Genomic DNA, 243,793 nt, shown 5'->3' with positions numbered 1-243,793 from the left:
TCAGTCAGTGTACTGTAATGTCAAGCTAGCTATTGCTAGCAGGTGATTTATTGAAATATGTGTGAAGTGTGTGAATGTTTATTTTCTTACTACCTTAAAAGGTTTATATAAAAAGGGTTGTACTTGTGCTTTGTATTTATGGATTAATATGACTTCACATTGAAGGCATGTATCATTACTGTTGCTCCTATCTAAAAGATATATTGTGTTCTACCTAACCAGTGAACGTGTGGCTGTGACCGTCCTGTCAATGCCTTTCATCATTGTTTGATATCTTTTATTGCAGAAAAAAACAAGTCAACCTGAAGTGTGGGTGTCCGTGTGCCTTTCTTCTGGGGGGGGGGCTATGTGAAGTTGGTTACAATTGCATAGTGCAGAAAATACACGAGAGTTCAGGGGCCTTGCTTTAAGTTAACTATTTTCACTTTAGTGACCAAAACATATTTCAAGCTGTCAGGCATTCCCTTGGTAGCAAGAGCCTCTCGGTGGATGCTGGAGTGTACCCAAGTGGCGTCGGGAGCAACTGCTTGCACGCGTATTCCCACTCCACTATGTCTCCCTGTCATGGCTTTTGCGCCATCAGTACAGATTCCAACATGAGCAGCAGCTACGTTTGGCTACATATGGATCGTTAGTAGAATTCCCGCGGGAGATTAACGGTTAATGTGATTGGATGTTAATTATTTGACCTGGCTACATGTATTTGATTGTGTTGTTATTTCACTGAACACCCAGATGGTTTAATTTAATTTTAGATGGTTTAATTTTATTTTTGGCAGTGAAACGAGGATACTCAGGCGAGAGTAAAAACTCACCCAAATGTATAACCCTGTTGGAAAATACATATTTTTAAAATGTGAATCACATTTTTATTTGGTGTACCCCTGGCGGGAATACCTGGGCTACATGAGCATGTTCTTGCTATTCTGCCGCCCTAGGCAGACCAAGCAAATTAGGTAAATGTTCGCATGTGAATGAAAATATTTTCCAGATGTTGAAAATATGTATTTTCTGGATGTTGAAATCAGACTCATTTTTGGTTCTGAATGAAAGTTGAAAAGACATTTATGTTTGGGCCAAATCAAAGCTGGTCCAGACCGGACAAAATCTGAACCAAACATAGAAGTCTTTGATTGGTTCAGATTTGTTCTGGACTAGATCAAAAATCAATGTCCATGTATGTGGAAATCAAGGTTGGTCCAGACTGCACCAAAAAAAGATGGCGTGAGTTGGTCTGTGCTAATTTATTACATTTTTATTTAACCTTTATTTAACTAGGCAAGTCAGTTAAGAACAAATTCTTATTTGCAATGACGGCCTAACCCGGACGACGCTGGGCCAATTCTGTGCCTCCCTATGGGACTCCAAATCACGTCCGGTTGTAATACAGCCTGGAATCGTACCAGGGTCTGTAGTGACGCCTCTAGCACTGAGATGTACTTCCTTAGACCGCTGTAGGAGTAGCCTACATTGTTGCCTGAAATTTAATTTTGCCCATCTATGTGGTAAGCCTACCTTTTGCAAAACGCCAAAAAAAGATGTCCAAAAGAAGTCAGCTCGGCTTACTGGTGTGTAGTTCACCAAATCAGCCCACAATGGAATTGTATGAATCCATGTGGTAGCCCTACCATTTGCTAAACAGGCCGTTGCATTGGCTTTACTAGTCCTGATTCCTGTGACTAATCAATTTGGCTATTTAAGCTCTGAAAATCAGCTACCCAACTTTATCAGCAGTTATCGTGAGGCTATTTGCAATGTGTTTACACAGCGGGAAATGCGTATTGATTTTATTTTTCTCCGTGATTAGCTTGTCAGAAATGGACAGATACAACTTGAAACCACTGATCATGACAATTGGGTGAAACTCCTGGACAACAGTTGTGATTGTCCATTTTACTTTGACCTGTCCTGTTTTTTATCATGTTTGTTAACATGATAGCTCATTTTGTAGGTTAGGCTATTTGATCGGATAAACCGGCATGATATAAAAAGTGTCCCGACTCATTACATTGTCATACATTTTATATTCAGCCTGTAGGCTACAAAAAAGGCCACATAGTCTTTCTACCATATCCTATATCAGCTACATGATTTATGTTAGATTTTATTTTTGTGACGGAACGTTGGTGGAGCCCGCAGCAATGCGTCTCCCAACAACAGCACCCTGGTGAGGCGCGCTGGAAATTGTATTTGTATTTGTATTTTTTATTTAACTAGACAAATCAGTTAAGAACAAATTATTATTTACAATGACGGCCAAAACCGGACAACCCTGGGCCAATTGCGCGCCGCCCTATGGTACTCCCAATCGCGGCCAGTTGTGATAAAGCCTGGATCCGAACCAGGGTGTCTGTAGTGACACCTCTAGCACTGAGATGCATTGCCTTAGACCGCTGCGCCACACAATGGACAAGCAAAACTATTTGGAGACTGCTTATCACAGGGCAGCATCAACGCTTACCACCAAAGCCCAAATGAAACTGCTTGAGAGAAATTGGCATTGTTTTTGGGCAGAATTATATTGAGAACTAAGCCTAGCCCGGCAGAATTATGTTGAGAACTAAGCCTAGCCCATGCACAAACTCCTTTGCAAACTGGGGTTTTACATTGAGTGCTGACACCGGTGTAGATTGATTGGAAATCTCTATTTGATTTTGAAGTACTGGCTGGGTGGCAGTGTGAAAGGCTAGATAAAGCAGGATGTATTTGCCTACTTTTGAATGGGGTTTTGCCGGGCCTCCTTATGTTGAATTTACATTGACATGTATATTGTAAAGAGGGGCGTGTTTGAGTTGGGCCCTACAACATGTTGTCATCATCATGATCGTGCACTCAACAACCCAGCCTGGGTAAACTCCATACCGTCTATGGTGGTAAACTCCTTCAACGAGCCTCCACCGCGGCTCATGCGCAGTACTTGACGTTTCAAAGTTGCTTCTCCGGGTGTTTGAACAGGAAGGCGGACATGTTGGTCAGGCGGTGGGAGAAAATCGGGCATCGTTTAGTTTTTCGAAAAATAACATAGCTAACGTTAGATCAAAACCAGATTTATCTATGTAGAACCAGAACGTTTTCCTTCTGTATCGGTCAATATCGATGGCCGATGACAATGTGAGGCTTACTGCGAACGGACGGCAATGAAATGTTGTAACAAGACGGTGTTTTAAACTGATCGAAATTTGGAAGGATCATTGTTTTTCCGCCACTTCTACTTTGCAGCTGTCAGACTCGTTTATAGTTTTTTTTGCAAGGGCCTTACACTGATATATGGACACAAGCCTGGGAGTAATGTGGCTACTTTGCAGCATGTCGGATTTTTAAAACTGTATTTAAGTTTTACTCTTTGGATGTATCGATATATTTTTAAATCCTGCACAACTCCTCTGCGGCATCCTGTGGACGCCGACTAATCTGTTGATGCATTTAGCCAAGTTAATTTAGCTAGCGTTAGCAAGTTGCAATTGCTGAAGTTGTCTGCAAAACCTGGCTGAACTAGGGAAATACATTTTTTGAAAATGTGGCTTTTGAATATCAAACGCCACTTTAAACGTTTCATGGTCAGTGAAAAAGAGAGAAGAGACACGTTTCTTTGATTGAATCTGCGGGTTCTTGCTAAACACTTGAGTTCACGCAAAGGAAATAACATTAGGCTAACTAGCTACGTTAGCACTTGAGCTAGATTGCTAACTCGTTTTATTTAGCTATAGCACCGGTGTGGAACTCTACTTGTCTGCAAACATGTCGTCTGGAGAAAGTTTGGAAGCTCGTTTTGAGAAAATCGATGCCATGTTGAAGGACCCGAAGTCGGAAATAAACACTGATTGCCTTTTGGTAAGTAAACTAGCCAGCGTTAACCTGACGATAAGCTTGGCTCGCTAAAGTTGGCTAACGTTAGCTAGATATGTTATTAAATTAGCTAACTATCATTAGCATAATTTAGCTAACTGGGTAATGAATATATCAGTAAGCTAGCTACCGTTAGCCAAGTTGAAATTGGTTTGAGTAAATTAGCTAGCTAACGTTAGATTAAATAACTAAAGTTAGTTTGCTACTCAACTTTCTAGCTAACTGGTGTAGGCAGTTATATGAATAGCTACCTGCTATAGGCTATATTTGTTAGCCAGTCGACGTCTTGAAGATTAACTTGCTACCTTGTAAGTGTTAGCTAACTAACGTTGACTACCTGTTAGCTAATCAGCTAACGTTATTTGGCTAACAAGCTGAACAAGTGGTATCCAAAACAACCATGAGATGTAACGTTAGTAGTGCTGGGAATTGCCTGGGACCTCACGATACGATGTTATCACGATACGTAACTACGTGCCTAAACGATAATGTATTGCGATTATACATTATATATAACGTTATTGCAATAACACGTAGTTCCGTGATTGCGATTTGATGTTCCAAACATATTGCTCACTAAAGTTATGTCTGCTGCTGAGTGATTGTTTTGATCAGTCAGGGAAATAAAACATATCTATATCGTCATTCCAGTATTTTTTTTTACTGTTTCCGGGAACCGTTAGATAATCTATATATATATATTTTTAAATGTCCATGTTAATTAATCAGGCATCTATGCTAGAATGGCTGAATAACTTTAAATCAACATAATCAAGTTGAATACCGGTATGTCTGATTATTGATATAATTACAATTGACACATTTCATTAGTTTACAGTTTACAATTGGCTCATTCATCCCCCTCCTCTCCCCTGTAACTATTCCCCAGGTCGTTGCTGCAAATGAGAACGTGTTCTCAGTCAACTTACCTGGTAAAATAACGAAAAAAAAAAAAAAAAAAATTACTACTAGTAGCTATTTTAAAATCGTCAACGCTTCTGATGGTGAAGGTGTTATGCTATTTGAACCCGAGGGTATTTTGCAGTCTAAATGATAATAAATAACTGTATAGTGTAGTTTTGTTTCCATGAAGATGGACAGACAGTCCAACCTTGACCGTTGTGACTTTGCAGCCTGGTCTCATAGACAAGACGTAACAAGACGTAAATGTTCACAGAACACTCAAATTAGTATGGTATGGTGACATAAGACAGATCGTTACTCTATCCAAAAACGAAAGTTAGGTAGATGCTACTTCGAATCTCATAAATGGACAAAGTTAGCATTTTAGCTATTAACCAACTTTTCAACTACTTACTACTTTTGAGCTATTTTGCAAATACTTAGCATGTTAGCTAACCTGTCCCTTAACCTTAACCCCTAGCATAGCTAACGCTAACCACTTAGCTAGAATTCGTAACATAGACGTTTTGGGAATTTGTTACACATCATACGAAATGGGTGGTGGACATCCGCAAATTAATAAGAAATGGAACATATGCTAAATGGAGTGTCTCGGATTTATGTACAGAATAATACGAAATGCTCCGAGACCAGGTTGGGCTTTTGGTTGCCAATTATAGTGCATTGAACCAGAACAGGAAAGGCATGTAGAAAGGCACAGTGGACCAAATGTGACAGGGGTTGTGGCTGTCTGCCTGAAGGCCTCCTTTGTGATGTACAGGCAATATTAGAACAAACTCTTTGGAGAGTAGGCCTATACATGGACATTTGTTTTTTAATATCCTCTGAAGTGGTAGCATCACGCCTGTTCTAACCTGCCAACCCAGCTGCATCAGTTAACTTGCTTGGGTATGCCTGCCCTGACGTTTTACTGTGTCACTTATTCCCCGCTCATGATGTAACTTGTATCAGACTGCCACGTGCTAAACCTCAGAGGAACACCTCCAGACTCGAGTCTAGTCTATCAATCATGCAAAACGAAAACAAACTGTTGTTGAGGTTTCTCCCCCAGAGAAGAAGGTGATGTAGCCTCCTTGAGTGCGTGTCAGTCAGGGTCTGTTCTGTGTCTTCTTATGTTCCTGTGTCTGCCTATGTTCCTATGAATGTCCATACCACTTAGAATAAAACATTGTATTGGGCATGCATTTTTAATGACAATCACGTGTGGATATTGGAACACAGACTTTCTCTGTTAATATCTTTCAGAGCATTCTAGTGAATGCTGGATGTCTTCGATCCATCGAAAGCCTCTGCATATTAGCCAGTGTGACATCTAAGTAGTCCATATGTGTGGTTACATTGTAACTAGCCTCTTTGGTGAATTGGGCTTCGAGGATATCGCTTACTGTCTGCTTCCCGAGGACTCGGATCATTCAATAATCCATGTGAAGTAGTCCATATGTGTGGTTACATTGTAACTCAATGGAAAGTACTAGCCTGAATTTCCTGTAGTTGTATTAAGCAACGGCAATGTTATAGGTTCATACCTGTCTGCACAAGGGCTTTTCTATAAACTAGGGTACCGTTGAGGTTTTGGTATGCTGGACAACTTGCTACAGCTGTTGATAAGTAATTGAAAAAAATCTGCAGGTTTTTTCTTGTTATTACATTCAGCTATAAGGGTTGATCATAGTTATATTCAATACATTTCAGGAGTTGATTTAAAAAAGAAAGAAAAGCACTTTTTTTTTGTCTATTAAAATAACATCAGATTGATCAGAAATACAGTGTAGACATTGTTAATGTTGTAAATGACTATTGTAGCTGGAAACGGCAGATTCTTTATGGAGTATCTACATTGGCGTACAGAGACCCATTATCAGCACCATCACTCCTGTGTTCCAATGGCACGTTGTTAGCTAATCCAAGTTGATCATTTTAAAAGGCTAATTGTAAAGCCTTTTTGCAATTATGTTAACACAGCTGAAAACTGTTGTTCTGATTAAAGAAGCAATAAAACTGGCCTTTTTTAGACTAGTTGAGTATCTGGAGCATCAGCATTTGTGGGTTCGATTACAGGCTCAAAATGGACAGAAACAAATAACTTTCTTCTGAACGTCAGTCTATTCTTGTTCTGAGAAATGACGGCTATTCCATGCGAGAAATTGCCAAGAAACTGAAGATCTCGTACAACGCTGTGTACTACTCCCTTCACAGAACAGCGCAGAATGTCTCTAACCAGAATAGAAAGAGTGGGAGGCCCTGGTGCACAACTGAGCAAGAGGACAAGTTCTGTTTAAGAAACAGACACCTCACAAGTCTTCAACTGGCAGCGTCATTAAAAAGTACCCACAAAACACCAGTCTCAACATCAACAGTGAAGAGGTGACTCCGGGATGCTTGAGTTCTAGGCACGGTTGCAAAGAACAAGCCATATCTCAGACTGGCCAATAAAAATAAAAGATTAAGATGGGCAAAAGAACAGACACTGGACAGAGGAACTCTGCCTAGAAAGCCAGCATCCCGGACTCGCCTCTTCACTGTTGACGTTGAGACTGATGTTTTGTGGGTACTATTTAATGAAGCGGCCAGTTTTACTGCTTCTTTAATCAGAACAACTGTTTTCAGCTGTGCTAACATAATTGCAAAAGGGCTTTATAATGATCAATTAGCCTTTTCAAACAGATAAACTTGAATTAGCTAACACAACGTGCCATTGGAACACAAGAGTGATGGTTGCTTATAATGGGCCTCTGTACGCCTATGTAGATATTCCATAAAAAAATCAACTGTTTCAAGCTACAATAGTCATTTACAACTTTGACAATGTCTACGCTCTATTGCTGATCAATTGGCTATTTTAATGGACAAAAAATGTGCTTTTCTTTTAAAAACAAGGACATTTCTAAGTGACCCCAAGCTTTTGAATGGTAGTGTATATATCTCAGAAATGCAGTGTAACATTTTGTCTCCTTATATTACGGGGTGAAGACAATATATATATTTTTTTGATGGACAAATCTCCAAAAATCTATGCGATGGCAAAATCGAGTGCTTCTAACAATGTCACCTTAACTTGATAATTAAAACGTCAGTTGATACTGTCATTAACATGGTTCTTCACTGACCATTTTTACATGCACACCCATATCCCCCTATTTTCCGGGGGGATTCAAGTATTCTGTTTTTGAGTTGACGTACATAAACGGCATATCGAGTTTTACAATACCCCGAAAAAAGCTTCTATCGCGGTTATGAGAAACCAGGGTTAAGGTGCCTGGGAAATATTTATCTTTGACATGATACTGTGGCATGTAAACATCTTATCCCGTTTTTAATGTTTTTCGCGGTCTGTGCAGGCTCAGTTTCTCTTGTCATGGGTGTTGTGTGAGGATGCTTTTATCTGATTGTCAAACAAATCACTTCAAAAAGTAGGCTACCTGTGCAGTTCAGTCCACAATACAAATTCATTTAGCTCATACTCATTACTGTATCGTATAGCCCACTAACTACTTTCACCCCTAATTTAGTTAAGTTTCTGCCTATAATTTCCGGCCTTTGGTAGGCCATATTATAGGCAAATTTCAGACAATTGGAAGGCCAGTTTGTCAACTATAGTTAGATACATGCAGCTTTTCTTCTGTCAACTTGTTGCCCCAGAAGACTAAAGTAGTGCTCACTAGATTGTCTTACATTGGTAGAATGAATACATGAATAATCTACACAAAATATAAAGGCAACAATTTCAAAGTTTACAGTTCATATAAGGAAATCAGTCAATTGAAATAAATAAATTAGATGCAAATCTATGGATTTCACATGACTCGGAATACAGATATGATTCTGTCAATCACAGATGCCAGAAGAAGAAAAAATCTAGGGGAGTGGATCAGGAAACCAGTCAATATCTGGTGTGACCAGCATTTGCCTCATGCAGCGTGACACATTGCCTTCGCATGGAGTTGATCAGGCTGTTGATTGTGGCCTGTGGAATGTTGTCCCACTCCTCTTCAATGGCTGTGCAAAGTTGCTGGATATTGGCGAGAACTGGAACACGCTGTCGTACACGTCGATCCAGAGCATCCCAAACATGCTCAATTGGGGGTGACATGTCTGGGGAGTATGCAGGCCATGGAAGAATGGGGATATTTTCAGCTTCCAGGAATTGTGTGCATATCCTTGAGAGATGGAGCCGTGCATAATCATGCTGAAACCTGAGGTGATGGCGGCAGATGAATGGCACGACAATGGGCCGCACGGTATCTCTGCATTCAAATTGCCATCGATAAAATGACATTTTGTTCGTTGTCCGCAGCTTATGCCTGCCTGCCCATAGCATAACCCCACCGCCACCATGGTGCTTTCTGTTCACAGCATTGACATCAGCAAACCGCTCGCCGCCCGGTACAATTGAAACCGGATTTCATCTGTCAAGAGCACACTTCTCCAGCGTGCCAAGTGGCCATTTGAAGGTGAGCATTTGCCCACTGAAGTCGGTTACGACGCTGAACTGCGGTCAGGTCAAGAAATTCTTCGCTTGTGCAAACCCAGTTTCATCAGCTGTCCGGGTGGCTGGTCTCAGACGGTCCCGCAGGTGAAGAAGCCAGATGTGGAGGTCCTGTGCTGGCATGGTTACACGTGGTCTGCAGTTGTGAGGCTTTTTGGACATACTGCCAAATTCTCTAAAATTACATTGGAGGTGGCTTATGGTAAAGAAATGAACATTCAATTATCTTGCAATGGCTTTGGTGGACGTTCCTGCAGTCAGCATTCCAATTGCACGCTCCTGCAATTTGAGACTGTGGCATTGTGTTGTGTTGCAAATCTGCACATTGTAGTGGTCTTTTCTCCTCAGCACAAGGTGTGTAATGATCATGCTGTTTAATCAGCTTCTTGATATGCCACACCTGTCAGGTGGATGGATTATCTTGGCAAAGTAGAAATGCTCACCAACAGGGATGTAAACAAATTTGTGCACTTTTGAGAGAAATAAGCTTTTTTTGCTTATGGAACATTTCTGGAATTTGAATTTCGGCTCATGAAACATTTTTGTTGCATTTATATATTTGTTCAGTGTAGTTAATACTGGTAAAGTTGTCTGTATTTAGAGACCCAGGAGCAAGCACAATAACAGTGAAAAGATTGGTCGTGTCCAAAATGTTAATGTCATCAGTTTGATCGGTTTTAAGGAAATGAAAGGTTCAGTTTGCCTTGGGTGCATATTTTATGTGGTTGAAGTACTGTCTGCTTGCGGGAGTGTCAGAGCACATTACACATGCATTCACATTTTCTCAGAGATGCTGGAATAAATAAATATTTCTCCACATTTTGTGTAATTTTATTACTAGAAATGCATAATTCTTCTGGAAATATTATATTACGCAATATGTGAGAGGTTATATGCCTACAGTCGTTGTCCATATTTAAGTTACTATTCCATTTCACCCATATGAATTTAAATGAGGAATATTCATGGCAACAGGGATACTTGTAAGCGGGATATCGAAGGTGCATGTAAACAGCTTATCCTGAATAAGACCTTAAGTGGGATATGAGGTACTAACCGTAATACTGTGTGCATGTAAACATGGTCACTAACTATACATAATACTTGTATGATGAGCATTTGGTGTCAAGCTGTTTAATTACACTGATATTTTCAAGCAGCATCATTATCTGATCCAGGAAGGAATTTTATGAATGACAATCAATAGACGAACAGCTGTTGTTGCATCGCATGTGCTATCACAACAGCCCAAGTACTTGAAAAAAGGTAATTTGTTTCGCCAGTGAAGACAATTGTGCCTGTATGCATGTTGGATCTAATATGTCTAGCGAATTTATGTTTATCTGTTCTTCTGTGCTTGATAGTGCTCAGTTAACTGTCTTTTGGTTTTACCAACATCAGTTCAATTACTTGAATTCTGTTTACTAAGGATTTTTTGTGATCCCAATGCGCCGTTTCTGTAGAGAAATCAAGAGAGAAATCGAAGAAATAAAGTCAATTACAATTTGGGACGCTGGGCTGAAGAGAGTTGTAGTTTTGATTAAGCAAATATTTAACCTATGTCAGCGCTGAAACGTAATTAACTACAATGACCATATTCAACCTTATTTTGGACTAAAGTTTGTTGCCTGTCTTCCCGCTTTTGGGACGACCCCCCCCCCCTTCCCCCCCATTGTTAGGGTGTAGACATGAGCATCTTGTCATTATATACTGATCTGCGTTCGGATAAACTTTTACGCCTGCTACGTTAGGTTAGATACACACACAAACCGCGTGAAAGAGGAATGTACACAACGACGAGAGGTACCAAGACAGTTTGTTAAAGTATGCCTTTCCTACTTTGAAGAACTAATAAAATGATCTCATCAAACAGCTCTACAGCATGATAGGCATGCTAGCCAAATAGGGTGACCTAAAGATAGTACTGTATGGGGAGCACAATGTTATATGGCCTGGCTGCTACTGTCTGAGCATAGATGAGATGATTATTTTAAGCAATGAAAAATAATAGTCATCAAATAACTAAATCATATTTCATAGTAATTTCCTAGTTTTCTATTGGGTCGACATCAATGTGGACCTGACAGACTGTTAAAAAAAATATGATCAATGTTTTGGCAATTGAATGTTAACTATTTTTAGCTTTGGTTTCATTCTTAATTTATCCAAACTGGACCGACCGCCAAAAGCACTAATCGCTCAGCACTACTGCTTGATTTACAGCAGGGTCTCATTAGATTTAACAGAGAAAGCATCAAGGTTTGTGGCTCGGATTGGACACTGAGTCTACTGTGCGCAATTGTGTAGGATAAACTATTGTGCAAAACTATTCTTACTAATCATTCTGAATAGAATGCCAACACATTACATAGCCTCGTGTTCGTCTTCACAATATGTTCTGATGATTAAATAACATGTCAAATACATTTTGGTTTCCATGTTATACCTTTTAATTTAAACAATACAAGGGGCTTGAAGTAGCCTACTTAATCTTGAATTTGGAGCTCAGAAGTTCAAGTACTGGAATAGGCCTACCATGAAAATCTGACGTTTCCTTAATTTGGTGCTTGTAATTATCGTAGGCAATTTATACGTTTTCATTCTCCCTTATATCTGTGATTTATATCTGCCACTTTCGTTTGTTTCCTGCCGCTTCAGTTGAAGGGTGTTGCGAAACTCTGTTGCGGTAAAACCACGTGCTGTTATGAGGATGACAACATCTAATGCTGGCTCCAACTTGGCTCATATTTTAGAATGTAGTAATTCTAATTTGAATATCATTGCGTTGGCAAGGTCTAAAGCAAGGCCTAAACAAAATATTTGTGATAATGGCCTATTTTCTTTTTACACTTTGCGTGCTTTCTGGGGAGGGGTTTGTATTACGCCCTATATGTACAATTATATAAATTATACAATTGTCTAACATTGAGGTCCTTAAATTACAATTAAGTGCTTGAAAAGTCCTTGAATCTGACTTGCCAATGTCTGTATGAACCCTGCTTAAATTATGTATTGTCCTAGGTCTATGTTGTATAGTTGGAGTTATGGGAGAATTTGCATATATTCCTTTAACTACACACTTGTAACTGCATCAAAATATATATATTTTTGTTTCAAACCACTTTTAAATTTTGCCCAAAATTTGACCAATGACTTATAGAAAGACCCACAAGCAAGTTGCCTAAAATGTGTGAGAAGAATGAATAGGACTGGGAACTGCCAGGGGCATCACGATACAATATCATCACGAACTTAGGTGCCGATACGATATGTATTGTGATTCTCACGGTTTTAGATTTGTTGAGATTCGAGGGACGAGAGAGCATGAGAGTTTTTTTTATTTTGATCAGTCATGGAAATAAGTGCTGAAAACAAATTGGCTAACAATTTTAAAAGAGGAAGAACAAGCTATAATGGAAAAATATAACAGTTTTGGTACAGCCGACTAGTGCAAAAGTATTGTGATATTGTACAATGATATTGCCATATGTAGTCCATAATAATATCCTGATGTGACACTTGACCCCACCCCGCCCCCCCCCCATAAACGAAACTTATAAATGGGAGGCATAGAAATGGCGCACATAAAACAAATCTACCGCTTCTTAGACTTGCTTTCAATGAGTGACAGATCTTTAACAAACATTTCTATGTGAATATGACCGGGTCGCCCGAAAAGTTACAAATTGCAGCTTTAATTTAAGATAGCAGGTATTAGGCTAAGCCTAATACAGATGGGGAGAGCAGTTCTCTACATGGAGTTCAAATAAATGGAACCGCACACTGTCGAAAAAATAATTATCTAAAACTGAGGCTTGAATGCAAAATAAAGATGTTTATTGAAACGTGTCCAAAAAAGCTCCCTAATAATTGATATTTCTCACTTTTGTATATTTATTATATAATCTAGATCATGCGTTCTATTGTACTTGGTACTGATTCATAGATTTTCCAGTGTTTTCTTTTTTGATCATGTGACACACGCAATTAACCTTGAAATACAAGCCAGGTGTGTGTGCTGACAATTTACATTGATCTGAGGTAAAAAAGCTTATGTTTTCACCTTTTTTTATTTTGTGTTTTCATGCACTATGTTTTTTTTTGGGTACCATGATGTTTCAATAAACAACTTTATTTTGCGTTCAAGCCTCGGTTTTGGATTTTTATTTTTTCTATGGTGTGGTTCTATTTATTTGGCTCCTACACACCTGGAACAGACACTATTCAGTAGTTAGGACCTTTTGTAAAGAGCGCAGACGGCCTCTTATCATCTACATGGTGGGTGCCAGGGCTGCTAGCCATATTAAAAACAACTCCCTTTTAAAGAAGAACAGTTGTTTAGTCTCCCTGACCTCCCTCCCTCCCTGCCTGCCTGCCTGCCTGCCATAGAGAAAGGCACTCACCTAATGCACACTCTCTGGCTCTGCTCTGACTTAATGGCAAAAAGCTGTGGCGACTTTTCCGAAGCTCAAGCCCAGGGCAGCCACACACATAAGGGTGTTGTTCCTCTATTCCCCCTTAGCTGCAATCTCCCTCAATGAATGGAAGCCTTTGCTTCAACCCCCTCTCCACCACCACTCTGCTTCTTCACCCACAGCTTAATAAAATTCCATGCTAATCAAATAACCTCTTGTCTTTGACTGGCCTGGAGTCCCCTGTGTGTCCCAAAGCCATTCTGTACGTGCTGCCTGCGCCTGGAGAGAGTCAGAGCTGCTTGCCCGGCCTCTGCTCTGAGGTAGCTAGCTGGGTGTGTTCTCTCCACCCATAAAACCAAAATTATGTGGGCCGTGGTAGTTTCATGTTTCTGAGAGCTTTGCTTTTAACATTTAACTCGTAAAGCAGTTTCCAACATGTTTGGCTGCTAGGCTATGAGTAGGCTAATCAGTTCCATCAAAAACACAATGCCAGCTGTTTTTTAAGGCTGCTATGGTTATCTGTCTCTAACCTGATTTGACTTTTTGTGGCGTTTTTCTGCTAGCCTTGGCGGGGTCTGGGGTTCCAATCTGTTTTTGCTCTCTTGCCAACTCCCTGTGGAATTGCCATGTCAAATGTTGTCAAGAGAGCAGGAACAGACTGGCACCCAGGCTAGTTTGCCGCCGCCTTAGCCGAAAGCAGTGATGTTGCTCTTTTGCCCGTTGTTATTTTGACTGTGATATTTTGCCCCCGTCCTGCACTCAGGGGTAGCCTACCACTCAGACACTATGTTCCAGCCCTGTCAAGCTTATCTTCTCCCTAAATAATTTCTGTTGGAGAGAGAGATGGGACCTTATCTGTATCACTGCCCGCCTTCATCACATGGCTCCAGGCAGGCTCCTGCTCCTGAGAGCCTCTCCGCACAACCAGAATTCCTGGCATTGTGAAGGGAAAGCTCGCTGACATTTAAGGGTGCTTTTATCGTCTATATAGTGAGCTATGTGTGTTTTTCCGTAGGGCTTTTGGTAGTTCACAGGCCTAGTTTCAAAAAAGTGTCATGCCCTGGAAATCCTGGAATAGGAGTCTGAAGCTGTCTGAAATAGCATTTTTAACAAAAGCTGCATTCTAGTAACAGAATGTTATATTTAAATCCTAATTGCTAGTTGGTAGTTGGTTTCCTTGAGTTTGATCACATGTTTGGTAGAACTAATTCACCGGCTGGCATAATGGTATGGCTGGATTGATCTGCTGGAACTTGCCTGGTATGGGCCTTTGTTCCTGCCATAGCCCAGTCTATGTTTTGCCTCTTCCTTGAGCTAATGCTGAGCTGATTTCTAATGTGCTCACATTCCTAGATTTTCCTTGTACCAAATCTTTCATTCCGTCCATCCTGAACCCCAGGACGTGGGTGCTGACATTACACTATGATTCCCTAGTTCAGAGAACAACTAGATTCAGCCATGGACTGATTTTTATTATAATATTTTTTTCCTGGAGCGGATGGTCAGCGGGCCGGCACATGCAAATTGGCCGCAAGAAGCCCAAACATATATTTGACTAAAACAATCCTTTAAAACCTTGCTTTCATTTGTAGACTTTCACATACACAGAGTATACCACACATTAGGAACACCTTCCTAATATTGAGTTGCAGCCCCCCTTTGCCCTCGGAACTGCCTCAATTCAATGTGGCATGGAATCTACAAGGTGTCAGAAGCGGTCCATGTTCACTCCACCATTGTCAAGTTGGCTGGATTCCCTTTTGGGTGGTGGACCATTCTTGATACACACAGGAAACTGTTGAAAGTAAAAGCGTTGCAGTTATTGACACAAACTGGTGCGCCTGGCACCTACTAACATACCTCTTTCAAATGCACTTAAATCTTTTTTCTTGCCCTCAGAATGGCACACACACAATTTTGTATTTATTTTACCTTTATTTTACCAGATAAGTTGACTGACAACACGTTCTATTTTACAGCAATGACCTGGGGAATAGTTACAGGGGGGATGAATGAGCCAATTGTAATCTGGGGAGGATTAGGTGACGGTGATGGTATGAGGGCCAGATTGGGAATTTAGCCAGGACACAGGGGTTAACACCCCTACTCTTACAATAAGTGCCATGGGATCTTTAGTGACCAGAGAGTCAGGACACCCGTTTAACATCCCATCCGAAAGTCTGCACCTTACACAGGGCAATGTCCCCAATCACTGCCCTGGGGCATTGAGATATATATATATATATTTTTTTTTAGACCAGTGGAAAGGGTGCCTCCTACTGGCCCTTCAACACAACTTGTAGCAGCATCTAGTCTACCATCCAGGGACTGACCAGGATCGACCCTGCTTAGCTTCAGAAGCAAGCCAGCGGTGGGATGCAGGGTGGTATGTTGCACAATCCATGTTTCAAGGCTTAAAAATCTGTCTTTAACCGGTCTCCTCCCCTTCATCTACACTGATTTTTGAAGTGGATATATCAAGTGACATCAGTAAGGGATCATAGCTTTCACCTGGTCAGTCTGTCATGGAAAGAGCATTATTTAATGTTATGTATACTCAGTGTATATCTCTATGCGTGGGAATAGGGTAAGTGTACCTATTAAGCCCAGCAAAATCTAAGTTTGGACATTCCTATCATATACTATCCTAATTTTTGGAGATAAAATTAAAGGTTAATGTCGTGAAATATAATGACTTTACTTTTTAAATATATAAGACAAAATTTGATTTAAAAGCACTATTTGACCAAAAGTATATGGACACCTGCTCGTTGAACATCTCATTCCAAAATCATGGGCATTAATATGGAGTTGGTCCTTCCTTTGCTGCTATAACAGCCTCCCCTCTTCTGGGAAGGCTTTCCACTAGAAGTTGGAACATTGCTGTGGGTACTTGCTTCCGTTTAGCCACGAGCGTTAGTTGAGGTCGGCACTTATGTTGGGCGATTAGGCCTGGCTTGCAGTTGGCGTTCCAATTCATCCCAAAAGTTTTTGACGGGGTTGAGGTCAGGGCTCTGTGCAGGCCAGGCAAGTTCTTCCACACTGATCTCGACAAACCATTTCTGTATGGACCTTGCTTTGTGCATGGGGCATTGTCATGCTGAAACAGGAAAGGGCCTCCCCCAAACTGTTGCCACAAAGTTGGAAGCACAGAATTGTCTAGAATGTTATTGTATGCTGTAGTGTTAAGATTTCCCTTCACTGGAACTAAGGAGCCTAGCCTGAACCATGAAAAATAGTGCTAGACCATTATTCCTCCTCCACCAAACTGTACAGTTGGCACTATGCATTTGGGCAGGTAGCAATCCCCTGGCATTTGGGCAGGTAGCAATCCCCAAACTCTGATTTTTCCGTCATACTGCCACATGGTGAAGCGTGATTCATCACTCCAGAGAACGCGTTTCCACTGCTCTAGAGTCCAATAGCAGCGAGCTTTACCCCACTCCAGCCGATGCTTGGCATTGCGCATGGGGATCTCAGGCTTGTGTGCGGCTGTTCAGCCATGGAAACCCATTTCGTGAAGCTCCTGACGAACAGTTCTTTTGGTGACATTTGCTTTCAGAAGCAGTTTGGAGCTCGGTCCTGAGTGTTGCAACCGAGGACGGATAATCTTTTTACGCGCTTCAGCACTCGGCGGTCCTGTTCTGCACTCGTGTGGCCGACCACTTCACGGCTGAGCCGTCTTTGCTCCAAGACGTTTACACTTCACAAAAACAGTTGGCCTGGGCAGCTCTAGCAGGGCAGGAATTTGACGAACTGACTTGTTGGAAAGGTGGCATCCTATGACGGTGCCGCGTTAAGTCACTGAGCTCTTCAGTAAGGCCATTCTACTGCCAATGTTTGTCTATGGAGATTGCATGGCTGTGTGCTCAATTGTTATACACCTGTCAGCAATGGGTGTGGCAGAAATCACCAACTGCACGAATTTGAAAAGGTGTCCACGTACTTGTGCGTGTATATATAGTGTATTTGAGAAGTCCGTACTAGGCCCATGGGTGTTCAAAATAAGCCCACCTCTTAAATAGTCAATTCTTATTCATTTCTAAATGTTCAAAACTGACATTTATGTAAAATTGGAGCATATTCATTTTCCTTAAAGTTATTAAAATAAACTGATCATTACTATTATTAATCATGAAGGTAGCACTTATAACAGGGGGTGTTCAATCGGATCACACAGAGATCATTGTGGATTAAGGCTTTTGTTTTTGCCAACCAGTACAAACCGGATTCAACTAATCATAGACTTTATTCAAGATGTGATTAGTTGAATCAGGTGTGTTGTTGCTTGGTGAGAACACAAACCTACACCCATACTGGCCCTCTGTGGATAAGAAGCCATGCAACACAAACCTGCACCCGTACTGGCCCTCTGTGGATAAGAAGCCATGCAACACAAACCTGCACCCGTACTGGCCCTCTGTGGATAAGAAGCCATGCAACACAAACCTGCACCCGTACTGGCCCTCTGTGGATAAGAAGCCATGCAACACAAACCTGCACCCGTACTGGCCCTCTGTGGATAAGAAGCCATGCAACACAAACCTGCACCCGTACTGGCCCTCTGTGGATAAGAAGCCATGCAACACAAACCTGCACCCGTACTGGCCCTCTGTGGATAAGAAGCCATGCAACACAAACCTGCACCCGTACTGGCCCTCTGTGGATAAGAAGCCATGCAACACAAACCTGCACCCGTACTGGCCCTCTGTGGATAAGAAGCCATGCAACACAAACCTGCACCCGTACTGGCCCTCTGTGGATAAGAAGCCATGCAACACAAACCTGCACCCGTACTGGCCCTCTGTGGATAAGAAGCCATGCAACACAAACCTGCACCCGTACTGGCCCTCTGTGGATAAGAAGCCATGCAACACAAACCTGCACCCGTACTGGCCCTCTGTGGATAAGAAGCCATGCAACACAAACCTGCACCCGTACTGGCCCTCTGTGGATAAGAAGCCATGCAACACAAACCTGCACCCGTACTGGCCCTCTGTGGATAAGAAGCCATGCAACACAAACCTGCACCCGTACTGGCCCTCTGTGGATAAGAAGCCATGCAACACAAACCTGCACCCGTACTGGCCCTCTGTGGATAAGAAGCCATGCAACACAAACCTGCACCCGTACTGGCCCTCTGTGGATAAGAAGCCATGCAACACAAACCTGCACCCGTACTGGCCCTCTGTGGATAAGAAGCCATGCAACACAAACCTGCACCCGTACTGGCCCTCTGTGGATAAGAAGCCATGCAACACAAACCTGCACCCGTACTGGCCCTCTGTGGATAAGAAGCCATGCAACACAAACCTGCACCCGTACTGGCCCTCTGTGGATAAGAAGCCATGCAACACAAACCTGCACCCGTACTGGCCCTCTGTGGATAAGAAGCCATGCAACACAAACCTGCACCCGTACTGGCCCTCTGTGGATAAGAAGCCATGCAACACAAACCTGCACCCGTACTGGCCCTCTGTGGATAAGAAGCCATGCAACACAAACCTGCACCCGTACTGGCCCTCTGTGGATAAGAAGCCATGCAACACAAACCTGCACCCGTACTGGCCCTCTGTGGATAAGAAGCCATGCAACACAAACCTGCACCCGTACTGGCCCTCTGTGGATAAGAAGCCATGCAACACAAACCTGCACCCGTACTGGCCCTCTGTGGATAAGAAGCCATGCAACACACACCTGCACCCGTACTGGCCCTCTGTGGATAAGAAGCCATGCAACACAAACCTGCACCCGTACTGGCCCTCTGTGGATAAGAAGCCATGCAACACAAACCTGCACCCGTACTGGCCCTCTGTGGATAAGAAGCCATGCAACACAAACCTGCACCCGTACTGGCCCTCTGTGGATAAGAAGCCATGCAACACAAACCTGCACCCGTACTGGCCCTCTGTGGATAAGAAGCCATGCAACACAAACCTGCACCCGTACTGGCCCTCTGTGGATAAGAAGCCATGCAACACAAACCTGCACCCGTACTGGCCCTCTGTGGATAAGAAGCCATGCAACACAAACCTGCACCCGTACTGGCCCTCTGTGGATAAGAAGCCATGCAACACAAACCTGCACCCGTACTGGCCCTCTGTGGATAAGAAGCCATGCAACACAAACCTGCACCCGTACTGGCCCTCTGTGGATAAGAAGCCATGCAACACAAACCTGCACCCGTACTGGCCCTCTGTGGATAAGAAGCCATGCAACACAAACCTGCACCCGTACTGGCCCTCTGTGGATAAGAAGCCATGCAACACAAACCTGCACCCGTACTGGCCCTCTGTGGATAAGAAGCCATGCAACACAAACCTGCACCCGTACTGGCCCTCTGTGGATAAGAAGAAAAATAACACACACAATTTTCAATTAATTTTCTGAAAGCTGATTTCACATTTGCTGTACTGCTGTTTTTGTTAATTGTCTTTCTAAGGCCTGTCTGAAGATGGTTTCAAATCTCCCTTTACAAAGGTACAGGTGGTGGTCCAAAAAATATAATCACCTGGATGAATGAAGGACAACAATAGGACTGTGCCCACCCAAAAGTGCATGAGTAGTCACCCAATAGTCCATATTCTTGTCCCTCATTTGTTTGCATTTTAGTCCACCACTTGTAGGTCTTCTGTTCCTTATATCCCTCAAGCCTGATCTTATTCTCTCTCTGCATCAACCTGTCCATTCCAAAAATCTTGGCGAGAGTACAGAGGTTCCTAATTGTTTCTAATCTCGGTCAAGGCACCATGGCTAGATTAGGGCTGTGGTGGTCATGACATTTTTCCAGACGGTTATTGTCATGTAAAATACTGCCGGTCTCACGGTAATTGACGTTAACATAAACACGTTTAGCATTTCCAAGAACAAAAACTGCATACAAGCGCCTTTGGAACATCTACAATTTAAAAATATATATATATAAATTAATTTAATATACACCATCACAGTAAGTCCATTTATATTAGGAAAGTCTAAAACATTAGGATATGAATGAAATGTATTTCAGAAGAACAGAATGAGTTGGTCTACTGTATGTTATCTGGCTATGTGCCATGCCATAGGCTATAGATGTGTTCATTTAGCAGACAGGATATGCTTATAAGTACAGTATCATTATTTATATTAGATTTTAGAGTAAGAAGAATATAATTTAAATTGGCTGAATAAAATGAATATCTTTTTCCCATTTCGGAGCCAGCCATTTCATTACGCACTATGTTGAGCGTAGGAGTGGTCATTTGAAACGGGTAGCATAAGGTAACCAGTCCATCCAGTATGCATAATAATACACTCCACACTCAAAGGCCATTACTAAAAATGTTTAATTGGGAGGATAGGCTACACCAAATGTACCAAATACTTCTTAAATAAAAAAATTGTGTCGTGTGTAATATGCGGTAGGCTATGTATTGTATAACGGCACAATCATTATTTAAATTCCGTTTTTTGGGGGGGCTTGGGCTCATTATGCCTGTGTAAACTCTAATATGCCTATGTTTTTTTTCTTATCTTCAGTGTATGTCAATCAATCAATTTTATTTTATATAGCCCTTCGTACATCAGATAATATCTCGAAGTGCTGTACAGAAACCCAGCCTAAAACCCCAAACAGCTAGAATGCAGGTGTAGAAGCACGTGTAGAAAGCATTGTCCATTTAGGCTTTTAAAACAACATCCACAATGACCATGTTTTCCACTGTTTCAACCTGTTGAACTACTTAATTCAAATTGATCAATCAGTGAGGTGTGCTTTAAAAAAAAAAAAAGAAAGATACTGTTTTCATGATTAGTGTTTGTGGTTTTTGATTGTATTTGCATTGATGTTAGATGGACAATGGAGCCCTGAGTACCAGGCCATCAGCGACCTGATGGAGGGACAATGGAGCCCTGAGTACCAGGCCATCAGTGACCTGATGATCATTAGTGAGTTGGGTACCACCAATGCATGTTCAGAGTGCATAAATGGAGATTACTGTGACTCAACGTTAACGTGTAATTTTCCTGCAGTCATGACTGGCGGTAATACGGTCAAAGCAACAGCCCTAGGCTACATGCATAATATGCATAACTGTAGTTTTTGTGTGTTCTAAATGGCTTAAATCTGGAAAAAAATGTATGCTCACGTTCAATGAATTTTAGGGAGAGCAACACTCCCCATGTGTTTCAATGCAAACCGGGCTTAATAGGAGCATACCGGGCTTATGGTGAAAAAAACAGAATAGCAGTCTACTCATAAAATATGATGCAAAGTTAGTATTGAACAATATTTTATTTATTTATTGACATTTTGCGTTGAGTGCTTTTTGTTCTACTAAACCCTTTAAGCCCACTTGAGAGATGTCATATTTACACAATGTACAATGCTAGGTTAGTTTTAACAAAAACGCATTGAAACATGAGCTGTGAAAGATGATTTCAAGCATTCTTTTTGTAGTTCAAGTTATGTTGCTACAGTGTGACATGCAGGCACAATTGCTAGCATGAAAAACCCATATTTCTTAATTGGCAAGAAAGTGATTAATTCTCATGGAATATGCTAAGCATTGGGAGAGTATTCAGGTCCCTTCCCTTCCACATTTTGTTACATTACAGCCTGATTCTATTATTGATTAAATATATGTTTTTCCTCATCAATCTACACACAATACCCGATAATGGCAAAATGGATATTTTATTTTTGCGCAACTTGAAAGACCTAATAAAATCACCTGTGGGCCGCCAGTTGGGGAACACTGCCCTAGTTGATCCTGCCATGCGTTTCTCGGTGCGAACAAAGAAAACATGCATACATTCAAACTGCGAGCTGCTTTATTAGTGTGCACATTATGTGCAGAAACATGGAAAAAATACTGTGGTAGGTCTGTTAAGTTGACCATATTACCACCACGCTGGCGGTCACAAGTCATGACCGCAGTTAAATTCCATGTGACCTTTTAGTCATGGTAACTAGGCTTCTCCAAAACTGCTCTGATGCTGCTGATGGTCATTAGAAGCCTACCAAACATGATAACGGCTAGTCGCTAATAGCCTGGTACTCGGCACTCTATTGTCCCTCTAATCACTCTGACATCAATGCAAATGCCTAGGACCCTTGGAACAGCTTTAGAGAGCAGATAGCGTACAGAGCCTAGTGACGGGTGTTCTTATAAGCCCAGTCATTGTGCAATCGCACATGAAATGAGTTTTGACTACCCACTATTTAAAAGAGGATCCCAGCTTTCTCCTGCTGCTATATTTATTGCTCAATTCTTAAAATGAACCGCATTAATCCGCTTTACAACCTGGCATACAAGGGTGGCGTGTGAGTTTCAAGTTTGGGGAAGTACGTTTTCACCATTTAAAAAATGCACATTTCATTATAAAAAAACCAAAAACGTTCTATGCATCAAAAGTCTGCATTTGCCTTGTAGCGTTGTATTCATAATGTGATGAGTAGATTGGATAGTCATTTAGGCTAATAATATAACTCACTGTTCAATGCATGGCTGAGTGTGTGTAGGCCTAGGCTATATCAGATAGTTTCTTTCTTTGCATGGGAAAGAATGGGGCCTTTTTTATAAACACATTTCATGCAATTCTACTACACTTTATGACTGGAGACATTAGCAGAATATATTTTTATACGACTAATTACAGGGTAGCCTAATCTGCTGACACTGACAAACACACAGACACACAGATCAGTGAGAACAACATTGTCCATATAGGCCTTTTGAGAAGGGGGGAGACAGAATATGAAGTCGATCTAAAAATCCTTGAAATTGTTGCATGTTGTGTTTTTAAAATATTTTTGTTCAGCGTAGATGAGTTTGTTGCAGACAGGCCGATAGAGAGATGAATGCGATATACAAGAACATTAAGAAACTGCAATGCATAACCGATGTGATTAATAGGATATTTGTTTCTGGCAGGATATTCTTTACGGGCAATATATTTGTTGGTTTTATGTAGGATATTTGTACCTAGTTGGTAATTAAGTTACCTGCATTGGTGTGTGTGTGTGTATATATGTATATTCTCTGCTTTCTGCGCTAAGTTCTTTTAGTTGCTAATTTCTCACGGTGTATCATACAATGTGTATTTTGCAGAGTTAGGCGCTCTTGCATTAGATTAGTTTAAACTATTACATTTGTATCATTTTCATTTGGATTTAAATAGGATTTAGATAGGAAGGCATTATTTAAATTAAACTGTTCCAAGAAAAGTTGCGAATGAAAAGCATAACTGACACACAGATCGGTAGAAATGTTAAGGTAAATTGTGAAGAGTTAGTCCACATGGAAAAAGGTTGCCGACCTACTAATTCTTGTGAAGAAGTGTATCAGTAAACTGTATTCTGTAATTTAGTTACGAAACAATAGAAATGCAATTGTGTATTGCTGCTGTTTGTCTGATATCCATCAGTCCATGATCAGCGCTGTTGACCATTAGAGCATTTTGTAGAGAAAAGGGAGTAAGGCATACTATTTAGGCTTGGAATGACATGTGGTCCATTGTTTACCTTGTTACCTGGCAATGACCACATGGGTGTTTTTAAAAGAGCTGCCAGTTAAGGTGAGCTCATGAATATAAGCTCCCCGCCCACTCAGCCTGTTCTTTAAGACTTCCTGATCGAGATTTGAGAAGTAAAAATGTCTTCAATTTTGAACATTTTACTAGTTAAACAATATTATGGGTGATGTTTTGGTGATTCAAAGGCTATTTTTACATTGGAAATAGGATTACTGTGCGTGACCTTAAAAGCATCAGACAAGCTCAGTGCATCTAAACTCAGCAAAAAAAGAAACGTCCCTTTTTCAGGACCCTGTCTTTCAAAGATAATTTGTAAAAATTCTAATAACTTCATAGATCTTCATTGTACAGGGTTTTAACACTGTTTCCCATGCTTGTTCAATGAACCATAAACAATTAATGAACATGCACCAGTGGAACGGTCGTTAAGACACTAACAGCTTAGACGGTAGGCAATTGAGGTCACAGTTATGAAAACTTAGGACACTAAAGAGGCATGAGGACTGCAGATGTGGCCAGGGCAATAAAATGTCCATAATGTGAGACGTCTAAGACAGCGCTACAGGGAGGCAAGACAGAAAGCTGATCGTCTGGTGCAGTCCATGAGGTGGAGATGCACTGCAGTACTTAATGCAGCTGGTGGCCACACCAGATACTGACTGTTACTTTTGATTTTGACCCCCCCCTTTGTTCAGGGACACATTATTCTATTTCTGTTAGTCACATGTCTGTGGAACTTGTTCAGTTTATGCATCAGTTGTTGAATCTTATGTTCATACAAATATTACACATGTTTAGTTTGCTGAAAATAAACGCAGTTGACAGTGAGAGGACGTTTCTTTTTTTGCTGAGTTTGGTTGATTTTAATACAACACAGGGTGTGTCTATATATGGAAAAATACACGTTTAAGAATTGACATTGATTGGTCGAAAGAACAGGTGCTTCCTGGTCGACCCAAGATTTTGTTTTGTCAGGGACAGCCCTAGCTAGAATGCAGACTAAAAGGATGCAGATCCAGGCCCTTTACTAGATAGGCAACCCAACCCACAGTCCTCTCCTCCTCCCTTGATTTATTTCATTTAACATCATTGCCTCCTGTTTTTTTGTTGTTCCTTTTAATGTTTTCCTCTTTACTGTTCTTTTTATTTGTATCCCACAAACCAAGGAATCCCATCTGCCTGCCCTGGCTGTACTGTCTGTGTGCTTCAGTAGAGCCAGCTCGCTGAAGTGAGCTGCAGCTCTACCAGCCTCAGGACAATGTTTAATACATTGTTTAGTTGGGCCAGGTTAGCTCTGGGTTGAGGTCAGGATCCTGCCAAGGCAAGGCAGGCAGCCACGGTTGAGTTTGCTTTGCCTTGAGAATCTTAGAATCAGTACTAAGGAACTTGTGAGCAGTGCTCCTCTCTCTGTTGGAATAACTCAATTATATTTTGATGTGAAAGCCTTTGACAGCCAGTACGACTCACTGGGGCCTCATAAGGAAATGGAATGCCCGGTTCGCCATGCCTGGGTTCACTGTCATTGCCATTTATACACAATGCTTGTTAGATATGCGGTCTTTCTAGGTAAGTGTGATTTCCTGTCAGTACTGTATGTGAAGACTCTTTCTGTTAAGGCATTGAGGACAAACTCACCTCTAGTATGGTTCTTGTTGGTTGGCAAGCATTTGCCCAATGTTCTGGCCTACAGTTGAAGTCGGAAGTTTACATAATTAGGTTGGAGTCATTAAAACTCATTTTTCAACCACTCCACAAATTTCTTGTTAACAAACTATAGTTTTGGCAAGTCGGTTAGGACATCTACTTTGTGCATGACACAAGTAATTTTTCCAACAATTGTTTACAGACAGATTATTTCACTTATAATTCACTGTGTCACAATTCCAGTGGGTCAGAAGTTTAAATACGCTAAGTTGACTGTGCCTTTAAACAGCTTGGAAAATTCCAGAAAATGATGTCATGCTTTAGAAGCTTCTCATAGGCTAATTGATATCATTTGAGTCAATTGGAGGTGTACCTGTGGATGTATTTCAAGGCTTACCTTCAAACTCAGTGCCTCTTTGCTTGACATCATGGGAAAATCAAAAGAAATCATCCAAGACCTCAGAAAACAATTGTAGACCTCCACAAGTGTGGTTCATGCTTGGGAGCAATTTCCAAACGCCTGAAGGTACCACGTTCATCTGTACAAACAATAGTACACAAGTATAAACACCATGGGACCACGCAACATACTTTGGTGTGAAAGGTGCAAATCAATCCCAGAACAACAGCAAAGGACCTTGTGAAGATGGTACAAAGGTATCTATATCCACAGTAAAACGAGTCCTATATCGACATAACCTGAAAGGCCGCTCAGCAAGGAAGAAGCCCACTGCTCCAAAACCGCCGTAAAAAAGACTACGGTTTGCAATTGCACATAGGGACAAAGATCGTACTTTTAGGAGAAATGTCTTCTGGTCTGATGAAACAAAAATAGAACTGTTTGGCCATAATGCCCATCATTATGTTTGGAGGAACAAGGGGGAGGCTTGCAAGCCGAAGAACACCATCCCAACCGTAAAGCACGGGGGTGGCAGCATCATGTTGTGGGGGTGCTTTGCTGCATGAGGGACTGGTGCACTTCACAAAATAGATGGCATCATGAGGCAGAGAAAATATGTGGATATATTGAAGCAAGATCTCAAGACATCAGTCAGGAAGTCAAAGCTTGGTCGCAAATGGGTCTTCCAAATGAACAATGACCCCAAGCATATTTCCAAAGTTGTGGTAAAATGGCTTAAGGACAACATTGTCAAGGTATTGGAGTGGCCATCACAAAGACCTCAATCCTATAGAAAATGTGTGGGTAGAACTGAAAAAGCGTGTGCGAGCAAGGAGGCCTGCAAACCTGACTCAGTTACACCATCTCTGTTAGGAGGAATGGGCCAAAATTCACCCAACTTATTGTGGGAAGCTTGTGGAAGGCTACCCAAAACATTTGACCCAAGTTAAACAATTTAAAGACAATGCTTCCAAATACTAATTGAGTGTGTGTAAACTTCTGACCCACTGGGAATGTGATGAAATAAAACATTCTCTACTATTATTACGACATTTCACAATCTTAAAATGAAGTGGTGATCCTAACTGACCTAAGATTTTACTCTGATTAAAATGTCAGGAATTGTATAAACCTGAGTTTAAATGTATTTGGCTAAGGTGTATGTAAACTTCTGACTTCAACTGTACATCCCTGCATACAGGGAATTTTCCTATTCATTCCCATTATTTGGATTTTCCCACATTGACAATGCATTGCAGAAGAAGTATGCAAAAAAGGCTTTTAATATATTTTAATTAATTTGATAGGCCAAGGCTTTAGCAATCAAAGTTTGTAGAAGTTGCTGACAGAGTGCCCGCCATTGCCACGGTTTGGTTTTAGTTCCTTTTTGATAGACACCGAATGCATTTTGCATCTGTATTGCTAATGTGTGTGTGTGTGACATCTTTTAGGTGGCAAAGGGAAATGAGAGGTAAGGCTACAATTAGACCTCTGTGCCTGGCCTGTCCACAGTGCCCAGCGTTGGCATATAGAGAAGGAAGATGTGGTTGAGTCGCCCATGGAAACTAACTCCAACTGAAATGTCTGCTGAAAAAAAATAGGTGGTCTGACTAAATGTAGATTTTTACTCCCTTTCAGCATAATATAAATAATTGCCATGTTATGTCAACCACATATTTTATTTGGTATAGTCATGCACTTATGAATGTCCTTTTCATCAATAGTAGTGTGCTTTTTGTGTTATTATTTAACAATCTTAGGGATGGATGTCACCCTTCCCTGCAGCATCAGCAGAATGCAGGAGAAATACAGAGTTGGCAGGATGCAATGCATTGCTTTCCTCTGTCTGCTTTTCTAGCCATTTTCCCCAGACTGCCATATGTGAATGGTAGTGGTTTTATTTTCTTCACTGTGTGGAGTGAAGCAAACTGTAGCCTATGGACTAGAGCCATATACATGACTCTGGCTATAAACCTAGGCTTACTTTTTACATAGGCTTAGTCTGAAGAGTTAGGCTTAGCCCAGTATGCAATGGATCTGTTTTTACCTTGGTCTGAATCTGTCAAGCAACAGTGCTATACAGAGCAGTTATTTGGCCTAGATCCTTCGTATGCTGGGAATCTCAAATATTAACAGCTGGCCATATTGCATTAGTCATTACTTCCGTTTGTTATGCATTTATTGATGGTCGCTGCACGATTCACCTCCTGTGCCTGGATAGCAGATAGACTGCACACCTCTGGTGCTCTGTAATACCCTTCTCACACGACTGAGTTGAGTTGAGCTGAGCCAAGCTGTACTATGCTGGTCTGGTTACGCATCTATCATAATGGCTGGAATTGAGATAGAAACGACAGTCTGACACACAAACTCTGAAAGCGCACTGTATGATTCCAGTCGACGTAATGGCATTTAAAAAATGTAAAGAAAAGCAATCCGTACGGTCCGGGTTGGCATGATGGTGTGAAAGGTGTCAATCAGTGCATTGGTGGCAGAGGCTTTTTGGCCCTGTGCTCCTGTCTTCTCCATGTAGCCAGACAGAGACAGGAGAGATGGATAAACTCAGGTCAATTCCTGCCCGTGCCCTGCTTAACACTGGTTGCCTGGTGGATAGCTTTCTGCACAGGATTTGAAACTAGAGCCTTCATTATTCGGTAGGTCTAGTAAAGTTACTGTGGTTTACACAGCTACCGGTTTTCTCAGACCAGCAGCTGTGACCTTTGCCCATGAAAAGACGTTTCACGCATCACTGTTTGGTGCATGGATGACCTGGGTTCCATCTCCTTCCTCCACAATGCATACTTGGGCTTATGTCTTGGGTTGCTGTATCTGAAGACAATGCATATACACGTAGGCTAATATGTCTTTGTTCTGAGTTAATATTATACTGAACAAAAATATAAACACAACATGTACATTTCAGATGTAGCTGGTAAATTCGCTCAGAATATGGCTGGTGTCAGCTTAACCAGCTCTGCTAGGGTGAGTAAAATGGTCAGAGTGAGCTGTTCCCTAATTTGTGTCTGGAAGGAGCTAGCCAACGTTAGCCAGTTAGTCTGGGTGCTTGACTGCGTCCAGTGTGCGTGCGGAACACTCCGAGACCGTAACGCTCTGAATTTACTAACGGACAATCTGACAACCTCTGAGTTTACAAACCCCACGAGCATACTGGCACTCCAGATTACGTACACACCCGTAGTATAAACCACCCGTTAGTCTTGAAATCCTTGCTTGTTTAGTACATAGCCCCACAGTGAATCCTTAAAGAGATGGGTGGGGCTGAAGCTTAAAAGGGTTTGTATGATGCTGAATGGGTGTAGACAAAGCTCTCTAGTAGGTACCAAAAGATTCAAGATTCATTTTCTCAAAAGTGATGTTACAAGTTTATCAACCTTCAAAGCAGAATAACTTTCCCATTGTTCCTCAACTGTAGTGTATGATATACCATTTCTAGCTCTGAGTCTCTACTTTTATCCAATAAAAAAAATATATAATTTCACATTTTGCTACATAAGACTGAATCGAGCCAGTCGGTCACATTTTATTGATGGCAATTTGAATGCACAGAGATACCATGACGAGATTCTGAGTTCTATTGTCGTGGCATTCATCCGCCGCCATCACCTCATGTTTCATGATAATGCACGGCCCCACGTCTCAAGGATCTGTACACAATTCCTGGAAGCTGAACATGTCCCAGTTCTTCTATGGCCTGCATGCTCACCAGACATGTCACCCCTTGAACACGCTGTCGTACACATCGATACAGATTACCCGCCAATATCCAGAAACTTCGCACAGCCATTAAGGAGAAGTGGGACAACATTTCACAGGGCACAATTAACAGTCTGATCAACTCAATGTGAAGGAGATGTCGCACTGCATGGGGCAAATGGGGGTTACGTCAGATAGTGACTGGTTTTCTGTTCCACGCCCCTACTTGTTTTTTGTGACCAACAGATGCATACCTGTATTCCCAGTCATGTGAAATCCATAGATTAGGGCCTAATGAACTGAAATAGTTGCATGTTACGTTTTAATATTTTTGTTCAGTGTATCATTATTAGGCCTATATTATTAGGCCTATATTAGACATGTTATGTTTTATAATATTATTTTTAGGCTACTTTTATAAGCCTATTATTCATTATATACTCATACCATAATCAGGGGAGTGTTGAGCGAGTCCGACAACAAATCTGTGTTTTTAAATTGAAAGTCAAGGGTGTTCTTGGGGACCTTCAATGCTGCGGAACTGTTTTTGGTACGCTTCCCCAGATCTGTGCCTCGACACAATCCTGTCTCGGAGCTCTAGGAATAATTCCTTTGACCTCATGGCTTGGTTTGTGCTCTGACATGCATTGTCAACTGTGGGATCTTATATAGACAGGTGTGTGCCTTTCCAAATCATGTCCAATCAATTGAATTTTCCACACGTGGACTCCAATCAAGTTGTAGAAAAATCTCAAGGATGATATATTAAAACAGGATGCACTTGAGCTCAATTTCCAGTCATATAGCAAAAGGTCATAAATACTTTTATGTAAATAATGTATTCCCGGTTTAAAAAAAAAATATATATATACATTCGCAAAAAAGAAATCTAAACCTGTTTTCGCTTTGTCATTGTGTATAGATTGCAGAGTTTTTTTAAACATTTATTTTTAAAATGCATTTTAGAATAAGGTTGTAATTTAACAAAATGTGCAATAAGTCAAGGGGTCTGAATACTTTCTGAAGGCGCTGTTATGGTGACTATATTACCGCCACACATGCGGTCACAAGTCGTGATGGCAGTCAAATTCCATGTGACCGTTTTGTCATGGTAATTAGGCTCCTCCTAGCTCTGCTGCTGATGGTCATTAGTAGCCTACCAAACTTGCTAACTGAATAATACTCTGCACTCTTATTGTCCCTCTAATCACTCTTACATCAATACAAATGTAATGGAAAATCCAATCAAACACTAAACGAGAGCTCATGTTGCACAACATTTCTATAGGGTGTGCAATTGCGTGAGAAAATAATGATGGCCTCTTAGAGTTTTCTATAGGCTAGGCCTACTATATTTATTTCTCAACCTCGCTAATATTAAGCACATTGCTTCTCTGTAAAACAGGAGTATAGCCCACCTGGCTGGCATGAAAATGAACCGTGGGAAAAGCGTCCTCCATTCGCTATTTAAGTCCATGGATGACATGTATTTCTTTCCCCAGCTGCCCCTTTTTCGAGACGTGCATGATAATGGTCCATTCTTCTAAATAAAATAAAAAATGTCACATTATTTACTATATGTAAAGACAAGATTAAATCAAGTATAGTGTGATGAGTGACAATATTAGCTTATCACTTGTGAATGATATATTATAATGTCCTGCTTAAGACAAACGGTGCATGCTTTGTTTTGGGCAACACTTCATGTAATGAAGCACATTAAGCCGCTTTACAACGGGTGTGGCATACATACGCAGCGCGTGAGTTTCAAGTTTGGGGAAGATCATATTCACCATAGAAATACACCTTTTATAATATGTATAACATGCATATTCGCAATTGTGGTCACTTTTGTCAATGCTGTTTTCCTGCTAATGGAAGATTTTTGCGCTTATAGCCTACTGTCTTGTGCGCATTGCTGCGCTCCGTAATGTTTAGAAATAGGCTTGTAGTTTATCAACATTTTTAGCATAACATTCTGATCTGTTGCATCAGCCTCATTGCTTAAAACATTTTTTTTTAAATGCTATTGATTGAATTAATTTGGGATCTATCGCATCCCACAACTGTCCAAGAGTATATTTGGAATATTTATTTCTGGCACAGACTAGAGTAGGTCAACTTTTGTACTATGGGTATTGTAGATTGACATAAGGTAGTGCTTTTGCTGTTCGTTAGGGCTACTCATCTTGTTGTCTGCCGAAAAGTAAATGTGGACAGTTCTTCCAATATTCTCCTCAGAAGGACGTGCGCAGTTGCATCTCATATGTGTCTGTCTTTACTTGTAGAAGAGAAAAGATCCAATCATGTGACTGAGAGCCATGTGAGTCAGAGGTTCTTCGGCATGCAGTTGGGAGAAGGGAATTATATTCAGCCACTGGCTGCAAAAGGCATGTTTTTTTTAGGGGGATTATGGCCACACAGGGATGCAGCCGGGAAATTAGAGGCTTGTCAAATGAGAGACTGATGAAGTGTGTGCAGCCTGCGCAAAAAACAAAGCAGACCTCATGACTTTTCATGCAACTTTTTTTCAAATCATCATTAGTCACATCTTGCAGCCTTAGAATGTTTTAAAATTCAAAACATATATCCCAACATTTTTATCACAACTGAAGTTACATAATCCTAAATTAAGCATATAGGAGTACCTATTTCTTAACTGCTCAACCACAGAATAGCCGCATGTGAACACTCCCTCAAATCGTTTGGAGAAAATATCCTTTCTATTTTATTCAGCTTTGTTCAATTGCATTCTTCATATTATAAAACAATGCCACGTAATTCTAAGCAAATCTTGTCTGCTAAATGAGCTAGTGTAGCCCACAGCCATATGGCATAGCCAGATCAGGGCCTAACATAAGGACAATGCAAAGTATGCTATTCTGTTCTTCTGAAATAGACTACATTTTCCTCATATGTTTCTTTAGACCTGTCTAAAATACATCATGGATTTATTGTGATGGTGTGTAGGCTATATTACATGGATTTATTAGACTTGTTAAAATTTAGATGTTCCAAAGATCTGCATCTCAGTGGCTTGTAGGCTATGAGTGGAAGCCAGGAGATGCTAAATGTGTATGTTAATTAATGGTCAGTTACCTTGAGACAGGCAATTATTTTCTTGACAATCACCGGCTGACACAATTTCATGACTGCCACAGCCCTAGGTTTGCAAATATAGTTTTTCTAAAATGAAAAGACATTAGTGCAACACATTTGGCAGAAAATAGCTTAATTTTCATCAGGAAACAGAAGGGCAACGTTTTTAGGCCACACCAGTAAATTAGCTTACAATGAAAAAGCAATGTCTTTTTTTGCATAAACGATGCACGGCCATCATATTTCTAATTTTTATCATAGAAAGAATGGAACCAGCTACATTTCTTAATGTTTTGCTTGGCCTTAATCTTGCATTTTTCTGGAGAAAAGTAGGCTACACTGACAAGTACCGAAGAAAAGTATAGACTGATAGAATGCCCGTTCGTGAATTCTCATTCGAGTGGAGAACTGAAGTACAAAATTAGTCTGATACCGATCAGAAATGACCATAAGGAGCGTTTTAGATATTCGTTTACAAAACGCAGCAAGATATTTCTTATGGGTTATATATTTTATATATTGTTTGAAAAACACATTTTGTGTTGTGATCCCTGCAGTTGTGATGCAGGATATCTTATTCTCACCCACTTGCCGCTCTTCCATGGTCAAGCTTAGCCCCTCGTCTATATTGCCTAAAGTGTCGTTTCCAGGCATTTTGACTCCAGCTCCCAGTCCGTGGTGATGGAGTGTGCCGTCAGTCAGCAGTCATATAGGGCGTCAGGTGCAGCTAGAGAACTCTGGGTCTTCCTTTCCTGTGGCGGTCCTCATGAGAGCCAGTTTCATCATAGCGCTTGATGGTTTTTGCGACTGCACTTGAAGAAACTTTCAAAGTTCTCAATGTTCCAGATTGACTGACCTTCATGTCTTAAGTAATGATCGACTGTTGTTTCGCTTTGCTTATTTGAGCTGTTTTAGCCATAATATGGACTTGATCTTTTTCCAAATAGCTCGATCTTCTGTGTATTAAACCTACCTTGTCACAACACAACTGATTGGCTCAAACGCATTAAGAAGGAAAGAAATTCCACAAATTAACTTTAATCAAGGCACACCATTTGGTGGCCCCCTTTCACCCTATGTTGGTGTCAGAAGTCTGGCACTATGGTGTGATAGAGCATCTGCTAAATGAACTAAATACAAATGTATGTAAAAAATTAACAATCGCAAAGCATGCAGAGTATTATTCTAATGATCTCTGCCCCAAAACAAAGCCAATAATGAATACCTAGTGTGTGTTGCAGATCATTTAGCTATTTTCACATGTACATTTACATTTTTGTGATTTAGCAGACACTCTTAAGGCGTCAGCATGCTTCAGTTCGGCTAGCGCCTAGCTTAATTCTTCTAACCGAACAAGTGTGCTCGCATACTCCCTTAAGACTGTCACTTGAAAAAGTGGCAATAATACTTTGTCCATTTTGAGACATTGTATCCAGTACTCACTTCCTCAAAATTGTCAGAATGAATCTAAAATAACTCAAGAAATTCTGCTGAGGAGATCTTAGTCGAGCAATTTTACATTTGAGATGTTTGGTGCAGTATTTCTCAATTAAAACATTTGCATTGTTATTCAAATACTTTATTGAAGATTCCGTACTGTTGACCAATCTCCGACGAAGGGGCGTAGACTTTGGCTCCGAACTTTGACTTGTCTTTAGATAAAATCTTGTGTTCCTGAACAGCCGATTTTAATAAATAAATAAATAATAATAATAAAAAATAAATATCAACGAAGTCCCCAAAAAACGGACTTGTGGGGCGTCTGTTTCTCAAACTAGACACTAATGTACTTGCTCAGTTGTGCACCGGGGCATCCCACTCCTCTTTCTATTCTGGTTCTGTTCTGTGAAGGGAGTAGTACACAGCAATGTACGAGATCTTTAGTTTCTTGGCAATTTCTTGCATGGAATAGCCGTCATTTCTCAGAACAAGAATAGACTGACGAGTTATTTGTTCCTGGACATTTTGAGCCTGTAATCGAACCCACAAATGCTGATGCTCCAGATAACTCAACTAGTCTAAAGAAGTTTTATTGCTTCTTTAATCAGTTTTATTGCTTCTTTAATCAGAACAACAGTTTTCAGCTGTGCTAATAATTGCAAAAGGGGTTTTCTAATGATCAATTAGCCTTTTAAAATGATAAACTTGGATTAGCTAACACAACGTGCCATTGGAACACAGGAGTGGTGGTTGCTGATAATGGGCCTCTGTACCCCTATGTAGATATTCCATAAAAAATCGTCCATTTCCAGCTACAATAGTAATTTATAACATGAACAATGTCTACACTGTATTTCTGATCAATTTGATGTTATTTTAATGGACAAGAGATGTGTTTTTCTTTCATAAACAAGGACATTTCTAAGTGACCCCAAACTTTTGAACGGTAGTGTATGCATCAACTCTTCCAAACTGTTTCGGCTGGGAAGCATGCGTACGCCTTTATCCAAAGTGACTACCTATACTAAAAAATATATATAAACGCAGTTGCAGTTCATATAAGGAAATCAGTCAATTGAAATAAGTTCATTAGGCCCTAATCTATGGATTTTACATGACTGGGCATGGATGAAGCCATGGTTGTGCCTGGGAGGTTATGATTTCACCCCTCCCACATAAAATGGCATTTTTACAGACAAATAGTCTTTAGCATTTGAGAGCGAGACGTTTTTTGTTTTTTTCAGGTCATGAAACATGGGACAAACACTTTTTACATTTTGCGTTCATATATTTAGGGTATTTACCGTCAGTGCATTCAAGTGAGGTAGATAAACATCACATTCATAGCAAATAAAATGTTCTGTAACTGTTTCTGAGAATGTTATTGCTGTTCGGGATGGCTACTTGCAAATGCATTTCTGTATTAAAAAAAACCCCCCAAGTATTTTAATTTCAATGCATTTCAAAATACAAGTGTTTTGTAGTTATGATACATTGATATTTTTGCCCATTCCTGTCCGCCATCTGGAGCCATAGTTACTTAAGAGCATTCCTCTCTTCTTGTCTGAGCTGCAGCTGACTCACCATGTGGCTTTTCTTTTTGTTTCCCCATGAGGAGGGTCGGGCCTATCTGTCTGTAGTATCATCTGTTGTTTTTATTTCACACAGCTTGGTTGATCAAGTCATAACTAGGTAGACAAAGGTCACCGTTCTGTGCTCACATGTCACACAACAGAATGCAATACATCTATGCCCTACTCAATCAGTCCATCACACTTGACTCAAATACTTCCTTCTCACTTGTGTGGGAGCCAAGGAAAGAACCATACATGTCCTGCTGCTGTTCAATTGCATGCAGCTCAGATAACTTTTTATAGACCTAGATATCAAGGTGTGAAATAATATTAACATGGCCTTAATCTAAAAATATTTTTGCCTTAACAATTTTCTCCATGAGGCAGCTGTTCCCCAGTCAATTGAGCACACAAAAGAGTCACCGACAAAGAAGTTTGCTTCTGCTGCAGCCTTCTCTGTAAAATATAACGCTTTGCAGCAGCGATTCGGTCCTGCTACAGGCCTGGCTAAAACTGTTCTCTTTGATGTGGTCCTGCCCTCTTTGTGTGAGACATCCTGGATTAAGGAAGATTAGGTTGGCTGGCCCGGCAGCACTTCTTCTGCTCCAGCATGGCCCGACCGACCTAGGCTCTGAGGAGGTCCCTTTTGTTCACACCTGGGTGATGAAGGGGGATTAATATGTTTATTTAGGGAATCAATCATAGTGTTGGAATAAAATCATATGGATGACCTCATGTCACGAGATGTAGAGAGGACTGTTTCACTGCAGTGTTGACATTGACGTAATCTTTTTCCCATTATCTACTTCCATTCGAGTCAAGGTGCTAATTGTCTAAGCCTTGCCAAGTTGACTTAAGGTAGAAACTCGGTCAACCAGAAAGGTTTGCATTGAAGAGAGCTCCCTGACCTGTGAAATTCAGGCAATTATTACAGCCCACTGTTTTATGTCATCCGATGTAGTGCTTTCTCATTCTTCAGTTTCTTCAGTTGCTTTTCTAAGGAGTGGCTGGTGTTTAGTGAAATCTCAATGATTGTTAGTGTGAAGTCCAATGCTTGTGGCTAACCTGCCCATTTTTATAATTAGTTTCTTATGAACATAGATTTGAGATCTTGCTGTAGGGGAATGAGTTGTTCAGTCAGACTGAACAGGCTTTGTCCATCTTTTTAGTTGGAGACCAAATGTAGTCAGGCGTTTGATGTCAGACCATTGCTGTGATTGTGTGTAGTGCACTAACTCTATAGCTTAATGTGACTTGCAGGGCTCTACGCTGACTTTTTTTTTTACAAGGAAATGTGTGCACTTACATTGGAAAATGTAGGCGCACATAAAGACATTTTAGAGCTCAATGAAAAATATTTTATATAAGGAAGCTAGAATCCTTTCTTTTTCTAGGTGCGTTTGTGCTCCTAAATGAAAATTCCAGGTCGTACAGCAAAATATTTAGCCGCATTTGCGAGTAAAATGGTCACCACTGTAGAGCCCTGCCTTGATGCTTTTTTTCTATGGTCTGAAACTCCCTAAACATCTATAAAGTTGTGAAACAAAACCCTTTTCAGTCTGTCATTAGATCAGCTATCAATCAGTTAAAACTAAATTGCAACCATTTAGGCTACAAATGGCACAGAAATATGATCTTTTGATTTGCTGAAAACCTTGGCCTCTGTTGGCTAAGCCAGGTTGGGGCTACTGCTTGCAGGGTTGCTTATTGTGAAGGTTTGGGTATATCGCTGGTTTATAGCCTATAGCCTCCAGGTAACACGCCATAGCTTTCTTCTACTGTAGACCAGCTAAGAGCTGGTTAGAGTATTGTAGATTAGTTGCCCTATTTGTGGACTTAGGCCTTGAAGACTATACATTTTATTGATGCTTCTCTTCTCTCTTCTCTAGGATGGCTTGGATGCGTTGGTGTACGACCTTGACTTTCCAGCCTTGAGGAAAAACAAAAGCATCGACAACTTTTTGAATAGATGTAAGTAACTAGCCCATACGAGGCTCTTTTCCCCATTTGTCATCCTTCCTTTGAATCTGTGACTTCCATCATGTAGTGCTTTAGTGTTTCCCCTAGAATATGTTTTCAGCAATGGTGACTAAGTTAGCGTAGGTGGGGGGTGGTGGTGAGCGTGGCCAATGGCGCAATCTCCAACATTTTTAGAGGCTTTCCTCTTGGCTGCAGAGACACAATTTAGCTGTTTCAAAGAAAATTTCCTGCAAATATACACATTTTGCCACGCGGTTGAGAGAATGATGTTTTTAAAGCTCATTTTCTGTAATTCTACACATATTGCCATGGCTATCTGAGTGACTCAAACATAACAACAAAATCGATGGGGACCCCATTACCATTTTAGATTCTCCCTGATTGTCATTTTTTTCTCCCCAATTTCGTGATATCCAATTGGTAGTTAGTCTTGTCCCATTGCTGCAACTCCCGTACAGACTCGGGAGAGGCAAAGGTCGAGGGCCGTGCGTCCTCCGAAACACGACCCCGCCAAGCCACACTGCTTCTTGACACACTGTTCGCTTAACCCGGAAGCCAACCGAAACAATGTGTCGGAGGAAACACCGTACACCTGGCAACAGTGTCAGCGTGCATGCGCCCGGCCCGCCACAGGAGTCGCCAGAGAGCGATGGGACAAGGACATCCCGGCCGGCCTAACCCTCCCCTAACCCGGCCGACATTGGGCCAATTGTGCGCCGCTTCATGGGTTGCGCCTGGCTGCAATACAGCCCGGTATTGAACCCGGGTCTGTAGTGACGCCTGCGATGCATTGCCTTAGACTGCTGCGCCACTCAGGAGGCCCATTACTGTCGTTTTTATATTGGTGATTTTAGTTCTGATGATATTATAAAATAATATCGCACTCCATTATCTTTTCTATATGTTTTATCTGGCTTTAGTCGTTTAAGTTTACACTTTTTATTTTGAGTCGCGGCAATGATTTAGCAGTGGCGGCAGGAGAGATTGGAGGCTGTTTTTAGGTCACTGCCTCGCCTCTGTCCAGGCCCGGGTATAATTCTGTCTGCAGCTTAGCCCACTCAGGGTCCCCAACAAAGGGGCTTTCATGAGTGGCTGGTGACCCACATGGTGTCTATCATGATGCGTTCCTTTCACCACTACACCCTCTATGACTGTAGAACTTATGGAGGCTATGGCATTTTTACACATGGACTTTTGTCATTTGTGTTTGTGAAGAATTGTTATCATAGAGACACTAACTGTTCATTGTATTGGAAACAAACTATTGTTGAATTAGTCTAGTTGGTACTTTTTTCACGTTCAACTCAGGCTGGGTGATTTTACTGTATACCAGTATTCTTGCACAGACTGGTTTGGGTTTTTAATTTACTTTCTATAATGGTATTTTTAATGTTTCAAAAAAATGAAACAGTCCAGCGCCTGTAGTGTCCGTTTTTATAGTTCACTCCAGTTGCTATTGGTCATCTTTCTCCCCCTCCTGCTGCATACCACTCCCACACCAAGCCCTGTCACTCAAGGAGAGTTGCTCAACCAGGGACTCATGAGCACTTTTTTGCCATTCACTTCTTCATCGTCAGATAAATGCAACGAGGTGTTGGTGACAACTAGTGATGGCAATTTGAAATTATTTCAGTATTTGAATAACATAATGATATCTGGATAGTCGAAGTACATGTTTTCAATTATTATAATCATTTTTTTTTTTACTTCAATGGAGACTTGATCACACAACTCAAGTGGAACTGCCGGTAGTGGTGCGTAGATCAGCTGTTTGTTCACCTGCTCCTGCCTGCAATTACTAATAACGCATCTGAAAACGCCTGACTATATGTGATGAAGTGTCAATCTGAGGCCCGCACCCAATATTTTATCTTTTTAATTATTTTATTTTTTGGGGACAGGGGATGCATTATTTTGTTTTGTAATTTAGATATGTTTCTGCTTATAATTTCAGACATTTTGGTAGGCTATGGTAGGCTATTTGTTAGTCAACTTGTCTATAATTAGATACATATAGCTTCTCTTGTCATATGTTGCCCTAGAAGACTACATAAACCCTTGCTCAACAGAATGTGGTTGAAATACTATCATATTTTGTGATGAAGACAGCACCTCTACAGATCGTATCTAACGGAGCATTGCATTCTCTCAAGATGCAGAAAGAAATTAATAATTTTTATCCACTCCTGTTCCCAAGTCAAAATTTTGCCTACATTTGGTGTATACATTTACTGCAAGAACTGCTTAATTCAGCAGGAGTTAAGGCTATAGCCCTATTCACACGGTACTAATATTACCAGAGAACGTTGGTTATGTATTTATTACCCCAGAATGTCCGTTCATCTAGTTAACAAGTTTTTTTCCAAACTGCCTCCTGTAATTCTTACTTTTTAAAAATATAAATTGACAGTTATGACGTTTTTTGAAGTGTGAAGATTTTTCAACCAGTTCAATTTCAGGCTACACTGATAACATCTTTGGTATAGTGTCGCTATAATATTTGAATTGAGGACGTGTGATCAACATCATTAGGATATTTTAGCTATCCGCAGTAGACATCCTAAATGCCCCCCAGCCTTCAGATGTGAGCTAAACAGCTTCACATTTTATTTGTCAAATACAACAGGTTTAGACTTTACAGTGAAATGCTTACTTACAAGCCCTTAACCAACAATGCAGTTAAAAAACATTAAACAAGAAATATAATACAAAAAAAAAAGTTAAGAAATACAAGTCACAATTAAAGAGCAGCAGTAAAATAACAATAGCGAGGCTATATTCAGGGGGCACCGGTTAGTCGAGGTAATATGTACATGTAGGTAGAGTTATAAAAGTGACTATACATAGATAATAACAACAGAGTAGCAGCAGTGTAAAAGAGGGAAAGGGGAGGTCAATACAAGTACTCTGGGTAGTCTTTTGATTAGATGTTCAAGAGTCTTATGGCTTGGGGATAGAAGCTGTTAAGGAGCCTTTTGGTCCTAGACTTGGCGCTCCGGTACCACTTTCCATGTGGTAGCAGAGAGAACAGTCTATGACTAGGGTGGCTGGAGTCTTTGACCATTTTTAGGGCCTTCCTCTGACACCGCCTGGTATAGAGGTCCTGGATGGCAGGAAGCTTGGTCCCAGTGATGTACTGGCCTGTACGCACTACCCTATGTAGTGCCTTGCGTAGGCCGAGCAGTTGCCATACCAGGCAGTGATGCAACCAGTCAGGAAGCTCTCGATGTTGCAGCTGTAGATTCTTTTGAGGATCTGAGGACCCATGCCAAATCTTTTCAGTCTCTCTTGAGGGGGAATAGGTTTTGTTGCGCCCTCTTCACGACTGTCTTGCTGTGCTTGGACCATGTTAGTTTGTTGGTGATGTGGACACCGAGGAACTTGAAGCTCTCAACCTGCTCCACCACAGCCCCATCGATGAGAATGGGGGTGTGCTCGGTCCTCCTTTTCCTGTAGTCCACAATCATCTCCTTTGTTTTGGTCACGTTGAGGGAGAGGGTGCTGTCCTTGCACCACACGGCCAGATCTCTGACCTCCCATAGGCTCGTCATTGTCGGTGATCAGGCCTACCACTGTTGTGTCGTCGGCAAACTTAATGATGGTGTTGGAGTCGTGCCTGGCTGTGCAGCCGTGGGTGAACAGGAGGGAACTGAGCACGCACCCCTGAGGGACCCCCGTGTTGAAGAACAGCGTGGCGGATGTGTTGTTACCTACCCTTACCACCTGGGGGAGGCCCGTAAGGAAGTCCAGGATCCAGTTGCAGAGGGATGTGTTTAGTCCCATGGTCCTTAGCTTAGTGATGAGCTTTGAGGGCAATATGGTGTTGAACGCTGAGCTGTAGTCAATGAACGTCATTCTCACATAGGTGTTCCTTTAGTCCAGTTGGGAAAGGGCAATGTGGAGTGCAATAGAGATTGCATCATTTGTGGATCTGTTGGTGCGGTATGCAAATTGGAGTGGGTCTAAGGTTTCTGGGATAATGGTGTTGATGTGAGCCATGACCAGCCTTTCAAAGCACTTCATGGCTACAGACTACGGTTACCTTAGTGTTCTAGGGCACAGGGACTATGGTCGTCTGCTTGAAACATGTTGGTTTTAGACTCAGACAGGGAGAGTTTGAAAATGTCAGTGAAGACACTTTTTTTAGGCTATGGATGAGAAGGGGAATTTGTTCAAACATTTAGCTCAGTTGTAGGCTGCTTTGCGATCTATTAACAGCAAGTGTTGGATTAAATAGGCACAACCTTTTTTTTGTGATGTATATGGCGATGTTCAAGTCATTCCCACAAAACGTATAAACAAAAGCATTCATTTTGAAGTTGCAACACGGTCTTGCAACAAAAGTTGATACATGTAGGCCCTTCATATATAGGCTAAGCGCAGCATTTTATTCAATTTATCGAATCGGTATAGTTTTCTTGCTCAAACATCGAGAAACACCTGTAAAACTTAGACATTTCTCTCAAAACACAAGGATGTCCATTTGCACGGCACTAGTATTATCAGAGGACAAACAGTAAGTTATTCAGGTTAGTCAATGCCCAGATTTCAATTTCCATTTAACCCATCTAAACGGTAGGCTACGGTTTCCTTGACATGCCATAGATCTATTTGAAGTCCCTTCTTGTGGCTGTCAATTTTTTTATAGTGCCTCGCAATCATCCTCTTTTACCACTTCATATCTTTTCAAAACATTTTCTGGCCCTCCCATCTCTTTATTTTTGACTCTCCTTCCCCAGCTTTTGTCTTATTGAATTGAATTTCGACAATGTCCTTTTTGCCTCCGTGGATAAATATGAACTTTTTCTGCCGGTTCCCAAAAGCATTATTTGGCAAATGGCTGTGTAGGCAATTTGGTGCGCGTACAGTTAAGTCCTAATGTTTAGGTTTATGCACTAATACCAGATAGCCTAAAATAATGAAAGAAAAACCTCAATGTAGACTATATAAATTGCGCACTAATTATACATTTATAGATTTTTAAAGGTATTGTTTATCTTTATTCAACCCGCCCAACAGCCATAAAAAATATGTAATGACCTCGGCATAAAACCCATCCGCGGGGAGGGGTGACGTAAGAACAGGGACCGGTGTGACAGTGTGTGTATATTAAAAGAAAAACGTGCCCATCCCTAGTGACACCGATGCTGTTTTTATTTTTACAAGCATTCTATAATTACACTACTAGTTTCTGTCTGCTAGTTTATTTTCTTAGCAAATGCTGGCTGAAGGGAATTGTGTTAGCCGCTAATGCTAACTGCTAGTTAGCCGGCTAGCTAGTAGGGATGTGAAAAATGGAAAATGTTTAAACGGCCATTTAAAAAAAATCTGTTTTCCCTTAAAATAAGAAATTAATATAATTCCACGTGGATTCACACTCCAGCTTCGCTGCTAGAGCAACAGTTTGGTCTCACGATGCGTCCCTTTCGGATGGTTATGGCGTTGCACCAGGGCTACCATTACTGTACCTCAATTCCACCTGGCAAAGTTAACATTTCTTTCTCGATTAACTTCTTAAAGTATTGCCATACAGGACTTTGCTGCTGTCGCTTGCCTTTCTCTGCCGTTGTTCCAACTGTTAACGACGATGATGTCTTTTTAATTTTAAAAATGTAACCTTTATTTAACTAGGCAAGTCAGTTAAGAACAAATTCTTATTTACAATGACGGCCTACCCCGGCCAAACCCTAACTTGGACGACGCTGGTCCAATTGGGCGCCGCCCTATGGGACTCCCAATCACGGCCGGTTGTGATACAGCCTGGATGTAGTGGTGGAGTGTCGACTCCAAAAGAATTGATTGCTCAACTCCTTGCACATCGTCTCAATTTATTTTTCCACCATATCATACAGCTCTGTGTGTGGAAATTAAAACGAAAGTCCAGGAAATGTAGAAATTGGTTAAAATGCTGCAGTATTGTTGTTGGAGTGAACATTATAAAACATTGTGTTCCCACCCTGGTGTCATGAACTACTCATAAAGCATATTGTGAACTTTTTTTATTCAAAAACATAAAATATCATGAATTAGAAAAATAAGTTCAACATCCAAGTGTTGGAGAGGCCTCCATGAACATTAATGGACTAGCTGTTTTGTGAGGGAGCTTGTTGCCAATGGGATGCTTCCCTTCAGGGGTTCTGTACTCCTTGTACTGCTAGTGCTCTCCTTCTTCCAAACTGCTAGCCCATGACATGTAGTCCAATCATATTCTTTATCACACTAGTAGCCTATACGCATAGACTCAGTCACATTAGCCGACAGCTCCGCACAAACAGCCTGAATAATCTAGGTTTGGCGGGTGCTAGGTGAACTCTACCTACCCCGATGCATAGTGCCAACTGTAAAGTTTGGTGGAGGAGGAATAATGTCTGGGGCTGTTTTTCATGGTTCGGGCTAGGCCCATTTGTTCCAGTCAAGGGAAATCTTAACTCTACAGAATACAGTGGCATTCTAGATGATTCTGTGCTTCCGACTTTGTGGCAACAGTTTGGGGAAGGCCCTTTCCTGTTTCAGCATGACAATGCCCCCGTGCACAAAGCGAGGTCCATACAGGTTTGTCGATCGGTGTGGAAGAACTTTACTGGCCTGCACAGAGCCTTGACCTCCAACCCATCGAACACCTTTGGGATGAGTTGGAACACCGACTACGAGCCAGGCCTAATCACCCAACCTCACTAATGCTCTTGTGGCTGAATGGAAACAAGTCCCCGCAGCAGTGTTTAGTACAAGGCCTTCCCAGAAGAGTGGATGCTGTTATAGTAGCAAAGGGGGACCAACTCCATATTAATGACCATGATTTTGGAATGAGCTGTTCGACAAGCCCGTGTCCGCATACTTTTGGTCATGTCGTGTACTTCAGATATCCAGTGAGAGTACTGACAGATTTTCATCTGCTGTTGAGCCATTTTTTCCTATTCTGAATTCTCATCCTGAGTCGGTGGACAAAAGCCTCTTTAGTCATACTTACTAATCAACCCAGGTTACTAATGATAAACCCTTGCCCTGCTCTAACTGGTTTCCTCTTAATGTCATCTCTCCTCTTCAGATAAGGACACCATCAGTAAGATCCGGGCCCTGCGGATGAAAGCAGAGGACTATGAGGTGGTCAAGGTTATCGGGAGGGGTGCTTTTGGAGAAGTGCAGTTGGTGAGGATCACCATTATGGTTATGCTAATTTGTCCACAGTGAATTACATCAACTGTCATTTGTCTGTCTGCTTGTCCTTTATAAATCTGGTACAGACGTATGAAATAATTATATGGCTTAAGTCTTTGTTTTCATCTGTATGAAAGCCCAGTATACATCCTAAGAAGACTGTTCTCCCGTCTCTCCCAGGTAAGACACAAAGCCACGAGGAAGGTGTACGCCATGAAGCTGCTTAGCAAGTTTGAAATGATCAAAAGGTCGGACTCTGCTTTCTTCTGGGAGGAGAGGGACATCATGGCCTTTGCCAACAGCGCCTGGGTTGTGCAGGTATAGATAATTGAATAACACAGTTTATTTTTATAGTGACTCCCTAGTCTCGTCCTCACTTTGCCTACTAGGAACAATCTGCAAGGAAGCCCGGGGATTGAGTTTCATGTAACAGAATATTCATGCAATTTCTAGTTTTGGCTCTTTTCCTGTCCATTCCTCCTACTTATGTTTGGTCACTAACCCTTAGTCCCCCCCCCCCCCCAGCTGTTTTATGCGTTCCAGGATGACCGTTACCTCTACATGGTGATGGAGTATATGCCCGGTGGAGACCTGGTCAACTTGATGAGCAACTATGATGTCCCCGAGAAGTGGGCCCGCTTCTACACCGCTGAGGTGGTGCTGGCTCTAGACGGGATCCACGCCATGGGCTTCATACACAGGTATACTTACTGGACTTCTCTTTCTCTTCACCTCCACTGTAAAGGTTGCTCTTGAATGTCTCACTTCTATGTCAGTTCTGTCGTGGCAGTTCTCGCCTTTCTGAATTGGAGAAAGCCGCACTTTCTCTTGACTGGGTCTTAAAAATGGCAGTTTAATGTAGCGTTGTTGGTTTGAGAACGCTTTGGTTTTATAATATCATGTCTTAGGTTCGAGTGCTGCTGGTTTGTTATATTACTGTCTTTTTTGTCTTTTCAGGGACGTGAAGCCTGATAACATGTTGCTAGATAAAGCGGGCCACTTGAAGTTGGCAGACTTTGGGACCTGTATGAAAATGAACAAGGTAGCTATCGCACTAGCCTTCCAATTCACCACAACTGAAAATGAGGAGTTAGTTGACACTTCAACACCCTGTAGAGTAGACTGTTTGTCTTCTCGGATCCTGAAATTGAGATCCGAACCGAATTGGATCTGCAAAATTTCGATCCGACACAAACAGGACCCTTTTTTATTTATTTTTGACCAGATCCAACCCAAAATATGTCAGAGATGATGGAGAATTTTATCGGACATTACCCAGTTTATCAATAACCTAGAGATTTACCATTCAAATTAATGATTACCATTATGTAGTTAGATTGGTAAACAACAGTCTAAATGATTGTTTGACTGTATAATTGATTCATTAATGCATACATCAAATAATCTAAATGTTCAAATCATTGATATGGAACTCAAAAGGTCTGGATCAAGTGCCATCTGAGACGAGCTAATTCGTCTTCTTTTTTTGCCGTGGTATTGTTTTGGTATCGAGTATCGTGATGGTATCGAGTTTCGTGATAATTAACCTGGTATCGAAGTCAACATTCTGGTATTTTGACAACACTAGTTGCAGGTTTGCTATAGCGAGCTCAAGCCAGCCCGAGAGAGAGAGGCAGACAGGCGGAGGAGAGAATGCTTTGACTGAACTGACTGCCATGCATAGCAAAAGTGATTTAAAGAGGATATTTATTTTCATCAGGTTATCTTCAGATATAATTAAGGATCTGATCGGTATTTAACTTATTTTCAGACAGATCCGAGGTCTGTGTACACCGAGCGTGATCCGACCCGGTATCCGAGGGTTAACTACAGAATTTAGCAAATGCATATGGCAAACAGCTTACGCAACAGGGCGAAGAGATGTCAGATTTTTGCCATCCGTGATGGAAATGATTTTGAAACTAAGGTTTCTGTTGAGTGTTAAGGTTTTGTTAGGTTTAGGTTAGGTTTGTGCCTGTTATTGCTATTCGAAATGGGGGGAAATAGCATATCGATGTCAGGGCAGGCTGGTGGGCCAGTTGCTTAGCCTTAACTCAACGTATGGTTAGAAAAACTATATTTAAAGTTTTATTTAATTAAGAATTTCACGGTATAAAATATCGCAAGGATCATTTTAATTTAGACAAAGCTTTTTCATAGTTTCCCCCCAAAATGTACTCGCTGAAGTAATCGAATTCTAACATCTGTTTAGATATTCAATTAATCGATTAACCGTGCCTGTCCCTAGTGACGGTTCATCAATCTTTAGAACGGTTTAGCAGTTTAACATATTTACTTTCCATTTTTCCTCTTATATATCAGCACGTAGGCTTACAATTTATTTGCTTTCTTGAACTGTGACAGCTTATGCATTTTATGCAGATCGTATAAAGCATTGTACGATGCGGCACAGGTGTGCTTTATAAATACAGCAGTTTAATATGAGGCTGTGTTTCAGGATGGTATGGTACGATGCGACACAGCAGTGGGAACACCAGATTACATTTCGCCAGAGGTACTAAAATCCCAGGGAGGAGATGGATATTACGGCCGGGAGTGTGACTGGTGGTCCGTGGGAGTCTTCCTGTATGAAATGCTCGTTGGTGAGTCGCAATACGTGTCTTATTCTCACACTGTTACGATGGGAAACAAACTGATCATATGAACCTATTGTAGTTCAGGAGCAGAGTATTCCCATTATCTCGCAGACAGGACATAACAAATTCCCCTTGTTAGTACTTAACATATTTCCCTTGTTTTGTCATGTTGTATAATCCTGCACTAAAGAAACCATGAATCCATACTATACAATGATGAAGTTGAAAATAATACTATCATGTGTTTTCACATTAGCCGCTGGTTGCAATCACCAGTGGCTAATTAGGATCCACATTAGCTGTTGCAAAAGCAGCGCAAATTTTCCTGAGGTCCACGCAAAACATGACAATACAGAACATCAATAGACAAGAACAGCTCAAGGACAGAACTACATATATAACAACAACAAAAAAGGCACACGTAGCCTACATATCAATGCATACACACAAACTATCTAGATCTCTGGAATGACCCCGGACTTCCAGTGTTTTTGTTTATCGCTTGTGCTTTTTCAGTATGTTTATTTGTGATGGTTTTGTCGGAACTTATTGTAGACATTCCAGTAACCAAAAAGGAGTGGATAAGATATTTAACCTGCAGATCCAAAGATTATGGTTCGGCATATGGATCAAAATTGGTTAAGGTGAAAGGTAGACGTAAAGTTAGGGTTAGCAAAGCACCATTGTGAACCATTGAAAATCTGTCTGTATATACAGTGCATTCGTGAAGTATTCAGACCTCTTGACATTTTCCACATTTTGTTACGTTAATGTCTTATTCTAAAATTGATTAAATTGTTTTTACCCCTCTCAATCTACACAATACCCAATAATGACAGAGTAAATACAGGTTTTTAGAATTTTTTGCAAATGTATTAATAATAAACAACTGAAATAATACATTTACCTAAGTATTTAGTTATTTTACTCAATACTTTGTTGAAGCACCTTTGGCAGCGATTACAGCATTGAGTCTTCTTGGGTATGACGCTACAAGCTTGGCACACCTCTATTTGAGAATTTTCCCCCATTCTACTCTGCCGATCCACTCAAACTCTGTCAGGTTGAATGGGGAGTGTTACTGCACAGCTATTTTCAGGTCTCCTTATATGTTCGATCGGGTTTGGGACAAGAGACATGTTCCGAAGCCACTCCTGACCTTGTGCTTAGGGTCGTTGTCCTGTTGGAAGGTGAACCTTCGCCCCAGTCTGAAGTCCTGAGTGCTCTGGAGCAGGTTTTCATCAAGGATCTCTCTGTACTTTGCTCCGTTCATCTTTCCCTCGATCCTGGCTAGTCTCCCAGTCTCTGCCGCTGAAAAACTTCCCCACAGCATGATGCTGTCACCATAGGGATGGTGCCAGGTTTCCACCAGATGTGACACTTAGCATCCAGAGAATCTTGTTTCTCGTGGTCCGAGAGTACTTTAGGTGCCTTTTGGGAAACTCCAAGCGGGCTGTCATGTGCCTTTTTACTGAGGGCTAGCTTCTGTCTAGCCCTCTACCATAAAGCCCTGATTGGTGGAGTGCTGCAGAGATGGTTGTCCTTCTGGAAGGTTCTCCTATCTCCACAGAGTAATTCTGGAGCTCTGTCAGCGTGACCAGGCCCTTCTCCCACGATTGCTCAGTTTGGCCGAGCGGCCTGCTCTTGGTGGTTCCAAACTTCTTCCATGTAAGAATGATGGAGGCCACTGTGTTCTTGGGGACCTTCAGTACTGCAGATATTTGTTGGTACCCTTCCCCAGATCTGTGCCTCGACATAATCCTCTCTCGGAGCACTACGGTCAATTCCTTCGACCTCATGGCTTGGTTTTTGTTCTGACATGCACTGTCAACTGTGGGATCTTATATAGACAAGTGTGTGCCTTTGCAAATCATGTCCAATCAGTTGAGTTTATCACAGGTGGACAATCAAGTTGTAGAAACAACTCAAGCATGATGAATGGAAACAGGATGCACCTGAGCTCAATTTCGAGTCTCATAGCAAAAGGTCTGAGTACTTAGGTAAATAAGGTATTTCTGTTTTTTGTTTGTAATAAATGTGCAACATTTTCAAAACCTGTTTCTGCTTTGTCATTATGGGGTGTGTAGATTGAGGAAAAACAATTTGATAATTTTTAGAATGAGTTTAACAAAAAAGAAAAGGGGTCAGAATACTTTCCGAATGTACTGCGCTAGCTAACCCCAATGCCTGTGGTTTTGTATAGGTGACACACCGTTCTACGCTGACTCGTTGGTGGGGACGTACAGTAAGATCATGAACCACAAGAACGCCCTGACCTTCCCTGATGACAGCGACATCTCCAAGGATGCCAAAAACCTTATCTGTGCCTTCCTGACTGACAGGTGAGGATGATGATGGTGGTTCAGAGGGGCCCGACTTAGAACGAGATGTTATAGTCTGAAAGGGATAGTGCCAGATTTATCTACCTGCCCAGTCAGCTTAACTCGTTGAAGGAAGTTAACGGTAGTTTTGCACGCAATTGCTAACTAGTTAGCGCAATGACGAAGTCTATGGGACCAGCTAGCATTGCGCTAACACATCAAGCTGCACACCGACAACACAATTGTATCCAGAAGTTCATCTGACTGTGTCAATTAAGCCCTTTATCTATTTACCCAATCTCGCACTATCCCTCTGTCTTGTTTCACCAATGATTTTCGGTGTGAACAAATAGCTAGAAAGGGAATAGTGTTATGAACTCATTGATTGGATTAGACTTAAGTCTTTGAGTAATTACTTAAACATCGAGCAGTGATCTTTTGAAGAGCTGTCAATCATGTCTAAATGCTTTCACTGGGTTGTGCTCAGAGACTGTTAGATGCAAAGCCATAGACTTTGATTAATAATGGACTTTATCGGTGGATTGCAGAGTCGCTAAACTGTACATTCTATGTTCCTGTGTTTAATTTGTCACCAGGGAGGTAAGACTGGGTCGCAACGGTGTGGATGAGATCAAGAGACATCCTTTCTTCAAGAACGACCAGTGGACATGGGAGAACATCCGAGATAGTGAGTTCTGTTCAGGTTTCATGCTTCCTTTGTAACGCCCCTCCCCTTCATTCTGTATTGTTCTGTTGACAAATGTTACAGATAGCCAGACATGCTATTAATACATGTTTTACTATTGACCTACTAAAGACAGTCACAGGAAATTTCAGAATAAGAACCATTCATTTCATTCAATATCACAACCACTGAATTCCACGATTTCATTGTGTGAACCTAGATGGTTGATTTGCGGGTGAGAATGGGGAGGAAAGCTTTTCTCGGTCGTGTCCAGTAGGTAGAAAAACATTTTGAAACTGGGAGGTACTACCTAAACTTGTCCAATAAGAAAGGCTCATTTTGGTTTTTCTGTTTCAAATCGTTTTTGCTGCGTTGTACCCCACTGAACAGGAGCCTGGCGTTGGTATTCATGTGGTCTCCGGCTACAACAGAGAGATTAGAGACGGGAGGCTAAATGTAAATCGAGTGGCTGTAGCATCTCTCAGGGTCGCTTGAGCTTTCAAAAGTCTGCATTTTCAAAACGCAGACCAACTAAAAAGCTGCGTTTTAATAGATTTCACCTGCGTTCTAATTAAACAAACAGACAAATATATATACATGGGTCCTCTCGGTGTTCTAGAATGCAGGAAAATACAGGTCAGTTCAAGAGAATGTGAAAACGTACTTTTCTTTACCCTATCATGCCATTATAATCAAGAATCTGAATGATATTATAGCCATAATATACTTGTAGCCCAGAGTTCAGGTGGGCCTTCGCGCTTCAGCAAACAAAGGAAAGGAGGGGAGCTCAACAACGATGACAAAAATTATGAGAAGGAATACTACCAAGAAATACTTCCAAAAGGACTAATTAGATAAAACGTGTTGACACACTCACGAAAATGGGCTAATCAAACACTGGTTCCAACTCGAGCAAACAAAGTAGTGTGAAAACGTCAACATGGCAAACGTTTTCAATGTGCACATGCTGCCTATCTTACTTCTTCATTTCCCTCCCTCCGTTTCTCCCTATTTTCTCCTTTCGGCAGCCTGGTCAAAAATTACTTTGACACCCCTGTACTAGAGCCTTATCAAAGTAAAAATTTCGTGACTACGGTGACCCCATTTGAAATTGTCATTAGTGTCTGTGGGTTCTGGGAGCTGCATCCCCTTTCAGCGGGAACACTGGACATGGGGAGGACCACAGAAAGCAGCTGAGCGTGTGCTGGGAACACGTTTCAAATTCCATTGACAGAGACACCCGCCGCGTACACCCTCCCCGCAGAGAGAGTGGTTGTCAGCGAGAGGTTGGGAGGACGGATGAGACTTTTCAGATATTTGCAGCGGTTTCTATTTAAATATAAAAAGTTGGAACTTGAAATTGAACGTCATGGTCAGTACCTGAGTTTTCAGCATGCAACACAGATTAAGTTTCTGCATGAAATTCTGCGTGAAAGTGACCCCTGGCTCTTCATGAAGTAATCTGAAGTGCTGCGGTCAGCGCTTTGGCTTGGCCACACTGTCCCCGGCCCTGCTCTGGCCTGGCCACACTGTCCCCGGCCCTGCTCTGGCCTGGCCACACTGTCCCCGGCCCTGCTCTGGCCTGGCCACACTGTCCCCGGCCCTGCTCTGGCCTGGCCACACTGTCCCCGGCCCTGCTCTGGCCTGGCCACACTGTCCCCGGCCCTGCTCTGGCCTGGCCACACTGTCCCCGGCCCTGCTCTGGCCTGGCCACACTGTCCCCGGCCCTGCTCTGGCCTGGCCACACTGTCCCCGGCCCTGCTCTGGCCTGGCCACACTGTCCCCGGCCCTGCTCTGGCCTGGCCACACTGTCCCCGGCCCTGCTCTGGCCTGGCCACACTGTCCCCGGCCCTGCTCTGGCCTGGCCACACTGTCCCCGGCCCTGCTCTGGCCTGGCCACACTGTCCCCGGCCCTGCTCTGGCCTGGCCACACTGTCCCCGGCCCTGCTCTGGCCTGCCCTGCCATGGCACCAGCTGTCCTAGCTAATACGTTGTACTGTGTTGACTGTTAGACTGAATGCTGGTGTTTTAATAGTTGATGCATTTGATCTCAAAGCAATCTAGCCTGCGTCCAAATGTAGGCTAGATTGACAAGACACTGTTTATATAATATAATGGGGGAGATAGACTGACTTATTTGACAGTAGAAGATTGTCATAAGCCGAGATGAGAGATGTAAAGGCTGCTTCTTGCACCAAAAGCCAGTTTTAGAAGTATAGTACATGCCTCAGTTTAGGACTGACATTTCCTCTACAACATGCTCTCAAGTCATAGAAAACTAGTAGAATACTTCTCCATCTGCAGTGAGTCATGTTTCTCTCTTCTTTCCTCCACCTTCTGTCCATCCGTGTTTCCAGCGGCAGCCCCGGTGGTGCCTGAGCTGAGCAGCGACATCGACACCAGTAACTTTGACGAGATCGAAGCGGACCGGGGAGACGAGGAGACCTTCCCCATACCAAAGGCCTTCGTGGGCAACCAGCTGCCCTTTGTGGGCTTCACCTACTATAGCAGTCATCAGTAAGTCTTACTCTGCATAGTCAGGCTTCGAACTACTACAGCAGTCATCAGTAATGCTCATAAGGCCCTTTTCCTGGAGAATTTCCATCGATTTTTAGTCCAAAATGGAGTCCAGAGTATGTATTTGCACTGTCTGCTTAGCCAGGCTTCACCTAGGCTTTTCCTGGTCAGCTCAGTTGGTCAGGAAAAACATCAAGGCCCTAACCACAGTCGAAATAGTCAGGCTGCACCTACTGTAGCAATCATCAGTTTGTCTAATGTCAACTACAGTCATCACATTCTAGGCTGCACCTAATAGAACAGGGGTGTCAAACATACGGCCAGTGGGCCGGTTCCGGCCCGCGAACACATTCATTCCGGCGCGCGGGCGGTTTGAGTAAAACAAGCTTTGGGGAATTATAATGGACCTACTTTTATAGTCTCTTCACTCTGTCCAGCTTGCTAACAGTCATCGAAACGAATGGTAGACTATCAGGAAGCGTTGGAAATTCTAAAAGCCATGGATATGGGACTATTTATTGCCAACTTAGAGAGCGAGGAAATATAACCAATTTTAAGTGCGGCCCTCCGGACCTCGGTGGAGAACGAATGCGGCCAGCGGGACCAAATTAGTTTGACACCCCTGTGCTAGAGCCATTAGCCATTTTTTATACCGCCACAGAAATACAATGCAACCTGTATAAATCACCCAGAGCTTGTTAGACATGTACACGTCTCAAACTGCAGGCTAGGTAACCTGACCTAGATAACAACCACCACATGTTTGACCCATAGGGATGTGTTTTCACGGTGTGGTCAGGTCATCCGTGGCTCAGGTCAGGGAAGTGTGGTCCTATTGTTTCCTCTGATGAGATCTGATCGTCCTGTTGTGGTCTATTCTCCAGGTTTTCCCGGAGCTCCAGCACCAAGAGTGTTGACAAACGCAGCAGCTCCACTAAGGAAGATAAGAGCCATGTGAGTACTCACTTGGATATTAAAACGAGACACTGGAGTTGCGTTACTCTTTCTGCGTAGACAAAAAAAAGACGGCAAGTTTGTTATTGGGATGGACACGATTAATTGAATGTCCGAACGGATGTTAGTATTAGATTACTTGGGTGAGTTCATGAATAAAAAAAATATAAATAAGTGTAGGCCTATTTTAACAATGGAAAAAGCTTTGTCTAAATTATCCTTGAGACATTGTTACCTACAAGGACATACAATCACATTTGAAAAGTGTTAATTCAATAAAATGTGAATGTTATAATGGTGCATGGAGCTACTGCTGCTATTTCTCCGACCTTAAAATGGCTATTACAGGCGCGCACCTAGCAATTTCCACAGGACCTGACACAGATCAATACAAAACACTCACCAGAAAACCTTTTGGTATCAGAATCAGTTCTAGACATGGCGGAAATAGGACTTCTTTCTCACTGTTGCCATTACTCCAAACCACCGGATTAAAGCGGTCTACTTCTGCCATGTGCATTTGCGTCATTACCCTAGTTTATTGACATTTAAGTCATTTAGAAGACGCTTTTCCCCCCCAGAGTATCTGTTTAACGTATTATACGTTGTTTATTGTTCAGCTGGAGAACCTGCAGAAGAGGATCTACCAGCTAGAAGAACAACTCCACAGTGAGATGCAGCTGAAGGACGAAATGGAGCAGAAGTGCAGGTATACAACCTGTCAATCAGTTCCAATAAGTTCCATCTCAAGCTAAACAAATACACAATGCTGGTTTTGAGGAAGAAAACAACCCGTATGTCTTTTTAAAGAAGAATGCTCTTGATCTCAAGTAGTTCCTGTTTTAGAAGACCAAGCAAAGCAATTTAAAGTGCAACTCTGTGTCTGTCTTTAGGATCTCGAACACAAAGCTTGACAAGATCATGAAAGAGCTGGACGAGGAGGTGAGTGAATATCTCGGATTCTGCAACATATGAAGGCGAATGGATAATAACGATCTACAGTAGTCTGCAAAATGGGTTTAAAAAAACAACACATAATATAGGGCCTAAATGCTCTGTACTTTGAGGACTTACTCCTGTCCTCCCTCCCCTCCCAGGGCAACGTGAGGAAGGGTGTAGAGGCCAGCATGTCCCTGCTGGAGAAAGACAAGATGATGACCCAGCACCGAGCCACCGAGTACCAAAGAAAGGCCGACCAGGAGGCCGAGAAGAGACGCAACTTGGAGAACGAGGGTAAGGATCGTTTTTGTCCTCTCTCATTCACCCGATCATTTAATCTCTTTTCAATCTCCCCGTTTTAGTCCAAACCTCTGTTTATAATCGTGTCTATAACATGTGTTTTTAACACTGATTATTAACAAATATGATCATAGGCATGTACAGTATTACAGTACTTTACATGTTCTTAAAGCAGAATGTATACAAGTGGTTTGGCCATTATATTGACAGGGTTTGTACAGGGTTAATGCTACAGTATAATCCATGATGAGATCTCTCCCCAGGGCTGTAGTGGTTAGCGCGTTGGGCCGGTAACCGAAAGGTCGCTGGTTCGAATACCCGAGCCGGCAAGGTTAAAAATCTGTTAAGGTGCTCTTGAGCAAGGCATTTAACCCTCATTTTCTCCAGGGGCGCCGTACTACTATGGCTGACCCTGTAAAACGACACATTTCACTGCACCCGTCCGGTGTATGTGACAATGCATATATATTTTTGTAGCATCCCTCTCCTCCCTGATGTTAGGGAGCGTCCCAAAATGGCACCCTGTTCCATATAAAGTGGACTACGTTTGACCGGGGCCCGTAGGGAATAGGGCGCCATTTAGGTCGTAGCCTTGATCTGGCCCGAACAGATGTTTGTCCCAACTGGATTACTACTCACCCTGGCCGAGCAAGACTAGAGCTGCTTGACCCGCTGGTTGTCTGCTAACCTCTGACTAGCGGTCTTAACCCAGACACACACCATCTGAGATCCTCCCATTAACTGGGACCAGTGGCTCGATGTGAGTTCAAGCACAACCAGATCCGATACCATAAACGAAGCACTTTAAATGCAACGCGTGAGCAGGTCCCATGCACAAAAAAACTTTCTTGATAGTCAGTTTAGTGTAGCGTCATGTTTTGAAAGGGACGTTTGTGTGTGAAGATTTACTTAATCTTTGATTGACTCCTCTTACTCTCTCTCATCTCAGTGTCCACTCTGAAGGAGCAGCTTGAGGACATGAGGAAAATCTGCCAAAACTCACAGGCCTCGAATGACAAGATCCTACAGTTGCAAAATCAGGTACAGTATCACACACTGCTCTCTTTGATTACCATCTACACAGCACAGGGGTCATTGTAGTTGTGAGGGGGTTGTTTGAGGTCTGTGTCAATGTAGTAGTCGGCTCATCCAATCAAAGAGTCAGAATGTCTGTCAAAGGTCAGAATCTGGGTCAACGGTACAGACAGTGAAGGGGATGTGTGAGGGATGTTAGTTTTGAGGGATGTGTGAGACGGGTCAAGGAGAGGGCAAGCCAGGTTTTAACCACAGATCAAGGATCAGATTACTCCACTCTAAAACAGAACCTTAACCATGACAAGGATGAACAATATCTGACCCGGTGTCATCAGCTTTGTTGCATTACATGCATTGATGTTTATCAGCAAATTGAAGTCACTTTTTATTTTCATAGAGCAAAGTGAAAGACACTGAGGAAACAAGGCCTCAGACTGGACTGGTATAGACCTTTCAGAGAGCAGAAGTAGTCTTGGCCTATTAGGTATTACTAGAAGCGTATGAATGAATATCATTCCATTCACAACATTAGACGTCCTCCCACATGTTGGTTAAGAAACCCAACTGTCTCAATCAAACGTTCTGCAGCAACTGAGCGGATCGTCTGTGTCGGGAAGTAATATTGACTCTGAGCTTTCCCAATGTCCGTTTCCTTGACTGACAGCTGGAGGAGGCCAACGACCTGCTGCGGGCAGAGTCGGACACGGCAGCGCGGCTGAGGAAGAGCCACACAGAGATGGCCAAGTCCATTAGCCAGCTGGAGGGGCTGAACCGCGAGCTGCAGGAGAAGAGCCGTTCGTCTGACGGGGGGAGGGCCCAGCTAGAGAAGGAGCTGCTGCAGCTGCAGAGCACCCTGGACTCTGAAAGGAGGTGCTACAGCCAGGGATCAGAGGAGATCCACGAGCTGCAAGGTACCTTTTGGCTCCATCCCAAATCTCCACACTTCTCCCTAAAGTGTGCACACTAATCTTTATTCTGATCCCCATTAGCTGAAAGCTACTCTTCCTACGGTCTATACATACAACAACAAATACATAGCTAAGCACTCAGCTAAGCACGGTCTCTTACACCAATCAAAGGCTCTTAAATCTATGTAGGGGAGTGCACCAGACAAGGAAAAGGGTGGCGATTTTGGACACTCGGGGCCCAAAGACTGTACTCATTGTTCTATGAGTAAATGTGACTATGACATGACTCTGTGTTTGAGTAAATAAGAGGCGTCTGACTTGCATGTGTTAGAACTAGAATGGATGAATGTGATTGCCTACACCCATTTTAAGTTTGCTTTACAGTAATACCTCAGTCACTCTTACTTAGCTGTTCAACTAACTTCAAATGATCTGAAGTGAACTCACTCGCTATTTAAGAGACAGCTGGGGATTATAAGCTCCAGTTCTAACCATTCTCATTCATCACATTAGACATGCCCAGGCACTGCCCAAATGCCTACAGAACGCTTTGTACAGTAGGAGAGGCTTGGGGGTGAATATATCTGAGGGATTGTGTTGAAATATTGCTCTTAATTCAGACTGAATTTGAAGTGGTACAGAAGTCCACATTGACTAGAAAAATAATACTTTATTGTCCAGTGTCCTTACAGTCCAGACTTTTGTAGAGAATTAGTACAGATATGGTGCGTTTAGCACGTCGCACGAACCACTGTTTTGATGGTGACTCTCTGTGCGTCTGTAGTGCGGATGACTGGTTTTCAGGAGGACAATAAGAACTTGGAACTCAGCCTGTCCAAAGTGGAGGCGGAACGCAAGCAGGCCCAGGAGAGGAGAAACAACCTGGAGAAGGTTTGTGCCCTCCAAGTCTCTCCACACGTCACATACAAACCCATACTATGCTTTCTAATGCGAACACAAAACCTGCCGTTGATATCCAGTTACTTGTGAAGTCCACCTACTGTCAGTAGGGGTCCAAATCGAAGTATAAAAAATAAAACAGCTGTGCTCCTTATTAGCTATTTTCTTTTCCATTTTAAAGTAAATCAAACATTTAGACGAATAAAAACATCTTACGGTGGGATAACCGAATGTACATCTAACTGGTATTTTAGTCCCCTTATTCCCAGTGTCTCTCCCATAAAGATCAGCAGAATGAATGTTTTCCTGATCAAGATGGACACGCTGCTAGTATGCAAATGTCCATTCTAGGTATTCGTTATGTAATTCAGTGTTGTCTCCCAACAGGAGAAGAACAACCTGGAGATTGACCTGAACTACAAGCTGAAGACTCTGCAGCAGCGTTTGGACCAGGAACACACAGAACACAGAGTGACACGGGCCCAGCTCACTGACAAATACGAGTCCATTGAAGAGGCCAAGTCAGCTGCCATGCATGGTATTTCTGAGCCTGTGTTGGAGCACACCCTCCCCACCACTACCATTTGTCTCCTTTTTCTGTCTGTCTGTCATTTTCTCCCCCCCCCCCCCACCTACACCACTCATACCCAGGGGGCACTGGATGGATAGGGGCGGAATTCAGGGAATGTACTCCGCTCCCCTCCATGTGGCATGTCGAGACTTTACCCCCCTACGAATTAAAAGCTGGACCACATCCCACCTTCCAAAAACAGAAATGACTGAGACTAGCACTGTTTGAAGCAACATTTCCTTGTCTTCTAGCAGTTGTTTCAGTCCTGACCTTTTCGATGTAGTTTATTTGAAATGACTGAGCACAAATGTCCTATTCAATCTGTCGGTGAGATCCTCCATAGAATAATGGATGGATAGTTGTGCCACACCTTTCTTCCCTCCAGCGGTGCAGCAGAAGGTGTCGGAGGAGAGCGGGGCGAGGATGCGAGCGGAGAGCAGGGTGGTGGAGGTGGAGAAGCAGTGCTCCATGCTGGAGTTTGACCTCAAGCAGTCCGTGCAGAAGATGGAGCAGCTGATGAAGCAGAAGGAGAGGCTGGAGGACGAGGTGAGCACCACCGGATGTTAACTCGTACTGTCTGGGGTGGATGCCCACGGTCACGTGCTTACAACCTTCAACTTTGCATCTCTCGTTCAACCGTCAGACTTATCAGACGTCAGTCATGAATTGTTACTAATGGCAAATTTCACAGTAGTTAGGATTCAGGCCCACTGTAAACGTTGGCGATTTTATTTTGTATTTTTTAACCCAAGACGAAATCTCCTGGTATAACCTGTGTAGTTAGGACATACTGTTTCTTTTGTGTCCTAACACATGGGGTTCCCTCCCCCTTTCCTCTCAGGTGAAAGGTCTACGGATGCAGCTGGAGCAGGAGTCCAGTAAAAGGCTGCTGGCCCAGAACGAGCTGAAGTGCCGCTCGCAGGAGACCGACCGGCTTAAGAGCTCGGAGAAGCAGCTGAAGCAGGAGATCAACACGGCACTAGAGAGCAAACGGTCGCTCGAGTTCCAGCTCGCACAGCTCACTAAGTGAGAATACCCTCCAAACTAGTCACATGTCGTCACAGCCCACCACAGTTTGACTTACCCCAAATAATAGAGTATGTCGAGTTGAATCTCCAGGTTGTTCCTTATACAAGGGTCAGAGATCTTTTCATCCCCCTAATGTTTATTATAGTTGGGATGGGGGTTGGGTGATCTGATCCTAGATCTGTGGGTAACTTCTAGCTGGATTCTCAACAGGCCCACATTGAGCATTGTCTCAATGCATGTTACCTCCCTTCCAAATGAGTGCAACACCTGTCAGCCACACTTATCGGCCTTCATTAGCTCAACTCTATTCTGAAAGTCTAATATTCTGTAATAGTCTTTAGCTTGACGTTTTTCCTTCCTGCAGCTAGCTAATACTGCTTTGGGAGTCAAGACGTTAAATGGCCCTAAAATTGGTTGTTATTACAGTAAAAAGGCTCTTATTCCAGCTTAGGGGGTAACTGTGGTAAAGCTGCCCTCTGACAATGTTTACACCACAAGATTAAGGATTAGCCTGCAGTCCAGCTCCTCCCACCAGACCAGACTGACTGGACTGTTAATCCGGCTGCAGTGCTCTCTGTAGGTTTCTGCCTACGGAGCTCTGCAAGGAGAGGTGGTGGTATTCCCCAGCTAATTACAGCCCTGGCACATACTGGATAGTACAGTGTCATTAGGTTCATAATCTATACACACGTTTTGTGGCTGAAAAGTTTGATAGCTTCTTGATGATTTTATCTGAAATTCCCTTTCAACACTGATTTGGTTGTTTTGAAACTCCAATATGTTAATCATGTGGTTTGTGTGTCTGTCTTCCAGGCAGTACAGGGGCAACGAGGGACAGATGAGGGAACTTCAGGACCAGCTTGAGGCCGAACAGTATTTTTCAGTGAGTAGGACCCATCTACCCCACTCTCCGATAAACTGTCTCAGTGGCTAACTTAATTGCCATATCTCCTCTCTCTATCCCCCCAGACGCTTTATAAAACTCAGGTGAAGGAACTGAAAGAGGATATTGAGGAGAGGAACCGGCAGGTCCAGGAAGCTCACAAGAAGGTGCAGGAGCTGCACAGCGAAAGGTAACAAATCAGAAAATGGAAACCTTTTAAAAATCAGGCATTTGTCAATGTAGCAAGAATGTGTATTGTAGTCAGACGTTGTACTTCAAATATGGGGTGCATCTTTTTTTCCACCACTCTACTTTCAAATCTCCACGCAGAGTGATTTATTATTCCATTTTAAACCATGTGTCCATCCTCCCTCCCACCAGGGACTCCCTGTTGGCCCAGCTGGATCTGACAGTGACCAAGGCGGAGTCGGAGCAGCTGGCCAGGGCGCTCCAGGAGGAGCAATACTTTGAGCTGAGCCAGGAGAACAAGAAGGCCATGGCCAGACACAAGCAGGAGGGCACCGAGAAGGATGCCACCATCGCACGGGTCAGTTACAGCGTGCCTCAATACACACCGCTCTCCTGGATTGTAAATGAATGTCAGGGAAAATGTATCTACCCAGAGGAAACAACAGCTTGGTATACTTTCAATATTGGGATATTTAATTATTGTTTTTGTGTGTCTCAGGCAGCTGTAGAACACCTACATTTAAACCTCTGAATGCATCTCTCCCCAGCTTGAGGATTCCAACAAAACCCTGACCAAAGATGTGGAGAACCTCAGCAAGGAGAAGGCCGAGCTGAACAATAAGCTTTGCATTCAGGAGGAAGGTAGCGCCAAGACTCAATTTTCATAATTTGGTCTAATTACTATATTCTAAGTCTATGGGTAAGGTCAACATAGGCCCTTATATGTCCGCGATGGGTCAGTTAGATCCCTGTAGGACTGTCTAGTTTCCTCAGGCTGTACCCTTCTCCTGCAGAGTATGCCTCCCAGAAAGAGGAGATTACAAACACAATCAAGGCCAACTACGAGAAGGTTCTCAGCACAGAGCGCACGCTCAAGACTCAGGTGAAGACACTTCAACCTTACACTGCAATTTACATTACAGAACGCTACATCAATAGTTATGAGCTCCTTATTTACATCCAAACACTTCAACCAGTTGCCCCAATTTGTTAAACCTCAACCTTACCTGAACTGGTTACCCTATTTGATCCCAATCCTCAACCGTGTCTCTCCAGGCGGTGAACAAGCTGGCAGAGATCATGAACAGGAAGGATATGAAGCTGGACACCAAGAAGAAGGGCAACACGACCGACCTGAGGAAGAAGGAGAAGGAGAACCGCAAGCTGCAGCTTGAGCTCAAACAGGAGAAGGACAAGTTCAACCACATGGCCATTAAGAACCAGAAGGAGCTCAGTGAGATGCAGGCGGTCAGTAACACATTATCAGTCAATTAATCTGACAATGATCATGGGAACCTTTTAATTAATAGTATGCTTTAAAATAGGACAAAAAAAGCACCCTTTTAGGTAAAAGAGTGAGGTAATTGGACAGTTAGGAAGATTTAGTAAAATACATTCCTAATTTAGAACAAAGCTAAAAGTCAATAGTGAAAGGCAGTGCTACATTTCTCCTTGACGGTGCTTCTGATCTTCCCTAAAGTGACGGCATATTCATTGTTTGCCTCTCTTCTTCTACAACAGCAACTGTCCGAGGAGTGCACGTACCGCAATGAGCTGCAGATGCAGTTGGACAGCAAGGAGAGTGACATCGAGCAGCTGAGGGAGAAGCTCAACGACCTGCAGCTGCGCATGGACAACTCCAGCGTCACCAGCCTGCAGATGGACGAGACGGACAGCAACATTGCCGGTAAGTTCACCGCGCGGGTCGGCTAACCGACGGCAGCTGTGTCAAAGGACAGGCTAGGCCAAACATCCTCAAACCCTGTTCGTGATGAGCCACAGCACACATGATTCAGCGATTGTGGGATGATGCTAATCTGGGACAAAAATCTACAGTACTACAGCTCTCAATGAGCAGGATTTTGGATCACTGAACTAGATGTTTGGTCCATCAGGCTAGCTTTAATGATCCAACACGAACCCTGACATGATTTAAATCTTATCAATCCTAGCCATTCCAAGTTATTAAACCATTCCATGACTGGTTGAGCTATGACAGTATTGTTCTGAAGCAGTGAAGTACCTAGAGTGCATTCGGAAAGTATTCAGACCCCACATTGTAAGTATCACATATACAGTTGAAGTCGGACGTTTACATATACTTAGGTTGGAGTCATTAAAACTAGTTTTTCAACCACCACCAATTTCTTGTTAACAAACTATAGTTTTGGCAAGTCGGTTAGGACATCTACTTTGTGCATAATTTTTCATATTATTTCACTTATAATTCACTGTAATCACAATTCCAGTGGGTCAGAAGTTTACATACAATACACTAAGTTGACTGTGCCTTTAAACAGCTTGGAAAATTCTAGAAAATGATGTCGTGGCTTTAGAAGCTTCTGATAGGCTAATTGACATAATTTGAGTCAATTAGAGGTGTACCTGTGGAAATATCTAAAGGCCTACCTTCAAACTCAGTGCCTCTTTGCTTGACATCATGGGAAAATCAAAAGAAATCAGCCAAGACCTCAGAAAACGCCTGAAGGTACCACGTTCATCTGTACAAACAATAGTACGTAAGTATAAACACCATGAGACCACGTAACATACGTTGGTGTGAAAGGTGCAAATCAATCCCAGAACAACAGCAAAGGACCTTGTGAAGATGGTACAAAGGTATCTATATCCACAGTAAAACCAGTCCTATATCGACATAACCTGAAAGGCCGCTCAGCAAGGAAGAAGCCACTGCTCCAAAACCGCCGTAAAAAAGACTACGGTTTGCAATTGCACATAGGGACAAAGATCGTACTTTTAGGAGAAATGTCTCCTGGTCTGATGAAACAAAAATAGAACTGTTTGGCCATAATGACCATCATTATGTTTGGAGGAACAAGGGGGAGGCTTGCAAGCCGAAGAACACCATCCCAACCGTAAAGCACGGGGGTGGCAGCATCATGTTGTGGGGGTGCTTTGCTGCATGAGGGACTGGTGCACTTCACAAAATAGATGGCATCATGAGGAAGAGAAAATATGTGGATATATTGAAGCAACATCTCAAGACATCAGTCAGGAAGTCAAAGCTTGGTTGCAAATGGGTCTTCCAAATGAACAATGACCCAAAGCATACTTCCAAAGTTGTGGCAAAATGGCTTAAGGACAACAAAGTCAAGGTATTGGAGTGGCCATCACAAAGACCTCAATCCTACAGAAAATGTGTGGGTAGAACTGAAACAGCGTGTGCGAGCAAGGAGGCCTCCAGACCTGACTCAGTTACACCAGCTCTGTTAGGAGGAATGGGCCAAAAGTCCCCCAACTTATTGCTTGTGAAAGGCTACCCATAATGTTTGACCCAAGTTAAACAATTTAAAGGCAATGCTACCAAATACTAATTGAGTGTAACTTCTGACCCACTGGGAATGTGATGAAGGAAATTAAAGCTGAAATAAATCATTCCCTCTATTTTTCTGACATGTCACATTCTTAAAATAAAGTGGTGATCCTAACTGACCTAGAACAGGGTATTTTTACTAAGATTAAATGTCAGGAATTGTGAAAAATTGAGTTTAAATGTATTTGGCTAAGGTGTATGTAAACTTCCAACTTCAACTGTACATAAGTATTCAGACCCTCTACTCAGTACTTTGTTGAAGCACCTTTGGCAGCAATTACAGCCTCGGGTGTTCTTGGATATGACGCTACAAGCTTAACACACCTGTATTTGGGGAGTTTCTTCCATTCTTCTCTGCAGATGCTCTCAAGCTCTGTCATGTTAGATGGGGAGCGTCGCGACACAGCTATTTTCAGGTCTCATGAGATGTTTGACCGGGTTTAAGTCCGGGCTCTGGTTGGGCCACTCAAGGACATTCAGAGACTTGTCCCGAAGCCACTCCTGCGTTGTCTTGGCTGTGTGCTTAGGGTTGTTGTCCTGTTGGAAGGTGAACCTTAACCTGCTCCAGAGTGCTCAGGACCTCAGACTGGGGTTTTCATCAAGGATCTATCTGTACTTTGCTCCGTTCATCTGTCCCTAGCTCTTGACTAGTCTCCCAGTCCTTGCCCCGTCAAAAACATCCCCAAGGAGTTCAATCTTGGTTTCATCAGACAAGATAATCTTGTTTCTCATGTTCAGAGTCCTTTTGGCAAACTCCCAAGTGGGTTGTCATGTGCCTTTTACTGGTCACTACCATAAAGGCCTAATTGGTGGAGTGCTGCAGAGATGGTTGACCTTCTGCAAGGTTCTCCCATCTCCACAGAGGAACTCTGCAGCTCTGTCAGAGTGACCATTGGGTTCTTGGTCACCTCCCTGACCAAGGCCCTTCTCTCTCGATTGCTCAGTTTGGCCGAGCGGCCAGCTCTTGGTGATTTTACAAACTTTTCCATTTAAGAATGATGGAGGCCACTGTTCTTGTGGACCTTCAGTGCTGCAGACATTTTTTGGTACCCTTCCCCAGATCTGTGCCTCGACACAATACTGTCTCGGAGCTCTGTGGTCAATTCCTTCAACATCATGGCTTGTTTTTTTTTTCTCTGACATGCACTGTCAACTGTGGGACCTTATATAGACAGCTGTGTGCCTTTCCAATTCATGTCCAATCAATTGAATTTAACACAGGTGGACAATCAAGTTGTAGAAACATCTCACGGGTGAATGGAAACAGGATGCACCTGACCTTAATTTCGAGTCTCTTAGCAAAGTGTCTGAATAGTTATGTAAATAAGTTATTTCTGTTTTTGTGCAAAAAATGTGCAAAAAAAATCTAAAAACCTATTTTCGTTTTGGGGTATTGTGTGTAGTTTGAGAAACAAATATTTAATCCAATTTAGAATAAGGCTGTAACGTAACCAAGTGGTAAAAGTCAAGGGGTCTGAGTACTTTCCGAATGCACTGCATAGGAGAATGCGGATTTTCATATTTCCTAACCCACCTGGTTCAAGTGTCAACTTGAACAGTCCATTTAAAATGACTGTTTTTCTTTGGAGACCTACCTACAATGTTTGCTGTACATTGAATGCCTGATGTGCCTGTGGTTAAAGTCCTCTCTCATCTCTTATTCCCCCATCTCCAGTTGGTTCTCCTTGCTCTCCTCCCTATCTTTGTATCTTCTATTCTTTTCCTTCTGTGAGTAACTCGGAGTTGTGGACCCCAATTGTGCCTGGCCTAGGCTGTACTACTGTATGTCTTTTGCCTCCCTTGTGTTTTTGTTTTTTGGGTGAGAAAGGTATCCGTCCTTCTTGTATGCTCTCACCAACACTTTTGAAAGGCCATTCCGAGTGACAGAAGGAGCAGTTATAGCCCCTTTTAGGGTGTTTTAAGCAAGTTGGCTTTTTTTGAACCAAGTTGTGCCATGCTGGGGGCATGTTCATGTACTAACCGTGAATCATAATTCACATAAGCCATTTGTAGGGGCAAATGAACCATTTACAGTATAGAACTTCATTTAACATTATTTCAGTACAAATTTTAACTGTACCCTATAAATGAGTCTTCTGTAGGTAATCAGTTTCGATGTAGTCAGCTGTACATTTATTTTGTGGCAGGGCAAGCGATCATAAAATCGGAGTGACTCCTAAAGTGACTACTGTAACGCTAGACTACAACAGCACTGTGTGGTTTAACCCATCACTCTGAGCACCTTTCAAAACGTGTCTGGAAACCATGATCCACTCCCTTCCTTTTGAGCCCCTGTCCCTTGTGCTTCAAACAAACACTCCTTTTTTTCAAAAGTTTTGTTTTGGCATGTTCACCTCAGAACAGAAGCGACTCCTTTTCAGAGTCAAGGAACTCTCACACACTTGTAGTTGAGCTTTTGATCAATTCACTGTTCTTTTGTAGCTTGTGTTGTGCCAAAGCATGCTCCTTGTGTCGAGTCGGTAAAACTTTAACATAATGGAAGGATATTCCCAACGGTATACAGTTCCCTGCTATGTGACGGTAGACTGAGGCATCAGAAGCCCCACGTTGAATGGACAGATCCATAGAATTATAATTGATAAGTGATTTATAATTCTATGGCTAGAACGGCCATGCTTGTCAGCCGTTGACAAGTAGAAAATAATTGTACAACACACATCTATCTAGAACACCATGGAGTTTAAGCTAGTCCATGATATCTAACTGGCTGGGAAAATAACGTGGATATGACTTGCTTTAGTAAAGACATTTATACTCTCCTATATATCCCTTTTAATTAATGCTCCCTTATGCATGGGATCTAAAACTAATGAGCTTGAAGTAAATGCATGGGATATTGTAACTCTGTCGGTCACATACTATTGTATACTACAGTTTTTTTGAAGTGTAACCCGGGCAGAGAAATTATCAGTGAGTTGAACTTGAAATGACTTAAGTTATTATGGCCCGGCCTTGTCACATTACTTTTTTTGTTCTTCCCCCAGCTGAGTTTGAATTGAATCACTGCATGGTGTTTTGGGGACAGTGTTACCCACAGGCTTGGTTTTCATTTGTGTCTATCTTGTGTCTGTGTAGAATCCAGACTGGAAGGGTGGCTGTCCATTCCTAATAAACCTAATATCAAACGATATGGCTGGAAGAAGCAGGTATGTCACCTGGACGCTTTTTAATCGATTTCCTGACATTACTGATTCATGTTAAATGGCACAGTACGGGTCGTACTGATGGTGCTGCCTAGTGCCTACTCCTTTGGGCCAACAAGATTCTTCTTAACATTATTTCTCGATTCTATTTTTCCTCAGTATGTGGTGGTGAGCAGCAAGAAGATTCTGTTCTACAACGATGAACAGGACAAAGAACAGTCCAACCCCTCCATGGTACTAGATATCGAGTAAGTACCCTTGTTCTATGGATTTAGTTTTTTTTCATTGAACTTTCTTTACACTCGCCATCTGTTTTAACACTGACAGAATATCACCATCTTAGATGAGTTTGTTTTATGTGAAGATTATTGCTTGGGTTGTAAGAGCTTGTGTAACAGTGTCTGAGACGGTGTATTCTGATCCCCCAATAATCACACGTTGCTTGTTGTTCTGTGCAGCAAACTGTTCCACGTGCGTCCAGTCACCCAGGGTGATGTGTACCGAGCAGAGACCGAGGAGATCCCCAGGATATTCCAGGTAGGAAGGAAACTTCTGACCTGACCAATCGACCTGCTGACCCATTGTCTTACGTTAGATAGCACGGAGGTCGTCTGCACTGCTGGTTCGTGGCACCGCGTTCGCGTTAGAATGACCCCATCGGTCGGAAGACGATGCCTTCTGACCTAAACCAATCAAGTTAACCAGCTCAGTATTTTTAGGTCTACAATCACCTTACTTCCCCATTCTCAAACAAGTTCTCACAGTCTGTCAGAATTAGACGTTCATCCATGTTTCTCAAACGTCAAATTTCGAAGTGTTTGGTTACTTCTCTGTATCGTTCCAAGGTTAAGTTTAGGCATGAACTCAGAATGGTTATGGTTTGGGATAGGCTTAAAACACAAATATGAAAAAAAACTTCCTATCGCTGGATTCGAACATGCAACCTTTGGAACTATAGGCAGATGCTTACACCCATCCCTGTCCACAACATCCAAGCAAAACCAAAACCTACTTAAAGGTATCACTCACTGTTGACTCCTAGTGGGCAGTTTCCACATCTCCTGACATCCTCAGACATGGATAGACTTCGAATACTGGGTGACCTGCCTGCTCAAACAGATGATTACAATCCCATTGTAGATTTTGACACCTGTCTTGAGTGCACTCCAGTAGACTCCTTTTTTTACCCCAGAGAGACTTTCAATTAGATTTTCTGATTCTGATATACAACCCTAAAAGCCCTGCTTCAAACTATCCCTTTTATAAAAATGTTTTGAAGAGACTCTTACTCTCTTGTCTCCCCCCTTTAGATCCTGTATGCCAATGAGGGGGAGTGCAGGAAGGAGGCGGACATGGAGACGGTCTCGCAGGGCGACAAGACCAACTGTTTGCCCCACAAAGGTCATGAGTTCATCCCCACGCTTTACCACTTCCCCACAAACTGCGAGGCCTGTGCCAAGCCCCTGTGGAACGTCTTCAAGCCCCCACCTGCCCTGGAGTGCCGCCGCTGCCACGTCAAGTGCCACCAGGACCACCTCGACAAGAAGGAGGACGTCATTGCACCCTGCAAAGGTACGGTTGCGGAGTTTAGGTTTGACTGACGAAACCTAAATCAGTGGTAAAAGGGGGGAAAATATACTTTAAAAATTACAACTGCTTGAGCCTGGTTTTTGGCACTAAAATAAAGGAGACAAAGAAAAACTGTTTAAATTGAATATAATATAACTTGATTTGGCTTTCGTTAAGGGGTAAGTGGGGACTTCCTGAGTTTGTGTTCTCAGTGTTCTGCTTTTGTCTCCTCTAACCCACCTCTAACAGTGAACTACGACGTGACCTCTGCCCGGCACATGCTCCTGCTAGCCCTGACCCAAGACGAGCAGAAGAAATGGATCGGCCACCTGGGCAAGAAGATCCCCAAAACACCGCCCTCCTCCTTCCTGAGGGCGTCGCCCCGCACCATGTCCACCCGCCCCGCACCCAACCAGTCCTTCCGCAAGAACCCCAAAAGCATCACAGGGAAGCCAAGGTAACCTTACATACTCTATGGGCCTGAAAAGGCTTCTTTTTATAAAGTTGTGCACTACAGTTGTCCAGAGCATCTTATTTTCCATATAGTGCACTACTGTTGGTCAAAAGTAGTGCACTATATAGTTAATGGGGTGTCATTTTGGACACAACCTCTGATGGTCCCACAGGGCAGCCCTTTCTAACCTCCTTGTACTGCCTTAGCAGCCACACACGTTTTCTATAGCTTGAGGCTTGTTTTTGCCAATACAGAACATTGAGGCTAAGAGACGATGTTAAGGGAGGTTGTGCTCCAGTCCAGAAGTCCTCTGTTCAACCCTTGTGGACTGTCTGTGACTGTTGTCGTCCGGTCAGCCACGTGACTTGCTATTTTGTTTTCTCCTGCCCTGTGTAACTAGCAGGTTGCAGTCTCATTCTGCTACCACAGCCGCCAGCCTCCAAGCAGCAGACACAACATCCAGCACTTGTTGACATTGACAACTCCTCCTCACCAAATTTACAGAAGAATTCTTAACTCTTTACACTATCTCCTTACTGTTTTGGCTTGATTATTTATTATTAACTGACTGTGTTGATGGTGTATCTAACATCAGTGGAACTGTCCTTTGTGGTTCTTTCTCGTTTGACTTGGAACTCTATCTAATTTGACACTAAAGTGTTTTTTTTGTTTCATTGACTAACTCTTAGGCCTCTATGCAACCTTTCCTGAAGCCTTTCCCTCTACCAAGTATGACGCCAGAGACCATGAAATGCATAATGGAGATGCAGTTACTATGTGTTTTTAAACCTGTTTTTCTATATAATGTATTAACATCTATCGGGGGTACTAACCAATTGTCAAATGTCTTACACTCTTTCACTGGACACCTGTTTTCTCTTTCTTCCAGCTAACCATCTGAACCATTGGATTCTGTTGGGACTTTGTGTTTTTTCTTTTTCCCACCTCACAAAAACAGGAGGGTCCCTATTTGATATCAAAGTCAATTAAAGCAATCTGACCAGCGCTGGAAATTTGGGATAGTTATCTGACATAAGGCATCAGGGACATTGAAAAGGCCTGCTATTCCTCCCTCACCCCCTCTTCTCCTACCCTCACCCTCACCCTGGAACCTCAACTAAGACTCCCTCATCCAGCCACCACATACTTGCAACTCTTTGTTTCTTCCAGAAGATGGCGTGGCTCGTCGTTCCAAAACGTGGGACTTGGGACCTGAAGGGGAGATGGAAAGAAAGAGCGAGGGGCTCGTGACATGCTGTGGGTAGTACATCTTCCATGTCAGGAATAGGAAGGGTTTATGGTTGAATAAATGACTGGAGGTTTTGCTGGGACTCTTGCATGTAAACATGGTCAACATTGAGGTACTGCAGTACAGGGATTGGCTTAACTCTGTGGAGAATGGGTACATCTCGGGGGAACGTAAATGTGTTTCCCACCCCCCCGTCTGAGAAAAGAGAAACTCTGTTTCCATCTAAATTGACTTCAATGCCTTTGACTGATGGACTCTGGTGGCCTTTGCTTCCATCCCTTATTACTTGGCACTCCAGCTATATCAGGGTTCAGTTGAGACAGAGTATGTATTGGGAACTGAGTATTAGATGTTTTTCAGTATTGAGTGAGGAGCATGCAAGATCATTTAAATCTATGCATTATTTTTATTAATTATTGTAATTGCTCCAAGCCATAAGCAAATTCCATTGTAATGGCGGATCGTAGACCTAAAAAGTATTTTCTTTTTCTTTGTGTATTCATTGGGTACATTGTTTTCTGTAATATTGTATTTTTTTTTGTATGTATTGCCTTACATTGACTCATAGATAAATGGTTCAAAAGGACAACATTAAGTTAACAAATGTAAAACTGCACTGTTTGAATTGTAAATTATTTGTAGAAGACTTAACCAGGTGTAGCATTTGGCCCACCTAGTGCCTTAATGTTTGGATAATGATTTTACTGCCATATCTGTTTTGTGTTTATCTCCAAAAACAAGACAAATCCAAACTCTTCCATCTTTTTTTTATTTTTTATCTGCTACATTGTGGTTTTATCATAACGTTTCCTGTCTGGTTGGAGTTTATTTTGAATGCCTCTTTATAGACTCATTGCTATAGTGTAATGTGTCAACACAAAGTTCCCAGAGTCCAGTATCTAGCTCACAACAGTTTCTGGATGGTGTACCTTGACGAAGGCTTGTTAAAAATGTAGTTATAATTATATTCATATGGTAACGTCCCATTCACGCAAATCCAGCTGTGTACATAATTTGAAGATAAAAAAACAATGATCATGAATACCGCTAATTCAAAATGTTTTTTTTGTTCAGTAAAAAGAGGTTGAGGGGGAAGCACTGGAACTATGACCTACTTACTCTATTTTGTCTTGGATGAATCGCATGTTTAATTGCATTGGAGGCCGCACTGATGGATATGTGTCAATAAACATATCTTTATCTATAATCTACAGACTTCTCTTTTGTTATGTATTTAGGCTATGAGTGATTTTGATATACAGTCATTTATTCTGAGCAACTGCATATAGACTTGTGGTTAACGAAGTGATTTACCAATCACAGGGCTGTGATTGTAGCTAATAATTCAATAATCACAGTACTGGGAACAGAAGAGGTGTGTGACGGATGAGCATCACTGTTGATTGGCAGGAAGAAAATGACAAAGAACAAGGTAAAGAAGATTTTGAACCACTGATGTGCTGCTTTTACATTTTGGGCATTTAGCTGATGCTCTTATCCAGAGCGACTTAGGGCTTTCATCTTAAGATGGCTAGGTGAGACAACCAAATATCAGTCTTAGTAAGTACATTTTCCTCAATAAAGAAGTTAAGAGCAAAGTCAATGCTAGTTGGAAAAGAGGGTGGTACGGCCGGTGTCCAGTTTTAAGATACTCTTTGAAGAGGTAGGGTTTTCGGAAGATGGGCAGGAACTCTACTGTCCTAGCATCAGGGTGAAGCTGGTTCCTGGGAGCTGACCTCCCGTAGGGGTGGGATGGCCAAGAGACCAGAGGTGGCGGAATGGAGTTCTCTGGTTGGGATGTAAGGTTTGAGCATAGTTGCCTCTACCTTCTTACCTTTGCTGTTGTCTGTGCCCAATAATGTTTGTGCCATGTTTTGTGCAGCTACCATGTTGTGGTGTCTCTAGTCGTGATGTGTGTTTTGTCCTAAATATTATTTTTTTTAACTGAGCCCTGGGGGTCACCAGTGGTGAGAGCATGTGGTGCAGACAGCGATCCCTTCCACACCACCAGGTAGGAGCGACCTGCCAGGTAGGATGCAATCCGGGAGTGTGCAGCGCCTGAGACGCCCAGCCCCGAGAGGTTGGAGAGGAGGATCTGATGGTTCAGTGTCGAAGGCAGTGGATAGATATCCGTGAAAGTGTGAAGAGCAGTCTCAGTTGATTGACCTGTCTTGAAGCTTGACTGGTTAGGGTCAAGAGGTTCATTCTGAGAGATAATGAGAGTATTGGTCAGAGAGCATGCTCAAGTAGTTTGGAAAGAAAAGGGATACCGGTCTGTAGTTTTTGACATTGGAGGGGTCAGATGTTCGTTTCTTGAGGGGAGCGACTGTGGCTTTCTTGAAGTCAGAGGGGGTGCAGTCAGGGATGAGGGAAGTGAGGAGTGGGAGTCTCCAGAGATGGAGAAGGTAAGAGGGGATTGGGTCGAGTGGGCAGGTTGTCTTGTGGCTGGACCTCACTTGTCGCTGGATTTTATCTGGAGAAAGAGGTCAAAATGTAGGGTAGTTCTGTGTGATTGGGACCAGTGGACTCAGTAGGCTGAGTGAATGTGGGGTGGATGTCCAAGTCGTCCGCGCAGGGGGAGGAGGTGGAAACGAGTTTCCCAGGCTTGGAATTTAACAAGTGTGTAGATTTAGGCTAGGGATTTGGTCAGTTTTCTACCGATCATGATTCATGAGTATCATCAGGAGAGTCAACCTTGGAATTTAACAAGTGTGTAGATTTAGGCTAGGGATTTGGTCAGTTTTCTACCGATCATGATTCATGAGTGTCAACCTTGGAGACAGAAGCGGTGAAATTATTTTAGGTGAGTATTTAAAAACAAAAAAAATTACAATTACAATTAAATCGGCTGTGTCTGATGTGGGAATTTGATGAGATTACAAAAATAGTATTTGAACCAGGCTGGATAGCTGCAGGCAGAGCGCATCGATAATGTTTCAGCGTGCACACTGGCATGCAGTTGCAGCGTCATTGTGCGAGCTGCTTAAATGAAGTTCGGTGACGGAGTAGCTAGTCAGAAACCTATCATAGCCACCTGCACCAGACAGCAAATTCGCATCCCGGCGACTGGAATTGGACATTAACAAACAAAACTGTCTGAAATATGCCCGTGTTTTCAGGTATGTTAACCCTATAAGGTGACCACTTCCCTTGATAATACTTTTTCCGGAACTATTTATACACCTGTTTTAGTGATCACTATTGGAACGCTAGCGAACACACTAGCAAGTTAGCATCATAGGCCGTAAAGTAAATCGTTGTCACCAACTAGCGAGCTGCCCGACAAAAATAAACGATTCGGGAGTGATCTCTCCGATTTTAAGAAAATACAATATGAGAAACTAACCAACTATTTACTAGCTAAACCAGATCAGTGTTGGTTTTGTGGACATAACTACCAAAATAATTAACTAATTTAGCCTACGGTATCTAGCTACTAACGTACATATGTTGTGTTAGGCTAACAAATTCCATCAGCATCACTAACTTCCTGAACTCACGTCAATATTTAGCTAACTGCGTGAGTCTGCTAACTACTAAACCAGCCAGCTTTGAACTGTCACAGAGTCTATCCAGCTATGAAAACTGCTGCAACGTTAGCACGTTTTTTTTTTGGACCAGCTGTAGTTAAATAAGTACCTAGTCAAACGTTAGCCAATTGGTTACCACTAAATGTATGGATTTTTGTGTGATTCTTTTGCTAGCAAGGTAACTAGTTAGCAAGATAGTTGTGGTACTTAGTAAGATGACTTAGCTAGTTACAAGTTAGCTAGTATGCTAACGCTTTATCAGCACAGTACCGTTAGCCGCAGTGGTTCAATTATGTTCGGCTAACGTTAACATTATGGATGTACTTAATGTTAAAACAGTGTAACTGAAAAAAGTAGTTACCTGTGCACATCACATCAAGGAAGCTTGTCAGCCTTCATTATCCCTAAAATCTAGCTAGCTAACGTTAGCATATGAGGTGATCAAGACTAACATAACAAAAACATTCGACTCCTATTTCAAGCCATTCTCTGCATCACAAAGGTTATCACTATAACATATCATAGTGCTGTATCATTCATGACATATCAGAGATGCCCTCCACTCCCAGATGCCGGCTTGGTATTCACATATACCTGTGTTTTTGTTTCTCTTTTATTTCCTAAGTGAATGTGAAATGGGGAAAGGAGAAGTTTGATGCAATAGAGCTGAACACAGAAGAACCTCCCATGGTCTTCAAGGCTCAGCTCTTTGCCTTGTCAGGGGTACAACCAGAGAGACAGAAGGTTATGGTCAAGGGAGGCACACTCAAGGTAAAGTTGCTGTCACGTTTTAGTTTACAATCAATGAATTTGGACCACAGGTAATCAATACATGAATTATATCCAATTATACTTAATCAATTGTGTATATATTTTTAGGATGATGATTGGGGAAACATCAAATTGAAGAATGTAAGTATAGTCTGAGTTTGGTATGAAATAATAAAAATGTCACACACTGGATAGGTGCAGTAAAATGTGTTGTTTTACAGGGCTAGCCATAATAGTATGGAGCAAATGAAATGTTATTGGTTGCATACACATATTTAGCAGGTGTTATTGCGGGTGTAGAGAAATGCTTGTGTTCTTAGCTCCAACAGTGCAATTATATCAAACAATACACACATCTACACAGTAAAAGACTGGAATGAGGAAATATAGAAATATTAGGACGAGCAATGTCAGATGGGTCCAAGCTACAATATATTGGCACACAATCAAATACACCATGACAGCGCAATACACAAGGGGTGGAATAGTGGCAAAGGTACCCACAGGACAAACAGAATAATATTAGTCTGAGGAGAGATTAAATAGCATTAATACAACAAAAATAATTCTAAACACACCTAGGGGGGGGGTGTTAAATGCTAGTTAAGTTCTTTTATATACAGTGGGGCAAAAAAGTATTTAGTCAGCCACCAATTGTGCAAGTTCTCCCACTTAAAAAGATGAGGCCTGTAATTTTCATCATAGTTACACTTCAACTATGAAAATCACATTATAGGATTTTTAATGAAGTTATTTGCAAATTATGGTGGAAAATAAGTATTTGGTCAATAACAAAAGTTTCTCAATACTTTTATATACCCTTTGTTGGCAATGACAGAGGTCAAATGTTTTCTGTAAGTCTTCACAAGGTTTTCACACACTGTTGCTGGTATTTTGTCCCATTCCTCCATGCAGATCTTCTTTAGAGCAGTGATGTTTTGAGGATGTTGCTGGGAAACACGGACTTTCAACTCCCTCCAAAGATTTTCTATGGGGTTGAGATCTGGAGACTGGCTAGGCCACTTCAGGACCTTGAAATGCTTCTTACGAAGCCACTCCTTCGTTGCCCGGGCGGTGTGTTTGGGATCATTGTCATGCTGAAAGACCCAGCCACGTTTCATCTTCAATGCCCTTGCTGATGGTAGGCTTTGTTACTTTGGTCCCAGCACTCTGCAGGTCATTCACTAGGTCCCCCCCGTGTGGTTCTGGGATTTTTGCTCACCGTTCTTGTGGTCATTTTGACCCCACGGGGTGAGATCTTGCGTGGAGCCGCAGATCGAGGGAGATTATCAGTGGTCTTGTATGTCTTCCATTTCCTAATAATTGCTCCCACAGTTGATTTCTTCAAACCAAGCTGCTTACCTATTGCAGATTCAGTCTTCCCAGCCTGGTGCAGGTCTACAATTTTGTTTCTGGTGTCCTTTGACAGCTCTTTGGTCTTGGCCATAGTGGAGTTTGGAGTGTGACTGTGAGGTTGTGGACAGGTGTCTTTTATACTGATAACAAGTTCCATTAATACAGGTAACGAGTGGAGGACAGAGGAGCCTCTTAAAGAAGAAGTTACAGGTCTGTGAGAGCCAGAAATCTTGCTTGTTTGTAGGTGACCAAATACTTATTTTCCACCATAATTTGCAAATAAATTCATTAAAAATCCTAGAATGTGATTTTCTGGATTTTTTTTCTTCTCATTTTGTCTGTCAGTTGAAGTGTACCTATGATGAAAATTACAGGCCTCTCTCATCTTTTTAAGTGGGAGAACTTGCACAATTGGTGGCTGACTAAGTACTTTTTCCCCCCACTGTATACAGTACCAGTGAAAAGTTTGGACACACCTACTCATTCAAGGATTTTCTTTATTTTTACTATTTTCTACATTGTAGATTAAATAACACATTCAATCATGTAGTAACCAAAAAAGTGTTAAACAAATCCCAAAATATTTGAGATTCTTCAAAGTAGCCACCCTTTGCCTTGATGACAGCTTTGCACACTCCTGGCATTCTCTCAACCAGCTTCACCTAGAATGCTTTTCCAACAGTCTTGAAGGAGTTCCCACATGCTGAGCACTTATTAGCTGCTTTTCCTTCACTCTGCGGTCCAACTCATCCCAAACCATCTCATTTTGGTTAAGGTCAGGTTATTGTGGAGGCCAGGTCATCTGATGCAGAATGCTGTGGTAGCCATGCTGGTTAAGTGTGCTTTGAATTCTAAATAAATCAGACAGTGTCACCAGCAAAGCACTCCCACACCATCACACCTCCTCCATGCTTCACGGTGGGAACCACTCATGTAGAGATCATCCATTCACCTACTCTGTGTCTCACAAAGACATGGCGGACGGAACCAAAAGTCTCAAATTTGGACTCATCAGACCAAAATAACAGATTTCCACCGGTCTAGTGTCCATTGCTTGTGTTTCCTGGCCCAAGCAAGTCTCTTCTTCTTAATGGTGTCTTTTAGTAGAGTTTTATTTGCAGCAATTCGAATATGAGGTCCTGATTCACGCAGTGTCCTCTGAACAGTTGATGTTGAGATGTGTCTGTTTCTTGAACGCTGAAGCATTTATTTGGGCTACATTCTTAGGTGCAGTTAACTCTAATGTACTTATCCTCTGCAGCAGAGGTAACTCTGGGTCTTTCTTTCCTGTGGCGGTCCTCATGAGAGCCAGTTTCATCATAGCGCTTGATGGTTTTTGCGACGGCACTTGAAGAAACTTTCAAAGTTCTTAATGTTCCGTATTGACTGACCTTAATGTCTAAAGTAATGGACTGTCATTTCATTTCTTTGCTTATTTGAGCTGTCCTTGTCATAATATGGACTTGGTCTTTTACCAAATAGGGCTATCTTCTGTATACCCACCCCTACCTTGTCACAACACAACTGATTGGCTCAAACGCATTACGAAGGAAAGAAGTACCATATATTAACTTTAACAAGGCACACCTATTAATTGAAATGCATTCCAGGTAACTACCCCATGAAGCTGGTTGAGAGTGCCTAGAGTTAGCAAAGCTGTCATCAAGGCAAAGGGTTCCTACTTTAAAAATCAAAAATATTTTGGGAATTAACACTTTTTTGTTTACTACATGATTCCATATATGTTATTTCATAGTTTTGATGTCTTCACTATAGAAAATAGTAAAAATAAACAACATTGTAGGTGTGTCCAAACCTTTGACTGGTAGTGTACATACACAAGATTTAGTCACTGAAAATATAATCCATGCATTTTAATTTTGAATCATATTATTTCTCCATGAATGTCATTCGGTGTAACAATAATGGATTGTCTTAGCGTTCAGCTGTTTATAGATAGTAATTGTATCTCAACAAACATGTACTGCTTCGAAAATCAAAATCACATCATAATTAATATCATCCTTTCTCAGAACATTTTAGCACTCAAAAGTGAAAAAAGCTGAACAATTTCAAAAAAGTATTTTCTGTAAATGGTTAAAGATTGTTATTGTTTCCTTTGCTTGATTAAACAAAATTATGTAAATGACGTAGAGAACCTGCTTTACACCGTCTGACTGTGGCATCGTTATATCGAATGACATACTGTGAGATTGACACATGGGATGATCCTTAGACTGTCTCAGCAACAAACATGTACTTATGAAATGAGAGGCACTGGCAGTTAGTCTTAATATGTAAGGTAAATTGAGAAAAGGCATATGAGAACTCCTAATTAATATGACATGAAGGGAAAGGGGATACCTAGTCAGTTGTACAACTGAATGCATTCAACTGAAATGTGTCTTCCGAATTTAACCCAACCCCTCTGAATCAGAGAGGTGCGGGGGGCTGCCTTAATCGACATCGGCGCCCTGGGAACAGTGGGTTAGCTGCCTTGCTCAGGGACAGAACAACAGATTTTTACCTTGTCAGCTCGGGGATTCGATCAAGCAAACTTTAGTTTACTGGCCTAACGCTCCTACCCGTCAGGCTACCTTCCGCCCCATGAAGTCAAGATCAATTCATTTTGAATCATTGAAAAGTATAGCATTTTGATTGAATAACATTCTCAGCAAAATGTGATGAACTTGGATTGAAAATCGAATGAACAAAATCCTGGTTGGCATCTTATCCTACTGACAAGACTGAGGATGATATGAAATAATGACACTCCATGTTTATCATTTGGAATGTTGGTTTAAAACTTAAATGCGTAACAATTTTTTAAATAACTTTATTTTCTCTTCACATTTGACTTCTCTTACATGGCCTTCTAACCATCACTTTAAGTCAAGATACGAAATACCCAGTCTGTGGTGAACTCTCCCCGTTTTAGGTGGAGCCTTTGAGTTATCACCTCTTTGAATTGTTCCCAGTCAGGGCTGTGTAGTTTTGAACTGCGATTGGTGGATGGCTCTGGCTCTGAGGTGACTGCTTTCACGTCAGATAACTAGTAAAAGATCACATCGCTTCTGGCCACATGTCTGCGTTCTTCCCAACGTTTGTCTCCTGCAGCTCACCTCAATTTCATTCCCCACTGGATCAAGGACTTGGCCAATGAATGGTTGGTCATCATACATCATGTGTTCTTCGGCTTGCAAGCGTCCCCCAAACATAACGATGGTCATTATGGCCAAACATTTCTATTTTGGTTTCATCAGACCAAAGGACATTTCTCCAAAAATACGATCTTTGTCCCCATGTGCAGTTGCAAACCGTAGTTTAGCTTTTTTTTTATGCCGGTTTTGGAGCAGTGGCTTCTTCCTTGCTGAGCGGCCTTTCAGGTTATGTCAATATAGGACTCGTTTTACTGTGGATATAGATGCTTTTGTACCTGTTTCCTCCAGCATCTTCACAAGGTCCTTTTCTGTTCTGGGATTGATTTGCACTTTTTGCACCATAGTACGTTCATCTCTAGGAGACAGAACGCATCTTCTACCTGAGCGGTATGACGGCTGCGTGGTCCCATGGTGTTTATTCTTGCGTACGATTGTTTGTACAGATGAACGTGGTACCTTCAGGCGTTTGGAAATTGTTCCCAAGGATGAACCAGACTTGTGGAGGTCTAAAGAAAAAATTCTGAGATCTTGGCTGATTTCTTTTGATTTTCCCATGATGTCAAGCAGAGGCACTGAGTTTGAAGGTAGGCCTTTGAAATACATCCACAGGTACACTTCCAATAGGCTAATTGACATCATTTGAGTCAATCAGAAGCTTCTAAAGCCATGACATCATTATCTGGAATTTTCCAAGCTGTTAAAGGCACAGTCAACTTAGCGTATGTAAACTTCTGACCCACTGGAATTGTGATACAGTGAAATAATCTGTCTGTAAACAATTGTTGGAAAAATTACTTGTGTCATGCACAAAGTAGATGTCCTAACCGACTTGCCAAAACTATAGTTTGTTAACAAGAAATTTGAAGTGGTTGAAAAACGAGTTTTAATGACTCCAACCTAAGTGTATGTAAACTTCCAACTTCAACTGTATGGTGGCCTGCTTTCTGCTCCACCAAAATGAAAGCCTGAACCTCTGTTTGCATTTTACATGCATAGTTTTCTGAGAAGTTCATGTGAAGAACTACTTCATTGTCACTGATGATTTGCTTAAGATTTAGGCACTTCTCAACTTGATGAAGCCAGGTGAAATGGTGAGCATGTCGAGTTTTTGATTCAGGCTTCTGTTCAGATCCTGCCATGTTCCTGTCTTTTGTTTTTTCCACAAAGTTTGTGAATGTCTTCTTCATTGCTGGTCTTTCACATTACTGCCATGTGGTATTTACCTAACTGTAAGAGCTGGTGGCTCCTTCACAAAAAAATAAATAATAATAATTACCATGTTGTCATTACTTTTGTTTTTCACTATGTAATACATAGACAAAATATACCTTAACACATAAAGATACATATGGTACTAATGAAGCATACAAATATACACTACATTCCCTAAAAGCTTAAGAATAGAAAAACTGTCATGCGGAGTAACGCATGACGTGGTATAACAGTTAAACAGAATGACATAATAGTTACTCTGTATGACAAACAATTAACTTATTCTACAGGCAATTGCTTGGCCACATATGGAAAAAATACCATTAAGAAGCTGTAGATCAAGGTAATTGTATCTTTCACATCAAATATGCCATTTTAAAATAAAACCACATTCTACAATATTTTTGTAGGTATTTTACTGTGTGCCACAGGATTTTGTATCATAGTGCACCAGTGATCGAAAAGGTGAAATGATCATTTTAGGGGAGACTTACTGACCTTTCTGCGCTATGTGGGGGTCCTTCTGAATCTTCTTTCCGATGCAATATACGGTCGTGACTATCGCAAAGTATTATGATCTGAAATGGCTCGTGAATGTCTGTTATATTGAATGACATCCCATTGTAGGGACAGAAGTCTTTCAAGCATAAAAATGTAATGAAGTTTAGGATCCTCACCATTATTTTTATTTATCTATACAAGTGGTTCCCAAACTTTATATAGTCCCGTACCCCTTCACACATTCAACCTCCAGCTGCATACCCCCTCTAGCACCAGGGTCAGTGCACTCTCAAATGTTGTTTTTTGCCATCGTCAGCCTGCCACACACGCACTATACGATACATTTATTAAACATATGAATGAGTGAGTTTTTGTCACAAACCTGCTAGTGGGACATGACAGAGCTCTTATAGCACCAGGGCACTAATAATAATACTTTTGCTCTTTATTTAGCCATCTTACATAACTTTATTTGTTCATCAACAATTGTGAATAATTCGCCACAGGTTGAACGGTGTGCTTGAAAGGATGCACATAACTCTGCAATGTTGGGTTGTATTGGAGAGAGTCTCAGTCTTAAAAAAAATTCCACACACAGTCTGTGCCTGTATTTAGTTTTCATGCTAGTGAGGACTGAGAATCCACTCTCACATAGGTACGTGGTTGCAAAGGGCATCAGTGTCTTAACAGCGTGATTTTCCAAGGCAAGAACCTCAACGCAGCCCTATCCAGAAATCCAGCCATATCCGCGGCAGCAGGAAGAATTAAGTCCTCCCCAATAGTATGGGGCTTGCCTGTCCTAGCCACTCGGTAGCTCACCATATAAGACGCTTCTAGCCCCTTCGTATTAATGGTATCTGTTGCTTTTATACATGTCTTACTACTCAAGTCATCTTAATTCTCCCGTGGCTTTTTTTTCAAATTGTCATGTTTCATTTCAAAATGTCTGCACAAGAGTGAAGGTTTTCCGTGGGAGAGTAACTGTTAATGTGATTGGATGTTAATTATTTGACTAGGCTCTCCCCTGTAACTATTCCCCAGGTCGTTGCTGCAAATGAGAACGTATTCTCAGTCAACTTACCTGGTAAAATAAAAAATAAAATAAAAATTTGACATTGTGTTATTTCTCTGAACACCAGATGGTTTAATTTTAATTTTGGCAGTGAAACGAGGCTACTCAGGCAAGGGGAAAAAACTCACCCAAATGTGTAGCCCCGTTGGAAAATATAAATGTACTGTTTGAAAATGTGAAGAGTTATAAAAAAATATATATATAATTTTTTTGTGAATAATTTTATTTGGCATACCCCTGACGGCATTGCGTACGAGTACCCCAGTTTGGGAAAACCTGATCCATACAGATACCCTCACAATTATGCCAGAGGAGTTTATTAGCTCTATAGCTCCCCAAGTTCCTATTATTCGTAATGAATACTCTTATAATGCAATCTGGTTTCAGAGCTGGTCATGGGTGCACCTCAGCCACGCTCAAGGTCCTAAACGACATCATAACCGCCATCGATAAGAGACATTACTGCGCAGCCGTATTCATCGACCTGACCAAGGCTTTCGACTCTGTCAATCACCACATTCTTATTGGCAGACTCGACAGCCTTGGTTTCTCAAATGATTGCCTCGCCTGGTTTACCAACTACTTCTCTGATAGAGTTCAATGTGTCAAATCGTAGGGCCTGTTGTCCGACCTCTGGCAGTCTCTATGGGGGTGCCACAGGGTTCAATCCTCGGGCCGACTCTCTTCTCTGTATACATCAATGATGTTGCTCTTGCTGCTGGTGATTCTCTGATACACCTCTACGCAGACGACACCATTCTGTATTCTTCTGGCCCCTCTTTGACACTGTGTTAACTAACCTCCAGACGAGCTTCAATGCCATACAACTCTCCTTCTGTGGCCTCCAACTGCTCTTAAACGCAAGTAAAACTAAATGCATGCTATTCAATCGATCACTGCTCGCACCTGCTCGCCCGTCCAGCATCACTACTCTGGACGGCTCTGACTTAGAATACGTGGACAACTACAAATACCTAGGTGTCTAGTTAGACTGTAAACTCTCCTTCCAGACTCACATTAAGCATCTCCAATCCAAAATTAAATCTGGAATCGGCTTCCTATATCGCAACAAAGCATCCTTCACTCATCTATAAAATAGCCTCCAACACTCTACTCAACAAACTGGATGCAGTCTATCACAGTGCCATCTGTTTTGTCACCAAAGCCCCATACACTACCCACCATTGCGACCTGTACGCTCTCGTTGGTTGGCCCTCGCTTCGTACTCGTCGCCAAACCCACTGGCTACAGGTTATCTACAAGTCTCTGCTAGGTAAAGCTCCGCCTTATCTCAGCTCACTGGTCACCATAGCAGCACCCACTCGTAGCACGCGCTACAGAAGGTATATCTCACTGGTCACCCACAAAGCCAATTCCTCCTTTGGTCGTCTTTCCTTCCAGTTCTCTGCAGCCAATGACTGGAAGGAACTGCAAAAACACTTATCTCCCTCACTAGTTTAAGCACCAGCTGTCAGAGCAGCTCACAGATTACTGCACCTGTACATAGCCCATCTATAATTTAGCCCAAACAACTACCGCTTCCCCTACTGTATTTATTTATTTTGCTCCTTTACACCCCATTATTTCTATTTCTACTTTGCACATTCTTCCACTGCAAATCTACAATTCCAGTGTTTTACTTGCTATATTGTATTTACCTCGCCACCATGGCCTTTTTTTTGCCTTTACCTCCCTTATCTCAACTCATTTGCTCACATTGTATGTAGACTTATTTTTCTACTGTATGTTTTGTTTATTCCATGTGTAACTGTGTTGTATGTGTCATTGCTATGCTTTATCTTGGCCAGGTCGCAGTTGCAAATGAGAACTTGTTCTCAACTAGCCTACCTGGGTAAATAAAGGTGAAATAAATTAAAATAAGCTGATATATAGGGGAAGGTTAAGTCTTATAATGCAGTGTTTATAAAAGTATTTTTACAATACTGAAAATATGTTTCGGACACCAAAATGGACACATCACAACTTTGATGGGATGTATAGACATTATGGACAGTAAATGGATAGAATATATGGTATATCTGGAAAAATACGTAGGATAGAATAGTATATGTACAGCAATAGTTAAATAGGATAGGCCTCGACTGGAATACAGTATATGCATATGAATTCAGTTAAATGGTATGTAAACATTATTAAAGTGACAAACGTGTTTCATGTCTATGTACAGAGGTCAGCAGCCTCTAGGGTGTAGGGTTGAGTAACTGGGTGGTAGCCGACCAGTGACAGTGACTAAAGGTCAGGGCAGGGGACTGGGCGGAGGCTGGCTAGTGGTGACTATTTAATTCTGATGGCTTAGCGATAGAAGCTGTTTTTCAGTCTGTCGGTCACAAATTTTTCAGCCTGCTGAGGTTGAAAAGGTGTTGCGCTGCCTTCACCATACTGTCTGTGTGGACCATTTCAGATTGTCAGGGATGTTAATGCCGAGGAACTTGAAGCTTTTCACCTTCTCCACTGTGTCCTCGTCGATGTGGTTCGGGGCGTGCTCCCTCCTCTGTCTCCTGAAGTCCACTATCAGCTGCTTCATTTTGTTGGGCATACAGGAGGTGCACTCACCCTTGTGGGACCCCAATGTTGAGGATCAGTGTAGTGGAGGGGTTATTGCCTATCTTCACCACCTGGGGGCGGCCCGTCAAGAAGTCCAGGACCCAGTTGTTCAGGGCGAGGTTCAGACGCAGAGCCCTGAGCTTAATGATGAGGTTCGAGGGTACTATGGTGTTTAAGGCTGAGCTCTAGTCAATGAACAGCATTCTTACATAGGTATTCCTCTTGTCCAAATGGGATAGGGCAGTGTGCCTTGCTCAAGGGCACATCGACTGATTTAAGAAAAATTATTATTATTATCCATTTTTTTCAGATTATTTCTTATCTGTAAGGGCTATGACGATACCAGTATCGAAATGTTTTTCCCATGGCAATAATGAAAACACGAAGCATTTATAACTCTTTGGTCCTTTAAAAACCTGCTGTATGTAAAATATTGTGTGCTATTGCTTGAAAAAATGGATATGTGACACTGGATGACAACATAATGTTTGTTTCCAACATTAAGGCAATTTTCCTGAAGAAGTCAAATCCGCTTCGTGTTTTGTTTCCTTGCTACGAGATTAGCGAGTATCGCGTTACAAGTGTTGTCCCGGCCCTACTATCGACGTCAGTATTATGCAAAGTAGGCTATGATATATTGGCTGATTTCATAGTCATTTTAGTGGGGTTGTGTTATGTGTTATGATGCATGTTATCTAACATAATGCTGCTGGCGATTACCATCGGCAGTTATCCGATGGAACGCAATGTGACATGGGATACGTTTCCTCCTCTCTCCTCCCCAGGGGATGACTTTCTTGATGATGGGCTCAGCCGAGGCCCTGCCTGAGGAGCCTGCAGTCAGGCCCATGTTTGTTGAGGACATGACTGAAGACCAGCTGGCCTCAGCTGTGAGTTAATGTTTACTAGCTGACTCTTAATAGCTATGTCGAGTACTGTTTTCTAGCTGGTTCTCAGGGCCAGTGTCTAGTCTGTCTGTCTGGAACTGTATGATATGTTCAGGCTATGCCTTGCACAGTAGTGCTATGAACGGGCACAGATGTCTGTTATTTCTACTGGCCCTGATGGAAATTGAGATTGTACAATGTATGACTTCGTTGGATGTGTGCTTGTTTTAACGGAATCGATGCTGCCTGGGTTTGCCAGCGCAGGCAGTCAGAGAAACTAACCCAATTTTGCTTGTTGTCTGATCCGATGTGTAGATGGAGATGCCTTGCGGACTGACCAACCTGGGCAACACCTGCTATATGAACGCTACAGTGCAGTGTCTTCGCTCCGTGCCAGAGCTCAAAGGAGCCCTCGGAAGGTGGGCCCTTGAAATTGCCTTAATGCCAATCTGTGAAGATGCAAGCAACGTTTGTCGGATCTATAGCGTTGATGATAAAATAGGTTTCTTATTCATTTGATATCTACTCAATGATACAACTAACAATTAGATCACACAGGCTTCATTAGAGTTGGGATGAAAATTACAGACATCCACATTGCCTTACCGATGGTCAGTGATTTTGTTACACAACATTCCTGCAGATTTTTTGGTTGTTCGAAAACCATTATTTGGTCAACAGTAATAGCCTATGCATTATGTTGATTCCTGCTATGAAAGTATCTGCCTGTCCCTGTTTGGCTGGCTTTGCGCTTACTTATTATCCCTCTGTCTCCCTCTACAGGTATACAGGTGCTCTGCGGTCCTCTGGGGCCAGTGCACCATCCCAGTACATCACAGCAGGTCTGTCATTTCCCTTTCTGTTTCTGTATGTTGTTTTTATATCATTGTGCCACTGCCTTTTTTGTTATCTTCTATTGATGGTAATAGTATGACTCGGTGAGTCAGGGCATGGTGCTGGCTACACCAGCGTTGTGGGCCACATACCATGAACTGCTTTGGATGAAAGAGGCGTCTGCTAAATGACCATTGTATTCCTCTCCTCAGCCCTCCGTGACCTCTACAAGACCATGGACAAGACCTCCTCCAGCATACCCCCCATCATCCTGCTGCAGTTTCTGCACATGGCCTTCCCCCAGTTCGCTGAGAAGGGAGACCAGGGACAGTACCTCCAGCAGGTGAGACCATGTCCCCTGGCTGGCACCGGTCACTCACCATCAGAAGATGCCGCTTTGCTATCACTGCTTGGTACTTCTCAGTACTGCACATCCTCTACTCCAATGAACCACATTGATTGCTATGTTTTTAGTAGTTTTTGTTTATACTAAAAGTGGTCTGAAGAGTAGAAATGAGCTTCATTTGTCAATTTCTGCCCCTCTCTAGGATGCCAACGAGTGCTGGTTGCAGATGATGAGGGTCCTTCAGCAGAAGTTGGAGCCACAAGACACAGATTCTCCCATGGAAGTATGTGTAAATGCAAGTATGTAAGCTGTCAAGCTAGTTACAGATGTGAATGTTGTCCTAACCTTCTCTTCCTCCTCCAGACTGAGAGTGGAGCTGCCAAGAAGAACTTCATTGACCAGTATTTTGGAGTGGAGTACGAAACCACGTATCCTTGCAGTCTGAACAACTGATCAATTTAAGTTCAGATGAGTGCATGATCTATTAGGGAATGGAGAATGGCTTCCAAATTGGTATATTATTTCAACAAACCTTTGCTCTCTCCTCCCAATAATAAGTCTTCTGTCTCTCTCAGTTCCTTCCTTAACCCCTCTCCACAGTATGAAATGTACAGAGTCTGAGGACGAGGAGCCAGCCAAAGGTAAAGAGAGCCAGCTCCAACTCAGCTGTTTCATCAACCAGGAGGTCAAGTACCTGGCCACTGGCCTCAGGCTGGTGAGTAGTACCACTGCAACTCACAATCACATGCACAGGAACACAGACGCATACACACACATACACAGCGCGCGCACACCGTGATGTCTCTAATGTGGTCTGTCACCATGGCAACACGGATCTAATCCCATCATGTCTCTCTGTTTCTTTCTCTTCAGAGACTGCAGGAAGAAATCACCAAGCTGTCTCCGTCTTTGCAAAGAAATGCCCTGTACATAAAATCTGTAAGTTTGGCATGGGCCCCTAAGGTTTTTATAAACCACTGAGAGGGTGTGACATTTGTTTTATTGTTATGTTCCTTTAGTTGGTTGGTTCACTTGGTCTCCCTTCCTTCGTCTAGTCTAAAGTCAGCCGCCTCCCTGCCTACCTAACCATTCAGATGGTTAGATTTTTCTACAAAGAGAAGGAGTCTGTCAATGCCAAAGTCCTAAAGGTATGTATTCTGATGTTATAGGAATGTCCTCCTAATCGATGGGATTATCATCAGAATACTGTTGCAAGTGGACGAAAGAATATTGTCTTGATGTTTTTTTCCCCCCATTGACTTAATGTTCCAGGATGTAAAGTTCCCACTGATGCTGGATGTGTATGAGCTGTGTACCTCGGGGCTGCAGGAGAAGATGGTGGCCGTTAGATCAAAGTTCAAGGAGATTGAGGACAAGAAGCTGGAGAAACAGTCGCAGAAGGTAGACATGAATTGAATTACTTGTCTACTTTGTCTCTTGCAATTCAGCTTTGAACTGCAAATGTATACTCTACGAAATAAACCTAAACCTCCAAGAAATATATTGCTCAGTGTTGTTCCCTGACCAAACAAAGTAACTCAGTGTGAATGAACATTAGTGTAGTCCGTGTAGCTTACACTGCTCCCTTTGTGCATCAAACAGGTGGAGAAGAAAGTGGGAGACGAGCCGAAAGAAGTTAAATACGAGCCCTTTTCATTCGATGACGGTTGGTTACTTTACATCATATGGATTTGTGGCCTGCCTCTACAAACAAGGCGTCAGTCAGTCATTCACACACACGTGTAAGGGATAGGTTGTTACACACTGTAACTTAAGGAATATGTTTCTAAGCGTGTGCCTGTCTATTGCCTGCAGACCTGGGCTCTAACAACAGTGGCTACTACGACCTGCAGGGAGTGCTGACACACCAGGGCAGATCCAGCTCCTCCGGACACTACGTCGCCTGGGTCAAGAGGAAAGAAGGTGACCTCGATAGCATTAAGAAAAGAGTCTCTGCACACAGTCATTTAATGTGAAATGTTTTCAGTCACAGTAGACCTTCATCAGAGCATACAGTCAGACAATGAGAGGCTGTATAAGAGGTCAGTCAGTGCAATCGACATGATTCATAGATGTCAGTCTGCTCCTTAAAGGGATAGTTCATCCAAATGACAAAATGGTATGTTGGTTTCCTTACCCTGTAAGCAGTCTATGGACAAGATGTGATGGCAATCCATGCTTTGTTTTAGTTTCCCAAGTACCGTTTTTTTGGTTTTGCACTGTTTCCACATGCTAACGTTTTTGCGATTGGGGCACAAATTCCATTCACAGGGTGTCCGCGAGTCCTTAAAAAGTCTTATTGTATTACATTATTTATCTGATTTAAAGGCCTTAAGTCTTAATGTATTACATTTTGTTTTCAAAGGTCTTAAAAAATGCGACGTAGATGACTACAGTGTTACCGTTCTATTGTGCCGCTGCTTAATTGTTGCAAACATGGCACCAAAAAATTAATTTGAACATGATATGATACTCCAGGCCACTTTCAAGATGTTAAAGCTATCCACATGCACGTCATGTGTGTGCACGTCATGGGCATGCACGTCATGTGCTAGACAGGCCGTTGCCAGTGGAGAGAGCGGAGAGAGCAAGGTAACCTATACAATTTGATATACACCTGACATTGCCCTCTTCAGCAATTTTGCTTACGTGAGTAATTTCGGTGATTAGGCTACACAATATTCCTGCAGCGTTTTTGGGTCCTAAAGCCATTATTTTGTCAGGTTAATTATCTGCCCTGTCCATATTTCTCTGATGGCTCTCACCCCCGCTCCCCCCTTTGCACACGGAGTGAAGGGAGAGATGCGTTCTGATAAGAGCAAGCGTAGCCTACTGACTAGGGATGTGAGAAATGTAAAACATTTCTTAATGTTTAAACTGCAATTTTTTTAAAGTGTTAAAACGATCATAGAAATGAAATTATAAAATGACGAACTCACAATTCCGATATGATCCTGCGTATGACCGATAGGGGGCAATGCAGTTCAATCTACCACAGTCCTGGCTACCTACCAGATGGTGCTCGCCTTACTGCTGTCCACCACCGACTCTGCAACAATGGTAGTTAATGCCTTTGTGTTTTGAGTTCCCACTTCCTCAAGTGGTAAATAGTGCTACATATAGGAGCACAGTACTACATAGAGCCATGGCTACATGGAACTCTATTCCACATCGGGTAACTGATGCAAGCAGTAGAATCAGATTTTAAAAAACAAAACAAAAACAAATACACCTTATGGAACAGCGGGGACTGTGAAGAGACACACACAGGCACAGAAGTATAGTGGCCTGAGGGGGCACACTTACTGTTTTGTGAAAAGTGTTATCAAATGTCATGTAATATTTTTATTGTATATAACTGCTTTAATGTTGCTGGAACCCAGGATCCTTAATAAATACAAAAAATAGGCTAGGCCAATATGCACAAAAAAAACCATGCAGGCAAATTATCTTGCGGATGCCAGGAGAATGCTACCTGACCGAATGCATTGTGCAAACTAAAGTTTGGTTGAGGAGGAATAATGGTCTGAGGCTGTTTTTCATGGTTCGGACTTGGCCCCTTAGTTCCAGTGAAGGGAAATCTTAATCCTACAACATACAATGACATTCTAGACGATTATGTGCTTCCAACTTTGTTTCAGCATGACAATGCCCCATGCACAACGTGAGGTCCATACAGAAATGGTTTGTCAAGATTGATGTGGATGAACTTGACTGGCCTGCAGAACCTTGATCTCAATCCCATCGAACACTTTTGGGATGAATTGGAACGCCAACTGATAGCCAGGCCTAAATTACCCAACATCAGTGCCTGACCTCACTAATGCTCTTGTGGCTGAATGGAAGCAAGTCCCTGCAGCAATGTTCCAAAATCTAGTGGAAAGCCTTCCCAAAAGAGTGGAGGCTGTTGTAGCAGCAAACGGGGGACCAACTCCATATTAATGCCCATGATTTTAGAATGAGATGTTCGATGAGCAGGTACCCACATACTTTATGTCATGTAGTGTATGTGACTTTGTTGAGCTTAATCTATTTGAGATACTTTTGGGTGATTTGGGCATGATGCAGTGAAACATGCTAATATCGGTCCCATGACTTGAATGGGATTCATACCACAAAAGCTAAAACGTTATCATGTAGAAAGTGCCAGGGAAACTAAATCAAAGCATGGATTTCTGTTATACCTTGTCTATAGACTGCTTACAGGGTAAGTAAAACAACATGTAATTTGGGTGAACTATCCCTTTTAAAGGAATAGTTCACCTCAGTCAGTTCAACACAACCAGAGGGTGTGGGATATGGACCCAGATATGTGTAGACTGCTTGAGGTCTGAACACATAGATTTTGGGGTCTATCCCTTAAACTAAGACTTGGCGATATGAAGTTGCCACATAGCAGCCGGACGATCTCCCGATATTGCAGATGAGCGCAATACAGCATGATGCACTTAGAGTATATGCGTATGTACACTTTCTGCTGCAATGTGATAGCTGCGGGACCAACACATCAGAAGTTTAGCCTCGCGTTTCGAAGTCGGCCCAATATTGCTGTTTACCTTGTGCATTGCAGACTACACGAGTAATACAAATGACTGTATTAATTAACATTCATTTTTATCGAGGATCAGGTCATTAATATAACTTATGTTTTTCCGTCATAGATGAGTGGGTGAAGTTTGACGACGACAAGGTAAGCGTGGTATCTCCAGAAGATATACTGAGGCTGTCCGGTGGAGGAGACTGGCATATAGCCTACGTTCTACTATACGGACCAAGACGACTGGAAATACTTGAAGAGCAACAGTAACCGACCTTAACACAAATAAAATCTAGCCAACCTACACACACGCCATTTCCAAGCACTGTCTACTCTGTGTAGATGTGCAATAAATTCTGGGTGTCTACAAAAATTGATTACCTTATTTTTTTACTTGACACATGCTTGTGAACCCATCCAGCATCAACATGAGGTAGTTTATCTATCGAAGCAAGGTTTTAAATGGTTTATTATAAGAGCCAGGCAATCTCTGGACTGGATCCTTGAGAAGTTTTGCGAGATTTAGTTCTGCAGTTTCATTAATTAAATGTTTTATACACATTGTATAATTTTTAAAGCCTTGAACAAGGTGCTAATGTCATAGTACTAATCCGCTTGTACAGAAAAGTCTTTGGCCAAGCAACATTGTTTTAAGGTGTCTTTTGAGATCCCCTGAACCTTCCCTTCAAATAAAATGTATTGCAGAACCCCCCCCCCCCGCATCATACGAGCAGTTCAACATCTCTGCTGTGGTACTGTATGACTAACGCTTCACTGTAATTATCCTGACCACCACCCTGCCAACTACGATGTAAGACCTGACGGTTTCTCTAAGTTATTGACTGATTGCTTTTCATAAATGGTGAAAGTAAACTGTTATATCAAACTTTTTGATTCATTTAAAGGGGGAAATGTGTGATTGCTACATCAATTTGACTTTTATTAATATGCCTTGAGCTCAACTTAAACATCAGAACCCAAATGATCTGACTCCATTGTAAACAAACCATGTATAGACTTAGAACATGCTTAAATGATCACTCTGATATCATGGATGGTCAGTCCTTGCATCCATAGTTATGGGGGTGTCAAGTGCTAGTTAAAATACATTTGGGGGGGGTTGAGGTGCCCCTTTAAGTGTTATGAATCTGTATGGCTAGAAGACATTACAATAGTGTCTTGCGAGGGGTCAAAGTAGAGCATTTATTTAGAAAAAAGATTTATTGAAGATTCTAGGGGACAAAATTACAGTTCATGTCCCTTGAGCATAACTACAGACCAACAAAAGGAAACCCTTGACACAAGCCAGGGAGGGGTACATTAAGAGAGGAATAGATGGGGGGGGAATGATCTATGTCTCATTGAGGATGTCTGCAATCTTGGGGAAGCCAGCAGCATTGAGGGCTGTAACCAGACTCTCAACGGTGGCCTGTGTCCCCTCGCGGTCCTGCCAGGCCACCAGCAGCAGCTTGGCCTGCATGTCCACATCCTCGCTGTCTGTCTCAATCTCCCGGATCTCTGCTGCCTTTATCTCCAGCTGGCCAGCCAGGGTCTTCCACTGGGCACCCAGCTTGGCTGCTATCTCATCCATCTGCTGGTTGGACACCAGCTTGTTCTGCATGCTCGGACCTGGGGGCACACAAAACGAAGGAATTAATCACGTGATGTTTTTGTAAAATCAAAAAGATGTATAACAAAATAGGGATCTGATCCAGACAATATTTTACAACTAACTCATAATATCTAGATGATATAGACTTCAGTCTTATGAAGTTAGAACGCACTGTCGTTGCTCTCCTTGAGTAGGGTGTCACTGTTGTCTTCATCGTCTTCCTCCCCGGTCTTTATCTCCTCAGACGGAAGGTCCTTCTGTGATGGGGCAAAGGGATCAATCAAAAGTGAGGTGGAGACATGGACGCCAAGATGGCCACCTAAGTCGTCATGAAATGTTTGAGTAGCCATGGTTCCAGACAAGACTTCTCACCGGCAGCTCCTTGGCCAGTTTGATGACCATGCTCTCTAGGTAGTCGGCCAGGCTCTTGAACTGCTGGTTGGTAGGCTGGAAGAAGTGAGGACTCCTCCTGGACAGCAGACGCAGGGCTCGCCATCCATAGTTAGAGTTATGAACCACCCTACGTGACACGGAGGGTGGAGGTTAGTTGAAGAATATCGCACCAGAACACTTTTCTCATGGGAGGATCTTTCTTTACACCATTGGGCAATCATCAGTTCCAATTCACTTGCATACTTGTATTCATTTTCCACCATGTTGGCTGGGTCTGCCTGTTCAATGGCCTCTTCAAAGAAATCCTCCAGAGAAGGCATAAACTCCCTGTGGACAAGACATTTACATTATGTAGGGTCAACAAACAGTTCACTGAAAGAAATTATTTTTGAACTGGGTGAACAACAAGCAAAACACAAAAACCTTCCATGTAGGTATGTGATCTCTGTAAATTTGACCAGCTGCACAGTGACGTATGATCACTCACCTGCTCTCGGACTGACAAGCCGCCATATTGTCGTGGTTCAGATTCCAAAGTCTCGTGAGTTCATCACTGCAAGAAAATAAACATGTGTTTTGGCAAAGCCAAGTGGTAGAGAAGCTGAGCTGTGTCACTCGTTACACTTTTCATTAAGACTCCAATGTGAGGGCTAGACATTGTAAATCATCCTACTGGGCATATAAACCATCCTAAACCAACTATGGTTTTGGAGAACACATGACTAGTCTGTCCTAGTTATCACTGCCATACAGAGGACAGGTTAGAATTGCTACTTACTTCCCCATGAAGACCTTCCTGTCAGGGCCTTTACCCAGGAAATCTTCTGGAGCTTGTCTTTTCCTCGTGGGTCTCTTGGGCTTGTCATCTACTGGTCTGAGGGGGGGGGGGGGGGGAATACATTTGTATCGTTCATGAGATTAACGTTGTATATATATATTCCTCATTTGAATATATGATATGAGTTTTCAATTTATACTTTGTCTTGACAATGAATATTTTTATAAATATAGGATCATGAGTTTGTTGAATTCTGATTCCATACCTGTCCTTCACAAAGCTTGGGCATCCCTCATTTTTCCACGAGTTCCAGTTCTCCTCTGTGTTTAAGACATGCTGTCAAAATATAAGAGAGGACTTTAAAACTTTCATTGTCATCAATAACCCTTTACCGGTCTCACCTTGACTTGTCAAACAGTTGGCTACATGTTGTGATGTTACTCAGAAAACGTTTGAACTAGCAGGAATTACAAAGATGTCCCGGAATACCAGAATATTCAGACTAGTCTTACCTCAACCATGGTGGCAAACTTGTCTCCATCAGGTGGGATCTCTTTGAGAAGCTACATGGAAACAAGTTAGACAGGATAGTACAACATCCCCAACAATGTGCCGTGCCATCTACGGACTAGAGAGAAAAAAACACAGACCTGGTACACCAGTTTGGTGGTCTCCTCCATCCACAAACACTGGTCATCATTTAGGATACAACTGGAGCTGTAGCAACAGGCAAATAGTTAGGCAAAACAGCAGTCAAAGAGTATTATGGATTTTACTATGACGTCTTCTGCTAGACAAACTACATTGCATTCAACCTGCCATAGGGTATGATGGAGTGGCACAGGGTCATCTTTTTGGGCCATCTCACCTTTTGAACTTGACCTGTCCCTTGAGGTACTGGAACAGGACAAGGTACTGCAGGAGGATGTGTCGTCTGAAGTTACTGTCACTGAGCTGCAGGTCCATTAGCTAGATGGTCAAAAAGAGACAGCGTATGAGGGGATCTGTTTAAACAAGTCGAGGCACAGAATTGCTGACCTCAAATCACATAATAATGACGTATTTGGGACGCAAGGTGATTTGTAGACCAAGTGACTCTGCACTCTCACTGCAATGTAGTCCATCTCAAACACCCATGCATAGATCTATTCTATTTATTGATTATGAGGGTGAGATATGCAACCTTCTCGCTGGTGAGGAACTTGGCGAAGTAGACGTGGTCTCCTCCCGCTGTCCTCAGCTCCTCCAACTTCCTCTTAGAAGCCTGCATGTCGTCCAGCTTGAAGCTCTTAAACACCGCCAACGTCTCATCTGAATACTACAGACAACATACAGAACATTTCCATGAACTCAAACATATTTTCACGGTCTTCTCGAAAGGAACAAACATGGTCAGTGAGTTTTGAACAAGAAACATTTTAAAGCAGTGTCATACTTTTAGTAGATGTCAGATAAAAAAATTGCCTAAAATTGTTTTAGAAGGTTAGATGGCAGAAGAGTCACCTTGAGGAAAGTAATCCAGGAGAACTTTTCGTAACACTGAACAGGGTTTCTAAAGTAGTCCTGCAGGGTCCAGAACTTCCTGTATAGGTTGTAGTCGATGGGGATGGAACTACGAACAAAGGGAGCAATGTCATAGGTGGAAACTTGTTTAACTTCTTATGGCTGGGAGCAGTATTGAGTAGCTTGGATGAATAAGGTGCCCAGAGTAAACTGCCTGCTACTCAGGCCCAGAAGCTAAGATATGCATATAATTAGTAGATTTGGATAGAAAACACTCTGAAGTCTCTAAAACTGTTTGAATGATGTCTGAGTATAACATAACTCATATGGCAGGCAAAAACCCAAGGGAAAAAATCCAACCAGGAAGTGGGAAATCTGAGGTTTGTAGGTTTTCAAGTCTTTGCCTGTCCAATATACAGTGTCTATGGGGTCATATTGCACTTCCTAAGGCTTCCACTAGATGTCAACAGTCTTTAGAACCTTGTTTCAGGCTTCCACTGTGAAGGGGGAGAGAATAAGAGCTGATTGACTAAGAGGTCTGGCAGAATGCCATGAGCTCAGTCAGGCGCACGCCCGTGAGAGGTAGCTGCGTTCCTTTTCATTTCTAAAGACAAAGGAATTGTCCGGTTGAAAATTTATTGAAGATTTATGATAAAAACATCCTAAAGATTGATTCTATACATCGTTTGACATGTTTCTACGAACTGTAATGGAACTTTTTGACTTTGTCTGGCTTGCGCTTCGTGAATTTGTGAACTAAACAGCGAACAAAAAGGACATAAATGATGGACTTTATCGAACAAAACAGACATTTATTGTGGAACTGGAATTCCTGGGAGTGCATTTTGATGAAGATCATCAAAGGTAAGTGAATGTTTATAATGCTATTTCTGACTTCTGTTGACTCCACAACATGGCGGGTATCTGTATGGCTTGATTTGGTCTCTGAGCGCTGTACTCAGATTATTGCATGGTGTGCTTTTTCCGTAAAGCTTTTTTGAAATCTGACGCAGCGGTTGCATTAAGGAGAAGTTTATCTATAATTCCATGCATAACACTTGTATCTTTTATCAATGTTTATTATGAGTATTTCTGTAAAATGATGTGGATCTCTGCAAAATCATCAGATGTTTTGGAAGCAAAACATTACTGAATATAACGCGCCAATGTAAACTGAGATTTTTGGATATAAACATGAACTTTATCGAACAAAACATACATGTATTGTGGAACATGAAGTCCTATGAGTGTCATCTAAAGAAGATCATCAAAGGTTAGTGATTAATTTTCTCTCTATTTCTGCTTTTTGTGACTCCTCTCTTTGGCTGGAAAAATGGCTGTGTTTTTCTGTGACTAGGTGCTGACCTAACATAACCGCATGGTATGCTTTCGTCGTAAAGCCTTTTTGAAATCGGACACTGTGGTGGGATTAACAACAAGTTTATCTTTAAAATGGTGTATAATACTTGTATGTTTGAGGAATTTTAATTATGAGATTTGTTGTTTGAATTTGGCGCCCTGCACTTTCACTGGCTGTTGTCATATCGATCCCGTTAACGGGATTTCAGCCGTAAGAAGTTTTAAGCAAGCTGCAAAAAAAGATGTTCAACAAAACTTGCCGGCATAGGGCTCTGTGTAATAGCTATGTTCATGAAGAACCACTGATGATTCCAAGCATTGTGATAGATAGAACAAGGACTCATGTTACTAACCAAGGTGCAGGTGCACCAGGTTCCTCATCTCCCATCTCCCCCTCCTCCACCTCCATCCCATCCTCTTTTTCCTCTGTGGGCTGTAGAATACAACACAGAGTTAGTGTTGAGGGTTAATTCTTCATTAAAACACATTCAACAGCACACATACAATATCTATAATATCATTCAACAGCTCACACGCTATACAGTATCTGTAATCCTTAGAACAAGGCCTTACCCTTTGGCCTAGAGTGCTTTCCTGCTCGTTTTTGTTGAACACTGTGATGTTGTCGAGATTAAACTGGCTCTGCAAGTTCAGACCTGAAACACACACAGGAACACATAAAAGAACACAAGGGTGGCCACATGTCCACATCCATGATTAAACGTGAATTATCTTCGTTCCTGTAATGATTTGAGATCCATGTAATCCTCTCACCTGATTTCTCCGACAGGGGGAAGAGACGAGCCAGGAACAGCTGGATCCGCCCACAGAAGACTGTGTTCTGAGACTTGGACAACCTCCTCAAAAGATCTGCAGAGTCAGAAGGTGTTTCATGTTGGAATATCTGCACATATCAAGGTAACAACAACAAACAAACTTTGTGACTTTATCCTCACCATTACACATCCTTAACAGGTAGTTCTTCCCAGCAGTGTAGAAGGAGTTCTGGAAGTGAGAGGAGAAAGTATTATTGGCATTACTTCCTCAATAACCAAAGGAAAGATCTTCTATAAAAGGAAACGATCACCAAGTACAGGAGTTACATTGAACGTACTTTAAGAACGCAGAGAAACACAGACTAAGCTACTCACAGACTTCCAAGTGGAGACATTCTCTTCAACAAAGGAGAAGATCTTATCACACTGATCAAGAGGTAGACAGTCCAGAATATCTCCCAAAAGTAGGAAAGGAGTAGTGGCGGAGCAGATACCTGCATGGACAAGGGACTTTACTACACAATTACATCATTTGCTGTCCGACATGTATATCAATTAAATACTAAGGAGGTAGAACAGAGGTAGATGTAACGGTTCTATGAAGTGAGCCTGCTGCTTACCTTCAGTGACTCCATCAATGCTGAGATAGATGAGAGACAGGAAGTCATCGACGAGTGCTTTCTTTTCCACCTGTAGAAGGAGAGAAAGCGAGAATGTTACTCGACTCCAGCTATAGCTCTCACTAATTATTCGTAAAGCATATTGAGCATAAACATGTACTGGCAGTATACCTATATTAACTGTAGGAACCAAGCAAGATACAAAATGGATAAGGCCAAATCCCAACATTATATTGACACCGTTAATGACAACTTACACCAGCCTCAGAAACAGTGGAACTTTTTTTAAAGGACATTGGCTCAAAAACTCCCCATAAGGTAAAATCCTGTAGTATTGGCCTGGATATTGATGACGTTTTATGTTATGACCAGGCAAAGGTTGCTAATTATTTTACCACCATAGCCTCATCTCTGGTTAAGAAGTTACCCACCTGCTCTGGACACTCTGGCCAGCCTTTCATAAACAACTTTTACCATAGCAAAGGTATCACAAATGATTTGTTTTAGCTTTGCATGGTAACAGAGGACAACGTTTCCAATTGACTACACGTAATGAGCACAAACAAATGAACTGGGCTGGATAACCTTCCTGCAAGATTCATAAAGGATAGTGCTTGTGTCACTGCTAAAATGATAACACATATTGTAAACCTTTCTATTAGTAGTGGTACATTTCCCATGGATCTCAAAACAGCCCGGGTGGTTCCACTCCACAAGAAGAGCATTTGAACAAATGTAGGAAACTACAGGCCTGTGTCTATCCTCAGCACCTTATCCAAAGTTGTTGAGAGATTAGTTTTTAAACAACTTGAGGGATACCTTCTTGAGCAAAAACTTTCATGAACTACAATCTGGCTTTAGAACAGCTCATTCCACTGATACTTGCCTTATCCACCTTTTTGACCACATTAAGCAGGAAAGTGAGAAGGGGAACTATACAGGTACGGTCATGTTAGACTAACAGAAAGCTTTTGACACTGTGGACCATGATTTTCTCCTGCTGAAACTGAAATGCATGGGTCTACATTATGTAGCAGTGAATTAGTTTAGGTCTTATCTGACCAACAGAACACAAGTATGTAATGTTGGTGATGTTCTGTCAGAGGCCAAAGAAATATCCTGTGGAGTACCGCAGGGATCAATTTTAGGGCCTCTCTTATATATGTTAATGATATGCCAGATACAGTAAAGTGCAAACTCTTGCTTTATGCTGATGATTCAGCCATACGGGTATCAGGGAAGGTTATAAACTCAGAAACAACAAAAAAAGTCCCTTTTTCAGGACCCTGTCTTTCAAAGACAATTCGTAAAAATCCAAATAACTTCACAGATCTTCATTGTAAAGGGTTTAAACACCGTTTCCCACACTTGTTCAATCAACCATAAACAATTAATGAACATGCACCTGTGGAACGGTCGTTAAGACACTATCAGCTTACAGACGGTAGGCAATTAAGGTCACAGTTATGAAAACTTAGGACACTAAAGAGGCCTTTCTACTGACTCTGAAAAACACAAAAAGAAAGATGCCCAGGATCCCTGCTTATCTGCGTGAACGTGCCTTAGGCATGCTGCAAGGAGGCATGAAGACTGCAGATGTGGCCAGGGCAATAAATTGCAATGTCCGTACTGTGAGACGCATAAGACAGTGCTACAGGGAGACAGGACGGACAGCTGATCGTCCTCGCAGTGGCAGACCACGTGTAACACTTGCACAGGATCGGTACATCCGAACATCACACCTACGGGACAGGTACAGGATGCCAACAACAACTGCCCGAGTTACACCAGGAACGCACAATCCCTCCATCAGTGCTCAGACTGTCCGCAATAGGCTGAGAGAGGCTGGACTGAGTGCTTGTAGGCCTGTTGTAAGGCAGGTCCTCACCAGGCATCACCGGCAACAACGTCGCCTATGGGCACAAACCCACCGTCGCTGGACCAGACAGGACTGGCAAAAAGTGCTCCTCACTGACGATTCGCGGCTTTGTCTCACCAGGGGTGAGGGTCGGATTCGCATTTATCATTGAAGGAATGAGCATTATACCGAGGCCTGTACTCTGGAGCGGGATTGATTTGGAGGTGGAGGGTCCGTCATAGTCTGGGGCGGTGTGTCACCGCATCATCAGACCGAGCTTGTCATCGCAGGCAATCTCAACACTGTGCGTTACAGGGAAGACATCCTCCTCCCTCATGTGGTACCCTTCCTGCAGGCTCATCCTGACATGATCCTCCAGCATGGCAATGCCACCAGCCATACTGCTCGTTCTGTGCGTGATTTCCTGCAAGAATGTCAGTGTTCTGCCATGGCCAGCGAAGATCCCGGATCTAAATCCCATTGAGCACGTCTGGGACCTGTTGGATCGGAGGGTGAGGACTAGGGCCATTCCCCCCAGAAATGTCCAGGAACTTGCAGGTGCCTTGGTGGAAGAGTGGGGTAACATCTCACAGCAAGAACTGGCAAATCTGGTGCAGTCCATGAGGAGGAGATGCACTGCAGTACTTAATGTAGCTGGTACCGACTGTTACTTTTGACCCCCCTTTTGTTCAGGGACACATTATTCCATTTCTGTTAGTCACATGTCTGTGGAACTTGTTCAGTTTCTGTCTCAGTTGTTGAATCTTGTTATGGTCATACAAATATTTACACATGTTAAGTTTGCTGAAAATAAACACAGTTGACAGTGAGAGGACGTTTCTTTTTTTGTTTAGTTTACATAGAGGAGACCCTGAGTAAGGAATTCCATTTCATTAGAGATTGGTTGCCTGACAACGAATTGTCACTACATTAGATTTCCTAGGGCTGACATGGTAACGGTAAACTGCGCAGGCAAGGAGATTGAATCTAAAACAAGTGCATCTTGGTGTCCCTAGATCAATCCCTTTCTGGAGACCTGATTGCTGCTAAAATTCTTTCTAAAATAGCAAACATATTGACATTTTTATATCGTAACACTAGATATTTTAACATTAAAGTTAAGAAACTGCTTGTCTCAACCTTTATTCTGTGTCATTTTGATTATGCCTTCTCTGCTTGGTATAGTGGGCTTTCAAAAAAGCTGAAAAAGAGAATGCAGGTCATGCAAAATAATGTTATCAGGTATATGCTGAATGTCTCCCCTAGGACCCACATAGGGATACAGGAGTTCTGGGAGATGGGCTTGTTGCCTTTGGAGTCCAGAGTGGACCAATTTAAACTTAATATGTTTGACACCTTAAAATGATCGCGCCCCAGGTTATATGAAAAACCACACTGATATGGTATATAACCAACAGTTACAATACCAGATCTAGTGTTATGTCTTGTAAAATCCCAATAGTAAACAGTACTGCGAGGAGCATGTTTTTCCATACAGGCATTTGTCTCTGGAATAGCTTTCCCTTCGAGATCAAGCAAACAAAAAGTAAAAAAATAGCTTTAAAAAGCAACATTTTTCATTTGGACAAGGTTGTTTAAGTAAGAGAAATCACTCCACTGCCCCTTGTGCCCCTACTGCTGGTCAGGTGTATTTATTTGAAGGATCGTTATGATGTTCAATTAATAGATTGTTTTAATGTGAAATTAATATGGTTTATTTTCAAGGTTAGGGAGAAGTGCAGTGAATAGTGCCACTTTTTTGGATGTCTATATAAATGAATGTATTTATGGTTGTTTGTAATTTTGTCTCCTCTTTTAAATCATTATGTGTTATTGATTTCATCATCGAGGACCACTTTGGAAGCAAGCGTTTTAATTAATACTTTCAAGTGATATCCTCTGGGTCCACATTGTGCATTTTGTTGTATATGTCTGTTGCCCAAAATGTATTCAATTAAATTCAATATACTATAGATAAAATACACTTTCAACTTACAATCTGCTCCTCCAGGACCTGCCTTAGAGCTTGGTCAAGGGTGGTCTTCTTCTCTGTCTCACTGTGGAGAGACAAGCAGGCAGGCACGGTCATGAGGTGGGCAGAAGGGGCATAGCCTAGAGATCATTTAATTAATATAGTCCGTTAGCTAGCTAACGTTTGTATTTACTTAACGTACTTTCCAGTGATCTGGTTGAATGCGTTTATCAAAGGTTTGCTGGTTTTGTTGTCCAACGCACTTCTGGTTGCGGCCTAGGTGAGAAATAGAACAATCAACAAAGAATACTAGTTTAGTATTCTTTGAGACTACACATAATCTGCCAACGTTATCTAGCTAGCTAGCAAGCAAGCTAGACAGTTAGCTAACGCGTGGCTAACGTAATGAATCATGCTTGGCTTGCAAAGTTATTGTAAGCGTTTCTAAAAATATGTGATAAACAATTTCATTTAAGCATAGAAGAGATTCTGAAATACACCATATTGAAGACAAGTTCTTACAGTAAATGTATCTTTTGCATCGTTGAAGTTGAATAAGATCGGAGGAGACATAGCTATTTCCTCACAATAAGCGTGACCCCGACGGAAGTTTTAGATCCGGTTCAAATGGGGTGCATTCAGGATGGCAACATTGAAACGCAGGGTTCAAAAAGTAATGTTACATTTATGTAACATAAATACAATTTACTTCTTGAGTCTTCTGCTCCACCGGTTTTTAGATTTTGTGACGTATGCTTGTCAAAGTTTACTAGGAAGATCATCATAAACACAGGTATAAATTGAAAACCATCGTCAACTCACTGTTAAAAACGAGGCATAGGCATTGTAAAATCCAATCCATTGCTGGCCTTTGTGCAAAAACGTTGTTTTATAACCAGTTCAACAGGGATGATTTATCGTGTATTCCCTGGATGTTAATTGTAATTAATAGCCTACTTATTGATGGATGTGTAGTTTTACATGAGGCCAGATGATGGCACTATACACCTTGGTTCTAAAATTGAACAACCATTACATGCCGTGCTCTCAGTGAGTGCAGTCTCATTGTCTGAATGAGTGCATGTTCTGCCCTCTGTCAGGCTGTAATCTATGACAGGATGACCTCAAATTATTTGAATTCAACCCTAGGAACATTGTCCCCATCTCCCAGTCCTCAGACCGCACATTTCCTGATATTTTAGAGAATCTCAAGTCTTTTGAAAGCTTTTACTCCCCTGTACTGGCCCTGCCATTGTGTGAAGAAAAAGCTAACCCCGTAATAATCTGTCCAATGGTCAAGCCAAGCTGACGTGCGATGTTAGATACTCTGAGGCCTGTTCCCATGCCTCCAAAAGGATGTTGACAGAAACCAAATAGATAAGGAGAATTTGTACATTGCATTGCCACACTGGACTACTGGTTGGTGTGTAGCCTGTAAAGTGTTTGTTTGAATGTGTGTGCGTGCTAATGTGTGTCTCTCAGATGAATTATGTGTTCTCTGAAGTAAAGACAACTGTTTCTGTGTGCAACTTTTAGTCAGCTCCGGTATGCAGTTGGCAGGGCCTTCTGGAGAGAATGGGCTAAGTGGACATTAACATTAATCAGCTGTTATAAAAGTAACACTTCAGTGGAATTTCTAGCTTCTTTTTACCACCATCTTCAGTGTTGTGTTTTTGCAAGGTTTCTTGTCGTTTCAAAACGAGCCAGTGCTTTTGTCAGATTGATTCTCTCTATGTTATGTACTTAGGTTCAGTGACATGAGTCAATGCTATGATTTCATTGTCGTATAATATTTGTTTTAGAAATAATGTAATTGGAAGCATGGTCCAGGTATGACATAACATGGTCCAGGTATGACCTGAGAGGCTGAAAATATGAGTCCCAACTACAAAAGACTATTCCTTTTTTTCTGAAAGTAAGAAAAGCTATTCAAGAAGTGACTCCATTTTTCTGGATTCAAAAATTCATGATATAGAGACATCGAATCATTCTCTGTTTAATTACACCAATAGAAAATACACTTAGCGACAGAGTTTTGAGAATGAACAGAGCACATTTTCTGGAACCAAAACGTATTAAATACAGAAACTAAACATTTTAAACCTTTACCATTACAAATGTAGACAGAGGACAGAGAAAAGCCAACCCCCGATATAATTTGGGATGCCTTTAATGCGATATATAACTTTTGAAGAGAGCCAACAACTACAGGTTTAACTCAGATAAAGCATATTACTTAATGGAAAATAAACCTGGTAAATATCTCGCAGCTCTCACAAAATGAATACATGCTAAACCAATTATAATTTTTAAAGATAAAGATACAAAAGCGGTAAGTAAAAACAAAGCGATTAATGACAACTTGAAAATCTTCTATGAAAATTGATATCAATCAAATTTTAACAGTTGGATGGTTCCTATAGCCTTCTTACTCAACAACTCTGAAGCAATTATCAGCAGACAAAAAATAATCACACAAAAAAGAGATCACCTAAGAATAAATATTAGATACTGTTAAAAACATTTACACAGAGAAAAGCAACAGGAATGGATTGCTTTCCCATAGAATTCTATTCAACATTTTGGGACACTGTCGCCCCCCTATTAATGACAATTTAGCATTAATACTGGAGTGATAGATGTGCAGATGATGATGTGCAAGTAGAGATACTGGGGTGCAAAAGAGCAAGAGGGTAAGTAATAATATGGGGATGAGGTAGTTGGGTGTGCTATTTACAGATTGGCTGTGTACAGGTACAATGATCGGTAAGCTGCTCTGACAGCTGATGCTTAAAGTTAGAGAGGGAGATAGATGTGCAGATGATGATGTGCAAGTAGAGATACTGGGGTGCAAAAGAGCAAGAGGGTAAGTAATAATATGGGGATGAGGTAGTTGGGTGTGCTATTTACAGATTGGCTGTGTACAGGTACAATGATCGGTAAGCTGCTCTGACAGCTGATGCTTAAAGTTAGAGAGGGAGATATAAGACTCCAGCTTCAGAGATTTTTGTAAATCGTTCCAGTCATTGTCAGCAGAGAACTGGAAGGAAAGGCGGCCAAAGTACGTGTTGGCTTTGGGGATTGACAGTGCAATATACCTGCTGGAGCGTTTGCTACGAGTGGGTGTTGCTATGGTGACCAGTGAGCTGAGATAAGGCGGATACTTAAAATAGTTAAGAACACTATAACAATATGGAAGAAAATGAAACGTATTCTACAAGAAGCAATATCACCCCCTAAAAACACAACCTTATGGAACAATCATTGGATAGCTTTTCAGAATTTACCTATAAATGGATCCACATGGAAAACTAAAGGCATAGAAACCAAAATGACTTGGTAACAGGAAATACATTTATTTCCATGACAGAATTAAAAATATATTTTGGACTGACCAATGTAGAGTTTCAAATACATGCAACTTAAAAGTTACATATCACAAAACTTAGATTAGAAATCTTTTAGCAACCTTGAGGGAATCCTATTTGAGTCAGAAAAGGATGTTCATATGATAGGTAAGATATATAAAACCTTGCAGAGAGCATATCCAACTGACAATCTCTGAGAAAAAAATATGACCTATTGGAACCAAGACTTAAAAATAACTGATATTGGCACAAGATGGAGGGAAAGTTGGAGCATAACTAATGCAATTACAGTTAACGAAAATATACGCTTAATCCGGTATAAACCAATGTATAGAATGTATTATACAAGTGACAAAATTCACAAATTCTACTGCACAACAGCAGAGTCATGTCTTAATTGTAAAACTAACAACGATTCAATAATCCATGCTTTCTGGAAATGCTATAAAGTCCAAAGTTATGGGAGGAGCTAGAAAGACGGCTGTCAGAAGTGTTACAATGTAAATGTACTTTTAATCTGTCTGTCTGCATATTTCAAGACATGACATACTGTATGGGGGTGTAGTGAGATACACAATGGGCTGGACCATTCTCTTATCACTCATTTTGAAAAAAACGTATATTAAAAACTTGGAAATCAATTAACCTGCCATCATTAACACAATGGATAAATCAAATGATTTATTGTTTAAATATTGAAATAGCATGGGCGACCGAGAAAAACAAATTGGTAAAATTTAAGGCCATGTGGCTATTTATAATGCAGACACTAGGGATGGGGGTGTGAGCATGTGGGTCTGGGCAGAGTAGATGTAGTCATATGTGTATGTTTCTATTTGGTGTGAAATGTCTAAAAGAAAACATACAAATAAAAAAATATTAAGTCATGACTGCTTGACCCAGCAGTTGAGTGGCACCTCGTTCCTCCTAGATTTCTCTTCTTTCGCCCCCTTCGTCACAGATGATAACCATGGCCAAATTAACTTCACCTCCAACTTCAAAACAATTACTAGGTTACATACCTCAGCAGTGTCGCTCCCCCATCTGCCACAGCGGGTTCTGACCGTTAACCAGTAACTGATGAGAAGCAGAGAGGGAGGGAATGCGTCAAGTCTCTCTGGGGTCACAGATAAGGGCTCGGCATTGCTCAGCACCGTTAATGTGGACATCGGGTGGTGGGCCATGTGTCTGCTGTAGGACACAGATTAGAAATAAACAGTTGAGATATTATGGAGAGGGTATGACAAGGCCGAGACTAAGCACTACTACTGAATACTGCTGTTTGAACCAGGTAATGTCTCAATGCACAGGGTCAAAGATAGAGGGAATGTCCTATACGGATGTATTTATATATGCATTTATATACAATTCAATATGGTAGGAATAAGTGACAAATCATTTATGCAATTTAGCAGACACTTTTATTGAAAGCAACTTACAGAAATGGTTTACCCCAGCAGGAATCGAACCTGGCGAACCTTGGCGTCACAAGCACCATGTTCTACTGACTGAGCCACACAGACCTACAAAAGGGAATATGGAAGGATCTAGGCCACACGATCAGTGGCGACCCGTCATTTAGGGCAGGTGGGGCGGAGCCTGTTTTGAGCCCCACATATTTAGTTATTTTTTTAAAACAACAGTTTTTCTGTGTTGTGTTGTGGCTTTGCTGGCATGCATCAAATCTTTTTTTTTTTGTTGCCCCACCAACATTTACGTGCTAAAATCGCCACTGCACAGGACACAGTCAGAGCTCCACAGTAGAATCACTAAATCCCTATCCATCCATCCATTTAATGTATCTACCCAGCCTTCAAATGATGATGACCTCTACATGAGTCAAATAACATGATGAGACACATTCTCTCACACACAATAACAAAAAGTGTATTGTTCATGCCGTGGAGGGCAAACATCAAAACAGAAGCCCAACACAATGCAATGACCTCAGAAGTTGAACACACAAAGGAAGTAGGGACTATTAGGCCCTTCACATGGCACGGGACAGGAAGATGCTTCCGTCAGACAGAACAGAGGCATAGAGGCTGAATGTATTAACTTGAGCGGGCCAGCACATCTCCACTACCATACTAGCACAATTAATATAAGCTACAGTATTGAATCGTTGAATCGTTTGAAACACGTCCAAATGATTCTTTGAGACAGAGGATAGCGAGTAGTGATACTACTAGGTAAGGGTTCTCTGCTCCCTTCGCAGTAGTGGTTGATATTCCATGCGCTAGTTGGCCTCAGTGAGTGCATTTACTGCAATCACAAGAACCGAGACAAAGGAGCAGCAGGAACTCGCTTGAACTTTTTTTTGTGATCTACATTTTATTGATTTAGCAAATACAGAATAACCAAGGCTTTCCAACTTCATTGGCTTACAAACAATTGTGTACAAAACATGCTTTACAATTAACCTTATCCAATACAAACTTTTTATGTTGTTTGTTTGCAGATCACTGTCTGATATAACTTGATTATTGCCACATTTTCTGGTATCAAAAATGGTAAGCTATGAATGTGACTTTTTGAGAACCAGCTAATGCATGTATCAAGCGTGTCGAGGGGAAGAACACAATACACCTTCTACTGGAAGCATCTGTCGCTATGGGCCACCCTGACAACTTCAGAGATAGATTTAGCTGGAACACTTAAAATGAACCTCTCCAACCTGCTCCAACCTTCAACCTGCGTGTGTTTGTGTGTCTTTCGGAGGGGTTCGGATCAAAGCTGTACATGAATTTGAGTCTATTTGAGGTTGCCATGTATGATAACTAAACATGATCAAATGGTTATTTTGTCCCTTGCAGTAACACGCTTCATCATCTGGCAGCCTGACGGACTAATCTGGGTTTGGCGGATGCCAGGAGAACGCTACCTGCCCCAATGCATAGTGCTAACTGTAAAGTTTGGTGGAGGAGGAATAATGGTCTGGGGTTGTTTTTCATGTTTCGGGCTAGGCCCCTTAGTTCCAGTGAAGGGAAATCTTAACACTACAGCATGCAATGACATTCTAGACAATTCTGTGCTTCCAACTTTGTAGCAACAGTTTGGGGAAGGCCCTTTCCTGTTTCAGCATGACAATGCCCCCGTGCACAAAGCGAGGTCCATACAGAAATTGTTTGTCGAGATCGGTGTGGAATAATCATAATGCCCATGATTTTGGAATGATGTTCGATGAGCAGTTGTCCACATAGTTCTGGTCATGTAGTGTAAGTTATATATCTTGCATTCTTACACCAAATAGCCTACTTTCTGTTGTTATGTAATTCGACTGATATCTGACTCTGCTGTAGGCAATTGTTCATTGTCCCCCATGATGAAATCGGTCTCTGTCCGTTAGTCACGTGATATCTCAGACAGCACTGGCCCCATTTTGACGAAACTTCGGTCAATGATAAGTACACTGATTGGCCAAATGTGGGAGCTACAGTGCATTTGGAAAGTATTCAGACCTCTTTACTTTTTCCACATTTTTTTACATCACAGCATTATTCTAAGATGGATTCAATATATATATGTTCTCATCAATCGACACACAATACCCCATAATGACAAAGCGAAAGCAGGTTTTTAGAAACTTTATGAAAAATAACAAACAGAAATACCTTACAGTACCAATCAAAAGTTTCGACACACCTACTCATTCAAGGGTTTGTCTTTATTTTTAAAATGGTCTACATTGTAGAATAATAGCGAAAACATCAACAATATGAAATAACACATATTGAATCATGTAGTAACCAAAAAAGTGTTAAACAAATCCCAAAATATTTTAGATTCTTCAAAGCAGTCACCCTTTGCCTTAATGACAGCTTTGCACACTCTTGACATTCTCTCAACCAGCTTCACCTGGAATGCTTTTCCAACAGTCTTGAAGTAGTTCCCACATATGCTGAGCACTTGTTGCCTGCTTTTCCTTCACTCTGCGGTCCAACTCATCCCAAACCATCTCAATTGGGTTGAGATTGTGTGTTTGTGGAGGCCAGGTCATCTGATGCAGCACTCCATCGCTCTCCTTCTTGGTCAAATCGCACTTACACAGCCTGGAGGTGTGTTGGGTCATTGTCCTGTTGAAAAACAAATGATAGTGGGACTAAGCGCAAACCAGATGGGATGGCTCATCGCTGCCAAATGCTGTGATAGTAATGCTGGTTAAGGGTGCCTTGAATTGGAAATAAATCACTGACAGTGTCTTCAGCAAAGCACCCCCACACCATTACACCTTCTCCTCCAAGCTTCACGGTGGGAACCACACATGTGGAGATCGTTCACCTACTCTGCGTCTCACAAAGACACGGCGGTTGGAATCAAAAATCTCAAATTTGGACTCATCAGACCAAAGGACAAATTTCCACTGGTCTAATTGCTTGTGTTTCTTAGAGCTAGCAAGTTTCTCATTGGGGTCCTTTAGTAGTGGTTTCTTTGCAGCAACTCGACCATGAAGGCCTGATTCAAGCAGTCTTCTCTGATTCCCGCAGTCTCCTCTTCAGTTGATGTTGAGATGTGTCTGTTACTTGAACTCTGTAAAGTATTTATTTTGGCTGCAATCTGAGGTGCAGTTAACTCTGATGAACTTAACCTCTGCAGCAGAGGTAACTCTTGGTCATCCTTTCCTGTGGTGGTCCTCATGAGAGCCAGTTTCATCATAGCGCTTGATTGTTTTTGCGACTGCACTTGAAGAAACTTTCAAAGTTCTTGACATTTTACAGATTGACTGACCTTGTCTTGAAGCAATGATGGACTGTCGTTTCTCTTTGCTTATTTGAGCTGTTCATGCCTTAATATGGACTTGGTCTTTTACCAAATAGGGCTATCTTCTGTATACCCCCCTACCTTGTCACAACATTACTGATCTCAAATGCTGATATCTCATATGCGTTAAGAAGGAAAGAAATTCCACAAATTAGCTTAACAAGGCACACCTGTTAATTGAAACACATTCCAGGTGACTACCTCATGTAGCTGGTTGAGTGAATGCCAAGAAAGCTGTCATCAAGGCAAAGGGTGGCTATTTGAAGAATCTCAAATATAACATATTTTTGGATTTGTTTAAAAAAAAATTGGTTACTACATGATTCAATGTGTGTTATTTCATAGTGTTGATGTGTTCACTATTATTCTACAATCTAGAAATAGGTCAAATAAAGAAAAACCCTTGAATGAGTAGGTGTGTCCAAACTTTTGACTGGGACTGAATATACATAATTATTCAGACCCTTTGCTATGAGACTCGAAATTGAGCTCAGGTGCATCCTGTTTCCATTGATCATCCTTTAATTGTGTCTACAACTTGATTGGAGTCCACCTGTGGTAAATTCATTTGATTGGACATGATTTGGAAAGGCACACACCTGTCTATATAAGGTCCCACAGTTGACAGTGCATGTCACAGCAAAAAAATAAGCCATGAAGTCAAAGGAATGGTCCATAGTTCTCTGAGACAGGATTGTGAGGCACAAATATGGGAAGGGAATGCAAACATTTCTGCAGCATTGAAGGTCCCCACAAACACAGTGGCCTCCATCATTCTTAAATGGAAGAGGTTTGGAACCACCAAGACTCTTCCTAGAGCTGTCCGCCCGACAAAACTGAGCAATCGGGAGAGATTTGGGCCTTGGTCAGGGAGGTGACCAAGAACACGATGGTCACGCTGACAGAGCTCCAGAATTCCTCTGTGGAGATGGGAGAAACTTCCAGAAGGACAACGGAAGCCATTCCTCAGTAAAAGGCTCATAACAGCCCGCTTGGAGTTTGACAAAAGGCACGTAAATGACTCTCAGACCATAAGAAGCAAGATTCTCTGGTCTGATGAAACAAAGATTGAACTCTTTGGCCTGAATGCCAAACGTCACGTCTGGAGGAAACCTGGCATCATCCCTACGGTGATGCATGGTGGTGGCAGCATCAGGTTGTGGGGATGTTTTTCAGCGGCAGGGACTAGGAGACTAGTCAGGATCGAGGGGAAAATGAATGGAGAAAAGTACAGAGATCCTTGATGAAAACCTGCTCAGGACCTCAGACTGGGGTGCAGGTTCACCTTCCAACAGAGAAACGACCATAAGCACACAGCTAAGAAAATGCTGGAGTGACTTCGGGACAAGTCTCTGAATGTCCTTGAGTGGCACCGCCAGAGCCCAGACATGAACCCGATCAAACATCTCTGGAGAGACCTGAAAATAGCCGTGCAGCAACATTTCCCATCCAACATGACAGAGCTTGAGAGCATCTGCAGAAAATGGGAGAAACTCCCCAAATACACGTGTGCCAAGAATACTCGAGGCTGTAATTGCTGCCAAAGGTTCTTCAAAGTACTGAGTAAACGGTCTGAATACATATCTAAATGTGATATTTCCATTTATTTGAACAAATTTGCTAAAATGTCATAACCTGTTTTTGCTTTGTCATTATGGGTTATTGTGTGTAGATTGATAAGAAAAGAAACAAATGAATCCATTTTATAATAAGGCTGTAAGCGTAACAAAATGTGGAATAAGTCAAAAGGTCTGAATTCTTTTCCGAATGCACTATATAGGTATTAACAAAAATGTGTTAGTCACACTTGTTCGCAATTGGCCCAAAGGGGGGACGCTGCATCATTTGTAGGGGGCGACATGTTTAGATTAGTTTATTAGTCACATGCACAGGGTCGCAGAAGTAGTTGCAGGGTACACTGATATTCTTAAGCTCCAACAGTGCAGGTCAAAAAGAGAAGTGAATGAAACAATAACACTAGGAAGACTGGGGGCAGGAGGGGGACAGGGGGAGCAGGTGGTGGTGGGTATTCAGCAGCCTGATGGTCCGCAGGTAGAAGTGATTGGCCAGTCTGACAATTTTTGCCATGATGCTCCTGTAATGCCCGCGTCTGAGTAATGAAAGCGGAGAGAACAGGTCGTGGCTCGGGTGGTTGAGTTCACTGATGATGTTATTGGCCTTCCTGCGACAACTGCTGTTGTAGGTGTCCTGGAGGGCAGGCAGTGTGTGCACCCAATGGTGCGTTCGGCTGAGCGTGCCACCCTCTGTACAGCCTTTCGGTCAGCGGCGGTGGCGTTGCCGTACCAGACTGCGATGTCTTGTTTCCAATTTAGATGTAGAACAAACAGACACATCCAGTACATGCTAGATTGTACACTTTATTCCATTTTACTATCCTCCAGGGGACTCCAATAGTAATTGGGTTGAAAACATTAGAGGTTAATGATCCCCCGCACACAGAGTAAAATAATAGGAGCAGTCAACGAGAGGATGTTCATTCAAGCACAGAGCTTTTCCTGCCTCTGATTGGGGCTTCTGCCAAGAATAACTTACTAGTTAGTATTCACTGGGGGCACTGGCTGGATATGGATGTATTTACTTCCAGTCCAACGTTCCTATCTGTTCAGATTGACTCCACAGGCAAAGCTAAAGTAATTTGGTCGTTACTCAATGATTAGCGCAGGCCCAGGGTGTGGGCTAGGGACCATTAAATACCCAAAACAAAAATTAAGCCTCCCTACCCACTGGGCAAAGACGTCAGTTCAACGTCAAGTTTTGATTTAAATTCGGGTTGAGTTGTCAAGTATTGTGAATTCAATGTGAAATGACACCATGTCATTGGATTTAGGTTAATAGTTTGGTGAAAAAATTTACAGAATGCCCTTAAGTTGACTTTTTGCAAATCCAAATGAATTTTCCACATGGATTCAACTTCATCACATTTTTGTTTTGGGGGTTGAAATGTGGAAACAACGTTAATTCAACCAGTTTTTGCCAATTGGATCTCCTCTCCACAGTGGGTATCCTCTCCCAGTGGGTATCCTCTCCATGCTGGAATCCTCTTTCATTTTCTGGTGCGAAATGTATAGCCTTTTAATGTCCCATTATCTGATCCTAATCCTCATGTTGTTACTGTGGACACCTTGGAATTACTCCAGGGGAGGTGCAGCTAATTCTTCAAATAGTAAAAGGACCTGTGCCGTACTTCTGATGACCTTGAAGTGAAAGGTTAATTGATGCCACCTACTGTTTGATGGTGTTTCCTGGAGGATGGACATATGAGGTCAAAAGTTATGAGGTACTCAACTGAACATTACACTGAATTGGGTCCATACAGATTTGTGGCTGACATTCGGCCTTTCAGTCCAGGAAAGTTCAAATAAATAATTACAAGTGTTGAAATATATTACTTAATAACAAAACATACTGTATTTCTATGCAAAACAAATAATAAAATATTATTAGGAGAAAATGTAAGTAGCCTAAGGTGTGAAATATATCCAAAAGAAAACCACCAACATACTGTATAACAAGCACAATGTTTTTCAGTGTAACAGACATTACAACTAGGTCAGCTAGCGGAGAGGCGCTGTGAGGTGTTATTTTATTCGTTTAAAGCTAATTTTGCTGTTTGCTTGAGTTCATTAATATGGAGTTGGTCCCCCCTTTGCTGCTATAACAGCCTCCACTCTTCTGGGAAGGCTTTCCACTAGATATTGGAACATTGCTGCGGGGACTTGCTTCCAGTTAGCCACAAGAGCATTAGTGAGGTCGGGCACTGATGTTGGGCAATAAGGCCTGGCTCGCAGTCGGCATTCCAATTCATCCCAAAGGTGTTCGATGGGGTTGAGGTCAGGGCTCTGTGCAGGCCAGTCAAGTTCTTCCAGACAGATCTCGACAAACCATTTCTGTATGGACCTCACTTTGTGCACGGGGGCATTGTCATGCTGAAACAGGAAAGGGCCTTCCCCAAACTGTTGCCACAAAGTTGGAAGTACTGAATCATCTAGAATGTCATTGTATGCTGTAGTGTTAAGATTTCCCTTCACTGGAACTAAGGGTCCTAGCCCAAACCAACATTGAGGCAGGTAGCATTCCCCTGGCATCCAAGGGGGGTGCCAAACCAAGACTAAGGGGCTAAACCCAGATTTGTCCATCGGACTGCCAGATGGTGAAGGGCAATTCATCACTCCAGAGAACGCATTTCCACTTCTCTAGAATCCATTGGCGGCGTGCTTCACACCACTCCAGCCGACGCTTGGCATTGCGCATGGTGATCTTAGGCTTGTGTGCGGCTGCTCCTCCGTTAAAATCCATTTCATTAAACTCCTGACGAACAGTTCTTTTGCAGTGTGGAACTCAGCAGTAAGTGTTGCAACCGAGGACAGGGGATGTTTACGCACTCATACTTCAGCATCAGGCGGTCCCGCTCTGTGAGCTTGTGTGACCTATCACTTCACAGCTGAACCGTTGTTGCTCCTAGACGTTTCCACTTCACAATAACAGCACTTACAGTTGACCGGTGCAGCTCTAGCAGGGCAGAAATCCTACGACTGTGCTACATTGAAAGTCACTGGGCTCCTCGGTAAGGCCATTCTGCTGCCAATGTTTGTCTATGGAGATTGCATGGCTGTGTGCTCGATACACGTCAGCAACGGGTGTGGCAGAAATATCCGAATCCACTAATTTGAAGGGGTGTCCACATACACTATATATACAACTGTATGTTTTTAAATCGCTGACATTTGAAGGTTTGCATCATTCACAACTGATGTTGACAAATAACTCTACATCTAGAGCATAGGATCTGTTTCAAATGGCCACTTCATATGCTCACTTGCTCCAGAATGGGAAAAATATCCTTTCTATTTTATTCAGCTAAGTTCAATTATATTCTTCTTACTATAAAATCATAATATAAAGTAAAGGCACAGGACCTAAGCATATCTTGTCTGCTAAATGAACTAGCCTACAGCCTATGGAATGGAGCATAGCCAGATAACATACAGTAGGCCAACACTTATTCTGTTCTTCTAATAGACTGACCTAAAATAGATCTATTGTGGTGTATTTTAAATTGATTTATTCAACTTAAACATTTTTTTTATCATAATGATTTTCCAAAGGCACTATCAGGTGTGTTACAGAAACACGTTCAGCATCTCCAAGCTTGGAAATGCTAAATGTGTTCATGTTAATTAACTGCCAATTACCGTGAGACTGGCAGTCTTTTGCTTGGCAATAACCGTAGTGACAAAATGTCATGGCCGTCACAGCCCTAGCTGTGGCCGTAACTGTTTTGACTTGTGAACTGTATATTTTCTGTGACACACCGGATAGTCACAATATGGTTTTTGTTCATCCATCCCTAAACTCCCTACATTGAGTCTCAACTGCCAGGACACAAAAGCAGTTGCTGTGTTTCGTATTTGTAATTTACTGTCTGCACAGCTTCTCAGGCAACCACCGCAGCAGGAATGCTGTGACACAAAATCAGCTTTCCCAAGGTAAAGGGGGATATGCTGTGAAGCCTGTGAAGACAGACCCAACATACTGTAAGTCATTGTTTCAAATCATTTGAGCATTTCAGGCACACATATTCCGAATACAAACATTGAAAAGTTACCAAGAAGTGCTATCCCAAGATTGCATATTTCAAATTTGATAGCATCATAACTCAGAACAGTAAATCAAATGAACTACCCATTTAACAAACATTTTCCTTTTCAAAAACATTACAGGCTACGTTGACAGGCTCCTGGATCTCCTCAACGAGGTCACCCTTGATCCAGTGCCATATGTGGAGAAGCTGTGCAAGCTGTCCATCCCAGGACCCCTGTCTTCCCTGTCTGAGGCCTGACAAGGAGGAGTCCTTAGCTGGATTTGTCTCTTTGCTTCAATCTTGGGGGTGACCGATGCCAGGTGGGTGACTGAAGCCTTCTTGATTGAAGTGGGGTGCATGCCCCCCCCCCCCCCCCCCCCCCCCTCTCCTGCTCCCCTCTCCATCAAGTTCTGTAGTTGGTTGCATTTCCTAAAGCCTAAGAAATTCACTTTTGTGTGGGTTTTTTCAAGCATTCGGGCGGGAGATGAGTGTTACAAATTGTACGAATCAATGGGGTTCTGCACACTGTAGGGTGTGGGGTTCTGCACACTGTAGGGTGTGAGGTTCTGCACACTGTCGGGTGGCCAGATGCCTATATTAAGCTTATGGCTCTATTATTTGTTTTTCTGTAAAATGATGTCTCACCATTATTTCTCATGAGTGTTCATGTTGATCAATATGTTAGCCTATTGTAAATGATAAAAAACATGTCTGATCAATATGTTAGCCTATTGTAAATGATCAAAAAACATGTCTGATCAATATGTTAGCCTATTGTAAATGATCAAATACATGTCGGATCAATACAATTCTAAACAGTCATTTATAATGCTAATGCAGAGGCGCCAATACATTTTCCAGTACACTTATTGTATGCTGTTGTCATGTACATTCCCATATGTCTAAGCTTCTAAGGTGACTCAGGCTTTACTAATTATTGTGAAGAAGTGCATTAGTGAACTGTATTGTGTAATTTAGTTACGAAACAATAGAAATGCAATTGTGTATTGCTGCTGTTTGTCTGATATCCATCAGTCCATGATCAGCGCTGTTGACCATTAGAGCATTTTGTAGAGAAAATGGGGCGAGGTATACAAAAATATAAATGCAACAACTTCTACGATTTTACTGAGTTACAGTTTATATTAGAAAATCAGTCAAATGAAATAAATTAGGCACTAATCTATGGATTTCACTTGACTGGGAAGCGGCACAGCCATGGGTGGGCCTGGGAGGGCATAGGCCTAATTAGCTTTATTACAGACAGAAATACTCAGTTTCATCAGCTGTCCGGTCTCAGATGATCCTGCAGGTGAAGAAGCCGGATGTGGAGGTCCTGGGCTGGCGTGGTTACACAAGGTCTGCGGTTGTGAGGCCGGTTGTACGTACTGCCGATTTCACTAAAACAACATTGATGGTATAGAAATTAACATTAAATTCTCTGGCAACAGCTCTGGTGGACATTCCTGCAGTCAGTATGCCAATTGCACGCTCCTTCAAAACTTGAGACATCTGTGGCATTGTGTTGTGTGACAAAACTACACATTTTAGAGTGGCCTTTTATTGTCCTCAGCACAATGTGCACCTGCGTAATAATCATGCTGTTTAATCAGCTTCTTGATATGCCACACCTGTCAGGTGGATGGATTATCTTTGCAATGGAGAAGTGCTCACTAACAAATCTGTGCACACTTCTGGGATCTTTTTCAGCTCAAAACATGGGACCAACACTTTACATGTTGCGTTTTATATTTTTGATCAGTATATTTGGTCTCGGAATGACATGTGGCACATTATTTTACCTTGTCATCAATTACATGGCTCATTGTTTACCTTGTTGCGTGGCAACGACAACAAGGGTGTTTCAAAGAGCTGTCAGTCAAGGCGAGCTCATGAATATAAGCTCCTCGCCCACCCAGCCTGTTCTTTCAGGCTTCCTGATATTTAGAGATGAGAGAAAAGGTAGCGTTTCTTTAATTCTGAGCATTTTAATAGTGTACCAATATTATGGGTAACGTTTTGGTCACTCAAAGGCTCTTTTTATTTGGGAAATAGGATGACTGTGCAGGACCTGTAAGGTACTCCATCTAAAACGTGAATCGATTTTGTATCAATTTACCCTTTTTGAAAATTATTTCTCACTTTCATATGAAAGATAAGGTCCTTACGCTTCCAAAACAGCACCACAATCAATCCATGTTCATGTTCAAACTGAGCGTCTGTGCTCTTAAAACTCCTCTCTTACAGAAGATGCCTTCATCCAATGACTTATTTCTAATGTGATGGAACAGAGTCATGATCAAGGGCTAATATACAGCTAACATCTTAAAGGAAATTAGAAATCTGAATCTTGTCAACATATTGGAACTCCTGTACTGAGGCCTGAGCGATTGTTCCGTAAGATAACCAATTAAATGTCATTTCAAATTACTTGGCTATTCTACAATGTAAATGATCTTGTGAAAAACATTGTAGCGGATGTCCCTTGTTAGAATTGTATAACATTTTTAATTTGAAGCAGCAATTCCCCAAAAGACACTCAATTTTCAAATGTGTGGCGCAAACATCACACGCCACCCTTTCAATTACAAGTCATTAATCCCATCAACTGGAATCACGTGCAGCACACTTAACTTATTAACACATGACTTATTAACCACTTAACTTATTCAAATATGATGTGGTTAGCTGATATGTAAAATATCTGTCCAGGCGTTGTAAGATCTGGTGTGTGTCAGCAACGTATGACCGGGGAACATGACCATTGCCCCACCGTACTTTTTGTTTTGTTTTTCTTCTAAAACGTTCATGTATTGTTGCAAATTGAAATGTGCTGCATAGAACAGACATGAGGGTTGCGAGGAGCAAGCCAATTGAAATGGAAATGCAGATCAATTGATCTGTGCGTTGACTATGAAAATAATGTCTTTCCCCTTTCTCTTATTATGATAAAGCCAATCATTATGTTTTGTTATATTTCGATGAATGAAATTAAATTAAAGTTAATTACCTTGATTGAAAATGGTTTATCTGTTGATACACAATATTGTGGTAAGCAGCACATTGACTCGGTACTAGTAACCCATGGATTTAGCCTCGTTATTGTTATTTTATTGTGTTGCTTTTTATAGTTTTTTAGTTTAGTTTATTTTCTTAACTCTTTCTTGAACTGCATTGTTGGTTAAGGGCTTGTAAGTAAGCATTTCACGGTAAGGTCTACACCTGTTGTATTCAGCGCATGTAACAAAGTTTGATTTAAGGAAATGGACTGATGATGACGATGATGATAAGGCTCCTGTTTCTTAACCTGATCACAGGTGTTGCTGTCGTCTTAAGTTTTGATAGTGAAAATATCTTAATCTGTATCTCTCCATGGCCCACACCCTCTGAGAATCACCTATATTGTTTATGTGTTTGCCAAATGAATGTCCTTGGCTCTGACGTTCTATGGAGATAAAATTTAAATAAAAAGGGCACTGTTTGAATATAGACCGGATACAGTTTATGAAGAGAAAAATGCCAGGAGGGGTACATCTGGTGTTTTATTTACTTACAAAAGTAAAAGACAATTCAAGATTGCAAACAGAAATATATACTTTATACATTAAGAAATAAAACGTTTATACATAAACAGGAATACAGAAAATATACAAAAACAAATGACTCTGTACAGTATATAGAATACTGATAGGGGAAATATTTTAACAAAGAGCAAGATGTTCCAACAACTCTTGTATAAAGAAACATGTTTAGAAATGTTAGTGAATAGGCTACAGGTGTTCAGTAAAAAAAAGTGTTTTGACAGGCCTACTAATACTCCACAACATAATAAAAGTGCTCCTCTTCTTTCAAATTCTTCATCAGAATTTTGAAATAACAAATGAATTGTTCCCATTCTGAAGGAAATGTCAATGTTTTCTTTCCATGAGTATAGTTAGATATCTAAAGTACTATACACTCAATGGCGTTTCTCTCACAATACTACTTTGATGACATTTCTACTGCTGCGGTCTCTTCTCCATTGACATCATAGTCGCCCACAGGGCCACTGACCAGGACCCTCATGCGTTCAGGGAAGTCATCAAACTTGGGGTACAGGAGGAAGTCATAGACAAGAGCAGCTGCCACACCTCCGCACATTGGCCCCACCCAGTACACCTGTCATGGTGCAAATAAGTCAATCGATTAATCAATGGAAGAACAGATTGAAGACAAATATTTTAAGGTTAACTTTAACCTCAATAGTTTTATCTGAACTTGGACTGTACAATGAAACAATAGAGATGCTGTCACTCAGTAACTACTTTATTGAAAGTAGCTCAGCTTTGGTAATCATTTTCGAGGTTTATTGAATTTACTGGTCATGACATTGATGTCACACTAAAAGCAAGGAACCTGCAAACACACGCCTGCCTACACCCTCTCCGCTCCACTCCAATTTACCCAGTGGTTTGTATAATCATTCATGATCAAAGCTGGTCCAAAGGATCGGGCAGGGTTGATACCGCAGCCTGTGTAGCTGATCTGTGCAAAACAACAAAAAGAACAGAGATATGTATTAAGACAATATGAGGGATGAGAAGATCTGAAGTGAAATCAGTGGAAATTATAGTTTCTGGCATGGTTGTAGGGTTAGGCCTAATGTTTAAGGGGTAAATTAAACGGTGTCAACATTTTCACTGAGTAAAATGTAGCTTTAATTCAGTGGTGATTCATCATAATAATACTGTTGCTAAATCTATCATTGTGAATCAGATGCATGTTTTAGAGGAGTTACCTTGTTTACAAACTGCTATAAGTTACTTACTGCTGCCAAGTGTCCCAGAGCGACAGAGAGCCCGATGGCCAGGGGGGCAGAGCCGGTGACGTCGTGCCGCCTTTTATCAGTGACAGCTATGACACACAGGACCAGCTGGAAGGTAGCCAGGAGCTCGATGCCAACGCCTTGGCTGGCAGAGACACCATTTAGCTACAAGAGGGAATGAGGAGGGCAAAGGGGGAGCCGAACAAAAACAATTTGTCAGTGTGGATCAGCGTTATGTTTTTCTCAACTACCATGTCCTATTGTAAATATCTGGCAAAGCAAAAGCTTCTCTATTGAAGTGGAGGATGAGGATGGAAAATTTTATTTAAACTTCTAACAGGCTGATTATAGTCTAACTATAATTTGGCAAAGTCTGAACAAGTCTTAGTTTTCTCACTCACTGAAATTTTGCATGATTAAAATAAATGTCGATCACTGATAATATTCTCACAGACTTTGCTAATACCCGATTTAAATACTTCTGAATTACTTTGATGCAAGTAGATATGATGATCCTCTATATGAATAGCTCAATAAAATACATATAATATATAGGAGGTGTATATATTTATATATATATATATTAGGTGTATATTTATTATAATATATGTCTATAGGAGGTGTGTGAGTGGTTTTGCATGCATGGGAAAGTAATTACCATGCAACAGTACAACCTATATTCGCTAGAGGACAGCAGAAGCAGCTACGCTGAGTATGAGTTATTGTGATCATAGAAAACATCACATGATTCTGTTTGTCAACTATTTGCAGCCGGTGCATCAAAGCACACTCTAATCAACCATGAATGGCACCCCATTTGAGTCCCTTTACAAATAATTAAACTAAGTTCAGTCAACTCTTTTATCAATGCAGTGCATGCTGGTTCATGTGCATTACTCTCGGCCAACGACTATGAGATGCAATATTAATGGATCAAGAAATTAATTGATCAAACACTTCCCATAAAATGGAATTGAAAGCCAACATTTCTACTGAAACACCAGTAAATTGTTCAATTGAAAAGGACACACATAAACCACATATATCCAAATTTGCATTATATAAAACATGAACCAAAAAGTGCCACTCACAGCGTTGACCCCCAGTGCATCATTTCCCTCTGGTCGGGTTCCATAGACAATACCACTGGCCAAGGCAGAGCCTAGCATCTGAGCCACGATGTACATCACCCCCTTGAACACACTGATCTGGCAGCTGGCGAGCATGCCCAGTGTCACTGCTGGGTTCAGGTGGGCTCCACTGATGTGGCCCAAACTCTGGGCCAGCGTGGCGATGGCCAGACCAAAAGTCAGAGAAACCTTCACCTCCTGGTCAGGAGCGGTGTTGTTTGAGTTCCCAATGGCAGCTGAGATGCTGAGGAATATGAACATGGTCATCCCCACGAGCTCGGCCAGTACGGCCCTCCAGAAAGCCTTGCTCTTGAATTCTCTCATCTTGGCTGCAACCTGGGCCTATGGTGGTCCTCTCTGAGATGGGATGTATTGTGGCGTGTCAGTGGAACTCAAAAACATCATCAACAGGCTGCATTTATATGTTCTCTGCTGATAATAAAAGGGGGGCAGGTTCTAAAAAAGTAAAAGGGAATGGCTTGCTGAATTAATGAGAAATCCCTCCCTCTTTTACTAGTCTCCCTCTCCCTCTTTTTCTCTCCCCTCCTCCCATCCGTCTCTCGTCTCTCTTCCTTCTATCCCTCTCTCATTTCCCTCCCTCCCTCCCTCTGCTGCACTTACCTCCTTTTTTTCTTTGGACTTTTGGATGTAGTGGTGTAACTGCTTCAGAGCTGACAAATCAGAGCGGCTGCTCGTGTGGTCATTGTCACGAAGCAACACCCGTCCCACTCGTGTTAGAAGTTCAGAACAAAAAAAGTAAATTTAATCATTAAACTAAATAATGAGGATTTAGTCGAGGTGTAGATTAGATCTCGCATTCCAGTGTGTGTACTTAACACCGGACAAAGATGTCAACTCAATGTCTATTCCACGTTGGTCGGGGGATAAAGACATAAATGAATTGGTGGGTGGGGTGTCCACCCAGGCCTACCCATGCCTCCTTCCCTGACGTTGGAAGGAGGCATTTCCACATTGAAATGATGTGGAAACAAGGTTGATTCAACCAATGTGTGCCCAGTGGGTTGTAAACAAGGCTGCATGGGATTTCTCATAATGTGACCCTGTGCAGCCAATGGCAATGTCCGCTTTAGGCATAATGCCTGGAGCCGCTTGTGGATTTGACAGCTCTAAAGCAGTTCCACCTCAGATACCGCCACAACAACCACTATGCGGGTGTCGGCTAGCGGGGTTCTAGCCGGGATCTAGCTCAGTGGTGTAAAGTACTTAAGTAAAAATACTTTAAAGTTCTACTTAAGTAGTTTATTTGGGTATCTCTACTTTACTTTGCTATTTATATTTTTGACTACTTTTACTTTTTCTTCACTACATTTTAAGAAAAAATTGTACTTTTGACTTTTTCCTTGACACCCAAAAGTACTAAAGTTACATTTTGAATGCTTAGCAGGACAGGAAAATAGTCAAATTCACGCACTTATCAACTGACCATCCAATCAATCAATCAATCAAGTTTATTTTATATAGCCCTTCGTACATCAGCTAATGTCTCGAAGTGCTGTACAGAGACCCAGCCTAAAACCCCAAACAGCTAGAATGCAGGTGTAGAAGCACGGTGGCTAGGAAAAACTCCCTAGAAAGGCCAAAACCTAGGAAGAAACCTAGAGAGGAACCAGGCTATGAGGGGTGGCCAGTCCTCTTCTGGCTGTGCCGGGTGGAGATTATAACAGAACTATGCCAAGATGTTCAAAAATGTTCATAAGTGACAAGCATGGTCAAATAATAATCATGAATAATATTCAGTTGGCTTTTCATAGCCGATCATTAAGAGTTGAAAAACAACAGGTCTGGGACAGGTGGCGGTTCCATAACCGCAGGCAGAACAGCAGCAAGGCCAGGCGGACTGGGGACAGCAAGGAGCCACCACGCCCGGCAGTCCCGACGTATGGTCCCAGGGCTCAGGTCCTCCAAAAGAAAGAAAGAGAGAAGGAGAAAATTAGAGAGAGCCTAGATTTTCAAAATGTTCATAAATGACAAGCATGGTCAAATAATAATCAGGAATAAATCTGTTGGCTTTTCATAGCCGATCATTAAGAGTTGAAAACAGCAGGTCTGGGACAGGTAGGGGTTCCGTAACCGCAGGCAGAACCGTTGAAACTGGAATAGCAGGAATAGCAGCACTTTGCCAAAGCACAGACCCCGCACCACTGGAGGGATATCTTCAACCACCAACTTATAATCCTGAGACAAGGCCGAGTATAGCCAACAAAGATCTCCACCACAGCACAAACCAAGGGGGGGCGCCAACCCAGACAGGAAGATCACGTCAGTAACTCAACCCACTCAAGTGACGCACCCCTCCCAGGGACGGCATGAAAGAGCACCAGTAAGCCAGTGACTCAGCCCCTGTAACAGGGTTAGAGGCAGAGAATCCCAGTGGAGAGAGGGGAACCGGCCAGGCAGAGACAGCAAGGGCGGTTCGTTGCTCCAGAGCCTTTCCGTTCACCTTCACACTCCTGGGCCAGACTACACTCAATCATATGACCTACTGAAGAGATAAGTCTTCAGTAAAGACTTAAAGGTTGAGACCGAGTCTGCGTCTCTCACATGGGTAGGCAGACTGTTCCATAAAAATGGAGATCTATAGGAGAAAGCCCTGCCTCCCGCTGTTTGCTTAGAAATTCTAGGGACAATTAGGAGGCCTGCGTCTTGTGACCATAGCGTACGTATTGGTATGTACGGCAGGACCAACTCGGAAACATAGGTAGGAGCAAGCCCATGTAACGCTTTATAGGTTAACAGTAAAACCTTGAAATCAGCCCTTGCCTTAACAGGAAGCCAGTGTAGGGAAGCTAGCACTGGAGTAATATGATCAAATTTCTTGGTTCTAGTCAGGATTCTAGCAGCCGTATTTAGCACTAACTGAAGTTTATTTAGTGCTTTATCCGGGTAGCCGGAAAGTAGAGCATTGCAGTAGTCTAACCTAGAAGTAACAAATGCATGGATTAATTTTTCTGCATCATTTTTGGACAGAAAATGTCTGATTTTTGCAATGTTACGTAGATGGAAAAAAGCTGTCCTTGAAACAGTCTTGATATGTTCGTCAAAAGAGAGATCAGGGTCAAGAGTAACGCCGAGGTCCTTCACAGTTTTATTTGAGACGACTTTACAACCATCAAGATGAATTGTCAGATTTAACAGAAGATCTCTTTGTTTCTTGGGACCTAGAACAAGCATCTCTGTTTTGTCCGAGTTTAAAAGTAGAAAGTTTTCAGCCATCCACTTCCTTATGTCTGAAACACAGGCTTCTAGCGAGGGCAATTTTGGGGCTTCACCATGTTTCATTGAAATGTACAGCTGTGTGTCATCCGCATAGCAGTGAAAGTTAACATTATGTTTTCGAATAACATCCCCAAGAGGTAAAATATATAGTGAAAACAATAGTGGTCCTAAAACGGAACCTTGAGGAACACCGAAATGCACAGTTGATTTGTCAGAGGACAAACCATTCACAGAGACAAACTGATATCTTTCCGACAGGTAAGATCTAAACCAGGCCAGAACTTGTCCGTGTAGACCAATTTGGGTTTCCAGTCTCTCCAAAAGAATGTGGTGATCGATGGTGTCAAAGGCAGCACTAAGGTCTAGTAACACGAGGACAGATGCAGAGCCTCGGTCTGACGCCACCAAAAGGTCATTTACCACCTTCACAAGTGCAGTCTCAGTGCTATGATGGGGTCTAAAACCAGACTGAAGCATTTCGTATACATTGTTTGTCTTCAGAAAGGCAGTGAGTTGCTGCGCAACAGCTTTTTCAAACATTTTTGAGAGGAATGGAAGATTCGATATAGGCCGATAGTTTTTTATATTTTCCGGGTCAAGGTTTGGCTTTTTCAAGAGAGGCTTTATCACTGCCACTTTTAGTGAGTTTGGTACACATCCGGTGGATAGAGAGCTGTTTATTATGTTCAACATAGGAGGGGCCAAGCACAGGTCATCCCTAATGCCTCTGATCTGACGGACTCACTAAACACAAATGCTTTGTTTGTAAATGATGTCTGATTGGTGGAGTATGCCCCTGGCTTTCCGTAAATAAATAAAAACAAGAAAATGGTGTCATCTGGTTTGCTTAATATATAAGGAATGTGAAATAATTTATACTTTTACTTTTGATACTAAAGTATATTTTAAACCAAATACTTTTAGACTTTTACTTTAGTAGAATTTTACTGGGTGACTTTTACTTGAGTCGTTTTCTATTAAGGTATCTTTACTTTTACTCAAGTATGACAGTTGGGTACTTTTTCCACCGCTGATCTAGCCCAAGGTTCAAATGGGAATACAGTGTCAGATATTTAACTTCATGTATTATCACTGTACTTCTAATCTAATAGCACAACCAATTCATCTAATAGCGTTGTGCCAGTAACCGAAAGGTTGCTAGATTGAATCCCCGAGCTGACAAGGTATAAATCTGTCGTTCTGCCCCTGAACAAGGCAGTTAACCCACTGTTCCGAGGCCGTCATTGTAAATAAGAATTTGTTCTTAACTGACTTGCCTAGTTAAATAAAGGTTAAATAAAAATAAAAAATAAAAAAATAAATGGCCTGGATTACAGTTGAGATTACATTGAAAGTACATTGTACAAGTGATCAATGCGTTTGAGATTATGCGCATATATTAGAACAATAGTGAAGATTTCCACAGAGCTACGACCTTGGCATGTTATCTTGAACATGCAGGCTTTCCATGATTACATAATAATACATTTATAGTTACAGTAACTTCAAAATGTGGCCATGGATGTGTTAATTATTTTAAGGTTGAATAAATAGTGTTACATTAGTTTGCAAGATAGCCTTAACGTTAGGCTATTTACTGTATTACAAAAGTTATAATTAATTGTGTTTGGTTGACACAACCAAATATCAACATTTAAAGAATAGGACTAAATAAAATGGTTGGACTAAATGGTTTAACTTCAATTTTTGACTGAGACGGAGCCGTGAATCCAACATATCAATTCTTAATTTGTAGACAAACGGAAATTAAAGCCAGACTAAGTCAGTGGGACAGATGGAACTATCCAAAAAGAAGATGATTGATATTTGGTTGTGCTCACAACCAAACATAATTCAATATCTAGTTTGTCTAAAAATGTATAATTGATCTTTTGGATTCACATCTCTATCTCAACCAAAAATACAAGGTAAAGAATAATAATCATTCTCATGATAGCACATTGGTAGTAGTCAGTGAAAAGTATCAAAGCTAAGCATGACTAGCCTTAGTTAAAACCCTGGATGGGAGACCAAAAAGGTAACTCTAAATAGATCAACTCTCCAGTAAGAGTTGCTACCAAGCGTAATGTTTTTTCTTCTGAAAGTAGATATAACGTTGAGAATTTGACATTGTTTCAAGTAACAATTCAATATATACTACATGACCAAAAGTATGTGGAGACCTACTTGTCGAATTGATCCACCCTTTGCTGCTCCACTCTTCTGGGAAGGCTTTCTACTAGATGTTGGAACATTACTGCGGGGACTTCCTTCCATTCAGCAACAACAGCATTCGTGAGGTCGGCACTGATGTTGAGCGATTAGGCCTGGCTCGCAGTCAGCGTTCCAATTCATCCCGAAGGTGTTCGATGGGGTTGAGATCAGGGTTCTGTGCAGGCCATTCAAGTTCTTCCACACCGATCTCTTCCACACCAACCATTTCTGTATGGACCTCGCTTTGTGCACGGGGGCATTGTCATGCTGAAACAGGAAAGTGCCTCCCCCAAACTGTTCCCACCAAGTTGGACACACAGAATCGTCTAGAATGTCATTGTATGCTGTAGCATTAAGATTTCCCTTCACTGGAACAAATGGGCCCAGTCCAAACCATGAAAAACAGCCCCAGACCATTATTCCTCCTCCACCAAACTGTACAGTTGGCACTATGCATTTGGGCAGGTAGCGTTCTCCTGACATCCGCCAAACCCAGATTTGTCCGTCAGACTGCTAGATGGTGAAGTGTGATTCATTACTCGAGAATGTGTTTCCACTGTTCCGGAGTCCAATGGTGGCAAGCTTTACACCACAACAAACGATACTTGGCATTGCACATGGTGATTTTTGGCTTGTGTGCGGCTGCTCGGCCATGAAAACCCATTTCATGAAGCTCCCGACGAACAGTTTTTGTGTTGACGTTGCTTCCAGAGGCAGTTTGGAACTCAGTAGTGAGTGTTGCAACCGAAGATAGGCAATTTTTTAACGCACTACTCGCTTCAGCACTCGACGGTCCCGCTCTGTGAGCTTATGTGTCCTACCACTTCGCAGCTGAGCCGTTGTTGCTTCTAGACATTTCCACTTCACAATAACAGCACTTACAGTTGACCGGGGCAGCTCAAGCAAGGCAGAAATTTGACGAACTGACTTGTTGGAAAGGTGGCATCCTATGACGGTGCCACGTTGAAAATCACTGAGGTCTTCAGTAAGGTCATTCTACTGCCAATGTTTGTGTATGGAGATTGCATGGCTGTGCGCTCGATTTTATACATTTGTCAGGAACAGGTGTGGCTGAAATAGCCAAATTCACTCATTTAAACTTTTGTCTATATCGTTTATGTTATACAAGGTTTTGCCTATAATTAAAATGTGTTACCATGATGACATATTCCTTTGATAGAAAATGTATTTTCCACATAGATTCCATGTCACAATACGTTGACAAATGACATTGAAACAATGTTGATTCAACCAGTTTGTGCCCAGTGAGTTCTTTGCTTGGGATTTCGAACTCTGGTGTGGTTTGAACATGTTTCCAAATCCCACTTTCAAATATTGCAGTGTCCACTTCATCAAAATGTTTATCAGTCAAGATGTCAGTATACCAGTGAATAGCATCAATCATTTAATTTGACACATGAACTCAGCAGTAAATGAGTCATCGTCTGCTAAACGTTTGGAACTATTGCATGTAACAATGAATTACATCTCCCACACCGCCGACCCTTCCTTTCCCTTAGCCACCTGTCACTTAAAAGCAACCTGGTCTATATTATATATCATATTTTACAAAACAAATTACAAAAAAAATATAAACACAACATTTCTAAGATTTTACTGAGTTCATAAGGAAATCAGTCAATTGAAATGAATTCATTGGGCCGTAATCTATGGATTTTAATTTTATTTATTTAACTAGGGAAGTCAGAGAAGAAGAAATTCATATTTACAATGACGGCCAAGGAACAGTAGTTTACCTGCCTTGTTCAGTGCCAGAATAACAGATTTTTGCCTTGTCAGCTCGGGGATCCACTAGGCTACCTGCCGCCCCAAGGACTGAGAATACAGGACTGGGAAAAGGTAGGGGAGTGGATCAGAAAACCAGTAAGTATCTGGTGCGACCACTATTTTCCTCATGCAGGACGACACATCTCCTTCACATAGAGTTGATCAGGTTGTTGATTTTGGCCTGTGGAATGTTGTCCCACTTCTATTTAATGGCTGTGCAAAGCTTTGATAGCGGGAACTGGAACACGCCCTGGTACACATCCATCCAGAGCATCCCAAACTTGCTCAATGGGTGACATGTCTGGTGAGCATGCAGGCCATAGAATAACTGGGACATGTTCAGCTTCCAGGAATTGTGTACAGATCCTTGAGACGTGGGGCCGTGCATTATCATGGAATAACATGAGGTGATGGCGGCGGATGAATGCCACGACAATGGGCCCCAGGATCTCGTCACGGTATCTCTGTGCATTCAAATTGCCATCGATAAAATGCAATTGTGTTTGTTGTCGGTAGGTTATGCCTGCCCATACCATAACCCCACCGCCACCATGGGGAACTCAGTTCACAACGTTGACATTTTTAAACTGCTCGCCCACACGACACCATACACGCTGCCTGCCATCTTCCTGATGACCCTCGGAAAACTGGACACATGGACTGATCGTGGACTACAGGAAAAGACGTGCTGAACAGGCCCCCATTAACATCGGCGAGGCTGTAGTGGAGCGGGTCGAGAATTTCAAGTTCCTTGACTCCAGTCACCCAAGTCATAGACTGTTCTCTCTGCTACCGCACGGCAAGCGTTACCTGGGCGCCAAGTCTCGGACCGAAAGGCTCCTTAACAGATTCTACCCCCAAGCCATAAGACTGCTGAACAATTAATCAAATGGCCACCCGGACTATTTACATTGACCCCCCCCCCCCACTTTGTTTTTACACTGCTGCTACTCGCTGTTTATTATCTATGCATAGTCACTTCACCCCTACTGTACCTACATGTACAAAATAACTCGACTAACCTGTACCCCCGCACATTGACTCTGTACCGGTACCTCCTGTATATAGCCTCGTTATTTTCATTGTGTTACTTTATTTTATTTTTTACTTTAGTTTATTTAGTAAATATTTTCTTAACTTTTTCTGGAACTGCATTGTTGGTTAAGGGCTTGTATGTAAGCATTTCATGGTAAGGTCTACACTTGTTGTATTCGGAGCATGTGACAAATAACATTTGATTTGATTTGACATGAATGTTCTTGCAACGTCCCATAAAACTTGTCTAGAACATTAATGTTGTATATTCTGAGAACATAGCAACCACATTCTAGACAAGTTCTGCTTGACATTAAGGGAATGTTCTCCAACCTTTAACACTAAAACGTGCAAAAACAAGTTCCTCCGGAGGTTTTTGCTAACATAGATAGAATGTTCCCCTGACTAACGGAAAACTGGACACTCAAACATTAGGGGAACATTACGTGTAACATTACAAAAACGTTCTCTCTCTCTAGAATTATTAGCTGGGTCAGTGTCCATTAATTTAGATTAGATGTAACTACACCACACAAGTACAAGAAAGCCAGTAAAGTCTGTGGCACACAGCTCTATATTTTCAGCACTTGATGTTCAAATAGAATGCATTAAAATACTTTGTATCGAGATGAATAAATGCCAACAAACAGAGCTTTTTCAGCACACAAAAATGAACCTTTAATTTTTGTCACGCCCTGACCTTAGTATTATTTGTTTTCTTTATTATTTTAGTTAGGTCAGGGTGTGACATGGGGTATGTGTGTGTTTGGGGGTATTTATATGGTAGAGGTGGTGTTGGTGGTAGTGTATGGGTTTGTGTTGAGTGTATGTATCTAGCTGTGTCTATGGGTGTGTGTAAGGGCTGTTGTCCTCCTCTTCCTCGGACGAGGAGAGGAGAGAAGGATCAGTGGACCAATACGCAGCAGTAGGAAAATAAGCCATCTTTTATTGAATAGGACGGCAAAACGAAAACAAAACACTTACAAAACTAACAAAATAAGAAACGACGTAGACGAAATCTGAACATGAACTTTACATAACTACACGTAGAACTCACGAACAGGAACAGACTACATCAAACGAACGAACAGCCAAACAGTCCCGTATGGTACAGACATCGACGACACAGGAGACAATCACCCACAAACAAACAGCGAGAACACCCTACCTAAATATGACTCTCAATTAGAGGAAAACGCAAAACACCTGCCTCTAATTAAGAGCCATACCAGGCAACCCAAAACCAACATAGAAACAGAAAACATAGACTGCCCACCCAAAACTCACGCCCTGACCATTATACACATACAAAAACAACAGAAAACAGGTCAGGAACGTAACAGAACCCCCCCCTCAAGGTGCGAACGCCGGGCGCACCAGCACAAAGTCCAGGGGAGGGTCTGGGTGCGTAGTTGACCACGGTGGTGGTTCAGGCTCCGGACGCTGTCCCCACACCACCATAGTCACTCCCCGCTTCTGTATTCCCCTCCCAATGACCACCCTCAAACTAAACCCCCCTAAATGAACGGCCAGCACCGGGATAAGGGGCAGCACCGGGAGAAGGGGCAGCACCGGGACAAGGGGCAGCACCGGGACAAGGGGCAGCACCGGGATAAGGGGCAGCACCAGGATAAGGGGCAGCACCAGGATAAGGGGCAGCACCAGGATAAGGGCCAGCACCAGGATAAGGGCCAGCACCGGGATAAGGGGCAGCACCGGGAATAGGGGCAGCACCGGGACAAGGGGCAGCACCGGGATAAGGGGCGGCAGGTCCCGGCTGAGAGACTCTGGCAGATCCTGGCTGAGGGACTCTGGCAGGTCCTGGCTGAGGGACTCTGGCAGGTCCTGGCTGAGGGACTCTGGCAGGTCCTGGCTGAGGGACTCTGGCAGGTCCTGGCTGGACGGACTCTGGCAGGTCCTGGCTGGACGGACTCTGGCAGGTCCTGGCTGGACGGACTCTGGCAGGTCCTGGCTGGACGGCTCTGGCAGATCCTGGCTGGACGGCTCTGGCAGGTCCTGGCTGGACGGCTCTGGCAGGTCCTGGCTGGACGGCTCTGGCAGGTCCTGGCTGGACGGCTCTGGCTGGTCATGGCAGGACGGCTCTGGCTGGTCATGGCAGGACGGCTCTGGCTGGTCATGGCAGGACGGCTCTGGCTGGTCATGGCAGGACGGCTCTGGCTGGTCATGGCAGGACGGCTCTGGCTGGTCATGGCAGGACGGCTCTGGCTGGTCATGGCAGGACGGCTCTGTAGGGAGGAGACGGAGAGACAGCCTGGTGCGTGGTATAGGCACTGGCTGCGCTGGAGAGGAGGAAACAGCTGGAGAGAGAACCCGGAGAGACAGCCTGGTACGGGGGGCTGCCACCGGAGGACTGGTACATGGAGGTGGCACCGGGTATACCGGACCGTGAAGGAGGACACGTGCTCTTGAGCACCGAGCCTGCCCAACCTTACAAGGTTGAATGGTGCCCGTAGCCCTGCCAGTGCGGCAAGGTGGAATAGCCCGCACTGGCCTATGCTGGCGAACCGGGGACACCATTCGTAAGGCTGGTGCCATGTATGCCGGCCCTAGGAGACGCACTGGTGGCCAGATGCGTTGGGCCGGCTTCATGACATCCGGCTCGATGCCCAACTTAGCCCTCCCAGTGCGGCGAGGTGGAATAGCCCGCACTGGGCTAAGCACGCGTACTGGGGACACCGTGCGCTTTACCGCATAACACGGTGTCTTACCAGTACGACGCCCTCTCACTCCATGGTAAGCACGGGGAGTTGGCTCAGGTATCCTACCCGGCTTTGCCACACTCCTCGTGTGCCCCCCCCCAAGAAATTTTTGGGTCTGACTCACGGGCTCCCAACCGCGTCGCCGCGCTGCCTCCTCATACCAGCGCCTCTCTGCCTTCGCTGCCTCCAACTCCGCCTTGGGACGGCGATATTCCCCTGGTTGAGCCCAGGGTCCTTTACCGTCCAGGATCTCCTCCCAAGTCCAGGAGTCCTGGTTGCTCTGTTGAGCTTTCCCTTGCCGCTTGGTCCTAGTTTGGTGGGTGATTCTGTAAGGGCTGTTGTCCTCCTCTTCCTCAGATGAGGAGAGGAGAGAAGGATCAGTGGACCAATACGCAGCAGTAGGGAAATAAGCCATCTTTTATTGAATAGGACGGCAACACGAAAACAAAACACTTACAAAATTACAAAACAAGAAAACGACGTAGACGAAACCTGAACATGAACTTACATAACTAAACGTAGAACTCACGGACAGGAACAGACTACATCAAAACGAACGAACAGCCAAACAGTCCCGTATGGTACAGACATGGACGAAACAGGAGACAATCACCCACAAACAAACAGTGAGAACACCCTACCTAAATATGACTCTCAATTAGAGGAAAACGCAAAACACCTGCCTCTAATTAAGAGCCATACCAGGCAACCCAAAACCAACATAGAAACAGAAAACATAGACTGCCCACCCAAAACTCACGCCCTGACCATTATACACATACAAAAACAACAGAAAACAGGTCAGGAACGTAACAGAACCCCCCCCTCAAGGTGCGAACGCCGGGCGCACCAGCACAAAGTCCAGGGGAGGGTCTGGGTGCGTAGTTGACCACGGTGGTGGTTCAGGCTCCGGACGCTGTCCCCACACCACCATAGTCACTCCCCACTTCTGTATTCCCCTCCCAATGACCACCCTCAAACTAAACCCCCCTAAATGAACGGCCAGCACCGGGATAAGGGGCAGCACCGGGATAAGGGGCAGCACCGGGACAAGGGGCAGCACCGGGACAAGGGGCAGCACCGGGATAAGGGGCAGCACCAGGATAAGGGGCAGCACCAGGATAAGGGGCAGCACCAGGATAAGGGCCAGCACCAGGATAAGGGCCAGCACCGGGATAAGGGGCAGCACCGGGAATAGGGGCAGCACCGGGACAAGGGGCAGCACCGGGATAAGGGGCGGCAGGTCCCGGCTGAGAGACTCTGGCAGATCCTGGCTGAGGGACTCTGGCAGGTCCTGGCTGAGGGACTCTGGCAGGTCCTGGCTGAGGGACTCTGGCAGGTCCTGGCTGAGGGACTCTGGCAGGTCCTGGCTGAGGGACTCTGGCAGGTCCTGGCTGAGGGACTCTGGCAGGTCCTGGCTGAGGGACTCTGGCAGGTCCTGGCTGGACGGACTCTGGCAGGTCCTGGCTGGACGGCTCTGGCAGATCCTGGCTGGACGGCTCTGGCAGATCCTGGCTGGACGGCTCTGGCAGGTCCTGGCTGGACGGCTCTGGCAGGTCCTGGCTGGACGGCTCTGGCAGGTCCTGGCAGGACGGCTCTGGCAGGTCATGGCAGGACGGCTCTGGCTGGTCATGGCAGGACGGCTCTGGCTGGTCATGGCAGGACGGCTCTGGCTGGTCATGGCAGGACGGCTCTGGCTGGTCATGGCAGGACGGCTCTGGCTGGTCATGGCAGGACGGCTCTGTAGGGAGGAGACGGAGAGACAGCCTGGTGCGTGGTATAGGCACTGGCTGCGCTGGAGAGGAGGAAACAGCTGGAGAGAGAACCCGGAGAGACAGCCTGGTACGGGGGGCTGCCACCGGAGGACTGGTACATGGAGGTGGCACCGGGTATACCGGACCGTGAAGGAGGACACGTGCTCTTGAGCACCGAGCCTGCCCAACCTTACAAGGTTGAATGGTGCCCGTAGCCCTGCCAGTGCGGCAAGGTGGAATAGCCCGCACTGGCCTATGCTGGCGAACCGGGGACACCATTCGTAAGGCTGGTGCCATGTATGCCGGCCCTAGGAGACGCACTGGTGGCCAGATGCGTTGGGCCGGCTTCATGACATCCGGCTCGATGCCCAACTTAGCCCTCCCAGTGCGGCGAGGTGGAATAGCCCGCACTGGGCTAAGCACGCGTACTGGGGACACCGTGCGCTTTACCGCATAACACGGTGTCTTACCAGTACGACGCCCTCTCACTCCACGGTAAGCACGGGGAGTTGGCTCAGGTATCCTACCCGGCTTTGCCACACTCCTCGTGTGCCCCCCCCCCCCCCCAAGAAATTTTTGGGTCTGACTCACGGGCTCCCAACCGCGTCGCCGCGCTGCCTCCTCATACCAGCGCCTCTCTGCCTTCGCTGCCTCCAACTCCGCCTTGGGACGGCGATATTCCCCTGGTTGAGCCCAGGGTCCTTTACCGTCCAGGATCTCCTCCCAAGTCCAGGAGTCCTGGTTGCTCTGTTGAGCTTTCCCTTGCCGCTTGGTCCTAGTTTGGTGGGTGATTCTGTAAGGGCTGTTGTCCTCCTCTTCCTCAGATGAGGAGAGGAGAGAAGGATCAGTGGACCAATACGCAGCAGTAGGGAAATAAGCCATCTTTTATTGAATAGGACGGCAACACGAAAACAAAACACTTACAAAATTACAAAACAAGAAAACGACGTAGACGAAACCTGAACATGAACTTACATAACTAAACGTAGAACTCACGGACAGGAACAGACTACATCAAAACGAACGAACAGCCAAACAGTCCCGTATGGTACAGACATGGACGAAACAGGAGACAATCACCCACAAACAAACAGTGAGAACACCCTACCTAAATATGACTCTCAATTAGAGGAAAACGCAAAACACCTGCCTCTAATTAAGAGCCATACCAGGCAACCCAAAACCAACATAGAAACAGAAAACATAGACTGCCCACCCAAAACTCACGCCCTGACCATTATACACATACAAAAACAACAGAAAACAGGTCAGGAACGTAACAGAACCCCCCCCTCAAGGTGCGAACGCCGGGCGCACCAGCACAAAGTCCAGGGGAGGGTCTGGGTGCGTAGTTGACCACGGTGGTGGTTCAGGCTCCGGACGCTGTCCCCACACCACCATAGTCACTCCCCGCTTCTGTATTCCCCTCCCAATGACCACCCTCAAACTAAACCCCCCTAAATGAACGGCCAGCACCGGGATAAGGGGCAGCACCGGGATAAGGGGCAGCACCGGGACAAGGGGCAGCACCGGGACAAGGGGCAGCACCGGGATAAGGGGCAGCACCAGGATAAGGGGCAGCACCAGGATAAGGGGCAGCACCAGGATAAGGGCCAGCACCAGGATAAGGGCCAGCACCGGGATAAGGGGCAGCACCGGGAATAGGGGCAGCACCGGGACAAGGGGCAGCACCGGGATAAGGGGCGGCAGGTCCCGGCTGAGAGACTCTGGCAGATCCTGGCTGAGGGACTCTGGCAGGTCCTGGCTGAGGGACTCTGGCAGGTCCTGGCTGAGGGACTCTGGCAGGTCCTGGCTGAGGGACTCTGGCAGGTCCTGGCTGAGGGACTCTGGCAGGTCCTGGCTGAGGGACTCTGGCAGGTCCTGGCTGAGGGACTCTGGCAGGTCCTGGCTGAGGGACTCTGGCAGGTCCTGGCTGGACGGACTCTGGCAGGTCCTGGCTGGACGGCTCTGGCAGATCCTGGCTGGACGGCTCTGGCAGATCCTGGCTGGACGGCTCTGGCAGGTCCTGGCTGGACGGCTCTGGCAGGTCCTGGCAGGACGGCTCTGGCAGGTCATGGCAGGACGGCTCTGGCTGGTCATGGCAGGACGGCTCTGGCTGGTCATGGCAGGACGGCTCTGGCTGGTCATGGCAGGACGGCTCTGGCTGGTCATGGCAGGACGGCTCTGGCTGGTCATGGCAGGACGGCTCTGTAGGGAGGAGACGGAGAGACAGCCTGGTGCGTGGTATAGGCACTGGCTGCGCTGGAGAGGAGGAAACAGCTGGAGAGAGAACCCGGAGAGACAGCCTGGTACGGGGGGCTGCCACCGGAGGACTGGTACATGGAGGTGGCACCGGGTATACCGGACCGTGAAGGAGGACACGTGCTCTTGAGCACCGAGCCTGCCCAACCTTACAAGGTTGAATGGTGCCCGTAGCCCTGCCAGTGCGGCAAGGTGGAATAGCCCGCACTGGCCTATGCTGGCGAACCGGGGACACCATTCGTAAGGCTGGTGCCATGTATGCCGGCCCTAGGAGACGCACTGGTGGCCAGATGCGTTGGGCCGGCTTCATGACATCCGGCTCGATGCCCAACTTAGCCCTCCCAGTGCGGCGAGGTGGAATAGCCCGCACTGGGCTAAGCACGCGTACTGGGGACACCGTGCGCTTTACCGCATAACACGGTGTCTTACCAGTACGACGCCCTCTCACTCCACGGTAAGCACGGGGAGTTGGCTCAGGTATCCTACCCGGCTTTGCCACACTCCTCGTGTGCCCCCCCCCCAAGAAATTTTTGGGTCTGACTCACGGGCTCCCAACCGCGTCGCCGCGCTGCCTCCTCATACCAGCGCCTCTCTGCCTTCGCTGCCTCCAACTCCGCCTTGGGACGGCGATATTCCCCTGGTTGAGCCCAGGGTCCTTTACCGTCCAGGATCTCCTCCCAAGTCCAGGAGTCCTGGTTGCTCTGTTGAGCTTTCCCTTGCCGCTTGGTCCTAGTTTGGTGGGTGATTCTGTAAGGGCTGTTGTCCTCCTCTTCCTCAGATGAGGAGAGGAGAGAAGGATCAGTGGACCAATACGCAGCAGTAGGGAAATAAGCCATCTTTTATTGAATAGGACGGCAACACGAAAACAAAACACTTACAAAATTACAAAACAAGAAAACGACGTAGACGAAACCTGAACATGAACTTACATAACTAAACGTAGAACTCACGGACAGGAACAGACTACATCAAAACGAACGAACAGCCAAACAGTCCCGTATGGTACAGACATGGACGAAACAGGAGACAATCACCCACAAACAAACAGTGAGAACACCCTACCTAAATATGACTCTCAATTAGAGGAAAACGCAAAACACCTGCCTCTAATTAAGAGCCATACCAGGCAACCCAAAACCAACATAGAAACAGAAAACATAGACTGCCCACCCAAAACTCACGCCCTGACCATTATACACATACAAAAACAACAGAAAACAGGTCAGGAACGTAACAGAACCCCCCCCTCAAGGTGCGAACGCCGGGCGCACCAGCACAAAGTCCAGGGGAGGGTCTGGGTGCGTAGTTGACCACGGTGGTGGTTCAGGCTCCGGACGCTGTCCCCACACCACCATAGTCACTCCCCGCTTCTGTATTCCCCTCCCAATGACCACCCTCAAACTAAACCCCCCTAAATGAACGGCCAGCCACGGGATAAGGGGCAGCACCGGGAGAAGGGGCAGCACCGGGACAAGGGGCAGCACCGAGACAAGGGGCAGCACCGGGATAAGGGGCAGCACCAGGATAAGGGGCAGCACCAGGATAAGGGGCAGCACCAGGATAAGGGCCAGCACCAGGATAAGGGCCAGCACCGGGATAAGGGGCAGCACCGGGAATAGGGGCAGCACCGGGACAAGGGGCAGCACCGGGATAAGGGGCGGCAGGTCCCGGCTGAGAGACTCTGGCAGATCCTGGCTGAGGGACTCTGGCAGGTCCTGGCTGAGGGACTCTGGCAGGTCCTGGCTGAGGGACTCTGGCAGGTCCTGGCTGAGGGACTCTGGCAGGTCCTGGCTGAGGGACTCTGGCAGGTCCTGGCTGAGGGACTCTGGCAGGTCCTGGCTGAGGGACTCTGGCAGGTCCTGGCTGGACGGACTCTGGCAGGTCCTGGCTGGACGGCTCTGGCAGATCCTGGCTGGACGGCTCTGGCAGATCCTGGCTGGACGGCTCTGGCAGGTCCTGGCTGGACGGCTCTGGCAGGTCCTGGCAGGACGGCTCTGGCAGGTCATGGCAGGACGGCTCTGGCAGGTCATGGCAGGACGGCTCTGGCTGGTCATGGCAGGACGGCTCTGGCTGGTCATGGCAGGACGGCTCTGGCTGGTCATGGCAGGACGGCTCTGGCTGGTCATGGCAGGACGGCTCTGGCTGGTCATGGCAGGACGGCTCTGTAGGGAGGAGACGGAGAGACAGCCTGGTGCGTGGTATAGGCACTGGCTGCGCTGGAGAGGAGGAAACAGCTGGAGAGAGAACCCGGAGAGACAGCCTGGTACGGGGGGCTGCCACCGGAGGACTGGTACATGGAGGTGGCACCGGGTATACCGGACCGTGAAGGAGGACACGTGCTCTTGAGCACCGAGCCTGCCCAACCTTACAAGGTTGAATGGTGCCCGTAGCCCTGCCAGTGCGGCAAAGTGGAATAGCCCGCACTGGCCTATGCTGGCGAACCGTTGACACCATTCGTAAGGCTGGTGCCATGTATGCCGGCCCTAGGAGACGCACTGGTGGCCAGATGCGTTGGGCCGGCTTCATGACATCCGGCTCGATGCCCAACTTAGCCCTCCCAGTGCGGCGAGGTGGAATAGCCCGCACTGGGCTAAGCACGCGTACTGGGGACACCGTGCGCTTTACCGCATAACACGGTGTCTTACCAGTACGACGCCCTCTCACTCCACGGTAAGCACGGGGAGTTGGCTCAGGTATCCTACCCGGCTTTGCCACACTCCTCGTGTGCCCCCCCCCCCCCAAGAAATTTTTGGGTCTGACTCACGGGCTCCCAACCGCGTCGCCGCGCTGCCTCCTCATACCAGCGCCTCTCTGCCTTCGCTGCCTCCAACTCCGCCTTGGGACGGCGATATTCCCCTGGTTGAGCCCAGGGTCCTTTACCGTCCAGGATCTCCTCCCAAGTCCAGGAGTCCTGGTTGCTCTGTTGAGCTTTCCCTTGCCGCTTGGTCCTAGTTTGGTGGGTGATTCTGTAAGGGCTGTTGTCCTCCTCTTCCTCAGATGAGGAGAGGAGAGAAGGATCAGTGGACCAATACGCAGCAGTAGGGAAATAAGCCATCTTTTATTGAATAGGACGGCAACACGAAAACAAAACACTTACAAAATTACAAAACAAGAAAACGACGTAGACGAAACCTGAACATGAACTTACATAACTAAACGTAGAACTCACGGACAGGAACAGACTACATCAAAACGAACGAACAGCCAAACAGTCCCGTATGGTACAGACATGGACGAAACAGGAGACAATCACCCACAAACAAACAGTGAGAACACCCTACCTAAATATGACTCTCAATTAGAGGAAAACGCAAAACACCTGCCTCTAATTAAGAGCCATACCAGGCAACCCAAAACCAACATAGAAACAGAAAACATAGACTGCCCACCCAAAACTCACGCCCTGACCATTATACACATACAAAAACAACAGAAAACAGGTCAGGAACGTAACAGTGTGTAGTTTTCTAGGAGAGTCTATGGTTGCCTGAATGGGTTCTCAATTAGAGACAGCTGGTTTCGGTTGTCTCTAATTGGGAACCATATTTAAGGCTGCCATAGGCTTTAGCTGTTTGTGGGTCATTGTATATGTATATGTCGACGTAAGTAGTTTGTGTGTGCACTTGCGTTTGAAGTTTCACGATCGTTTGTTGTTTTTGTTAGTGTTGTTTAAGTGTTTCGTGATCATCTTCGTCGTTGTAAATAAAGAAGATGTATTCATATCATGTTGCGCCTTGGTCCTCTCATTCATGTCAACACGATCGTGACAGAATGACCCACCAATCTACGACCAAGCAACATGACCAGCGGCAACAGGAGCAACGCAAGGATTCATGGACATGGGAGGAAATTTTAGACCGGGAGGTACCAGGAGAATATAACCGCCCCAAAGCTGAGCTGGAGGCAGCGAAAGCAGAGAGGCGGCGATATGAGGAGCTAGCTCGGAGGCAGGAAAAGGATCTGGGCTACACTACGTGGGAGGAGATCGACAGGTGGGCGATCAACCCAGGGAGAGTGCCGGAGCCCGCCTGGGATTCTCTGGCGCAGTGCGAGGAGGGATACCGGCGATATGAGGAGGCAGCACAACGAAGCGGTAGGAAGCCTGTGGGAAAACCCCAAAAATTTATTGGGGGGGGGGGGGCTTAAAGGGAGAGTGGCGAAGTCAGGTAGGAAACCTGCGCCTACTACCTGTAATTACCGTGGAGAGCGAGAGTACGGGCAGACACCGTGTTACGCAGTAGAGCGCACGGTGTCTCCTGTACGTGTGCATAGCCCGGTGCGGGTTATTCCACCTCCCCGCACTGGCAGGGCTAGATTGAGTATTGAGCCGGATGTCATGAAGCCGGCCCTACATATCTGGCCACCAGTGCGTCTCCTCGGGCCGGTTTACATGGCACCAGCCTTACGCATGGTGTCCCCGGTTCGCCTACATAGCCCGGTGCGGGTTATTCCACCTCCCCGCACTGGTCGGGCAACGGGGAGCATTCAACCAGGTAAGGTTGGTCAGGCTCAATGCTCAAGGGAGCCAATACGCCTGCACGGTCCGGTATTTCCGGCGCCACCTCCCCGCCCCAGTTCAGTTCCACCAGTGCCTACACCACGTAACAGGCTTCCAGTGTGTCTCCAGAGCCCTGTTCCTCCTCCACGCACTCGTCCTATGGTGCGTGTCTCCAGCCCGGTACCACCAATTCCGGCACCATGCACTAAGCCTCCTGTGCGTCTCCAGAGCCCTGTGCATCCTGTTGCTGCTCCCCGCACTAGCCCTGAGATGCGTGTCCCCAGTCCGGTACCACCAGTTCCGGCCCCACGCACTAGGCCTAATGTGCGTCCCCAGGGTCCAGTATGCCCTGTTCCTTCTCCCCGCACTAGCCTGAAAGTGCGTGCCTTTAGCCCGGTACCTCCAGTTCCGGCACCACGCACCAGGCCTACAGTGCGCCTCATCCGGCCAAAGCCATCCGTCTCCCCAGCGCCGTCTGAGCCATCCGTCTTCCCAGCGCCGTCTGAGCCATCCGTCTCCCCAGCGCCGTCTGAACCATCCGTCTCCCCAGCGCCGTCTGAGCCATCCGTCTCCCCAGCGCCGTCTGAGCCATCCGTCTCCCCAGCGTCATCTGAGCCATCCATCTGTCCAGAGCCATTATAGCCGCCCGTCTGTCCCGAGCCGTCAGAGCCGATAGTCAGTCAGGAGCCGCTAGAGCCATTCGTCAGTCAGGATCTGCCAGAGCCGCCAACCAGACAGGATCTGCCAGAGCCGCCAACCAGACAGGATCTGCCAGAGCCGCCAACCAGACAGGATCTGCCAGAGCCGCCAACCAGACAGGATCTGCCAGAGCCGTCAGCCAGCCATGAGCGTCCAGATCCGTCTGCCAGCCATGAGAAGCCGGATCCGTCAGCTAGCCATGAGCAGCCAGATCTGTCAGCCAGCCATGAGCCGTCCAACCAGGATCCGCCGGAGCCATCATCCAGCCAGGATCTGCCCATTATCCTGGTGCTGCCCCTTATCCTGGTGCTGCCCCTTATCCTGGTGCTGCCCCTTATCCTGGTGCTGCCCCTTATCCTGGTGCTGCCCCTTATCCTGGTGCTGCCCCTTATACTGGTGCTGCCCCTTATCCTGGTGCTGCCCCTTAGTCCGGTGCTGCCCCTTGGTCCGGTGCTGCCCCTTAATCCAGTGGGGTTAATGTGGAGGGTGGTCATTTGGGGGAGGCTACGTAAGCGGGTAGTGACTAAGGTGGCGTGGGGACCACGACCAGTGCCGGAGCCGCCGCCGTGGAAGGACGCCCACCCAGACCCTCCCCTAGACTATGTGCTGGTGCGCCCGGAGTTCGCACCTTAAGGGGGGGGTTATGTCACGCCCTGGCCTTAGTATTATTTGTTTTCTTTATTATTTTAGTAAGGTCAGGGTGTGACATGGGGTATGTGTGTGTTTGGGGGTATTTATATGGTAGAGGTGGTGTTGGTGGTAGTGTATGGGTTTGTGTTGAGTGTATGTATCTAGCTGTGTCTATGGGTGTGTAGTTTTCTAGGAGAGTCTATGGTTGCCTGAATGGGTTCTCAATTAGAGACAGCTGGTTTCGGTTGTCTCTAATTGGGAACCATATTTAAGGCTGCCATAGGCTTTAGCTGTTTGTGGGTCATTGTATATGTATATGTCGACGTAAGTAGTTTGTGTGTGCACTTGCGTTTGAAGTTTCACGATCGTTTGTTGTTTTTGTTAGTGTTGTTTAAGTGTTTCGTGATCATCTTCGTCGTTGTAAATAAAGAAGATGTATTCATATCATGTTGCGCCTTGGTCCTCTCATTCATGTCAACACGATCGTGACAATTTTGGATCTGGCTTCTGAAAGTAAACCACAATACAATACAAAGGTGTCTGCTAAAAACAGACGTGGAAACAACACGTGTCAGTGAAATATAATTAAAACCTCTACGAACCCCCCATCCCGGATCTGGGATCATTCTCATCAGAAACGCTGACTAGAATAGCCTAGCCTAGCGCCACAGGGATATCATATAATATAATTTCATGAAATCATTAGTCGAATACAGCAAATGAGAGATAAACATCTTGTGAATCCAGCCAACATGTCTGACTTTTAAAATGTTTTACAGCGAAAACACAACATATATTTATGTTTGCTCACCACCATATCCTAAAAAACACTGCCATTTTTTCACTGCAAAGATAGCTTTCACAAAACCCACAAATAGAGATAAAATGAATCACTAACCTTTGAACAACTTCATCAGATGACAGTCTTATGACATCATGTTATACAATACATTTATGTTTTGTTTGAAAATGTGCATATTTATAGCCAGAAATCGTGGTTTTACATTGGCGCCATGTTCAGAAATGGCTCCAAAACAGCCAAAATAATTACAGATAGCAACTTGAAATACAGAAATACTCATTATAAACTTTGATGAAAGATACATGTTTAACATATAATTAAAGATACACTGGTTCTTAATGCAACCGCTGTGTTAGATTTAAAAAAATAACTTTAGTAAAAAGCACAGCATGCAATAATCTGAGACAGCGCTCAGCCATTCTCCGCCATGTTAGAGTCAACAGAGTCAACAGAAATACGAAATAACATCATGAATATTCCCTTACCTTTGATGAACTTTCATCAGAATGCAGTGCCAGGAATCCTAGTTCCACAATAAATCTTTTTTTTTGTTTTATAATGTCCATTACTTCTGTCGAATTAGCAACTTTGGCTAGCATGTGTCGTTCACGTGTCCAGAGAATTTTACGCGAATGAACGAAAACTTCAAAAAGTGATATTACAAATAGAATAAACTGGTCAAACTCAGTTGAGAATCAATCTTCAGGATGTCTTTCTCATATATATCCAATAACGTCCCAAACAGAGCATTTCTTCATGTCTATCTAACGCAGTGCAGACAAAGACATCACATTCCCTCTGTGCGTGGCCAAGAACTGGCAATCTGCCTGACCTGTCACTCCAAAGACTCTCATCCGGTCCCACATGAAGCTATATGCTTCATTCCACGTTCTACTGCCTGTTGACATTAGTGGAAGGCGTATGAAGTGCATACAGATCCATAAATATAAGGCAATTGAATTGGCGATGCCTTTCACAGCGACCCATTTCAGAATTTTCACTTCCTTTTTGGAGGTTTGCGTGCCATATGAGTTCTGTTTTACTCACAGATATAATTCAAACAGTTTTAGAAACTTCAGAGTGTTTTCTATCCAATAGTAATAATAATATGCATATCATATGATCTAGGACAGAGTACAAGGCCGTTTAATTTGGGCACAAATTCATCCAAAAGTGAAAATGTCGCCCCCTAGTTCTAAGAAGTTTTAAGAGATGGTTAAAAATGTACAGAATGATTACCTGGAAGAAAATGGAGGAGGGTCGTGCTTTTTCAGTTTCAGTCAAGGGGAGGGTTTAGTCATTTTTTTTGTCTAGTCCGGGGAAGGGTCATGTAATTTGCAATTGATGAAATGTCTATATTTCTCAGTGTTTTAGAATTAGTTGCCGCCCCTCATCTCTGATTCTCAGCTGGGCACGCAATATCAAGTGTGCCTATTGGCTACTTTGTGTGGTCTCAATCAAATGGTCTATAGGCAATAGGCTACGAAGTGCATGCTCGGAGAGGCACAGAGCAACGTTATCTTTCTGAGATAGCTGCAGGGATGGTGTAAATACAACTATACTGCAATGGACATTCCAACCCTGAGCCCCGGCCTGCTCTGCTCTTGCAGTTCAAAAACGTTGTGTGCTGTCTAACCAATGGCTGTGCTGTGTAGGTCTACAGTGGCAGTTCAGCAGGAGAGTCAAAGGCTTCTTCTGAAGGTTTGTTGTTGACTAGGCCTAATCTTGCGAGCGGACTAGTCTATAGTCTATCTTCTGTTCAGTTTGAGAAGGACAGCGTGAATATGAGAAGGCTAGCTTTGATAGCTTGCTACTACTGTAATAGATTTGATTAAACAATGTTTCTTGCCCATGATGTATATTTATCAGAGTTATTGACCTCACAATAAAACAGATTCGACTAACTTACATTGTGGTGCTGAAACTTGAAGCAGCAGCCGCGACACAATCAATCGGAAATGGACAGCTCATGGTGCTGAAAGTAGGAAAATTCTAGTAGGCATAATTCATTTCAAGGTATTCATTTAAATGTAAATCCAGGATACTGAAATTAGTATCATGTGTTACTTTTGGTATGGACAATAGGTTACTTAAGGTAAAGCCGAAAGGAGGAAATAGCGCAATTGTCTAGCAACCCAAATATTGCATGTTCGAATCTCATCACGGACAACTTTAGCATTTTAGCTAATTAACAACTTACTACTTTTTTAGTTACTTTGCAACTACTAAACATGTTAACTAACCCTTCCCCTAACCCTTTAACACAACTCCTAATCCTAACCTTAACCCCAACCTAACAAAGCATATCGTACTAAACAGGTCAAATGACATAGCATACTATACATCCTACAATTTGTATTATAGTGTATGAAGCTAACGTAAAGTAACATATCATATCACCCTGAACAAAAATATAAACGCAACATGTGAAGTGTTGGTCCCATGTTTCATAAGCTGAAATTCAAATTGCAGAAATGTTCTATAAGCACAAAAATCTTATTTCTCTCAAATATTGTGCACAAATGTGTTTACATCCTGTTAGTGAGCATTTCTCCTTTGCCAAGATAATCCATCCACCTAACAGGTGTGGCATATCAAGAAGCTGATTAAACAGCATGCACAGTACACAGGTGCACCTTGTGCTGGGGACAATAAAAGGCCAATCTACAATGTGCAGTTTTGTCACGCAACATAATGCCACAGATGTCTCAAGTTTTGAGGGAGTGCAAGAATAACTGCAGGAATGTCCACCAGAGCTGTTGCTAGTGAATTGTATGTTAATTTCTCTACCATAAGCCACCTCCAACATCGTTTTAGAGAATGTTTTGGGCCTTCCTCTGACAGCGCCTAGTATATATAAGTCCTGGATGGTAGGAAGCTTGGCCTCAGTGATGTACCGCTTGCCGTGCGGTAGCAGAGAGAACAGTCTATGACTTGGGTGACTGGAGTCAAGGAACTTGAAAATCTTGACCCGCTCCACTACAGCCCCGCCGATGTTAATAGGGGCCTATTCGGTTGACCTTTTCCTGCAGTCCACGATCAGTCCATGTGTCCAGTTTTCGGAGGATTAGAAGAATATTCCATCAACATCCCACCGAACATACACAGAATATGGTTGCAATGTTCTCAGAATGTAAGATGTTAATGTTCTAGACATGTTTCATGAGAACTTTGAAAGAACATTTCTGTGTATCAGTTGTCAGGACGTCGCCTGATGGTCCCAAATAAATGTTCTCCCAAAAAACATGTTTCATTCCACATTGTTACTGTTTCCAAGCCCCTGATTGGTGAACCCCTGATCCATTCACAGCTCTTCTTTTCTGTTGGCAAGGATACCCAACACAGAGTTTTTAAACATACAGTATTTTCACACAGTATTTAACATACGTGATTACAGTGTGCATGCTTATTTATATCGTAATTATTGTTCAATGTCCTCACCTGGGATTTGAACTCACAGCCTCTTGGGTCATGACATTCAGAACTTCCTGCTATGCCACCATATCTGTGGTCATTTAATTAGACTATTCTCTCATCATTGATTTTATTACTTATTTATACAATTTAAGGGCTTTCTGTATAGTTGTCTAATGTTGGTGGGGCATATTAACCTGTTTTAATGATACTCCTGAATCACTATGATCACAGATCATCCATTATATTGACTAGATACTTAAGTGGCCGCTCTAACAATTAAAAATAAATCTTAAGAAATGGAAGGCTGTCGGGAGAAGGCAATGTCAGGTGGGACCATTCTAGCCAATGAGTGGGCAGATATGCGTGGGAACAACAGGCACAAATCTGATATAAAGTGTTTTTTCTCAGTGTTGCCGGGAAGTCACGTGTCCTACTTATATCAGTACACACGTAACAATCTGAGTATTATTAAACTTCTATTTGATCAAATAAGCCACACATAGCAAATTCATAAATGTTTTTGTTAACCAAATTCGACGCTCTCTCATTGACCACCTGCTGAATATTTATTGGAATCCAGGTTTCTCCTGAGACATAATATTAAGTTATACATGTCCACAGAGGGTGGAGGGGGACCTGTTGGAGTGATCTTATGGTCTATGGTTATAACTGGTTATAACCAGGTATGACCATATACAAAATAAAAATGACCTTAGATACAGCGGCAATAGAAAGTATGTGAAACCTTTGGAATTACCAGAATTTCTGCATAAATTTGACATACATTTTGATCTGGTCTTTATCTAAGTCACAACAATAGACAAACACAGTGTGCTCAAACTAATAACACACAAATTATTGTATTTTTCTTGTCTATATTGAATACATAATTTTAACATTCACAGTGTAGGTTGGGGAAAGTATGTGAACCCCTAGGCTAATGACTTCTCGAAAAGCTAATTGGAGTCTGGAGTCAACTAACCTAGAGTCAAATCAATGAGATGAGATTGGAGATTTTGGTTGGAGCTGCCCTGCCCCATAAAAAACACTCACAAAATTTGAGTTTCCTATTCACAAGAAGCATTGCCTGATGTGAACCATGCCTCGAACCAATGAGATCTCAGAAGACCTAAGATTAAGAATGATTGCCTTGCATGAAGCTGGAAAGGGTTTCAAAAGTATCTCTAAAAGTCAGTCCACGGTAAGACAAATTGTCAATAAATGGAGACATTTCATCACTGTTGCTACTCTCCCCAGGAGTGGCCGTCCTGCAAAGATGACTGCAAGAGCACAGTGCAGAATGCTCAATGAGGTTAAGAAGAATCCTATTGTGTCAGTTAAAGACTTACAGAAATCTCTGGAAGATGCTAACATCTCTGTTGACGAGTCTACAATACGTAAAACACTAAACAAGAAGGGTGTTCATGGGAGGACACCACAGAAGAAGCCACTGCTGTCCAAAAAAACATTGCTGCCTGTCTGAAGTTTGCAAAAGAGCACGTGGATGTTCCACAGCGCTACTGACAAAATATTCTGTGGACAGATTAAACTAAAGTTGTGTTGTATGGAAGGAACACACAACACTATGTGTGGAGAAAAAAAGGCACAGCACACCAACATAAAAACCTCATTCCTACTGTAAAATATGGTGGAGGGAGCATCATGGTTTGGGCTGCTTTGCTGCCTCAGGGCCTGGACAGCTTGCTATCATCGATGGAAATATTCATTCCCAAGTTTATCTGTGCGCCAATTGAAGCCCAACAGAAGTTAAGTGATGCAACAGGACAACAACCCAAAAGACAGAAGTAAATCAAGAACAGAATGGCTTGAACAGAAGAAAATACTCCTTCTGGAGTGGCCCAGTCAGTCCTGACCTCAACTTGATTGAGATGCTGTGGCATCAATCAATCAATCACGTTTATTTTATATAGCCCTTCGTACATCAGCTAATATCTCGAAGTGCTGTACAGAAACCCAGCCTAAAACCCCAAACAGCAAGCAATGCAGGTGTAGAAGCACGGTGGCTGGGAAAAACTCCCTAGAAAGGCCAAAACCTAGGAAGAAACCTAGAGAGGAACCAGGCTATGAAGGGTGGCCAGTCCTCTTCTGGCTGTGCCGGGTGGAGATTATAACAGAACATGGCCAAGATGTTCAAAATGTTCATAAATGACCAGCATGGTCAAATAATAATCAGGAATAAATGTCAGTTGGCTTTTCATAGCCGATCATTAAGAGTTGAAAACAGCAGGCCTGGGACAGGTAGCACGTCCGGTGGCATGAACTCAAGAGAGCGGTTCACACCAGACATCCCAAGAATATTGTGGAACTGAAACAGTTTTGTAAAGAGGAATGGTCCAAAATTCCTCCTGACCGTTGTGCAGGTCTGATCCGCAACAGAAAATGTTTGGTTGAGTTTATTGCTGCCAAAGGAGGGTCTACCTGTTATTAAATCCAAGGGTTCACATACTTTTTCCAACCTGCACTGTGAATGTTTACGTGGTGTGTTAAAAAAAACATGAACAATTATGATTGTTTGTGTGTTATTAGTTTAAGCAGACTGTGTTTGTCTATTGTTGTGACTTAGATGAAGATCAGATAACATTTTATGACCAATTTATGCAGAAATCCAAGTAATTCTAAAGGGTTAACATACTTTTTCTTGCCACTGTATGTGCAACTTGTTATGGTATTTTGGTTGCTATAACATTTGGTTTTAAGTGACATTTGAGGATTTGGGCATGCTTTTTTGGGACATGCTACCACTCCCATTGTTTTACTTGCAGCGATGCTGTTGCTGACTGTGGGGCCACAGTCAGCAAGATGGCCACCATTGTTCCTGTTCCCAAGAAAGCCAAGGTAAGTGAACTAAATGACTATCTCCCCGTAGCACTCACTTCTGTCATCATGAAGTGCTTTGAGAGACTAGTCAAGGATCATATCACCTCCACCCTACCTGTCACCCTAGACCCAATTAAATTTGCTTAGCGCCCCAATAGGTCCACAGACGATGCAATCGCCATCATACTGCACACTGCCCTATCCCATCTGGACAAGAGGAATACCGATGTAGTTCATTGACTACAGCTCAGCATTCAACACCATAGTACCCTCCAAACTCATCATTAAGTTTAAGTCCCTGGGTCTTGACCCCGCCCTGTGCAACTGAGTCCTGGACTTCCCGACAGGCCGCCCCCAGGTGGTGAAGGTAGGAAACAACATCTCCACTCCGCTGATCCTCAACACTGTGGCCCAACAAGGGTGCGTTCCCAACCCCCTCCTGTACTCCCTGTTCACCCACAACTACGTGGCCATGCACGCCTCGAACTCAATCATCAAGTTTGCAGATAACAGAACAGCGGTAGGCTTGATTACCAACAACGACGAGACAGCCTACAGGGAGGAGGTGAGGGACCTCGGAGTGGTGTCAGGAAAATAACCTCTCACTCAATGTCAGCAAAACAAAAGAGATGATTGTGGACTTCAGGAAACAGCAAAGGGAGTACCCCCCCTATCTACCACCTCGACGGGACAGCAGTGGAGACAGTGAAACGTTTTAAGTTCCTCGGTGTACATATCACCAACAAACTGAAATGGTCCACGCACACAGACAGTGTGGTGAAGAAGGCGCAACAGCGCCTGATCAACCTCAGGAGGCTGATTGTTTTTAAAATTGTCACCGAAAACCGTTACTAACTTTTACAGGTGCACAATTGAGAGCATCCTGTCGGGCTGTATCACTGCCTGGTACGGGAACTGCATCGCCCACAACCGCAGGGCTCTCCAGAGGGTGGTGCGGTCTGCACAATGCATCACCGGAGGCAAAATCTCACAGGAAGGCAAAAAAGATCATCAAGTGCAATAACCAGCCGAGCCACTGCCGGTTCACTCTGCTTCCATCCAGAAGGTGAGGTCAGTACAGGTGCATCAAAGCTGGGACAGAGAGATTGAAAAACAGCTTCTATCTCAAGGCCATCAGATTGTTAAACAGCCATCGCTAACACAGAGAGGCAGCTGCCTCCCTACAGACTTACTATCATTGGCCACTTTAATATTTTTTTATTTGTTTTATTTCACATTTATTTAACCAGGTAGGCCAGTTGAGAACAAGTTCTCGTTTACAACTGCGACCTGGCCGAGATAAATCAAAGCAGTGCGACAAAAACAACAACACAGAGTTACACATAAACAAACGTACAGTCAAATAACACAAAAGAAAAGAGAAATATAAAAATCTATGTACAGTGTGTGCAAATGTAGAAGAGTAGGTGTCACGGTTTTCTTCCATAGGTGAAGGAGAGGACCAAAATGCAGCGCGGCTAGTGTTCAACATGTTTAATTAGACGAATAAACGGTAACACTAATACAAGTAACAAAATAACATATGTGAAAACCCAGACAGCCCTATCTGGTGCAGACAAAACACAGAGACAGGAAACAATCACCCACAAAATCCCAACACAAAACAAGCCTCCTATATATGATTCTCAATCAGGGACAACGATTGACAGCTGCCTCTGATTGAGAACCATATTAGGCTGGACACAGAAACAGACAAACTAGACACACAACATAGAATTCCCACCCAGCTCATGTCCTGACCAACACTAAACAAGCAAAACACATAAGAACTCTGGTCAGGACGTTACAGTAGGGAGGTAGGCAATAAATAGGCCCAAGAGACGAAAATAATTACAATTTAGCATTAATACTGGAGTGATAGATGTGCAGATGGTGATGATGTGCAAGTAGAGATACTGGGGTACAAAAGAGCAAGAGGGTAAGTATTAATATGGGGATGAGGTAGTTGGGTGTGCTATTTACAGATTGGCTGTGTACAGGTACAGTGATCGGTAAGCTGCTCAGACAGCTGATGCTTAAAGTTAGAGAGGGAGATATAAGACTCCAGCTTCAGAGATTTTTGCAATTCATTCCAGTCATTGGCAGCAGAGAACTGGAAGGAAAGGTGGCCAAAGTAAGTGTTGGCTTTGGGGATGACTAGTGCAATATACCTGCTGGAGCACGTGCTATGGGTAGGTGTTGCTATGGTGACCAGTAAGCTGAGATAAGGCGGGGTGTTACCTAGCAAAGACTTATAGATGATCTGGAGCCAGTGGGTTTGACGACGGATATGTAGTGAGGGCCAGCCAATGAGAGCATACAGGTCGCAATGGTGGGTAGTATATGGGACTTTGGTGATAAAACGGATAGCACTGTGATAGACTACATCCAGTTTGCTGAGTAGAGTGTTGGGGGTTATTTTGTAAATGACATCGCCGAAGTCAAGGATCGGTAGGATAGTCAGTTTTACGAGGGTATGTTTGGCGGCATGAGTGAAGGAGGCTTTGTTGCGAAATAGGAAGCCGATTCTAGATTGAATTTTGGATTGGAGATGCTTAATGTGAATCTGGAAGGAGAGTAAATGGAACACTAGTCACTTTAATAATGCCACTTTAAGAATGTTTACATATCTCTCATTACTTATCTCATATGTATATACTATATACTGTATCCTACACTATCTATTCTATACTATCTATTGCATCTTAGCCGCTCTGTCACTGCTCATCCATATATTTTATATATTCTTATCCCATTCCTTTACTAGATTGTGTGTATTAGGTTTTGTTGTGGAATTAGATATTACCTGTTAGATACTGCTTCACTGTCGGATCTAGAAGCATAAGCATTTCACTACACTCACAATAACATCTGCTAACCATGTGTATGTGACCAATAAAATGTAATTTGAAGTAAATAAAGAAAACTAAGCCTTATTTTTGGTCATTGTCTCTCAGGTTTCAATGGATGAACCACTTTTTGTCAATACATTTGGTATATTCAAATGTTTTGGTGTACTGCCCCTTTAAATGGCAATTGTTTTCCCACATAAATATGACAAATTAATATTTACTTCAAAATGAAATAAATCAGCTTTTTAGTACTAATGTCGATTGTACTTTGAAAAGAAAATCTGCACATTATATAAGGGAAACATGTAGGCCTATATTTTCATTTGCAGAATATATAAATGAACAGTTTGCATTGAAACATTTTGCATTATTTACATAAAGTTATGATTGTTGCTTTTTCCAATAGTTTGTTCTTGGCGTCAAAATGAACCCAGCTGGTAATCCATGTATGTAAAATATGTTGGTAGTTTGAGGGTTAAAAACATTGAATAAAGAGTACATTTTAATTTGTTTTAGGTGGTAAATATGGACTAATTGTGAGTGGTAAGCATACATGAATGATCAGTGCACAAAACAACATTTCTTGGCTATAACTCATGAATTTCATAATTTTAAGCAATTTGATGACATTGGCCAAGTGCCGTTGACGTGCAGCAGTTAATTACTTTTCCTGATATTGAACATAAAAATATGGAATGGAAAACACAGAGGGGACTTCTGAAAAGATGATAATTTTTCTTCTGAACGTAAGTTTTTCCTAGGCCAAAGAGCTACGGGTAGCAGACATTATGCCGTCTACTATTTTGAACAGGCACTAATCCCAAGTAAAGTTGTGTTTGCTACTCTGGGTTTTATGTCTGGATAGTGAGGGAGTCCAATCTTCTGGTTCATCGCAACCAATCAGCCACCTTGTCAAACCTGGCATCACCAATGACACCATATGTACAGTATGTATGAGGACAGATATCGTACCAGCAGCTCCAATGCACTGTGCAAAGTAAACAGCATTTGGTCAGAACCACTTCATAATATAGAGTCCTTTTAGTTGATCAAATGTCATAATAAACTTTACGATTAAGAACGATAATTTAAACAGTTGCACAAGTTATGGCATATTAAATTGTGAGGAGTCAAAGAATTTGGGTAAGAATGTGCAGAATGCTTCGAAAAATATACATTTAGCATATAGCCACGTTGTCACGTCCTGACCATAGTTCTTATGTGTTTTGCTTGTTTAGTGTTGGTCAGGACGTGAGCTGGGTGGGAATTCTATGTTGTGTGTCTAGTTTGTCTGTTTCTGTGTCCAGCCTAATATGGTTCTCAATCAGAGACAGCTGTCAATCGTTGTCCCTGATTGAGAATCATATATAGGTGGCTTGTTTTGTGTTGGGGATTGTGGGTGGTTGTTTCCTGTCTTTGTGTTTTGTCTGCACCAGCTAGGACTGTGACGGTTAGTTTGTTTTGTCATTTTGTATAGTGTCTTGTTTTGTGTTAATTAAATCATGGAAAATTACCACGCTGCACATTGGTCCTCAGATCCTTCTCGCCTCTCCTCGTCTGAGGAGGAGGACGACTTAGACTACCGTTACACACGTACAAAAAACATACGGAACATTTAGGAGTGATTTCAACTGAGAGGAGTTGATTTCAACTGAGATATTTTTTGAAGGCTTTTTTTCACAGCAAATCCAAATCTTAGTAGCACTTTACTGACCAGGATTCTCCTTTTGAAGCTTTATGTTGTTCGTAACAAAATAAAGATGGTGTCAAACCATGATCTGACTACTGGTGAGATGTTTTTTTGAGTTGATGGCTGAACTAACATATTGAGGGGTTAGGGGTTGTGGGATAGGCAACAACACAGTGACACTCACTGACCCATTAAATATATTGTGACAGTGGAGGAACTCGTTTTGCTAATTGCTCAAACCTATTTAATTGGTTCATAGAAATTTGTTTGGGAGGAATTTTGTGCTGAAAGACAAATTCCTGCAACACCCCACAGTTTTTTTGTGTCAGAGCAAACAAAATGATCTACTGAGAGTACAGTCATGGTCAACCTTTTCTTTTAAATGACAATATAAACTCATTTCAGAATAAGTTTGACAAATAAACTATTTGAATAATGATGTATAGAAAAAAATATTGAATCTACATACAGATTTACTTTAATTTACTTTACTTTCCAATTTAAGGGTAAGTTTGGCCATTCTTCACGGTGGTTACGCACTGACAGGACAGGAATTTAGCTCCAAGCGTGTGAAACAGACAGAGACAAAAGACCTGAATGAATGGAGTGGATCCTCTTGATCATAAAAGCAGAAAGAACTTTTCTAAAAATACCTCACGTCAGATCATTCAGAATCTCAGGAGCTTTGCTGAATGTGATGACGTTTCACAGTGTACAGAATTTCAGATACAGAGACCAAAGCCGCATCTGAAATGGCACCCTATTTCCCATTTTGTGCACTACTTTTGACCAGAGCCCCTAAAAGTAGTGCACTATATAAACAGGAAGCTATTTGAGATGCACCCCACATCAATAAGATGGCTGGAACCCAGAAGTCTCCCTCAAAGGCTTCCATAGTTCCATTCAACTCATGGCGACAGTAACATTAGGTTCCAAATCACATTCACAGGCTAGCGCTTAATGAGGGTTCATCTCAGTGCACTGCAGACTGCGCTGACCCAGACCCAGACAGTACTGGAACTGTTATGTAACTGCCAGAGACCACATAGACTGGACCAGGGGTGGAGATGGAAAAGTCACTATGGGAACTCAGCAATGTAAAATCCTTAAATTTGCCCTAAAAAGCAAATTATTACATTCCAAAATGATTTCATTTCCAGAGCCTGGTTCACCCCATTCCCTCCTCTGGGTGGACCAAAACAAACTAACCAAAAATATAAATGGAAATGACAAGTGAGTGCTATTTACTGCACTCTTACTATAGTTCGTTTTTGGAACATCCAAAATATATAGAAAAGAGAGATACTATCAAGATGCTATGTTGTATTTATTTGTAGCAACTTATCCACCATGTGTCATTCAGATGGGCACTTTCATTCAAATGTCAACCTTCAAATAAATAATGACTTTTTTCACCTCTTGCTGCGGCGTGGATTATTTGATGTCCCAAAGATTTCCTTCTGGCGCTCCTCTTACCATTTGTTTACAAAACATCCTCCTCATGCTTTTGCGAAAAGGGAGTTCGGTGTGCCTGCTCAGGACAGGAAGGTATTAACAATCCTAATGTTTTTTTAATGGTGTTTTGCTTATCGGACTTCCACGAAGGGAACGTCATCAGGGAGGGAATTGTGTATTTTCTTTTAGACATAACCTCAAAAGGATTTCCTCTGATGTTGGGAGGTTTCTCAGGTATTATAAAGACTGAATGGTATACAGTTGGGTCCATTATTGGCACACTTAATAAAAGATGAGCAAAAAAATGCTATACAAATATTGAGCTTTATTGTAAAAATAAAAATAGGGAAATTATATTATTTTATACTAATAAAATTGTTGGGTTCTTTGATACTTATGCATTCTCATTTCGACGCCAAACCCACAACTGGTGTGCGTGGCCAAAGAGGTCTATCTTCACTGGTATACGTGGCCAAAGAGGCCTATCTTCACTGGTGTACGTGGCCAAAGAGGTCTATCTTCACTGGTGTGCATGGCCAAAGAGGTCTATCTTCACTGGTGTGCGTGCCAAAGAGGTCTATCTTCACTGGTGTGCGTGCCAAAGAGGTCCATCTTCACTGGTGTGCGTGCCAAAGAGTTCTATCTTCACTGGTGTGCGTGGCCAAAGAGGTCTATCTTCACTGGTGTGCGTGGCCAAAGAGGTCTATCTTCACTGGTGTGCGTGGCCAAAAAGGTCTGTCTTCACTGGTGTGCGTGGCCAAAAGAGGTCTATCTTCACTGGTGTGCGTGCCAAAGAGGTCCATCTTCACTGGTGTGCGTGCCAAAGAGTTCTATCTTCACTGGTGTGCGTGGCCAAAGAGGTCTATCTTCACTGGTGTGCGTGGCCAAAGAGGTCTATCTTCACTGGTGTGCGTGGCCAAAGAGGTTTATCTTCACTGGTGTGCGTGGCCAAAGAGGTCTATCTTCATATCTTCATGGCACCATTTCCAATCCAAGTGACAAAGCCGTTTAGCAAACTCTAAACGTTTACATTTGTTCAATGACATGAAAATATTCATATTATATTGCCAGGACCGGCCGGGGGAGTGCGCGAAGGATCTTTCCACATCCTTGATATCCTTCATCTGCTCTTATGGACTGCCCTCTTCAAACCACAGGTTTTCAAGTCCAGGGACTTAGATGGCCATTGCAAAATGTTGATTTTTATGGTCAATTAATAATTTATTTTGATGTGTGCTTGAGGTTATTATAAGTTTCAGCCTCCTGACAGAGGCAACCAGGTTTTTGACTAAAATGTCCTGGTACTGGGTAAAATGTATGAAGCTGTTGGTTAATAATGGCCCCAGGACCAGTGGAAGCAAAATATTCCCTTAGCATAAAATATTCACCATATTTTACAGTAGGTTGTGGGTTCTTTTCTGCTCATGCATCCTTTTTTCGATGCCAAACCCCCCCCCCCCCCCACACACCTCCTTGAGCACTCTCGTGACCACCACTTGAGAGCCCTCTGTTGCCACGAAATAGTGTGGTCATGACAGGCCAACCAGGGTAGGCCCAGCACCACGGGAAATGCAGGAGAATCAATAAGGAACAGACTGATTCTCTCCTTGTGACCCTCCTGCGTAACCATGCTTAGTGGAGCGGTGGCCTCCCTAATCAGCCCTGACCCTAATGGCTGACTATCTAGGGCGTGCACAGGGAAGGGTATATCTACAGGAACAAGGGGGATCCCTAAACTAAGAGCAAATGAACGGTCAATAAAATTCCCAGCAGCGCCTGAATCTACGAGCGCCTTATGCTGGGAATGCGGGGGAAACTCAGGAAATGTAATAAACACATACATGTGAGCAGCAGGGGGCTCTGGATGAGCCTGATGCCGACTCACCTGGGGTGACACGATAGTGCCCTGCCTGCTGCCTCGACTCCCTGAGGAACCTCCCCAGCACCAACCAGCAGTGTGCCCTCTGTGGCCACAGATGGTGCAGGGAATGGCCCCTCCTCCGGTCGCCCGAATCGCAGCACCTCCCAGCTCCATGGGCATCGGAGCGGAGGTGCTGGGGCATGGAACTGACGGCCCCGATCCGGACGCCCGCGGGTGGCCAGCAGGTTGTCCAGCCAGATGGACAGGTCCACCAGCTGGTCCAACGTGAGGGTGGTGTCTCTGCAGGCCCACTCCCGACGGACGTCCTCACGCAGACTGCACCGGTAGTGATCGATCAGGGCCCTGTCCTTCCATTCTGTGCTGGCGGCCAGGGTCCGGAAGTCCAAAGCGAAATCCTGCGCGCTCCTCGTCCCCTGCCTCAGGCGGAACAGACGTTCACCTGCCGCTCGATCCTCAGGCGGGTGGTCGAACACTGCCCGAAAGCGGTGGGTTAACTCTGCATAATGGTCCAATGCCACATCTCCCTCACTCCATACTGCGTTGGTCCACTCCAGGGCTTTGCCTGAGAGGCAGGAGACGAGGGCGGACACGCTCTCACGTCCCGAAGGAGCCGGGTGGACGGTCGCCAGGTAGAGCTCCAGCTGGAGTAGGAACCCCTGGCATCCGGCAGCCGTCCCATCCTACTCCCTCGGGAGTATGGGACCGGGTGAAGGAGGGGTGGACCGTGGAGCCTGCTGTAGTGGGGTTGGTGGAGGCGTTGGAAAACCTCCTTCTCTCTCCCATCTATCCATTGTCTGCAGCACGTGATCTATGGCGGTGCCCAGACGTTGTAACAAGGTTGCGTGTTGCTGGAGGCGTTCTTCGACCGAGAAAGGGGGGCCGTCTGCTCCTGCTGACTCCATTTCAGGTGAGTAATTCTGTAATCGGCCTGTGTGTAGCTGGTGTAGAGAGTCAGGCGCAGGACAGCAGATATGAGTAATCAACGTATTTTCCTCAAGTATTCACAAAAATACAACACAATATACCTAGCCCACAATAACGGACCGTATACAATACAAACAATTACTCACAAACAAACATGGAGGAACAGAGGGTTAAATAATGAACAAGTAATTGGGGGATTGAAACCAGGTGTGTAAGACAAAGACAAAACAAATGGAAAATGAAAAGTGGATCGGCGATGGCTAGAAGGCCGGGTACGTCGACCGCCGAACAACGCCCGAACAAGGAGAGGGACCGACTTCGGCGGAAGTCGTGACAGGATTGATCCCCTTTTTAAAAACCATCATGTTTGAAATGTAAGAGAAAGGCCTTAATGTATTATTCCAGTCCAGGTGCAATTTGTATTTTGGCCACTAGATGGCAGCAGTGTATGTGCAAAGTTTTAGACTGATCCAATGAACCATTGCATTTCTGTTCCAAATGTTGTATCAAGACTGCCCAAATGTGCCTAATTTGTTTATTAATACCGTTTCATGTTCAAATTTGTTCAAACTCTCCTCAAACAATAGCATGGTATTCTTTCACGAGCCTAAGGGAGAGGTGCGAGTGGTAGGCCACCCAGACCCTCCCCTATAGGTTCAGGTTTTGCGGCCGGAGTCCGCACCTTTGGGGGGGGGGGGGGGGGGGGGGGGTACTGTCACGTTCTGACCTTAGTTCCTTTTTTATGTCTTTATTTTAGTTTGGTCAGGGCGTGAGTTGGGGTGGGCATTCTATGTTGTTTTTCTATGTTTTGTTCTGCATGTTATATTTCTATGTGTTTGGCTTAGTATGGTTCTCAATCAGAGGCAGGTGTCAGTCGTTGTCTCTGATTGGGAGCCATATTTAGGTAGCATGTTTTCTATTGTGTTTTGTGGGTGATTGTTTCTTGTTTTCCGTTTTAGTGTATTCACCATTCGGGACTGTTTCGGTTTTCATTTTGATTCTCTTGTTCTTTTGTATTTTGATATTCATTCTTATTAAAATATATTATGGATGCGTACCACGCTGCATTTTGGTCCTCCTCTCCTTCCACCAACGAAAGCCGTTACAAATATAAACTTTTCACTCGTTATTATTGATTTGCTCTTAATGCCATTAAATGGATATGGGAATGCCAGATATTTGTGAATTAATGTAGTCTGCGTTTGATGTTATAGTTGATTTTCTTCCAGTGGGATGTAGCTAGATATTTAATTTAGCGAATGAGATAAAGTAGAATGATTGTCTGATTTCTAGAATAGTGTTATACATGACCTTGTTGCTAGCACAGAGCATTCGGAAAGTATTCAACCTTGAGATGTTTATACAACTTGATTGGAGTCCACCTGTGGTAAATTAAATTGATTGGACATGATTTGGAAAGGCACACACCTGTCTATATAAGGTCCCACAGTTGAAAGTGCATGTCAGAGCAAAAACCAAGCCATGAGCAAAAACTAAGCTCCAAGACAGGATTGTGTCGAGGCACAGATCTGAGGCATTGAAGGTCCCCAAGAACCCAGTGGCCTCCATCATTCCTAAATGGAAGAAATTTGGACCCACCAAGACTCTTCCTAGATCTGGCCTCCTGGCCAAACTGAGCAATTGAGAGAGAAGGGCCTTGGTCAGGGAGATAACCAAGAACCCTATGGTCACTCTGATAGAGCACCAGAGTTCCTCTTCGGAGATGGGAGAACCTTCCAGAAGGACAACCATCTCTGCAGCACTTCACCAATCAGGCCTTTCTGGTAGAGTGGCCAGACGGAAGCCACTCCTCAGTAAAAGACACATGACAGCCTGCTTGGAGTTTGCCAAAAGGCACCTAAAGACTCTCAGTCCATTGAGAAACAAGATTCTCTGATCTGATGAAGTCAAGATCGAATTCTTTGGCCTGAATGCCAAGCGACATGTCTGGAGGAAACCTGGCACCATCCCTACGGTGAGGCATGGACTATGAGACTAATCGGGATCGAGGGAAAGAAGAACCGAGCAAAGTACAGAGAGATCCTTGATGAAAACCTGCTCCAGAGTGCTCAGGATCTCAGACTGGGCTGAAGGTTCACCTTCCAACAGGACAATGACCCTAAGCACACAGCCAAGACAATGCAGGAGTGGCTTCGGGACAAGTCTCTGAATGTCCTTGAGTGGCCCAGCCAAGCCTGGACTTGAACCCGCTCGAACATCTCTGGAGAGACCTGAAAATAGCTGTGCAGCAACGCTCCCCATCCAACCTGACAGAGCTTTAGAGGATCTGCAGAGAAGAATGGAAGAAACTCCCCAACTACAGGTGTGCTGTGGGCCTCCCGAGTGGGTCAGTGGTCTAAGGCTGTGTGCCCTAGAGATTCTGGGTTCGAGTCCAGGCTCTGTCGCAGCTGGCTGCGACCAGTAGACCCATGGGGCGGTGCACTATTGGCCTAGCGTTGTCCGGATTAAGGGAGGGTTTGGCCTGCATGGATGTCCTTGTCCCATTGCACACTAGCAACTCCTGTGGCGGTCCGGGTGCAGTACACGCTGACATGGTCGTGTGTACAGCATTTCCTCTGACACAATGGTGCAGTTGGCTTCCGGGTTAAGTGGGTATTGTGTCAAGAAGCAGTGCGGCTTGGTTGTGTTTTGGAGAACGCACGGCTCTCGACCTTCACCTCCTTGAGTCCGTACGGGAGTTGTTGAGACAAGACTGTAACTACCAATTGGATACCATGAAATTGTGGAGAAAAATGGGTAAAATCAAATTAAAAATACAGGTGTGCCAAGCTAGCGTCAAACCCAAGAAGACTCGAGCCTGCAATCGATGCCAAAGGTACTTATGTAAATGTGATATTTCTGTTTTTTATATTTAATATATTTGCTAAAATTTCTAAACTTGTTATTGCTTTGTCATTATTGGGTATTGTGTGTAGATTTATGAGGCATGAAAACAATTTAATACATTCTAGAATAAGGCTGTAATGTAACAAAATGTGGAAAAAGTGAAGGGGTCTGAATACTTTCCAATGCACTGTATTATTTATTTATCTTTGTAATATATAATCTTAACTGCATATACAATGATATACTGATGTTAATTGTTGTTTTAGTCAAACCTATTTCATACAGGTTACACAGCCATATATAGTACCAGTCAAACGTTTGGACACACCTACTCATTCAAGGGTTTTTCTTTATTTGTACTATTTTCTACATTGTAGAATAATAGAGAAGACATCACAACTATGAAATAACACATTTGCAATCATGTAGTAACCAAAAAGTGTTAAACAAATCAAAATATATTTAATATTTTAGATTCTTCATTGTAGCCACCCATTGCCTTGATGACAGTGCACACTCTTGGCATTCTCTCAACCAGCTTCATGAGGCAGTCACCTGGAATGCATTTCAATTATTGTGATTCGTCCTATATTGTCCCTAACATCATTACCCCCTAGCAACAGATGTGGGACACACACACATACACACACACACACACACACACACACACACACACACACACACACACACACACACACACACACACACACACACACACACACACACACACACACACACACACACACACACACACACTCAACCCCTTCCCTCCACAAACAACCATAAGCTCAGATGCTCAACAGTTGATCCGTCCCTGGGCCCAACTCAAGAAAGGACTTGATTTACAAATGCATATACAGTTGCAGCTGTTTGAGAATATATGCAAAATTGAGCAAAAATTTGCTCAAATGTTGAATTTGATTAACCATTGTCAAGTCCTAGGTGATGGAGATCAGATACACCCCCTTCCCCTGAAACACACCCAAGCTGGTTCTCCGTTGTGACTATTATCCCAAGAAACTCTGCTGTCAGACCTTTGATTATTTTGTGCCACCAGGGCCACAATAATATGCCCTCCCTCTGATTGTCTGAGTGTGACCCCCTCCCCATGGGTTACTTCAGTTAGAGTTGCCAGCACTGCCACTATCTGGGTGGGGGCACCCCACCGGATTCCCCACCAGCTAGGTACAAGGTCGTCAAGTTTCTCATTAGCAGCTTTGATCATTTCCTTGTACTGTATATTATGCTCTCCGATATGGGTTCTTTGGCATTGTAGGAGCAACCCTGCCAGGCAGGCTCAGAATCTTGAGGGGGCGGTGCTGCTTTGGTAGGTCTACGACGACATTAATTTTTCCGATTTGGCTGCGTATAGGCTACTTACAGTAGGCCCATAAAACAGATAAGGACTTCTCCTTAGTGCATGGGTCTCTCAGGTGGGTGTTTAGGGTATAGTGTTGGGGACCGTTCCATCATGATAGGACAACAAATAAATAAACTATATTTATAATTTATTTTAAAATGTACATCCCATATCTGCACAAAATTGAAAGCTCTCTCTCACAACCCTTGCTAACAAACACACATGGGCTCCTGGTTTTGCAACCGTTTTCCTTTTTCAGTCACTTAACTCCACACTTTTCTAAACACAAAAACACACACCCCACCTTCCATCACAATACATCCGCACATACCCACATACTGTGTCTTCTATATCCTCTGTTTGCTGTGTTTAATCTCTACCATGTTGATTGAGTACTTTTGTGTTCCAGTTATTTATATTTGAAGATGTATTATTTCTCTAATTATCCTTTCTTCTAATGCTGTTTTATCAATTTATAAAATACTATAAATGGAAAGTCTAATACTAATTATTTTCCAACAATCTATCTAGAATGGTATAGTGTAATTGTAGTTTATTTCTTCAACAATTGTTGTATTTTATTGCTTTTCTACCCTGGCTAGTATTGGGTTTTCCATTATATGACTCCTCTATGGGAACTTTGTAATATTTAAAATAGCCATGGAGTAGTCTTTGTGTCTCAGAACATTTGGTTATCAATATACAGTTTATCGACTACGAGAGCTACACGTTTCCCTTTTAAAATATTCTCCTTGAAGATTGTGTACAGAACTTTGCTCCGTTTTGTAATTTCCTTCGGGAACTGATCATTCATGCCTATTTTTGTGCCAGCGAGTCTTTCAACCATTCTTTATCTTTAAAGAAAGCGAATTTGGCAACAATTGGCCACTCATATCTCTGTCTTTTTTGTCTGAAACGGTGTACAAGTTCGAATTGGATTTTGTTGACAGCTTCGCATGGGATCTGAAGCGTTGTAAGAAAGAATTCCTTCAACACATTTTTAGGAACTGCCTTATTTTTCTTGGTTACCAGTAGTCTGTATGTCAAGTAGGGCTTCTCTCAGAAAGATATTCTCCTTTTTAACATCCGTTTGAATCTTATTGATTGTCACTTTTAGCTTGTTTTGTCATCAGCAATTATTGGACCTGGACTCAATCATTTGTGTCATTACCCCCCCTATATCTGTCTGTTCCCAAGCTCTGTTCCCTGCCTCAGGATTAATGTTTGTTTGTCTTTGTATACCCGGTTCTGACGCTGGCGCTGTCCTGTTTGATGTCTGTTCCACATTAAATGTTCAACTCGCCGTACCTGCTTCTCTTCTCCAGTGTCGGTCCTTACATGTTTGTTTCTTTCTCCATTGTCGCAGCTATTTCGTCACTCATCTCGAGGCCTGCCTTCCAACTCCTTTATATCTTTATTGACTAATTCAAGTATGCCCAGTTTGTCATTTATTGATTTTAACAGATCGGTTTCCACCCTTACCATTCCTGTGGTGAGAAGCATAAATCGCCTGTATCCGTCAGAGTCACGTTTTCTTTTGGAGATTGGTTATTTGGTTCTCCTTGTTCAACCTCCGCCATGCTTGGTGTTACCTGTTTTCGTAATATTTGTCGATGCGTTTCTCTTGCCTTATGATTCGGTTTGTGGTGTTAGCCAGATTGAAGGTTATTACTCACAAGTTTGTAAAGTGCAAGTATTTAGTCTAACTTACAGATATTGAAGATAACGTTTTTGTCTTGAGGCAATCTGCACAGCTGTGTTCAGTCTGCCGCCTTCTGATTCCTTTTCTCTCTCTTCTCTCATTCCTCCTGGCCAGAGAAATTCCTGGAGGAACTACAATGTTGTTGATCCATCCCCAGTATTCTCATATCACAGGTATTTAACTCTGTAACTGTTTTAATGTCACCATTGGCCTCATGGTAAAATTCCTGAGCGGTTAGGAAGGACAAATGTATCTTTGTACTGACTGGGTGTATTGATACACTATCCAAAGTGTTATGAAAAACTTCACCATGCTCAAAGGGATATTCAATGTCTTTTTTTTTTACCAATCTACCAATAGGTGCCCTTCTTTTCGACGACATTGGAAAACCTCGCTGTTTTTTGTGTTTGAATCTGTGTTTGAAATTCACTGCTTTACAGAGCGGAAGCAGTCATTCAAAATCATGTTAAACACTATTATTGCACACAGAGGGAGTCCATGCAACTTATGTGACTTGTTAAGCACATGTTAGTTAACTCCTGAACTTATTTAGACTTGCCATAAAGGCGTTGAGTAGTTACTGACTCAAGAGATTTCAAATTTCCATTTTTGTTCATTTGTAAACATTTTAAAAAACGAAATTCCACTTTGACATTGAGGTATTGTGCCAGTAACACAAAATCCAAAATTATATATTTTTTAATTCAGGCTGTAACAAAATGTGGAGTCAAGGGGTGTGAATACTTTCTGAAGGCACTGTACAACTTAGGTCAGTGTAAAACCCTGATCTGTTTCACTTGTCCTTGTGCTTTTCTCCACCCCCTCCAGGTGTCACCCATCTTCCCCATTATCCCCTGGGTATTTATACCTGTTTTCTGTCTGTCTGTGCCAGTTCGACTTGTATGTTCCAAGTCAACCAGCGTGCTTTTCCCGTGCGCCTGTTTTCTGGACTCTGTACCTGCCTGCCCTGACCTTGAGCCTGTCTGCCACACTGTACCTCCTGGACTCTGAACTGGTTTTGACCTTTTGCCTGTCTACGACCATTCTCTTGCCTACCCCTTTTGGATTATCTATAAATATCAAAGACTCAAACCATCTGCCTCCCGTGTCTGCATCTGGGTTTCGCCTTGTGTCCTTATAGTGGGCTATGTAAAGCTCTTGATGAATGTCTTCTGCTAATGCCATAGAGAGTAGTAATTTAATACATGCTAACTTCCAAACCACTGTGGTTACTCATCTTCCTGCCACTGTGGTTACTCATCTTCCTGCCACTGTGGTTACCCATCTTCCTGACACTGTGGTTACTCATCTTCCTGACACTGTGGTTACTCATCTTCCTGACACTGTGGTTACTCATCTTCCTGACACTGTGGTTACTCATCTTCCTGACACTGTGTGCATCAATGCGCAACATACTATAGATCTATAAATCACCAGGGAAAGGGTTTCATGCGCAAGGTGGAACACTTTTAAACCCTCGATGCCAACAAGCTGTAGGCTTGAGGCCCCCTAACCCCCCCACCGGCAAAACACCAGTCTCAACGTCAACAGTGAAGTGGTGACTACGGGATGCTGGCCTTCTAGGCAAAGTTGCAAAGAAAAAGCCATCTCAGACTGGCCAATAAAAATAGAAGATTAAGATGGTCCAAAGAACACAGACACTGGACAGAGGAACTCTGCCTAGCAGGCCAGCATCCTGGAGTCGCCTCTTTACTGACTTGAGACTGGTGTTTTGCGGGTACTATTTAATGAAGCTGCCAGTTGAGGACTTGTCTTGGCTTGACCTCTTGCTCAGTTGTGCACCGGGGCATCCCACTCCTCTCTCTATTCTGGTTAGAGAGTTTGCGCTGTTGTGTGAAGGGAGTAGTACACAGCGTTGTACGAGGTCTTCCGTTTCTTGGCAATTTCTCGCATGGAATAGCCTTCATTTCTCAGAACAAGAATAGACTGACGAGTTTCAGAAGAAAGTTCTTTGTTTCTGTCCATTTTGAGCCTGTAATCGAACCCACAAATGCTGATGCTCCAGATACTCAACTAGTCTAAAAAAGGCCAGTTTTATTGCTTATTTTATCAGAACAGTTTTCAGCTGTGCTAACATAATTACAAAAGGGTTTTCTAATGATCAATTAGCCTTCTAAAATGATGAACTTGGAATAACTAACACAACATGCAATTGGAACACAGGAAAGATGGTTGCTGATAATGGGCCTCTGTAAGCCTATGTAGGTATTCCATAAAAAATCTGCCTTTTCCAGCTACAATAGTCATTTACAACATTAACAATGTCTACACTGTATTTCTGGTCAATTTGATGTTATTTTAATGGACCAAAAATGTGCTTTTTCTTAAAAAACAAGGACATTTCTAAGTGACCCCAAACTTTTGAACGTTAGTGTATATGTATATATGTATAAGTATGTACAGTTGAAGTCGAAAGTTTACATACACCTTAGCCAAATACATTTAAACTCAGTTTTTCACAATTCCTCACATTTAATCCTTGTAACAATGATCTGTCTTAGGTCAGTTAGGATCACCACTTTATTTTAAGAATGTGAAATGTCCGAATAATAGAAGAGAGAATTATTTCTTTCAGTTTTTATTTCTTTCATCGCATTCCCAGTGGGCCAGAAGTTTACATTCACTCAATATTTGGTAGCATTGCCGTTAAATTGTTTAACTTGGGTCAAACGTTTCAGGTAGCCTTCCACAAGCTTCCCACAATAAATTGAGTGAACTTTAGCCCATTCCTCCTGACAGAGCTGGTGTAACTGAATCAGGTTTGCAGGCCTCCTTGCTCGCACACGCTTTTTAAGTTCTGTCCACACATTTTCTATAGGATTGAGGTCCCAGAACAACACACCAGCTCTGTCAGGAGGAATGGGCCAAAGTTCACCCAACGTATTGTGGGAAGCGTGTGGAAGGCTACCCAAAACATTTGGCCCAAGTTAAACAATTTAACGACAATTCTACCAAATACTAATTGAGTGTATGTAAACTTCTGACCCACTGGGAATGTGACGAAATAAATAAAAGCTGAAATAAGTCATTCTCTCTTCTATTATTCTGACATTTCACATTCTTAAAATAAAGTGGTGATCCTAATTGACCTAAGACAGGGAATTGTTACTAGGATTAAATGTCAGGAATTGTGAAAAACTGAGTTTAAATGTATTTGGCTGTAAGGTGTATGTAAACTTCCGACTTCATCTGTGTCCGTAGGCCGCACATTGTATGTCTTACACAGCCAATTTCGTCCACACGCAAAAGTTCATGCTTCAATCAAGAAGGAATGACTGACCCCTGGTAGTCCCAACCTTGGCCTCCTCTTGTACATGCTCCTCTGACACTCGGTTTGATTTCCTCAGAGTAAATAGAGAGACAATGGCTGGAAAGGCAGGGAAGACAACAATAGTCGAGTACACATGTTCTCTATTTTTTTTCCTTCTGATTACACAAGTAATGTCTGGATTTTAGCTCGGAAGCACACCCAGGGCCAAGGGGCCATAAAATAAATCTGAGATAGTTCCCAGGGTAAAAATAACTTTTCACACTGTCTGACAAAGATGTTTTTTGTATGGAACCCTTTTTAATGATTAATTATCAGTCCCATCCCAATTTACAACCCATTCTACCAGATCTTTCAATAGGAATGAGCTTCCACAAGTGTTTCTATGTAATTACATACTTTCTGGACAATATTTTCCTGAATATTTATTCCACATATGGCATTGTCACTCCTGTTTAATTTCTCTCTTTAACTCCCTGTTGTACAACTGTAGGCCTATAGACTATTGGTGATTGTAAAGATGATCTTTACGTGTTTCTATAATGTGTTTAGATAACTTCTGGACAATATTTTTCCTGAATGTCCATCCTGTGATTTCTTATGGTTTTCTCACTCTTTCATGTGTTGTCAAAAACCCGGATAAACGCATGCACGGAGCATTATTCCGTTCTTTAGAAAGATTGCAAATGACAGTATAAGAAGTTAAACTAATCGATCTAGGTAACAATATCAACATGACTGAATAAATTACATAATTAAATTGTCTTGTTCCAGAGAAGAGTGGAAAAGGCTGTCCTTGTAACCAGTCTTCTCTAATGTGATGTTCCAACTGACATTTAAATAAGTCAGGCTCACTGACAAATTTGTTAATGAAATATGTATGACTTTAGGAACGCCTTAACTCACAGAACAGCTAAAACACACAATTATATGGAATTAGTTATATTTATTTATTACAATTTTACATGTGTAGTTTGATCTTATCATATGTTGCTTTACATGCTGTCACGTTATCACATTAACTTCACATAAGATCACGTGATCACATAAAACATGTGTTCCCTTTGTCAGTCAACTTCGGCACAACATACTATGGGGAGTCGCACTCTCGCGACTTCGGTTGAAGGATCTACAATCACGCCTGACAAGGCCAATGAAATCTGCACCACGCTGGAAGCCCCGCTTTCCGCATGTGATAGGTGGTATTCATTCCTTCAATTATTTCGCTCTTTACCTAGGGGGGTAACAGGAACAATTCGTGCTACTAAAACAAACATTTGGAAAATGAGACTGTCCCATAGTGGTAGAGCGTGCTCAGCCCTTGGATGTTGTGTGCTGAAGTTTGTATTTGTTCTCATAAGTTTTCTAGCCACAAACACTAAGCTATTCTTCAATTTACTGGTGCAATGAGTAAGATGGCTAACAAAACAACCGAGACGATGATGGCTAAGCCGGGTTCGACGTCGAGATTGTGCCCCCAGTCATGCGGTTATAGCATTTCTCTGAAAGATACCCACGATCTATGTGTAGTTAGTTTCTGCTTGGAACACGCACAGGCGGCCCTCACTCGAGCCATTCCATGTGCGCATTTACACGTACTGCGTACAAACACCTTGGAAAGACATGTAGTATTCTTGAGAAAGCTTGGAGTAACCGATGGTGACTTTCCTTTCCCGGATGCCGGTACATTGGCTGAGACCAAGGAGCAGGAAGTGGAGATGGATTGGGTGGTCGGTGCAAACGTCTTGTCTGCCTGGGCGTCGCGTTTGCAGTGACTGGCCCTGCCCAACCCGGCTACTGTGCGAGCTGATGCTGGTTACGGGATGCTACTCGTAGAGAGAGGGTGGCCACGTTTGGTGGGTACACCCCGCCGCCTGTGTCTACCTCGGTAAAGCGCCGCTTGCCTCTCTTCCCAGACTTGTTGATGAAGGGTCCCACCTCAGTGTTCCGGACTTACGTGTACTTTCAAGACCGGGCTAGCTTAATAAGCACTGCAATGCGTGCAAGCCAGGTTGGCTAACTCGCTGAGGTGAGATAGCTATTACTAGCTATTCCTGCCTCCCCATGGTGGATTCGCTTGGTTTTTCTTAACGGACTATGCTGCCCTCAAAGAGGTTAGCTAGCCTAGCTTAGGCTTAAAAGCCTCCTGGCTAGCGTTGGCTAGCATGCTTAACTTCCGGCGAGTGAAACTTACTAGCTTCCCCCAGCCTTATGGAAACCCCATTCCTATTTTCAATTCCTGGAGTGAAGGAAGCGGGGTTTGCGGGACCTCCGATGAAAAAGCATCCCCCCAAGCACTCGGCTGGGGTAACCCCCAGAGTGAGGTACCTTGGTATGGGTCTGAATGACCAATTCACCCCTCTGCAAAAAACATTACTGTGACAACAGTGCCTCCACGTTTGGCAAATGGGATACTACGTCAGCCATTGCCAGAGACCCCTGTGCCTGTAAAGGGCCCAGTCTTCATGCAGGCTATACAGTCTCACGGAAGCACAACGTATGTTGGAAGCTTGTCCATGTTTAATGCTGGCCCCTATGTTACCCTACGCTAGCACGGTGTTCATAGTGTTCAAGGGGTGTATCAATCTCCCCAGGGTGAGTGATAAGTTGGGTTACTGTCCAAAAGGGGGTGCCCCTCCCCCATAGGTGTCTCATTACTGGGATTCATTGCTGATTCCTGCCTGAAGGTCACTAGTCCCTATGAGGTGTCTAGGGATACAGATTATGGGCTCTTTAGGCGATTAGTTGTTGGGAGTCAAGGGAACGAACAAAGTTGGACACGACCACGTTATTATCCCACATGCAGTCGCTGTGGTTCATATGAGCCCTGAAATGGGGCTGTCTGTTTCCAGCTTAACGCTTCTCATTCCTGCAAACATAGGAGTGAGAAGCATCCTTCTACACCTGCATTCTAGCTGTTTGGGGTTTTAGGCTGGGTCTCTGTACAGCACTTCGAGACATTAGCTGATGTACGAAGGGCTATATAAAATAAACTTGATTGATTGATCCTGCCCCTTCAGATCGCACTTGATGTTAGGATACAGGCTACAATTTGTTGTGCATCCCCCATGCTTCTGCAGCATCATCACGTTGACTGTTTCCGAGGCCTCAGTGCCCATTTTGTGGGAGGAAATATCTTCCCATCTCCAGAAGCAGGCAAACCCTGTGTTTCTTATATTGAAAGATCTGTGTCGGCTGGTACAGCCGGTTTTCCTGGTTACGAAAAGGGATGGGAATTTCCTTCCCAGAAATCACATCAGAGTTTACAAACTCAGAATGCTCACGAGCCGCTGGCTATTACAGCGATTGGCTGTAAGTCGAGGGGGCAAGCAGTGTTACACACATCCATGCTACTGTCCTATATTCAGTCTTTAGGCTTCATAAGAAACAAGACAATTAGCTGTCTGACCCCATCTCAGTGCATTCAATTTCTGGGTTTCGAGCTAGAGTCACTCGCTTATCACGTTTTTTCTATCCCCACGGATGGTGTCCGGGATCTGGTTCTGCTTAGCCAAATTTCATCTTGGTCACTCAGTGCATTGTCGCCAGTGCCTGTGACTACTGGGGATGATGGCTTCTGTGATGGAAGTCGTTCCCGTGGGGCTATTGTTGATGCAGCCCTTCCAGTGCTGAGTGCTAGCCACTCACCTGGATGCATCTCGCAGCCTAAGCCGGTCGCTTCGGGTGTCCCTGTTAGGCCTACGGTCCAGGGCCAATCTGATGGCTAGAGGTTTAACGCTGAATGTTATTTCTACCATTCAGTTTGCAACGGCGCCCTCCACAAGAAGGCTGTATGTGATTTTGAGCTCTGGTGCCAAGATAAAGGATTTGTTCATTTTCAGTGCTCTGTGAGGCACATCCTTATGGTTCCTGAAAGTTGTATGTCATCTCAGACAAGTCTCTAAACCTATTGCTCCCACATAGGACTTGGCGCTGATTTTGGAGGCACTGTGTGAGCCTCCCTTTGAGCCTCTGGAGTCAGTGGATCTGAAGATCCTCTCCTAAAAAGCCTGCCTGCTCATGGTATTGGCCTTGGCTAAACAAGTTGGGGACCTCCGTGCGTTATCAGTACACCCTTCCTGTACTCAGTTCGCCCCTGGCAACTCTAAGGTGACGTTGAGTCCAAATGCGGCCTTCGCCCCGAAAGTCATGGCTATGTCCTATGTCCTCCTTTTGCTTTAGAAGAGAAATAGTGGTTTACAAGCCATGAGCTTTATGGACGTATGTTTGAACGGACCCTTTGATACCCGGTTATTTGACCAACCTTTTTGCTAATCCAGCTCGCACAGGGCGCTCTAAGCAGCGTCTCTCCCACTGATTTGCGGAGGCTATCTCCCTGGCATATAGCAGCATGGGGCAAGGATTACCTACAGCAGTGTATGCACCCACTCCACAAGGGGTCTGGCAACATCTTGGGCATTATTTAAAGGTTTGACTATAAGAGATATTTCTGCTGCGTTGAGTTGGGCATCACCACACACTTTGTGAAGTTTTATCACTTGGATGTCACTGCTTCCAGTATAGCACACAGTGTGCTTATGGCTGGGACAGGGGAAAGTCACTAGGCAGCGCTCCATGTGCGCAATATCCAGACTGGTGTATCTGGCAGGGTCAGGTCTATGTGGTTTGCCATGGGCTGTTTCATTAAGTATCTGTTGGGGTCAGCTTGGGGCGTGAATATATTTCCCATAGTATGTTGTACCGATGTTGACTGACTGAAGGGGAATGTAACATTATGACTATAACTATTGTTCCCAAGAAGGAGGGAAACGAGGTACGACACCAGTTTGGCCCAGCACAGCCCGTTCCTGGGCTCGATGAAGACGGGTATTAAATTGAAGGAATGAATCTGAACCTCACGCTTATCACCTGTGGAATGCGGGCTTCCAGCGAGGCACGAATTTCATTGGCGTGATTGTAGATCCTTCAACCGAAGTCGCGAAAGTGTGGCTCCCAATAGTATGTCATACCTAATTTCCTTCCTCCAGGGAACATAGTCATGACATTGGAACACTTCATATTTGGTCACATGAAATTCATGTGTTTTTTTCCTTACGGGACATACCTGGTAATTTCTGTTCTGTACAATAGGGTGCAACCAATAAAATCTTGTGTAATTTGGTCAGATGCTCGATTACGTAGTATTTCCATGAGAGATTATGCAATCAACAACTTTGTGTCCATGATGTCATCCCATAACAGAGTCTAAGGCTATCGAGTGCACTATATGTGTTACTGTTGGTTTGTGTGATAGGATGCAAGCCATAACATTTTGAGGACTTTGGGTGGAAGTGGGAGGCATTGCACAATCTTGCCAATTCATTGTTGGGATGTTTTTTTGAAACCAAATGTTGGTGTGATTGTGTATTGTGAACTGATAAAAGACAATAGTAGGAATAGGGATGCAGAGGCAGGATTTGACACAACAGGCAGTGTGGTAGCATAGCATCAGATGGATTCTAAAATAGAATGGATTCTTAGAGAGTCAAGAGAATGCTCTTTGACAGTGCCATAACAATCTGACACAATAGAATCTGACCACACAAAATCACACAATGTTAGGATTCTTATCTGCAAACAAAAGGAAATGGATTGACACACTTGGAGAAGCTTGTCAGACAAGCAAAGAGACGTTTGAGATTCCTTAGTAGATACAAACTCCCCACTGGTTTGGCTTAAAATAGGGGTTCTCAAACTTGTTGGGGCCGGGGACCGCTTATGTGATCCAAATTCATCAGGGACACACTCATAATCAGAACACAACTCGAGTGAGATACATAATATTATTTAAGGAGTTACTAGGACTTCTGCGGTACATGGCCAGACAAACCAAGTCTCGGCCCTAGGAAGAAACATATTAAAGGGATTCTTCGGGATTTTGATAACAAAGCCCTTTATCTACTTCACCAGAGTCTGATGGATACCATTTTTATGTCTCTGCTTCCAGTATGATGGAAGTTAGAGGTAGTTTTGTGAGCCAGTGCTAACTAGCGTTAGTGCAATGCAGTGTGAGTGTCGTAGTGCTAGAAACTGAGGTCCTGTCTCAGGGATTGTACTCGGTCTTAACTTGGTCTCGGACAATGAAGACTCGTAATTTCTTCCGAGACCAACAGAGTAAAGCCAGGACTTCCTACTTTACCCATAAAATGATTGTCCTTTACTTTAATAAAAAAATATCCTCAAACTTTGTCCCGCTCGACAGAAATTCCTTGATTCGATGGTAAGGAAGAGTGATGGAAGTTGTAACCTATTTTGTGTTTGTATCTATTACATACCTGTTTGGGTTAGTGATCATTTGTTTGGCTCTCTATTTGCCCCCAGCATGCACTATTTCACTATTCTGAATATCTGAAGAATCCATATGTTCTTCTGAAATATGAACACAGAAATACTGGACATTTTGAACTTTGAACTGCGATTTGACACAATTACAACCATGTTATTGATTTGGACTAACATTTTTCTGGTCTCGGTCTTGACTCGGTTTGGACCCCTGCCGGTCTTGGTCACGACTCTGTCTTGCCCCCCCTCCGGTCTTGGTCTTGAATCAGTCTCACTTTAGGTGGTCTCAAACACAGCATTGTCGCAATGACTGGAAGTATATGGTATCTGCAAGCATGCAAGTTAGCAATTGCGATAAATCTAGTTATCAACTTCCTTCAAACTGCAGGCAGAGACATAGAAATGGTATCCACGAGTTCATCTGACTCTGTAGATCAAGGGCATCATTGTGAAAATCCAGATGTATCCCTTTAAAGGCCCTAGAGAGAAAAGTATAACGTTTTCAAGCTAATTTCCTGGGATTCTACACATTTTGTCATGTAGCAGAGAGATTTTGGGGTGTTTCAACTTTAAAGATAATATCCTGCAATTCTAAAAAAAGTTCTATGAGGCAGAGAGAAAACGTTGCAGTTTTAAAGCTGAAATTACAGTCCATTTATGTAAAAAACAAACATTTTTTGGCAATAAAAGAAGTATTGAGCTGAACAAAATGTATAATTGGTGGAGTACTGTGGATACCAATATCCTTTTGAGCTTCCCAGGCCAATGTTGCCCAGGGTTAAGAACATACCTTTTACATTAATAATATTATTAATGTATTGTTTACACCTTCTAAACTTATTCCACAGATCCCTTGGCCAAAATTAGTTTAGTCTGTTGTTGTTAGTAATATTCATAAAAAATACACAAATGTAAGAATTTATATATATATACAGTATATATGTATATAATGTTGAAGTCGGAAGTTTACATACACCTTAGCCAAATACATTGAAACTCAGTTTTTCACAATTCTTGACATTTAATCCTAGTAAAAATTCCCTGTCTTAGGTCAGTTAGGATCACCACTTTATTTTAAGAATGTGAAATGTCAAAATAATAGTAGTGTCACGACCTCAACCGAGGCAGGCTCTCCTTCCCGTTCGGGTGGCGTTCGGCGGTGTCACGTTCCTGACCTGTTTTCTGTTAGTTTGTGTATGTGTTAGCTGGTCAGGACGTGAGTTTGGGTGGGCAGTCTATGTTTTCTGTTTCTATGTTGGTTTAAGGGTGACCTGATATGGCTCTCAATTAGAGGCAGGTGGTTTTCATTTTCCTCTGATTGAGAGCCATATTAAGGTAGGTGTTTTCACACTGTTTGTTTGTGGGTGGATGTCTCCTGTGTCAGTATGTATGTTCGTGCCACACGGGACTGTAGCGTTTGTTTGTAGCCGTGTACCTGTTCGTGCGTTCTTCACGTTATATGTAAGTTCGTGTCCAGGTCTGTTTTCATCGTTTATTTGTTTTGTAGTTGATTCAAGTATAGTTCGTTTTCTGTCTACGTCGTGTTTGTTGTTTTGTCGTGTCTTAAATAAATCATGTCATCATACCTCGCTGCACATTGGTCTTCAGATCCCTCTCTCCTCTCCTCGTCTGAGGAGGAGGAGGATTTAGAGTATCGTTACAGGCGGTTGTCGTCACCGGCCTACTAGCTGCCACTGACTCTTTTTCCTCCCCCTCCTTAATTGTTTATTTGTATCACCTGTGGTCAGTTAGTTGTTAATTAGTGTGGCTTTATTAGCCAGCCAGCCCATAGGCTTCTTTGTGCGGGATTGTTATATTGTAGCTTTTGGGATTTCGGGAGTGAGTATTGTTATTGTGGACTGGGTTTGTTTCTCGTGTCGTTGGACCGTTGTGTATGACACCCAGTACGTCCGTGTTGGACATTTTGTTTGCCAGTTGGGCATTAAAGACTCAACATGTTGAAGCTCTGCTGTTCCTGCGTCTGACTTCGCACCCCCCTACACCCAGGTCGTTACAGAATCCCGCACCACCTCTCCCATCGATGGAGGAACGGGTTCTCCACCACACCACCTCTCCCATCGATGGAGGAACGGGTTCTCCACCACACCACCGTCCTCCATCGGATCGGATCAGCCATGGACCAGATGATGGAGAGAACGGAGCGATGGGAGAGGAGTGGGCTCCTCTCTCCACCTTCGGCTCCCCTCCCTCAGGACTCTCCATCCCCCGGCTCCAGCGCGCTCCGTCTTACGCTCCCGAGGGATTATGATGGAGCGGCGGCAGGGTGTCAGGGGTTCTTACTCCAACTGGAGCTATACCTGGCCACTGTTCGCCCCACTCCCTCGGGAGCGGAGAGGGTGAGTGTCCTCGTCTCCTGCCTAACGGGTCATGCTCTGGAGTGGGCCAACGCAGTCTGGAATGGCCCGGACTCAGCGAAGGAGCACTACCCGGAGTTTACCCGTCGTTTTCGTGCCGTGTTTGACCACCCCCCAGAGGGCCGAGCGGCGGGTGAGAGACTATTTCATCTCAGGCAGGAGAAGAGGAGCGCACAGGATTTCGCGCTGGAGTTCCGGACCTTGGCCGCGGGATCAGGGTGGACCGACAGGGCCCTTATTGACCACTACCGGTGCAGTCTCCAGGAGGACGTCCGCAGGGAGCTAGCGTGTCGGGACATCGCTCTTTCTTTGGATGAGCTTATTGACATGTCCATCCGACTGGACAATCTGCTGGCTGCCCGCGGGTGTTCGGAGAGGGTCCTGTGCGTTCCACCACCCAGCGCCCCGGCTCCCATCCCGATGGAGTTGGGAGGGGCGCGCCTAGGGGTATCGGAGGAGGAGGCCTCCCCTGCACCAGCTGTGGTCGGAGAGGACACACGGCCGATCGGTGCTGGGGGGGTCTGTCTGGGAGTCGAGATGTCAGGCGGAACGCTTCTCGATCACCCCAGGTGAGTCAGCACCAAACTCACTCAGAACCCCCTGTTGGTCACATGTTTGTCTCAATTTTTTTCCTTTATTTTTTCCCCTCTTCCCAGCATAGGGCACTAGTCGATTCAGGTGCAGCTGGGAACTTTATGGATCGCGGACTCGCCCGTAAGTTGGGCGTTCCGCTTGTGCCGATAGATTCTCCCTTTCCCGTGCACTCCCTAGATAGCCGGCCATTAGGGTCAGGGGTGGTCAGGGAGGCCACAGTTCCCCTGGACATGGTGACGCAGGGGAATCATAGGGAACGTATCAGTCTCTTTATTATTGATTCGCCTGCGTTTCCAGTGGTGCTGGGTATTCCCTGGTAGTTCCGGCACAATCCCAATATTTCGTGGAGACAGGGGGTTCTCCAGGGGTGGTCAGAGGAGTGTTCTGGAAGGTGTCTGGGAGTTTCCATTGGTGCCACGTCGGTGGAGAGTCCAGACCAGGGTTCCACGGTGCGCATTCCCCCCCGAGTATGCCGATTTGGCAATCGCTTTCTGTAAAAAGAAAGCGACGAAATTACCACCACATCGACCGGGTAGGGATTGTGCGATAGATCTCCAGGTTAACGCTGCGCTTCCTAAGAGTCACGTGTACCCTTTGTCCCAAGAGGAGACGTTGGCTATGGAGACAAATGTCGCGGAGTCTCTGGGACAGGGGTACATTCGGCCCTCCATCTCACCCGTCTCCTCGAGTTTCTTTTTTGTGAAGAAGAAGGAGGGAGGCTTGCGTCCGTGTATTGATTATAGAGGTCTAAATGCCATCACAGTGGGGTTTAGTTACCCACTACCTCTCATTGCTTCGGCGGTGGAATCATTTCACGGAGCGCAGTTCTTTACAAAACTGGACCTCAGGAGCGCGTACAGTCTGGTGCGTATTCGGAAAGGAGACGAGTGGAAAACCGCATTTAGTACCACATCGGGCCACTATGAGTACTGCGTCATGCCGTATGGGTTAAAGAATGCTCCAGCCGTTTTCCAATCCTTTGTAGACGACATCCTCAGGGACCTGCACGTGCAGGGGGTAGTTGTGTATATCGATGACATTCTGATCTACTCAACTACTCACGCCGTGCATGTATCTCTGGTACGCAAAGTGCTTGGCAGACTGATGGAGCATGACCTATACGTCAAGGCTGAGAAGTGTGTGTTCTCCAAACAAGCCGTTTCCTTCCTGGGTTATTGCATTTCCACCTCGGGGGTGGTGGTGGAGAGTGACCGCATAAAGGCCGTGCGTAATTGGCCGACTCTAACCACGGTGAAAGAGGTGCAGCGGTTTTTGGGTTTTGCCAACTACTACCGGAGATTTATCCGGGGTTTTGGTCAGGTAGCGGCTCCCATTACCTCACTGCTAAAGGGGGGCCCGGTGCGGTTGCGGTGGTCAGCGGCGGCGGACGGAGCTTTCAACAGGTTGAAGGCTCTGTTCACGGATGCTCCCGTGTTGGCGCATCCGGATCCCTCTTTAGCATTCATAGTGGAGGTGGACGCGTCCGAGGCTGGGGTGGGTGCCGTGCTATCACAGCGCTCGGGTACGCCACCAAAACTCTGCCCCTGCGCTTTCTTCTCTAGTAAGCTCAGTGCATCGGAGCGTAACTATGATGTGGGGGATCGGGAGTTGTTAGCGATGGTCAGGGCTCTGAAGGTGTGGAGACACTGGCTTGAGGGGGCTAAGCACTCCTTTCTCATCTGGACCGACCACCAGAATCTGGAGTATATTCGGGCAGCTCGGAGACTGAACCCGCGTCAGGCAAGGTGGGCCATGTTTTCACCCGGTTTAGGTTCACGTTGTCCTACAGACCCGGCTCCCAAAACGTAAAGGCTAACGCACTGTCCCGCCTTTACGACACGGAGGATAGGACCACCGAACCCACTCCCATCATCCCCGCCTCGAGGCTGATAGCGCCAGTGGTATGGGAGGTGGACTCGGACATCGAGCGGGCGCTACGGGCGGAACCCGCGCCTCCTCAGTGTCCGGCGGGCCGTAAGTACGTACCGCTTGGTGTTCGGGACCGACTGATTCGGTGGGCTCATGTCCTACCCTCCTCGGGTCACCCTGGGGTGACGAGGACAGTGGGGAGCCTTCGGGGTAGGTATTGGTGGCCTACCTTAGCTCGGGACGTTAGGGTTTATGTCTCCTCCTGTTCGGTATGCGCTCAGAGTAAGGCTCCTAGGCACCTTCCTTGAGGGAAGTTGCAACCCCTCCCCGTTCCACAACGGCCATGGTCTCATCTGTCCGTGGACTTCCTGACCGATCTCCCCCCTTCTCAGGGAAACACTACGGTTCTGGTAATTGTGGATCGGTTTTCTAAGTCCTGCCGTCTCCTCCCGTTGCCCGGTATCCCTACTGCCCTACAGACTGCGGAGGCCTTATTCACTCACGTCTTCCGGCACTACGGGGTGCCGGAGGACATCGTTTCTGATCGGGGCCCCCAGTTCACGTCCCGAGTATGGAGGGCGTTCATGGAGCGTCTGGGGGTCACGGTCAGCTTGACCTCCGGTTTTCACCCCGAGAGTAATGGGCAGGTGGAGAGAGTGAACCAGGAGGTGGGTAGGTTTCTGCGGTCGTATTGCCAGGACCGGCCAGGGGAGTGGGCGAGATACATTCCCTGGGCCGAGATGGCCCAGAACTCCCTACGCCACTCCTTTACTAATGTGTCCCCCTTTCAGTGTGTGTTGGGGTACCAGCCGGTCCTGGCACCATGGCATCCGAGCCAGACCGAGGCTCCTGTGGTGGAGGAGTGGGTACAGCGCTCCAAAGAGACCTGGAGGGCCGTCCAGGAGTCCCTCCAACAAGCTACTAGTAGGCAGAAGAGGAGCGCTGACCGCCACCGCAGTGAGGCTCCCGTGTTTGTACCGGGGGAAAGGGTCTGGCTCTCGACCCGAAACCTAACCCTCCGCTTGCCCTGCCGGAAGCTGAGGCCGCAGTGTGTAGGGCCCTTCAAAGTCCTGAGGAGAATAAACGAGGTGTGTTATCGATTAAAACTCCCTTCCTATTATCGTATTAACCCCTCGTTTCATGTGTCTCTCCTCAGGCCGGTGGTAGCTGGTCCCCTGCAGGACGGTGAGGTGCCGGAAGTCCCACCCCCCCCCCCCCCTCTGGACATCGAGGGGTCCCCGGCGTACACAATACGGGCCATTCTGGACTCGAGACGCCGGGTGAGGGGCCTGCAGTACCTCGTGGACTGGGAGGGGTACGGTCCGGAGGAGAGGTGCTGGGAACCGGTGGAGGACATTTTGGATCCATCTATGTTAAGGGATTTCCATCGCCTCCATCCGGATCGCCCTGCGCCTCGTCCTCCGGGTCGACCTCGAGGCCGGTGTCGGCGCGCTGCGGGAGCCGTGCGTCAGAGGGGGGGGGTACTGTCACGACCTCAACCGAGGCAGGCTCTCCTTCCCGTTCGGGTGGCGTTCGGCGGTCGTCGTCACCGGCCTACTAGCTGCCACTGACTCTTTTTCCTCCCCCTCCTTAATTGTTTATTTGTATCACCTGTGGTCAGTTAGTTGTTAATTAGTGTGGCTTTATTAGCCAGCCAGCCCGTAGGCTTCTTTGTGCGGGATTGTTATATTGTAGCTTTTGGGATTTCGGGAGTGAGTATTGTTATTGTGGACTGGGTTTGTTTCTTGTGTCGTTGGACCGTTGTGTATGACACCCAGTACGTCCGTGTTGGACATTTTGTTTCCAGTTGGGCATTAAAGACTCAACATATTGAAGCTCTGCTGTTCCTGCGTCTGACTTCGCACCCCCCTACACCCAGGTCGTTACAAGTAGAGAGAAATATTTCTTTCAGCTTTTGCTTCTTTCATCACATTCTCAGTGGGTCAGAAGTTTACATACACTCAATTAGGTAGCAATGCCTTTAAATTGTTTAACTTAGGTCAAACGTTTCGGGTAGCCTTCCACAAGCTTCCCACAATAAGTTGGGTGAATTTTGGCCCATTCCTCCTGACAGAGCTGGTGTAACTGAGTCAGGTTTGTAGGCCTCCTTACTTGCACACGCTTTTTCAGTTCAGCCTACAAATTTTCTATGGGATTGAGGTCAGGACTTTGTGATGGCCACTCCAATACCTTGACTTTGTTGTCCTCAAGCCATTTTGCCACAACTTTGGCAGTATGCTTGGGGTCATTGTCCATTTGGAAGACCCATTTGCAACCAAACTTTAACTTCCTGACTGATGTCTTGAGATGTTGCTTCAATATATCCACATAAGTTTCCTCCCTCATGATGCCATCTATTTTGTGAAGTGCACCAGTCCCTCCTGCAGCAAAGCACCCCCACAACATGATGCTGTCATCCCCATGCTTCACGGTTGGGATGGTGTTCTTCGGGCTTGCAAGCATCCCCCTTTTTCCTCCAAACATAACGATGGTCATTATGGCCAAACAGTTATATTTTTCTTTCATCAGAACAGATGACATTTCTCAAAAAAGTACAATATTTGTCCCATGTGCAGTTGCAAACCGTAGTCTGCCTTTTTTTATGGCGGTTTTGGAGCAGTGGCTTCTTCCTTGCTGAGCGGCCTTTCAGGTTATAGGCCTTGAAATACATCCACAGGTACACCTCCAATTGACTCAAATTATGTCAATTAGCCTACCAGAAGCTTCTAAAGCCATGACATCATTTTCTGGAATTTTCCAAGCTGTTAAAGGCACAGTCAACTTAGTGTATGTAAACTTCTGATCCACTGGAATTGTGATACAGTGAATTATAAATTAAATAATCTATCTGTAAACAATTGTTGGAAAAATTACTTGTGTCATGCACAAAGTAGATGTCCTAACCGACTTGCCAAAACTATAATTTGTGAACAAGAAATTTGTGGAGTGGTTGAAAAACTAGTTTTAATGACTCCAACCTAAGTGTATGTAAACTGTATACACATACTGCATTCGGAAATTATTCAGACCCATTGACATTTTCCACATTTTGTTATGTTACGGCCTTTAAATTGATTAAATCGTTTTTTTTTCAAAAAGAAAAAAAGTTAAATAAAAAATAAATAATATCAGTTACATAAGTGTTCAGAACATTTACTCAGTTCTTTATTGAAGCACCTTTGTCAGCGACTACAGCCTCAAGTCCTCTTGGATATGATGCTACAAGCTTGGCACACCTGTATTTGGGGAGTTTCTCCCATTCTTCTCTACAGATCCTCTCAAGCTCTGTCAGTTTGGATGGGGACCAAGCATCATGTCTGGAGGAAACCTGACACCATCCCTATGGTGAAGCTTGGTGGTGGCAGCATCATGCTGTGGGGATGTATTTCAGCGGCAGGGACTGGGAGACTAATCAGCATCAAGGGAAAGATGAACGGAGAAAAGTATAGAGAGATCCTTGATGAAAACCTGCTCCAGAGCACTCAGGACTTCAGACTGGGGCGAAGGTTCACCTTCCAACAGGACAACAACCCTAAGCACACAGCCAAGACAACGCAGGAGTTGCTACGGGACAAGTCTCTGAATTGAATTTACCACAGGTGGGCTCCAATCAAGTTGTAGAAACATCTCAAGGATGATCAATGGAAACAAGATGCACCTGAGCTAAATTTTGAATCTTTTAGCAAAGGGTAAATAAGGTATTTCTGTTTTTAAATTTTTAATGCAATTGCCAAAATGTATTAAAAAAAAGTTATTTGCTTTGTCATTATGGGGTTTTATGTGTACATTGTTGGGGATTTTGTTTTTCAATCGATTTTTCAATAAGGCTGTAACGTAACAAAATGTGGGAAAGGTCAAGGACTCTGAATACTTTCCGATGCACTGTTTATTTAGATATGGCCGCAGGACCCCCTGCAGTACCTCCAGACCCCACTTTGAGAACAAAAGAAAAAAATTAAGTGACATGGTTCTTTTGGACACGTGTGAACAAATCACATTTGAAAAATTATATTTTGGACACGTGTGAAGTTTCACATGTACATTTTTCACATTTTCCCCTAGTAACAAATCCCCACGTGTGACATTTCACATGAATAATGCACTACTTGCAGCAACATATGGTCTCCCATCCAGGGACCAACCAGGACCGGCCCTGATCAGCTTCAGAGGCATACCAGCAGTGGGATGCAGGTGCTACGTTGCTGGAATGGATGTTCGAAAACATGCAACTAGATAAAAGGCAACCAAAGATAATAAAAATTGCAGGAAAGAGGGAGGCGTTTCATTTAATTGCGTTATCATCAAAGCATTTTTACTGAAAACGACACATTTTTCACATCCATTAACAATACATTTTGCTAGCATTTAAAAATTATTTCCTTCCAATACTTTGTTTAGCTATCAATACTTTTGTGCACATATTTTGCTTTCAATACCATTATTTTTGTTTGCGATACTAAGAATGATGTTCTCGACTTCAGTTTTGCTTGAGATTGATAGTACAAAAGTAACTTACTCACTAGAGGATTGCACCATATAATAAACACAACTACTCTATTAAAGGTGTTTGAAGTGGCTATCCTTAAAAGCTATCCTTAATGTTTATAGAGATAGCCTGCTGTCACTGTGTGTCAAAGGCAATTTGGAACGCTAACATCATATCTTCCACAGTCTCACGTGCTCTACAGCCTTCAAACTCAACTCTGGACCTCAAAGCCAGTTCCACTGCATTTTTTCATTGTTCCCCTCTAATCTGAGACTGATTTAGACCTGAGACACCAGGTGTGTGCGCAATTGATGATTAATTAGGTAGAACATAAAACCAGCAGTCTAGGGCCTCGTGGGGTAAGAGTTGAGTACCCTTTCTCTACAGTATCTCATAAAGAAGGCCAATAATAATTTGGTGTTCTAAATCAATTTACTCGCATGCACTTTACAGTTGATGGTTAGCTATGCTTCAAATACAAAAAAGTAACACTGTGTAACTACAAAAAAATCTATTTATCTATTATATATATTCTTGACAGTATCTCTGTTGTGGTTTGCCTGCTGTCAATATCATATTTTAGAAATATACACAAATTGTTGAGAGATACAGATTTGTTGCCTTATAAAATTTTCTTGGATTTACTCTCAAAGATCAGAGCTATTGAATTACCTTTTAATGATGGTGCTTATGTCACCAATACAAATATCAACAACTACCAACAGTTATCAACAGCCGGTCAGCATCCATCACCCTTAATTGACTAAGCAACAAGACCTCATCTAGACGCTTGCTCTGGCTCCACCCATATCATGGCCGCTGGTCACATCAATATAGTTAACCTAACCGATGCAAATATCAACTCATAAATCTCATGTACAAAGAATTTCAATGTTTTACATTTGAGTAATTTAGCAGATGCTCTTATCCAGAGCGACTTACAGTTAGTGCATTCAAGCAGAGCACACAGACACAGCACACAGAGCGCGTACACATCCTGAGAAGAACCGTGTTGGAAAGGCTACTGAGTAATCAGCAGGGGGTGGATTGGTGGAAATAGTAAGAGGCGACGTGATGTGGTCAACTGTACCGCCGGTGGTGGTGTCGGTTGAGAAAGTAAAGGATCTTCTTACAGGGACCATACCCGTGGGGAAACAGAGTCTCTTATGTCTGTTTCCCATTCTCTGGTGATCACTGCCTTTCCTTTTGTTGTGAAGGAAGCATTTTGGGAGCTGCTTCCCTTCATTGTGTGTATTTTTTCCAAAGTGAGAGCAGGTACTTATGACTCACAAGTACTGGGACATGAGAATAATCCGAGGAGGTTAGCGCAAGCTAAGGCTGTGTCAGTGCCCAAGGGGGATATCATCTGTAGTATGATATCTGAAGTTCTGGAGGTGTCCTTATGGATAAGTAGAGAAACAATTCATATGGATACTTTGATATGGAAAGTGAGAGTAAAATGTTATAAATAAAAAATTGCAATTAAAAGCCTACTTGCTGTACCTTAGAGAACTGCTTTATATCGACCCACATTATAACTGGACCAAGTGCTCAAAATGAACTTTTATAATTAAAATCTCGAAATTCCTAACATACTGTACCAAATTCCTCCATAGTGAACAATTTTTACGGTGGCTTGCGAAAGTATTCACCCCCTTGGCATTTCTCCTATTTTGTTGCCTAACAACCTGGAATTTAAATACATTTTGGGTGGGTTTAAGACAAAGAAACAAAACTTGAGCTTGCATAACTATTCACCCCCTCAAAGTCAATACTTTGTTAGAGCCACATTTTGCAGAAATTATAGCTGCAAGTCTCTTGGGGTATGTCTCTATAAGCTTGGCACATATAGTCACTGGGATTTTTGCCCATTCTTAAAGGCAAAACTGCTCCAGCTCCTTAAAGTTGGATGGGTTCCGCTTCTGTACAGCAATCTTTAAGTCATACTACAGATTCTCAATTGGATTGAGGTCTGGGCTTTGACTAGGCCATTCCAAGACATTAAAATGTTTCCCCTTAAACCACTCAAGTGTTGCTTTAGCATTGTCTTGTTGGAAGGTGAACCTCCGTCCCAGTTTCAAATCTCTGGAAGACTGAAACAGTTTTCCCTCAAGAATTTCCCTGTATTTAGCACCATTGATCATTCCTTCAATTCTGACCAGTTTCGTAGTCCCTGCCCAAGAAAAACAAACCAAAAGCATGATGCTGCCACCACCATGCTTCACTGTGGAGATGGTGTTCTCGGGGTGATGAGAAGTGTTGGGTTTGCGCCAGACATAGCGTTTTCCTTGATGGCCAAAAAGCTAAATTTTTGTCTCATCTGACCAAAATACCTACTTCCATATGTTTGGGGAGTCTCCAAAATGCCTTTTTACGAACACCAAACATGTTTGCTTATTTTTTTCTTTAAGCAATGGCTTTTTTTCTGGCCACTCTTTCGTAAAGTCCAGCTCTGTGGAGTGTACGACTTAAAGTGGTCCTATGGACAGATACTCCAATCTCCGCTGTGGAGCTTTGCAGCTCCTTCAGGGTTACCTTTGGTCTCTTTGTTGCCTCTCTGATTAATGCCCTCCTTGCCTGGTCTGTGAGTTTTGGTGGGCGGCCCTCTCTTTGCAGGTTTGTTGTGTTGCCATATTCTTTCCATTTTTTAATAATGGATTTGATGGTGCTCCGTGGGATGTTAAAAGTTTCAGATATATTTTTATAACCCAACCCTGATCTGTACTTCTCCACAACTTTGTCCCTGACCTGTTTGGAGATCTCCTTGGTCTTCATGGTGCCGCTTGCTTGGTGGTGCCCCTTGCTTAGTGGTGTAGCAGACTCTGGGACCATTCAGAACAGGTGTATATATACTGAGATCATGTGACAGATCATGTGACACTTAGATTGCACACAGGTGGACTTGATTTAACTAATTATGTGACTTCTGAAGGTAATTGGTTACACCAGATATTATTTAGGGGCTCCATAGCAAAGGGGGTGAATACATATGCATGCACCACTTTCCGTCAAATCTTTTTTGTAATTTTTTGAAACAAGTAATTTAAAAAATTTCCCTTCACCAGTTTGGACTATTTTGTGTATGTCCATGGCATGAAATCCAAATAAAAGTCCATTTAATTTACAGGTTGTAATGCAAGAAAATAGGAAAAACGCCAAGGGGGATGAATACTTTTGCAAGGCACTGTACATTTTTGAGCATAGATCTATTTATTCCTGCAACAACACTCACTCTTCAATTGTAAACAAGCTAGTTACAGTGCCTACTAAAGACATGGTTGACATTGGGGGAAAAGGGTGCTCTATCATTGAGGTTGATGATTGATGTGAATCTGCTATTTTATTTGCTCAATTACTTTAACTGATTGTGATTTACTTTTCTATGTCCCTCTGCCTCTCTGCTGTGTATATTAGCCAACCAGAACACATATTTATGATGATGTAGGTTAAATCCAGTGTTATCAAGTGTTAATCAAATGTTGCTGTGACAGTACTGTTGATATTTAAACTATATAGGTGACTAGTTATCACTGGTGTAGAGTGCTTAAGTAAAACTACTTTAAAATACTACTTAAGTGTCACACCTTGATCTGTTTCACTTTCAAACCTCTCCAGAGGGCTACCATCTTCTCCAAGCTGGACCTTCGGAACGCCTACGACCTGGTTCGGATACGCGAAGGAGATGAGTGGAAGACAGCCTTCAACACTGCCAGTGGACATTATGAGTACCTGGTCATGCAGTTTGGACTCACCAGCGCCCCCGCGGTCTTCCAGGCCCTGGTAAACGATGTGCTCCGGGATATGTTAAATAGTTTCATGTTCATCTACCTCAACGACATCCTGTTTTTTTCCCGTTCTGCCCAAGAACACGTCCTCCATATTCGACAAGTCCTTCAGCGCCTCCTGGAGTACCAGTTATTGTGAAAGCGGAGAAATGCGAGTTCCACCATTCTACCCTCTCCTTTCTGGGATATGTCATCGCTGAAGGAAATGTCCCGATGAACCCGGAAAAGGTGAAAGCAGTACTGGATTGGCCCCAACCTACATCCAGGGTGCAGCTACAATGTTTCCTGGGGTTTACCAATTCCTACCGGAGTTTCATTCGAGGCTACAGCACCCTGGCGGCCCCCCTCTCAGCACTCACCTCTCCCACAGTACCATTCACAGTGGTTGACAGAGCCTTTGTGGACCTGAAGCATCGGTTCACCACAGCCCCATCCTCGTCCATCCGGACCTGTCCCGTCAGTTGGTGGTTGAGGTTGATGCTTCTGACGTTGTAGTGGGGGCTATCCTGTCCCAACGATCCGTCCAGGACCAAAAGCTCCATCCCTGTGCCTTCCTGTCCCATTGTGTCAACTCTGCAAAAAGAAACTATGACGTGGGTAACCGAGAACTCCTCGCTGTCAAGATGGCACTGGAGGAGTGGAGACACTGGCTGGAGGGAGCAGAACATTTTTGGTTTGGACCAACCACAAGAATTTGGAAAATCTCCGCTCAGCCAAGCACCTTAACTCCAGGCAGGCCCGGTTGGCTCTGTTATTCATCAGGTTCAACTTCACCATTTCCTATCGCCCAGGGTCCAATAATGTTAAACCTGACGCCCTCTCTCACCTGTACAGTCCCGCTGCCACATCCTCTGACTCTGAGACCATCCTCCCTACCTCATGCCTTGTGGCTGCTGTGGGCTGGGGTATTGAGACCCTGGTCTGCAAGGCACAACATTTCCAGCCTGCCCCTGGAGGGAGCCCGGCTAACCGGTTGTTCGTCCCTAATTCAGTCCGGTCCCGGGTCCTGGAATGGGCTCATTCCTCCAGGCTTACCTGTCATCCGGGTTCCCGTCGACCTTTACGTTCCTCTGACAACGTTTCTGGTAGCCCACAATGGTTCCTGACACCTATTCCTTCGTTGCTGCATGCACCATTTGTGCTCAGAATAAGACTCCGCGGCAAGCCCCTTCCGGCGTCCTTCAGCCACTACCTGTCCCTCATCGTCTCTGGTCCCATATCTCCCTGGACTTTGTCACTGGGCTCCCTCAGTCTGATGGCAACACCATCATTATAACGGCAGTGGATGGGTTTTCCAAGGACGCCCATTTCATCCCTCTCCCTAAACTACCCTCTGCCAAAGAGAAGGCCCAGCTCATGGTGCAGCACATCTTCAGGATCCACGGACTCCCGATGGACATGGTCTCCGACCGGGGTCCTCAGTTCTCGTCACAGTTTCGGAAGGTGTTCTGCATCCTTATTGGGTAATCAGCCAGTCTGTCCTCCGGATTCCATCCCCAATCCAACGGCCAGTTGGAGCGAGCGAACGAAGACCTGGAAACAACCTTAAGATGCCTCGTCTCAACCAACCCCACTACCTGGAGCTGACAACTGGTCTGGGTGGAGTATACCCGGAACATACTTCCCTGTTCGGCCACGGGACTCTCCCCTTTCGAGTGCCCCATGGGGTATCAGCCTCCGCTTTTTCCAGAACAAGAGCAGGAAGTCAACATACCCTCGGCCCAGATGTTCGTCCGCCGCTGTCGGCATAGCTGGAGAGAAGCCTGGGCAGCGCTTCTCAAGACCAACTCCAGGTATCGTCGACAAGCGGACCACCGCCGGACTCCAGCTCCTCGCTATCGCATTGGGCAGCGGGTATGGCTATCCACACGGGACCTGCCCCTTCGGGTGGAGTCCCACAAACTTTCCTCCCGTTTCATTGGCCCTTTCCCCACCTCTAGAGTCCTTAGTTCCACTGCTGTTCGTCTATTGTTACCCGTGCCCTCCGTATTCACCCTACGTTCCAGGTGTCTAGGATTGAGCCTGTGTCTCACAGCCCTTTGTCTTCTGTTTCAAGGCCCACCCCTCGGCCCGTGTCATCGATGGTCATCCGGTGTACATGGTGAGAAGCCTCCTGAGTATTCGACCACAGGGCAGGGGTTTTCAGTATCTGGTTGACTGGGAGGGTTATGGCCCGGAGGAGAGGTGCTGGGTCCCCGCTAGAGACATCCTGGACCCAGCCCTCATCGCCATCTTCCACCACCGGCACCCCGGTCAACCAGGTATGCGCCCAGGTAGGACGCCAGGTGGCACCCCTAGAGGGGGGGGGGGGGTACTTTCACACCCTGATCTGTTTCACCTGTCCTTGTGCCAGACCTCCAGGTGTCACCCAGCTTCCCCATTATCCCCTGGGTATTTATACCTGTGTTTTCTGTCTGTCTGTGCCAGTTCGTCTTGTTTTGTCAAGTCAACCAGCATGTTACTCCGTTCTCCTGCTTTTTCCTTTTCTCCGTTTTTTGCTAGTCCCCCGGGGTTTTGACCCTTGCCCGCCTTGACTCTGAACCCGCCTGCCTGACTATACTGCCTGCCACTCTGTACCTCCTGGACTCTGAACCCGCCTGCCTGACTATACTGCCTGCCCTGACCACGAGCCTGCCTGACTATACTGCCTGCCACTCTGTACCTCCTGGAGTCTGAACCCGCCTGCCTGGCTATACTGCCTGCCACTCTGTACCTCCTGGACTCTGACCTTGTTATGAACTTTTGCCTGTCCACAACCATTCTCTTGCCTGCTGCTTGGATACTAATAAATATCAGAGACTCCAACCATCTGCCTCCCATGTCTGCACCTGGGCCCTTATACTTAAGTTGTTTTTTGGGGCATCTGACCTTTACTTTAATATTTAGATTTTTTACTACTTTTACTTTTGATTCACTACATTCCCAAATAAAATATTGTACTTTTTACTCCATACATTTTCTGTGACAACCAAAAGTACTCGTTACAATTTCAATGCTTAGTTGAACACACGGTGTAAACATTCACAGATAGCCTTACATTCTCCTGAAAAAGTCTTAAAAAACTTGGGAATTCATTTTTACGCCGATGATAGCAAGCTGTCCAGGCCCTGAGGCAGCAAGCAGCCCCAAACCATGATGCTCCCTCCACCATATTTTACAGTAGGAATGAGGTTTTCATGTTGGTGTGCTGTGCCTTTTTTTCTCCACACATAGTGTTTTGTATTTCTTCCAAACAACTCCAATGTAGTTTCATCTGTCTACAGAATATTTTGCCAGTAGCGCTGTGGAACATCCAGGTACACTATTGCAAACTTCAGACGTGCAGCAATGCTTTTTTGGACAGCAGTGGCTCCTTCCGTGGTGTTCTCCCATGAACACGATTCTTGTTTAGTGTTTTACGTATCGTAGACTCGTCAACAGAGATGTTTGCTTGTTCCAGAAATTTCTGTAAGTCTTTAGCTGACACTCTAGGATTCTTCTTAACCTCATTGAGCATTCTGCTCTGTGCTCTTGCAGTCGTTGTTGTAGGACGGTTGCTCCTCGCGAGAGTAGCACTAGTGCTGAACTTTCTCCATTTATAGACAGTTTGTCTTACCGTGGACTGATGAACATCAAGGCTTTTAGAGGTACTTTTGTAACCCTTTCCAGCTTTATGCAAGTCAACAATTCTTAATATTAGGTCTTCTGAGATCTCTTTTGTTCGAGGCATGGTTCACATCAGGCAATGCTTCTTGTGAATAGCAAACTCAAATATTGTGAGTGTTTTTTAAAGGGCAAGGCAGCTCTAACCAACATCTCCAATCTCATCTCATTGATTGGACTCCAAGTTAGCTGACTCCTGACTCCAATTAGCTTTTGGAGAAGTCATTAGCCTAGGGATTCACATACTTTTTCCAACATACACTGTGAATGATTAAATGATGTTCTTAATATAGACAAGAAAATTACAATAATTTCTGTGTTATTAGTTTAAGCACACTGTTTGTCTATTGTTGTGACTTAGATGAAGATCAGATCAAAGTTGATGACCAATTTATGCAGAAATCCACGTAATTCCAAAGGATTCACATACCTTTTCTTGCCACTGTATATGGATGAGCAATGACCAAGCGGCATAGGCAAGATGCAATAGATGGTATAAAATACAGTATATACATATGGAATGAGTAATGCAAGATATATAAACATCATTATTAAAGTGGCATTAATAAAGTGACTAGTGATCCATTTGTTAGAGTGGCCAATGATATCAAGTGTTTATGTAGGCAGCACCCTCTCTGTGTTAGTGATGGCTGTTTAACAGTGTCATGGCCTTGAGATAGAAGCTATTTTTCAGTCTCTCGGTCCCAGATTTGATGCACCTGTACTGACCTCGCGTTCTGGATGGTAGTGGGGTGAACAGGCAGTGTCTCGGGTGGTTGTTGTCCTTGATTATCTTTTTGGTCTTCTTGTGACATCGGGTGCTGTAGGTGTCCTGGAGGGCAGGTAGTTTGCCCCCAGTGATGCGTTGTGCAGACCGCACCACCATCTGGAGTGCCCTGCGGTTGTGGGCGGTGCAGTTGCCGTACCAGGCGGTGATACAGCCCAACATTATGCTCTCAATTGTGCTTCTGTAAAAGTTTGACGGTTGCGCATTCTTCACCACACTGTCTGTGTGTGTGCATTCCAGGTGACTATTTCATGAAGCTGGTTGAGAGAATGACAAGCGTGTGCAAAGCTGTCATCAAGGCAAAGGGTGGCTACTTTGAAGAATCTCAAATATAAAATACATTTTGATTTGTTTAACACTTTTTTGGTTACTGCATGATTCCATATGTGTTTTTTTCATAGTTTTTATGTCTTCACTATTATTCTACAATGTTGAAAATAGTCAAAATAAAGAAAAACAATGAGTAGGTGTGTCCAAACGTTCGACTTGTACTGTACATACTAGCTCAATTACCTCGACTAACCTGTAGCCCCGCACATTGACCCGGTACCGGTACCCCTTGTACATAGCCTCATTATTGTTATTTTATTGTGTTACTTTTTTATTAGTTTAGTTAATTTAATTAATATTTTCTTAACTCCATTTTTCTTAACTGCATTGTTGGTTAAGGGTTTGTAAGTAGGCATTTCACAGTAAGGTCTGTACCTGTTGTATTCTGCGCATGAGACAAATACAATTTGATTTGATTAATTTAAGGTATTTTAAATTAATTATACTTTTACTTTCGATAATTAAGTATATTTTAGCAATTACATTTACTTTTGATGCTTAATTATATTCAAAACCAAATACTTTTAGACTTTTACTCAAGTGATATTTTACTGGCTTACTTTCACTTTTACTTGAGTAACTTTCTTTAAGGTATCAATACATTTATGCAAGTATGACAATTGGGTACTTTTTCCACCACTGTAATTTAGATAGACTGGACCAGTGACCACATCCCTCAAGCCATGCATGTTTGGATACCTGGCACAGCACAATCTTTGTACAGGCCAGACAGGGAAAAAGGCACAACTGCTTGTGAGCAGATCAACAAGCAGATCAACAGGTACAACAACTAGCCGGGGTGGGGGATGGCAAACTTGACAACGACTTGCTAGTAGTGCAAAAACATTTATACCCAAAATATTTGGGGGAAATTATACCACCACCCAAAAGGGCACTTTGGAGACTGGAAGTGTAACGATCCTCCTCGTCTGATGAAGAGTAGTCAAGATCGGACCAAAACACAGCGTGGTAAGTGTCCATGTTAATATTTATTTTACCTCAGAACACTAAGACAAAATAACGAAAATAGACCAACACGAAACAGTTCTGTCTGGTGCAGTTACAGAGACAGAAAACAACTACCCACAAAACACAGGTGGGATGAGGCTACCTAAGTATGGTTCTCAATCAGAGACAACGATAGACAGCTGCCTCTGAATGAGAACTCACTCGGCCAAACACATAGAAATACAAAACATAGAACAAAAACATAGAATGCCCACCCCAACTCACGCCCTGACCAAACCAAAATAGAGATATAAAAAGGATCTCTAAGGTCAGGGCGTGACAGGAAGGGCAAAGGGGCATGTGCTCTGCAACAGACTGGTCTCATAGATTAAAAGTAACATAGTAAACGTAAATCCGGGACACTCAAATGAATATGATATGTTACGTTTGGTATGGTTACATAAGATAGAAGGTTACTTAAGGAAAAAACAAAAGGAGTGTGGTTGGTCGGTTGGATGGGTAAGTGTATAATATGAATGTCTAGCAACCCAAAGATAATTAGGAACTTTGCATTTACTTACTAGCTAACTCTTCCCCTAACCTTCACCCTTTTAGATAACCCTTGCTCGAACCCTCACCTTAACCTTAATAAACCCTTTAATCTAACTCCTAACCCCTAGAGTTAGCTAATGTTAGCATTATCCACCTAGCTAACGTTAGCCGCAACAAATTGGAATTTTTAACATATCATACGTTTTGCAAATTTGTTACATATTGCATGAATTGCAAGTTGTAACATATTGTACGAATTATAATACATAAAATATCATACAAAATGGATGACGGACATCCACAAATGAATACATACCATACGAAATGTAACATGTCACACTACATGGAGCGTCTTGATTTTACGGACAAAATAATATGATATGCTCTGAGACCGCATTGTCTGCACAGGTAGTGCCATGTCTGTACAGGTGACTGAACGAGACTGCCACGAAAAATCCACATTGACAGCCAAAAGAGAGCTTCAATGCATTTTGTTGTATAGTTGCTACAGTTGATCCCAAGGTAATTCTCTGGGTGGCTACAACAAGCTTTAGTACCAGCTTTGTGTCCTTCTACCTGAAGTCCATTGAATACTTGAGTTTTTCATCTGCGTACAGTAGTACAAGTTCTGTCCATTCACTCAACTTGGCAATCAATGGTGCCAATGCCACAAACCGTCAACTTGGCAGTAGAACAGAGAATATAGCCTTTTAGAGAACCATAGCCTGTTTCAACCCGTCAATTGAAACAGGGAATACAGTATACATGATACATTACATTATCTAGATAAATTAAATCATATTGGCCAATTTACATCAATATTATTATCCTATACATATCATCCATATCATATTATCCACAGCTGTGGGGATTAACAGATCATTATGTAATGGTTAGCATTGAGGTATTGAGGTGGTTAGTATGCTTGCAGCATAATGTCTCCGTATGGCGGCCGCTATGGCATTTTTTGTATAGTGGCCCCCTAATGACATCCTGAGACACTGTTCTGTTTGGCTGCCTTGCCCTGGACTGAAGCCTAGCTACTTTCTCACAAAACAGGCCTGGAATGGTTCCAAGCCAACCCCCACTCCACAAACACTTGTAAAGCAGTACTACAACATTACTCAGCCTCCCTCTGTCTGTCTGTCTGTCTGTCTGGTTGGAGGGTCTGGATTTTGTCAGTCAGTCGCTGGGCGAGGTGTTCATCATCCTGCTGTGCGATAGAGACAGACTTTGCGCTCCTCTCACAAGCTCTTTGGCCAAGAAGACAAAGTATCTAAACAGTGATATCCACACAGAGAGCTCGACATGGTCAAAGATAGCACATAGTCTAAGATATCCGCATGAGCACTGTTGTTTTAAACCATCCTCGGGTGATTGTTGACATCTTTATTCATTTGGTCTATCTTTTTCAGCCCATCTGTCACCGGGAAAATCTGTCTTTATTCAGTTACAGCTCATAAAGCACCTCTATTAGAGACCATCTCTCAGTTCAGAATCGTTATCATTACATGTCATTTGGAGTTCAGAGGAAGAATCTCAAAATACTACTAAATACAGGTTATGCTTAGTGTGTAGAGGATCTATAGCCACATGAGACTAGCTATTTATTTTTCTACTGGTGGAGACAGGACTGTAAAACCATAAAACCTAGTCAATAATATAATTACATTATCTTTATGTTTTGATCTTAATTCTGTAGTTTAAAGTAAACGTTTTATTGGTAAAACACTAATGCGTACACGTGAAGCATTATGCTTGCAAACAGAAACTTGGCCTACTTGAATAACAAGACTAGAGCACTACTGTAAATATGTCCAACATGTGCAACAGAACATAAAGACAGAAAGATTGATGAAGTGACAAACCAATTAGAAACTGTTTAAAAATACAAACTTTTTTCCAAGTAGAACCTAAGTTGACATTTCTTATTCATTCTTCAACCTAGCCACATATGTTCCTATGCTGTACTAGATAACATCTATCATCCATGCATCATGTCTCGAGCTGGCCCTACCTAACCCCAACGTATCGCTGAGCCACAGAACAGCAGAAAAACTGCTTTGCAGGTGCTGTTTGAAAAGGTCATATGTTATTTTCATTTAAAACACTGATGGGGGGTTGGGGGCCATTTTCACTCCATCTAACAGACCTGCTAATGTTTTTAACCTACTTTCCTGAGGGCCACTGTAACTGTGCCGACCCCCAACTGAGACGCATAATGCCTATTGAGTACAAGTGGTAATGCCTATGGTGCAAGCCCCATGATGGAGAAGGATCAAGAGAGAAAGTGTGTGTGTGTGTGTGTGTGTGTGTGTGTGTGTGTGTGTGTGTGTGTGTGTGTGTGTGTGTGTGTGTGTGTGTGTGTGTGTGTGTGTGTGTGTGTGTGTGTGTGTGTGTGTGTGTGTGTGTGTGTGTGTGTGTGTGTGTGAGCAGTAAGAGGCTATTTCAAACATCCAGAGTGATGGGAGTCCTCAGCCAAGATGCTTCCTTCCGCAGTGGTTCTGAATGTGAACAAGAGATGCTGTCTAAAACCTTGAAATAAACACCTTTTCAGCTGGAATTGAATGTCCTAGTTTTTGTTTGTGGCTTATTTCATCCCTTGGACTCAATTTCACAGTCCGATGAAGCCCGAGACAAACTGCAATGAATAGGAGAGTGGTGACTTTCATTTATTTTGCGAGTTCAGGTTTATTCTGTGTTAGTCAGCACCACATTCAAAACAGAGAGTTCTTTTCCAGTTCTTTTGCTCATAACAGATATAACATGATTGAATTTCACATTTCACATTTCACATAGTACTGAACATATAACTTCTTATGTCTCATCCAATTGTTTCCGATAAGTGTCACTTTGTGGGTGACGAGGGTTTGAATCGCACACAGTATGTCAACTAAGACCTTAAAACCTTCTCTGAAAAAATGCATGCATTTAAAAAAAAAGGTTCTTTGGCTGTCCCCATAGGATAACCATTTTTGGTTCCAGGTAGAACCCTTTTTGGTTCCCGGTTGAACCCTTTTGGGTTACATGTAGAACCCTCTGTGGAAAGGGTTCTACCTGGAACCAAAAAGTGTTATTCAAAGGGTTCTCCTATTGGGACAGCCACAGAACCCTTTTATGTTCTAGACATCACCTTTTTTCCCTAAGAGAGTACCTATGCATTTCCATGGTCTACTGTACATTTTGCATTGTACATGCTACACTGTTCTCAACCTTTTCTCCAAAACATGTAATGCCTGTTGCTAGCATTCCTTGGTTGATCATCCATACACATCACACATGACTCGGAGGCACCAGGCCAGTCATTGTGACAGCATGTCTCTATATTATAAACATGTTTCCAGAATGGACTGGTTGGGATGGTTTGCTTGGCTAGCCTGCCGTTTCAAGTCATCCTGTCTTGAAGGTCGTAAGGTGGTGACATAATTCACACAGATTTATAGATGTAATCGAGGAATGCAGGAACAATCCACATCGTCTTTCCACCTTGTACTGACCAGGGGAGAGTCATGCTTAGGGGAGAGTCATGCTTTTTCAATTTCAGTCCAGAGGAGGGTCATGTGATTTGTAATTTAGAATCAGTCTTTTAGAATGAGTTGCTTATTTGGCTATATGTCGATGTGTGCCCGATGCCGCCTCTCATCTCTGATTCTCCGCTGGGCGCACAATATCAATTGAGCCTATAGGCTAGTTATTGTGGTCTCAATCAAATGATCCATAGTCTATAGTCTATAGGTTACTAAGTGTAAAGGCATATTTTTAATATAGCTGCTGGGATGGTGTAAATAAAACGAGGCTGCATTATACACGGCAATGGACATTCCAACCCTGAGCCGCGGTCTGCTCTGCTCTTGCTTGTCTAAAACGTTTTTTTGTTGTTGTGCTGCTTAAACAATGGCTGTGCTGGGTAGGGCTATGGTGGTAGTTCAGGAGTGAAGTCAAAGGTTTCTTCAGAATTTGTTTTGTTGATTATGTCTAGTCCTATAGCCTATAGCCTATGCTCTGTTCAGTTTGAGACTGAGATCGAAGATGAGAAGGAGGACCGAAAGTCAACTTTGATAGCTTGGTTTGAATAAAAACAATATGTTTCTTGCCCATGATGTATTTAGCAGAGTTATTGACCTCACCACAAGCCAGATTCAAGTAACTTACATTGTTGTTCTGAAACTTGAAGCAGCAGTCGCTGCACAATCAATCGGATGTGGACAGCTCATGGTGCTGAATGTAGGCAAATTCAAGTTGGCATAATTCATTTCAACCGTCTTCATTTTAATTAGACATTACTAATGCCAAGAGGGCTTTGTGTTGGAGTCTATTTATTCCTATTTAAGAAAAAGGAGGTAGGCTTACCTGTTTGACACACAAAATTAGGCTACAAGCTGCTATATCCATAGATTTGTCGGTCAATTCCTCCATCCACCATGCACTCTATAAATATCCTACCTCCGAGTCAGTGAACGGCTGTTAAGTTAAAAGCAAGACTCAAATTGAGGGGGTATGAGAGGGTATGTCGTAGGCCTACCTTTTATTAAAGAAAATGGCAAAAAACATTAGCTTATCCCTTGTTACATTGCAGAATAATAGTGAACACATCAAAACTATGAAATAACACATATGGAAACATGTTGTAACCAAAAAATCGTTAAACAAATCAAAATAGATTTTAGATTCCCCTTGCCTTGATGACAGCTGTGCACACTCTTGGCATTCTCTCAATGATCTTCATGAGGAATGCCTTTCCAACAGTCTTCAAGGAGTTCCCACATATGCTGAGCACTTGTTAGCTGCTCTTCCTTCACTCTGCGGTCCAACTCATCCCAAACCATCTCAATTGGGTTGAGGTCGGGTGATTGTGGAGGCCAGGTCATCTGATGCAGCACTCCATCAATCTCCTTCTTGGTCAAATATCCCTTACACAACCTGGAGGTGTGTTTTGGGTCATTGCCCAAAACAAATGATAGTCCAACTAAGCACAAACCAGATGGGATGGTGTATTGCTGCAGAATGCTGTGGTAGCCATGCTGGTTAAGTGTGCCTTGAATTCTAAATAAATCACTGACAGTGTCACCAGCAAAGCACCCCCACACCATCACACCTCCTCCTCCATGCTTCACAGTGGGAACCACACTTGCAGAGATCATCCGTTCACTTACTCTACATCTCACAAAGACACAGCAGTTGGAACCAAAAATCTCAAATTTGGACTCATCAGACCAAAGATTTCAGATTTCCACTGGTCTAATGTCCATTGCTAATTTTTCTTGGCCCAAGCACGTCTCTTCTTCTTATTGGTGTCCTTTAGTAGTGGTTTCTTTGCAGAAATTCGACCATGAAGGCCTGATTCACACAGTTTCCTCTGAACAGTTGATGTTGAGACATGTCTGTTACTTGAACTGTGAAGCATTTATTTGGGCTGCAATTTCTGAGGTGCAGAACTCTTATGAACTTATGCTCTACAGCAGAGGTAACTCTTGGTCTTCCTTTCCGTGGTGGTCCTCATGAGAGCCAGTTTCATCATAGCGCTTGATGGGTTTAGCAACTGCACTTGAAAAAACGTTCAAAGTTGAAATTTTCCACATTTACTGACCTTCATGTCTTAAAAGAATGATGGACTGTCATTTCTCTGTGCTTATTTGAGCTGTTCTTGCCATTATATGGACTTGGACTTTTACCAAAAAGGACTATCTTCTGTATACCACCCCTGCCTTGTCACAAAGAAAACTGACTGACCCAAACACATTAAGAAGAAAGAAATTCCACCTACCTAAGAAGGCAACCTATTAATTGAAATGCATTCCAGGTGACTACCTCATGAAGCTGGTTGAGAGAATGCCAAGAGTGTGCAAAGCTGTAATCAAGGCGAAGGGTGGCTACTTTGAAGAATTTAAAATAGAAACATTTTTTGGTTACTACATTATTCCATATGTGTTATCTAATGTAGAAAATAGTAAAAATAAAGAAAAAACATTGAATGCGTAGGTGTGTCCAAACTTTTGACTGGTACTATATATATATATATATATATATATATATATATATATACATACATTCGGAAGTATTCAGACCCCTTGACTTTATCCACATTTTGTTACATTACAGCCTTATTCTAAAATGGATTAAGATGTTTTTCCCCCTTCATCTGTCTCTACACAGTACCCCAAAATGAATGAGTACCCCAAAACAGGTTCTTAGAAATGTTTGCTAATTAAATTGAAATATTACATTTACATAAGTATTCAGACCATTTACTCATTACTTTGTTGAAGCACCTTTGGCAGCAACTACAGCCTCGGGTCTTCTTGGGTATGACGCTACAAGCTCGGCACACCCGTATTTGGGAAGTTTCTCCCATTGTTCATTGCAGGTCCTCTCAATCTCTGTCAGGTTGGATGGGGAGTGGCACTGCACAGCTATTTTCAGGTCTCTCCGGAGATGTTAGATCGAGATCAAGTCTGGGCTCTGGCTGGCCTACTCAAGGACATTCAGAGACTTGTCCTGAAGCCCCTCCTGCGCTGTCTCGGCTGTGTGCTTAGGGTCGTTGTCCTGTTGGAAGGTGGATCTTCACTCCAGTCTGAGGTCCTGAGCGCTCTGGAGCAGGTTTTCATCAAAGATCTCTCTGTACTTTGCTCTGTTCATCTTTCCCTCGATCCTGACTGGTCTCCCTGTACCTGCTGCTTTAAAACATATCCACAGCATGTTGCTGCCATCACCATGCTTCACCGTGTGGATGGTACCAGGCTTCTTACAGACGTGATGCTTGGCATTCAAGCCAAGGAGCTCAATCTTGTTTTCATCAGACCAGATAATCTTGTTTCTCATGGTCCGAGAGTCCTTTAGGTGCTTTTTGGCAAACTCCAAGCGGTCTGTCATGTGCCTTTTAATGAGGAGTGGCATCTGTCTGGCCACTCTACCATAAAGGCCTGATTGGTGGAGTGCTGCAGATATGGTTGTCCTTCTGGAAGGCTCTCCCATCTCCACAGAGGAACTCTATAGCTCTGTCAGAGTGACCATCGGGTTCTTGGTCACCTCCCTGACCAAGGCTCTTGTCCCCCGATTGCTCAGTTTGGCTGGGTGGCCAGCACTCGGAAGAGTCTTGGTGGTTCCAAACTGTTATAGGCTGTTATAGCAGCAAAAGGGAGGACCAACTCCATATCAATGCTCATGATATGTTCAACGAGCAGGTGTACCCATACTTTTGGCCATTTAGTGTATCTTATTATATATTTTTCCTTTAGATAAGACATATTTTCTCAGGGCCTATGACCCCAAGGCAGGCTGCATGCATTGTAGCCTGCCTCACCACTGAGCACCACATCACTGTCTGTCTCAGTAGCCTCTCTGTAAAGCAAAGTTATTTTGATAACTTAGTAGCTTTTTTTTTCTCCTTCTGGGTAGGTAGGCTCTGTTTAATGTTCGCTTCTTACTTCATCCTTCTAGCTGGCTAAGTAATACTAGCCAGAGCCCTTCAATGTTTCTGCAATAGAAGTCTCTGCCGGCAGCTAGCCACCTGACCGACTGATATCTATAGGTGACTATTTCCTACCAGCTGTGCACTCATTCTCAGAGTTATTTTTTGGGGGCGATGGGATGGCTGTTGGCACAGCAGGAGTCACGGGAGGGTTTTAACATTGCCTTTTGCCTACTTGAGTTGACTGCAAGTTAATGCTCTGCCAACTTATCCGAGCCCGACCGGCCCAACATTATATATGGGGTTAGGGCCGGGTAGAGCTCAGGTATCAATAACTAAGGTACTGGCAGGGCTCGGGTATCACTAAATTGATCACTAACCGTTTGAAGCTGAGCCATTTGCGCATGCTCTGCTGCGCAGTACAGACATATCTGACTAAGATCATAACATGGTGTCTGAAGTGCCTCAACCTCGTCAAATATAAGACAGGAGTTTTGTTTGTTTTGAGTTTAGAGCAAAGAAAAGTAGCTAACTGCTGTCTCATGTCTCTTCACTGAGCCGAGTAGCCAGGGCGGAGCTGTTGCCACCATGAGTAGAGCGCACGTACAATATTCGAGCTGTAGTAGTTAATTTCAAGTCTCAGGTCCTGCCTAGCGAGGGCGGCGTTAGCGGTTTGAGAGAGTGGTGAATGTGCTGCTAAAAAGGCAAATATGGGATGCAAATCAGGGGGACACAGGTGAACAACACGAACAAACCACTGTTCATGATTCCACTTGTTCGCAAAGAAGCAGGTGCGATTAGAACTCAGTCAGATCAAGAATATCAGCGTTCTGAGCTTTGATCAACGTTGTGAGCAATATTTCGATTTGGACCCGTAATTGGTTTTCTTTATTGTGTACAAAATATATACACAAATATATATTCGTATCATTATTACATTTTTTCAACTGAGAAAAAAATGACAGAGATAGTTAAGGCCATTCTGGAAAACCGCGATGGCAGCAGTAAGTCTGCTTGACCAGGCTAGATATTTTCCACTTTTCAATGTGCAGTCATGGAAATCACAAACTGGTGTCACAGTAAGAATGTATACTTCTACCAATGTTATCACCATGTAAATGTAATGTAATTGCCATGTTAATACACTGTTTTATTTCGTGATTGAAGGGCGTGACTCCAAGTTGAATAAGAGAAAACAATACCTTAAAAAATCCAGACATTTTTCATTCTTGTGCAATTTATATATATATTGAGGTTTTTCTTTCATTATTTTAGCTTATTTGGCATTAGTGCCTAAGCCTAAACTATAGGGCCTAACTGTACGGGCGCCAAATAGCCTACATGCCAAATTAGACAATCACAAGATGTGTACTGTACTTCAAATTGGCCTATTGCACGTCAACGGAACAGTAGCCTACTGTTCAGATGGGTTCAATGGAAAATGAAATCACATAGCCTTGATATGAACTCCTGCAGAATTAAGCATTTCTTGCATTATAAACACCAAATGTAGGCTAAATTTGGACTTGGGAACAGGAGAGAAGAAATATGTTTGTTTTTTTCAGCATCTTGAGACTATGCGATTGCACAGATAAATAATATCTGTAGAGGTGCTATCTTTATCAGCATCATAAAAGCTGATAGTATTTCAACATAAAATACATAAAATATGCATTCAAGCTGAACTGAAATTTGATCAGAAACATGTTGGGTAGTTTTCACAGCATTCTATTTCCTTTCAACCGATCAAACTGATGTAATTTGGACATCTTGCGCAGAAAGTCTTTCCGGTTATTTTAGATTTATTGCATTTCCCCCCCAGTCCCTAAACATATTTGCTCCGTGAAAGAAACAGAGATGACAGAGAAAATGTTACCAATCTACAATGAAACATTCGGGTGCAGGTGAACAAATTGTAGGGAACTACAGTCGATGGTTCTGTAATGTGTTTAAGACATATAAGGGCTTTTAAGTTTTCTTTCCAGCTCTATGGAACGTTATTTGACTAACTTACAGTCTGAGAAAACATCAATTCACCAGAGCAAACCAGGCAAACATGAATGAATTAATTGAAAACAGTGAAATATCGGTGGCAGATTTATTTAGCCAATGACTGAAAGAGTTCATAGGGCAATCTCCATTTTTGGACTTTTCAATTAATTATACTGTTTGATTCTTGAAGAATAACTTATAGATGCCTCATGAGCTTAGTTATACCCCACCAGAACCCCAAATATAAGCTTGTTTTATTTCTTTGTTTGTAACCAATGTAAATGTAAACAAACACTGTATAGCCTCAACAAAAAAAATCTGCAAAACTATACTTTTGATATCAATCAATCAATTTTCAATCAATTTTATTTTATATAGCCCTTCGTACATCAGATAATATCTCGAAGTGCTGTACAGAAACCCAGCCTAAAACCCCAAACAGCTAGAATGCAGGTGTAGAAGCACGGATATCATGGATGGTCAGTCCTAGCATCTGTAACTGTCACGCCCTGACCATAGTAAGCTGTTTATTCTCTGTGTTGTTTGGGGTGTGATAGTGACAAGGGAAGGTCGTCTAGGCTTTTGTATATCTATGTTGGCCTGATATGGTTCCCAATCAGAGACAGCTGTTTATCGTTGTCTCTGATTGGGGATCATATTTAGGTAACCATTTCCTCATTTGTGTTTTTTGGGATCTTGTCTATGTTTAGTTGCCTGTCAGCGCTAGTTGTATAGCTTCACATTTCGTTTGTTCGTTCGTTCGGTTGGTTTGTTGTTTTGTTCAGTGAGTTTCAGTTTTTTTAAATTATGTGGACCTCTAAGCACGCTGCGCCTTGGCCTACTCTTTTCAACGATCGTGACAGTAACTCTGTTCATGAGTTTAAGAGTGGTTGCATTTCTCCATCCCTTAATGGTGGGCCGCTTTGTAACGGTTTGAACTGCAGATTACCCCTTTAAGTAGTGAACATGTAAAATGAAACTTATTTGAGATGGTTAAGTTCATAAAAGTTGTGGGTGGAAGTAGCCTATAGCATCTGTATGTTTATGAGATATGTGTGTAATCATTTTATAAGGGCTGGATTTCTCGTTCTGGGGTGGTTAAATGGCCAAATAGTAAATCTATGGACTCAGCTGAGCATAGTTTTGGCTAAAAATATTTAAATATATGGGGTCAGCACTTCTTTTAACAGTCATCTCATAACTTCCTGTGAGGATTGGCGGGAAACACTTATGCAATACAGGAATCCATCATGCCACATATTATTTTCGATAGCAATGTTTCCATCCAATTGGCACAGATTTTCATACTAATTTTCAATCGCATTTTCAATCGCATTTTCAACTCTGCCGATGGTTTTCTCACAAAAAAAGGTTTCCTTATATAGCGAGTGTGCCCACTCTGATATTGGCAAGTTTGCTCTAGCCGTGTGCTGTTGGCTGGAGTGCATGTATAGTTTACATTATGAGATTATTATGGACAAAAGTACAAGATTATTTCTATTTGTCAAACGGCAGCCAATGATTATGTAACCGGAATAAGACTCTAGATATTTATTGGAAAGGAGCATTAAGCTCATCACCTTGTACTTCCACGAGCTTGTTTAAAAAAATAATAACTTTGTTTAACTATTTATTTTAATTAGGTCAGTTAAGAACAAATTCTTATTTACAGTGATGGCCTACCAAAAGGCAAAAGGCCTACTGCGGGGACGGGGCCTGTGATTAAAATAAATAAATAAATACAAATATAGGACAAAACAAACATCACAACAAGAGAGACAACACAACTCTACATAAAGAGAGACCTAAGACAACAACATAGCAAGGCAGCAACACATGACAACACAGCATGGTAGCAACACAACATAACAACATGGTAGCAACACAAAACATGATACAAACATTACTGGGCACAGTCAACAGCACAAAGGTCAAGAAGGTAGAGACAACAATACATCACACAAAGCAGCCACAACTGCCAGTAAGTGTCCATGATTGAGTCTTTGAATGAAGAGATTGAGATAAAACTTTTTGTTAAATTCATCATAACTTGTTTAATCTGTAGCCTAATAAATTGCATGCTTTCCCGACGAGTCGTAGTAGGAGGACCACACATGTCATCGCGTGACTCCAAGTTTACTTGATATGCACATAAAAGCGTTTCAACCGACATATTGCATAATTCATTAATCTTACCGATACAAAAAGATCCCACTTTGGCTACCATATTTTGTTTTGTCAACATTTGGAAAGTTTACCGAAATCTTTTCCATTAGGCGGCAGGTAGCCTTGTGGTCAGAGCTTTGGTCCAGTAACCGAAAGGTTGCTAGATCGAATCCCCATGCTGACAAGGCAAAAATCTGTTGTTCTGCTCCTGAACAAGGCAGTTAATCCACTGTTCCCAGGCTGTCATTGTAAATAGGAGTTTGTTCTTAACTGACTTGCCTAATTAAAAGAAGACAAAAAGGCCTGTTGTTATATTTTTTATCCGACATGTACTTTACTCGCATAAAAAGGTTGGATGGAAGCCTGGTTACTGTCACGAAAATTGCTCCATATCATAATTCAAACTGGGGCACGTCAATTTCTTTAAGCCGCTGCTCCTTTAGACATGGCCAAGGAGCTACTTGTGTGGTGACATTTTATTGAAAACAAATAACGGCGGAAACATTGTGTAAAGGAAACATGACTATTGACAAAAGCATTCGCATAGACCTTAAATAACACTGAGTCTGAACTCAAAATACGGAAGAAGTGTTGTTTCAAAATGGCATCCTGTCATTGTGACCTGACCCGATGGAAGAAAAGCGCATGGGTTATCCAAATCAAGCTCTTGTTTGACAGCTGTTGCTTAGCAAAGCTTTGTTGTTAAATGTTGTTGAATGTTGAATAAATGTTCCCCTTTAGTCAGTCTAGTAATGAATGACCTTGAACTTTTCATCCTCAAATAAGCAATCAGACAGATCAAATCAAATTGTATTTGTCACATGCTTTGTTAAAAACAGGTGAACAGTGAAATGCTTACTTATGTGTAATTTTTAAACAATGCAGCGTTAAGAATTAAAATAAAAAATAGTGTCAGGAACAATAAATACACAGTGAATAATGAATAACAGTGACAAGTAAAAATAACATGGCTATGTACAGCAAGTACCAGTACTGAGTCCATGTGCAGGGGTTCAAGGTAATTGATGTAGCTACAGTATGTAGTGACTAGGCAACAGGATAGACAGTAGCAGCAGCGGGAAGCCATTAGCTATTTAGCCATCTTGTTTAGCAGTCTTATGGCTTGGGGGGTAAAAGCTGTTCAGGGTCCTGTTGGTTCCAGACTTGGTGTACTGGTACCGCTTGCCGTGCAGTAGCAGAGAGAACAGCTTATGGGTTGGGAGCGTGGATTCTTTAACAATTGTTTGGGCCTTCCTCTGACACCGCCTGGTATAGAGGTCCTGGATGGCAGGGAGCTTCGCCCCAGTGATATACTGGGCCTGTCACGAACGTCGTCTGGAGAAGGAGAAGAGGACCAAGGTGCAGCGTGGTAAGTATTCATAATACGTTATTTTAATAAATATGAACACTCTAACCAAAACAACAACACGACAAACGAACAGTCCTGTAAGGTAACGACAAACACTCAGAAAGTAACTACCCACCAACACAGGTGGGAACAGGCTACCTAAGTATGGTTCTCAATCAGAGACAACGATAGACAGCTGCCTCTGATTGAGAACCACACACGGCCAAACACAAAGAAATAGACAACATAGAACACCAGACATAGAATGCCCACCCAAACTCACGGCCTGACCAATGAAAATAGAGATATAAAAAGGATCTCTACGGTCAGGGCGTGACAGGGCCGTACTCATCCCAAATGTTCCCTCAAAAATGTCAGGTCTGCTGAGCGCAAACTTGAGCATTGTATAAATTCAGTGCAACTTCCGGCGTGCTTTTTCAGTGAACACAGAGGCTGTATCCGCTTTAAGTTAGTTTCAACAGTGGTCAAGTAGGCTACTGTGGCTATTTGATCATAATGTAGGCCTACCAGAATGGCCTACCATCAAAAACGATGGAGAAAATACATCCCGTAACATTATAACATGGAACTAAGAGTTCTATCATTCAGCAAACAGTAGCAGCCAATGTGTGGTGTTCAATGTAGGACTACATTCCATGAGACTTTTGAAAAAAACATGCAGGACTTGACATTAACCTGTTAATCTACTTATCCTTCAGACAAGGAGGTGACAATGTTGTTGTGTTGTTTGATGTAAGAAACCCATTTACAAAATAAATGCATCATTATTCCCATACCATTATTACAGAGAATCAGACAAATTATGCTACTCTTTGCCTATTGGCTTAATCAAGCCTGTCTCAAAATACAACACTTCCCCTTTAAAGCAAAAAAAAAGCTCTTTACCTGACTCGCTTTTCAGAATTATCTATAACTGGGTTAATAACTCACTAACTAGCAAAGGATATAAAACAAATGTACAAAGTATAGCTTTTGCTTTGATCTCAAAACAAGCTCATCTACTCACGACCACGCATGCTGTAAAAAAAGTTCCGTTCAAAGTGGATGGCACACATCCATACAGTATATGGCAATGGTCTATTTGTATATAGGCCTACTGCAACTCTGATTGGTTATGGCTCACCGGTTTGCAGAGTATGTGCCTGAGTGGTGCCTGTCATCTCAATACAATAGAATCCTACTCCTGTCATCTCAATACAATAGAATCCTACTCCGATGCTTACTGCCTACAACAAAATCTCTTGCATAGTTAGTTTTGTTTCGGTATGTTCCATTGAAAGTGACTAATATTGCGTTGATTCGATCACAATTCCCACAGTTAAGGGAACTGTTGATAGTTAACTAACAGTGAAAACTTGAGGAAGTTCAGTGAAGTTCATTTTCTTGCTTCTCCGTGCGTGCTGATATGTCTTCTGCACCTGCAGTCCTGGGGGAGCTGTGTGCCCCCTTGCAGCTTAAAAGGAACATTGCTCACCACCCTCTGTAGCGCCTTGCGGTCAGGTGCCTTTCAGTTGCTGTACCAAGTGGTGATGCAGCCAGCCAAGATGCTCTCAATGGTGCAGCTGTATAACTTTTTGAGGATCTGAGGGCTCATGTCAAATCTTTTCAACCTCCTGAGGGGGTAGAGGCGCTGTCGTGCCCTCTTCAAAACTGCATGGGTGTGTGAGGACCATGTTCATTCTTTAGTGATGTGGACACTGAGGAACATGAAGCTCTCGACCGCCTCCACTACAGCCCCATCGATGTGGATGGGGGCGTGCTCACCCCTCCATTTCCTGTGGTCCACGATCAGCTCCTTTCTTGCTGATGTTGAGGGAAAGGTTGAGGAAGGGAGAGATTTTAATGGATTTAAAATGTTCCATTCTGGGAACAATACAATGAATGTTCCCCTTTATTCAGTCTAGTAATGAACAACCTCCTTGAACTTATCATGTTCATATTAGCAATCAGACATACAGTACAGTGCCTTCAGAAAGTATTCATACCAATTTACTTATTCCACATTTTGTTGTGTTACAGCCTGAATTCAAAATGGATTAAACCCCAAAAAATCTCCCCCATCTACACACAATACCCATAATGACAAACTGAAAAACATGTTTTTAGAAATGTTTGCAAATGTATTGAAAATCAAACAGAAATATCTACATAAGTATTCACACCCCTGAGTCAATACTTTGTAGAAGCACCTTCGGCAGTGATTACAGATGTGAGTCTTTCTGGATACGTCTCTGAGAGCTTTCCACACCTGGAAAACAATAATGTGCAATATTTGCCCATTATTATTTTCAAAATTCTTCAAGTTCTGTCAAATTGGTTGTTGATCATTGCTAGACAATCATTTTCAGGTCTTGCCATAGATTGTTTTAAGTAGATTTAAGTCAAAACTGTCACTTGGTCACTCATTTTCTTTCTTCTTGGTAAGTAACTCCAGTGTAGATTTGGCCTTGTGTTTCAGGTTATTGTCCTGCTGAAAGGTGAATTCATCTCCCATTGTCTGGTGGAAAGCAGACTGAACCAAAGCTTCTAAATTAACTCGTACGAAGAAAATGTAGAATGTTAGCAAGTACAAAAAAGTTGGTATTTATCAATTGCTCGTACGCTTCATTTACACACACCTGTAAGTATTTTGCCTTGATAAATCAGACACATTCTAAACAATGTGAAGTCTCATTTGCATAAAGAACTGCCCTAAATGACAATTTATGGTCACAAACATTCCTTTTGAAGCTGCAAGAAATGTCACTAATTTCTGTCCGCCAACATGGAGAAATCAAAAAAGACAAAAAAGACAAAGAAAAAAAACATTTTGGATGCAGAATGAGAACTTTTGATCACCGAAGTGGAAGCAAAACAGGCCATACTTTTTGGAGCCCTCAGCAATGGCTTGACAAATAAGATAAAAAAATATTGCTAGGGAGCAGGTTAGAGCTGTGGTGAATTCTGCCTCATCTGAGTGCAGAACAGTTAAAAATTAAAAAGAAATGGTTTGATTAGAAAACATATGCAAAAAAAATCAACAATTATCCACAAAAGGGATATAAGTGCAACAGGAGGAGGGCAGAGTGACTCTTCACTGTCTGCTATGGACCAGCACATTGGCAGCATAATTGGAGAGACCTCAGTGTCTGGCATCATTTGTGATGGTGATACTGAGGACCCTCTCCCAGACCCTGAAGGAATACCAGACACATCAACTGATGGTAAATCAAGCTCTAACACCTGTCGTCGGAAGGAGTGGACCAAAGCGCAGCGTGGTAAGTCTTCATGATAATTTATTTCACAAAAAACACTCGAACAAAGTAACAAAAAGAAAAGTGAACAGTTCTGTCAGGTAACAGAGACTAAACAGAAAATAACTACCCACAAACCACAGGTGGGAAAAAGGCTGCCTAAGTATGATGCCCAATCAGAGACAACGATAGACAGCTGCCTCTGATTGGGAACCACACTCGGCCAAAAACAAAGAAATAGAAAACATAGAAATAAAGAAACTAGAATGCCCAACCTAGTCACACGCTGGCCTAACCAAAATAGAGAATAAAAGTCTCTCTATGGCCAGGGCGTGACTCAAGCTTTATTTTCGCAACCATATTCAGACATGGACCACATCTAAAAAAAAATTCTTGACAATAAATATAACAAATATATATAACAAAATGAGCATAACAAAAATAACAAAACATGAAATCTTGACAGATGTGGGTGATTTGCCTGACCCCTCATCCCCAGGCCTACCAGAAGGGTGTCCTCTTTGGTCAAGCGCTTCAGCTGAACCGCATGTTTTGACTGACGCAGTCTTGAAACAACAAGAAGACATCAATTCTTGGACTCAAACAGCAGCTGGAGGACGTATGCAACGGCCTGAGAAAGAAACATCAATCATTGAAAGAACTTGTTGATTGTGTCAAACATGAGAGACAATAATTTCTGGTGCAATGTAAATGTGTTTTCCTTGTCGATTTGATTACAATAACAGATACCTTAAAACCATTGTATGATATTGACTCTTGTCCTCAGTGCCAGAGCTATGGGTGGTGGGAAACACTCCCTGTCAGGCATGGGCTCATCGGGTCTGGGTGGAATGTCATTTTTGATTGCAATGTTGTGGAGCACACTGCAAGCCTTGACGATGTAGCAAACCTAAAAAGGAATTTGCACATTGTATTACATTCACCTAATGGCATTTGACCTTGCTAGGCTGGTATTGCAGTGTGCCTCCTGTCCCAGACAAACACAGCCAACGCCCTTTCAGCAGGCCTATGGTGTGCTCCGCTGTTGTTCTTGTGCATGCGTGGGCTTGGTTGTACCTTGCCTCTTGTTGGTTTGTGTGGGGAGTCATCAGCCATGTTTTTAATGGGTAGCCCCGGTCTCCTGCAGTTATGAACACAATATTCAGATATTGTTTCCCAGTATAGATCTAACATTGCAAATAAAACCTTGCAAATAAAACATAAGTCACTTACCAATAAGCCATCCCTCCTCAACAGCTCCTTCCTGGAGGTTAAGGCCGACTGAATTGTTCTGCACAATGACTGAATCGTGTGTCCCAGCTGGCCATTTGGCCACTACATTCAACAAAGCCAAATGTGAATCAAAGATGACCTGCACATTGACAGAATGGAAACCTTTTCTGTTGACGAAGTTGAATTTGTTCAATGATGGTGCTGTTATTGCGATGGGGGTGCAGTCAATTGCTCCAATGACATTGGGAAATCCAGCTATGGTATGGAAATTCCTTTTCACTCTGGCCTGTTGCACAGCAGTGTACGGAAACTGTATGTATTGTGGGATCAATGAAATAGTGCCATGAAGGACTGCAAGCAAAATTCGGCTCATGGTTGGTTGTGAAATGCCAGACTGAGCCGCAATCTTCCATTGGAATGTTCCAGTGGCCAAAAATCCCAGGGTGGAGAGGACTTGGGTACGCACTGGGATGGCATTGATGCGTTTCGTCTCCCTTTTTAATACCGGAGAGAGTTGGTTGCAGAGATACAATAAAATATGCCTTAAAAAACAAAATCTACTAGTAAGCCAAGTGTCGGTCTCAGCAAAAAAATCTGCACGCTCATTGAAAACACGCTCTCTGTGTAATGCAGCGTGTGCCAGATCCTCCAGCAATGCAAGATTTGCCATTTTGGACCAGTCACAATGCCTCAGTGTTGCTTTATATTATTTAACTGGTTTAACTAAATTGTCTCCAACCTTACATTCCACTCTCTTTCTAATTGATCTTTATTATTCAATTAGGTTTAAATGGTTTCATGTTCATGAATTTGATAGCACCCTGAGAAAACTATTGGTAGTTTAAGTGGATAAACTATTTAATGTATTATCTTTTTTCTTCATAGGTGATAATTTGATCCAGTATGTCAATCCTTTCTCCATCTGGTGGATGGTATTTCATTAGCAGTTTGACTTTTCTACTACAACCTCCTGTGCATACGCATGGTCAGAGGTGTACTTCAATTTACACACATTCTCAAGTATAAGTACAAATGGATAAATCCCACACTTTGCTTAGAAATGATCGCACGCATGGTTTGCGAACTTCTGTCCGTACGCAACATTGATAAATGAGGGCCCAGGTTTTACTCTAGGATTTTGCCTGTGTATAGCACCAGTCCGTTGCTTTTTTACACGAAAAAACTCCCCAGTCCTGAACAATTACAAGCATATCCATAACATGATGCAACCACCACTATGTTGAAAATATGGGGGAAAAGTGGTACTCAGACACAACACTTTATACTCAGGACAAAGAGTGACTTGCTTTGCACATTGTTTTTCAGAATTACTTTGTTGCAAACAGGATGCACGTTTTGGAATATGTTCATTCTGTACATTTACCCATCTACCAATAGGTGCCCTTATTTGCGAGACATTGGAAAACCTCCCTGGTCTTTGTGGTTGAATCTGTGTTTGAAATTCACTGCTCGACATAGATCTTACAGGTAATTGTATATTTGGTGTACAGAGATGAGGTAGTCATTCAAAAAATCATGTTATTGCACACACAGTGAGTCCATGCAACTTATTATGTGACTTGTTAAGCAAATGTTTACTCCTAAACTTATTTAAGCTTGCCATAACAAAGGGGTAAAATTCTTAATGACTCAAGACATTTCAGCTTTTCATTTTTAATAAAAAATTTTATACATTTGAAATGCATAATTCCACTTTGACATTATGTGGTATTGAGTGTAGACCAGTGAAGCAAAATATGTTTAATACATTTTAAATTCAGGCTGTAACACAACAAACTGTGGAAAAGGTGAAGGTGTGTGAATAGTTTCTGAAGGCACTATATAAAATATATGTTTGTTTTTTCTTCATGGAATTAAAATGTCACATTCTAGAAACAGTACAATGGTGAAGAAACACTTAGCAAAGCTTTGTTGAATGTTGTTGAATTAGGCAGTCTAGTCAGTTGAATCCCGGCCTCCATGTTTTTCGGGACCACATACTGTACAATACAGTTGTGAAGAAACAACTGTTGCTTAGCGGAGCTATGATAAATGTTCCCCTCCAGTCAGTATAGTAAAAAATGACTTCCTTGTACTCATCATGCTCAGAGCAGGTAATCAGACAGACAGCTTCATGTGGTTCCAGCTACGGCCTCCCAAACCTTAACCATATTGGCCTCCGGAGCAATTAGGTGTAAATATGTGCCGTTCCATATCAACTGTGATATTCAGTTTATCTTTCTGGTACGAGGGCATACTTCACATTCATAAGAGGCCACCCACAAAGACCTTCATTTCTGGAAGTGTTGGTATACATGGGTGAAGTTAATAAATCCAGTGGACAGTAGTTATATTATTTTATACATTTTACAGAGGAAAACCCAGTAATCACCCTTTTGTCACATTTGGGCCTAAACTATAGAAACTATACAAACTAAACATTTAAAGGTTACACTGTGGTTAAGTCATGGAAAAGGGACAGTAAGACAATAGCGTACATGCCATTTTTCCATTATTTTAATAGTGGACCAAAAAGAAATTTGTAAAACATGTTGTCCAGTCTGTGATGATGGACTGGTTTATGGCCATGATTCCTGACATGAAAACAAACTGCACTAAAAACCAATAAAATTACCTTGAACCAATGTGGCACAGACGTTGAATTGACGTCCGTGCCCAGTGGGAGATAATAATGTCTTTCTCTGGAAAGCCCTAAACCAAGAGGTAGCAGCTTACACTTCTCTAGCGTCAAAGAAGGTTCACAAAAAGTGTTGATCCTAGGGTGGATTCTTTTTACAGTAATTGAGTAGAAGAAATCACAATTACTGTAAACATATGGTGACTGGTCAATGTTGCATGCACATATTTTGACATTTTTTATTGTGGTTTCTGTGATCCTCCTTAAGTTCTAATTTTTTCTTACTGTAGCTGGGCCTCATCAAATTCCTTGCATTCCTTCAACTCAGTGCAATCTGGGGGAGTTTCACTTGACCAACAAATGAACCATTTAAAGTATTCTCAGTGCAGGTTTTTGTTTACCCCTGCAGTTTTATGGATGTGGTCAGGTACAGGTCATTTTGGCAAGCCAGTATGGCGTAAGAACCTTTCCCAGCACAAAACAAGGTTGGTTAATGGTAGAAGCTCCCATTTCTCTCAGGTAGTTTGTGAAAACCCCTGGCATGAATTGTTCAACTTGACACTTTGATTATTTCAACAAGAACACAGCTTTTACAGGATGAACCCCCATCACCATCCTCTGCTAGAGTCATCAGAGAGATAAGGATGGGACACACTCCAGGAAAAATGTCAGTATATTCTTTGTTTTCATTAAAAAAATCAGAATGACAGAAACAGCAGCCAGTGCCTAATGCTTCTCCTAGATGCCTTTGTCAAGAGCACAGAGCAGGAATCACTGGTCCATTAAAGAGCCAGACAGACTAGGAGTGTCCGATAGCTATCTGACTAATGGGATAGGAAGATGCTGTGGGGTATTTCACCACAGACCACCAACTCTCAACTCCCTCTCGCCTCACAAATGGGGGAGCATACATAACAAACAGGCAAACTGTCAAGAAATATCCAAATTCTGGAAACAGTACAATGGTGACGAAACACTTTGTTAAATGTTGTTGTATGTTGAATCAATGTTCCCCTTTATGCAGTCTAGTAATGCACAACCTCCGTATCGTGCTCACACTGTATCAGCAATCAGACAGCTATTATATTTATGGATTTATTTTCAGGGAATGTTCAAGCCCGCAAGAACTGTTGTCTGCGAAAGATAAAGATCTGTTTGCATCTGCCAATTTATTGGCTGTCCAGTATCCAGACGACCTGTCCCCAGAGCTTCATATACAGTTAATCTCCTTCCATAACGTGTTGTGGCTGGCAATTAAGGAGAATGAGAGGCACAATTAAAGATGTTGCATAATGGCTGTATTCGAGGCACCACTCCCTTCTTCCCAGTTTCCCCAATGTTGCTATAGCAACCACACTGTTTTTACCATCCTGGTAACTGTGCTTCTACGAGAGATTGTTTTCTAAACTAAAACGAATAAAGAACTAGCTACCTAAGAAGCATTAGACTCTCGGTCTGATATGCGCTTTTGAACATCTGAGTATTGCTCCGTCGTAGCCTTAACCACCACACTTGTTCACCAATATCCCCGTATACTTCAGTTACTTTTTTCAAAGCCTGGGGCAATTTTTCAGTCACATTCCTGAAGCACAAGAAACAAACACTTAGCTTCCTAGTACATATTGAAATGAATGACTTTTTGGAGGGTTGCTGTGAAAATGATTTATTGCATTTAAAATAATAGACATCGATGACAGGCGCATGGGCCCCCAGATCTCGTGTGCCCCCCCGGGTCAATGTTAGATGCACATACTGTATTTTGAAAATGTTTATCGTGGTTTGTCAGGTCCTCCTTATTTCCTGACTGTCACGATCGTTTGTAGAAGGAACGGACCAAGGCGCAGCGTGCGTAGAGTTCCACATGTTTAATTAATGAAACTCACCAAAAACAATGCAGAACAAACATAACGTGAAGCCATGGAGTGCTCACAGGCAACTACACACAAACAAGATCCCACAAAAGCCCAGTGGGAAAAGGCTGCCTAAATATGATCCCCAATCAGAGACAACGATAGACAGCTGCCTCTGATTGGGAACCATACCAGGCCAACATAGAAATACAAAAACTAGAGTACCCACCCTAGTCACACCCTAACCTAACCAAATTAGAGAATAAAAGGCTCTTTAAGGTCAGGGCGTGACACTGACATTGTTTACTGTAGCTGGGCCTCATCGAACTCATCGTACTCTTTCAACTCAGTGCATCCTGGGGGAGTTTCACCTGCAGTTTTAAGGATGTGGTCAGGTACAGGTCCTCTTGGCAAGCCAGTATGAGTAAAAAGTTTTCCAGCACAAAACAAGGTTGGTTAATGGTTGTAGCAGCCATTCCTCTCCGGTAGTTTGTGAAAACCCTTGGCATGAATTGTTCAACTTGACACTTTGATTATTTCAACAAGAACACAGCTTTTACAGGATGAACCCCCATCACCATCCTCTGCTAGAGTCATCAGAGAGATGATAAGGATGGGACACACTCCAGGAAAAATTTCAGTATATTCTTTGTTTTCATTTAAAAAAATTATAATGACAGAAACAGCAGCCAGTGCCTAATGCTTCTCCTAGATGCCTTTGTCAACAGCACATCAGAAAGAGCAGGAATCACTGGTCACTTTTACTCCTCTTCCCTCCTCGAGGAAACAAACACAGCCTTAGCCTTTTAAAAATAGTACTTTGGGGAATAAGCAGAGGGGACTTGTTCTCCTTTCTACCTTGATCACAACAGATGGTTCAACTATTTGGGTCCTAGGTGACATTTATAGCAACATGGGTGGGTCGTCTAACGTGTGACCGAGGTGGGAGATGTTGGGTTCAGACACAATGGGTACTACCGTAAGGAATGGAGTGAGTCACATGTCTGCTCCACGTGAAACGACACAGGTCATTCTGACCATACCGTCCTCTATATTAACATTTCACATGCCAAGCAATCACCAATCATCACAATTTTATTTCTAAGTAATTACCCATTATGTTCTTCAAAACTGGTATAACAATTACTAGAGATGACAAATGATCAGTGAATACAGATTTTTTTTCTGCTTGATGTTCCATAGCCAAGACATTAACAAAGAAAGAGATTGAACAAGTATATTTTTGCAAGCATATGAGGAACATTTGACATCAATGTGGGTGAACATCCAAAGTTTTTCTTTTCACTATTCATTCTAAATGTTGAGTAGACCATCTAAAAACAACTAGGATATCTTCAAAATAAGATAAACATTCTGTTGCTGATTAAGATAAGATACATGGAACTCTATTCCACATCAAGTAACTGATGCAAGCAGTAAAATTCGATTAAAAAAAACCTGATAAAAATACACCTTATGGAACAGCGGGAACTGTGAAGCAACACAAACATAGGCGCAGACACATGCATACGCGCACATGATAACATACGCATTATACACACACGTACAAATGGATTTTGCACTGTAGATATGTGGTAGTGGTGGAATAGGTGCCTGAGGAAACACATTATATGTTGTAAAATCTGTCAATGTATTGTAATGTTTTTTTTAAATTGTATAAGGCAGCAGGGAATGGGGATACATAATAAAAGCAAATACAAATAGCCTGTCGAACAAAAATAAGTAGTATGTTCTAACAACATAGTTAGACTGAACAGATCTGCACTTGATCTGAGTCAGCTTCCCAAACTTTAGACATCTCGCTCATGCCCCCTAGTGATGCAATGTGGACAAAATATACATTCCAAAAAGGATGCTCTCATTTGTACTGTCATAGCCTGAAGTAGACTGTTTTATGCTTTATGAAGGAGCAGTCTATTGGTAATCGACGTCATCATTCTTTCTTTCTCCTTTTTCTGCTGAGATGGAGACTCCTGTATAGTTAGTTGCCTTGTATTCTCCATCTAGCATGAAGTGTTAGAGATGCCCTGACAGGCTGAGTAAGGGCTCTAATTTGAATAGGAAGGGAAGGATTCTGTTTTTGTCTTACAAGTTGTCCTCTACAGTATCAGATCCAGCTGAGCTTTCAAAGGAACTAAAAGAAAGAGAGCACGGAAGAGAAAATGTATAATCTCTCCAGGTATCTTTTTTCTCTCTCAATGCACGCACTGCAATTTGAGCACTTTTCTTCACAAACATAAAGATGCATCCAATCATTCAAACTGTGTCTTTTGTAGTGCACCAGTGCTTAATTAGATTCCTTGTCCGTTCTTTCTGGATACAATTGGAATAATTATTGAGACTTTACATCAATGAGAATTGTAATATAGTTAACGTGTTGCTGAGTGGAAATCACTATCTCAGATTTTATTCATCCTTTTCAGCTATGCGCCAAGCGCTCTGCTGAGACAAAACATGAGAAAAACAGAGAAAACAAAGACAAGAAATAAAATGGCAACATTTGAGGAACAATATGGTTTGATACAGATTGATGACTACTGTTTGCTTTGAACAGTCATACAGTACCATGGGATTATGCTCCCCCATTCTCTGTCTGAAAAGATTTGAATAAAATGCCATCACAAACTCTTCAAAGTGAGTCTTGTTGGTTACTTCACTTTGCAGGTCTGTTGACAACGGACTGTGTTCATTGAACACAACAACATCCCAAATTAAAATAATTCAGAACATAACAGCAACATAGATTTTTAGATTTTACTTTACCATAAGAAAGTCATAAAAACTACGTTGAACAAAAACATAAATGCAACATGTAACAATTTCGACGTTTTTACTGAGTTACAATTCATATAAGGAAATCAGTCCATTGAAGTAAATTCCTTAGGCCCTAATCTATGGATTTCACATGACGGACTAATTTAAAATATCGAATGTTATTGGTCGCATACACATATTTAGAAGATGTTATTGCGGGTGTAGCGAAATGCTTGTAATATACTCCGAAGTGATGGATGGCATGCACACCTCCTGAGTCGGACTAAAAGTCCACTCCGAATATCTCTTCTCCGCCGGCGGCGTCTTGAAGCAGTCTCTGGTATAAGTGGAATTTCCTTGTGGGTACTAACAAAGGGTCCAACTGAGGAAAGTCGTATTACCGCCGTTCTAATATCCAAAAGTTATTTCCGGCTGTATGTATTAGTGTAAAGGATGTTCTGAGCTAATTATGTGAGATATAACACATTAGGAGCCATGAACAGAGCGACCATGTTCATCTGTTGGTCACAGATACTGTTAAAAAAAGTGTAGGGCCATGGATCAGAAAACCAGTCAGTATCTGGTGTGACCACTATTTGCCACGTCTTTTTTTTGCATAGAGTTGATCAGGCTGTTGATTGTTGCCTGTGGAAAGTTGTCCAACTCTTCTTCAATGGCTGTGCGAAGTTGCTGAATATTGTCAATCCAGAGCATCCCAAACATGCTCAATGGGTGACATATCTGGTGAGTATGCAGGCCACGGAAGAATTGGGACATTTTCAGCTTCCAGGAATTGTGTACAGATCCCTGCCGTGCAATATCATTCTGAAACATGAGGTGATGGCGGGAGATGAACGGTACGACAATGGGCCTCAGGAACTCGTCACATTCAAATGACCATCGATAAAATGCAATTTTGTTCATTGTCCGTAGCGTATGCCTGCCCATACCAGAACTTCATCGCCACCATGGGGCACTCTATTCACAACGTTGACATCAGCAAACCACTCGCCAACAAGACGCCATCTGCCCGGTACAGTTGAAACTGGGATTCATCTGTGAAGAGCATACTTATCCAGCGTGCCAGTGGCCATCGAAGGTGAACATTTGTCCACTGAAGTCGGTTACGATGCCGAACTGTTGGATTATCTTGGCAATGGAGATATGCTCACTAACAGGGATGTAAACAAATTTGTGCACACAATTTGAGACAACTAAGCTTTTTGTGGGCATGGAACATTTCGGGGATCTTTTATTTCAGCTCATGAAACATGGCACCAACACTTTACATGTTGTGTTCAGTATATTTTCCCCCTGTGACTGTGACTGGTAGTTTCATCTGTCACTGACTTTGAAGCCAGTCTTCAGTCCATTTTATGTAACAGATTATTATTTTGCTTCCACCTGTCATAGTCAACTGCATGCCAATCATCAATCCAACGTTTTTACTTGGGGAGTCAGCCCCAATAAAATATTCCCACCTAATCTACTGTGCGGATTCTGACCCAGCAATAGGGAATGTTATGAAGCACTGCTACAGTAGCATGTGTCTTACTCGGAGAACACTTCTACATCTAGGGCTGTTCACAGAGTCGGCCAGCAGAAGGCAATGACGGACTGAATGTGGCCTGGCTAATGGAAGACCTGAGCCATCCGTACCAATTTATTATTGATAGATTCACAGTAGTAGTACACTGTTGTTTGGAATACAGTTGCTGTCATGTTACTGAGTCATTTGTGTTACTAATTTCATGAATGATACTCTGTGGATTCCAAAACAGTTCATGACTAGGCTACACGTCATTAGCTGGGAAGTCCAAGGAAACAAAAATACATAGACCCATTCTGTCACACGTTCACCAACTAGCATCGCAACAAGAATCCATTTGCAGATAAATAAGGGGATTTGTCTATGTAGAGGAAGTCTCAAGGGTGTCCTTATACCGACTGAAGATGTTGATGCATTGCCGAGTTGCATTCAAAACGTTGACCTCTGTGTGAGTTCATAATGCTGTTTTGTTGCTCATGCCTCCCCTACCTCTTCTACACCTGTAATCCAACCTCTTTACAGCCCTCCAAGCTGTCTGCCTGACGCACAGATATCAGACATAAGCCAAAAGAATGGAAGTAATGCAGGACAGAGATGAAAACAATTCTAGCCTAACTAGCTGCTCTGGTGTCAGGTTTCAGCTTTTCATCAAAGTCTTAAGAGATCATAAGAAAGGAAGTAGCCGATAGACTGCCTACATCTCCCTCCTTTCAAAACGCAGAAGCAGCAGCTTCTCCCAACAGGCCAGGGGATGGGAAGGAAGAACAGAGAAAGAGTGAGGGAGAGAGAGAGAGACATATTTTAAGTGCAGCTTTTCTCCAACCTCTGGAAATTGAGATGATGTAAAACATGTCACAGGTTGTGATGCTTTTTGCTGTTACATTCAATGCTGGTCTGACGATTCCGACCTCACAATGCTGGTGTTAAATGTAGAATGTGGAATATTGGTGAGGAATAATGAAGTTCTTTTGAACAATCTTTTTAATCATGGTTGGATTCGCAGGGGTTACCCATAAGTGTGTAAAATACTAATTCTAGAATATTAACATTGATTCAGCTCACTTAGAGGGAACCCCCAAAACTCTTAAATTCATCTGGGACCTTGATTAGTATAATCATTATTTTGAAGCAGGAATATTCTAGCCTTTGAGCACATATTTTAGTCTTTATGTGGTCCTGTGTGGAACAGTTAGTTGATAGAACATGGCTCTTGCAACGCTAAGGGTTCAATTCCCGCTGGGGCCACGCATATCAAAATGAATGCACGCATGACTGTAAGTCGCTTGGGATAAAATATGTCTGCTAAAATGGCATATATAGTATAGATAATGCCATATCTTACATTTAGCAGACTCTTATCCAGAGCAACTTACAGTAGTGCATACATTTCCATACTGGTCCCCTATGGGAATTGAACCCACAACCCTGGCAATGCAAGCACCATGCTCTACCAACTGAGCCAAAGCTGTACAGTCTGGCTATCTTCTGTTGTTGTGTAAAAAGGAAAGAGACAGAGTACAGCAATTCCTCAGTTAGACTCCGAGACACAGAACATTCCATAAGAGAGGAATGTATATATTTTTTTTTTATCAATTCAGGAGCCACCTGATGTCTTTGTTTACTCTCTAAAATCCCACCAGGGGAGACAGATAGCTCCTTGATGTGCCTCTGTGGTACAAATCCGTATATCATTGTACCCTGCATTCCCACCGTCTGCCATTTGTTGATGGTGGTTCAACTTTAAATAGGTTATTGCTGATACTGAGAGAATGCCTTGGAACAGTAATTAAGGTTGAGAATAATAGGGGTTGTTAGGTTAATAATATTTGAAAATGCCTTGGATGGGCATGGATATTCTAACATGCTTGATAGTGGGGTGACTATTTTGCACTGAGGGCTCGCGATCATATCAACAAAGCTTTTTAATTGCTGTGGTTGGATGTGTTTCAGTCGAAACATAGGCTAATCCTCAGACCTCCGTGTGTGCCTCTAGGACAGTCAGAGACTGAGAACAGTTAGACTCTAGGTTACCGCTCAATCTCAGAGAAACAGTTGTTTATCAACCTGGAAAACCAGTTGTCAAATCTAGGCTAATCAGTTTAAAATAGGATTTTATCCCTGCAGCGCTCGTAGCCCACAGCGGTGTTTCGTACAGTCCCTTTAACATGCTTCCAGTTGACATGCACTCTGTTCACTGTGTTTTTAAACCACTACTGAGCAGGTGAATCACTAAGGGGCTCAACAGAGTAATGTACATTATATATACTGATCGATAACAATAGGGAAGAGTTCTATGACGCAGCACACGGATGTTCTCTGGGGAATAAGAGTGTGGAGGCTGAACACAACTGAATTATTTGTCAGTTTTTGAAACAAAACTACAGAGGCTTACCCACATTCATTCTTATTCTTTACATTTGGAACTCCTGACTTTGAACAGCCCTGCCAAATACACAAATGGACCGTTTGTCGTCAGAGGCATCTGCTTACATTAGTATCACAGAGGTAGTATTGGGGTTGTTCTTGAATTGTATGGCATTTTAGAAAAAAAATACATTTTTTCCCAGGTAAATTTTTATTTAAATGTATTTTGGGTACATCTTCCCATTCTAAATAAACTAATATGGCATCTTAATGACTTTAAATACTTTTACCATTAGGATAACATTGTGTCACCAGTAGGAGTAATACACTTTTCTTTATTCAGGGGAGCCCAATTGAGACCAGGGTCTCATTCTCAATGGTTACCTGAGAACAAACAAGTCACAAATCAACATTAGAATTCATTAAAACAGCAAAAAAAGAAACTACAAGATACAGAATTTACAGATACACTACATTTCAACAACACAAATAAATGATCACAATCAACCAAAACACAACCTCAGTGAATTCATCCCTCATCGGTGTTCTAAACTGCCCCATTCACACCAGAAATCCCAGATGTAATGACGTTTGTAAATTATTCCAAACATGGGGGGACGTTAAACTAAAGGCTGATTACATAAGTCGGTAGAAAAATGAGGGACCTCAAGAGTTAACCAACCCTGTGAGCGGGTTTGGTGCCCCATAGTTTTCTACTTTAACAGAGAAGTGAGATATGTTAGAAGCTTGTGCAGCAGAGCTTATGTAAACAAAAAAGGAGAAAGGATGTGACCTATGGGGATTTAGAAAGGTTCAGCAGACCTTCTGATAAAGGATGCAGGGATGAGTATTAAACCTGTCACCTGTGATAAAGCCAAGCACGCTACGGTACACTGCATCCAGGAGTTTTAGAGTAGTGGTTGCTGCATTCTGATAAGTGGTGTCACCATAATCAAGAGCTGGCAGAAAAGTTGCCTGTACAGCCTGCTTTCCTGCTGTTTAGGGAGAGACATGATCTATTTCTATAAAATAAGCTTACTTTAAATCTCATCTTCTTAAACTAGCTCATCCAGCCCAATAAGCCCATATATTTATAAGCGGGAACCTGCTTGATGAAAGAACCATCCAATGCATAAATGTGTAAACCATCTGAGATATTTCTACCAGAAATAGAAAACAACATACATTTAGTTTTTCCCCGCTTGAAGTACCAATTTTTTCTGCAAGGCAACAAAATCAGATTGCATCTCTAACATAGTCTGGTCAGCAGTAGGGTCAATAGCGCACATAACAGTGCCATCTGCATACAGATGAATGTTACAGGTTTTTGCAGATAGACCAATATTATTTATACACTGCTCAAAAAAATAAAGGGAACACTTAAACAACACAATGTAACTCCAAGTCAATCACAGTTCTGTGAAATCAAACTGTCCACTTAGGAAGCAACACTGATTGACAATAAATTTCACATGCTGTTGTGCAAATGGAATAGACAAAAGGTGGAAATTATAGGCAATTAGCAAGACACCCCCCAAAACAGGAGTGATTCTGCAGGTGGTGACCACAGACCACTTCTCAGTTCCTATGCTTCCTGGCTGATGCTTTGGTCACTTTTGAATGCTGGCGGTGCTCTCACTCTAGTGGTAGCATGAGACGTAGTCTACAACCCACACAAGTGGCTCAGGTAGTGCAGTTCATCCAGGATGGCACATCAATGCGAACTGTGGCAAAAAGGTTTGCTGTGTCTGTCAGCGTAGTGTCCAGAGCATGCAGGCGCTACCAGGAGACAGGCCAGTACATCAGGAGATGTGGAGGAGGCCGTAGGAGGGCAACAACCCAGCAGCAGGACCGCTACCTCCACCCTTGTGCAAGGAGGTGCACTGCCAGCGCCCTTCAAAATGACCTCCAGCAGGCCACAAATGTGCATAACAACGTAACAAAATGTGGAAAAAGTCAAGGTGTCTGAATACTTTCCGAATGCGCTGTACTTCCATTAATATTTTCAAATGTCATCGGAGATCTTCAGACGAGTCTTGTGAGGCATGTGGGCATCCTAGAACAAAACATCCAACATGTTCGTGAGAGTCTCACCTTTCCACATATTAGTGTGTAGCCCGAACTGTTTGGACACTACAGACAGAAGTTGGCAGATTGGTTGTTCCGACTTCAGACAAGTCCCAAGACGCTTGTGGGGATCGTAGGGCAAAATGTTTGGATGCCACAGACAATTTTGTGAGAATTTTCTGATGTCTCACGGTTTGACAAACACCACTTTAGCTCTGGTTTAAACTGACAGATTTTTATGGGGATTTTTTTTCTGCAGGGGCGCGGACATTGACTTTAGAATAGGATTACATGAAATCAAACTTTTAATGCATTTTAAATTAAGTTTAATTTGATTTAGTCTTTTGTTTAACTTTGACATTTGGTTGAGATGGACACATGAATCCAACATGTCAAATATATATTTTTAGACACACTGTAATTAAAGCCAAACTCAGTCAGTGGCACAGATCAGACTATCCAAGCAGAAGATAAATATCCTTCAAATGTTGATATTTGGTTGTGTTGACAACAAAAAACTATTTAATATCACTAAATATATTTCAATTCAAAATCAACTAGAGCTTGAAAGCCTAGGCCTGTTGTATTGTTTATTTTTTGTTGAATTGTAAGTTCAATTGAAACAATAGCTCTTGATGACTTTGTGAATGCTATATGGGCCTAAACGACATCATTGATGATATTTGAGTGATAAAGTATGGTCACATTTCATTTGCTCTGTTGAACCTTTACTATTTGAAATAGCAACAGTGACTCTATCTGATCATTCTCATGATAGCACATTGGTAATAGTCAGTGACAAACATCGTAGTTATGCAGGGCTGGGCTTGGTTAAAATCCTGAATATGAGACTGTAGATGGACCAATTCTCCATTAGGAGGTGCTGTCCAGCCTACAGTTTTTTTTCTGACAATGGATATACAGTAAGGTTTAAAATCTGACATTGTTTTAAAGATACAAATGTAATATATTTTAACAAGGTTTGTCTATGTTGGAATGTGGTTACCATGATGACATAATCCCGTTGTTGAAATTTCCCCCTCGAACCAACTGTTGATAGCTTTTTTATAATCCTATGTATTTTCCACATAACAATACGTTGACAATTACGTTGAAACAATGTTGATTCAACTAGTTTGTGGCCAGTGGGAATGCTCAAGGTCCTTGTACTGTCTAACTGTCACGATCGTTTGTAGAATAAACGGACCAAGGCGCAGCGTGCGTAGAGTTCCACATGTTTAATTAATGAAACTCACCAAAAACAATGCAGAACAAACAAAACGTGAAGTCATGGAGTGCTCACAGGCAACTACACACAAACAAGATCCCACAAAAGCCCAGTGGGAAAAAGGCTGCCTAAATATGATCCCCAATCAGAGACAACGATAGACAGCTGCCTCTGATTGGGAACCATACCAGTTTAAGACGGTAACACCAAAGACATAAAACTGAGGGACAGACATTATTACAGACTATATATTATATTTTTTGTTGTTGCTCTATAGAATATATTAAATAATTTTGTTCGCTTTCTAGCATTCAAAATAATAGATTGATATCCAAACCATGCCATTACAATGCTACGCATCACTACCAGTGGCGGTTCTATACCATTTCAACTGGGGGGGGGCAAGCTGGGGCTAGTTGTACTGTTAGAGGGGCCAGTTACATTAGACGTTATTGTTGTCATCGTTTTCTTCACTGCATTGCAGGCATTAGCAGGCAAAAGACCATGTTCATAATCATCATCATTGCCACTGTCTAATAACGCATGTAAAAAAAGAACGATAGCAAAAATGAGTTATGTAAAAATGATTTCATACTCCACATTTAGGGGGGCCACAAGGGGTCCAACATTGTTGTCACAGGCCCCCCCCCCCCGCCGTTTTAGCATTGATAAACAATTCAATATAAACAAAAACATGTATGATGTGTAACTATGTGTAATTTAAATGTGTTTTTCATGGCTGCAAAGGCAAGGGACGTAAATGCAACCACAATTCAAGAACGACCCATTGACGATGCAATATTTGCAGCTTCGATCACTTTTTTGTAGCGCTCCAGGGTTTTAGTGGGAGAGAACCCTAGAGTGCTGCTAATAAAGTGATCGAACACAGTCAAAAAGCTTCTGATACATTTACCACCATAAATAAAATACACTGAGACGAACACAAAGCACGACAGCCTTTCACATTTTTACGAGTAGATCAAGTACACATACATCCATGCAACAATCTAAATGTATCATTGACGACAATATATTAATCATACTATCATGTGCTACAGGACTGTCATATTTATTTTTTAAACAGTTGTAAAATTACAGAAAGCGGTTTCTTTCAACCATGTTTAGGAGCAGTGTCAGAGCTTGACCCACGTGTTTTTTTAAAGCATGCTTCATGATGATTCAAGCACCACTCCACTGTCCAGAAGAGGTGGCAGTGGCACTCTAATGATGTAGAGGTGATGATAGGCCTACTGAATGGTGCTTCAGCTTCACAGAGTGTAAGGGTAAAAAAATAGCCATTTGATCCATCAAGTGGTTGCTGCAGTACGGTGGTGATGGGTCGTGTTCAATCGGTGGAAAATGTTTTGAAACAGAGTGAAACGAGAAGGTTCTACAGTCTGTCCAATTTAATTTTCAGTTGCAAAATATTTTGCTATGGTGTGCCCACTGAACATGTCTGTGATATCTCTGGTGCATATTGATTCTGGTGGGTGTAAATTACACATTTGTGGAATGGTTAATGATATGTTATGCTTCTATATGCTGACTGCGTTTATAACAAGTCACAACAGAACATACATGAAAACACAAATACCAGAATGACAAAATCTCAGGGAAATCTTATCAATTACATGTATAACTGAATGCAACACAACTAAAATGGTGGGATGAAACAGGAGACAAAGGGCTGTGAGACATTGGTTTGATTTTAGACACATGCAAATCAAATCAAATCAAGGTTTATTTATCACGTGTGTCAAAGACAACAGGTGTCGACCTTACAGTTTGATTTTCCGAGATGGCGTAGCAGTTCAGACGTCTTTGTCTTCGTCTTGTCATGTCCCGTGTACATATCTTTTTTTCCCCTTTGCATATATTTCGTATATATATATTTTATTTTTAACCCCAGTTTCAACATACTCTCCTGCAACCCGCCTCACCCAATGTGGTATGGATCTGCTATTTTCTATGCTTTAGAAACGGAACCGCCAACAGAAGCTAGCCAGCTAACTAGCTACAAGCTAATAGTCAGTTAGCCACTGCTAGCGGTCATCAGTTAACCTTAGCCTGGAAACTCCTGACAGTCTGCAATGCGCATTTCAACAAAGAGCATACCGGACTGCTCTTTCTCCACATCTCCGGTTTCCTACCGCAAGCTCTGAACCTTTTCACCTGGATCATCGCAGCTAGCTATCCGAGTGGCTACCCCCTGGCTAACGTCTCTGTCCCGAAGACAGCAGCAGTGAGCCTGGAATTAGCCTCGTGCTAGGCCCATCTCCCGGCTAGCTGAAGAGGACCCCTTTTACTGCCGTCACGGAGCCCCGCCGATTCCACCACGACTGGTCTATCGACGTAATCCGCCCGAGGGGTTTCAACAGCCTCCACCGTCGCGACGTCCCCTGGAGGCCCATCCGCTAGCCTGCAAGCCGCAGCCCACTAGCTGTCAAGAGCATATCAGACTGTTAGCTGAAGAGGACCATCAGCCAATTTCTTGGGCTACAATACCTATTTTGCCATTTGGCCTGTGGCCTGGACCCTTTTACTGCCTACACAGAGCCCTGCCAATCCAATACGACTGGTCTGCCGACGTAACCATCCGAGGGGGCTACAACAGACTTCTCCGTCGCGACGTCCCCCTAAGGCCTTTCTGCTAGCCTGCTAGCTGTCTGAATCGCCGTGTCTCCAGCTCGCCTAGCCTCCCACTGGTCCGTATGATCACTCGGCTACGCATGCCTCTCCCTAATGTCAATATGTCTTGTCCATTGCTGTTTTGGTTGGCGATTATTGTCTTATTTCACTGTAGAGACTCCAGCCCTGCTCAATATGCCTTACCTAGCCTGTTTGTTTCCCCTCCCACATATGTGGTGACCTTACCTACCATACCCTTGTCTGTACATTATGCCTTAAATCTATTCTTCCGCGCCCAGAAACCTGTTTCTTTTACTCTCTGTTCCGAACGCACTAGACGGCCAGTTCTTATAGCCTTTAGCCGTACCCATATCCTACCTCTCCTCAGTTCCTCTGGTGATGTAGAGGTTAATCCAGACCCTGCAGCGCCTAGCTCCACTCCCATCCCCTAGACTTCTGTAACCATAAAAGCCTTAGTTTCATGCATGTTAATGTTAGAAGCCTCCTCCCTAAGTTTGTTTAACTCACTGCTTTAGCACACTCTGCCAACCCAGTTGTCCTAGCCGTGTCTGAATCCTGGCTTAGCGATGACATCAAAATACTGAAATTTACATCCCTAACATTTTCCGACAAGATAGAACTGCCAAAAGGGGGCGGAGTTGCAATCTACTGCAGAGACAGCATGCAGAGCTCTTTCATACTATCCAGGTCTGTGCCCTAACAATTCGAGCTTCTACTTCTAAAAATCCACCTTTCCAGAAACAAGTCTCCCACCTTCTGCCCCCAGCTGTGCTCTGGACACCATATGTGAGTTGATTGCCCCCCATCTATCTTCAGAGCTCGTACTGTTAGGTGACCTAAACTGGGACATGCTTAAAACCTCTAACGAGTCACAAACCCGGATCCGGGATCCCCCCCATCAAAAAAGCTGACTAGCATAGCCTAGCCTAAAGCCACAGGGATATCATATAATAAAATGCTCATGAAATCACAAGTCCAAGACACCAAATGAAAGATACACATCTTGTGAATCCAGCCATCATTTCTGATTTTAAAAATGTTTTACAGGGAAGACACAATATGTATTTCTATTAGCTAACCACCATAGCAAAAGACACAACTTTTTTTCCCACCATTTTTTTCCTGCATAGGTAGCTATCACAAATGCGACCAAATAAAGATATAAATAGTCACTAACCAAGAAACAACTTCATCAGATGACAGTCTGATAACATATTTATTGTATAGCATATGTTGTGTTCGAAAAATGTGCATATTTCAGGTATAAATCATAGTTTTACATTGCAGCCACCATCACAACTCTCACCAAAGCAACTAGAATAACTACAGAGAGCAACGTGAATTACCTAAATACTCATCATAAAACATTTAGGAAAAATACACAGCGTACAGCAAATGAAAGACAAAGATCTTGTGAATCCAGCCAATATTTCAGATTCTTTAAGTGTTTTACAGCGAAAACACAATTTAGCATTATATTAGCTTACTACAATAGCCAACCACACAGCAGCATTGATTCATGCACGTTAGCGATAGCGAATAAACCAGCAAAAGATATAAATTTTTTCACTAACCTTCTCAAAACTTCATCAGATGACAGTCCTATAACATCATATTACACAATACATATATTGTTTGTTCGAAAATGTGCATATTTAGCGGCACAAATCGTGGTTATACAATGAGAATAGTAGCCAAGCTGCCAACAAAATGTCGGGAGAAATCTTGGGAGAGGCACCTAATCTAATCAATAACTAATCATAAACTTGACTAAAAAATACAGGTTGGACAGCAAATGAAAGATACATTAGTTCTTAATGCAACCGCTGTGCTAGATTTTTAAAATGAACGTTACTACAACATACAGCGTGCGCTAAAGCGAGACCGCACCGAAATTAATGGCCGAATAATAGGTTTACATTTTTCAACAGAACAACGAATTAACATCATAAATAGTTCTTACTTTTTGATGAGCTTAAACATTGGACAAACTGGACAAAGTGGTCCTTTGTCCAGTATCATCGTTGCTCGGTTGTAGATTGCCGTCTTCAACTTAGCTAATGTTTGCTGCTAATTCCTATGTGGCCCAGACGTGCCCAACTCTTCATAACGCAGCACAAAGAAATATCCGAAAATCGCAATATACTGATATAAACTGATATAACTCGGTTTAAAATAACTACATTATGATGTCTTTAACACCTATATCGAATAAAATCAGAGCCGGATATATCTAAGGCCTATAACGAGAGCTTTTCAGAATGCCATCCCGAGGTCCTCCTTTGCGCCATGACGAACGTTGAAAAGAGTGCACCCCCGGTTCCATGAGCCTTTATATGGCCTCAGATCTGCCTAGCAACACCGCTCCAATTCTCACTGCTTACTGACATCTAGGGGAAATCGTATGCAGTACATGTCGACTCATAGATCACATGCAATTTAATAAACTGACCCTGGAACAGAGCATCGATTTCAGATTTCTCACTTCCTGACAGGAAGTTAGCTGCAACTTGAGTTCTGTTTTACTCACATATATAATTCAAACGGTTTTAGAAACTAGAGAGTGTTTTCTATCCAATAGTAATAATAATATGCATATTGTACGAGCAAGAATTGAGTACGAGGCAGTTTAATTTGGGAACACATTTTTACAAAGTCGAAATGGCGCCCCCCTATTGACAAGAAGTTTTAACACCCCGGTCGTCCTACAATCTAAGCCAGATGCCCTCAATCTCACACACGTTATCAATGAACCTACCAGGTACAATCCCAAATCTGTAAACACGGGCACCCTCATAGATATCATCCTGACCAAGCTGCCCTCTAAATACACCTCTGCTGTCTTCAACCAGGATCTCAGCGATCACTGCTTCATTGCCCGCATCTGTAATGGGTCTGCGGTCAAACGACCACCCATCATCACTGTCAAACGCTCCCAAAAACACTTCAGCGAGCAGGCCTTTCTAATCGACCTGGCCCAGGTATCCTGGAAGGATATTGACCTCATTCTGTCAGTAGAGGATGCCTGGTTATAAACATGCCCCATTCAAAAAACTTAGAACCAGGAACAGATATAGCCTTTGATTCACTCCAGACCTGACTGCCCTTGACCAGCACAAAAACATCCTGTGGCGTACTGCAATAGCATCGAATAGCCCCCGCAATATGCAACTTTTCAGGGAAGTTAAGAACCAATATACACAGGCAGATAGCCTTCGCTTTCCTATCTTTTTCAAACAGAAATGTGCATCCTGTGCACAAACTCCAAAAGTTCTGGGACACTGTAAAGTCCATGGAGAATAAGAGCACCTCCTCCCAGCTGCCCACTGCCCTGAGGCTAGGAAACACTGTCACCACCGATAAATCCACGATAATTGAGAATTTCAATAAGCGTTTTTCTATGGCTGGCCATGCTTTCCACCTGGCTATCCCTACCACGGTCAACAGCCCTGCAACCCCCACAGCAACTTGCCCAAACTTCCCCCATTTCTCCTTCACACAAATCCAGATAGCTGATGTTGATGTTCTGAAAGAGTTGCAAAATCTGGACCCCTACAAATCAGCTGGGCTAGACAATCTGGACCCTCTCTTTGTAAAATTATCCGCCGCAATTGTTGCAACCCCTATTACTAGCCTGTTCAACTTCTCTTTCGTATCATCTGAGATCCCCAAAGATTGGAAAGCTGCCGCTGTCATCCCCCTCTTTCCTTCTCCGCTACTTAACCTGGTTTCAGAGCTGGTCATGGGTGCACCTCATTCACGCTCAAGGTCGTAAACGACATCATAACCGCCATTGATAAAATACTTTACTGTGCAGCCGTATTCATTGACCTGGCCAAGGCTTTTGACTCTGTCAATCGACACATTCTTATCGGCAGACTCAACAGCCTTGGTTTCTCAAATGACTGCCTCGCCTGGTTCACCAACTACTTCTCAGACAGAGTTCAGTGTGTCAAATCAGAGGGCCTGTTGTCCGGACCTCTGGCAGTCTCTATGGAAGTGCCACAGGGTTCAATTCTCGAGCCGACTCTTTTCTCTGTATACATCAATGATGTCACTCTTGCTGCTGGTGATTCTCTGATCCACCTCTACGCAGACGCCACCATTCTGTATACTTCTGGCCCTTCTTTGGACACTGTGTTTACTAACCTCCAGACGAGCTTCAATGCCCTACAACTCTCCTTCCGTGGCCTCCAACTGCTCTTAAATGCAAGTAAAACTAAATGCATGTTCTTCAACCGATTGCTGCCCGCACCTGCCCCCCGTCCAGCATCACTACTCTGGACGGGTCTGACTTAGAATATGTGGACAATTACAAATACCTAGGTGTCTGGTTAGACTGTAATCGGTCCTTCCAGACTCACATTAACTTCATTGGGATAGGGGGCAGTATTTTCACTTCCGGATGAAAAGCGTGCCCAAAGTAAAGTTTTTGTTTCTCAGGCCCAGAAGCTAGGATATACATATAATTGGTAGATTTAGATGGAAAACACTCTACAGTTTCTACAACTATTAAATGTATGTCTGTGAGTATAACAAAACTTATTTGTCAGGCAAAACCCAGAGGACAAACTATGGTCAGAACGTGACATACTCATTATAAAAATTCTGAAAACAAAACATATTTTACATAGGTTTAAAGATGAACTTCTTGTGAATCCAACCACGGTGTCAGATTTATTAAAATGCTTTACGGCGAAAGCATACCTTACGATTATTTGAGAACATAGCCCAGCAGACAAAAAATTACAAACAGTAACCAGCCAAGTAGAAGAGTTATGTGGTCAGGCAGCGAAAGCTGAGCGGCGGCGATATGAGGTAAGGCAGCACAACAGGCACGAGAGGCAGCCCCCAATTGTTTTTTTTTGGGGGGGGGGGGGGGGGGGGCACACGGCGTAATTGGCGGTGTCAGGTGATAGACCTGAGCCAACTCCCCGTGCTTACCGAAGCAGCGTTGTACTGGTCAGGCACCGTGTTATGCGCTGGAGCGCATGGTGTCGCCAGTACGCTCTCATAGACCGGAGTGCTTTAGGCCAGCCCCCCGCAAGTGCCATGTGAGAGTGGGCATCCAGCCAGGGCGTGTTGTGCCGGCTCAGCGTGTCTGGTCTCCGGTACGCCGTTTAGGCCCAGGGTATCCTGTCTCCAGGGCACTGGGAGGGTGCAGTGCGTCCTATGCCTGCGCTCTGCTCGTGCCGGGCGAATGTGGGCATTGAGCCTAAGGGAGAGGTGCGAGTGGTATGCACCAGATCTCCAGTGCTCACTGTCACGTCCTGTCACGTCCTGACCTTAGTTCCTTTTTTATGTCTCTATTTTTGTTTGGTCAGGGCGTGAGTTGGGTGGGCAGTCTATGTTCTTTTTATATGTTGTTGTGTTTCTATGTGTTTGGCCTGGTGTGGTTCCCAATCAGAGGCAGCTGTCTATCGTTGTCTCTGATTGGGAGCCATACTTAGGTAGCCTGTTTTCCTACTATGATTTGTGGGTAGTTGTTTTCTGTCTTTGTATTAGTTACCAGACGGAACTGTTTCGGTTGTTCTTTGTTTGTTTATTTTGTATTTTAGTGTTCAGTGCATTTCTATAAAATGACGAACACTTACCATGCTGCACATTGGTCCGATCCTTCCTACTCCTCCTCAGACGAAGAGGAGATCCGTGACAATGACAACAACAGTATTCACATTCCTGTAATAAAAACATACATATTTTTTAAATATGTGGTAGGCTAGAAATGCCCCACTGATCAAAATCTAGGCCTATTGGCTATGAATTTAACTTCTGTGACTTCACACTCCAGGAGCTATTTTGTGATGATTATGAATACCTTATTCATACAAATAGCAGAAAGAAGAGTTACGTTTGCTCTGCCAGTGAATAATTAAACCGACTTACTCTCTCATGTTTCGCTTTGGAAGTGGGGTGGCATTGCTACAACACTAGGCATTGGAGTAGATTGAAGCTCACACACTGTCTCCGTGTTTCTCTCTGGCTATGCCACTGATTGCTCCCATCAAAGAAAGAGACGTTTCAGAGCCGAACGTAAAATAAATCCTTATCTGACTGACATGATGAGGGAGGAGGGTGGTTTCTTTCAGATGAGTGCATGGTGAACTGCAGGCAGTGCATCTGCCGGTGAAGAGAGTCAGAGTAACTGTACAGAAAACCACAATCTGGTAGGCATACATGTCCCTTGTGGCTCAGTTGGCAGAGCATGGCGCTTGCAACACCAGGGTTGTGGGCTGGATTCCTATGGGGGACACGTATAAAAAAGTATGAAAATGTATGCATTACTGTAAGTAGACTGGATAAGACTGTCTGCTAAATGACTCGTGTAAATGTGGACAAAAGACAATTCATAGTGATATTAAATAATGGAATATAGAATAATGTGGTCAAATCAGTACATTCTGGATAGTTTAAATTTACGATAGGCATATGGATAGTTTATTGGTATGTTGGACAAGATGGAAACTTTTAATGAATAACACAACAGGGTTGAGAGAAGGAGCTTGGAGAGGGATGATAGCAGTCATGGTTGGTTGACGGTGGCCTGTTTGGCAGGAGAGATAATTGGATCGTAAAACAGACACTTAAGGCCTAACGTCTTCCTGCCAGAGATGCTAAAGACACTGGACAAATACAGAGATGTGCAAATGGCTCTAGACCAACAAATCTGTGACCTGTGATAAATCAACTGCTAGTACTCCTTTCCATAGACACAGCAGTTACAAATTGACACAGTAGTTAAATTCTAAAATGAATTACGTATTTTGATTGCAGACTCTATTTTATTCATATCATACCTCCACACAGCAAAATGTTAATACATAAATGAAGAATCTATGTTGAACATTTTAGGACTTTGAACCGATGCCCAGTCCCCATACAGATAAGGACAGTTCTATTTCTAATGTCTGTTATTTCACCTGGTTTGCTGGTATTGGCATTTCACTTAGGTATACTGGATCAAACACTGATAAGAACAATCACTCTGCGTAAACTAAAGTAGCTGTTACATGGCATGTTAAAACATTTAAAAATCCTGTTGATATGGTTAAACCCAGCTTGTATAAAATAGATACAAATGATGAGTGCATCTTTCCCCTGGTATTTGACTTAATACAGTTCCTCCACTGCCAGCCAGGCTAGGCATAGACGAGTCTCGTGTTTACAAATAATTAGGTAATTATCAGGATGAGAGCTTTGCTAAGCTTATCTCCAAATAAATCATTAGTATGTCATTATAGTCTCCAGAGCAAGGGGGGAAAAGGAAGATCATTAGAAAATAAAGTGTAAGAGAAAGTGAGATGCAGAAAAGAGAACCTGGAAAAAGAATTTGTACAGTAGCCTAACTTTCACGCATGCTCCCTCTCCCCCTCTCTGGCGCTCGAGGGCGCCACGCTGTCCATCATTACACACACCAGTTACCATCGTTACGCACATCAGCGCTTTATTGGACTCACCTGGACCCGATCACTTGATTGATTTCCTCCTCTTTATCTATTCCTCAGTTTGATCTATTCCTCAGTTTGGACATACTACAAAATTCTCTAAAACAATGTTGGAGGCGGCTTATGGAAGAGAAATTAACATTACATTATCTGGAAACAGCTCTAGCGGACATTCCTGCAGTCAGCATGCCAATTGCACGATCCCTCAAAACTTGAGACTTCTGTGAAATTGTGTTGTGTGACAAAACTGCACATTTTAGAGTGGCTGTTTATTGTCCCCCAGCACAAGGTGCACCTGTGTAATGATCATGCTGTTTAATCAGCTTCTTGTTATGCCACACCTGTCAGGTGGATGGATTAAAATGCTCACTGACAAGGATGTAAATAAATTTGTGCACAATATTTGAGAGAAATAACCTTTTTGTGGGTATGGAACATTTATGGGATCTTTAATTTCAGCTCATGAAACATGGGACCAGCACTTTGCATGTTGTGTTTATATTTTTGTTCAGTGTACACAAGACCTACATGTTATTAGAAGGGAAATCCAACCCTTTTGTGTGCAAAAGACCTAATGATGTTATTCATACAGTATCTTAAATAATTTAAGACAGTCTTGTTGAAAGTTCAGTCCAAATGTCTAACCTTGCTTTTGTTTTCTATTCAACTTACATGAAGAATGTGATTGACACAATGATTCTCTGGGGACAGGAAATCTGCTTAGTGAGTCGCTAGCCGTTGTTGGATGCCTCAATTAGGGATTTAGCATAGTTGGGGATAAGCTTTTAATTAGATTGCCTATCTGGAGCAATTGCTATGCATACCAGATGTTGTCTTGAGATTTCAAGGGCATCGATGATAAAAGGATCAGTTGGTGACAAAGGATCTGCAATACTATTGATTTGGTAATGTATTCCATTATTTACATACACTGAGTATACAAAACACTAGGAATACCTACCTAATATTGAGTTGCAAACCCCTTTGCCCGCAAAACAGCCTCAATTCGTTGGGGCATGGACTCTACAATGTGTTGAAAGTGTTCCACAGCGATGCTGGTCAATGATGACTCCAATGCTTGCCACAGTTGTGTCAAATTGTCTAGATGCCCTTAGGGTGGTGGACCTTTCTTGATACGCACAGGAAATTGTTGAGCGTGAAAAACCCAGAAACGTTGCAGTCCTTGGTACAGTCAAACCGGTGCGCCTGGCACATACTACCATACCCCGTTCAAAGGCACATTAATCTTTCGTCTTGTCCATCCACACTCTGAATGGCACACATACACAATCCATGTCTCAATTGTCTCAAGGCTTAAACATCCTAACCTCTCTTTTCCCCTTCATCTACACTGATTGAAGTGGATTTGATTAGTGACATCAATAAGGGGTCAGCGCCTTCATCTGCTCTGTCCATGTGATGGAAAGAACAGGTGAAATCCTAATGTTTTGTACACTCAGTGTATACAGTATAAAGGTCTTCTTCATTGAAATGTACAAAGCATGGAACTCTACTGACATAAATGGCCTTATCAGGATTCCAGACATCCTCTGCTTCTCTCCTCCATCAGACAACTCTCTCATTCTTCTTTATTGTGTTCTGTTGCCTCTATGATCTGTTGCTGACACATGGGAACGCAGAGGGGAATATTATTACGTGAGTCAAATGACATAAAACAGGTTGGAACACACTTTTTACAAAAACATTTTACTAAAATTACTACTAGCCAAAGAAGAACAGAGTGACTGATATCCCATCTAAGTGTGCATAAATTGATAATGATAACCAAATGGTCAAATTGTTTTGATGATTTTAAAATTTGTTTAATCATTTTTGCAAATGATTCAACATGTATAATAAGAGTCAAGCTAGCATCTGCTATTCTATATCTTTTCAGATTTCCATTTTAGTGTTTTGTTTTTTGGGGGACTAATACTAATATAGGGTTTTTCGAGGTATAGTATACATCAGCCATCTCCCACACCATCACACCTCCTCCTCCATGCTTCACAGATCATCCGTTCACCTACTCTCTGTCTCACAAAGACACGGTGGTTGGAAGCAAACATCTCAAATTTGGACTCATCAGACCAAAGGACAGATTTCCACTGGTCTAATGCCCATTGCTCGTGTTTCTTGGCACAAGCAAGTCTCTTCATCTTATTGGTGTCCTTTAGTAGTGGTTTCTTTAAAGCAATTTGACCATGAAGGCCTGATTCTCGCAGTCTCCTCAGAACAGTTGATGTTGAGATGTGTCTGTTACTTGAACTGTGAAGCATTTATTTGTGCTGCAATTTCTTAGGTGCAGTTAACTCTAATGAACTTATCCTCTGCAGCAGAGGTACTGTACCTCTGGGTCTTCTTTTCCTGTGGCGGTCCTCATGAGAGCCAGTTTCATCATAGCGCTTGATGGTTTTTGCGACTGCAGTTGAAGAAATTTTCAAAGATCTTGACAATTTCCTGATTGACTGACCTTCATGTCTTAAAGTAGTGATGGACTGTCGTTTCTCTTTGCTTATTTTAGCTCTTCTTGCATAATATGGACTTCGTATTTTACCAAATAGGGCTATTTTCAATATACCTCCCCTACCTTGTCACAACACAACTGATTGGCTCAAATGCATTATGGAAAGAAATTCCACAAATTAACTTTTAACAAGGCAGACCTATTAATTGAAATACATTCCAGGTGACTACCTCATGAAGCTGGTTGAGAGAATGCCAAGAGTGTGCAAAGCTGTCATCAAGGCAAAGGGTGGCTATGTTGAAGAATCTCAAATATAAAATATAATGTAAATTGTTGAACACTTTTTTGGTTACTACATAATTCCATATGTGTTATACAATAGTTTTGATGTATTCACTAATAATCTACAATGTAGGTGTGTCCAAACATTTGACTGGTACTGTACATGTGGTGTCACATGGAGATTTGCTCTTTAATCTCATGTTCCTCTGCTTCCTTAGTCCCAGGATGCAGCACAGAGCTGTTTTACAAATCATCCCCACAGATGAAACTTCTTACTGCTTTTCCTCTGGTGGACCCAGTCACTCAGACGCTTCCTATCTCAGAATACAACATAGCTAAAATTGTAGTTGAGAAACTTTTACATAATCAGAATTGCTTATGTCATAGTAAACTAACATTTTTTTAATAATGTCACCACTATATGTACAACATAATATGGCTGTACCAATAGCAAAACACTTTTATGAAGGTACGCTTGAAATTGGAGATACAGATGTGTTTATCTTTTTTTTTTTTAAGATATTGATCTACAAATCGATCACTGCACCTGTACACAGCCCATCTGTAAATAGCCCCTCAAAACTTGAGACGTGTGGCATTGTGTCGTGTGGCAGAACTGCACACTTTAGAGTGGACTTTAATTTTCCCATCACAAGGTACACCTGTGTAATGACCATGCTTTTTAATCAGCTTCTTGATATGCCACACTTCTCAGGTGGATGGATTATTTTGCCAAAGAAATGCTCACTAACAGCGATGTAAACAAATTTGTGAACCAAAATTGAGAGAAATAAGCTTTTTGTGTGAATGGACAATTTCTGGGATTTTCTATTTGAGGTGAGGAAACATGGGACTAACACAATACATGTTGCATTTATACAGTATGTTTGTTCAGTATATGTATTTTGTTCCTGTCATGACTCTTCTTATTGTCCTCTCATTTGTCAGTGCTCTATCTATCTCTAGGTTGTGTGGTTGGTTCACTAGATAGAGCTCTCTCTTTTTCTACCATCATCTTTCCCTCTCACACCCCTCCCCCCCCCCTCCCCTCCCCTCTCTCTCTTCAGTCAGGCCACCACTTCTCCTAATACCCAGTATTAATCCCCTCCTTGTAGCCTTGGCAACAGATGCCGCTGAGGTGTTGACATTAATATAGATATTCCTCTGTTACGCGAAACCACTCTACCCTCACCCCGTCTTACTCCACCCTCAACCCCCCCCTCCCCAAAACCCTGTTTAGACTGACAATTTATATTTCATATTCTCTCTTGTCCTCTCTGCCAGATTGTGCCTTCCCTTTGTAAAGTGTTGTCTCGATTTTGTTGTTTTGCCGAAGCCATTTGGTGTTCCTCCCTCTGTTTCTTACGAATCCCGCCGAGGATGGTGCCTCTTCCTGTTCGGGCGGCGCTCGGCGCTCGTCGTCGCCGGCCTACTAGCTGCCATCGATTATTTTCTTTTTGTTTCTGTTAGTTTGGGCTGATTGGGTGCACCTGTTTTGAGTTTAGTTTGATGGGTAGGCTATTTAAGGGCAGGTAGCCCGCTGGCTTTTGTGCGGGCTTGTATTCTGTTATTTGGTGTTGGATTGTGATGTGGATTTTGTTATTTTCTCGGAACAGTTTAGTCCGGTGTTTTTGGACTCATCTTTTCATGCGCCCGTGTGTTTTAGGGCATGATCGTTTTCCCTGTGTATTGGAAAATAAATCCACTTTCTTGAAGCCTGCTCTCTGCGCTTGACTCCATCCACCCAGTACTCCTAGCAGCTCTGACAGAAGCCCGCAACCACCTATGGAGTCAGCAGAAGCAGCGACCACCCTTCTCCCAACTATGGAGGAGCGCGTCCATCATCATACAGCTGTCCTTCATCGTATCGGGTCAGCGATGGACCAGATGATGGAGAGGATGGAACGATGGGAGAGGAGTGGTCTCCCGACGTCCCCTTCAGCTCCCCTGCAGACGACACAACCCACTCCTACAGGGTCATCGGCTGGGACCAGCATATTGCGTCTCACCCCCCCGAGGGTGTACGATGGAGCAGCGGCTGGTTGCCAGGGCTTTCTGCTCCAGCTTGAGCTTTACCTGGCTACCGTGCGTCCGACTCCCTCGGGTGAGGAGAGTGTAAGCCTCCTTGTCTCCTGTTTATCGGGGAGGGCCCTGGACTGGGCCAGCGCAGTCTGGAACAGCCCAGACTCGGCTCGGGACCATTACGCGGAGTTCACCCGCCGGTTTCGGGCGGTGTTCGACCACCCACCAGAGGGCCGAGCGGCGGGTGAGCTTCTGTTCCACCTCAGACAGGAGACGAGGAGCACCCAGGAGTTCGCTTTAGAGTTCCGGACCTTGGCTGCTGTTGCGGAGTGGAATGACAGGGCCTTAATAGACCATTACCGTTGCAGCCTCCGGGAGGACGTCCGTCGGGAGCTAGCTTGTCGGGACACCACACTCTCCCTCGATGAACTGATAGACATGTCGATCCGACTAGATAACTTGCTAGCTGCCCGCGGGCGTTCAGAGGGGGTCCTGTCCATTCCACCTCCCAGCCCTCCAACTCCGATGGAGTTTGGAGGAGCTGCATCTAGGGGGACCGGAGGAGGTGGCTCCTCTTGCACCTACTGTGGCCGGAGAGGACACACTTCGGACTGGTGCTGGAGGAGTCCATCTGGGAGTCGGGATGGCAGGCGGAATACTCCTCGGCCACCCCAGGTGAGTAGGCACAAGACTCACCCAGAGCTCCCTGTTGGTCACATGTTTTTGGTTATTTTTTTCCCTGCGTTTTTCCCCTCTCTTCAGAATAAGGCGCTAGTCGACTCAGGCGCAGCTGGGAGTTTTATGGATCGCGGACTCGCCCGTAAGTTGGGTATTCCGTTGGTGCAGATAGACCCACCTTTTCCCGTGCACTCCCTAGATAGCCGACCGTTAGGGTCAGGGCTGGTCAGGGAGGCCACGACACCGCTGGACATGGTAACCCAGGGGGATCATAGGGAGCAGATCAGTTTTTACCTTATTGATTCACCTGGGTTTCCAGTGGTGTTGGGGGTTCCCTGGCTAGCCATTCACAATCCCCTCATTTCCTGGCGACAGGGAGCTCTTCAGGGGTGGTCAGATGAGTGTTCAGGTAGGTGTGTGGGAGTATCCATTGGTGCCACGTTGGTGGAGAGTCCAGACCAGGTTTCCACTGTGCGCATTCCCCCAGAATATGCCGATTTGGCTATCGCTTTTAGTAAGAAAGAAGCGACTAAATTACCACCTCATCGACGGTGGGATTGCGGATAAACCTCCAGGAGAACGCTGCACTTCCCAGGAGTCACGTGTACCCATTGTCACAGGAGGAGACATTGGCTATGGAGACATATGTCACGGAAGCTCTGGGACAGGGGTTCATTCGGCCCTCCATGTCACCCGCCTCCTCAAGTTTCTTTTTTGTGAGAAAAAAGGAGGGAGGACTGCGTCCGTGCATTGATTATCGAGGTCTAAATTCAATCACAGTGGGATTTAGTTATCCACTACCTCTCATCGCTACGGCGATGGAATCATTCCACGGAGCGCGTTCTTTCACAAAACTGGACCTCAGGAGCGCGTAAAATCTGGTGCGTATTCGGGGAGGAGACGAGTGGAAAACAGCGTTTAGTACCACATCAGGCCACTATGAGTACCTCGTCATGCCGTATGGGTTGAAGAATGCTCCAGCCGTCTTCCAATCCTTTGTAGATGAGATTCTCAGGGACTTGCAGGGGCAGGGTGTGGTAGTATATATTGATGACATCTTGATCTACACGTGCCGCGCATGTCTCCCTGGTGCGCAGGGTGCTTAGGCGACTGCTGGAGCATGACCTGTACGTCAAGGCTGAGAAATGTGTGTTCTCCAAACCAGCCGTTTCCTTCCTGGGTTATCGCATTTCCACCTCGGGGGTGATGATGGAGTGTGACCGCGTTAACGCTGTGCGTAATTGGCCGACTCCGACCACGGTAAAGGAGGTGCAGCGGTTTTTAGGGTTTGCCAATTACTACCGGAGGTTTATCCGGGGTTTTGGTCAAGTGGCGGCGCCCATTACCTCACTGCTGAAGGGGGGGCCGGTGCGTCTACGGTGGTCGGCCGAGGCAGATGGAGCCTTCAACCAGTTGAAGGCAAGGTTTACTGAGGCTACCGTGTTGGCGCATCCGGACCCTTCGTTAGCGTTCATAGCGGAGGTGGATGCGTCCGAGGCTGGTGTTGGAGCCGTGCTATCACAGCGCTCGGGCACGCCACCGAAGCTCCGTCCCTGTCCTTTCTTTTCTAAGAAGCTGGAGCCGGCGGAGCGGAACTATGATGTGGGGGACCGGGAGTTACTAGCTATGGCAAAAGCCCTGAAGCTGTGGAGACACTGGCTTGAGGGGGCTAAATACCCTTTTCTCATCTGGACTGACCACCGCAATCTGGAGTATATCCGAGAGGCGAAGAGACTGAATCCGCGTCAAGCTAGGTGGGCCATGTTCTTTACTTGTTTTAGATTTACTATCTCTTACCGACCAGGTTCCCTCAACACTAAGGCCGACGCGCTGTCTCGTCTCTATGACACGGATGACCGGCCCATCGAGCCGACTCCCATCCTTCCAGCCTCTTGTCTGGTGGCCCCGGTGGTATGGGAGGTGGACGCGGACATCGAGCGGGCCTTGAGGGTAGAACCTGCGCCTTCCCAGTGTCCGACTGGCCTTAGGTACGTACCGCTTGGTGTTCGTGATCGATTGATTCGGTGGGCTCATACACTACCTTCTTCGGGTCATCCGGGGATTGAGAGGACAGTGCGGGGTCTTAGGGGGAAATACTGGTGGCCCACCTTGGCTAAGGACGTGAGACTCTATGTCTCTTCCTGCTCGGTATGCGCACAGAGTAAGGCTCCTAGGCACCTGCTGAGAGGGAAGTTACAACCCCTCCCGGTTCCACAACGGCCATGGTCTCATTTATCGGTAGATTTCCTGACTGATCTTCCCCCTTCCCAGAGGAACACTACCGTTTTGGTCGTTGTGGATCGGTTTTCTAAGTCCTGTCGTCTCCTTCCATTGCCTGGTCTCCCTACGGCCCTACAGACTGCGGAGGCTCTATTTACCCACGTCTTCCTTTGGACTCATCTTTTCATGCGCCTGTGTGTTTTAGGGCATGATCGTTTTCCCTGTGTATTGGAAAATAAATCCACTTTCTTGAAACCTGCTCTCTGCGCTTGACTCCATCCACCCAGTACTCCTAGCAGCTCTGACACTGTTACACTTTGGGTTTGGCCAAGCACAGCATAAGTAATGTAGAGCCTAATGACATCTGGCATCAGAATCACCTTTATTTGCCAAATACATTTGCATGTACAGGAATTTGACTCAGTGAAATGGTGCTGCTGCAGAGTTACAGACAATAAACAGACAGACAATAGACAGAAAATGATTATAAAATATATAGTCGCAGAATTTACACA

The 243,793-nt window shown here is 43.2% G+C and overlaps 4 protein-coding genes across 10 annotated transcripts; 2 read left to right on the top strand and 2 right to left on the bottom strand.

The window, feature by feature from the left end:
* The first annotated feature begins 2,902 nt into the window (after nt 1-2,902).
* On the top strand, nt 2,903-71,997 carry LOC129824183 (rho-associated protein kinase 1-like). Of its 4 annotated transcripts, none has more exons than XM_055883617.1 (33): nt 2,904-3,831; nt 37,947-38,028; nt 45,083-45,183; nt 45,373-45,510; nt 45,718-45,893; nt 46,150-46,234; nt 47,651-47,795; nt 49,993-50,131; nt 50,707-50,798; nt 53,153-53,312; nt 54,197-54,266; nt 54,887-54,975; nt 55,160-55,208; nt 55,364-55,499; nt 56,455-56,546; nt 57,205-57,451; nt 58,233-58,339; nt 58,736-58,886; nt 59,305-59,465; nt 59,761-59,945; nt 60,762-60,831; nt 60,918-61,021; nt 61,213-61,378; nt 61,569-61,662; nt 61,815-61,903; nt 62,077-62,268; nt 62,542-62,707; nt 67,451-67,521; nt 67,678-67,766; nt 67,977-68,055; nt 68,829-69,090; nt 69,337-69,544; nt 70,712-71,997. In XM_055883617.1, exons 1-33 carry the CDS (start codon nt 3,739-3,741, stop codon nt 70,755-70,757), a joined length of 4,134 nt encoding a protein of 1,377 aa, XP_055739592.1. In that variant the 5' UTR covers nt 2,904-3,738; the 3' UTR covers nt 70,758-71,997. The 4 variants fall into 4 exon arrangements, 3 of the variants coding, with proteins under 3 accessions (XP_055739592.1, XP_055739594.1, XP_055739593.1); XM_055883619.1 differs by having other exon boundaries at nt 69,945-71,997; XM_055883618.1 differs by having other exon boundaries at nt 2,905-3,831; nt 70,431-71,997.
* A 1,394-nt stretch (nt 71,998-73,391) lies between these two features.
* Nucleotides 73,392-92,448, top strand: LOC129824180 (ubiquitin carboxyl-terminal hydrolase 14-like). 4 transcript variants are annotated; one of them, XM_055883612.1, is made up of 16 exons: nt 73,392-73,593; nt 74,946-75,091; nt 75,200-75,232; nt 85,744-85,848; nt 86,161-86,264; nt 86,629-86,687; nt 86,892-87,022; nt 87,228-87,308; nt 87,389-87,453; nt 87,626-87,740; nt 87,899-87,964; nt 88,081-88,173; nt 88,298-88,426; nt 88,628-88,691; nt 88,841-88,948; nt 91,687-91,939. In XM_055883612.1, exons 1-16 carry the CDS (start codon nt 73,551-73,553, stop codon nt 91,830-91,832), a joined length of 1,488 nt encoding a protein of 495 aa, XP_055739587.1. In that variant the 5' UTR covers nt 73,392-73,550; the 3' UTR covers nt 91,833-91,939. The 4 variants fall into 4 exon arrangements, with proteins under 4 accessions (XP_055739587.1, XP_055739588.1, XP_055739589.1 ...); XM_055883613.1 differs by lacking the exon at nt 73,392-73,593 and adding an exon at nt 73,743-73,909 and having other exon boundaries at nt 91,687-92,448; XM_055883614.1 differs by lacking the exon at nt 73,392-73,593 and adding an exon at nt 74,078-74,498 and having other exon boundaries at nt 91,687-92,448.
* Nucleotides 92,449-92,745: 297 nt separating this feature from the next.
* thoc1 (THO complex 1) lies at nt 92,746-103,065 on the bottom strand. The gene is made up of 21 exons (XM_055883611.1): nt 102,956-103,065; nt 102,636-102,709; nt 102,458-102,518; nt 98,604-98,673; nt 98,359-98,477; nt 98,164-98,212; nt 97,982-98,077; nt 97,781-97,863; nt 97,561-97,640; nt 95,849-95,957; nt 95,529-95,663; nt 95,214-95,314; nt 94,996-95,062; nt 94,858-94,908; nt 94,611-94,681; nt 94,346-94,441; nt 94,055-94,120; nt 93,811-93,894; nt 93,547-93,694; nt 93,347-93,431; nt 92,746-93,191 (listed from the first exon to the last, which is right to left on the bottom strand). The coding sequence occupies exons 1-21, from the start codon at nt 103,004-103,006 to the stop codon at nt 92,914-92,916; spliced, it is 1,974 nt and encodes a 657-aa protein (XP_055739586.1). The 5' UTR covers nt 103,007-103,065; the 3' UTR covers nt 92,746-92,913.
* Nucleotides 103,066-119,688: 16,623 nt separating this feature from the next.
* Nucleotides 119,689-122,520, bottom strand: LOC129824182 (aquaporin FA-CHIP-like). Its single transcript, XM_055883616.1, has 4 exons — nt 122,060-122,520; nt 120,972-121,133; nt 120,608-120,688; nt 119,689-120,322 (listed from the first exon to the last, which is right to left on the bottom strand). The coding sequence occupies exons 1-4, from the start codon at nt 122,420-122,422 to the stop codon at nt 120,146-120,148; spliced, it is 783 nt and encodes a 260-aa protein (XP_055739591.1). The 5' UTR covers nt 122,423-122,520; the 3' UTR covers nt 119,689-120,145.
* Nucleotides 122,521-243,793: the final 121,273 nt, after the last annotated feature.

This window comes from Salvelinus fontinalis, chromosome 26 (assembly GCF_029448725.1).
Source record: "Salvelinus fontinalis isolate EN_2023a chromosome 26, ASM2944872v1, whole genome shotgun sequence".
Lineage (NCBI taxonomy): Eukaryota > Metazoa > Chordata > Actinopteri > Salmoniformes > Salmonidae > Salvelinus > Salvelinus fontinalis.
The sequence above is the reverse complement of the archived record's forward strand: the minus strand, read 5'-3'. Positions and strand labels throughout refer to the sequence as shown.

Excerpts from the sequence above, each read along its gene's own strand:
- LOC129824182 (XM_055883616.1), bottom strand. The coding sequence starts at position 122,422 with ATGAGAGAATTCAAGAGCAAGGCTTTCTGGAGGGCCGTACTGGCCGAG. Across the intron at positions 120,689-120,971 it reads CTCTGGGACACTTGGCAGCA|ATCAGCTACACAGGCTGCGG; the intron begins GTAAGTAACTTA and ends TGTTTTGCACAG. Across the intron at positions 120,323-120,607 it reads ATGATTATACAAACCACTGG|GTGTACTGGGTGGGGCCAAT; the intron begins GTAAATTGGAGT and ends GCACCATGACAG.
- LOC129824183 (XM_055883619.1), top strand. The coding sequence starts at position 3,739 with ATGTCGTCTGGAGAAAGTTTGGAAGCTCGTTTTGAGAAAATCGATGCC. Across the intron at positions 38,029-45,082 it reads CGACAACTTTTTGAATAGAT|ATAAGGACACCATCAGTAAG; the intron begins GTAAGTAACTAG and ends TCTCCTCTTCAG. Across the intron at positions 61,022-61,212 it reads CAGGAGCTGCACAGCGAAAG|GGACTCCCTGTTGGCCCAGC; the intron begins GTAACAAATCAG and ends CCCTCCCACCAG.
- LOC129824180 (XM_055883612.1), top strand. The coding sequence starts at position 73,551 with ATGAGTGTCAACCTTGGAGACAGAAGCGGTGAAATTATTTTAG. Across the intron at positions 85,849-86,160 it reads AAGACCAGCTGGCCTCAGCT|ATGGAGATGCCTTGCGGACT; the intron begins GTGAGTTAATGT and ends TCCGATGTGTAG. Across the intron at positions 87,454-87,625 it reads GGAGTGGAGTACGAAACCAC|TATGAAATGTACAGAGTCTG; the intron begins GTATCCTTGCAG and ends CCCTCTCCACAG.
- thoc1 (XM_055883611.1), bottom strand. The coding sequence starts at position 103,006 with ATGTCTCCTCCGATCTTATTCAACTTCAACGATGCAAAAGATACATTT. Across the intron at positions 94,121-94,345 it reads AGGAAGGTCTTCATGGGGAA|TGATGAACTCACGAGACTTT; the intron begins GTAAGTAGCAAT and ends ATTTTCTTGCAG. Across the intron at positions 93,432-93,546 it reads AACTGGCCAAGGAGCTGCCG|AAGGACCTTCCGTCTGAGGA; the intron begins GTGAGAAGTCTT and ends GCCCCATCACAG.